This window comes from Lathamus discolor, chromosome 2, assembly GCF_037157495.1.
Source record: "Lathamus discolor isolate bLatDis1 chromosome 2, bLatDis1.hap1, whole genome shotgun sequence".
NCBI classification, from domain to species: domain Eukaryota; kingdom Metazoa; phylum Chordata; class Aves; order Psittaciformes; family Psittacidae; genus Lathamus; species Lathamus discolor.
This window is the reverse complement of record NC_088885.1, coordinates 42,021,067-42,309,424: the sequence shown is the minus strand read 5'-3', so window position 1 is coordinate 42,309,424 and position 288,358 is coordinate 42,021,067. Positions and strand designations below refer to the sequence as shown.

Genomic DNA, 288,358 nt, shown 5'->3' with positions numbered 1-288,358 from the left:
CCTATTCGTATCAGTTGCTGGGAAGTATTTTAATTCACCACAGCTGGACTGACTGCAGCTGTGTTCCGGTGCAGGAGTGAGCTGCCTGCAAGAGCAGCATTATCTGCTGGTGTCTGTTTGCAGCTAGGCACTGTCGGTGGGCAGCACTGCTGGTAAATCAGGATTACCCTGGAGGTGTCTGTTTCTCTCCACCATTATAGATGAGTGTGCAGAGACTCTGCCCCTAAGTGATGCACCTCCAGTACTAAGAGGCAGTGAGAAACTCAGACTCCTTTTCTTACAAATGGAAAAGCTTTTTTTGCTACCAGTTGCCTGAGGTGGAGGAATTCAGCCAGGCAAATGAAGATATATAACTCTCTTTAAAGTCAGTGGAGAGGAACAGGCAATTCCAGGGATGTGATTCATCCTATCAGAAAGAACACTTCTAGCAGATAGGTCAGGTAGGTAAAGACTTATAGGCACCTATTTCTGCTGACACTGCAGGAGCCTTGTGACCAGCCAAAGGGTAGACCAGTCAGACAAGAAGAGTCCTACCCATTTTACCTGGTATAGGCGCCTCTAGAACAGATTGTTTGAAACAGTATGTAGATCTTCCCTACATAACTTCACTCCATTATTAACCATTCTTAAGCCAGCTTTCTACATATTTCTCTAATGCTAAACACGCCAGAAAAGGCACCTGATGCTGAATGGACCCATCCCAAACTGCCCACCAGGAACTGTGTTATTCCCCATTGGACTGAAGGTGGTACAAGAGAGCCCTTGTTAGACCCTGTTGCAAACACACCAGGAGCTGATCTGACAATTTGACCCTACGGACAGTGCATTCCTGTGCCCAGCAAAGCTCCCATTTCATTATCAGTGCTGCAACCTAGGTGTAAAAAACTATTTCTTGTTGGTTACAGGTACATAAACCCAGTTTCAGCACTGTCTCCAGCTCCCAAAGGCTTACTTTGTATGTTGAAAACAACAAAACTTGTTACCTACAACAAGACATGAAGTACAATGCTAAGGAAGAGGTCATCTATTTGCATGAAAGTAGACTAGCTCTGTTAGCTGCTGTTCATCTCATCCATATGCATTTCAAGCAATGCTGTTATAGACTTCTTTAAAACTTCCATGACCTCACCCAGCATGAATTGTCCGTGCAATGAGGTGCAGCTGTGGACTTCTGTACAGAAGCAGAGTATCAGAATCCCACTCCTCTTAAGAGGTCAGGGAAGTCTGAACATTAATCAGCAGAATAAGAAGTTTCTGATAGTTGCCTGAATCAGTTCATGTGAGAGAACTAAGGGAAAAGGCAAAGCTGGAGGATTAAAGCCTGATTATTACAGCAAGGAATTAACAAATTCAGGGTTAAAGGTTATGAATGCAGGCTGGCCTGAAAGATTTGCCAATTTTAATTAAAATGATGCCAAAACCATTTGCTGTGAAAATTGAATAGGAGCACTCCTCAGTCCCGGCTGGTTTTAGCAGTGCTATTTGAATTTTGTATCCGTAAATAAAGGATTGTGGAATGTCTGCCACCATGTAATAGGCTCAGAAAATGTGTGAATCATGCAAAGTTAGTTTCAGAGAATCGAAATGGTTTACAAATATGTAAAGGGTAGGTGTCAGGATGATGGAGCTAGGCTTTTTTCAGTGATATCCAGTGATAGGACAAGGGGCAATGGGTGTAAACTAGAGCATAGGAAGTTCCACGTTAACATCAGGAAGAACTTCTTTACTGTAAGAGTGACAGAGCACTGGAACAGGTTGCCCAGGGGGGTTGTGGAGTCTCCTACACTGGAGATATTCAAGGCCCGCCTGGACAAGTTCCTGTGTGATGTACTGTAGGTTACCCTGCTCTTGCAGGGGGGTTGGACTAGATGATCTTTTTAGGTCCCTTCCAACCCTTGGGATTCTGTGATTCTATGATTCTGTGATTCCCCAAAACACAGCTTTAAGGAGTAACTGCTTGGAATGGGGCTTCTCTGCGGTGACAGGCGATTTCCCCATTTCTCCACAGCACAAACCTCTGCCATGACCCACTGTCCTGGTTTCAGCTGGGATAGAGTTAATGGTCTTTGGGCTACTGGTACTTACAGAGACAGAGGAAGGAAACTTGTCTCCCCAGTGTGTGCACAGACACCCTAGCTGCATATTCTGGGTCTTATTTTGATTGCCATTAGTAGGCTTGTATTTGCCAGGTGGCCCAGGCAGCTGAGAGCACAGTCCCACTGTTGCATTGCCACTTGGCAACTGCCATTAAGCCAAAACTGCTGTGCTACCTGCCCAGATGCAGCCTGTGTGCTCAACATGCAGAGCTGCATATATATTGCATGTATAAAACTAAGCTGCATACACAGCTCTCGCAGAGATACTGTGAGGTGTGGGGCAGGGTGAGATTACAGCCCTCTGTCTCCTCTAGTCCTGTAGTGGTTGCATGGGACCCCATGGGTACAGGGAGCTGGGTAACATCTCCACACCCCCACTTCTTCCCCAGGTCTGGGGCTTCTCAGGGCAGAATGCAGTTAAAAATGACAGGCTTTCCATATGCATCTTAATTTGCATTTTTTCCTTAATTTGTTGCTGTTATTCCCCTCATCCAAAGCATGACTAGTGAGTTACAGAAGATGGAGCAAGCCTGATGCTGCCTGGAAAAGCTCACATGTGTTCGCTTCCCAAGCTGTTTCATGGTAGGTGTCCCTGTGCAGCCACACGGAGATCTGACCTGCTTTGGGCTCGTGTCTCGGCCAGTTGAAGGCTGTCACAGGCAGGGAGCCGGGAAACGTCGCTCCTTCATGCTCCACGGCACAGTGTGGCTTGGAGACAGGCACAGCCCGCCTGGGAGATACTCCTGGCTCACCGAGAGCCATGCGACAAGGAGCCCCGACCCTGCTGGGAGCATTTCGGGGGGACTGACACCCCGAATGGGAGTGGGAAGCCAAGAGCATTGCTGCGCGGCATCCTTTCAGAGAGCTTTTTGCATTAGCTGTTATCTCCATGACTTAAATGCATGCAAATTAAACATGGCTGCTGGCTGCTAAATAGGCATTTCTTGCCAAAAAATCTGCTCTCTGGGGTCTCCACCTCTTTTGCGTTTGCAAAGTGCATCAGATGCCGCATAAGTCATTCTCCAAAATGTGCTGACACTGATACTAATATCAGGCAAGAAGCTGCCAGCCCTCCCCGCGTTTTCCCTTCAATCTTTTTTTCCATGATTTTAGACTTTTCCTTTTACATTTCTAAGCAATTAATTTTTTGGCTCCCACATAGGATCAATGGGTGTGGAATGACTGGCACAGCCCTGATAGGCTCCATCTGGTTGCTGCTGATAAGGTAATCCTGAAGGCTGAGGGGCAGTATCTCCAATAAGCTTAAGAGGCAGCAGCTTAATCTGTTTGCAAGACATAACAAGCCCTGCAGCCAGCATTGTTATTCCCTGGGAACAACTGGGCACAGACAGCACTTCCATAGGTGCGGGGGGGCTTTTGCAGAGCTATTTTTCCCCTGGGAGTGATGATTCTTCTGATGTAGTTTTATTCCCTCTTAGAAGAAGGAAAAGCTGTGCTGTGCTTTGCTTTGTGAGCAATTTGTCCCCCAAAGCCATGATTTCTGAATCAAATCAATTACCGCTTTGCTTCTTTACCTCTGTAAACTCTTGGGTACTTACCTAATCTTCCCCAAAGCAATGGGAAAAGATGACTGTTGCCTTTCTGTTAATAATATGTTGGGTGTTTCTTTCTTCTGTAACTTCCATAAAATTGCTGTTGCATCCTGAATGGGGGATGTGATGAAAGCAATGGCGGTGTGCTTGGGGTGCCCTCTGTTGATGGAGGGCTCTGTCATCTCTCTTGTACAGGTTCGGACCTGGGGTCGCAGCCAGGAGAGCTGTGCAGGGATTTTAAGCACCACCTTGGCTCATCCTCAATGTGTTGTCCTGTCTCGTGGCATGAACCACGGAATGCTGTGCCGAGAGCATCACAAACCCATGCCTGTGCCTTTCATGGTGCCCATTTTGCGGGATTTCAGCCATCAGCTTTGGGGTTTGTTTTACTGATGAATTCTGCTCTTAGCTTTCACCGTGTGCTTACCCTGTTCAAATACATCCTGCCAGTTCCCCCAGCAAAGCACACAGGCATGTGCTGCAGGTCTGGGGAAAGCACGGAGGGCTCTCACAAGCATTGTTTCCCCCCACACAGGGGTTATCCCAGTGCCGTCACTCAAGGGCAGTGGTGTAACGGAAGCACCTGGCTGGGCATCATGCTCCAGCAACGAGCAGAAGCAGCGTCACCGGCAAGCACGTCATTGCTTTCAGCGACGGGAATCGCTGCATCGTTGCATCACGCTTCCTACCTTTGCTTCTGTCAGACAGTCCCTTCTGCTGCGTGCGCGCACAACGGACACGCTTGCTGTGCCCGAGAGGGCACCGGCCAGCAGCGATCCTTCAAAGCAGGGGAGCGGGGAGCGCACGGGCTCTCTCGCAGGAATAATTCGTGTTTTCATTTTTAACTCTTTCATTCCTGCAGCGGCTTTTGGTGTTGGAGACTGCTCCATCTGCTGGTGAGCAGCGAGCGAGGCTTTCTGCCACCAGCTCCCGTCCCGAGGAAGGAGGTGGTGCAGGGGTGTCCTGGTCATTTCTGCTCTGGGAGCCAGCCACCCCACCAGCCCACTGCGGGGATCCCTGTGCCTTCACTCGCCGCACTAGAGAGAGGCCAAGCCCAGCTGCACCCTCAAACGTGCTGGGGAAACCACCGCTGTCCCACGCAATGAAGGCACCGTGATGCCAAGGTGATGGCCTTGCTGTGAGACCCCAAAGTGATGACCTGGGGAAAGCACCACAGGAGGGGGGGCTGCAGGTGACAAAGGAGAGGTGGCCCTAGCAGGGGATGCGTGGTGGGAAATGAGGCTGCTCCTCATGGGGTGTTTGTAGCAGCAATGCCAGGTTACAGCTGGTGCAAGCCTCTTGGCTGGGGGAGAGTGGGGGAATGAGGCCAGGAGCTTCAGCTTTAACCAAATACACTTTTCCTGCCCCCATGGTTTATGGCATTCATGGATTTACCAGATGAAAAGTTAAGATTATTGAATTACATACACATAGTTGATTCTCTGCTTTTCAGCCCCTCAAGGAGGTCTGGGCACTGAGACAAGGCTTCCAGGTCCCACTTAAGAAACAGGAAGTGCCTCTTTTAAAACTGACTGCTTAGAGATGAAAAGAGGTTCTCCCTTGCCAGCCCCAGGCAGCTGCAGGGAGTGGAGCTCCAGCTACATGCACTCTATTTATCCAGGCCACTGCAGTCCCTCTGCTGCCACCAATCCTGTGCTTACACCAGACTCTCAGCTGTTTGCATCAGAGACAGCACGTGAGGAAGGAGTCAGCATCAGTAATTACACAGCACGGTTTATGCGAGGCTCATGTACATGTCTTTTGGGACAAGCACAGGGCACAGAGGTGACAGGAGAGGTCTGCATGCTGTCGTCCCATCTTGGGCAGAATGGATAAGGCCAAAATTATGATTACTTTTGCACCTGAGTAGCTTCATTGGTGTTAATTAAGTGGTGGAAATGGAGGATCCATGTAAGCAAGATTCAAATCAGACACTGGTATTTATCTCTGCCTCAGGTCCTCTCTATAGGGTTGCTTCTGTCAAAGTGAAGAATGAAACAAAGAGGGAAAAACCTAAATAGTGATTAATGAAGAACAGTCCATATTTAATCACAGCTTTCAATTCAGACTTTATAATTTAAACTTCAGTAATTGTCTTCACGATTTTGGCATCTGCTTATCCCAGCCTACACACTATCTAAGATAAGCATGGCTTATCTTTACAATTAAACATTCAGTGTAGCAACAAATCTTCAATTTGGTGTGAGTCACTCAGCTGCTAAGTCAAACAATGTGTCACTAAACAAACCAGTTTCCCCTGACCTCATATGGTAATAATGACTTGTGAAATTATCTTGAGATTTCTTTGGTACAATTTGCTGGTACTTTCTGACACACTTGCTTTCATAAACCTAATTGGGTCCTGCATTAGAAACTGGGTATAGCAGTACACAGACAGTTGATAGCAGTTATCATGGAAATGAAGGCAGCCCACCTTGGAACTAGTTGTCAAAAAAGCAAAATAACTTTCTCAAAGTAAGAGCTGCAAGTACAGGGTGAGGAAAAGTTACAACTGCATCAGCTCCAGTGGGGTCTAGGGATCTGAACTGTGGCTATGGGGAGTAGCAACATTGGTGGGCTGGCTGCTCCTGGTGCAGACAGGAGTCCGATGCTTCCATACATCAGCTTCATCCCACCGCTCTGCATCGCAGGTGTCTGTATGTGCAGTCATTATTAGCAGTAATCTGTAATCTTCAGCTTAACACAGTCAAGGTGACACCTGGTGTCAGAAGGTTATGGTATCTAGCAACTCCATCTCTGCACTCAACCAGAGAAGAGCAATGCTGGAGTGGAAGTTGTGATGCGCAGCCCCAGGGCAGGCCGGGCTCCCAAAACACACACTGCTATTTCACACAGCTGAAGTTTCTCAGAAGCTGGGTTTGGAGTCTTGGTGGATGCAGGCAGTCCCTTATGCTGGCAGCACTGCCGTATGACAGTCACACATCCCTTCAGAAATGGGTAGTGTAATTTTGAGTGCTTGTGCTTTTAGTGCTCTGTCTCCTCAGATCTGGAAGCCACCAGAGCTCCAATAACTGTATCTGAAAAAACATGAGAGGGCTTTTACTTAAAGGTCCAGCTGTGGGACATGAAAGCAGCTCCATGCAGGTTTTGCTGTTAGCTGCTGACACAACATGGCCAGTGGTCATCCTCACTTCAGGCAGCAGCACAAGCTGGAAGCAGCGCTAAACACCTCCCCCAGACATTTCAGAGAGGTGATGGAAAGACACAGATCCCTCCAAACTCATTTCACTCATGTTGAATAGCAGAATATGAAGACATTTCATGCGACCTCCTCCAGCCCAAATTAGTTCAGCTGTTGGGAATGGATGTTCCAAGCTTCACTCATCCAGGCTACCATACCTGGTGTGGTACAGAGCATTATGAGCAGGTGGGTGGCCAGGCAGTGCCACCGAAGTCACATCCCAACTCATGTTTTCTCCATCCCAGCACGTTTTTTCCATCCCCTCATTTGCCTGAATGTCTCCAGGAGCCACTCCGGATGGGAGAGCCACCCTTGGGAGTTCTGGGTTTCATCCACACCAGAGACTGCATGAGTGACCTCTCTACTCATAAACAGCTGTAGCTGTGTGAGGAAATCCACCTCTGTGTCCCACCTCTGGTATTCACTTACAATTTATGTATTGTAAATACTGCCTAGGAAAAATTTAATGGCAGGCAGATTTCCTCACAGAGCTACGGCTGTGAGTGGCAGGCCTAGTGCAAGTAAGTCCTCAAAGTACGCGTTCAGTGTTCTTACAAGAAAAGTGGGTCAGACTTTACAGCTGAAGTCTTCTGGGCTTTGACTTTAATTAAAGTGTAAGTAAGATAACAGCACATCACCCTTATCCAGGCATACAACGAAGGGGATATGCTGCTATTAGCTCTTGCAAATGCAAAAGCCTGGGTGGGAGCTCCTCTTCCCTGTCCACCTGCCTCAAAGCACACAACAACAGCACTTTTGACGTGATGAATCTGTTTAAGCGATAAGCAGATGATGTGCCATGTGGAATGACACCAACAGCGCTTTTTTTCTTACGCCACTGACCAGAAGGAAGCTTCCCAGAGGAAGATGCTGTGTTATCTGGGCAGCATTGCCTCCACAAAGTACTTGGTTTGGCAGTGGATGATCCTGGGAGGCCTCCATGGGGGCTACCAGGCTACTGCAGAGCAGGGGAACAAACCGAACCCCCAGCTTCTTCAAGCAGAAACTGGTATTTCAGCACAAGTTTCCATGTAATAAATTTCTGTGTAAAAAATCGACAGTTATGAGAAAAGTTGTTGAGAATAAAATGGTTGAGGGCAGTGAAAGGCTGACGGGGAGATGTGTGGGATGCTGGAGCTGGTGGCAGGAACTGGAAACTTATGTCACAGAGTGTGGTGAGCTAATGGATAACCTCAGTTTTACACCTCCAGGACACAAGAGTGATATGGCAGCCTAAAAGGAAAGATTTTCAACTGCTTTGCACAATTTGTTCTAACTTCTTATCTTTTCACAACACCACTTTGCTCAGCCTGATAAAGTTAGTACAACTTTATGTGCTTGGTTATACACATATAATAACGATATTTGAGCATATTTCTGTTATGTTTCAGTATCTATATTGTAGGATTATGCATCCTACCTGTATGCTCCAACTCTCACAAGTTTTTCAGGTTCATGTTTTGTGTTCTTCTAAAATCTCAGGTGCTGCAGATAAGGGGCATCCTCAATGCTTTAGTTTCTGCCATATTTTATAAAGCTTAGCCAAAAATAATTTCAAAAGTCCTCAACTGCAATATTTGAAGTTCATTCTCATGTGAAGGATGACACTGTATTTTCCAATGCTTAACTTTCAAATTACTATATTGACACTGCAGAAAGGACTAAAATGCTCAAACCCTATGACTTTCATGCCAAGTGTGAGGTTCTGAGTTCTGGCATATACAGCCTTGTGCAAATATTAGCCTGTACCTAGCTAGTCTGCTCTAAACATTTGCTGTACCATTGATAACTATCCTCCCTTTGCAGTTTTTAGTGATCCTAAAGTTCTGTCTTTTTGAAGACAACCATTAAGTCTATTCAGCATTCAAAGGAAGCCTCTGCTGATGGCTTTGCTTTCCTCCTCTGACATACATAAGCCTTGAAGCAAAATACCGTGGATACAGTGGACAGGTAGGTGCTGCTTAAATGTCAGCAAATGTTGCCTGGTGTAAGGACAGGAGGCTTGTGAGCTTTGTAATTTTATCACGAGTTTCACCTGCTCAGTAATCCAAACACACATATATAATCTGACAGAACTGTCCTGTTTGCTGTGGTTTATCTTCAGCCAAAGAGTAAATGGGTAAATGGTATCAGAATACTGAAAGAGCAGCCAGCAAGGGCAGTGCTTATACACCTGGGAGTATAGTACAAGAAGGAAACACAAATGCATCATAAATATGTATTTTAGAGATGAAATGCTCCCATGCTCACAGCTGGCACATTTCAGCATGTTGAATTGCTTATATTGAATACCCATAATTGGTGATTACAGCATCTGATTTACACTGTCACCATGCCACATGTCCTAGAACATTTAGTCACCTACTTTACACTTGTACCGAGATGCATTGATATTAAAAGCAAATATTTAAGGTGGTGCTTTTTTAATTATTATTATTTTTGTATGAGGTAAAGCACAGCGGACTGTATTTGTGTCTTGGGCATTACAGGAAACCTAACTAGGCCAGCTCCATCTTACTGGTAGCACAGAAAATTTTTCATATATAAGATGGAATTTAGTCTCTGGGGGCTACTTTAAAATGACAACTTAAGAGCTAGCAAAATCCCCTTTTGAAGCCAAAGTACATCAGCCCCGAGGATTCCCTCTCTGCCCTGTGCAGCCCTGCAGAATCCAGCCTTGCTGTTTGTAGAGCGTTTGGTGTCATAGCGTATTTTGCAGCTGGAATCACTTACACTCGCTTGGCAACTGTATTGTGGCCATGCTGGCATCTCCTCAGGCTAGCAGCCTGCCTTGGTTCCCTTTTTTCACTGCAGTCCTTCATAATGGAAACTAATTGCAGCTCTGCCATTTGAGTGCAGGAGCATTACCAAGGTCAGACAAGGAGAACGGCTCATCCTGTTGTCTTCTGGTGGTCATGCACTGTCTGGAAGTAGTTTAGCATGTACTTTATGCATGACATCCCAGTGACAGATGAAGTTCCTTAGGAGCGGCTCTGCGGAGGGAAGGAAGGAGGTAGGGGGCTGCTGCCCTCCTGCTGGAAGACCCATGACTGCGTGCCACCCTGGGGTGGTGAGCCCAGAGCTGCAGCATGCCTGAGGCCCAGTAGCCACGTTGTCATTTAAACTGCTTCATTCACAGCAGCAGGAGTCAAAGTTAGCATTCCCCTGGGGAGAAAGAAGGTGATGAATGTGCTGCCACAGCTCACTGCCATCGCCTTATGGGGGTGACATCCACCTGTGATGACAAGAGTGAATGAGGCAAGGTCATGTGCTGTTATGGCAAAACCATGTCAGGTTTGTCCAGACTTCACCTTTTAAAGCAGAATGTGCTGCTGTGTGACTTCTGTCTTTTCTTCACTGCTGAACTGGGAGGGGGCAGAAGGTGGCCATGTAACTGTAGGGGTATAATTTTCTCTAATTCCAGATCAGAGACAATTAAAATTGCAAACTTAAACCAAAGGGGGAACAGGGAGAGGCAGCAGCTGCCAAAGCAAAGCCTGGTATCCATGTTCCTGCTCATGGGGAACACTGTGCAATGCTCTCCCATACCAGAGGAGAGAGGAAACCTGCACCCAGCACCCAGCCAGCATTTGCTGCCTGGCATGCACTTCAGACCATGACTGGCTTTACCTACCTCTCGCCCCACGGACTGATGGAGACTGGCTTTTGGGAGCACCTCACACATTCCTGTGCAGTCACATGTTCACAGTGCTTGCCCTGTCACATAACTGCTTGTCTCTGTGGCTGTTATGACCTGAAGGTTTAGTGGTATTTTAAAACAGCTTTCTTCCATGTAATTTTTGTTTGGCACCAGAATTTATAAGGGTGAAAGCTGACGATGAGAAATGCATTTTGGGTTATTCTTACTCTGGCCTCTCACTGAACTTCTCAGCTGAACGTCTCTTAGTGAGATCTTTATTTAAACTTGTTTAAAGATGCTGTGATCTGCCTTGGCAACATCTTATTAGAATGCCAGGAACAAGACAGAAACAAGATCAAGAGCTGTGCAGCGATTTCCATTTCTGTGCTGCAAGTGTATGACATTTGCTCTCTCCATCCCTCATGCCACCACACACTGGACCCCCGGAGGTCCCTTCCAGCCTAAGTGAGGCTCTGATTTTAAGACTGCCCAAGCACAGGCTTTTTATATAACGTTCTGCAGCTTGAACTGAGTTCCATATAATGAGGACATTTGTTAAACAACGTCTTTTTTAGGTATGTTGTTGCTTTAAATTCCTTTCCATAGGTGATTTTTAAATAAAATATCCCACAACTTATATTCTAGTCACATGAAGGATTTATGCCTGTCTTTTTCTGAAATGAGTGAAGAGAAGCATTCTGTATGGGAAAAGGAGGAATGAACCTTAATATTTTTCCTCTTTAGATGTAATTTATCACCATATTGCCTTCTAAATTACATGTGTATGTGACCTCCTTTGACCCCCTTAGTGTCTTCTTTCCTTTCTTCCTGGAAATGAACACATCTTGGGCATTTCCATCGCTTTTTCCTCATTACAAGAAAATAATTAATGTAATTTTAACTAAATTTTTGGTGTCTCTTTTTCATTACATGGTTTACAACAACTCAGGAAGGGGGGGAATTTTCCATAGGGAGGCACTTTCATTAGAGGAAGAAGGCTCCAGGACACGCTCAGTTCCTAAAAGAAAAGTTCACACTTCATAAAAAAATAACGAATCGGTCATGACTAATTCAGTGGCCTCAAACACTGTCGTTCCTGCTGGGAGTGATATAGAATCATAGAATCATAGAATAGTTGAGGTTGGAAAGGACCTTAAGATCATCTAGTTCCAACCCCCCTTCCATGGGCAGGGACAACTCACACTAAGCCATGTCACCCAAGGCCTTGAACACTCCCAGGGATGGAGCATTCACAGACTCCCTGGGCAACCCATTCCAGTGCCTCACCACCCTTAGAGTAAAGAACTTCCTCATTCTATCTAATCTAAACTTCCCCTGTTTAAGTTTTAACCCGTTATCCCTTGTCCTGCCACTACAGTCCCTAATGAAGAGTCCCTCCCCAGCATCCCTATAGGCCCCCTTCAGATACTGGAAGGCTGCTATGAGGTCTCCACGCAGCCTTCTCTTCTCCAGGCTGAACAGCCCCAACTTCCTCAGCCTGTCTTCATACGGGAGGTGCTCCAGTCCCCTGATCATCCTCGTGGCCCTCCTCTGGACTTGTTCCAGCAGTTCCATGTCCTTTTTATGTTGAGGACACCAGAACTGCACACAATACTCCAGGTGAGGTCTCACGAGAGCAGAGCAGAGGGGCAGGATCACCTCTTTTGACCTGCTGGTCATGCTCCTTTTGATGCAGCCCAGGATACGGTTGGCTTTCTGGGCTGCAAGCACACACTGAAGCCAGATCATGTTCATTTTCTCATTGACCAGCACCCCCAAGTCCTTCTCTGCAGGGCTGCTCTGAATCTCTTCTCTGCCCAACCTGTAGCTGTGCTTGGGAAGCCGCGCCGGCTGTCACCAAACACCTTGTTGTTTTTCATGTGCCTTAGCGTGCCTTCCAGGAGAATCTGCTGCAAGATTTTGCCAGGCACGGAGGTGAAACTGACTGCTCTGTAGTTCGCTTGGGTCTTCCATTTTCCCCTTCTGGAAAATGGGGGTTATATTTCCCTTTTTCCAGTCATCGGGAACTTCACCTGACTGCCATGATTTTTCAAATATGATGGCCAGTGGCTTAGCAACTTCATTCGCCAGCTCCTTCAGGACCCGCGGATGGATTTCATTGGGTCCTATGGACTTGTGTACCTTCAGGTTCTTAAGATGGTCTCGAACCAGATCCTCTCCTAGCTCCATGTTCTTCTTACATGATACTTCACTGATGGTATATTAATACTATGATGATGATGATATATTAATACTATGATGATAGATTAATACTATTCTACTGAAGTGAGTCACTTACTTGTGTTTCATGAGTGTTGCAGGGAAAACCTGCTCGGCCCGGACAGTTTAAACCGAATTGGGATCAAAACACTTTGTTGAGCTTTGGAGAACGTGGAATTAGGCAGCAGTCAGTGAGGTGCTGCATTCGAGTAGCTGTACAAGAGGTAAACCCCCAAACTAGACACAAGAAGACCTCACCATAGGCAGTGTAGTAGCAAATGCCAATTGGTGTATTGATAAGGAATGGCGAGGAAACGCTGCATGCTCTCTACCTTTCTGCAAAGTCCATGCAGATGGAACCCAAACCTCTTTCCCTTCACCTTTGGGATCGCCACAGTCAGATGCCTGTACGTGGTATAAAAGCCTTGACGGACACAGTGTGAACCTACAGATTTATTTAGACGGACACCCCGCAGCGATGCCCAGTGCGTGGCCACCATGGGCAGGGCCATCCCCCTGGGCCTCCTGGGCACAGGCACTCCCTCAGGGCCAGCACCCCAAAGGCCTTGTCCAAGGGATGCTGGCTGAAGGGGCAGCAGCAGCAGCAGCAGGGCTGCGGTGGGCAGGGCTGCGGGGGCACCGTCACCCCCGTGTCACAGTGCCAGCAGCCGGGCACGCAGCATCACAATGCTCTGGGGCAGTACGAGTCCAGCGCCCTCCCCTGTCCCACTGCCAGAGTGCGCGGCGCTGCCAGCAGGACAGAGCTGGCAGCCTGAGGGCATCCGAGAGGCAGTCCTTGGGGCAGAGGGGAATTCCTGGGAGGGGGGAGGGGGTTGATGGGGGCAACCCTTAAAGCCGCACGAAGCTGCAGGAGGTTCCATGTTGCAGTTGCAGCTCCTGGAGGGGTCACGCTCAAAGCTCGTCGCATGGATGGAAATCCTGCTTCAGTCGTCGGGGAGCTCGCCGTCCTCATCTCCTGGGCTGCAGGGAGTTAGGTGAGGGGGGGACTAAGGGAGGGAACACGTGAAGCTGCGAAGCTGCAGGAGGTTCTGTGCTGCGGTTCCAGCTCCTGGAGGGGCCACGCTCAAAGCATCATCGAGGGATCCTGCTTTAGTTGCCAGGGAGCTCGCCGTCCTCACCTCCTGCAGAGAGAGTGGCAGTGGCCGGAAGACAAAGGATGCACAGGTGGCTCAGTGCCCTCCCCGAGTGCTCTGGAGCTCCCACTGCCAAGCACAGGAAGGATTCGTGCTCCGAGGATTCATCAGGCCAATGGCATTTTGCTGCTGTTGGAAGCCCTTCAGATGGCTTCCGGGGGAAGCAGAAAAAGCAGTGCCAGTGTCCCCTTGTCCCCTTAGAGGCGTAACCAGCGCGTGGACCGGGAGCAGGTCTTGCTCACGTGCTCAGGGAGTAGCCGATCGCCAGCACTGGGGTCAGGAAGGAATTTTCCCCCGGGGCAGATTGGCACCGGTCCCCGGGGGTTTTTTGCCTTCCTCTGAGCACTGGGCATGACCACTTGTCAGAGCTCCTCAGTCCATTCTGGCTGCGTTATCGCCCGGGGCTCATGCTCCACGAAGGCGGCCCCTCGTGTCCTGCAGCTGGGGGGGGAAGGCTTTTTTCCCCCAGGCTGGACTAGCAAGCGTCCCTGGGGGTTTTTGCCTTCCTCTGCAGCCGAGCACAGCCCCTCCATGGGGCTCCTTTGGGCCATTGTAGCTCAAAGGCAGCTGCTCGTGCTCCACGCAGGTGGCCCTCGTGCCCCGCATCCGGGGGGAGGCAGCCTCCTGGACTCCCAGGGTGGCCCCAGCGTGGCCCCGGGACTTGCTGCTGTCCTCTGTAGCATTGAGCACCACCCCTCCCTCGTCAGGTCTTCCCCGGCCCTTTCCGGCTGGCTTCTTTCTTGCACTGCTCTCGCACCACCACGGCACCGCTCCTGCCCTGGCTTTCCTGGGTCAGGCTGCAAGGGAGGGTTTTTCCAGCTAAACTGAAGGGTCTAAACTAAACCAGACTAAAATTAACTAAGCTAAACTAAATCAAATAGCTTTATTTAGAAATAAATAAAATGCTCTTTCTACCCGTAACCATTCTGACTTGTGTCTTTGTCAGTGACTTACAAAGTGGTTTTGGTGCTGAAATTCCCTTGGCATTTCAGGTAAAGAAGGATCTCCTCCTTGTACAACTTGTGAGCGCAGGGAATGGAACGCAAGAAAATGGAATGGAATGGAACAAAAGAGAGTGGAATGGATCTGAACAGAATACAACAGAAAGCTCTGCTCTGTTATGCATATGGAATCATAGAACAGTTAGGGTTGGCAAGGACCTTAAGACCATCTAGTTCCAACCCCCCTGCATGGGCAGGGACACCTCACACTTAACCAAGGCTCCTTCCAACCTGGCCTTGAACACCGCCAGGGATGGAGCATTCACAACTTCCTTGGGCAACCCGTTCTACTGCCTCACCACCCGCACAGTAAAGAATTTTTTCCTTCTGTCCAATCTAAACTTCCCCTGCTGAAGTTTGAACCCGTTACCCCTTGTCCTATCACTACAGTCCCTAGTGAAGGGGGGAACCCTTGAAGCTGCACGAAGCTGCGAGAGCTTCTCTGCTGCACTTCCAGCTCCTGGAGGGGCCGCGCTCACAGCTCATCAGGAGTCCATCTGGCACAATACGCTTCTCTCCAGTGGCACCCCATACATGCCTAAAGGAGAGTAGACGAGGAGTGCAGGTCTACTTCTGTCAGAGCAGGTAGTGCCCACATACAAAAGATTTGCAACCGTTTAGTTCAGGAGCGCATCCTGCTTCAGGCTGAGAGCTCTATCTTTGAGCCTCACTCATGTTTCCGCAAAGTTCATGCAGAGGCGACCAAACCCCCTTTCTCTCACCTCTGGGATCGCCACACTCAAATGACTGTGCAGGGTATGAAAGCCTCCATTGATACTGACCGGACACAGGGCGTAATTTTAAATAAATCAAATACTCTTTCCACCTGTAATCTGGCATTTTGCTGCTGTTGGAAGCCCTTGAGATGGCTTCAGGGGGAAGCAGAAAAAGCAGTGCCAGTGTCCCCTTGTCCCCTTAGAGGCTTAACCAGCGTATGAAGAGGGAGCAGGTTTTGCTCACGTGCTCAGGGAGTAGCCGATCGCCAGCACTGGGGTCAGGAAGGTCAGCCGGAGATTGAGCCATTGACCACAACTCTTTGCATGTGGCCATCCAGCCAGTTCTTCATCCACTGAGTGGTCCATCCATCAAATTGTTGTCTGTCCAATTTAGAGACAAGGATGTCATGTGGGACAGTGTTGAACGCTTTGCGCAAGTCCGGGTAGATAACATAGAATCATAGAATAGTTAGGGCTGGAAAGGACCTCAAGATCATCTATTTCCAACCCCCCTGCCATGGGCAGGGACACCTCACTCTAAATCATCCCACCCAAAGCTTTGTGCAACCTGGAGTCTTCGTCTAGTTTCAACTCCCCTGCCATGGGCAGGGACACAATCCATCATAAATATTCAGATTTTAACTGGGTGGGGTTTATTCTAGTTGGACTTCTTGATTATCAGCAAAATGAAAAATCTCTTCTGAAGCTGAAGGAATTCTTTTACCACAAAGCTGTTAAGCAAGGGAATGTTTCTAAGGATTTTTCAGTAACATAATTCAGCAATTTAAAATGTCCATATAAAGCTCCTTGCTCATCCAAGATCATGACTAAATATGACACACCTAATTTCAACAGATTCAGAGAGTGCATTTTAAAAATACTTTAGTGAGAATTTTCCATACATCTATTATCTGATGTATTGTGCGTGTTGAAACTATTTTTAGCCATTTAGAAGAGTATGGTAAGGAATGCAGAATTTTAAGCAAAATTTCCATGAGAGTTTCTGAAAAGAAGTTATTTACTAAATCAAAAGCTAAGGATTCTGATCTATTCAGGGGCCAACCCTCAAAGAATTCTGTTAAAATATTAAGTATTTTGCCTTGCAGATATAGTTTAATATACTGCAAACATCAAGCAAGGAATGACTACTTACCTAAACAGAGGTTTTTAAAGAGATCTTTTCTTCGATATTCCTTGAGCATGTCCACAACTGTTAATGCTATGTGCAACCAATATTGCTGCTAAAAATAATATTATTTGCCCAAAATGTTATTTAAGAAAAGCAATATACATTAAAAAAAAAAGTAACTACAAAGAAAAGTGAAAGTGGTTTGCTTTTTTTTTTAAAAAACCTAATATATATTTTCAACCACGCTACTCAACAACATTGACTCCTAGAGTAAGAGACTTTCACTTGAACTATTCTTCATACTTTAGGCTTGTACTGCATATTGTAACTGAACTACTTTCTCTTTATTAATTTCTTCTCTGGTTCCTAGCCGCAGGAAATATTTTGAGAACACACGGCAAAATAATCACAGAGGAGCTAAAAACGATTGAAATGTTTTATTATAGAAGCAAGGAAAAAAGGAATCCCGTATTACTTTGTATTTTGGGGAATGTAGGCTATCAGTTGCAGAACTCCTCTGTAACTGTAGGGTATCTGCAGACACTGCAACCATCCAAATGAGAGTCAGCAGATCAAGTCAGTGGTGCTGAGGACTTCGCATCCGCAGAGTATATGCATTTGAACAGAAGAACATCAACTGCTCTACCCCTGTCCGTCAGTTCCGTAGCCCCATCATAGAAGGCCACCAAATTGGTCAGGCAGGATTTCCCCTTACTGAAGCCATGCTGGCTGTCACCAAGCACCTTGTTGTTTTTCATGTGCCTTAGCGTGCCTTCCAGGAGAATCTGCTGCAAGATTTTGCCAGGCACGGAGGTGAGACTGACTGCTCTGTCTTGGACTGAACTTCACCTGACTGCCATGATTTTTCAAATATGATGGCCAGTGGCTTAGCAACTTCATTTGCCAGCTCCTTCGTGACCCGCGGATGGATTTCATCAGGTCCCATGGACTTGTGTACGTTCAGGTTTTTAAGTTGGTCTTGAACCAGATCCTCTCCTACACTGGGCCCAAGGTCTTCATTCTCACAATCCCTGCGTCTGTCTTCCAAGACTTGGGTGGTGCGGTCAGAGCTTTTGCCAGTGATGACCGAGGCAAAGAAGTCATTCAGAACCTCAGCCTTCTCCAAATCCTGTGTAGCCAGTTCTCCCGAGAGCTTCTGGAGGGGGCCTACGTTGTCCCTAGTCTGTTTTTTATTCACTACATACCTATAGACTCCCCTCCTGTTATCCTTAACATCCCTAGCCAAGTTTAATTCTAATTGGGCCTTAGCTTTCCTAACCTGGTCCCTAGCTTCCCGGACAACATCCCTGTATTATTCCCAGACCGCCTGTCCTTGCTTCCACCTTTTATAAGCCTCTTTTTTCCTTTGAATTTTTCTCAGCAGCTCCTTATCCATCCAATGAGGTCTCCTGGCCCTCCTGCCACACTTCCTTCTAGTTGGGATGCAGCACTCCTGAGCTTGCAGCAGGTGATCCTTAAATATCAACCAATAGTCTTGGGCCCCCCTGCCCTCTAGGGCTATATCCCATGGAACCTTACTAAGCAGGCTCCTGAAGAGGCCAAAGTCTGCTCTCCTGAAGCCCAGGGCAGTGAGCTTGCTGCACGTTCTTCTCACTGTCATGGGGATCTTGAACTCGACCATCTCGTGGTTGCTGCATCCAAGGCTGCCCTGGAGCATCACATTTCCAACCAGCCCTTCCCTGTTGGGGAGCACGAGGTCGAGCATGGCACCTCTCCTTGTCAGCTCCTCTGTTACTTGCAGAAGGAAGTTGTCTTCCACACAATCGAGGAACCTCCTGGACTGCTTGTGCCGGGCTGTACTGCGCCTCCAACAGATGTCAGGGTGGTTGAAGTCCCCCATGAGAACAAGGGCCTGCGAGCGTGAGGCTGTTCCTATCTGTCTATAGGGTGCTTCATCCGCAGAGTCCTCTTGATCAGGTGGTCTGTAACAGATCCCCACAGTAATGTCTCCCATCGCTGTTTTCCCTTTAACCCTGACCCACAAACTCTCCGTTTACTGCTCACCTGTCTCCAAACAGAGTTCCATACTCTCCAGCCTATCCCTAACATAAAGGGCAACTCCCCCACCCCACCTGCCAGGCCTGTCTTTTCTAAAGAGCCTGTAACCTTCCATTCCAACACTCCAGTCATAGGAGCCATCCCACCATGTTTCTGTGATGCCTATTATATCGTACCCCCATAGACGTGCACACATCTCTAATTCCTCTTGTTTGTTCCCCATGCTACGGGCGTTTGTATAGAGGTATCTGAGCCGAGCTCCAAATGAAGCTGGCTCGTTGGCTGGAGCAGCTGGAAAATCTCTGCATTGCTCTGAGCATTTATTATAGATGCTGGCAACTGACTGGGAGTGTTGGGATGGAATGATGCCCCCCTTCCCCAACACATCCAGTTTAAAGCATAAATATGGGTTTGGGTGCCCCATGGCAAGCAGCCCTGCCAAGAAGCCAGCCCCATAGTGCACCAGAACTACACATCCCAGGAGGCAATGGGCTGACACCATACGCTTTTGGGTCATTTCAACAAATAAAGGTGGTTTAATTCAGAAGTTCGATTTTGGTGGTAAATGATGACACAGAGGTTATTTAACATATATGTAGAAACAATGTGTTTGAAAATTTGTTCTTGTGGAAAAACTGTTCCAAATCTTTCTCCCTTCTAAAGAGCATTTTCCAAACATTGGTCCTTAGGGGGAACTTATTTATTACAATGAAGAAAGGCAGTGATCTCCATGAAGAGCTACTACCTGCATGCTGGATTAGAGTCTCCATGGATCCTATGGCATCTTGGAGCAGAGAAGGGAACCTGCTGGCTCTGTCTGGCCAAGGCAGCTCCCAAAGGTACAGATCTCCTTTGGAGGCAGAATATATGCTCCAGCCCCTCTTCACATACTTGTGCCTTCCTGCTTCCCCCTCTGGCCTGTGGGAAAGGCAACAAGGCCAGCCCCACATCTCCATCCTGCCGTCACTGGAAATGTTCCCAGAGTAAATATCAGCCTTTGCATAGATGTGATTTCCAAACGTCCCTGTACTGTGTGGGTTTCGCTGGTTAATAAACCCGTTTTACAAAAAGCGAACACTTTTTTTAAGCCTGTTCTCAGAAAGGAATAGAAAGTAACGCACAATTAATTGCGAGTCATAATAACTTAGGTACTTAGGGATCATCAACGAAACAAACCATACTGTGCATGTTATTCAATAAGCCACAGACAATGAAGTAAGTCAAAGGAACTGAGCTGCTCATAAGTAGAGTTGAATAAATTAAAAATTAGGACAGTGTCACAGAGCAACTAGCTCTCTGCAAGCATTGGCTGGGAATAAACATTTTTTATTCACAGCAGAGGACAGTTCTTACTGTGCCAACATTAAATAATAGTCTTCCTTCAGTGATCCCACCAAGAAAGAAGGACTGATCTGCTGAGAACATTTTGCTCTACATCAAAGCAGATTTGTAGTGTTCTTTGAGGGCAGACTGAAAGAAAGTAAATATTCCCCATGAATTTTCTGTGGAAACCCAGTTTTAGAGGTGCCTGGATGTGCTCGCCCTAAACCTACATCTCTCTCTCAAAACATAATGGAAATGCACATATAACCAGAGAATGCATTGGGTTGGAAGGGTCCTTAAAGATTCCAACCCCCCCTGCCACAGGCAGGGACACCTTCAGCTAGGGCAGGTTGCTCAAAGGCCCTTGACAACAAAACACGCTTAAAGACAAAACCTTGAGGTAGAAACCAATATCCTCCCGCAGTCATCTGAAACCTCACTGAACCCTCCAGCTGCCTTTGCCTCCCTGGGGAGACCGAAACCTGCACTTCCAGGGTCATGGACTTCCCTGTCACTTCCCATGCTATCCCCATTCACTGTGCTTCTCAGTTGCTCCTTGTGCATGGCTCAGCAGGCAGCATTCCTGTGGCTCTGCCAGGGCCACCTCTGCCATCCAAACCTGCTTATCTGCATCTTATATAGCACCAAAAATATTCTCATTTTTCTGATTTCATATAAAGCGCAGTTTTTAAAGCTAATATGGAAAGAGGATGCATGCCTATGAGAGAAACAGCAGCCACTGTGGAAGACACATCACCAAATCCACAGGTTGAATTTCAAATGTGGAGAAAATGTGTGTGGCTCTGAGGGCTTCGGCCATGGGAAGGAGCATGGGATGCTCCTCTGCTTGCCTGAGCTGTCGTTCCCACAGCAAGGAAATGCAGTACTTTAAAAGCTTTCATTTTGATTTAAGTCCTTTGTGCACAATTTTGAGGGTAACTCCCAGCTCTTGCATGGGGAGCCATGTCGAGTAACTGCTTGCCTTGTGGAAACTCATTTTAAAGAATTTCTAGCATATCTCCTTTTGGTTATCACCTTTTTGGGCTGTTTACTCTGTCATCAAATAGCAGCTGTTAGATACACTGGTCATCTTAAACGCTGGGTTTTTATGCTTTTATAGTGTGGGGAAAGAATAACTCTACAGTACTTACTCTGTGGCCCGTGGCATTGCCTGAGTTAGTCACTGCTCTCCCACTGTTGATTCCTGAATAATCATTTTTCCTCCTTGGCTGCTCTCAAAAACAGGGCTGAGGCGTTTCTAGGACTCTGGGAACTCTCTCTCACTTATTCAGGGGGCATTTTACATTTGCAACTTGTATTTTGTCTCCTGCCCATCTTCCGTCCCTGCTGCATGAGTAACACAAGGCCCACCTGCACCACCTGAGGTTATGTGGGCACCTGCAAGGTCTGGCACCTCACTGCTATTGGCAACTTGGCATCATAAGTTTGGCTATTTGTTGGAAATTAAATCCTCCAGTTTCATTCCCACATCTGCTCTCACTAACAGGTAGGCTAAATGCCTTCTGGATGTAAGAGGATACGTTGTATTGAAGTAATGAGGAGCTGATGTGTTCCAGGTGGGACATCTCTGCAGTTTCTGCTCTACTTTTCATTCCTTCATGCTGTGCGTTTTGCCAAAGGCCAGCTTTTGCTTCTATGAGGAGACCCACAGAGCTGTATGGAATGCTCAGATGGATGCTTTTCCTTTTCTCTCTGCATCTGCGCTTGTTTCCCAAACTCTTCATCTTCCCAAGCTGATACCTTAGACAGATACGGTTAAATTGTCCCTTCCTCCCACTTCCTACAACCAATGTAACTGTACGTCTGTTTGCAGACATCTTATAATGGATGTCAAACTTTTTTGCTATACTTGCAGGGACTCAAAAAGCACCGGAACATGTGCTGTAGGTGCTGCTGTTTTGTTCTGTATCATAAGCTCCCTCACTCCTCACATGCCTTGCACCCATTCAGGGCCCAGGAAGCCCACAGGATTGCTCACAGGAGCTGAAGCAGCAGCAGGCAGCACCTGCAGCAAAGCATGCTGAAGTTAGTAAGAGTCTTTTAAGCCCTCACCTTCATTTTTTGTCCCATTCTTTATCTTTTGCTCTTCAGTGCCTACAAACCCAGAAGCACGCAGCGGAGCTTTTCTCTTCCCATCCCATGCCTGCTCAGAGGAGGCTGCTAACACGGGTGTGATGAAGTGCCTCTCCATGCAGTGCTCTGCACTGGGGCTGAGTGCTCAGCCCTCTCTGCCCTTGTTCACCCACTGCAGCTGGGGCCAAGGGCAGCCACCTGGAGCAGTGTGGTTCCTTTGCATGCTCATCTCCCAAAACAGAGGTTTTAGGAAGCACAGGCAGTTTCTTTTATTCTGATTACCAAAATGCTACCTGGAAATATGAAACTGGGCAGTAAAGAGAAGCATAGATAGTGCATAGCATCTTTATATAGTCACTCACTAACCTTGCACCTCTCTTCTGTTACTTTAAGATATAAATAAAGGCATTTTTCCTTCTACAGCCACCCACATCTTTTACTTAATGTTGCAATGGGCTCAGAAACCACTTGGGGGAACTTTTTCCATTTCAGTTATAATTATAGATAAGGAAATTGTGTTGTCACAAATACCTACTGATCTGACTCAGCTGCCTTTATGAGCACTCAGTATCATGGAAATCCAGCAGATTTCACTGAGAAATGTCAGATGCTTAGGACACTTGCAAATGAAGCACTTGAGATTCCCTACTCTGATCGTATAGTTTAGGAGAAGTCTGGATTAGAGTAAGTGCCTAATTAAGCATCGAATTGGCATTGAAAGACCTTTTTGTTTTTTTAAGTAAGTCTTGAAATGTACCATGACCTACAAAAATGGAAACGTTATTTAGTTGCTAAATAGGATTTTGTATTGCTATAAGAAAACTATTGTGAACAGTTAGATCGCTGTCATGCTAAAAATAGTTCAATACACACCAGTGTAAGGCTTGTAGGGCTTTTTTCCTTTTAAACTCCTTCATTTAAAATACCGTTTGGGCTCTCGCAAGCAGAAGGTACGAGTGGAAGCTGGAATGAGCACCAGGAGCCTTCATCAAGAGCAAAGCAGTGTCCTTCTCCCGTCCTGGTGAGGCAGAGGCGCAGCAGCATCACCAGGTGGAGCTCTGCCCCTCTGTTCCCCTTGCGTTTTACAAAAACGCAGCTTCTAAGGCATGTCCTTTGAATTCCGTTTTCAGTGCTCAATAACGTTGTGCTGCTGTGCCCGTGCAGGGGATGCACACAGCGAGCGAGCCGTACCTGAAGGAGGGGGTGCGCAGCGAGGCTCTTTTGAGAAGGGGGCCTGGGGAAGGCTCATGGTGGGAGGCTTGGGGACGTCTGCGATGGGCATCAGGGTTTGTGGATGGGCCTCCCTTTCCCTGAAGGAGCCGTAGATTCCACTATATGCAGTGGATATTTTCAATGGGCTGTCCCAGTGCAGGCATGCAGCAATCCCAGCCATGCCAGAGCCACCAGCACTGGTGGTTTTCCTGCGGGCCAGGGGCCACAGCACCGAGGAGGGGAAATGGAGAGGAAAAAGGAAAGAGAAAGGGAAAGAAAGGGAAAAGGAAGGGGAAAGGGAAAAGAGTCTTAATGGCCTGAACTGCTACTTGTGTGTAAAGTGGACTTTCAGCCTCCTGACTGTGTAGCTGTAGGAACACGCCTACCTTTGAGAGAGGGACAAGCACATAATCACCGTTGAATATGGGATTCTGTGATTCTGTGAATATCTGGGCCTTCAGCCTGCTGCTTGCCATGCTGACACCATGGCAGCCCTCCTCGACGCTGCGCACAACACAGGGCAGCACTCCCCAGGATGGGGGAGGACCCCAAGAGATGCCCTGAGTCCTCATTTTAACCACCTCTCGAATCATGAAGAGTGCTAATGACCCTCTCCTCTGACGTCTTCTTTTCTTTTGGTGTCACTGACTTTTAACATTCAGTTTCTCACCTCTACCCTTTCACATGGTAGTTTAGATAGGAATTATGCCTAACAATGTTTTATCTATTTTTAGCTTCCATGTTTTAACACAGGAACCATGCTTTTGGGAAATCAGAATTAGGGGGCAGATACAATGCCATGGAAAGGCTGTTTCTCACAGTCCACAGCATATGTCTGTATGGGCTTGCTAGCAGATGTGTTTCCTATTCCTCAGCCTGGTCTGAGTGGGTAGGGCAAGGTTCCTGGAGCAATGCATTTGATAGTTGTTGAAAATGTTACTTACCCGCTAAGCTGAGAACAGAGACAGTCCCAGGAGAAGATGTGACAAACATGAGACCTGTGAGATTTGCTTTTTCAGAAGGCAGAGGGCAAACAGAGCACTTGGCAGATCAAGACATACATAAACAGTTATTTGTTAAGGTGGGGTTGGTTTGTGGGGTTGTTTCTTTTTTTGGTAATAAATATGATTTGGTGATCATAGTCAGGTCACTGGATAAACTTTAGGGACTCAAAACACAACTGGGCTTATGCAGCTTCCCTTGGTGGAAGGTCATCACTGGGATTTGCACTACAAAGGCTTGGCTTTGATTGGACTGTCAGGGGATTTCTCCCCAGGAAAAACAAAAGATTGGTGTTTGGTATCTCCCTGGTATGGCTTTACACAGTTTACAGGAATCAAAAGGCACTACCATGCTAAAGCTCAGAGGCCAAACGCTGCCTGACCAGCTCTTGCTGGGCTCTGGTTTGCCCAGCAGCATTAGGGAAAACAGCAAGAAACCCCTCAGCTTCTGGCTGGGACATCTTGGGAGGCTGAGATTTACATCATCCTTTAAAACGTTTGAGTCACAGCAAACATTACATCTATTATGACAGATCTTTAAATAGAGATTGAAATGATCATTTTTCTTCTCTACTGTAGGAGTATACGTTTTTCTTTGCCTCCTAGTCTAGAGGCTTAGGGTTGCCTGGTTACTCTGACTCAGAAGCTCTGTGAGGTGTCTCTTGGTGAAGGAGCAGATACAATTTGCAATTAGAGAAGCTTGATTTGTCATCTAAATGTAGAAATCCTTAGGAAAAAATAACTATTTGAAGAGCAGTTGTACAGAAACCGCAGTGAGAAAACTCTCAGAACGTGCGTTGGTACTGAACTTTGCTGGTTTGCTTATTGTAGAGGCATAAAGGTCATTAATAATATATGCAATAATTGGGATTTTTTTTTTCCAGTGTTCAATTAATAGAATCCTGTTCATATCATATATGAATTGCAAATGTGATCAGAAAAGCATTTTTGTTGAAGAATTTCCCCATGGACTGGCGCTATAAAAAGGCTCCATTCAGCCAGCAATCTGTTCATCTTCAGCTGGAGCTAAAGGAACGTGATGCATTCATGTGAGTGCCACAGCACAGCCAGCACAGCAAGCTCAGAAGTGTCTTACCTGCTTGAGTGTGCCTGTGTGTGCATACATATTTATATATATTATATGTGTGTGTATAAACGGTGCAGATGTTCTTATGACTATGCGTGTGTGCTGATTTGGGAAACCTGTGCTTGCAGAAATGGTTCTATTTTGCAAAGTATTTCTTCCAGAACTGAAGCCATGTTGTTTCATAGATGCCCTTTAGTTTTTTTGCATTTTGATGAATGGCAGCAAACACTTTAAGAACAAGGAGGGGCATTTAATGGTCGGGAAGGTGGGGAGTATTTGTAGAGAAGTGAGATCTGTGGACTGACAGTTTTGCTTGGAGGTCCAGAGAGCAGAAAGGCTCAGCCAGCGTAAACTCTAAAAGGTCAGAATTTGATTTAATGAACTTAACCTTCAAGAAAACAAGCCTTTTTCATGTAACTATCCCCTTAGGCTTTCTTCATTCAACTAGCAATAAATGCAGAACAAACAGAATGACGAAGAAGTCCCATTTTGTAAATCTTGCCATGTTTTTAATCAAGTGTTGCCAGCTCATTTTATAGATGAGTTTTAAGATTAAATTTTGGCTCCCTAATGCTGTATCTAATAGGGGCAAGGTAAATCTACAGCACTGCATGGTTCCTTTATACCCTTCTGTTGCACCCGCTACTGCAAGCTACATCACCAACGTCTGAATCATCATCTGTAACTTCCGCACCAGATGTGCTCTCATAGGCTCACTTTGAAGTGAGTGAGCCTGCTCAGTTGCAGTGGGGTATTGGCGTCAACACCTCCATGCTGCTGGGATTTCCTGCTTCTCACAGTTTTGTTTTTGCAGGTATTAATGCAGTGGCAGTAAGAGAGAAGCAGAAAGGGGTAACTCAGGAAAAATGTACATTCCCCAGGATTATTTTCAGTAGTATGTAAGTGGCTGTAACAAACATTTTATATGTGAAATGGTGAAACTGTTACGTAGTCATGATATTATCGGGTTCTTGCTAGAACTTTGCCAAAGAAAATATATGCCTCACTAATCTCTTACTTGTTTGCCCAGAGAAGCTGTGGAAGTGTTCAAGGGCAGGTTGGATGGGACTTTGAGCAACCTGTGCAACCAGATGTCACTGCCCAGTGAGGTGGGAGATGGCATGCAGAGTGGTGTCTAGAATGGGTAATTAGAAATAATGGCAGTCAAAATTAATGCCACCAGTTAATAAATAGGTATGTGGTTCAGATGCCAGAGGCGGATGGTCAGTGGCCTGTGGCAGCTCCTTGTCAGCTCCTGTCCCATGTGCTCCGAGTGGCCCTCAGACCTCCACAACCTTCCAGGAACAACAGGGCCCAAGCCCTTGCTTTTCTGTGTTGAACCACCACATGTGCCCTCCGTACTGCTCAGCATGCACTGCCAATGGGAAGGAGCAGGGAGAATTAGATTAAGTCGAAATTGCATAAAACATTATGGTTGTGTTGTTGCAGATCACAAATCAGCAATACGTCCATAACCAGAAAAAGGACTTAAAATCTGGTCAGCACAACAAAGCAGGATTAACAATGGGAGAGTGAACATCAGTGATACAGTTATTCTGAGTGAGCTACCTCCCAACAGGCTGCTTATTCTCTAGTGACCTATTAAAGCATTATTTGCATCTTCACATGAGGATCCTCCACTTGCTTCTTTACTGAGCCAGTCCACTGGGTAAGATGTATATGGGAGAGATATATGAAAGCCAGTATGATAATACTTGTGGCTTGTATATTAAGATTCACTCACAGGTCTAACAACATTATTCCAACCACTGTCACAGTTTTGATTGATCTATCTTTTATGTTCTATTTGCTGAAGATAATATCTATGTTAACTCTCAGGGAATCCCAAAATAAAACAAATTTCATCAATCTCTTTTGTATGTTTTCACTGACTTCGTGTATGCAATATATTTTGTCTCTACATACAGTTTGTTTAGGAGGATGTAAAGAGAAACTGCAAATCAGATTCATTATATTTTTATACCTGTCTCTAAATCTCTTTTAGTTATTAAGATTTATGTTCATCTTTAGTCAGAAATACGGTCTTTCACATCTTTTGTCAGTCATCTTTTGGCTTACAGAAGTTGCCACAGTAAAGAGATACTTCACATCCCCAAGTTGTCTTTCTCCAGCAAATAACCCAAACACGGTATTCATAAGATTTCAGTGTTCCCTACTGCAGGGGAGAAAAGACACAATAACACTGAAATGGACAGCCCAAGGATAAGAAGGATCTGCTTTTACACCAAATTTCTCACAGCAGCAAATGCTTGTCATACTGCAAGTACCACAGTACTCCAGAAGGAGTCATTTAACAAAACCACCCGAAATACAACAAACACAGAGACAGAAAAAAGCTTTCATAGGCAAACCTGAATATAACAAATTTACAGAGTATAAAAGGAAACACAATGTAGAGGAGACTCACTTCTCAAGCCCTGAGGGAACAACACTTTCCTTTCAGAAATAGGTATATACAGTTACTGCAGTGTTAGCCTAAACTGCAGCCCTCAGAAGGATCAGGCTTGTGACAGGCTGCAGAACGTGTTTATGCACTTTTGAGTTAATTTTAGTAAAAGGAAAAGGATTTTAATATTGCCCTTTCTTGCCTAATGAATGATCAAAGCTTTTCACATCTTTGGATGGAAACATGCTGGGCTCATTTTTTTTCCTAGTCTATGACCACATGATGCATTCACAGCCTCCCAGTGGAGTAACATTACTTGAGGCTCATAGAAAGAATAAATAAATTAGTAAGAGGTAGTTGCATGAAATATATATACACATATATAGCTGTGAGGGCCTGGCACCATACTTGGAGCTCCTTTTTACAGGCTTGGTCCAACAGCCCAGTACACTTCTGTCTTCCTACTGTGAACTGGTTTACCCCATTTTAGTCACTTCATTACATATCTGGTGCATAACATTAATGATGTTCTCAGCAAATGAGAAGAATTACAAACACCAGTGATGACGGAGAAATAATCAAGGAGAAGGAAATTTCTAACGGGAAAATGGAGCCTCCCACAGAGAATTCTGCTTAAAATACCATCTTTTGCTAATTGATACAGCCACTGGTGCTGGAGATGTTTTGTTTTGCACCTGATTTCAACAGAGTTCAAGGAGTACTTAAATCAGACATGGAATTTGAAGTGTTTATTTTTTTCTGAAGTAGTGTTGTAAAAAGAGTGTTTTATAGACCCTGGAAACTTAGCAGCCAAGGCGAGCGATGCTCAAGCTGTGTGGGAAAGGACTGGGACAGTGCAGTTTCATATCATTAGGTGGCCTAGATACTCACCCAAGTATATCTACCTCTGCATTTAGGGGAAATTGTGATGATTTCCTGGATCCTTACTCCCCAGAGACCAATGGTGCTGGAAAAAGAGGAGGAGATGAGAAGTAACTCACCTGCCCAGGGAAACCTGCAGTGGGATGGGCATGGATTTGTAAGAAGATTGCAGAAGAGTGTAACAAAGTCCAGGCTGGGTTTCCCAGGTTCCTCTGAAGGACTAAGCACACATTGCAGTGGATTTTCTTGTGCCTGAAGCTGTGAATGGAGCGTGACAGTTTTTACACAGGACCCCTGGGGACCCTTGAATCCATTCCCAACAAAAAGTAGGCTGCATGCATGTGTTGCTGCATGTAGGAGTTAGCTGCTCCTCTGCCATGAAAGTATCCTCCTCAAAGTTATTTTTGTATAGCCGCTCTTTTACTCAGTATGTGCAAAGCCTCGAGTTTTAATTGCCTTCTGATGTTTGAGCCTTTAGGATTCATGTTTTATGATTCTCCTTGCAGCTATTTAATTCATGTAAACCAAAGCTGATTTTTCCCACCTAATAGAGTCCCTGCATTTAAGTAAGAAAACTAAAGACACACATTTCTATGAAAGAACTAACTACTTATTTCGGATGCTTTCCTGCATTATTATTTAAGGGTGTAGGAGGAGGCAGAAGAAATGCGCTTCTCTCTGATTCAACCACAGAGGTGCAAACCATGAGTGGAGCTGCTCCCCCAGCTCCCTTCCTAGCAAACAATGGTTCTTTGACCCAGCTTAAGATCACTTTTTCATCTTATTGTTGACTTCTTCAGCATTAACTTTGAGGAAGAGAAGTAATGCCAGGCAGTGCTCTGGCTTAGTGGGAGATAGCAGCAATAGCTACAGGAAGCTTTTTCAAGCCTTTCTGAAAGCAACATATTAAAGGGCAAAAGCTAAGCTACAGAGGACGCTCACTGTGCCAGGACAATAGCACAGATACCCTCACTGGAGCTGGTTAGGATTTTTTTTTTACATGAAGCCTTTCATACTGCTGTCAAAAAATGCCAGCCCACTGAAACTTTTCACGGCAATGTACTGATGTACCTTTCCTCACTAAGAGCTTCTTTAACTGTAATACACACCTCATCAAACAAAGAGAAGATAACTCACCATGATGCACGAATGTTGCCATGCTCTCCAAAGCTACAGTCACTCCTCCTAGATATTTTAATTAAACTTCAAAAGAACCACATAAGCAGCAATGACACTCTCCACAGAAGGTTTTATTTTTCCACCTCTCCTTGGTCTTTCCCTAATGGCAACACATTGTGTGTCAGCTCAAAGAACATATGTCTCAGAGAAGCTCTGCCAGGAGGAAGGAAGTTGGATTACTGTTGCTAGAGGGGCAGAGCTGGGGTTTCCAAGGTACTTTAGCTATGTATTTCCTTACTTTTAAAAATGTTTGTATTTCTTTTAGATTTAAAATAGAGGCTGAAATCATTAGTTGCTACAGATACTAACAAATATTTTAATTCACTTCAGGCTGCTGCCATACCCAATGAACTTTAGCGTTGTTTAGTAAAATCTTAAGAACATAGGATATTGCCAGCATCATTCAAGACTAGAGCTTCAATGGCATTGTCATCCATGACACTCACGTACAGAAGGTAGAAGAAGCATTTTGTACACTGGAAACCTCTGAATGGGAATATTAATGTTGCCAGAGCATTCCTCTGTGCTGGGAGAAACACTGACAGAGAGTAAACCCCAATAAACTGGGACAGAAGAAAACCTGAATTAGTATCCGATGACAAGGTATATTGGAGTAGACCAGCTTCTTTTTGCATAAAAGGATTTCTAGAACAATATCTCAGAACTTCTTGATGTTTCACAGTCTCTTGTCTAAAGGTCTGCCTGCAAAAAGCAGCAGTTCACTCCATAGTGGCTCACTTTCAATGTACATGGACTGTCATCTCAATCAATTAAAATTTGGAACATTGCATAAATGTTACTGGAGAAAAGGTATAGTCTAATGGATCTGTACCTACAATGGTGGTGGAATGTATCTGCGTAACAGTGAGGTCAACATACCGTGCTAGCCTCCTGCTTTTAGAGCTTTTGTTTTTATTAAATAGCTGCATCTTTAGGCAGTACCTAGAAGATAAATCAGGGTAGCTGGATTTCATGGTGTATGTGCGCCAATGTCTGTATTTAAATGCATTATACACACGCATATATATATATACACATACATGTGTATACATATACATTACATATATATATACATACACATGCACAAGCTATTTTTCTACATAAATTACTTTGGTTGGCTATCCGTGAAAGTATGGTACGAAAGAGAGCTTGAAGACTCATAGCAGAGTTTGGTGTGCTTCCAGATGCCTACAGTCAGTGCTCCCAGAGAGATTTTGGCTGAAGTCAAAGCAGCCTTCATGGGGCAAGAAAGCTTGTCATAGCAAAGAGTCCAGGGTGACCAGCAGGCAGGCATTGCAGGAACTGTAGGCACAGGGGCAGAGTTAAGAATAAAGACTTCACTTGCCTCCCAACAGCAAACTAATTGAATTGGAGCAAACTTGAGACTCCCCCAAACTTATACTGGGGAGGGGACGGGGGCAGGGGGAGAGAATGGTAGTATACCTACAGAAGGTAAATGAAAGCTTAACAATTATAGTTATTGACAAACCTGACATAAACAGGCTTTGTCACTCATAATTAAGTAGTAATCTCGCTTAACATTATTCGGTAAAGTTAACAGTGCTGGCTCTTAATCCAGTTATACCTTAGACATGTACATGGTCAGCATCGATGTTTGAACTTAAACCTTAATTTCCTTCATGTTCAAAGGAGAGAAATTAGTATAGAATCACAGAATCATTCAGATTGGAGAAAACCCCTTAAAATCATTGAGTCCAAGTGTCAACCTCTCGCTGCCAAGTCCACCACTAAACAGTCCCTAAGCACGACATCTACACATCTTTTAAATACCTCCAGGGATGGTGACTGAACCCTTTCCTGGGCAGCCCGTTCCAGTGCTCTACAAAACACTTTAGGGTGTGTTTTATTTTATCTCTTAGATGTGGAGTTTAGCAGGAGACTGTGTCCCAGACTCCATCAACTATCTTGATTAGATCTGTTTGGTCTGATTTGTTAAGGGGACCTAAGGAGACTCACAGATAGAGATGTTGGCTCTTACTCAGATGGATACTATCTTGGGTAGTCCTTGCAAAGAAAGTTGCAAACTTCCTGGTTTCCTCAGTTCCCTCCCTCGTCCCTCCCACACCCTTTCCTGGTGGAGTTCTCTCTCTTGCTGCTTGTTTTCCCCAACAGCAGGGAATCCCTGCAGCACAGGAGAATCATGGCTTCTCTTGGCTCCCAGTATGCAATCTGGCTGGAACATGGTGTGAAAGGATGGTCATCCTGCTGAACCACTGTAATCTGTAAGGCAGGTTTGGTAGAAAGCTCTGGTGCTCACAAGGAACTACTTCGCCTGCCCGCACTCGGCTCAGCCCTTTCAGCAGGACATGATGCCAACAGCCCTGTGCTAGATCTCCAAAAGAGATGAGAGGAGCCTGGATGGCTGCAGCAAAGCACTGTGGTGAAAGAGTACAGCCCAAGGCTGTGGAGTTATGCGGCCATTTGGAAATGCTGCGCCATTACTGTGCTCCTGAATGAGGGAACTGACATAGGGGTATGTTCTGTCCTTGAATAATTAAGCAGAGTTAAATAAAGGGTTAACTAAGGAAGCATTTGAAAGGAGGTCAGGTTTCACCTGCATGTGGGTCCTAGTGTTTGTTTCTCCAATGAGGCCATCAAGGGGAAGATGGAGTCATGATGCTCAAACACAGTGCATTACTGATACGTACAATTTACTACACTGATGGTTGCTATGGACTGCAGAGTTATAATGTAGGGCAAAACACAGCATGCATGCACAGAGAAATGTATGGATATTCATTTCTCAAAGAAAGAGTATGTTATTTAGCTGAGTGGTGTAAAAGATTGGCTTTAACAGTAGGCAGGCCGGCTATGTGTCTCAGGAGGTGTAATCACGCTGCATATATCACACCTGTGTTATGGCATATCAGTTTTTGAGGAAGAGAAAGAACTTACATGGCTAAGTATATGTGCTGATTTAGCTCACTGCTAAATGACATTTTGGGGGCAGAAAGAAGGGGTGGTTAGAATTTCCAAGTGGGTTGGAGTGTGGTGCCCCATTTGCATCCCCACCATTGATAATGGTGGAATTCAGCCACTCACTGTAACTATACAGGAATTGTCCAGCTCTCTGCACTTGTCCATGTATGGAGCATCTTTTAAGCCTCACTTCAGACTAAGCATGATCTGCCACAACATTAGCATTATGATCCATACACTTCCTTTTTCACTGTCATACAGGTTTTCAACCCTGGCAAATTACAGATCCCAAATTCATCATATACTCATTTAATAGTTTCTACTGCTGGAACAACTTTTGTACTACTGAGCACTTTATACCTATGATTAATAGCCTTAATATTCACCTCACTATACACATATATTTTACCTGATACTGATACTATTCTCCCACCCTTAATTTTAGTAATTTAAGGTATTCTTTCAATATTTAAAAACTGTATCAGTTTCAAGTGAAATTGCAATCCACATATTATTTAAGTCATTTTCAGCTTCAAGTCACTTTATATGACATCATTGCAATTACATCCTTGCTCAATATATAGAACACTTACTCATAAAAGAGAATGAGTTAGTCAGACATACAGAGTTTTCAAGGTCACTATATTGTTAATAAAACTTGTTAACTGACAGAAGCATTAGTCATAAAGCTGAGTAAATGCAATGATTAAGCCACTCACAGCTCCTCACCATTCTGTTACATCCTGCCTTCTAAAGAGAGCATTTTTATTTTGAGGCCTGATTTAAACCTACTTAAGTCAGTGGAAAAACCCCCTGTATCTTCACCAGGCTTCGAATCAGACTGCCATCGAATAACAGAACCACAATCATGAAAGGAGCAGACAACAGGTTGATAACTCAGGCAGACTCCTACATACCAGCTCCTGGCACAGTTTGTAGCTGTAACGTTCATCTCAGCAAAACAGATGGAGCTTGACCAAGCTCTAGGTGGAACTGTAATCACAATTTATTCCTTCAGACATCTCTTCCTGCAGAAAGCACAGAATTTCCCTGCTGCAGAAAGAGTGGAATCATTATTGTTTGGACTTGATGGGGGTTTGTTGATCCCCCAGTGGTAGGCTGTTACTCATTTGCTGGGTGCAAGAGACTAAATGAGTGTATACATGCAACACACAACCATACAAAGTGTGCAATAAACAGAGTGATGAATAACCAAATGGAGACACTTCAGTTTAATGAAATCCCCACTCAGCTCCTGGGAGAGATCAAAACAGATCAGCTCCCTTTTAGTGATAAGAAATACATTATTTCTGTACACATTACCACTCTATGCTGAATGCTAATGAGTACTATGGATGTGTGGCCTGTATCTGCTCTGCCTTACTCACTGAAAAATTAGGTACTTGAATGATCCTTGCCAGATGAAAAGTTGAGAGGCTAGAAAGAAAGCTACTGCTTTGTCAGTGCCAATATGCACAATATTGGATGAATCACGTCCTATGTGGGATCCCACATCTCACCTACTATGAGACATCTTGGATACTTCTAAATCTGAGCTAGTCACCCTAATCTCCCTTGGAAAAGGAAAATATGGCAACTTTAAAGTGTCATTTAAATGACCACCTGTAGGCGTTGTCCTTAAGCATGAAATAAATTATGCCATGGACTCCAGTGAGTATACTGAGTAAACCTCCATTGACCATGCAAGGGTCCAAGGAAGACTCACTTATATGTAGGTTTCCATGTGGTGAGATTCATTCAAGACAGTCCCACTCAAAACCATCTGCTGCTGGGTACCACAAGGTAACAGAAAGACCAAGTTGCCAGTACACACTGACACTGAAACAGGCAAATTCTTCCTTGGCAATGCTGAACCACTGCAATATACCCTTTGGGAAGCAGAGTCTGACACAGAGAGCAAGGGAGCATAGAAATCCTCTATGAGGAGACTGTTCACTGTAGTCCCATGTAGAAGCAAGGGAAAACGTCCAGTTACATGAGCAAGTTGCTAAACAAAACCATACTTACACAATGAGTATATACAATGTCTACAGAGTCCAGAGAGCAAGGCATTATACACACTGGTGGGGGACAGGTAGCATCACAGCTAGAAAACTGATCTGGTTAGCATCAGCAAGACAGCAAAGTTTTTGTCATCAGATGGAGCTGGAAAAACCAGAGTATACAAACATTATCTTCACTGCAGAGTGTCATGCTGCAGAGGGACAACAGCAGCAAGACGAAAGGATGACTCCTCCTGCTAGTAATAATAATAAGGGAGCATTTAATACAAAATCCAAGACACTTGAAAGATGTATCCAGAAGGTACAACAGACAGTAGCAAAGACTTTGCCCTTGGTGTGATTCACATATTAGCACTGCAGCCCCTGCTACGGCCAGCTGCTACTGAAACAGCTTTTTCTAAACAAAGCAGTTCTTAATCCAGTGTGGTCCTAAGCAAGGAACATGAAGATTTTGGGAGGTAGACCAGCAAGCAGCAGTCTGCATATGTTTAAACTGCTGTCAGCAAACCAGCTAGGAAATGGAGCTATGTAATTCTGTTAAGAATGCGCAGTTCATGTAAACCAACATGGAGCCTTCTACATTATTGTAGAGCATGCGGTTTATTAAACAGTATCTGAATACACACAAACTTCAGTTTAGTCAGCAGAATCATTTTAATCTCTTAAAACTATTTTGATCTCTTTTGTCTTTTATTTTTGCCTGAAATTACTTTAACAAATCTAAAGCAGTATCTTAATAGGCAAAGATAGCTGGGAAAGTGGTGAAGAGACTTTTTTACTGTTAGCGATGTGTTCATTTTACTCACATAAGAGTAACCCCTCTTCCTCTTTTTGCTTTTGTCTTTCCATAATCCTTGGCAGCAAGGACTAAAATAAATAAATAAATAAATAAATAAATAAATAAATAAATATTTAGACTTATTTTTGCACTTTTTTTGCGTGCATTTTTGTACAGTGCCTGGCACAGGCTAAAGTGATGCAATGATAGTTCACTCCTGACCTGTGCTGCTCAGAAGATCCAGAAAGGCTGCGGGGGATGACGCAGAGTTCAGTCAAGTGGGCAGCAGGGTCTGGAGCAAAACGTGTCAGCAAGGAAAGGAGAATTGAGAGCAGAAGTCAAGGTGAGGGTGAGGAATGTTTGGGATGTGAGGATAGAGCATGTGGTCTTTGCTAACTGAAATGATTTTGAAGCTGCAAGAATATAAAACACAGTAGGGTTTTGCTAAGGCACAAGCACAGACCTAGTAGAAAAGGCACCAGAAAACTGTAACACACAGTTTCTGTGTCTGAGACAAAGATGGAGAAGCTAAATACCAAAGATGAGGAAACATGTGGGAAAGGCAGAGTAAATAGGATCTCTGAAACCCCCTAAATTCTTTGTGCTTCTAAAGTCTCCCTTGTTTTCAGAGCCCTACTCGGAGCCTGTGTTAGTAAATGAGCTTGTTTTGATCACTTTTTGGAAGAGAAGAGAGGGGGAGAAAATGCAGTCCTTGAAGGAGATCAGTAGAGAATGCTAGAAAGGAGGATGAGGAAACATAAAGCTTTCTTACAGAATTGGGTTTATTTTGCATGAAGGTTGTGACAGTGATGTTAAATACAAGTAAACTGGATGCTAATGATAGATCTGATCCCCACATTGTGCCACAACTATCCTTCTCTGAGAGGAGTCAGCTCTGTTTACAGAGCCCAGCTATTTTAGCTAAGGATGAGGAACAGACTTTGATATTATTTCTTTGAATTTACCTGGCTCTATGGAATTGAACAAGAGATGAAGAGCTGCCAGAATTAAACAGACATCATACAAAACTGTGCCAGAGCTACCAGAGAGGCAAATACCCGAGACCATCCTGTGACATTTGGATAGTATTTGGAGAAGCAAGGAGGATTTTAATTTGCTATTCCTGTGTACACAGGAATGCCGTACTAGCACCAGGAAGCTGTGCAGGTGGGCAAGGGAAATTCTGGAGAACTCCTGACATGTGTGCTAAAACCCAGCAAGTATTTATTTCCTGCGTGTGAACAGCTCAGGAGACTGTAAGAACTTTAATGCAGGAAAAGGTCACTTCAAATTTGAGTTTGTCTGGGGTTTATCTCTTTGGCTGAGAAAAACAGTAAATTACAAAAAAGCCAAGAGGAAATCTCATCTAGGATAAAATTGTTTATATTAACCAAACTTCCATACTTGCAAGTTAATAATCACCTTCTTTGTGGATCAATATGCATTTTACTGCCGTTCAACTTTATATATAATGCATTGTCATATAAAGAATGAGGCGTAGTATCATGCATGTATTTCTTAGTACTATCAAGACTGTAAGATTCTGACTGCATCCTTCTTCCTACTGCCTTTGGAAAGTAGTCAGGTCATCTCCACACAATGATGGAAAATTAAGGCACAGGGAGCCTAGGAGCCACGCTGGTACCTATGTAAAAAAATAGCCCCTAAATGATTTCCCAAATACTGCACTGGAAGTTTACAGCTAGGCAGAAAAGTGAATTAGTGTGGCTTTGCCCTGTTATCTCTGGTTTGGGGCAGGGGGAGATGTTTTACCAAGACAGCTCTAGTCTGTACAGTTTCATGTGATTTAAAAATTCAGTGGGATGCTTGGAGAAGATGAGGATAATAGTGCTGCCATCTGCCCAGGACTTGAGCTGGGGAAACTAACTCCCAGTGATCAAAGGGAGCTGAACAGCCAAGAGAAAAAGCTGAAAAGAGCTTTAGTTTGGAGCACAATGCTCCTGGCCTCTGGCTGAAAAGAGAGTAAAACCAAGCATAAGCCACTGCGACATTTCTAATGAAAAGGGGAACCTTTTGTACTACCTGCAGGGTGGCAAAGGGCAGTAAGCACCTGGTGGGACCACCAGCTGGAAAGCAGGCATGTGAATGGGCAGTGGCAGATCTTGGGACGATGAATGCCTTTTTGTCCTTCAGGGTTTTGTATCAGGCGGATTGCTGACAGCAGGTTTCTGTTTCCCTTGTGTGAATGTGAACCAAATCCTGACTTAACATAGGCCAGATTGTTTGGTGGCCTACTTAAAATGGGCTTGTGGTCTCTCCATCCCAGTCTTGGTGAAAAGGTGTCTGTCTATGCTGTCAAACACATTCCCTCTCCTGTTTGGCTCTAAAAACTCATTGCTGGTAGTCCAAAATGCATTAATTCTGGTTATCATCAATGTGGTGTTCAAAGAGTTTCCCATGCCAAGAATCCACCTGGCTTAGCATCAGCCAAGCAGTTAGGATCTCCAAGCAGTTGTACAAGGGCATGGACTCTATTGCTAAATTCACAGATTTGCTATTGCCATTTGTAAAGATTTGTCACACCATTAAAAACAATAGCCTTTCAGGCTGGAGTTTTCAAAGAAGTCATTGAATTCACAGAGGACTGGACACTAACTTCCTTTTCTGGTGGCTTTGAAAATCAGTAATTTCTATGCTAAGAATTAACCAACTAATAGTTTGTGTCTCATTCAGTAACTTGATACCTCCTGTCCTCCAAGTCTTCTTTAACTTTCTGTAGAAAATGTGTTTCCTATGCGAGGAGACAAGAAACAAGCAGAGTAAAGTAGGAACTCTGCATTAATAGCCCCCCAAAGCTGCCTTGTTTGTTTTCTGTAAATAGATTTCCTTTTATAACCTGTGTGATACTCTAAAATGCACACATTTTTGAAGTAACAATATCCCAATAATTGACTTCCACAGAAAGTCAATTTAATATGAGGCAAAAGCAGGAACAGCTTAAAAGCAAGAATAGTGCCTTGGTATATACAACAATCATACGGATGCATGATCTTTAATAGACATATTTATATTTATATACTAAGATATATATATAATACGTATGTGCAGAAGTTGATTCTGCACCTTTTGTTGAAATCAATCCCCACTGGGTCAAATGCAACCCTAGTAAAAACTGGGGCAAGAAGTAGAAGATATGTACTTGTTTCAGCGGGAATCACAGATATTTTAAACAGACAGAATGTACAGGTAGTATTTGATCAATCAGAAATGTAGTAAAGTTGTCTCTAAGCTCCTTAATTCTAAAAATAATCAGTTCTGAATGGTAAATTAATAAACAAAATACTCATGGTTTTGCTTTCTTCCCCAGAAATGCCAGGGTTTTCACATTTTTGCTATCATGTGTTAAATGAAGAAAAAAAGAATAGTCAGTTTCATCCCGCTGAATTTCTATTATTATCTACTAGTCCATTACATTGAATTACAAAGTTGTTCCAAGGAATTAACAACAATATATACATTTATAAAGTAATGCATAAACCACTAAAGTAGGTGGTTTAGCAAGTAGTTTTACACAGAAACTTGTGTGTAAAAACACTTGTCATACATGGATGAGGTGGTAAATCCAAAAACCCCAAACCCTACCTAGGCGGTCTATTTTTGTGATACAATTTTGCAATTCCAGTTATAATGTAGACAACGAACAGTTGAATGGAAAGGTCATGCAGTGCACAACTGCAATCTACAATTAGTCATAAATCCAAGAAGCAAAAGTACATCTAACTAGCACTTAGAAAGTAACAAATGCATCATTTCTTGCTTACTGCATTTTCTTGGTCATTAAAACAGAATATATAATTAATCAGCATAAAAATTGTTGAAGTTGTGTTTTAAAATACTAAACTATTTCTGAAGGAAAAATCCATAAACCATGAAACTATTGCCTTCTGACTTCAAACACAAAGAAATTAGTGAGGGAAATGCTGGCCTTGCAAGGGAGCAGCTGAGACGCAAATCAAAGTTCTCTAGGAAGTTTCTGCTAATCAATCGAAATAAGTCACCACAGAGATAACAAAGCTGTTGTCAGCAAAGGGAAATTGAAATATTATAAAACAAAGCATAAAAATGAATATAAACATAACTATTAAAATGCACTGCATACAGAGGAACACTAGCCAGTTTTAGTAGCTTACACAAATCATGTGCATTTGTCAAGTACCTCGTAAAATGTGATGTGGGAGCAGAGCTGGACAGGTGCCTTCTCCAGTGCTGCTGTGATTTTCCCTCGGTGACATCTCCAAGATGACTGCTTGGAACCACATGGTTCTTACCACCCTGCAGCTTCAAAAGAATCTTCATGCAACAAGGACATCATTATATGATACTATTGTTAGCACCGAAGTATGTCAAATAGCTGGCGAATGAAGTTGCTAAGCCACTGTCCATCATATTTGAAAAATCGTGGCAATCAGGTGAAGTTCCAGTGACTGGAAAAAGGGAAATATAACCCCCATTTTCAAGAAGGGGAAAATGGGTGACCCAGAGAACTACAGAGCAGTCAGTTTCACCTCCGTGCCTGGCAAAATCTTGGAGCAGATTCACCTGGAAGGCACGCTAAGGCACATGAAAAACAGCAAGGTGCTTGGTGACAGCTGGCATGGCTTCACTAAGGGGAAATCCTGCCTGACCTATTTGGTGGCCTTCTATGATGGGGCTACAGAATTGATGGACAGGGGTAGAGCAGCTGATGTCATCTACCTGGACTTGTGCAAAGCGTTCGACACTGTCCCACATGACATCCTTGCCTCTAAATTGGAGAGACATCAATTTGATGGATGGACCACTCGGTGGACAAAGAACTGGCTGCATGGCCACATGCAAAGAGTTGTGGTCAATGGCTCAATGTCCGGCTGGAGACCAGTAACGAGTGGTGTCCCTCAGGGATCGGTGCTGGGACCAGTCTTGTTCAACATCTTTGTCAGTGACACGGACAGTGGGATTGAGTGTGCCTTCAGCAAGTTTGCCGATGACACCAAGCTGTGTGGTCCGGTTGATACGCTGGAGGGCAGGAATGCCATCCAGAGGGACCTCGACACGCTTGTGAGGTGGGCTGATGCCAACCTTATGAAGTTCAACCATGCCAAGTGCAAGGTCCTACACCTGGGTGGGAGCAATCCCAGGGACAGCTGCAGGTTGGGCAGAGAAGAGATTCAGAGCAGCCCTGCGGAGAAGGACTTGGGGGTATTGGTCAATGAGAAAATGAACATAAGCTGGCATCAGTGTGCGCTCGCAGCCCAGAAAGCCAACCGTATACTGGGCTGCATCAAAAGGAGCGTGACCAGCAGGTCAAAGGAGGTGATCCTGCCCCTCTACTCTGCTCTCGTGAGACCTCACCTGGAGTAGTGTGTGCAGTTCTGGTGTCCTCAACATCAAAAGGACATGGAACTGTTGGAACAAGTCCAGAGGAGGGCCACGAGGATGATCAGGGGACTGGAGCACCTCCCGTATGAAGACAGGCTGAGAAAGTTGGGGCTGTTCAGCCTGGAGAAGAGAAGGCTGCTTGGAGACCTCATAGCAGCCTTCCAGTATCTGAATGGGGCCTATAGGGATGCTGGGGAGGGACTCTTCGTCAGGGACTGTAGTGACAGGACAAGGGGTAATAGGTTCAAACTCAAACAGGGGAAGTTTAGATTGGATATAAGGAGGAAGTTCTTTCTTGTAAGGGTGGTGAGGCACTGGAATGAGTTGCCCAGGGAGGTTGTGAATGCTCCATCCCTGGCAGTATTCAAGGCCAGGTGGGACAAAGACTTGGGTGAGATGGTTTTAGTGTGAGGTGTCCCTGCCCATGGCAGGGGGTTGGAACTAGATGATCTTAAGGTCCTTTCCAACCCTAACTATTCTATGATTCTATGATTCTAAATCAACCTGGTTTTCATCTGTAGTACTGTAGCCAGTCTGAAATCCCTGTTGACATCAAAGCTGTACAGCTAATAATGTAACTCCAAACAGATGCAGGCAGCCTCCAAAATTTACCCTGCAACATCTAAACCCACCTCATTGCCAATGCTCGTTAGTGCAGCAGCAGGGGAAAAGGTATGACAGAAAGCCACCATTATGGGTACCAAGCAGATCAATAAAGTATCAGCTTTTGAGTTTACTCCATGATTCCCTATAATGAAGTAAGAGCACAGCAGGCCAATAGCAAGCAGGAGAGCAAATGGTCACTCTCATGGGCATAACATCCGATGCCACGGTGGGACTGGAAAGGTGTCTGCTTCTGCTCTGCCTCAGAATATATCACCAATACCAAGAAGAAAACAAGCAGGCAAGTCCTAATTTAGCACACATTTTTATGCTGGTAGACCTGAAAGACATCTAGTGGTTTGAATTTCATTAGAAGGCTTCCATTGGGCAGGCTCAGCAATCCTCTCTTTTAATTGCTTCTAAAGGCTGCTACCCATGTACTGGAAATCCCTGCCTTCTGCAGCTACAAAGATGGAATAATGATTCTGTACAGTCATATGTAAAATATGTGGATCTATATTACACAGAGATCATAAATGCACATTTCAAAAATATATGGCTATTTTGAGTATAATGTAATGTTTTTCCATGCTTTGACACAATGAAAAATTGGACCCAACCCATATACCCAGAAATCTAAAATCCAGTAATTTGATGGTAAAATGCTCAATGTTTGATTTGTTTGTACACTTTCAGAGACTAAAAAAAGAAAAATCCCCTGCACAAATGGAGAGATAATGTTGAAATTTCCAAGTATTAAAGGACCAGAAGATCAAATATTGAAACATGATGGCAGCTCACCAAACCAAGTTAAACAATCAGAATCTTTTACTGAATTTCTAGCATTGCTAAAGCTGATTTCCCAGTTAACAAAAAAAGCTCCTTTAGAATGAGGAAACGTGTGCTCCAACCTGTCAGAAATACTGCATTATTAAGAAAAAAGAAGAAAAAAAAAGTGGTCAATAAAATAACTTCTCTGCAAGGTTTGCCCATAGTTCCATGTTGTATAATTGGTTACATGTCCTGTACTCTTAGGCAGGAATCAAAGCTGCCTGGGGTATCCAATGCTTTCTTGAACTAATGAGGGTGGTAAAATATCGGAACAGCTTGCCCAGAGAGGTGGCAGATGCCTACCAGGTGATTATGGAAAGAAAACTGTATGATTACAAAAGACAATCTTCCTACTTACCAGACTTCTACAAATTAGTGATTAAAGAGTTTCGTATCCACCATGTCTCGGGATCTTGATCGATTTCTCTTTCATGACCTCCCCAATGCTTTTTAAACTCCTGATATCCACAATAATCTGTGAAAATGAACTCTGCAATATATTTTATGCCATATGTAGAAGAAAACGTCATTTGTTTTAAACTGCTGCCCTGGGTGTTCTGTAGTTCCCCATGACAAAACCCAGGATATACGAGTTCCCTCATTACCTTTGGACCATTTGTGATTTTGTATAGGTCTCATCCCTATCTCAGTCATCTTGCAGTTGATTTATCCACCTCTTACATAGCAGCCATTCTCTTTCTCTGATTATCTTTGTTACAATTCTTTGTACGTTTTCTGTATCTGTTAGACATATATTTTAGATGAGGAATCAAGGCATGCATGTATGTAGTCCAGAAGAGCTATCGGATTTTATGCTAACATCATAAAATGCATTTTTTTAATTCCCTAATATTTTCTAACATTCTATTTGTCATTAAATATACATGGGAATATAGCAAGGACCCCATAATTTCGAACTCAAAATTGCAGCCACTGAGTAAAGAGAGCTATTTCCCTAACCTAAAATCCTGAACACAGTACACATCTAGTGTAGAGGTTGCTGTCAAGAAAATTGGAGGAAAATCTGCAAAATGCTAATGACATGATCAGATCATATAAACTTTAAAACTCACTGTTAGTTATTTTATAAGATTGATGAGAAAATTGTTCAGTTTGGATCAGTTATGACCTCAGAAAGTGACAACACAAAAGCCTGCAGACAGGTTTCATATAAATGTGCTTTATTGCAGAGAAGTTACATTATTTACATGCTGCAACACATTACAACATAAATCTATCAAGTATTTCATGGTGGATGCTGTTGGTTGCCAGATAGCATTGTTATAAGAACCACATTATAAAGTGAAGAGACTTACAGCTTTATATAGTCTACAACTTGGAGTAGCTAAAATGTTAAAAGTCAAAAGGCAGTGTTTTCTCAGGCCTGCCTGTTGTCATATGCATGCAAAAGCCTAAGGAGAGCAAATATAAAAGTATTGTCCGGTTTCAGGTCTATGATGCCACCAAAGCTGATGATAGGTGTGTACTGATTTATATTTTAAAGCATATAATCTTGCATAAATTATACAAGTCTAATAAGACTGGTAGAAATCTAATTATTTATAAACCATGGCTTAGAAATAAAGGAGAAATGCAGCTTGCACATGCATTTAAAAGGACAACCTAGCAAATGTTTGTGACCTTAGTGTTTATTACCTTTTCTCTTAACATATCTGCTGGAAAACATCTTAATTCTAGAGTTGCACCTCTCTTGGCTGAATAATGACAATGAAACTCCAGAAAAAGACAGCTAAGCAATCTAGCCAATATATGCTGATGGAGAAAAAACTATGAAATACAGAACATTGTTTATGTCTAACTTAGTATGCCTTCATTAAGCAATGTTTCTAGCAGCATCATAGTGAAATAGAATTGTTGAGTGAAGTTTGGCCCCTCATTTTCTTAAGTGTGAATTGAAGTCCCAATTGAATCTGTAGCCCATGTAACAGCTGCTAAATAAACTGGGGAAAGCTTTGTTGCTTTGTAAAGGAAAGTTCTCCAACTACATCAGTCTTAGGAGATGTGACTACAGCAAGCCTAAAGAACCATACTAGACGTTTCTTAAGAAGTGAGAGAAAGGGTCAGGATGAAGGAAAAGAAAACTAAACACGAATATACAAGCCAATGCCTTCCCTGGTAAATCAGCCATCATCCTTTTGCTTGCCATGCAGCTGGGCTGTTTTACACCAGCCAAGGAATGGGCTTTGTTTCTGTGTTTCTAATGAAGTTATCTTTTCTATTAAAAAAAAAAAAAAAAAAAAGAAAACAAGCAAGGAATTGTAGATGGACAGCAGTGGCACAGATACAGTCATGCATGAAGGGCTTGATCCTGCCAGCGATGCCACATACCAGGGGCAGGGGTACTGTGTACGGGTACTTGCTGATATGGCTCCCCTCACCTTTGGTGCACGCTGCACCCTGACACAGCTGCTGCTGAGCAAAGCAGAGGCAGTGTGTCCTCGCTCTGCACCAAGGTAAAGGATGGAGGGCAAGATGAGTGTGGGTGCCAGGGCTGGCAACTGCTCTTGTGAGTATGTACAAACATCTCCTTTCCTGACTCTCCTATGGACTTCAACTTTTAACCTCAGCACCTGGCTGCAACAAAGTGCTGACTCAGTGAGTCAGGTCAACCTGCCATAAGTGGCCCCCCCTCCCTGTTTACACAAACCACTGCTGAGACAGGCTGCAGAACCTTCCATGAGGGGTAGCAGAGGTGCAAGGTGGTCACCATACTCAGCAAGTTGAAAGTTGTGCCTCTCTCTGCACAGGGGGTCAGTGTGTTCTCCCAGAGGACTCACAGAAAGCTGCGTTCCCAGGCTGGACTTCTTCCCTTGCAGTGAAATTTAGGGATACTTTCTCTCTTAAGCACTGATTAAATCCCACTGAAATTGATGAAAAGGTTACTAACAAATCCCATGAGTTTCTGGGACTGGGAAGGGAGAATCTGGGCACACCAAGTCTAACCTCAGCTCTTTTCCACACTGAGCAGAAAGCTAGATTTGTTCTGCATGTAGGATGCCACTGGCACTGTGTATGGAAAACGGGTGCACAAATGTCCGAAGCACCCAGACTCATATGCCTGACTCCCTTTAACAGGCGAAGAGGGGTTGAAAGGGTCCTGGTTGGAAGATGGGTGTTAAAGGCAAAGACCAGATATTCTAGGGCATAACTATACCCTACAAAAGAGGGGTGGGAGAGTCAGACAAGCCCAGGGTAGCACAGACCTAAGTTAGCATGTCCCCATGGTGGAACTGAGCACCATTCAGGCTAACCAGGTTAGCTGGGCAGTTTGGCCACTTTAATCTGAAGCTAATGAGCAGAATTTATGATTGAGGCCAATGTATGTAGACAGCACTGAGACCTGAGCCAATGACCTGAGCCAGCTTGACCACAGCTGGCTCAGGTGTTGGCATGTTCTCAGTTTCAGCTTAGCAGAGGCAGTAGGAAGATCCGTCTTGATGTGTCAGTGTAGACATACCCATAGACTCCTGTCCCTTTTAAAGGACAAAGAAAGTCCTCCTCATGCCCAGCTTGTTTAAGTCCCTGTGCTCATTTAATTTCATCTTAAGCCACTTTTTCTATGATGCCACAAAAATCAGTTTATACTACATACGTGTAGGTGCATGTGTGTATTAGATAAGACATTTTATATATATTAAACATATATAAATATCTATTTTATATATATATTATATATATATTAAACAACACATTCTATTCGATCATCCTCATTTCATGTTCTTCCAATGAACCCCATCACTTCTCTCAAATTGCACAAGTTCTTTAGGACTGAGCTGTCTGTTTTGGAGTACTGTATAGATAGCCAATTCTAGTTAACAGCGCTTTACTGGCACTGCATTTAGATAGCTGAGGGTTTTTTAGTATTAGTGATACTCCTCAGATCCTTTACAGTATGTCCTCAGGCCTTGATGCTGAACCATCACCAAGACTCATAGTTGTGAATGGGCCATCTGTGAATTAAGCTCATATGCACAATGAGGACTGTAGTTATTACTGAAAATTAGCACTGTATTAAGCACTAAGGTTTACTGCAAAAGTATGCATAAACAAACAATTAAGTAAATAAATAAATAAAATCAAAGCATTTTGGACAGTGTGAGAGAGATGCCATCATTTCCCTTCCCACTGTCTCTTACAATTACATACATGGGGGAAGAGTAATATTTTGGACTTCTCACTCCATGGGCTAATGTTTTGAGGTTTGCCAACAGGGATAAACAGCACACTGTTGTTCTATATGAACTACCTAATATATTTCCAAGGGTTATCTGGTTTTAGTAAAATAGGCAATCATTTCTGGGGTATATTTTCATTGTCATTCTTGCTTATTTTAATAGTGGGATATACTCAGTATTACCACTGATGTTTAAGCAAGATTTCTGGTTTGTTAGATGATAGTTTCCAATTAGTAACAAACAACAGATAAGTTGTCCTAAGACTTACCAGAATAAGCAGCTAAGACGACTGAATTTCCACAATAAACAAAGTCTATGAGCATTAACAGGGAAGTGCATAAACAAGTAACTCACTGCGTATAAACCCCCTGAATAATACTGTATCAAACTATAAATAACAGAGAGTAAACAAAAAAAGAAAAAATCACTATATAAATCACAGGAAAGAAAAAAAAAATAATCTCCAAAGCCCAAAGGAATTTCCCTATATGAATTACGGCTTCCATAGCCTGTGAAAGATTACTGCAATTCTATATCTAAACAAAAAAGTCTACAGCAGGTATTTTAACTTGCAATTAGAAGAAAGTATTTGCAGATTGCATAAACGCACTGTTGTGTCACATAATATCAAAGTTATTTGCAAAAAATTATACAACCTGGAATGCTTTAATATGAGACACAACAATGTACTTAAACACACAGTAATAAGAAAATGAGAGCAATCATCATATAAAATGTGTTTTGGGGATGCATTGAGTTAGCGGTGCTATCTAGATTAAATATGTAAAGTGAAAAGTCGTCATTTTAATAAGCTGCTCATTGATACCCCTTTTTGCCATCAGGACATTTTGTGTTCCCTACTTCTGCTGGATCTTTAAAGTCCCAAGGGCAAGTTAAAGCCAGTTTTGGCATTCAGAAATAATTCAGTTGAGATCTACACTGTGCGTTTGTTACCACTGCATGTTTTTCTTTTAAAAGAGAAGTGATTTCACAAAGGCAGGTTTCTTTCATTGACACAGTAAAATCCTTGGAGCAGGGACCATATTCTGGACACTGCTAATCACATTGTTGGCACTCAAGAACTAAATAATAACAACATTGATGATAATTTACTTTGCTTAACTCCTACTTCTTTGTAGTGCTGATTCCCTTGATTTAAGTGATGCTCCTTAGGAATTTTCAGATCCTTTTGGCCTAAGTCCCCTCTGTCTTTCCTGTTTTCTTCTTGATGTTGCTACTCTCCTCAGTCCAAAAGCCTCTTATTTTCGAGGTGTTGCTGTTTTATTTGCACTTATAGCAGAGGTGTTTGATAAAGCTACACTTCTTTCTGCATTTGGTAAATCTGGTGTATCATACTCCCAAGGGCAGACTTCAGCTCGAGATGCTAAAGGTTGCTGGAAGTAACTACTTGGCTTACGGGAGTCAGATGAAAGCACATTTCCCTCGGAAGAGGCATTTTTTTTCTGTTCTGCCAATTTATTGAGGTTTTCTTTTTCTGCTGCTCTCTGGGGTAGCTCTTCTAGCTCCCCAGCACAGGTCTTAGGTGTATATCTATTCACATTCTCATGCTTCAGCCCAGGGGAGACTGGAGACTTGGAATTTGGCTGGGTTTTGTCATTTTCCAAGACCTGCTGCTCTTTTGTCTCCTGAGCGGCTTCCTCCACCTTCTCTGAACATATTTGATTTGACTGCTGATACCCCTCAGGTGTCTTCAGCTTACGATGAGTCTTCCCCTTTGGCTGAGAAGGGTGGTTTTTCTCTGGCTCTGAGGAAGCAATAGACACGTGTTTTTGAACTTTAGAGTCAGAAGGCACAGGACCAGGAGTTTGATCATATATCTCCCAAGGACAGACTTCTCCTATGTCGAAATTGTCCTTGTGTAGAGACTTACCTGGGCCTGTGTCTGGATTTGCAGGTGTCTGACTAACCCTTTGCTGCTTCATAATTGAAGATTTATGGGCTTTCTTTGCTTCCTCAGAGTGGGTAGAGTTCTTCTGGTGGGAATCCTTATGCTCACCTTTATCAGAGACCGAGTGCTTTTTGCCAGCCTCCTTACCCTTCGGCTGAGGTTTATGAGACTTAGTGCTTTCTTCCAGACTTTGTGTTTTACCTGTTAGTCCCAGAGTCTTTTCCTTGGCACTAGCAATAACACTGAGGGATTTTTGTAACACAGATGTTCTTGGATGCAGAGGCTTCTTATCGGCACTTAAGTTATGTGCACTTACTGATTTGCACACCAAAGGGACCGATTCAGTGGAGACAGCTTCAACCTTTTCAGGAGCATTTTTGGTTAACTTGTTATCATTCAGTGAGTCCAGTAGTGAATTCTCAGCAGCTATAACTTCAGTGCTTTCTGTAGTTAAGCTATTCGGTTCTTCTGTTTGATCCCTAACATGATCGTAAGTGCTGTGGGACTTTTTTAAGGAAAAGACCCTATTTTTCAAAGTCTCCTCTTTTGGCTTTGCAGAACCTGTGGAATCTGGTGGGTTTTTCTTCAGCGTAGCCATGTTCTTCACAGCACTGTGCTCCATCAGGTCCTTCTCATCCCTGGAGCACTGCCTGGTGACTGTCTCAGGGATTTCTGTAATACGTCGCATTATCGAGCGCCCCAACCCCTTTTTAGAGCACCTTTTCTTCTGGAGATGTGGGTTATTAGCAATCATCTTTTTCCTTTTATAGATTTCAAGCTGGGCATATAGTTTCTTCAATTCATCCTGCGAAGCAAAGTGAATGGAAAAATTAGCAGGTACAGAATGAGTACAGTCAAACAAGCAGCCTGATGAATGCATCACCTACTGCTCTAAAAATGGCATTGAACTTATTCCTGACTTGTCTAATTCTTCGATACACCATTTCTCCATCAACTTGAATCCCAGTTTTAAGTTCAACCCTTACACGCAAACGTGTAACCTTCCACAGCTGTGCGTCATACAGCATGTGCAATTCATATACATTTATGCTGTATGTTTCAGATTTCTCAGGGCTGTGTGTACGCTTTCCTGCTGAACTCACAGCTCTTCTTTATTCTGGGAACATCAGCCCTTTTATCATGTAATGTAGGAATAAAGTGGGGTTTTTTTTCTGTTAATCATGTTTATTTTTTAATGTTACCTATATAGTTATGTATACTTACAGATATGTTATATAAAATGACTGGTCATACTGACACTACGTATTGCTTGTACTTCAAGACAATTCAAAGAGGCTACGTAAACTGATAAACAGCTCTTGCTGCGGACGATTCCTCCTCTTTAGCCTTCAGTATGACTTTTACTACAACTAGTGATGCAGTGTCTCTTCACACTAGTGAATATTTTCCATGAGATTTTACATGACCTGATACCACAATCACTGAGAGACCTAAGCTGGCCTATTTCAACTGATACCTGCACAGAAATTCAAATTGCTGCAATTCAGAATTTACTCATAGGAAAAAGTGTTGTTCTTGAAAATAAATGCTATTTAAATTAATTATATCTACCCGAATATCTTCAGGATCCAAACTATGTTCACTCCATGCTGAATTGATACTGCTGTTCAGATAGGATCCAGATCGACCCATGTCAAGCTCATCTTCATAAGCTTCTGTAGCTATATCATCTCTTGGGTTATTGCTTGAATGTGAAAACTGCATAAAAAAGACGTTGCCATCAGTTCAAAAGTTTACTTCAGCATTACTGTAGCAGTTTACATCAACAGTTTTTATTGCACAATGATCCTTCTATAGAATTCATACGAACTTCTGAACTCAAAGAGGCTGTCAGCTATTTTTTTTTACTCATAGTGATTCACTCATCTGTAGTTACTATTGTCCACACAGTCATCTGACTTCAGGACTTTATGAATGGAACTAAACCTTGTGAATCTTCTCTTATTTCCCTGCATTAATTGGTGTGCTGGAAAAAAAGTTTGTGAAGTGTTACACAGATAATCAACTAAAAATGGAAATGCCGGATCCCTAGTTACAAGTCAGCTTCAGAAAGGTCAACACATTTTTTAGGTCAGTCTAGAAAGGCATCTCTGAAGGTATGAAATAAAGTACATGGATATAAAATAGAAAATAATAAGAATATTCTAAAGAACAGAAAAATAATTTAAAATAAGGTTATTCAGTATCAAGGCTCAATCGATGTGTCCTCTTCCTATGACTGTTTACTGTATGTACTTTTGACAGTTATCAGCATACCCTACTCTGAAACATAGTCAAAAGATGGGAACAGTGGCTTCATTAACCTGAAAATTGTACAAGTTGAACCAAATACCTGAAACCATCATTAGGCAAGGCAGGATTCTTTTCTCCTTGTATTAATCACATCAAAATTTTAGGTACTTTAAACTCCTGGAATTTTGAAAGCTGAAAGTAACAGTCTTTGAAAATGTGTAAGAGTCTTTAAAATAAAAAAAAAAGAAAATATAGCCTTTTAGCCAACATAGACAAATCTTTTATCTTCCTATTCTATCAGTCGCTATTTTATACAGAATTGCTCCTGCAGAACATCTATCTGCCTCAGTCTTGGAAGAAGAAAAAAACCAGGAGACTCAAATACCTTAGGGATCAGAAGTAGCCCAACAGTGACTGTCACAGTCAAGTGCGTGTGTGCAAAGAACAGCATCAGCATCCAGTCAGACTGAAGTCTCGAAGCAAGAATGAATCTGAAAATAGAATTCAAGGCTGCAATTCACTGCCTTTTCTCCAGTGCATGAGAGTTAACATTTTTAATGTTCCTTAGGTTTCTTTTCATTGAAAGGTCAGACACAACTGGTTTTATTCTGTACTGCTCTCATACAGACTAAAAATGACATCCTCATGCTTTACCTATATACCACAATTTGAAAACAACTCAGAAAAAAAAAAAAAAACCTCCAACCAACAAAACAAGCCAAAACAGAGCACAAAAGAAACAACAGACCTTAAATGATATTGTTTATTCCACCTTCTTAGCTGTCTTTTTTTGATGGTCTACACTGTCACAGCTTCTTTGGCCTGAACTGAGTTATGGCAGCTCATATACACTAAGGATCTGAACAGGTGATTTTAGGTTAAGTAAGCACATGTACTATGATAAATTGTAGTGCTGTTCATAAATACAGATGCTCACGGATTGCAGCTACAGAGTCCGGCTGATAAGCCATCAAAGAGAGAACCAAACTGAAATGCTTTTTAGCAGGGAGCAAAGAAATAGTCTTGATTGCAGGATCACCCAGCCCAATGCTGCAGGCCCAAGAGCCTTGCAAATGCTAGGAAATGAGCAGCTGAACCTCCCAGACTAAGCAATTCCTTGCTGAGCTTTCTCAAAGAGCAGTAGAACAAGCAGTGCAGTTAAAGCTAGCTGGAACATGCTTGGCTTATCTGCCTTACTGAGTTCCCAAAGATAGAAATGGTAAGCAATGCAATGGATGAATGGATGGATGTACCACTGGCTTGTTGTAATTTGCAGGTTTACAAAAATCATTCAGATAGAAATGACATTTGCAACTTATCCAAGTCCACAGATGCGTATTTTGCAGAAGCTTTTGTTAACAGAAATAGTCTGGCATGAAACACTGGTTTATATGCCATAATAATACAGTCATCATTTCTTGTTTAATACTTTGTAAATGAAATGTTTCATGAACACAGTAAAATATTGTAATTATTTCTTGCAGAGATGTTGCTATTGAGGGGTGCAGGGATATGAGAAGGCTCAGACCTGAGGTTTAGCTAACTGAACACAACATGGGAGCTATTGAAGATGACATGAGAAACTGCTAGATGAAACAAACAACAGAGCGAAAAGTGAACAAAACTTGCAGACAGTCCTGATGGTGGATGGCAAGATTTCATAGGTGGTTAATGAGGAGCCAATTGAAACAAACTTTACAGGTAACCGAAGGGAGCACTGGGGGCTCTTGGGGGAGGAGAACTTGCAAGTTCAGTGGTACCAATGGAACCGTATCAGTAACAGCATGTAAGGCTGTGATTACCTAGGTAAAGATATCATAAATACCAAATTTGAGTACAGATGTACCAAAACTGGGACAAATAGTAAAGGTTGTTTATTTGGGAGAATACAAGGACAGAGACAGAGAGGGTCTAAGGTAGACGGGAGAAGTACAAGCATGGAAAGAAGTGGGGATAAAAAGGGCTAGTGACATGAAAGCAAGTTGTCACTGACTGAGCCCTGTACCTGATCATTGCTGTATCTCCTATCTTCTCATTAAATCCTTCTCCTAATCTTTGTGTGATCTCACTTTCTATGCTGTGCATGTGTGCATTTTCAACTCATGACCAAACTTCAGGCTGGACTAGCCAGCACACAGGAGACCCACATGGGGTAGATCCAAGGTTTCAGCCCATGACAGGCTACAGGGCCACAAACTTGAAGATAGGTATCAGATTGGCTTAAGAACTGTGCTCATATTTGAAGGAACTGTGAATGTAGTGTGATTGTGAACCTACACAGGGTGCGTGGGTCATCAGGGATGCAGAGGAGGAACAGAACTAGGCTGTATGTGTTTGATCTATGCTGGTCCATGTGGCCAGCCATGTATTGCACGTGACAGCACCAGTGGAGGTTCTCCGTCTAGCTAGGAAACAACAGCAGCCAAGTCCATCAGGCAGACAGACACAGGAAAGAAAGCTCCCAGGTCCTGATGGCCACCGGATTTGGTTAACCTTTAACATCCCCAATCCTCAAATACTGTGAAGGCTTTTTGCTTGTTGTATGTGTAAAACCTTGACTAAGGCATCCACGCCATACCCCTAAAAGCAAAACAGCATTTGTAGTAGCCCTTCAGACCTAGAAGAGATGTGATTTCTATTTGAATGAGATTTTTTCCATACAATTTTTTGGGAAAGAGTAATGCAGGAATTTAATGCTATGCTGATCTGAAGATAATCAAGAATCCTCTGTTTCTGAAATTGGAATAATACTTTTAAAGGAAAACAAAATGCAAACAGTTCAAGGTTTTATTTAGTGCTTACATGAATCTTACATGAGCTTTGTGAGTTTTCAGACTGGATGGCTGCCTTGTAATATAGTAGGTGTCCTTCAGGGCTCCACTGCTTTCAACTTCACAACAACTCAGATATGTCACATAAATCTGAGTCTTACATTTCTGCCCTTTCAGCTTACATCCAAAACTTGGTGGGGGAAGACAAAGGCAAAAAAGCAAACAAAAATAAAAACTGATCTTCAAAGAGACTGGATTAAGACTTGCATATACAGAAATGGACATAATCTTAGGAGGAATCATGTACTTCCCATGAATTTTATTCATTCCTATCCATAAACAGTGTATGATATTTCTTCAACAAACCACTATGTATCAGACAGAGGGCAGAGAATCAATACAAAATGTACTTTTTTATTTTCTTAAAGAACAAGATCAGCAGACCTTTGGCTGAAGGATTCTTGAGAGGACAAACTGAGAGACCTAATCCTTCTGTGTCTCCTTCATAAGGCATGTATTAAAATGCCCTTTTCCCCTCTTTAATCCATGATCACTTTCATCCGTTCCTATTGTTAAAAGAAACTTTCAACCTACATAATAGCTCTCTGAATGCACTGAACTGTATCTTCTAACATGTCCCAAAATATGGTTTAGGAACATTAATTAATGGGTGAAAATTTTGACTGAGAAGCTTTCATATCGGCTATCATCAATACAGAAGTGTTGTAACTGAATTTCCTATCTATCTACCAGGAACGAAAAGGAAAATACTTCTATTGAATACAGACTTTAAACACTATTTTTGAAAATGTTTGTGTTACTTGTGGAGCGAAGAAGATTTTGAGAGTGTGTGGATGTTGAGATGTGTGGTGAGGAGAAGCTAAAGGAAACAGAAAGTTGCAAGCCTGAAAGGTGCAGCAAACTTCATAACAATGATACGGGAAAAGAGCATCTGGAAGGAACAGAGATGAAAAATTTGCTTTGCTGCTGTTTACTCAGAAAACAAATACGCCTCATGTAAGCAAACATCAAGAAGGCAGAGAAAAATGTGAGTTCCAAGACAGACCAAGGAGCAGAGAAGCGTATTTGAAGACTGTCAGTGGAGCAATTAAAAAAAACCCCAGAAGTTCTTAGTAGATAAGGTCTGTCAGAAGGCAAAGGAAAGTGTGAGAATGTCACAGAAATTCAGTAGGATCTCTTACAGGATGAGATGAAATTCATGTCATCTTACTATTTTGAGTATTCTAGGATGAATTCATTTTTACAGGGTGCTCTGTAGGAAAGGCATCTATAGTAATTTTCATGTAGCTCTGGCAAAGACCCTTATTTAGTTGTTACTACTCTAATAATTTACAAGTATGAAATGTAGAGCTCATGATAATCTTTACAAGACACGCATGCTTTATATTTGTTATAGCATTGTATGCATGCCTATTTTTTGTATCGGCATATAAAGCACTATGCTTCATGCACAAACCAATACGATTAACGTACAGCTGTACCTTACCAATCTTACACAGCAGGAAAAGTTCACATAAACCAACATTCTTACCTGCTGTTCTAGGGATACAAACCAGTGAGCAGTATGTAGGTGACTGAAGACAGACAGTAGTTTTGCTTTATCTAATTTACCATATATGCTGAACTTTCAGACAAGATCATAACGGCTAGTTATACTGAACACCCCCCCCCCCAGTTATACAATTAACAGGTTGATTGTACATATTCTTGAATCTTATGGGATCACTTTTAAGTTTAGTCATCACTTAATCACTTAAATAACACCTTCCATTATGCAACCTAACCCATTCACCCATTTCAAGTTGCACCATATGAAACCTGAAAGATAAATAGTTAATTACTAGATCTACAGATCACTTGCCTAATTGTATGGAATATAGCAGAGATAATGAGCTCATTGTGAACTGCAACAGCCATATAACGTGGCTCATGAAATGCTGATGGGACTGTCCGCACTGCATAGCAGAGATAAACACCCCACAAGAGGAATAAAAATTCAGCTGTGAGAAGAACAAAAAGAAATAATTTACAATTAGTTTTATAGATCAAAAAGGAAGGAAATTTGAAGTACTACAGTATCTTCTGCATGTGTGAGTATCTATGTAAAGACAATACATGCTTATACAAGTACATATGTGCACACATAGGCATTCAGACTCTTTCAGATACTGTCACTGTACATGACAGATTTGGTTTTAATTTTACACACTTCTTTTATTCCAAATCAGGAAGCTTTGCATTCATGGCGTTTCAGTTTTTCAACTGACAAACTTTAGGACAATGTCTAATAATGTCTTGCTTGCTTTTCAAATTGGTATTACAGAAGTTTGACATTACTTAGAATAACAAGCAATTTATTTGTGGCTCTGGTTCTTGTTACAGAAGCAAATACTGGTGCTACAAGCTCTTTAAGACAACAGTTTCATTTCAAAGGTTTATAACTCAGATATAACAATATATTTTGGGTTTAAAAATATCCTCTGTTCATGATAATTCATTCTGCTGGTGCCCATAATATGATGAGTCATTTCTAAGGGTCTAATATAATTACAACAAATGACGCATTTCTCTGTTAGGAGAAAAATGAGAAAAGGAAGAGAGGAGTAAGGGGTCAGGATCATCTTATACTATCCTCTTAAAGCTAACTCACCTGCACCCAGCATTCTCTGACTTCAGTTTCCACTGGACAGTTTGCTGTGTTTTGTTTTGGTTATGATACAATTGAAGTGATTTTATATCCACCTTGAAAAAACTGCACTTCCAGAAAAAAAACCCAAATCCAGCCATAAGCAGAGCTGGTGCCTGTCCCTCTTGCCTTGCAGTCTGGGTTGATGATGGCTGGAAGTGTTTGAGTGTTAACCAGCAACATGCAGTTCCATGTTAGACCCCATAATGCCAGTACTGCTCCAGACCAGCTTCAGAAATATTGTGTAATCCCTTTGCTACTCATACACTGCTTTTGCCTTGTTGCATTTTTGCTGTAAAAACTACAGTCAAAGGTAGTATAATAGTAAAGTAGCCCCTTTTCACAGATATTTTTTTGCACAGTATTATTACACTGTAACTAGAACTGGTAACTGCTGACATCACCCTACTGTAGTGATCAGCAAATCGTTACTGGTTAGGTTTGGACAAGGTCACAGATGCTTGTGAACCCTGCCATTAGCAACAGATTGAAATAAAAGATCTGCACTGGGTATTTCATGAGACAGGTCCTCTGGTTTGTAATAGTTTATAAATGCTTTTTATAGTTTTAATAGTTTATAAATGCTGTAAATTACCTATATTATATTGTTACAGCATTTAGAAACTTCTAATTTTGCTGTGAATCTCAGCTAAAATCCTAAGAGACAAGTCTGGATAGAGTGAAAATTAATTCAGTTGCACAGATATCTCTGTGGTCTGACAAGAGTTCAGTCTGAACTCTGAATAACACTTTGCCTGTTTCTTACTTCTATCAAAAATAGATGGCCTAGCTTCAAGACCATTATTTTTACTAGAACATATCCTACATAAACCTGTCAGTTTTCCCAGTTACATAAAACCAAGCATCTGAAGACACTTAATCCATGCATGCCGCTATTTTTGTGCTCTTCCTTACCAAAACCCCAACAATAATAAACCTTTTGACTAAGTAATAGTTTGACTTGGAACCTAAGTTTCAAAATTAAGAAAGCATGGTGTGAATCTTCTGAAACTGTGAGTTGCAGCTTTTATTTTGAGCTCTGCAAAAGCATGTATGCAGGTATGTCTTTCCTATACCCCCCCACACACTCATTGCTTGGGCAAACTGGCTGCTACTTCCATTTCATTCCTAGTTAATTAGCTATGCTACTAGTGAAGTCTCTTACTCTGGTTTCATAAAAACACCTACGCAGGAATGACCTACAAAGCCATTTTGCTCCTGAAGTCTTCTCTGAGTGAGTGAAATACAAATTTTGCTTCAATTAAATAAGATTAAAGGCTCCTTTACAAAAGTTAGCAGTTTTGGGTTTTATCTCTAAGTATATGTGCCTTGGATATGCAGAATCATGGCACTGACATGTACTGCTCTTCAAAGCACTGTAATTTACTACTTTAATTGCTCTGTATTGATTTAGAAGAAACTGAAAAAGGGAAAATGGTTAGCATTAGCTCACTAAAGCCAAATCACTGTATTTTACTGTCCCAGGTTCTATGGAAACTCTTCTTATTAATACAGTTCAGAAGGTACTCCCCAGAACACGCCAGAGAGCCTATTTCCTCTCATTTTGCTCTTCATCCAAAGTCCCTCTGCAGAAAAAGACCCACCATTATCAGCAGAACTGAAGAGATGAGCTAATTGTGAAATAACAGTCGTAGTCCACAAAACTGCCCATGGCTCATTCTTCTTTCTTTTCCTCGGCTGAAGTGAGAAGAGCCTCAAGTCTCTTACTGATTGAAAAGATCAGTTACAAGTGCTGGGGCTGAGAGCTTGAAAACATTTGCTTTTTAAAGGGATGAAAATACACATATAAAACTCCATATGCTGAAGGTATTCCTATTTGAACTGAAGAGTGTGGGTCAAATTTTGCTTTTTTTCAGAAAAAAAAAAAAACCAAACAAAAACCCAATCATCTCTACGTTTGAAAATTTGGAAGTTTTTTTTTAATTTTTTATTTGTATACAGGTATATCAGAGAGCAAATGAACACGAAAAAGCCACATCTCCATAATAAAAACCAATTTCAGTGAGCTGGGCTCATGTGACCTCTACATCTGATTAATTCTGAAAATTTCCATTTTCAGTTTTCCAATCATAGTTACAAGGAGTCCCCAAGACAACAAGAGGACACTTCAAAGTATTAATGTACTGAAGCATAACAGTAGTTTGCACCATTTAATGAACAATGGTTTTATAAAAGCTTTACATTTAGAGCAGAGTTGGCATTCCTGTCTGCAGATAATAATTAGTGTGACATCTGGTACACAACACAAACAGAGAACAGCTTTTAAATCACAAGGTAAAGTAACAGAGTTCCTATGCTTGCTAAGCCATACAATATATATGTTACAATAATTTCATCAGCAGTAACAAACAAAACAGACTGATAGAAAACCGATTTATTATCTAAACCACTAATTACAGATCTAAAATGTATCACATAGAAGATGTGCTTGAGAAGGGAAATTAAGTTCATATAATTTAACTGCAAATTACGAGTGCAATTTATAATAAAAATCTGAAGGTGTGACAAAATTTTGCTGAAATGTTTTTCTACACGGCCTTTTTGGTTTCTATATATAAAATAAGGTGACTTATACTAATAAGTACTAATGTATTTGTCACACCAATGAAAAACACAGATATAACTAACTTCAAACTGATGTTGGCCTAGAGGACGTCCAGTGGCCCCTTCCAGTCTATTTTTTGACTGGGTGATTCTGTGATAGATCAGACAGATAGTCAGATAGATAGATAGATAGACAGATAGAAAGACAGACAGAGATACAGAGATAGATAGATAGATAGATAGATAGATAGATAGATAGATAGATAGATAGATAAATGGAGCAAATCTGGCCATTATGCAGCAAGGTTCTTATGTACCACTCATCTCTGAGGTCTTGTTAGCTCTGTCTATGGCCCACTAGTGACTGTTACCTGCCAAGTATCTTTAATGATTAAAAGTGTTGAGATACGATATGAAATTTCTATTTGGCTTGCTGAATCATTTTCCACTAAAAGCCTGGTGTAGAAGCGTGACTTCCTGACCACTAAAGGAGTATCTCAGCATATTGCAAACCTGCCAAGACCAAACTCAAAGCTCAAAACACATGATCTTGTTACTTTAAGTATGATTTATCATAAGGCTTATAAATTAACCCATTTTACACATTAAGAACAAGAGATACCATCTTTTCTCCTTCTGAAAAATGACGGAAATTCCTAGGAGACAGAGCTGTCAACAGCTGCCTGGACAGAAAATATGAAGTAAAAAAAAATAAAGCATAAAAGAGCTCTGAAAAAACTTCAGTAGCTGTTCTGTAACTGCCCAAACCAGGCATTCAGATTCCAGGTGCAAATGTCTGACAGATAAAAGAGTAAGAAAAGGCACAACTGCTTTAAAACCATAAACGGATGCAGATATGAATGGAACGTAAGAGATGAAAATATAATGTGACCTTAACATGCCATGTGCACAAATGAATTAATCTTTAAATATGTCTCTTCCTAATCACTACCTGTTTCTTACCCACATAAACTTTTACCTGCTCTTTGCACCATTTAATCAACCTGCTTAGTTATATTCATTAGTGTTTAAATCCCATAATTGTTTATTTGCAATGCCCACCATGTTTTCAGAAAATAAAGTGTTTTGGAACACTTAGCTTGTTCACCCAATATACTGGACCAGAATCATGCTTAATGCCACCAGTCTGTTACAGCTAAGAGCGTGCCATGTCTGCTCACCTGGGATTTGCTTAGGCCCTTGCTCATATTCTGCATCTTCTGATAAGGAAGGACAAACATGTATGTTCACAGTTTGTGACATGCATCTGCCCCATAGAAAAGGGCAGGCTCTGGGTTGGTATTATTGACTTAAACTTTGCCATAAGATATTGGTTAATATATTCACTAGCTTTTGCTAAACATGCAGTTGCCTGTGTTGCAAATCATTCTTTCATATTTAAAGCCAGTACAAGGCAAAGCCATGTCAAGACAGTCTCTGTGACCTTTTCTTTCAGTGTCCATTCGCTGAGCTGTGTCATGCCTTGCACAGCACACTGAATGCAAACTGACCTGTTCCCGCCTGTCTACCCCCCAGCGTAACTCCCATGTTAATCATACCCTTCTTCATTGCCTGCTCTGCATATGCTGTAGTTCACCTGACTGCATAGAACTGCAAAGCAAGATATGATGAACTGAAAGCAGTGATCAAGTCACTTTCCTCTTATTCAAGATTTGGAAGTCACTGGGAACTTCCTTACACTTGGGTAGGTACAGGAAGAGAACACCCACAGATGACAACTGGAGTAAAGGCAGCAAGGGCATGACTTCCGGAAAGCTAAGAAAAAGCAGATTCAGAGAAGGACAGATCATATAAAGGAAACACGAAAAATCAAGCTGGGTTTTTGAAGATGGCTTACACACCAACTCTTCTTGGAGGCCTTAGGAAAGTACTTCATCCTTACTCCTATAGCTTTGCTGTCTCTAAAACTGGACAGCACTAAAATAAAAATACCACATATGCAGCCTTAAATAATTCTCTTTTACATATATAATCTTCAGTTAACTATATTATTTCTTAAAAGATCAAACTCATCTACTGCATGTGACAGAGCAATTGCAGAGATAAATCAAGGCTGGGTAATGAAGAAAGCTCTGTAATTTGTTTCAAACAGCATTCATATGCCCAGTGAATGAGAAAAGACTGCAGGTGAAAAAAAAAGCAGCCCCGTGCATGTGCACAACTGAATCCTAACTTTATATTTACCTCAAGCTCCCGTGCATATTAAAGAAACAGCTAAAGACAAACTTTGCAGAGATGATCACAGAGAGCATTTCTCTTGCTATTTGGGTGCCAACATAGGCATTTTTTCTGCAACATGCAGCAGAACTGAGGGCTGTATTTGTAACCAGTGAGACCATACGTAACATGTTATATATAGATTTGGCTAAGCTTTGTAACTGAGCCAAAGGCATTGTAAAATGGGCAGCTAGATTAAATGGACCATATAACCCTAATCTCAACTGTGTCTCAGCTCTGGCTCTATGAAATGGGGATAATGCCACCCTGTCACTGCAAGATGACAGCAGAAATAAATTTACCCACATTTGTGAAGAGCTTAAATCCTAAACTGCGAATTTCCTTCCTGCCATGGTCAGGAAAGGAAAGTGAGTTATTTCAGGCTGTCCTGGATGCTTCTTAGGCCTCCTACCCTACCAGAAATGTCTTTCTCTTGTGCTTCTTCAGGGTGGCCTCTTGGAGATGGCTGTAGGCTAGAATTGCTGCAAGGAACTCCCTGGAGCCACGATACCCATCCCCACGCTCACTTGCACTCTGCTATCCAAATGCTACTTGAAAAAAGAAGACATCCCTGAAGGATTAAGGCCCACTTTCATGACTCTGTATGATGTCCTGTGTCTGAGCACAAGCATCTTTGTAGGCCAAGAACAGACCACTGCTCCCCAGTGACAGTGACATGCTCTGTGTCCTTTCCTTATACTAACAAGTGAAAGGCCATTACAGCTGTGGCTTGACTAAGTTCATGTGGCATTCTGAACTTTGCCCTGTTGGCTAAACAGTACTGTTCAAACAGTTACGCCATTTTTTTCCTCAGGTTTTAGACACAAATTACTGATTACAACTCTACTTATATCCACAACACAGTTATAACAACTCATCTACTTCTCCATCAGGCTTCATTTCATACAGTTTAAATTCCCCCTACTGAAATAAAGTGTGCTATGGATCTGAAAGCATGGCTCTTCCATCTATTCATCCACTCAGGGTGCCAGCTGGAGCTGAGCATGCACCGTTTTAAAATAGGAAAAGAATTGTGTCCTCAATTGCTCCTGTGTTGCCAGCCAGCACAGCACAAACTCTTTCTGCCTCACTGCATCCAATCTCCCACCTGGAGAGGTGCACCATGCCGTAGGAGAAGTTCTGTTCTTCAGCTGTAAGGATTTTCATATGTTTCAATGAACTGTGATTACATATGTCAGTCTTTAGTATTAAGTTATTCCTAGCAAATTATAAATTACCAAAGCTTTACCTCTCACCATATCACAGCATTGTTTTCATTAGCTAGGCACAGCAGTACAGAGACCTATGTATGGAGGAAGAATCAATGGTGCCAAATCCAAACTTTTTTTCTGTCAGAACTTCCATGGTCTGTGTCTGGGCAAGGCTGAGAAAGACGACGAGGGGTCTGTGGGCTGGTGAGGGGCACACCACACAGCCACAAGACTGCCTTGCAGGTCCACTCAAAGCAATGTAAGGGACATGCTGACCCATGGTCTGTGGGCCCCATGGCTTGAGGGTAACCTAGAGACAGCTTTTGCTGACAATGGAGATATACACTGAGTTGACCATGAGCAACATGCCTAGAAGTCTCACTGCATGAAACCTATGCCAGTACTTACATTTACAATCTCTAGGAACTCCCCTGATTTCTGCATTTCTCTTTGCCGTTATGCATTTCTTCCTTTCTCCACACAGATGTGCTGTTCTGCCTTACTCCTTCCATAGTCCAGAGTTATTACTAAGGTCAACTGGTCACTCTTCAGTCTTCATGTGCCCAGTTATCCGCTTAGCTCACATGTGGATGAAAGAGGGAGAACAAGATCAGCTGAAAGCAAGCTGAATGTGGGACCTCTTCTCTCACATCTTAAGGAAGATGCAAGCAATGCCAATGGCATTCAAAGTATGTGAAGGGCTGGAAAGACTTGGAGCAGTACGAGAAAGATACTGAGGTGCCAGAGTGGGTCCAGAGAAGGGCAACAAAGCTGATGAAGGGTCTGGAGCACAAGTCTGATGAGGAACCACTGAGGGAACTGGGGTTTGTTCATCCTGGAGGAGAGAAGGCTCAGGTGACCTTATCGCTCTCTACAACTACCTAGAAATGAGGTTGTAGTGAGGTGGCGATCAGTTCTTTTCTCTCAAGTAACAAGTGTCAGGACACTTGTTAGTGTCAGGAAGGAAGGGCCTCAAGCTGTGCCAGGGGAGGTTTAGAGAGGCTATTAGGAAAAAATTCTCCACAGAGAGGGTGATCAGGCATTGGAATGGGCTCCCCAGGGCAGAGCTGGAGTCACCATCCCTGGAAGTGTGCAAAAACCACGTAGATGAGGCCCTCAGTAATACGGTTTACTGATGGTCTTGGCAGACCTGGGTTAATGGTTGGACTTGATGATCTTAAAGATCTTTTTCAATATAGTTGATTCTATGATTCTAAGAAGTAAATTCCAGAAAGGGTGGTGCAAAGACAAGAAGTCAGAGCATCTTCTAGCCTCTCCTAAGGCAATCTCTTCCCATGGGTGGCTTGCAGGAGCATTTGAGTACAACATTTATCAATACATAAACATGCAGCCAAGGCAACCCAAATATGATTTCCTCAGCAGAAGTACTTCGTAGAAATGGTGACTAAATAAAGGCTATGGGATTTCACCTGAATATAACAGATACCAAGAAAAAGCAACATCACCAAAGGCAGTAATACAACCCAAATTGCTCAAACTGCGGGTTCCAGCATCTTTGCTACTCTTCTCCGTATCTTTTCCAGATTCACCATATCCTAGAGATGAGGGACATAAACCACACACAGTGTTAGTGATGTGGACTGTGAAAGAGGTGTACATGGTAGCAGGAGGCGTGGGTTACAAGTAGGAAAGGGACGGAGCTGAAGGCTCCTTTGTAAAACAGGATTCTTTGCCTATTTCTGCTGCAAACATTTTATACAGCCCTGGTATTATCATTTACAGTAAGCTTTTTACAACTGATCACTTATTTTTACATGATACATTTTCTGAGATTTTAATGTGAGAACTAAAGCCAGATACTCATCAGTGCTTAATTCTAACAAGTACCTCCTGGTTGGGCTGTCCACACAGAGCAGGCTATAAACAGTACTCTGAAAAAACAATCTCTCCATGTCTCAAGACAGACACTCAAAATGGATAGCTACTGTTGACAATTTTGGTTTTAATCTTTGTACATTGATGCTAAGGAGAACATGGCCTAAAAACGACCGTTTTGGAAATGAACAGTTCTTTATTCATTGCATGCTCTGAACAACACATCCCGAATATGGCATAAGGCCACAATAAATGGGGATAACAAAAAGAAATAATAATCATTCACTCACTGAATGCAGCAGAGAGCCTGTAGAAAATTTAATAAAGGGCCTTGTAAGGCTGTATTATAATGCCCTAACTCAGAACTGTACAGGTGGCCTTAAAGCTCTATCTGTTAGAGCCTGTCCTGGCAACTCATGCCCTCTTTAGATGCACAGATTATATATGTTGAATATCAAGAAATGAAAAGTGGGAGGGAGCTCTTTTGCGAACAGTCTGAAACACTCGCTTTGTTCCTTTTCCTGGCTGAGGGCATGCAGTAATCGTGGTGCAGCTTCGTGTTTGGAATCCTCTTGGTGCCCAAGCCCTAGAGCATGACCCACTGATTAGCAGGCTACGGCAGCCACTCCAGTCAGCTGTGTGGAAGCAGCACAGCTCCTGCAGCCGGGAGTCAAACAGGTACTGGGGAAAAATACTCCCTGCACTTGGTTAATACCTGTCATCGCTTCTGGTTTAAATAAAACATTGAAAAACACACACAGAATGCAACACTACAGCTCAAATCCTACCCATGCTGGATAGGATTTGATAGCTGGCTGGGCTGAAGTCAGGAACATCCACTTGGTAAGATACCACCTCTGCTCTTTATTTGTGTTTGTGCATGCATGTTTACCTCTCTGCCTGTCTTTCTCTCCTGCCTGAGACTTTGTTCATTTAACTGGCTATTTTGCTTTTTTTTTTGTTCCAGCTTCTGGGAAGTTCTTTTAAACCCTGTGCTGATATCTGTTTCACTTACAGGATCTTTTCCCTCAGGATAGTTTGATTGGTGACACTGCAAGTCCTCAGGTACCAAAAGTTCATCACATGTTTTTTTTCCCCTAACTTGGAATATTGTCTTTGACAGGTGGAGGTATAGAATATATTCAGGCCATAGGAAAAAGGCTTTGTAGGTGAACATTTTCAAGCAACTCCGGTCTTTCTGTAACATCTCAGACTGTCAACCATGCCATCGCTTGTCAATGAGACAGACATCCCAACCTTGAAAGTGATGCAGAAGCAAACACAAAGGAAATAAAAGCATCTAGGCAAATAACAAATAAGCTACCCACACATATCCAACCTCGAGGAAAATACATACTAACTTACATTATGTTTGTAGATAAAATAAGATTCACTGAATGCTAATTTTTCTCATCAGCATATCACAGAGTACAGAGGCAATGCTAGAAATGGCATCAACCCTTGTGTCTAAGTCGACTTCTCTCACAGAGAGAATCCTCTTAAACTTAATGGAAATGTAAATATAAAACATTCACTCCAATAAAAGTCTCCCGAGATAAAGCCTAAGTATCACGATTAGTATGGAAAATCCTTCATAAATCCTAACTCCAATAATCTCTGGTAGCATAAAGGATTCATCTCATTACAGCTTTCTAACAGAGCCTTGTTAATTCTCACTTCACTAATCTACGACCTTGCAAATTCCCCCTCCACATTTCAGTAAAGTGTTGACAGCTGACTGGAACACGGAGGTATTCCAGCAAGGGCTACAGGTGACAGGCTATATTCCAAAACACACACTAGTTTTATATAAAATACTGACTAAATTAAATAACAAGACTTCCATAAATTATTACCCAGCATTTTTATTTTAGCATTTTGAATTAAATATCATAATCCATCTTTTGCAAGGCTGCTCCCACTCAATTGAAGAAATAAAAGGGGTTCTGCACTATGGGTATTTCTCCTGACATATCTCTGAGACGAAGTATCTGGTTTTGGAACTAGTTCCCACTGGCTGTAAGCTTCTCAGACTACTAACAAGGAAAATCTTGAAGTGCATACACACATGTATATTAAATACATATATACACACACACATTAGTACAGACTCATAGGTGTACATCTCCTGGTACTGCTAATGTGGCTGCGCAGTTTACTGAAGATTTACACAAACAACTCTGTTTATAAAGTAGTTTGGGTAAGAAGGCACAACGACAGAACATAAGAAACTGCCTGATTTTGTTCAGGCTTGAGAGCTGGCTTTGCCTCTACTGCCCTTAAGTGTATTTTGAATAACATTTAAAACCCCTCTAATTGTAAATATACCTTAACAAAGTCATCTTGGAGTTTAGTTTGTTTTTTTTTTTAATAGTAGACAGCAACTTACACAATTTCTTACCAAAAAAGGGACTATTGATTAGAATTGGGTATTAAGATCTCAGTCGTTAATCACTACACTACCATAGTCATGTATCCAGAGGATAGAAACATTCGGTTACCATTATGCAACAACCACCACTATAAAAGTTTTATTAAACTACACTGTATTACTGTCTGTGAAATGCAGTAAAATTTTGATGCAAAATGGGTTTGTGCAGATAAAATCATCAAGTGTTCTACATTTAATTCTCTTTTGTTATTAATTTTACATCATCTCTAGTGACAGCACTATTCCACTACTGCAAAGTATAGCTATATTTTATCTGTACACCCCTCCAAAAGGGTTCAAATCAAGATAAATTTCAGAATGTCCTCCTTTATACTCCTCTCTGCACGGTTTACCAGTGAGCATATTGACACATGGGGTACCAGTGTGCCTGACTGCCTCTGAGATCTTACACAAATGCAAGAAGAGCAGGCTACAGGGGCACCTTGGAGCCATAGAAAGTACTTGGCGAAGCTGGAAGCAGTGTTCTGCCCTTTAAAACTGCTGTGTGCTGGCTTTCTGTACACCACTGTCAGAAAAAACACTCCTCATACCCCCAGGCTGCTTCTATCCATGTCATCTGCACTCCCATGTGGAGAAGCCACCATTACCTCTCCCTAATCCTCAGCAGCCATGCTCTTGTTAGTGGGGTGTCCACAGGAGAAGCAAGGTAAGGGCAGAAAGGCAAGGATTTATTTCAACTTTCAAAACAGTGATGTATTTGAGATAACGAGTGGAACCGCTGGGCTGTAGTAGAAACAAGAGCTTTAGGTGCAGAAGCACTGAAGCTGTCCAGCCAGTGCGAGGAAGCACATTATACTGTATAACTGAACCCTTGCACGGGGAAGCCACTGTTTGTTATAAAAGTAAGGAAACAAAACTGAGTCATTTTTCTCCTTGATATGAGTTCTGCAGGGTGTCATGCTCTAGCTCCTGCCTATCCCAAGCACTGAGAGCCCATTTAAAAAGTACATTAAGTTTGGATATTAGATGTGCATTTTCTACTCCCTTTATTTGATACTAATTTTTGTAAGTTATGAACGAGTGGTGTGGCAAGTTCTTTCCCTCCTCACACACGAGAGCTCTGCTCAGTTCTGAGGTGCAGAAGTAAAAAGCATCCATTAATCTAGCCATTATCTCTCATTTTAATAGCACAGAAGAGCTAAGCACCTTCTGCCTTCAAAGATAAAATTTCTTGAGCACCCATCACGATTTATTACAATCCAAGTTACAAACCTTTGAAAGTCATAAAAGTCTCAGCGTACTTTAATTATGGTTTACTTCTCAGCCCATTTAAAAACATATATGCCAATATTTTATTTCCCTGGAAGCTTTTTACATGATATTAGGCAGTCTGACAAAACTTTTAAGATATTCTAAAAGAAGAAAAATGAAAAGGCAACCAATCTTTATTTTAGAAATTAAAAGATAAGCTAGAAAATGAACATACCAACAGCCATCATGTAATCCCAGCGGTCTATGAGGCACATATTGAAGATCAGGTAGTCAGATGTTTGCCCTTGGCCAATGAGTGGAATGTTTCTCTCCAAATTTTGGGTTACTGCAGAAGTCCAGCCAACGAGAAACCAAAAGACTATCAGGAGAATAACAGCCAGCATCCTCATCACTCGCCCACCTGTCATGTATGGAATACGCTGAGCAGTTCGGGAAAGGAATACCTTCAAAACCCTGAAAAATTCAGACAGAGAGTTAAGATGAGCACCAGCAGTGTTGCAGGAACCGGATTTTCATTTCAATTCACTATCAGATTATTAAAAAGAAAAAAATCAACATTCTTTCCCCTGACAGTGTGTACAAGAGTGAAATGTGAAACATTATTACTTTCATATTCATTGCATTTAAATGGAACTGACTGCTGCCCAGAGAGTGCTACATAGCAATAATAGAAAGTATTAGCTATGCTTATATTAGAGATTCACATTCACATGCTGTGCTGTCAAGCTGTTTTGTACCTTCCAGCTCCCAGTGGAAGACTTCTCTCTTTGGAAAAGGGAAGGTCATTTCCATAAAACAGCAATCATGTGTGTGAGATTTCATTTTGTTTTGATGCTGTTTGTCTGCTCATCCCCAATCACGCTATTTCCAGAGAAAAAAATTAACACTTCTAGGATATATTTCCCATTGGGTTTGATGCTTCTGAGACAATACTCCTTGTAGAAATAACAGTGGAAGGCATTTTGCTCATTATGTGGTTTCTGACTTGCTTATGGACAAAGCTTGCCGAGCTGGGACAGAACCATCGAAAGAAAAGCCACATCATATGTTAGACACACACCATGTAACAGCCACTGAACACATAACACTCAATTTAAAAATATTTGCACTTACTATTAGAATAGGTTTACTCCCACCAAGAACTGTTCAAGGAAACATCACCTCTATTTTCTACTCATCACCACCTGCTAAAGCAGAAAAAGGTCCTGCTCGGAGTATGAGTGCAACCAAAATTTGATGAAACAGCCTCAGAAAGAGCAAGTAGTTTGACTCTTCATGTGGCACAGAGCATCTCTTTGTGTTGCCCACAGCATGGGATTCAGAAGCATCTAACCTCTTCCTAGTATTTTCCTATGAGAAAAGAAGGCTGCAGGGGCTGCCACTGCAGTGCTCCTGCCTCGACCTGGCCAAGCTAACAAGGCTGGGCAGTGAGGAAACGCCATCAGAACCAGCTGGGCCAATGTTTAAACGCTGAGATTAGGATGAAGAGCCTTTTAAAGTGTAAGAGGTGAGCTGTTTCAGTGACTTTGTCCTCAAAACCACGGTGGTTCCTGGCTCTTGAGCATGAGCATGTACAGTGAATACTCTTGACACGCATGAAGCGACAAATTATTACTGAGGTTTACGGAACATGAATTTTTCAGAAAGCTGGGCTTTTAAATGCCCTTGTCAGTTCCCAAGCCTTTTCAGCATACCAAGCACCAAGCCATCTCCCAAGCTGCTTCATGGCCAGGCTTGGCTTTTCAGCAAAAAATCAGTATCACTCCAGATTAATATTTATGCTTATATTTGTCTAAGAGAAGGCAGAAGCAACTGGCATTGCCTCTCAAACAAATAATAGAACAGTGTCTTTTAAGGCAGAAGCACAAAAGCTTTTCCACATCCATAAAAATGAATCATCGTTTGACTACAAACACAGCCTTCACAGTGTGCATTAGGTGAAGTCAGAGATCTGAGTATGTTCAACATTATTCAGCTGTTTCCCTCCCAACAGTTAACCTGCAGGGGGTCACAGTTTTTGATCTTTCCATGTTTGATAGATATTCTGCTCTCCCTTTACAGATGCAAAGTGTTTCATGTTGGAAGCAGCTTCCCAAAGTCTTCAGGCAGGATAGACAGAAAACTCCACAGAGGCAAGGCAGGCTACTTCCCTCTACATTGCTTAGTCACAGCACTACAGTTCCAAGGCAGCACTGGTAAATCCTCATTTTATTGTTCTAAAAAACAGTAAGTGAGGGCTTTCCTCCTCCCTGTTGTAAATGCCAATCAATATTTAGGTTCTCTGAAGAGCAGAAAAAAGTATTCCTTTTGTAGTGAACTGGAAAACACCACCTCTTCACAGCTATAGTTTGCCATTTGAGAAAAATTTCATTGTACATGTTTCTGAAGGTTTAAGAATTAGAGAAATTATACAAACCAACTCAGAACTACCAGAAACATTTATTTTCTTTGTGTTTTGGCTCTCCAAAGTAAATTCTTGGTGATTCTACTGAAAGCCAAGATGTGAGCCTTTTCTAGACGTAACAAGGCAGGACCCATTACATTTTTTCCAGTACTAGCTCATTAACTGCTAAGTATGAGACAGCTTTCTAAGGGAGACAGGTGGGCTGCTGCTGCATTATTGATCTGAGCAGAGTGAAACAAATAACACCTTGGAGTACAGCAGTCAAACCCCCTCCAATTTAGATCATGTTTCTTTTTTTCTCTTCTTTTCACCAAAATAAGCATCCACCACCATTTCTACCTTGGACCTGTAGGCCTACATGTAACCCAATCTTGTTTTCCCCAAATTCTTTTTCTGAGAAGCTGTAAGAAAAGCTGGGTTGGATTTGTAGTGTTGACAATCTCCTTTCTAGAGGCTGTGGCATAAAAGTACTCTACTAGAACAGAAGCTCCAGCGTCGCAATTCCCTCATCTTCCTGTCATCATCTCAGCACCGGCTGATGTGTTCCACCTCTGTCTATTATTGAACATGTATGAAAGCAAAGACGAGTGCTGAGGAGTTTCCCCTCTCAGGAGCAGCCTTACTCACCAGGTTGCAGGGTCATTTGCCTTCCAATATCTCTGACTCATATGCTATCAAAGTTCACCATAAAAAAGTTGAATCACTGCAATATTTGATCAAAATGCCTCTGCAAACACGTACTGTCTGATGACTAATACTCTGCATCAGAAAACTGAGGAGTTCTCCATTCGAATAACTGCCCTGACTTTGGGGTAGACAATGCTCAGCCCTCCTTTTTTGCACTGTTTTATATCTATATATTGGATCGAACTAGCTGTTCAAAAGATGAGAGAGATTTCTCACAGGGAGGTAAGAAGTGGAGCTAGTGGGATGCATGTACATTAGGAAAATAAATATACCCAGGGTTGTCTCTGGCTTCGATGCCAACCAGCACAGAAGAGCAGGCATCCATACTATTACCCTGTGACAGCTGTGACAGCTCCTGAACCACACTGGGAAACAGTTTGGAAGCATTCAGCTTACCACAGAACAAGGGCAAGCCAGGGACCACTAAAACAATTCAGCAGGACCGAAGATGGAGTGGCAGCACCAACAAATGTTTTCTGATGCTGTTTAATTTATTAATATAGATGTAGCCCTGGATTCAAATCCCTGAGCAAATTAATGTTTCATTAGGTAAATGTCAACCGGAAAGACTCCTCCCCCTGTTCTGTCTATCCCCGGAATGGCTGGTAGTGTCAGGCAATACTCTGGCAGAAGCTTAGGGCATTGTTTGAGATATAGGGACTCTGATCTAAAGCAGAAGAAGAAAGTCAACCATCTTCCTCAGCATCTTCTAACTCTTCTCCCAGCTAAAACCATTCAGCAAATGCAATCCACTCTTACAGGCTTCTACTGGATAACCAATCATTTTCAGTGGTGTGTCATCAGCTCTGTTTACAGACAGAACACTGCAATATGCCCTACCTGCTTTGCTGGAAGACACAGCTGCCTTCAAAGCAAAGCTTTGACCTACAGACAGCTACTGGCAGCATTAAAGCTGACAGGCAACAGCCATCTTTCTACAGAGTAAACAAAAGGCACAGTTCAGGCTGAACAAACTCCCTGGAGACCACTGCAGGTAACTCCCAACTCTGCTGGCTGCATTGCCAAGTCTGGGGAGACTAAGCTATAGGGTCTGAAGGTTTATCTGGTATGCCTGGCTCCATATATATGAACAAGGGGTGGGCCTGGTTGCAAGCATAGAGCTGAGAGCCAAGTGAAGCCCAGCAGCTGGGGAGAGAAGTGATGCTGCAAGAGAATCTGAGGCAGACGGACAGAGCATGCTGGTTCACAGGACTGGCTGGGAGCACCTACTTGGAATCAGCAAGCAAAGTACGTGGCTGCTGCTGTAGAAGTTAAATCCTGAGATGCAGTGTGTAATCTTGGAAAATAAATAAAATCATACTAAATTTTCCTGTCATATCAATAATCTGCCCTGTGAACAGAAAACATGGCCCCAAACTATCAGCTGACTGTGTAAGTGGCAGGAACAACAGGTGAAGGATCCTGTTTTGACAGCAATGACCTGGCACAATTTATTTTTTATTTCTAGCATCTGTCATTTTGTGGCTCTACTGAGTCATCCTGCCAAACTGTTCTGTTCCAGACTGATGATTTTTATTGTGATACGAATGCTACACCAGAAAGATAACAGGTCAGGCTCTTATGAAGGATGTTGCCCTCCTGTGGTGCATGGATTATGTTTTATCTGCTTTTTCTGGACTAATGGTGAACACGCCGCTAGTTACTTCCAGTTTGTAAACTGAGGTGGAACTACTGAAAAAGTACTGATGGCACATGTGCGTATGGCACTATGTCAATACAAGAGAGCCTACTCTTAATACCTGACACACAGGCACACACACGCATACACAAATAGTGAGTGCAGGTTTTATCTTCACATCAGAAAAGGTGACTGAAGGAAGAACATCAACACTTAAGGCCCAAAGCCTTACAAATTATAGTTAGATGCACTCATACCACCAGTTACTGGCTCTCAGCTGGGAAGGATAAAACCCAACTGAGAAAACTGAACAGCTTTCTAAACCACATCCCAGCTGAAAGGCTCCAAATCAGTCATCATCTGCTTCCCAAGTGATTTCTCAAGACCTCAGCATAGAACAGACTTGAAGTCCAGCACTGAAGAAGATACTGAAATTGAGATGATCTTTCACTTTATTGTGTCTGATGATCTCTAACCTGAGCAAACCTGGGCTAAGAGCTGTGCCATGTCAACAGCACGAAAACAGCATGACAAGACCTACATCATATGCATCATGTCCTTCCTGTCCAGCAAAAAAGTACAACTAGAGAAAGAAGTTCTGGCAATTATTTGGGTGTATGAATACCTCTAAGAGTCCTCATCCTGAGTGCTGCCAGTGAACTCGGGCACATATCACTGATAGCCATCAAAATATCTCAACTCTATTTGCAATAAATCAAAGTATAGATAATAGACTATCTCCCATATTTTTCATTTCAGGAGATATTTTGTATAGCAAATACACTGTCAGGAACACCACTGCCATGAAAGGCAACAAATTCTTAGATGCACTGACTAACCCTTCCAAACGCACTGGATTTTGTTATGGGCAACAGAGCACAAACTGACTGAAGGCTAGCCTGCACAGTGAGACTTCATCTCCCTTATATCTTCCACAGAGTTTTAAGTGATTTCCTATTGCAGAAAAATAATGTAATATAAATTTATCAGATGTATGGCTAGAAAAGCAAGCTGTGAAGAGGAGTTACAAAATGCATTTTACCTCAGTGCCTGGTAAAAACTACCATTAATAAGCAAAGACATATGGGTCGTGACTTGATGCTAACCGACTTTGTAGTTTCCTAGATTAGTTTTAATACCACATATATAAGGGTAATTCTACAGTGCCTAAATGAAAGTTCCCCTTCTGGATCAATGTATAGGAGATAAACTGTGCTGCTGCAATCTCCAAGAGTTTGAGCAGACTGAGGAAGGTAGGAGGGAAATCACATGGTGTTCAAGAGAAGGCTCTGGGTTTTGGGAGGCAACAGGAATCCAATAGATTTCCCACTGCAATCACAACCACTCACTCACTCCCATGTGAGCAGCACTGGACTCTCATCATAATGCATATTTAATAACACGGAAAGAGCCTAAAAATATGACCTGTTTTGATGAAAGTGTATTGATTTGAAGCAGCTTTTGTCTGTCATTCTGTAGTTAAGCCGCGAATAAGCAAACAAAATTGTTATTTCTTTCAATGCAGCCTAGATTCTAACATTTTTCATGCTATTCTATGCTTTATTTTCTTCTTTCACCTTCAAGACTGAAGTCTCACTTGAGAAACTCTCAATTTCCCAGTGGACTATAGATCAAAAAGCTTTCTCTGTCTGCAGCCAGTTCCAAGGACCATAGCTGGAATCTTTTGACAGACCAGCTGTGAGGTCTGCTTTTCCCCAGTGCCTCCTCTCTCCCCAGCTCACTGCCTTGCTGCCCACATCTGTTCCAGCTGCCTGCTAGCTCCCATTGCAGGAGACACTGAAACTGTGTGTGCTGTCTTTTGCAATGCTTTTGTTCATATTACCATACCACCTAGGTAAGTCTCATCAGAAATGGCTGTTCCTCCACTTGATTTGCCCATCCTGGGTGTGTGCTGAGGGATGTACTGAGCACTGAGCAGCTGAGAGGTAAGAAGGCTCAACAAGGGGACCTGCCATGTCACGTAACTAGGTTTCAGTGATGCAGACCAAGTCTCCTTATTTATGAAATCCTCATCTGCTTTGTGCTAATTATCTCTTCTAATAAACCACTTACTGCACTAATACCCCGATGAATCCTGCTGAGATTAGCAGAACTACAGAGCAGTCAGCGAAACATCTGACCGTTGAACCCTGACCAGACAGAGCTGTCACAGAGCATACCATGACTATATAAACCATTAAATAAAAAGCCCATCAATCTGTCCCCAGACAACCAGCAGTGACACGTCTCCTGTTTGCCAACTATTCAAGGTTAAAGCTACATCACACAGTTACTTTGGTGTCACCAAAATCAAGAGCTCACAGCCACAGAATCCTGGGTGAGATGCCTAGAATTCTGAAAATCCCAGGTCCTTGGGACAGGGATTGGACCATCTCTTTATGGGTCTGCTACAAAATGGCTAACATAGCCAATTCAGTAATTTCTTCCTGATAGATATGTTTAAATAACTACAGCCCTCACTCAGTAAAAACAAGGTTAGCTCCTCAGACATTTTACTCCATAAGCAAACCAATTTTGCTGAGTTCTTTTCTTCATTCAAATTTGAGGCAGTTTTCTGGCAGAAACCTTAATTCATAGATCCTGAAGACTACCTGCCACTAGTAGTGTAGACTGAAGATTGTAAGTCCTTCAGCCGATAAAAGCTTTGGCTAAGCTAATTATTTGCTTCTTAAAAATCATCAGGTGGTTACTAACGTTTTGCAAATCCAAAGCCATTCAGTTCTTTACCCTCATCAAATACTTTGACAACAGGCAGTACAAAGGATCTCAAGGTCATTATTTCTCAGAAGTTTACACTGAGAAAATAGACCCCAGAACTGCCTCCTGGTAATCCCTTCCTACAAAAGGTTAAAGACATTTTCAAGGCATTCATTACAAAATTTGCTTCACAAAGCACTGTAGAGTTGACCATAAAAGAGCCAACTCCCCTCCTGATCCCAGCTTACAGTTTTTCATTTAACAAAGGCTGACCAGTAAAACCGACTGGGATGACACAAATTCCCCTCACTGTTAGTGCTGCTCCATACAGACACCCTGTCCTGCTGAAAACATCCACTGATAATTTCAACAACCTTTTAAACATCAAGAGACATTTTCTAGTGATCAGCAATATGGCAGCCCATCAAAACCCTATGCCAAATCTTGTATTTTTGTTCTTAAAATACTCACACTACAGACAGCAAGTATTGCCATGGATAAAGCCGAAATCCAGGCCAAAGTAAATTTGGGAGTGGCTACATATCTTGATACAGAAAGATTTTCTTTCCTTTCTTCTCCTCCTTAGTTCTCTGCCACACATTGGTCCTCCGATCAGAGAATGACAAGCCCCACTTAAAAAGACAGTACCTTTTTAGCATTTTTAATGTGGCCAAAAACCCAAAATACCTCCTTCCTTTTAAGCCAAAACCAGCAGATATTCTGAGCTGTTTGCATGATATGAAGAGCTGCAGCTTTAAGAAAAACAACGCATTTGACATTTTTAACAGGATCATAAGAATTAGTAACCCGTAACAGCTGTGCTACATGTTTCACCACTTTTATAGATTTATTAGGTTAATTTATTTAGGTACTATACAAGAAGAATGCAAAGCTTTTCTCTGGATCAAAAAGTAGTGAACAATAATTTAGTGAGCTTGAGTGAATTACAATTCATTCTGCTAGCAGTTTTTTATCATGAGGACTGAACTATATATTCATAGCATATTTACAGATCACTATACTTTGCTTTTTGAGGAATGCACTAAACTGTAGTCAGCAACTGAAGGAAAAGAGCATAATTTCACAGATAAATGTCTTCATGTTCCGGATGGATGCTTCATTGGTTTCCCCTTTGTATCCCATTATACATGTGGCTAATACAATACTCTATTTTAGTTCATATGTGTTACATTGCAGATTGAACAAGATAAAAAGATTTCAATAAAAATATCTGATTAATTTACTTTTTTATATCTCTAATTACATAGTGAATTTCTATGCTAAAGCAGCATAAAATGTGCTTTTATGTGATCTCTTCTGTCTTACTAGCTGTCTTAACAACACTAAAACGTATTAACTTTGCTCTTACAATAGTATCATGCAATTCTGCTACTGAGTTTTCTGGAGCACGATCTGATATCCTACAGCTTGCAGTCCAGATGTAGCTCTTCACCCAGGCTGGGCAGTTACCAGCTGACATCCCTGGGACCCTATTAATGCACAGACCAGCACAGGTGTGTTTGCATGGTCTCCATGGCCCCAGCAACAAGAAGGTTCCCCATTCCTGCTCTAAAGGAACAAACCCATTGATTTACAAGACCTAATCTCAGAGTTTGAGTTTGGATTTGTCATCACAGGAGCTTCAGTGACCAAATGATTTCTCTGAATACTCCACTTGTAAGAGATGAAAAGCAGAGCAAAATTCAGTTACCTTAGGAGTCAAACTATGTTTTCCCTACACAGTTTCTCATGCTGGTGAGATTTTCCTGAGGATCTTCAATCACACTCCATGTGACATCATGTATTACCTATATTCGTAAGATACTAAAGGTAAAATTCTTTAAGAAATGATGGAGTCAGTAGACTTCTTTGACAGAAGTGATATTGCCCTGTCTGTCAGGGACTGCTGAGCAAGCTCAGGAAGAAACAGATCTGGGAGGCAGCAGTGGGTGGCAGTAGGAGACCTGGAGCAGATCGAGGAACCTGGAAACAAAATTCCCAAGAAACAGAGAAGACTGTTCAGAGAAGTCTTCCCAAGAAAATTCCCAAGAAACAGAGAAGGCAATTTCAAAATTCATTAAGCTGGATCAAATCAAGATCTGCCCTGCAGTGGCATCACACACAAGTGAAGAACTGGGCACAAACACTGCTATTTCTGGACTGATATAGTTTTTTTTTTTTTCCCCATTAAAATAATCAGTCACTTTGACCAGTCAAACAGATGCCTAACTTTCTGAGCTTTCTCTTTGCCTTTTTGGAGGATGTTCCTGCACGAGAAGGTACACACAGCTCAAAGTTGTTGCTGACTATGGGTCTTGCTGCATTGTCAGAGGACATTTGAGAGAAGTGTTTTTCAAAATAAACTGTTTTAAATCTATTGCCTTGAAAAAATTCCAGTGAACAGAAAGAGACCAGGAGAAGTTCTGTATCTGTGGACTGCTCACCGAAGCACTATGCATAAAATCTTTTGGCACAAAAGTATCTCCTCACAAATTGACTTGCAAGCACTTATTTCATTTTCTGCTGTGAAATGACATTCCTACACAGTACTTTAAAATGAAAATCCATTAGTAAAGATGCAGGAAGCAAATATCAGCAATTGAAGGGACAGGAACCTCTCCCATCTTTATAAAATGTAATGCATCACCATTTTTATGCCCTCCTATTTCTACAATATCTTTTGGAATGTGTTTTTTTCCCTTTCGCTTTTCTTCTGTCAGAATGTTTCAGTGCTGGAAGTTACTGTGAACTGGTTAAGAGAGGTTCATACAGCTGCCTTCATATCAAATGACCGGAAGCATGTACACTTTACGCATTCAAAAAAAGCCATATAAATGTTTACATTTTTAAGTTACATATTGCTCCCAATCTTATCACTTCATTGTTAATCATACGCAGATATGGAAACCTTATTAAAAAACTAAACCAAAACAAAAATCCTATATTTCAGCTAACATTCATGAAAGCCACATAGTGGAATTTTCCAAAATTCTTACTTTTCCTTCAAATTAATACAGTTAATATGTGGAAAAATCTCTTCTTCTACTAGTCCATATAAATGAAACATGCAGAGTTCTTATATAACAGCCCTCAAAGTTATATATCTTGTTCTAACAAAATAAGAGTTAAGTAATCATGAACAAGAACAATCCAAATCTGCATTTCTTCTCAACTACAAGGACACTGAGGAGGAGGATACATTGAAAGGTCCAGTCTTTGATGTGTTCTGCTCCCATTTACGTGCATTCATTACCATGCCAAATAATTAAACAGCACAGATGCTATAGGAAGAACTTGTCTTACTAGTTTATTTCATTAAGCTGTAAGAAAGAGTAATCACACCCACTGGACACAATCCTCCTCTCAGATCCATAATGCAGACTCGTGTACTTCAGCAGAGCTCAAGAAGAGGTACTGGGTTGTCAACACCTTTATTGTATGATGCAAAACTGAAAGGAATTAATGAAATATGGTACGAAAAGCTGCAGAGACACACAACTGTAATATGTAGTTATAATATTTGTTGAGGGTTTTGTGCCCATTTTAATAAAATAAATGTTAACCACTTTATATGTGATTGACAGGCAGCAGTGTTTCATATCAACCCTTCTGAAGAAGCAGCTCTTTATCAGCATTGTGCTCTCCTTCCACTTGTAGAATGAATATTAACTTTATCTTGTGGTTGTGCATACAGGTATCACGGCTAAGACCTTCATGTGTATTTGAAAAGAAAGTTTATTCTTCAGCTTGTCTGCAAAAGATAAGATTCAAACCACTCTTACAACAGATAAAATCAGGAACATCTCCACATGTCACGACAATCAGCAGTGTTACCACCAATAGAAATTGAGACCATAAACAATGCCAACTTCTTCGGATGAAAGTTCTGTGTGATAAAATTTTGTTATTATTAAGAATATTCCTCTGCAAATGTGCACCTGGAGTAGATTACATTGAAGGGAATTAAAATCCTGGCAAGGGTATTAAAGCTCATCAGGCATCTGTAGAGTTTTTGTGTCTCTGGTTGATTCATTCACAGAATGCCAGAATAGCCAAGACTGTAAGGGAGAAATTAAGAAATTACCTAATCCAACTCTCCTGATCCAAGATGGATCAAAAAGAGCAGGTTGCTCAGGACCTTGTATAGCTGGGCTGTGAGTTATTGGTCTACATTACACATCTCATACAGTGGGGAAAGGAAGAGGTCAGCTGCTGGCACTGAGAATCAGGGACCCTCTCATAGAATATAAAGTCCAGTATGTAAGTTAAACACCAAAGGCTTCCACAGAAGCTTCACATCTTACAGTGAAGCTTCCAGGCTCACAGGAAATACTTAGGGCGCAGGAACATCACACATAAATATGCCTCCACAGCATCAACACAGATGTGCAGATATAGCTACTAAAGGTTGCAGTACTACCCACAGACCTCCCTTGCTATGGTAGTCTTTTTATTTTAAATTTTAAAATCCTCCATTCTTAAAAGCAATAATGACAAAAAGTTGTCATTGTTCAAGCTGCGGTCATTATTTCAAACCCTTCTTTCCTTCAGAACGCAGATGATGCAGAGGACAAACAGACACTAGTTGGTAACCAAGCTGCTAGTCATGTAAATTCCCTGATATTTTGCCCAACTTATTTATGTTTCCTTCTTAGAATTCACTAAGAAGTTTAGTGAGAAAAAAAAAAAAAAAAAAGAGTTCCACAGTAAATGTAAACAGACCAAAATAGAACTTTTCAGGCCCAACCTCACTCATACTCCAGTTTGTCAAACACCTCTCCTGATGGAAGAACAAGTAAAGCAATGACTGTGTAAGAAAACGAACATCAATACATGCACAGCAGTTTGTCAGCTATGAAGCAGAAAACAAACTGGGGCCAGAGCAGATTCAAATACAGAAGAATGAGAAGAATGCATCTCTTCTGTTTATAACATTACAGTAAAGGGACAAATAACTGAAAAATCCAGCAACAAAAAAGCCCCAGCTGTATAAACTCAATGATAAAGATCTGAAGAGGGATGGATTCTTCTGCTCTGATTAGCCTCAGCTTGGCTCGTGCAAGCAGCACAGTACCCAGCAGTGCAGATCAGCCCGTGTTTTTGCATATGCTATTTCTGCATGGATCTGGCATGCTACTGATTACTGTTATTGAAACAGATCAGTTATAATGATGCTCTGGAAGAGAAAAATTGCATTCTGTATGTTCTTCTTCCAATGTTTCACATAAAATACAACATACTATTAAAGGAAATTTAAAGAAATGTAGTCCAGAATCACTCTATAGTGTCAGCAATATCTGGATAAAAGGAATCCTTTCATAAGCTTCTATGTTCTGTTGCCAGGTAAATGCCCATTCAACTATGTTTACTCTCAATATGTATAAGCAAGGGTAGCAATCAGAAAAACCTGCTAATTAGGCTAGTTATGAGCACTTCTGAGGAAGCTACAGTTTCCTGGAAACTAGTTTCTGAATGTCTGTCTTATTTTAAACTTTGTGAAAATAATTAAAGTTGCATGTTTTGACAAATACTTGCTGTTCCCTCCCCTGCACTGCATAATGCCACATTGCTAGGAACCTGCCTCAACAGCTAGGGCTACCCCCTGAAGCAACAGCACTAATGGTGTCCTTAAAAATCACTGCTGATCACGACTTGAGTGCTCCATGGATGGTACAGATACTTTGATAAAGACAGAATGGAAGGCTAAGTTGCTCTGTTTGTGAGCAGGCAGCTGAGATGCATGGAGCTCTGCCTTGGGACACCAGCTGAGAGCTTATGGTGACACTGTGATGGGGGTTTGCTACAGCTTGCCTGATCAGGAATACAGACTAGGTCCTGACGTAGGCCTTTGACAGACAAGTGGTGGAAGCCTCATGCTTGCAGGTTCTGGTTCTCATGAGGGTTTTCAGCAACCTCAGTAAGTGCTGGAAGTGCAACACAGCAGGTCACATGCAGTCTGGGAAGTTTCTGAAACACACTGATGATAACTTCTTCATGTGGGTGACTGAGGAACCAAGGAAAGGAAGCACTCTGCTGGACCACATTCTTACAAAGAAGGAAGAACTGCTGGGGCTGTGAAGGTCAGGGACGACCCTGGCTGCAGTGACCATGAATGGTGGAGTTCAGGATCCTGGAAGAATGGAAAAAACTTCAAGCTCCTCCAGGCTCAGGAACAGATCTTACCAAACTGCAGGAAATCAAGCAAAGGTGGCAGAAGTGTGCATGGATGAATAGGGAGCTCCTGATTAAACTCGGACATCAAAAGGAAGCATACAAGAAGTGGAAGAGGGACCCAGGTGACTCAGGAGGAATACAGAGACACTGAGCATACAGCAGTGGATTTAGGGAACCCACCTGGAATTCATTTGGTGCGGGTAGATTCAACTGGCAACAAGAAAGGCTTCTACAGGTGTAACAGAAGCAAAGAAATAAAAGTTTAGGGAAAATGCAGGCCTGCATTCAGCAAGGTCACCAGGTCCTTGCTGAATGATGCAAGGACCTTGTGGCAAATGACACAAAAGGACTGAAATACTAAAGCCGTCTTCACCTTAATCTGTACTAGTAGGACTTGTGTTCAGGAATCTCAGGTCCCTAAGACCAGTGGGAAAGTCTAGAGCAAGGAAGATTTAACCTTGATGGAGAAGAATCAGGTCAAGAACACTTAAGTGAACTCCATATACTTAAGTCCATGCATGAGTCATGACAAAATCTGTCGAATGTCATTATGAGGCCATGTTCAATATTCTTTGAAAGGTCACAATGATGAGGGGAGGTTACTATTGACTGGAAGAAAGCAAATGTCACTCTGATCTTCAAGAAAGGCAAGAAGGAGGATTCCAGGAACTACAGGTTGGTCAAACTCATCTCAGTCCTTGGGAATGTGACAAAAATAGATCTTCCTGGAAACCTTTTCCAAACACACGAAGGACAAGGTAACTGGGAGTAGTCAGTATGGATTTATGAAGATAAAATCATGCCTGACTGACCCAGTCTTCTGCAAAAAGATGACTGGCTTGCTGAGGGAAGAGCAGTGGATGATGTTTATCCTGACTCAGAAAGACTTTTCACACTGTTTTCTGTAAAATCCTCGTAGAAAAGCTGATAAAATAGAGGTGAGATAAAGCACAGTGAGCTGGACTGAAAACTGGCTGAACCGCCTGGCTCAGAGGGTTGTGGACTAGCAGCAAAAAGTTCAATTGGATGCCAGCCACTAGTTGTGTTCACCAAGAGTCAATACGGAGGTCAACACTGTTTAACCTCTTCATTGACAACCTGGACAATGGAGCAGAGTTGTTCGGAGATGAAGTTTGAAGATGGTACGAAACTGGGAGGAGTGTCTGAGAGACCAGACGATATTGCTGCCATTCAGGTGGACCAAAACGGCCTGGAGAAATGAGCAAACAGGAATCTCAAAGTTCAGCAATGGAAAATGCCAAGTCCTGCAGCTGGGCAAGAATAACCCTAACTCAGCAGTACACGCTGGGGGCTGACTGGCTGGAAAGCGGCTTTGCAGAACACAACTTGGGGATAGTGTTGGACACCAAATTCACCATGAACCAGCAATATGCCCTTGTGGTAAAGGTGGCCAGAAGCTTTGTGGCTGAGTATACCTGAGGACTCAGCCTGAGGCAGAGCATATCTAGTAAGTTGAGGGAGGTGGGTCCTATCCCTCTACTCAGCATTGTTGAGGCCACATCTGAAGTGCTGTGTTGCCACATCTAGAGTGCTGTGTCAAGTTCTAAGCTTCCTGGTACAAGAGAGACATGGACATACTGGAGCTAAGCCCAGTGAAGGGCCACAAAGGTAAGTAAAGGACTTGACCATCTTTCATAAGGGGAGAGGCTTAGAGGGCTATTCAGCCTGGAGAAAAGAAGGCATAGGGAGAATCTTTTTGATGCATATAAATGTTTGATATAAGGGAGTAAAGAATATGGAGCCAGACCCTTCTCATTGGTGCCCTGTGACAAAATAAGAGGCAATGGGTGCAAAAAGAAATCCAGGAAACTTCATTTAAACATAAGAAAAAACTTTTTTTTTTTGCTGTAACTGTGGTCAGACAATAGAATAAGTCGCCAAAAGAGATTGTGGATCTCCATCCCTGGGGAAATTCATAACCTGACTGTACATGGCTCTGAGCATCCTACCTGGCTAAGCCTGCTCTGAGCAGTCAGGTGTGACTATATGATCTCCAGAGTTCCCTGCCAACCTCAGCTCTTCTGATTTTGTAATCTTTGTGTAGCCAGTATACATACGTATAGATAGATGGAAAAAAAAAGTATTTTCTTAGTATGTTTTCTGCAACAAGCTTTTTATTCAAACCTTAAATCTTAAGATTTAATACTCGTCAGAAGTATATTAGCATCAAAAGTATAGTTACCTCTAGAAACCCTTTTGTATAAGTTCTATAAACTTCCTCAGAGCTTTGACTGAATATTCAATGAAGTATCACAGATTTCTGTTCTCAGGGGCCCACTACAGTACACCTTTTCACTTTTATTTTCCGAATTTATTACTAGACAACACTGTCACCCATTTTAATGAAGAAGGTAATGAAATGCTCATACTCCCCTGCAAGGTTATATATACCAATGCAACATAAAACTTCAAGAAATAAATGAAACATTCTGTTCATCTGTCATTCTGTAATAAAATATTAAAAAAAGTCAACTGCAAGAAAAATGAACTCTCATCTCCTGTGCTTCCTCTCGTATGCACAGGAAGAAACAGCCTTTTCTGATAAGCTGAATTCTGAAAAGTGTTGCTTTGTATGCTCATTGTAAAATAATGAAAAGAAAAAAAAAGACAATTTAAATTAAGGTCAAAGGTTCAGTTGTCATTGGTTCTAAGCCTGTCTAGAAAAACAAGAAAAATGTGTCTATTTAAAGACAAATGGAATTAAAATTATTCTGCTGCCCTGAAGGAGCAGTAAGCAAGCATCAGGGAGAGCTAATCTAAATGCCACAGTTGCCACAAGAAGAATCATAGAATCATAGAATAGTTAGGGTTGGAAAGAAAGAAGGTTTATTGCTAAGAGACAGATGATATACTCAGAGGTTCTCACTGAAATCAAATGTAAAAGATCTAAAAGATGCAGACCCAGGCAACCTACTCACATACAGCAATGAGACCCTACTGACAACAAAATGGACTGAACAGAATGAGGGGAAAATGCAGTAAGCTTGAAGCTCTGTAAAACCTGCAAGGACGAAGCAAGGATGAAGGGTTCCAGCTCCACTTTGAGGTCACACACAGTGTAGGACAGTGTTGACAGCCATGAATTTTTTGTTTAAACAGAAATATTTCAATCAGAGAGATATCAAATATTGCTAGAAAAGTCCTGTGGTAATGACCTGTCTTCATAACCCAAAGAAATAAATGGGGGAAAAAGGGAGAAGTAGTAAGACTCTTTTGTTATTTATGGTAAGATATTGCCCCAGTTCAAACTTGGTGACATCCACGCAACAAGAACTAATCATACAAGAAACAGATTTGGACTTGCAAATCTAGCAAGCAGGTCAAATGTTCTGTTTCATATAGCATGAAGACAAAAATAAAGCAAATCAGCCCAGTCTAAGTGAACAGGGAGATAAAAGGGAACAGAAAACATGGTTTGTTTTTACTGAAATAGTCTTGAGATACATAATTTGCTTTCTGTATTCTATCTGACAACTCTTGCAAATGTCATTGATGATGCTGATTCTGCATGCTAATACAGATGCATGATGACAGACCTGAGGCTTTCCAGCGCACAGCATGTGGCCAGCTCTTCATACATCAGAGCCTGCAAGGGCTGCATCCAGGCTGCAACAAGCTAGGAAACAGCTAAACTTAAATGCCTATTATCTCTGAGAAGATAGCTACAAAACTCATCTCACTAATTTTATCTCTGGTATCTTCAAGAATCTCTCGCTGCTCTGACAAACAAGCAAGGGAATAGGTAATTCTGGTTCTCCAGAAGGGAAATGAAGACTAGATAAAGGTATAACCAAGTCCCTGTAAGGCTACAATAAAAGAACGTGAAAGAAACACGTGGATGCCCTAAACAGGGAAAACCTGGAGGGCATGGACTAGACCAAATGCTGAGGCAATTGTGCAATACTCTCATCTTCAGGAGGCATTACAGGACACGCTAATCTAATTCATATCTCTGTATCTCTAATACAGAGATGCTGTATTAGAACAAAGCACACCAGTATCAGGACTGGAAGCACCATGACTTTGTTAGTGAGGTGTGTACCTCAACTCTTTGTTAAGATTTAGGGTTTTTTGCCCAAGTTGGCCTCAAGTTGTTCCAGGGGAGTCTTAGATTGAATTTTAGGAAAAACTTCTTCACTGAAAGGGTTGTCAAGCCTTTGAACAGGCTTCCCAGGGAAGTGGCTGAGTCACCATTCCTAAAGGTATTTAAAAGACGTGAGGTGTCAGGTTTATGGTTGGTCTCAATGATCTTAAGGGTCTTTTCCAACCTAAATGATTCTATGATTGGCACACCATTGCAGGGCTCTACTGCTTTCAGGCATCTGCATGACACTGTACCTTGTGGGGGAAAATCAAGTGTCAAGTACCAAACAAAGCACTTGTTTGGTACTCCTGCACCATGCTTCCGCGCATGGCAAATGCCCATTGGTGGCATGCCTAAATTTTCAGTCAGAAAGAAAAAAGCTGTTAGCACAAAACTCATTCATCTATCTAAGTGTGATTTTGGTAAAGGAAGAACTCTAGAGCAGTTATCAAAAGGTCTAGGTATTGTTGATGAGTGCTAGGGGTTCTGGGCAAAGATAAATGAATACCAGTACCAGAATGCCACATGAGAGAAACAGCAAGCACAAGAGAAAGTTCAAAGAGAAGTATAAATAGACAGCGGCTATCACCATCATGTTTCCCTCCAAATAAGAAAAGGATATGAAAACACATAGAATGTTCAACAAGGATTTTGTGTCTTGCCCATATCAGCAATCCCGATGTTTCAGCTGTGCAACAAATGTGAATGCAAATCCTAATGAAGAATGAGAAAAAACAGTACAAGTTTGTTCATGGGGCTTCCAGCCCTGAGGTTTAATCGTAGGAAGCCAACAAATTGAACTGAGCACCAGCCAACATTTCTGAGGGACACTGACAAAGTTTTCTTACAAGAGACTAAGCTGCAGACAAAACTGAACATTGCATAATATACATCCTTGCAAACCCCTACATTCTAGTATGTTCAAACAGTAAAATTGTCAATCTGTCTTTTTCACTGATATAATAGGGCTTTATTCATCAGAGGCCAGTGCTGGCATATACTCACCACAAGCCATCAATTGCTACTTCTAAAAAGAGTTTGACAGTCACCAGCTATAAGGTTTCCAGAGCTATTTTCTCAACAGGCAAAGTATGATTTTCAAATTGAATAAAAACTTGGAAGAGATTGGGTCACTGCAGCCACATTCTCTAAAGCGTCTGAAAAAGCGCAGAGGAGCAAAGTCCAGAGCTGGATTATGTTAATCCGATTTAAAAGAAAAAAAAAGCCTGTCCAGTCTAAGATAGAAGGCAGACATACTGTTGAGGAAAGATCCTGCATCAAGTAATTAAGGCTGTTACTAAGGGATGGCTAGGACAGTGTAATTCCAGCCCTTTTATCAGTGTCAAGGCTCTCAGTACTATATGGAGACTTGTTCAAAGCCAATGAGAGTGATTTCTGAGGTGCTAGAGAAATATGTCAGAAAGAATAAATGACGGTGATTTCTGCACAGAAGGAAACCACATAACAGCTAGAAAAAAAACCCATGGTTTAATAAAAAATTATTGCAAGTACAATGTTCAATACACAACTTTACAGAACAAAACAAACAGTAGCATAAAAAAATTCTAAAAGCTTGTCACATGTCAAAACTAGAAAGACGAGCAGAAGAACAGATCTGAAAAAAATACACACACAAACTTGATTGCAACGTATGGAAATAAAGTTTGTAGATTGTTAGCCTTATTTCAGTGAGACAATGGTACCAAACAATTCTACACTTATAACCTCTCTATGATGAAACTGCCATGTGCCTTCTGGCACTGGACCTTGTTTAGAGGCCATGAATTTATGTAGTTGGAACAGAAATATGATTTCAGACATGTAATGCCAACTTGCATTATTCACAACTGAACAGTAGAAAATGATGACAAAGTAATGCTGAAAAATACATCAGAGAAAGACCTTGCTCCATATACACCAACAAGGCAGCACCAATGCATCTCTGGTTGCTGCTGTCTGACTTTTTTTGAGAATACAAACATGAAAACAAGAACTGCAGCCTGCACTGCTGAAAACTGATGCCAGAGTGAGAGGTGCTTAATGGATATATAAAATGATAGGTAAGGAGAAACAAAAAGCTTAGGAAGATTTATGGTCACAAGAGTGGCTGCCACTTCCCCACTAACCTATGCAAGCCAATGCTTGAGGCAGAGGCTGCCCACAGCAGGGGCTTCACCACCAGCAGCCCCATACTCACACAAAGTTGAAGTCTTCCCTGGGCAGACCTGGGAGGAGCAGGAGGCATCTCCATGAAATCCCAGCAATAGGGGGAGAGACTGTTTTGCTCAAGAAGATTCAGAAAAATAACAGATGTTGCTGTTGCAGAGGCCAAGTGCAGAACATGGCTCCACCAGGACAACTGTGCTGCTGTGAACTGCCAGAGCACAACTGGTGGTGATAGCTGCAAAGAGACCCAGAGGCTCTTGAGTAACTCAGTGCTGCCAGCTAACTTAATTCCCACATTAGGAATAGGCACTCAACATTCTACCCCAATTATTAACCATTAGTATTTTAGATTTGCCCAGAAACAGAGGCTCCAGGTTGAACCCTATGAAACTAACTGCAATTATGTACAGAGGTTCACATTTGGACCTGAAAGAGGTAGGACGAACGTCAAGAGAATTAAAACTCAGCTGCATGTAAAATCTGCCAGTGCACTGTACTATAATACTGCGAAACAGCAAAAGAGTTTTAATTTTTTATACAAATATTCTGTGCTAATTTTTAATTGAAAACATTACAGATTAGGTCTAAAAGGAATAGTGTGGTGCTTGCAACTGAATCAATACATACTGAAGCTTTCTTCAGGACCTATGGATTCCTGAGCCTCCAGCAGCTAAGGCAACGCTGTCTTGGCCTTTCCAGTTCAGATCACAGATTGAATTCATCGCATCTAAAATTCTTAGAGCACCTTGGGCATCTTTCAGAAAAGTGTATATAAGGATAACTCACCAATGTGCAGACTGGTACAATGCTGCCGAGCTTCATCCCTTTGTATGTTACAGTATGCCAACACACCATTTTACATCACCAGTGGCTGGTTACCACTGGTCAGATAAAGACTCGAGTTTTCAAGAACATAATGGCAATTTTTGGCCTTAACAATAACCCAGAAAAGAAGAACTAATATCTGATAATGTTTAGCCCAGGCACCAGTTTTCCCAGTACTAAAGATCTGCATTAGGGTAAGTGACCAGGACTAATTTCAAAGCTGCTGGTGCATCCCATTAAACAGTAGAACTATAAATACATCATTTCACTTTAAGAATATGCTTAATTTCTCAACACACCCATACTAACATGAATCCTATAATTTCTATTGAATGTTCATAAAATAAAGGCCAAATATAAGACTAACCACTAAATCATATAGCTTGATCTGTTGAAGATTATGACATTTTTCTATAGAAACCCCTGCAATTTGTAGTAGTATTTAACCATAGAGTATCTCTCAAGAAGGGATTCAGCCTTGATCTGAAAGCAGCACAAAAAATTCTTCATGTCTCTTGTTAGTTTTTTTCAATAGCTAAGCACCCCTCTGAGAAGAATTTGTGCCAGATTGCTCATTTGAATTTCTTCAGCTTTGGCTTCCAGCTACCAGATATTAAACCTCAGTCCAATAGATTAAAGAGTCTTTTGTGACTACTTTTCCTCTCCCTGTTTGTTTATACACCACACAAGAAGTCATTGCTCAGTCTTCTTGCTGATCTAAAAAACAGATTAGGTTTCATAGTGTCAAGCACTTTTCCCAGCCCTCAAATACTTTCTGAACCACATCCATCTATTGCATACCTCCTTTAAGAATGCATCTCAGGAGAAGGGCATAATGCATTTGTATTACTCTCAAAGATGTTACCTCCTGCTGCGAAATCAATCTCTATTGATAACCATTAAAACTCCTCCTCAATTTTGTGTCTTTAACTAGTCCCTAACTATAATTTGCCTTTTGGCTGTACTCAAGTGTACCTCTTCGGCTAAAACCAAGTTGCTGAGCAATAAAGATTACTTTTTATTACTATCCTTTCTGAAACAAAATTTACCGTTTCACCAAGCTTTCCATTATCCACAAATTTTATGATTTTCTGCTTGGTTCTTCATTGGAGCTGAAAATGCTAAATAGTATCAGGCTTACTCCTGATCCTTCACAGTGGCCCACCAGAAGCCTCCCGTCCCATCATGATTTTGCACTGACAATCAGTGTATGTGATCTGTAGGTCTCTGCTTCCACTTAACTCTGATCAGCCCCTGTGTGAGTCATACAGTTAAATCTCGCTTCACTCTCCTCCACAAATAGCCTGTAACTCGTGTATTGCAGTGCAATGCCAGGTTTCTCTTTCATGCCACAATCCCACCCAGCTGGGCAGCAGATACTGTGTTCAGCCAACCAATTCTGTCCTTCCAACATAACAAGGACCAGTCCTCCCCCCCCCCCCCCCCCCGTCTGTACAGCTACATGACTCGTATCGCAAGTGCATGCGCAAAGATGCTGCTGCACTGTACCACACCACAAAGTTTTGCCACTGGAGGGGGTCCTGGACTTGAACAAGGTCTCTGAGTGGATGGGTTCCAGCTCCAGTTCTGACGCTCTTCTGCTATTATGTAATCTGATATGCAAAACTAGCCCTTTCTCCCATTATCTGCCATAGTGCTTTTGCATGCCATCAAAAGACATCTGAAAAGGCTTGTGATTCCTGTAGATCATTGCAGAGAACCTTCCGACACACTGTAGTTCTTTTCCCTAATCATGATAGCAATATAATTTAATATTAAAACACCAGATACTTTCTTTACCTTGCCTTTGAACTTTCCTAGCCACACTCAGTCTACTACAATAAAGCAAAATGTGTGTCACATTAAGGTGATTTAAGAAAGCAGCCCTTGGAACTGTATGGCTGTTATCTACAATATTTTATATAAATTAAATATTAATAGGAATACGTATGAGAATATTTTCAGGATCACTGTGCTCTAATAATCTTACATACTTTATGTGCTGCTGATTTTTTTTTGCTTAAAGATGTTTATTAGTCCCAATTCTACACTGTGCTCCATCAATTCTGCACTGAGTGTCTTTATAACAGCTGTGCTACATTTTATTAGTTTATACATATGAAAGTAGCTATTTTATTCAGAAATATGAAACAGAACCATTGTGCTGCCTAGTTAAGGCTAGTTATTGCTTGGGAATGGCAGGGATACAAAAGACTAAGTATCATTTTAATAATGCAGATTATAGCAGTTAAAAAGCCACAATAAAGCAGAATGTGACTCTTATTTAACCTGGAAGAACTACAAAAATGAGAATTCCATTTTCAATGTGCATCATACAGGAATGCTATATGGAATTTACTAACATCTCTAAGTTGTTATCTAAAGCCCTGGGGTTTTTCATATGCTACAAAAATAAATAAACAAGCTAGCAAAGGTTGGCTGCAGGCAAGAGAAATGAATTACACTCAGGAAATGAATTAATTAGGTTAAAACATACTAACAAGAACACAGATTTTTCCATGACCAGTCTAATTAGTGAAACTTTGCTCCTTATGAACTCCTACTGTATGTGAACACAACACTTTCACAGCAAGTCCAACTCTCTTCCTCCTAAACTGTACCTCCCAGCCTTTCACTCTGTCCCAAACCCTAAAGCCTCTATTTCTCTGCCATTTCCCCCAGCGGCCAGGCACAAGGCACAGCATGGGAGCCACCAGCAGCACGTGGCCACTGACCACTCAGGGTACATCAGGCAGAGAGGGACCTGCTGATGCCGTGGGTTTTGGCCTTCTCTCTACAGGAACCTTCGTATGGTCTGTTTTCTGCCCCAACACTTCTTCTCAAAGCTTCATAGGACCTAGTGTGCACAACCTCTTATTCAGTGCTATCACTGAAGTCTTTTAATCAGAAACAAGCATCAGCAATGCAAGCTTCAAATAACACAAATGACATAAGAATGCATTAATATTTTCCACGTCCTGCTCTCCTTGTTTAAACAAAGATGGGTGAATGTGCTACATGTGGAAAAAGCAGTGGAAGAGGACAGGGATGCCCTGCTCTCATGCAAGACTTATTTTTCCTAATTACATTAAATCAATAATAAATACAAAAAGTACCCGATGCCTTTCTTTGCTCACCATGTCTCTCTCAGCCAGCTCTAGGTACCTCCCTCTCATCTGAGTCATCAGTACAAGAGAATGAAGCTGATAATAGTGACGTGACAGTAATGAAGGAAGGCTCTTTTTTAATCTTTCACTTCTGCACTGCTGCTGGCTCTGATATTCAAAGTAGTGTCATGGAGCTCTCACACAAACACAAATTGAAGAGGCGCAACAAGGAGCTACAGCTGCAAGAGCATCAGAGACATGGAGCTTCAGCAGCCCACAGCAAAACCTATATGGCTGTGGGCCCTTCTCTGCCAAGCACTGGCAAATTTTGGAACCTTCTTGAGATAATTTTCATTGCAGAAGAGAAACTGGCAGTACAAAACATGTATCTTGTCAGTGCAGGATGTTTATTTTCTGAAGTCCAGCTGCCCTTCTTCCTGAAGCCGGAATGATAACAGGCAGTGCTCTGGCAACAACATTCAGCCAAGGCTTCAGACCGTGCATCTGACCGCATGTCTCTCCCCTCTCCAGAAAGGAGTCGTCACGCCTTCACTTCCCTCTCTGCAGTGATCTGCACAGACTTGTGTACCAGACACAGCACTACTGCTTCTCTGACAGGAGCTTCATGTCTGACCACATACCCCTTCCCTTTTCCTGCTTAACACAACGTAGCCATGAGAGCAGGGAAGCAGCACATCGAACCTCCCACCATGACATGTGGAAGACACAGAAACATGGTGTCACTGAGCTTTGTTTATACCGTCAGGAATTAAAGTTTACAAAGAAACTTGAGATTACACCTTTGTCACATAACTGCACAAAACTAACATGAGTTTTTCTCTGTATTAACTGCTAATTGAAACCCAATTCCTACAAAAAGCCATCTTAGGGTCAATACTAACTCAAGTTGCAGCCTGCATGCTTTCAGCAGGAGACGGGAAATCATCCAGTTATAGGCAGTCCCACAAATCCCTCAGAAGGAGAGTCAGATAAATCATCTGCATCTTCTTTCCTTCCTCTAGCTACAAGAGGAGGTTATGCCATGACCTCCTCTTTCATGTTCTCACCATCAATGCACACCTCCACCCAAGTGCTTCAAGAAGCAAACCAACATCTTGAATTTCTCTGCTAGCACCAGTCTCCTCTCTGCAAGATACTGAACCATGACATAGAGAATCACACTCTTTTGGGCTGGAAGAGACCCTCGAGATCACCAAGCCCAACCTTAAACCTAACACTACCAAGACAACCATTAAATCATGTCCACCACTAAACCATATGTGCACCACTGCACACTACCCACACTGCTCTTATCATCCTTTCTTTATCGTCTACAAAGATCTGTAGAAAGGGCCACTACATGCTCTGACTGTTCCAAATGGCAAGGCACAGCAATGTAATCTTAGCATAGTATTTAAAAGAAGTGCAGAACTGCCTCACAGTGTTAAGATCTTGTCCTCCCACTAACACACCCATCCCACCACCACTACTTACAAAAAAGCCATTGTATGTCATTGTCTTGTTTTCTATACCCAGAACATTATGTTCTTCGTACCTTCTCATTCTCCTCAGTTCCCCACTTTCCTCTGTTTCTCCTAGTAATATAAGAAATGGACACTCCCACAAACTAGTGACCCCGTTCCTGGGTTTCACTCTGCTAAACTGTCTGTAAGTTGTCCTCTGTATGCACACACACATATACACATGTCTGTATGTATAAACCTATAGCTTTCTTCCATTCTCACGCTTTAACCCAGAATTAAGGATTCTGTACTAATCCTGACACCAAGACGGCAGAAGTTCGTGAAATACTGAAACTAATGAGATAATCTGTCCATCAAATATAGTGCTCATAAAAGGACACAAAGAGTCTTCAGTCACAGAAATATCCTGAAAGATGCAACATCAGCAGCTCTTTTAAAACTAAAAGATTAAATCTGAGACATCATTATTTCTTCAGAGAATGATTTTGAAGAATTCATTGTTGAGGAAAGTATTTTTATGTTCGCAGCTCTACAGGTACATGTCTTAAATTAAGCTCATTTCCTTACCCCCATTCTTCCACCCCCATAAACATCAGCTCATTATTTCAAAAATGCACAATGAATAAGAAAGAGGCAATTTAAGATGAGGCACTGTAGAAACTGACTGTGACAGGTGTTGAAAGTACGACTTCCCTGTTCTTTTCCTTAAGCATTTGCTTTTGGCTGCTTGTCTGATTTCTCCTTGGTGCTTGACCATAACAAAACCTCAGAGATTGCTGGGAAGTGGGAAGCTAGGAAGGAAAAAAGCCACAAAGAAAACAAGTTTTTCAGTGCCTCCTACACCTGGCTTTGGGTAACTTTCATGTGCCAGTGCTACTCAAAGCACCTCATTTGTTGGGAAATACGGCTTTAGACTTTCTGGTTATCCTTAACAGCTGCTTTTACACAGTACTGGTTTTCCCATTAAGCTTAGAAAAAACACAAGTTCCTTGCTAGCAACCAGTTCTTCCTCCAGGCAAGGCACAGGCTACCTGCAGCAGGGAACCAGTGCTTGTCATGAGTATTTGTGTTGTCTGCAGTAAGCCATTCTTCAACCCTGCAATGACTGTGCATTAAATTAGACTGCCAAAAATTCTACCAAATTTCTATTAGCATTGCACTATTCCTAATTAGTGTAACTGCTACAAGTGTATATAATAAAGCTTATTATCTAACTTGACTCAGTCTTTTGCAAGGCACTCTCCTGAACTGAAATATTAAGTACTAAAAAGACCACACTATCAAGAATGTAGGATATGAATGGTCAGGACAGGACCATTTGAGGAATGCAAAGATACATTCCTAGAGAAAATAATTCTAGATTCATGTATTAAATAGTCAGGTCTTTTATTTCTCTTCATTTTTCAGAAAGAAATATAGAATTACTCAGGTTGGAATTACCCTACAAGGTCATCCAGTGCTCACAGCAGGCTTAATGCTGAATTGAGACCAGGTTGCTCAGGGCTTTATTCAGTTGGGTCTTAAAAACCTCCAAGTATGGAAATTCACAACCTCATGGGCAACCAGCTTCACTGCCTAATTACCCTAATAGTGAAAATGTTTCCCTTGACCCTGATGCTAATTTATATTGTAAAAAGTTAAAATCTTCCATTTCAATTTGTTGTCATCTTTTGTATACACTGCTGTAAAGAGCTTGGCTCCATCTTCTCAGTAACCTCCTTGTAGGTGTCAGCTTCTGCTAGGTCACTCTAACGCCATCTCTTCTCCAAGCTAAGCAAGCCCTGTTCCCTCAACCTCTCCTTCCAGGACAAGTGCTCCAACCCCTGAACATCTTGATGGCCTTTCAGTGAACTCACTCAAGTTCATTGATGCACTGGGAGAGTCCAAAACTGGACCCAGAACTGCAGATATGGTCAAAGGCTTGCTGAGTAAAGTTGAGTAATCAATTCCCCCAGCCTTCTGGCTGCTGTCCTGTTGATACAGTCCAGTAGGCTGCTAGCCTTCATTATTTTGTGCTGATCAAGGATGAGGATGTGGTTCATTCTTTGTTTCCTATTCAGTCTTCGTAGTGTTTCCTGACCCTGTCAGCAGAGGTGCCAAGTAACACCAAAGAGCTGAATAAGCAAAGCAGAAGTGCAAGATCTTCTGCCCAATTTTGCAGTCTGTCTTCACTTCATACAAGCAGAAGATCAACTGCCCTATCAAAAAATTGCTTCCTCACATCATGTAAAATCATATAAACAACCTTTTAGGGTAGCAGAACTGCAATAGCAATGAGAGTCTTCCATAGTCTTAGGCTGTTTCTTCATATATCTGAGCTACAGATAACAAGCGATTCAAGCAAAGTTACCAGTTCTGTTATCTCTTCTACAGTGCCCTACTTGTTACTCTTTTTGCATCAGAAATTGCTCATCCCAGAAAATACCACGAGGGCGTAGGATTCTGTATGGATTTCAATGCAAAGATGTGGCCAGATAGTATTATACAGTCAGAGTTTACCAGCCCAAGTGCACACTTTTAACCAGGGACACAAATAAAAGAGATCTGGAAGAAGAGGCTCCATTTCAATGCAAAAGCAGTGTGTTTCTCAAAAAATGTGACATGCCATTAGTGCAACATAAACCACAAGATATTCTCAGTCCTTATTCAGTTTACAAGCATAATAGCAAACCTTGTATTTCTAACATGCCAACACAGTAATGAGGTTAAGATAAAAAGATTAACAAGCCTACTTTGTTCAAGACCTCCAAGTACCAATACACACACATGGCAGATTTCTTTGCTCCAATAAACATACTTACAGAATGTGATTTTTTGTACTTCAGTTTAGAAAGGAAAAAGCATTAAGATTTTATCCAGCATACCCAGAAAAGGCTTCAATTTTTAACGGGACTGTAGAAGTGGGACTTGAAGTTGGGTCTGTGAATCGCATACGAATGTACTGCCCATCCTGTGGAACCCAGAACTTCCCACACTTTTTTGCTGAGAGGCACTGATGTTTGTAAGCATGTAGCCTGTCTTCTGTGATTGCCTGAAGAAAGCAGCCCTTGACTTATGAGCCATAAGAAAATATAGTAAGTATATACACCATACTGCATTGTTTTACCCACCATTGCTGTATCTTAGTTTACACCAGGAAATCTACTCTATGAACACTTTACGAGGAAACTTCTGAATAGTCTACAAACACCTCTATGTTTCCTGTGTTCAAGGAACATATATTCACTTCATGTGAAAAGTTCTTGTACAATTGCACAGCTGATGCATACATTTTTCATCAAAACCTGTCTGCATTCACAGTTCTCTACTGGGATTAGTAGCACACAATTTGAGCAATCATGAGGAGAAATACACAGTGGTTTTAAAAATCATAAACGGCGCTTGTTTATTATCACATTTGCAGCTCTTCCATCTATGTACCCACACAGATTGCACATACTCCCCCAGAGATGGAAATTAATATGCAAAATACCTGTGCAGTTTGAGCGTCACAGTTCCATAAACAGTAGCAAAGCCCAGAAGACGAACCCATCTTAGGAGAATACAGCGAAATACACTTGGCTCAAAATACAAAATGACAACCTATAGAACAGAAAGATAGAGAGAGCTTCAGTACTGTTTTAATGTGAAAGTGGTTCTTCATTCAAATGCAGAATAGTTGCAAAACAGGACAGCAGACATATTTCAGCTGATACTGCTGTATATTTAGATTTTCTAGTAAAGTGGCAGGAGGATCAGATCAACCAGCTGGCACAGTTCTAGGCACCGACTCCTTTTGAAGGGAGCTGGAAAAAGCCCTATGACAGACTGTGAAGTGACAACACTTTAAAATGCAATTTCACTGACTTTTCTTAACTGAGTGAAAACATGTACCCAGAGAAGAGGACAGAATAGACAAGGACATTTTCCTTAAGCTATTCCAGTAATATGCAGCTGGCCTAATTCTGATTCGATGGACTGTATTTACTAGGTTACACCTCAAAGTCACTACTTCTAATAAACTAGCAAAATGATAGCTGGCCATTTTCCTCTACCAACTATTCTGACACACTAAAATTGATTGCACTACCCTCTCTCTGTCCCAACCCCCCAGATCTCGACGTCATATTTGACCCTTTCTTATTCTTTCCCATGTATTTTCCCTAAGCTATACTAAATCTCCCTATGCATCACCACTTGCTTAACGAAAATAACCTATTTGTTCACTTATGGATTTATCTAATCACAACAACAGAAAGGTCCTACTGGCTTTTTACTCTACCTACCAATTAATCACGCATGAGAACAACACTCAATGAACAGTAACATAAAGCTACTTCTGCAAGTACACAGTGATTATAAAAGCATCATTAGCAAGTAAAATGTCACCCTTATCTAAATCAGGGCTACTCAAGTAGTGGACTTGGTCATGATCTGAACCTGGAGTCCATTTCTTCTCATTCCAACAGATGCTTTCCCAGGTGTCCAGAGGGATGATCCCACCCATGTTTCTTCCCACTGGTTCGGCCCCACCAGGAACCTGCAGTCACAAGGGATTTGGCTGTACACTGCCCTTACCCCATGTGAAGACCCAGCTTGGTCCAGCAAAGCCAGAACCAGTGTATCCCACCTATCTGACTAGAATGTAGTAAAATGACCCAAAGCACCACAGTACAAATTAATTGGGTAATCCTGGTCTAGAGAAAGAAAGCACTGAAACATTTCAGGCCATCTGCCACAGCTTCATTTAGAGTCAGTACATTCTGGCAGTAGAGGTAGTATTGTGCCTACCGGCTGCCACATATTATTTTCCTAAGTAAATGCTTTTCTATGTGGGAATTCAAGCCCAGGATATTGGCCAAAAGCCCAGGACTATGTCCTTTGGGTGACACAGACATATTTAGGAGAGTGGGGGCAAAAATGGCAGACATGTGGGCTGAGATAGAAAAAGCTGTTGTGCTTCGTTGGCATGTTTTTTTCACAGCAGAATCAAGCAATTTCTTAAAAAAACGGTTTGTTGAATCAAACCATGGTGCAAAATTTAATCTTTTTTTCCCTGTTATTGGATTGACATGTTTCTAGGCAGACATTTTCTGGGAATCTGACAAATTCTGCATGTAGGGGAAGATAACAGAATACAGCAAAAGGCCCACTTCTCCTTGAAAAATCAGCCGGAAAACCAAAATGCATCCACACATACAAAATAACATGCTTATGTAAATAGAGCATACAGCAAGAAGTTTCTCAGAAGGACCTGAGTAATAGTATTGACCTCTTATGCTAATATTATGCACATTAGGATAATTGCAGAAGCAGAGCAAAGTCTGTAGCAGTAACCCACCTCCTGAGGTTTGCCAGGGGGTGGAAAACACCATGTTTAATCTTTGATTCTTCCAAACTAGAAAAACTGTGTCAAAAAAAAGACTAGCACAAAGAGACTCTGAACACATCAAAGCTGATGTGAAGGCAGAATTTTTCAGATTATTGAAATGGGTAGGTCTGAAAACTCTCCTGGCATAGAATTTTCTGAACAAGGGCAACAGCTCTCTTTGCCATGCAATCTGACACAGCAATTTTATCTGCAGTTGCTTGCTGAAATATTAACTGCTTCTGTCTAGAAAATCTCATTGATTTGAATTGAACCATTTGTATGAGCAGCTGAGGCATTTGGCTGGCCATCAACCAAGAAAATACCACTTCAAATGCAGCATGGTGTGAGTGGGTATGTGGCAGCTCACCGTGAAGGCTGCAGAGGCAAGGCTCTGTTGGTGAAAACTGTTCTCATTTTTCCGGTATGAATTGTAGACAAATTTTAACTACTTATTTGCCTAGTGGTCAAGTACATTGGAGAAGTAAAACTTGACCCAAGTTGATCCCCTTTTAGGTCTTCCTTGTGTTTATACAATCGAGAGTAGCTACTACAGAACCACAGAATGGTTTGGGTTGAAAGGGACCTTAAAGACCACCTCGTTCCAACCCCCCTGCCATGGGTTACAATCCCCCCACCAAGGACCAATACCAATTTCAACCTACTTTTCCGTAACCTGCACATTATAGTCTGGTCTGGCAGGGACAGTTACAAAATGGTCTGACATGGACCGAGGTTTTGAACAGCAAGAATTGCTGTACTTACATTTTGCCTGCTTTTTAGGTTTTCCAGAAAGTTATTGTAAGAATACATTATTCCCATTCCCATCAGGGCTCCCCAGGATGTTCAGGCGACCACCCTCTCTAAGCTCTTGTCAGCATTAAGGCACAACTTTTAAACTGAATAATCTTTCATGGATTGGAGCCAAGGGGCTACAGAGACACTGCCCTGGAAGCTCAGCACAACAAAAGCCATGCTCAAGTTTTTCATCTTGCTGGAATCACATTCTTGTAAAGAAAATGTATTTGCTGAAAAGTATGGCTGCTGCCTTCCATCCCTCACTCTCCCTAGCTAGAATGCAAACAAAAAAAAAAAACCCATAACACAGAGAATCACATAATGGTTTGGGTTGGAAGGGACCTGAAAGATCATCTAGTTCCAACCCCCCTGACATGGGCAGGGACACCTTCCACTAGACCAGGTTGTTCAAAGCTCCATCCAGCCTGGCCTTGAACACTGCCAGAGATGGGGCACCCACAGCATCTCTGGGCAACCTGCTCCAGGCTTCACCACCCTCACAGTGATGAAGTTTTTCCTTATGTCTAGTGCAAATCTCCCCTATGTTAGGTTAAAGCCACACACCCCACACACCCCACCCTCCCATCCCCCCCACCTCGTTCTACCACTGCATGCCCTTGTAAAAAGTCCCTCTCCAGATTTCTTGTAGGCCCCCTTTAGGCACTGGAAGTTGCTCTAGGGTCTCTCCAGAACCGCCTTTTCTCCAGGCTGACCCACTCCAACTCTCTCAGCCTGCCTTCACAGGAGAGGTGCTCCAGCCCTCTGATCATCTCTGTGGCCCTTCTCTGGACTCGCTTGAGAAGGTCCACATTCCTCTTTGTGTTGGGGGCACCAAAGCTGAATGCAACACTCCAGCTGGGGTGTCCTAGAAGAAGCAGCCTTGGTTTTGTTTTTTATCAGCCTGTTCTACCTTCTGGTTATCAAAACTCCATTCCCTACTGTTATTCTCAGATAAAAGCTTCCCTTAAAACGACAAATGATATGCAGCAAAGGGTTGCTGAGCTCCAAGCTAGGAGTGTAGGATGAGCACAGGATTCACCCACGTACCCTGGCTGCTCTCAGCAGAACAAGGGAATCCCTCTGTAGTTCTAAAAGACTACTCTGCCCACCAAAAATCTGACAATCATTCTTTTTCCCTTTTTGCTTTTATAATGCATTAGACCATGACAGCAGCATAAATCTCATTAAAAATGCTTAGATGGAAGCTTTGCTGATGGAAGTCACAAAACCTATTTACTGTACATAAGGAAATGTGATACCCTCTGTTTCACCAGCTTCTGAAATCCATTTAAGACCTAGACATCAGTTTCTGTTTGTTAAACATCAAAGATTTGGGGGAAAAAATGGCTGGAAACCAGCAGAAAAGCCAGTGCCTGTTCATATCCCAGCTACTGCAGCTGTGCACGAGACTTCATGAACAGTAGTTCATCTTTGTTATTTGGACAAATGCATTTAGAAGTTTGCTTTTAACCTCAATGTATCTTAAGCTATTGTTACCCTTGCCAAAACACTTTCCCAGCAGTCATGGTACCACTTGTGGAGTCAGAGATGAAAAGACTTTCTAAGGTCACCAGCTAACTGTCAAGTATGTTTAGAGCTGGAGAATTACAGACACGGAAGAGAGACTTAGCTTGCTGACACAGCGATCAGCCAGCCCAGTTATTCAGCTGACACGATGAACAGACGCACATGCTCTCTAAAGACAATGGCTAAAGTCGATGCAGGCACCTTGCCCACTACAGCACATCTTTGTTATCACGACAGGTAGGACAGTAAAAGTGCAAAGAGAACTAACACCTAAAAATTTAATGTTCAAAAGCATAAAAGACATTGTCCTGACAAGAAATGAGCAAATAATGAGTTTCACAGCCTCAGTGCTACTTCTCCTTGAAAGATGCACAACATTTAGAGAGATACTTTAAAAGAAAACAAAAACCCAACACAACTTTATCAAACCTTATCAGTGCTCTGTGATGTTAACAGTGAGCAATACTTCCAGGCAATACAAAATACTCTTTGTTTTTCCGATTAACTGTACTGTGCACATTATAACACAATTAATTTTGCCCTTCACCTTGGAAACAAGATTCAGGTGAAAATGTTTTATTTAATACTGTGCAGTTGCCCAAGGTGCACTGACTGGGATTCAGTCTGCCTAAATCAAGCATATAATTTCTACCTACATTGTAGGGGTCTAGTAAATCAGCCCTACTAATGTGAGTTCCACAGATAGCCCATGGATAAAAGCAGGTACCTTGGAGGACCTTGAAGAAGTTTAGGACTTCAGCTACTTGGACGGAAACTTTGCCTAAAGGTTTCACATAATCATTGCCACTGACTAGAAAGCTACTTCAGCACTTATTTTAGGGAAGTCCCTTCACTATATGTCAATTAATAACTTGCATTAGGAAGACTAAGCCAAACACTCTGTAGCCAGCTCTATCAATTTTGTAATGCATTTAAGACAAGTTGCTTGCTACTTAAGAATCCTTAAGCCACAAAAATCACATGAATAGATCAAAACCTCATTTTCTTTTTCAATCATCAAATTTCTACACTCCATGTTGAGAGGAAATGGGCAATGCTATAACGTCAGAAAAACAAGTATTTTTAAAAATACATGGAATTGTCATGTAAAATTTTGAGCAGGAGCTTAACTCACAAAGCTCCAAAGTGTTCACTTTTGAACTGTTCTTATTTTTGTCCTCAGCTGTAGAATCACAGAAAGATGTGGGTTGGAAGGGACCTTTAAAGATCATAAAGTTCCTAATGCTGTGGGCAGGGATATTATCCATGTTATATACTTGGAAATGATATACAGAGCTTAGACTTTGAGCATCAGAATTATCTGGTTATGGGTCTGAAGTGGAAGTCACCTACGCTGGATAAAAGCGATGCAAAAGTATTACTTTTTTTCTCATTTTCAAATAACCAAATTTCTCTTAAAATTGTGCCACATTAACCCAAAAAAGCTTTACAGGAAAACTACCTACTTCTTTATGTAACTTAAGAATTTGTTGCAAATACTCAGCATAGTTCAATGCAGGACATGACACAGCCATTTAAGATAATGCCTTTTGGGCTAATTCCATTAACAAGCATCTAGGAGATACTGTGAAGAGATACATCCGATCTGTTCCACTGCCCAACACCATCTGCCCTTGCCTGTCTACAATAGCTGTCTTGGGCTGCCTCTAGGCAATTCTGCTATGGAACAAGCCATCAGATGCTTCTTCTTGGTACCATGCTGTGCTTTGAGATGGGCAGTTGTCCATGTCTCAGTAGTTTCTTTCAACATATAAAATATACTCTAGGGTAACCTAAGTACATCAAGTCGCCTATTAACGCTTCAATCCCAATACTGAGAAGGGATTTCCTGCAACAGAGATGCTGTTTGCAATATTAGATAAGCTTGCCATCCAAACTCATAACAGTCTGGCACTATGCTTTCTAGCAAAGGGACCGATCCACTTGCATGTGGGCACACTGCCATTTTAACAGATGGGCATGAATAAAGGGATTCATGAGCCTGTGTACACCACTGGTACCACATACCACTGTTCGAAACATGATTCACAGCTCAGAGCAGCTGCTTAAATATTAGCAATGCACAACTCATTATCCACTCCAGTACCATCAACAAATATTTCCGGTGCACCTACACAAAACATTTTAGAGGTATGGTAACAGTTAAATATATACTTAGGCTAATTACATAAGAACACTTCCTTCCATCTCCATCCTATTTTTTAAAACCACATGTGCTTTCTAAGCCATAACATTTTATTCTAATAGACCTGTGGACACACTGTACCACCAAATCCTGTTATCCTTGAAAATCTCACAATTTTGAAGCAGAGTTGTGCTGGCTCATTAGCTCAATGCCTCTGTAGAGCACACAGTTGCTGCAGGAAACCACAGTAACTATTCAGTAGGTTTCATTCTTGCCCTTGAATTGGAAGTAAATCAGCTCCACAGTACATAGCATTTGAGGCTCTCTGCTGCTGGGGCCAATGCGTTTCAGATGTACGCCAAAGTCAAAATAATTACAGCCATTTAAGATCTTTGGGGTTTCTTCATAAGAGACAAGTTTTTTCCTAGTCACCCACACAAAGTCCAGCTTGAAATTCTGAAAACCTTCTTTTCCCTCCCACTGTACTTTCAACTGTAGATAGGTTTTCTTCATTGCCTGTCTGAAAACAAACATTAAGCCTCTGGTGTGTTTCAGCAAAGACATGTCTTGCCTGTAAAGTCTTTTGGGACACCGTGACATAGTATACGTGCATAACCACAAGGAGCAGTGTAAGATACAAGGAGAGACTTCTAGAGCTGAATTCATCAGAATGCTTTGCTGTCACAAAGTTTTATTACACTTTGGATTCATCCCCATCAGGCAGTAATAGCAGATCTTTACAGCTCTTTATGGAACATATTTTTTACAGTGGAGCTCATTCAATCTTCTGAGAGATTAATCTGGCAAGTAAGCAAACAGAACCTTCAACATAATTTTGGTTTGATACAAGACTGCATACTTAGCATCGTTTTTTATTGGTATGTCTTCAATTATGATAATACTTGACAGGGCACCTCTGAATAGGTTATTTTGAGGGAAATGAATGTCCATGTGACTTCCAAGATGGCATCATGTCTTTCCTCCAATTTGAAGAGAAAAAGTGGTATGTCACAGATCCTACCAGCTCTGAAAATACTCATTTGTAAGTGACCTGAATATATAGCCTGAAAATTCATTTATTTGCCATAAATTCCAGCCTCTAGTTTGTTACTAATGATTCAGTTTCACTGTTCCTATTTACGTTGGCCTAAAGAATAGCATTCTCAAGTAAAGAAATGCAAAGCTAACACATAATCCACAATATCTTTAAGAAGAGACATGCTTGTACTTGGTAAAGAGATTTGCTCACAACAGATGAAGTGTTAAGCCCAGCAAGGCACATGCAGTAGAGGAGTGCATTCCAGTTTTTTTTCCTAATAAGGGCTACAATTTCCCCAGAAAACACTTCCTTAGCTTACGAGAGACATCGATCGATGCCCTGACTGCATCAGTTATAAATGCTAAGGGTTGTAGGGTTCCCCAAGGGTGAACTAACAACCACAGAGAGAAAAGGGATACAAAGAAAGACAACACACTATGTCTGTATTCTCTTTGGGGAAAGAAAAGTGTTAAGAACTAGTACTACCAAAAGGACTGGACCCTTGCTCCATGCAGCTTTAGGAACCATCTGGGGAATTGAGGAGAAACAGAAATTACCTTGAAACCAAGCTAAATCAAGAGACACATTACCACATACCTTCTCCATATCTATCACCAACACAGAAATTAATGCCTAGCTTTTCACTGTAACAGAATAAACTATTTATCTTTAACTGTAGACTTCTCAAATATAAAGAGAGATTTCAATGGTACTGCTCAGGAAGTGGTGATCCTAAAACAGTAAAGCATGGTCATTCAGAAAGTATTACGTCTCTCAGCCTAATGGACTATAGGCATTGAGCTGTTGGAAGTGGCAAATCCAACTTCCTGGGGGCAAGAATTCTATTTTCCCAGAAAAGGTGCCTTCCTGACCATTTTGAGTTACTGGATGCTTCAACAGTCAGATGAATGTCCTAGTTTACCTACTTCATATGTGACAAAAAGAAACCAAAACCAAACCAAAATAACCCCTTTCTTATTGGATGCACTTCTATAATCTTTTCCTAACAAAGATGTGGTCACCAAATAGGCAAAGAGAAACATTTTTAGGAGCTGAAACATCTCTATCAAAAAAGATAAGACATCTATTCAACCCAGTCATTTGACAAATACTTGACGTATTTTAACAACAGGGTTAAGAATATGTTAGCTTCACTTTATGAATAAGTGCACTATGCAGTATTTTATTAAAAAAAGGAAAATCTAACAATTCATTTTAAGACAATGTCTGTGATTTGAAGAAAAAGGAACCTTTGGAAAAAATGATGGTAGTCTATATTAAAATAAATCTTGCAAGAGCTGAAGCTAAATCAAGACATAATAGACTAAATTATTCAGAGAAACTTGTCAAGTATACTTAATGCAAGACACAAGTCATAAAACAGCCTCACAGATGTCTGCATTTCATTACAAAATGGCTGAAATCCCTACGAACATACAGTGGGGAAAGGGATTTTGTGGAGTATTTTCAAACAGTGACTTCTACCTGGGAAAAAGAAACCATGCAGCTATTTAGAGTTCCAAAAATACCTGACCTCCTGGTCTTAATCTAACCAAGCTAATGCAGTATTTAACACCAAGCTTGTAAGAAAAAACTACCTGATGGTTCCAGGAATACCTCTTTCCTGGCTGCATGCTCTCTCTGAACTACATGTTGGGCAGATTCAGGAGCTAAGGTAGGAATTTTATTGACATCAACTTTTAAAATGGTTACTTAGAAAAGATAATGGGGACACCAAGTCTTCAAAATACCCTGTTACTACAGCAAAGAGTAGGACAGAAGTGGTTGTTTTCCTCTGCAGGAAAGTTTTTGTCAATATATATTTTGACAACCACTGATTTAGAAAATCTCTTTACACAAAATATCAGCCAAACATCTCAGTCCAGCCAATGCTGATTAGTTTACTGCAGACATCACTGCTGGAACTATTGACTTCTCATCTTCAGCTTATATACCTGTAGCAGCAACAGCAGTGGGGACAAAGCAAGGGACACGGTGTGACAAACCTCCAGCGGAAGTGGTGGGAACACTCCACCTCTTCATGTCACTAAGTAAAGAACAGATGCCTGTTTGGGACATCTGCTTTAGGTAAACTGAAGCTATTGGCTTCAGTAGAGGTAATTGGGTGAATTGTGAAAATGAGCTACATACTCTGATGACATGATCTATAATCCCACTGGTCTTAAATCTACATTAACCATATTAAGCAAATTATGTGATTAACATAATTACGTATTTATAGGTAATTAACAAAGTCCAAAAGAAACCAGCCACAGCTGCTATCTCAAAATTCACTCCATAGTAGAAACTATAGAAATAGGAAAGAAACAATTTCTCTTCCTACTGTTTTTCTTGTATTTCTCACAGCATGAGGACAAGAACATTGCTGCCTTCCAAAAAAACTGTGGACAGTTGGCTTGGGTGAGAGGGACAGAGTGCTCATGCTCTTTGGTTCTAGTCAAAAGGAAACAAAAATGTTTTATGTAAGTCCAGGTAAGAAAAATACGCACTGTTGAACAGGTATTGAGAAATCATTATGACTGAGAAATTAAAACAAACTTAGCAAAATAAATTTCTACATTCAAAACTATCAGCTCTTTGGAGACTTTCTCTCAGTCACATATGATCTAAAGGTGATTTTTAAAGAACACATAAATCAGCTCCACTCCTTTCTGCAGCACTGGAGCAGAGCAGCCTGCAGAACCAGCTCTTTTCTGCACAGAACACAGGCACATGCACTACGGATCCACTTCTCTGGAAACATAACCATAGGCAAGTCACTACTTACCTACAGATGGCTCAGGGATGCTGCAATGCAGTAGTTAAATAATAGCACAATAAAGGCAAAGTGGATATGATAAATGTATGAGTGGGATTACTACCATGGTTGACTGGAAGAGCAGGGGACTGATCTCAGTGAAGAAGGAGACCTTCCTTCTTATGTGTTCCTAAGGCAACAATTTTCCTCCAGGTTTTTATTAACTTTTTCTTCACAGAACTTGTATTTTGGGATGCATTTCTGCCATTCTGGTTCTTTAGCATGGACAGAAAAAACTTAATCACCTCTATAATTAGAGAACAGGTGAGATTAACGGAAGGACTACAGGCAAGGAAACATGATTCTTATCTCCTGATTCCATTTAGGCTCCAAGGTGCAGGCGAATGAAGCCTACAGCACAGTTTCTGTCTTCCTATTTTGACTTTCACAGTTGGCCATCGAAAACATGCCAGAAACAAATTCTGCTGCTGCAGATCTACAGGTAGGAGCTCCCAGCTCTTGACATCTGAATTTGAACTCAGACATAGCTGGGCCCTTACATTCCTTGCCATGCATGTGCAAGATAAAGCCAGATCAATTAATCAATAACATTTTTACTTTTCTAGAGATAGGATTTCCTATCTCTCATGGCATTTAACCAGCATACTTAACCCTTAACTGGGGAAATCTGCCTCACCAGCCTTTCAGGTCCCTGCATTAAGGTGAACAACTATGTCTCAGGAGACATGAGTCCTACTTCTGTCACAGCTCTTCAGAGGAGGAAAATAAACAAAAGCAATACAGAGTAGGTACTTGGGTGGTGCAAAAATGAATGCTTTCAAAAAACTTCAAGATCCTATAGACATACATTGACACTATGGTGCTGCAGAACTTTATTCTCTGTTTATGGGTATATGCGTGCATATGTGAGGATTGTTGTAAATAAAACATCAAGCATTTTTTTGTATGTAAATTCTACATACACAGATATTTCTTAATCCCTTTTCTAGTTGGCATGTATGCATGTGTGTGCACATAAAATGTACAAACTTATTCCCATGCTTGTATGAGTATTTACCTATCTATACATTTATATAGAGAATAGATTTGATGCTTTCCTTGTGATTTCTTTTTTGCCTGCAAAATCATGATTCTCTTTCAAAAGTTAGGTACTTTTCATACTGATTCTACAGCACATTGATTCCAAAATAGCAGCATAATTAAATTCAAGTATATCTGTGCCAATGTTTTCTTTTTAATGAAAAGCAACACAGAACTTTATCAGTATCAGTCTCCCTGAAGTACACTTTTAGTGCAGAGGGGTTCACAGGCATCTCCATGAGCCGGAAAACACTCCTTCCCACAGTATATGAGAAAGTAATATTCTCTGTCTTCACTCTCTTCCACCCCAGGCAGCTAGAGTGATTTGATACTATAATCCCTATATTTCTATAGGGAATATAAATCTGGAGTGAAGTTTCTACACATCTGAGCTAGGCAAGACAAGTGAAACATCTAAGTCCAAAACAGTCAGTCTAAGATCCCTCTGTATTCAATGGGGAACATCACAGAGGACAACTCACATCATCCTCCTACAAGTCATAGAATCATAGAATAGTTAGGGTTGGAAAGGACCTCAAGATCATCTAGTTCCAACCCCCCTGCCATGGGCAGGGACACCTCACACTAAACCATCCCACACAAGGCTTCATCCAACCTGGCCTTGAACACTGCCAGGGATGGAGCATTCACAACCCCCCCGGGCAACCCATTCCAGTGTCTCACCACCCTTACAGGAAAGAATCTCTTCCTTATATCCAATCTAAACTTCCCCTGTTTAAGTTTTAACCCATTAACCCTTGTCCTGTCACTACAGTCCCTGACGAAGAGACCCTCCCCAGCATTCCTATAGGCCCCCTTCAGGTACTGGAAGGCTGCTATGAGATCTCCACGCAGCCTTCTCTTCTCCAGGCTGAACAGCCCCAACTTTCTCAGCCTCTCTTCATACGGGAGGTGCTCCAGTCCCCTGATCATCCTCGTGGCCCTCCTCTGGACTTGTTCCAACAGTTCCATGTCCTTTTTATGTTGAGGACACCAGAACTGCACACAATACTCCAGGTGAGGTCTCACAAGAGCAGAGTACAGGGGCAGGATCACCTCTTTCGACCTGCTGGTCATGCTCCTTTTGATGCAGCCCAGGATACGGTTGGCTTTCTGGGCTGCAAGCGCACACTGAAGCCAGCTCATGTTCATTTTCTCATCGACCAGCACCCCCAAGTCCTTCTCTGCAGGGCCACTCTGAATCTCTTCTTTGCCCAACCTGTAGCCGTGCCTGGGATTACTCTGACTCAGGTGTAGGACCTTGCACTTGTCATGGTTGACCTTCATAAGGTTGGCATCAGCCCACCTTACAAGCATGTCAAGGTCCCTCTGGATGGCATCCCTTCCCTCCAGCGTATCAACCAGACCACACAGCTTGGTGTCATCGGCAGACTTGCTGAGGGCGCACTCAATCCCACTGTCCATGTCAGCAACGAAGATGTTGAACAAGACCGGTCCCAACACCGATCCCTGAGGGACACCACTCGTTACCGGTCTCCAGCCGGACAATGAGCCATTGACCACAACTCTTTGTGTGAGACTGTCCAGCCAGTTCTTTATCCACCGAGTAGTCCATCCATCAAATTGATATCTCTCCAATTTAAAGAGAAAGATGTTAAAGTCCTAAGGTGGTTTACTAGTGCTGTCCATCAGAGATGCCTACTTTGCTTCTCAAGGCTATAAAGGGAACCTAGGTGTAAAATGTGACATTCAGAGGAAAGTAGCCACTCCGAAGTTTTACTCATGGTTCCCAGCATTCTCACCACTCTCTCCTTCTGAAACGAATTCCCATACAGCTGGCAACCTGGCAGACTACATAAATCACATCCTTCAACTCTGAAATACTACAGAGGAGAACAAGCTGGAAGAAGCTACAGAACTATTTAGCCTAATTTAATATTTATTACTACTTTAAATTGGAGGTCTCAAAGGAAGCAAAGAACTTAGGACAATTCAACTGTTTTGGGAAGAAATGGGCCTAGAACACAGGGTATGTTTTGTGGATTTTAAGGTAACTATTAGGGAATGCAGAACACAGAAATAAGACGGCAATGAAAGTAACAAAGATATTAGCTTGTTGAAGGCTATGATCTGAATGGACAGATGTTAGTTCCATTACAGAAGAAAACTGCAGAGCTGTTATTAGTGACAAGCAGTGATCTCAGACTAGCCACATTGAATACAATCTGTCAAGAAGCAATCTCAAGCAATATATCAGCAACATAGCTGGATGATCTCAGAGAAGCCTGAAAAGGATTCTTCTTTACAGACTGCAGGAGGAATATTTATTGAAAGGTACAAGAACAACGCATTCAACTTTGAAAGATCAGTTCTCAAAGCTTCAACACATGTAGGTGGCAATCAGCTAAACAGAGCAACGAGTAAGAACACAAATCTCCCTTTGGAAATGCTGCACAGAAGTGTGAAGTAGGAGGAATGACTCTCAGAGCAGATCTTCAGGAAATTTCATGTTGCCTTGGAAAAGTTCAGTCTGTGGAGGTCACTGAGCAGCTGTTGAGAAGTCGGAAGTAAAGTGGTGCAGGTAAAAGAGGAATCAGGTGAAAAGGGGGGTTGCACAGCATGAAATCACTGACTGGGGGAAACTAAGGGTAATAAATTCTCCACCTCTGGAAAACCAAGTTTCATGACAACTTAATGATCTGTATTACTGCTCATCACCTGAAAAATCAGCAACAGTAAAATCCCTCAGGGATAATAGGCACATCTCATCTTCCAAGAATCACATTTGCTAACCTCTGCATACATTATGGCTTTCCATAAATTGCATTGGCAAATGCACAAGTAAACATATCGATGAGTTCTTGATTGTCTGACATGGGCAATTTCTTTTTCAAAAAGAAACAGATAAACCACAAAAACATTTGAGATGTAAGGTTGTACCAGTATCTTCGATCTTTAATGTCTTTTTCAGTTGTCATAAAAAACTTCAGTCCTCTCTCTCACATGAGATGAACTCTTCTCAGGTCGTAAAGATCTGAACTCAAACACTCAGAACAGCATTATGATTTGCGATCTATTTTGCTTAACTACACTTTCTCTGCAACTTAGGGTTTGCGTTTTTGTGACTAAAACTGCCTTTTAGTTCAATCATGTAAAATAACTGCAGAAAAATTAATTGTGCATAAGGGAAAGAAACTCAGAGGAGCCAATTTTTCATTATTTTGAAAATTTAGTGGGATTAGGAAAACAACAGACCTGTCCTCAGTGCAACAATCAGCAGGTTTCTGAGGGAAGTCCTTGAGAGTTGATGCTTTAACCTGGAAAACAGCCAACTTCAAACTACGTTTTTCCAGTGATAACAGTTGAGGTACATATGCTACTCACTGCTCATACCTAAAAATAACTTAATTATTCACTGAGGCAGGTATTAGAAGCCAGGTCTCCGCCTTCTAACCAACAGGTAACCCAACCAATAGGTAAAATACCTTTCCTACTACACTGTAGAATTAGATTGTAGAACTAGATTAATATTTGTGCTTATACCCATTTACTACTGCCTAACAAAGCAATGTGAAATGGACCATTAGCAGCACAAGAGGCTGAACACTTCTCATGCTACAGCATTTTAGAGCCTAAGCACCAAAACCTTCTTCAAGGTAGTACATGTCTGTATCCTCTGAGCCAGAGAGGGGACCTGAACCTGAGTGCCATGTCCAGAATGAAAACGGTATTGAGTGGGATACTGGATAAAAAAAAGCTATCTATAGATTGCTATTTTTACTACCTATAATCATTAAGAAAGTTAAGGCTTGCATGTGCACCTGAAGGGAGGGTTCAGATCTGCACCCCTTTGTGAAGGAAGGCATTTTCCCATGCACAAAAACTAGGCAGATCATTAACCACAAATCCTTCTCTCTTCAGCACATCCAACTCGTTAAGCTAGCAAAGCGGGTGTGCTGGCTTCTGTGCCTCTGACAGTGAGCACACAGTTCTCTAGTGTAAAGAGTACCTCACTTGACCTCAAGGCACCAAAATTAGGCACTGCAATCTGGAGTTGCAATGCATAACCCCTATGGCTAGCAGCCGAGTCCTTAAAAGACTTGCCATGATAAAAAATGAACCTATGTTAGCAAACAGGTTCCCTGCTAATGGCTTAATTAGTCAACCGTCTTTGGTCTCCCTTCAGAGACACTCACCAAAATAGCTACAACCATACCTGATGGTTCCCTCCTGTGGCTGTAGCTGTAGAAATACGTATTATTTTACTGATCTTTGAGGGCAAGATCTCTCATTTGCATTCCTGACACATCTCACCTGCACAGTCCACCAAACGCATTCATTCGCAGACAACAAAACAGCAGAAGGAGGCTTTCTTCAATGTGCCATTCTTTTCTGAGCACAAGGGGAGTCCTCCAAACGTTTCATCAATTTATCAAAGAAAAGGCCCACCCTCTACCAGAACAGACATATTCTACTGCATTTTGCTGTTAGGCAGTCTTCTGCATTTAACACAGATTATTTATTTATATGAACTTCTTCCTCCATCCTCCCTACCAAGCTGCTTGGAGTGTTGGATAAACAACTTTACAACAAAACCAACATAAAAGCAGAAGGACAAAATCTTTAAGAGCAAAATAAACAGTTGTCACAAGAACTAAGAATGAGATGGGAAACAGAAACCAAACTAACCAAACGCCAGGGGGGCAGGGAGAAACACAGCAATTTTACTTTTTTTTTAAAGAGAAGTCAGGCTGGTACAATAGATAGAAAGGATAAAAAAGAAAGGTTAGAAAGGTGGGTAAAACACCCAAGCAGGGAGACCCCATATCTGAGACTGGCCAAAACAAACACTTCAAGACGCACAGTTAGATGATAAACTGGGAATACCAAAAAGGCCATGACCTTGTTTTTCTTCAAGGTTCTTGAACACTTACTATATATATCACAACTACTTATGACTTCAAACAAACCCATTCAGGCAAATTTTGACAGGATTGCTTGTGACACCTCTCAGAAAAATGAGACAGTCATTACTTCAGACAGTCTACAGGAATGAACCTAGAAGATTCAGACAGTCTATGGGAATGAACCTAGAAGATTCTGTGTATTGTGCTACAAAATTTCATCTACTTTATGAAAGATACACATGGAGGGGAAAAAAACCTTTCCTTAAACTTGCTTAGGTAACTACAAAATCTCAAGAACATCTGCCATGCTCTCCAGACCAACAGAGCATTCAGACAATGTTTATCTACAGGGACTTCTCTATCCTCTATTTCTTTTCCTCCTTTTCACTCTGAGTGGTTGCAACATTTTTCTTTTCTCTGTACTCTACCCAAATTTCTTAATCAGTTAAGATTAAACATTACTTGAAGTTAGATCAAGGTTCCAAACTTTTTGTTTGTTGAAAATAACAGTGACTTTTCCAACTTTCTTTTCAATAATTCATTCTCCGACAACTTCTTTGCTTGTTTTATATCTGTGGCCTTGTCATTACTATAAAAACTCCGTATGCTAATTATGGTATAAAGTCAGATTAGTTATCTACTATGGAATTAATTTCATGGCTATAAGTTCTTGATCACCTCTGATATCTGCAATACACACTGGAGAGTAAAAACAGAAATGTGTACATTTTACAGTTGCATCATTTGATATGAAAGGCTTTTGATGCTACCAGGTTAGCCCACTTACAGACACTAAAGGAAATCCTGAGACACTAGAGGTTTCTTTTGCAAATGTTGTAAACACCGATGGCACTTAACTGAAACAGAGGAGATATCCTCCCTGAGAAAGGGAGTGCTCCTTACTAACTCTCACCACCAACAGCGGTAACTGTAGCCCATAGAAAGTTATCTTGGCTTGGGGTTGAACAAATCAAGTTTCTTTTCCTATAAGCCTAGTAGCCTGGCTTGTCTTTTGGTTCCAGAAAAGTTACATAAAGAGCAGCTAAACATTAAATTTGGATTTTTTAAAATATTCTTGGTGACATCTGAAATTGGCTGACACCTTACTGTTACCAATGCTAAATCTATTAATCTTGCTTAAGACTTACACTGTAGGTACTTAGAGTACGTTCTGATTCAGGTATATTCCAAAATTCCCATGTCTTCACAAAGTTGAGCATATAACTGTCTAACAGAGCCTTCTGTTGAATTAATGGCTAATACACATACTCCTTAGGGTTTGGAAAGACTTGTTACGTCAGCATTTTGCCTTTTCTTCTTGTAGCAATGATTGCTGATTACTTGAGCATAGAGTGCCTGCTACTACAGCAGTAACTTATTTGGATTATGATTTCTAAGACATAAATATGCCTCAAGGCTTGGAATGTAGATACAAGTTTAATAAATACAGAAATGAACCCAGCACACAGACTTTTACAGATGAGCTCTTTACAGATTTCAAGGCAATGCCATCAATAGACAGAAAAAATGATGAGTTGTCTCCATGGGCCTGAAAGCTCTGCCAGAGCCTCAAAACAGTATTTCAGTGGCTCAGCATGCTAGTGACTTTGGGTTAGGAGTGAGCTGAACATCGAGTACACCTGCTCTGTACTGCAATATATTCTATATTTGAAAGAACCAGGCAGTTAACAAATTAAGCAAGATTAGTAGATCCAGCAACACACTACTGGAACACATAAAATTATTTTCAACTCTGACTAACATGACAACTTGAGCACTTTGATTGACATGGGAGATCTGAACATTAAACCATATCTCCAAGGTTTAAAAACAGCTGTTATATTATTTCCTACAGAAAATTCCCAAATTTAAAATAAAGATAAAATTCTAAACAAGATACAATACTGGAAAGAAAACTGGAAAGAACTTCCTTATGTCAATAAAACGTTCTATCCTTTTCTTCCTGAATGTTATTATAGTCTACACAAGTACTAGCATACCAGCATATGCTATACAAAATGCCTGCTGGATACACATGTAACAGGTTTAAACATTCCTCTAGTGAAAATTACCAAAAAAGTTTTGATAATACAGGAAAATTAGTATCAATATGCATTTAATCGGGGGGGGGGGGGGGGGGGGGAGGGGGGAAGGGAGAAGTTAAACAAAGAACTATGCAGATTTCTCTTTATCAAAATTGTTACTTCACCAAACTTTATACACAAACCATGAAGCAGAACCAGACCTCTTTGTGTAGTAATACGCTCTCAGCCAGCAGGTGCCCACAGTGGTGATGTGCTGCTGCCTGAGCGCCAGCCAGCCAGCCAGCCAGAGCAGCAGCAGCAGCAGAAGAGGGCACATCTTCCTTTGAGAAATTTATAACACAACTTTTCTCCGCCACAAAGCACCAAGATTTCGGCACACCCAAGGAACATGCTCCGCCTCTGCAGCAGACGTGATCATGTGCACCAGGACACATTCAAAATTAATCAGAACTCATGAGTATGTACACTATGACTATGTTTTGCATTCCGCAGTGGATCTGGCCCTTCAGATTACTTTTAAAACCAATGACCCCAACACCAATAAATTTTACAGGTATTCCAGATGATTTCTTAGGCTTACTTTTACCTGCTTTTTGGCTTACTGCCTTTCTCACTACCTTTGAGTCAATCTCACATCGGATATATAAAGATTTTCTATTGTCTGCAATATATAAGAGGAGAAGACAACAAGTAGTCCTTACTTGCCAAGGGGCCTAAGGCATGTAAATGAAGTTATATTAACTTCAAGACTTATGCACTGCTGTTAGTCACAAAAAACTGGCCTCATCCTGCATGCATCTGCACCACCCCCCATCCAGCACTACCCCTTCCCACAAACAAACAGATGTAACTCATGCCAGTGCAGAACTATGGAACATCTAACTCCCTTCTGAGCCCTCGTTAGCTGTTGGCATGTAAGAGCCAGACGTGCTGGCAAGGCCAGACCAGAGAACTGGGCAACCTCACTCGAGCCATGGAGAAGCAGTTTCAAATCCCTGATCAGTTAGAGAAAATTCAAAGACCTCCATCTGTAACAGCATGCCAACTGTGAGGCAGCTCAGCGATCTGAAGCTGGCCTGTACTCACCCACACTAGCAGAACAGGCTGTGAATGCAGTCCACATGGAATGCTTGACTGCATTCAATGGGACAGTCTGTACCTTACGAGTTCAGGTCAGGCCCCTAAAATCAGACAAATATGAGTTACAAATTCATGGTTCCTTGACTATTCAGTAGAAAACTGAAGAATTCACTTGAGTAAAACTGGGACCTCTTCTGGTTCTGGCTCCTTGACTTTGCAAGCATTCCCACTATTCCTCTTGTTATCTTAAATCCTCCAGACTGAGAATTTCTAGTGGGAGTGATGTTTTTTCTTCTTACTATGGCCCACTGCTTTTTTTATCATCTAATGTCATGCAGGTGGGGTGCAGCTCCATAGAAATCAGTACAGTAGTTCTAAAATACAGTCCACATGGGACTGGAATCAGGCTTTTTTCTGTTAGCATTTTTATGACTTGATCTTTTCAAGCCAAAATCAAATATTCTCAGGTCATTCTCGTAGAATACCTACCATCTCTAGCAGTATAAAAACAGTTGCATGCTACCAATCCTTTGAGAAGATGAAAAATTCACCATCAAATATGTCCTTGCTCACATCTTTAATAAAACATTTTTAAACACTTTCATTGTTATTATTAGTAACAGCCATTTGTAACGTGAGTCCTACACATTGATCAGGACCCTGCTGTGCGCAGCACAGCTATGCCAAACATCCCTGTACCAAAGACTTCATAATTAAAATATGAGATGAGAAACCGCACGTCAATACAGAGGAAGCACGAGGAAAGAATAAAAGATTTATCTTCTACAATTATGTAAGTGGTGGTTTAGGAAAGGAGAAGAAAGCTTGCAAGAAGTATTGAGAAATAACTGTATGCAAGCAAAGAACAAGCACTGAATGTACAATCTGTGGTTTTACAGGTGTTTTCTGTAACATGTAATCATGACAATGAGAGGAAAGTCAACACTATATCGAAGTACAAGATATCACTTCTGTCTTGTTTTCATTTCTCTAATTTTAGTTGCTCAACTTTGGATTAATTTTCCTGTTGCTCTATTTGACTTTAGCAGTGTTTTAATTCTCAGGGCAAAGCTCTCCATTTTGTTTTCTCACTAATATCCTTTCCTTTTTCTCCGTATACTGCTTTTACTTATTAAACAATACACAACAAGGTTTTAGAATCCCATCTTATTTAAAAGATTAACACCAAAGAATAATGAAAATTGTGGATGATTGAAATAATTTAATATAAATTTGAGAAATGATACACTACAAGAGAACTGTATAAACATGTTATTTTCTTCCACTTGCAACTTCTTGTGTGATGAAAAAACATCTCATTTCATAATTTTCGGGGGGGGGGGGGGGTGGGATGTGTGTCCATATATATTATCTTGGAATTGCTTACTTTTTGTTGTGGTTTTTTTTTTACTTTGAAATCCACCCATCCATTTCCAGTAAGAGTTTTGATTAAATTGAAGTATTTCTCTCTTTACTTTTTTCTTTTACCCAAGAAAGTGCAGAACTATATCATACGACTACAGGAAATCTACTTCGGATTAATATTTCAAGGACAGATCAGTACATAAATGCTATACATTGGCTATGGACAGGATAATTTTTAATAGTTTCCTCAAAACTTGTATATATTTGCAGGTCTGTATTTACTCCCACAAAGGCAGAGGATCTAGAAATATAATAGTCTGCATAAAACACTGTTTGCTGAAAATACTATTGCTTTTTCTACGTGGGCCTAATACACAGGCTTGCATGCAATCAGGTTTGTATCACACCGGAAAGAGCTATTTGTTTGCTTTAGTGAACATCTTCTATTCCACCTCCAGTACTACTGTTACTTGAAGAACTGCTAAGAAGAAATACAGCATATATTATACACTAGCACTTGTTGATGTGCTTAGATTATTTTATATTGAAACTTATATTTTACGTTGGAAACATGTCTCTGCTCTCATTTGCATTTCTCTTTCCAGTTCCTCTCTACAAGTGAAAAGCTAATTTCTTATTTGCATCAGGTAAGAATTGCTTTTGGGGTAAAAGCATTGATTTGAATCCCACTTATCCCAGAGTCTAAAAATGAGAAGTTTAAATGTACTATACAGTAATGAAACCTTTCCACTATCAATATTACAAAGCCGTAAGATTTTTACAGTGCAAAGATTTTACTAGTTATCATAACATTCTGCATGTAAACTGAGAACTGCTTAACAAAATCTAGCAGTTGGTATTAAAAGCCATAAAGATATAATTCCCAGCATCTTCTCAGTTCTCAGAATATAGAACAACTAAGGGCAGTCTCATCTCTGATGGATGAAGTCTCCTTTCTTAAGGATCTCTTCCAAAACCATCAACTTTTCTTTCTCCATTGCAATGCATTGAATTTCTCATCTCTCCTAATCATTAATCATTAATCATCTTCCATGGTGTGACACTTTCAGTAGATGGTTAGGAAATACTAATGCATTCACATACATAAAAGAAGAGGGACTGAGAAGAAGAACTGAGTGCGGAAAAAAGCGTACTTCAACTCCTGTATTATTCACAGCAAAGAGGTTTTGAGACGGAGATTTTGTCTTTCCCTTTTCCTCTCTGTTGATGTACAGCACTCTGAAAAAATATCATGGAAGCTGATAGGTAAGATATCCTGTTTATCACTTAGCTGTACGTTTTAAAACAGTCTGCGTCCTACCTTTAATATCTTAGCCTCATATTCCAAGGCATAGTGAGTTATCATACCGCCTGTGTCATTCTGACTACACTGGCTTACAATTGTGCTCAATTTCATATCAGAAACAGCTTGGTAATATCAGATTATCTAAGCCAAGTCTTCCTTAGGCATGAACTGCTTCCGCTTTCATTTTGCTTCAGCTTCTTCTTGACACAGATAGCAATAACCCTGAACTAAGGAAGCAGGCAACAACTGAGTCAAACAAGTTCAGCAAGGTTTAACAACAAGGCTCAGGCTTTTCACTTGACTACAGTTGTTGCTCTGTGCATCTCAGGCATGCAAGCCTGAAGAAACAGTGAGAAAGCACATTTGGTGTGGAAAAAATACGACCATACCTCTCGTTTTCACTGAAAGACACCTGGGTAAGTGAAAACAAATGATGGAAATCTATCTCCCATCAACATGTAGTCTCTCAGGTGCTAAACTAATTAGTTAAAGTAAATCATTGATGTCAGGACTATGCTATACTGAGAATATGTCAAATGTTGAATACAACTTTTAATATTTCCTTTTCTGTCACAGTTCAATCCTGGCTCATCTATAGTAGCAAAAACTCTTGTTACAATTTAATAAAAAATGTGGTGTATCGTTTTTCATCGTTTTTCCTGTAAAAGTTCTATCACATTTATATACCTGAGAGAGCTTTCTTCATGTGTTGATTTTTTCAGAAACTTAAGTCACTGCAGTAAAATCTGAACACATTCTAGAACACTGGGCACAATGACCCCTATCACCTGCTCAGTGGTCAATGCAATTATCAACAAATGTTCAGCCAGGAAAAACATTTCTATCCTTTCCAGCTTATATGTCACTGAGATCCAACAAGAATTATATAAAATAAAGTGAATAATCATTCAGTAAGACTTTTTTCCTGTTTTGTTACTCTAATTCAGCAGAAATAGTGGGGTCAGGTAAAGACTTTCATTGATCAGATTTTTTTTCTACCAGGTGCTCTTCAGTAATTCCTTGGCTTGCCTATGGCACTGCTGTGGTCTTCGACTCAAGCACTATCCAATCCTCTAATGGTTTAGCTTTAGAGAGCAGGACAAAGAGGATTAATTATTATAGCATGGTTCCAGGCATTAGTAAGTAGCATTAGCATGAAGCACTATTTTCCTCTATATGAATGTACCCATATTTCACCTGTCGATAATTTTTGTGTGTCAATGCTTTCTATAATTAGAAAAGAGTCCCCCAAAACTTCTACTTTTCAAATGCAGCAGATTTTTAATTTGTGCACGTTATTACTCACACTATATCAAATGAAGTTTAAAAGTCCTTGTTAAATACTGTGCATTGCTTCTCAGGATTGTGGTCTGGTTTTATAATACTACTTTGAAAATAAGATGTTAATTTAGGGTCTTTATCTATAAATTCTTATATATGCAAGGAAGTGTATTCATGCGAGTTACTTTAGTAGAATTGAGTAAAGACCACAAGATCTTGCCCTGCTCTCCTCACCACAAAGATTAATTTCACTGAATGAAGGGCTGACAAAACTGTACCACATACGTCCCTGCAAGCCAGCAGTGCAAGACAGTCATTTAAAATAAAAAGGTCAGTGAAAACCCAATGTGGCAGTTGGTTCAGGTCACCGACTGCTGTCCTTTTCTCTCCAGCTCTAAGGCCCAGCATGCACACATACACTTGGCTATTCAGTGAACCTAAATGCTGATGAACGTGTCCTTCGAACTCAGTTCTCAAAAAATCTTTCAGACTAGCAAAAATAACACTGTTCTCCTACAGTCCTCTACTGCGCTTTTGGATCCAGGGAAGGAGGAAATCAGGTTTTGTCTCAGTATCACAAGCAGTGTCACAAGTATTAGTGTGGAAATCCAAGAAATGAAAGAATAGTAACATCAGTACCCATACCTTCACTGACCTATCTACAGCCCGTCATTTAGAAACCTTACTATATGTTCCAACAATATCACATATTTCATCATGGTTTAAAAACTACAACCATGTAACTTTATTATGTGCCTGCACGCTGCCCAGGTTTTTAAGATCCATCTGGATGAAGCCTTTAGTAACTTTGTCTCATGGCTAGTTTTATAATTGACCCTCCTTTGCACTGGAGGCCTCCTGAGGTCCCTTCCAGCTTGAGGTACCCTGTGAAAACAGCACACAAACATACACAAACACACAGGACAATCTCCTCACCAAATTCCACCTTCATAAATTCTTAGCATTTATTATGTTGTAACTCTACTGAGTTCCCAATAACCCAAACATTTGCCATATACACAGAGATATTGCTTTGAATGCAAACCCAAAACTATTAGTTTACTAGTTGCATGTTAACTTCAAAAAGTATCTTTGTCTGACAATGACACTGAGAGAGACAAATTATTGCATAATATGACAAGAGGCAATGGCTTTAATCTAATCGAGGGTAGATTTAGACTAGGTACGAGGAAGTTCTCCACTATGTGGGTGCTAACACTGGCACATGTTGCCCAGAGAAGCTGTGCCTGCCCCATCCCTGGCAGTGTTCAAGGCCAGGCTGGATGGGGCTTTGAGCAACCTGCTCTAGTGGAAGGTGTCTCTGCCCATGGCCAGAAGGTTGGAACTAGATGACTGTTAGAGGTCCCTTACAACTCAAATCATTCTGTGAGTCTATAATCTTCTGCCCAGTTCCCTCACTTCTTTTCCCAAGCAAGACATAAAATCGTGGCAACACAATTATTTATAATCTGCCTTATCCATTGGCTAGACATCTAATCCAAATAAACCAGAAAAACCCTTTTCTAGAGTGCTAGGGAAATCTGTAGCGATTATCTCAGAGCAGATAGTTACACTGTGTCCTTGGACTTCAGTACCATGAAGACTATACTGAAGACATGCAGGTTCTTTAGCTACTGTGAAACAAGAACAATAAAGTGACCAGTGCTTATTGCAAAATCATTAAAACCTGTTTTATTAATAAAGACGAGGTAGTTACATACTGAAAAAGAATCAAGCTAAAACTTCTGAGGTATCAGAGCAGGCTTGCAGCACTAAATAGTCTGGAAAAAGCAAATTTTTTCAATTGGCCTCAGTGAACATCAACATGCAAGGAATAATCAGTGGCTGAGCTCTTGCAATTCATCTTTTATAGGCGTACTTGAAGGACAAATGCATAAAAGTATCATGCACTATTCCATTTTCACATTCATTAATGCCAAACCCAGAGGTTTTCAGTGACTGTCTTGCTCTGTTCAGGGCTGTGACTAATGGAGCTACCCCAGCCCAATCCTCCCAACACTCAAGGCTCACTTCTTCCATGCTAATGTATGTACATTATGTATGCATGTAATGTATGATTATTTGAGAGCAAAAAGCCTACATCCACACCTAAGCTCCACTGCTCCCTACTTTCTATTCCTTCTCATATCACAGAAGGGTAAGATAGTAAGTCATTCTAGCTTGAGTATGAAAACGGGAGTAGCACAGTCCCAGAAACAGATCCTAACACCTACTACATGCAACAAGATGTCTAAGAACAAGGTTTATTCCAGGCTTTGCTACTGGAACTGCCTTAAGAGCATTAAGAAGTCAATGCACTGCCATTCAGAAGCTCTGTTTCTCTAAACTTATAGCTAGATTGCCACAAAAACAAGGGATAACAGTGAAGACAAGGAATTTGTCTTCAAAAAAATCCTAACAGTCTCTAAAAAGATATTCTGCTGCCTCCTAAACTAGTTCATCTTATGGTCTGTCCTCACTGTTACAAAGATTCTCCTCCCACTGGCTAATATAACTTTCACTTGCCGGAATTTAAACCCAGTACTTCTTATCTGCTATGTCAAGAACATGGAGAAGAAATTATTCCCTTCCTCTTTGTTTCATGGTACTCACTAACTTTTATTACTGGCTGTAGAAAATACATAATACTACTGCATGGATTTTGGAGTGCATTTTGGAGTTTCAGCTAAAGTTGACTAGCGCTATGGAAAACTTTTAATATATCAGTTGCCTAGGGTGGAACTCATCACCAAATACCCCAGGCTTTCTTTATAGTCAACTAAGCCTTGGCCATGATCCAAGTCTAAAACAAGTCATAAAAGGTCCCGTTTCTTTTCAGTAGCTACTTGGTGAGCATAGAACTGTTTCAGCTATGGATACATATGTAAGAAACACAGACTCACAGAAAAATTTCATTTGAAAGGATGCTCCAGATGTCATCTAGTCCAGCTACCTGCTCACAGCAGATGAGGTCACTCAGAGCTGTGCCCTGTCAATTCCTGTTACCTCCAAGGATGGATATTCCACAAACTTGGAAAACCTGTTCCAGCATTTAACCACCCTCACAGTAAAAACATATGTTTTCTGGTATCTAATCAGAATTTCCTATTTTTCTACTTGTTACCATTAAAGACATCTAAAATCAGCTGAGGTTGGACTCCTAATGCAATTAACAGGCTACTCTTCCATAATATTGTGCTTGTGCTCACTTTATTCAATGGTCTTTGCAGCATGTAAAGAGTTTTCAAATCTGTGCTGTTGCAAGATGTACTTCAAGCATTAGTAAGACAGGGAGTTAGAAAAGGCTAGGAAAAAAGGTTAGAAAAAAAGCTCAGCAATAGTCAGTATTTCTGGAAAAGGAAAGTAATGAGAATCCTCCCATGAGATGCCAAGTATAGAAGTTAAGAAACTCCTCCGTAAGACAGTCAGCTTTTGGCTCTCTGTTCAAAATCTAAGAACAAAGAAATATAAGCAAAATCAATTAGAAAGCCCACTGTTAATCTGGATGAGGTCCATCGATAATTGGAAAGACTAAGTAAAGGGAAATCAGAGATGTTACTATGAGAACTAAAGAAAATGTATGAAACGAGTGCCTCAGAAATGACAGCTTCCCAGCAACTCCTGGGTAAAATCTATGCATTTATAATAGACAAAGCTCATCTGCCTGCTTATAATTCAGGAAAGATCCGTGTGTTGTTATCAGTACAGCAGAATTTGAATAATAAATTTTGGTGGAGACCATCATTTGCATTTCCCGTTTGGTTACAAGGGCATCGTAACAGATGTTTTTCTCACCAAAAGCAGCTGGCTGGTGATATTATTTTTCAATTAATGGTACTACACTATGAATAGATTACTGCATGTAGATATGAAAACAATGACAATTGGTGAAAGAAATTAAGCAATTAACAAAGTAGGTTTTGGTTTCTGTTTAATTGGAGGGTAAGGAAAGTCAGAGATGCAATAAAGCCCTTCTGGACGCATCGAAATTTGTATGCTGAAGGCTCTCAAAACAATCCAAGACAGACTGGGTAAATGGCTCTAGGAAAAGCAAGAATTAGGGAAATGTACAGAGACAGAAAGTAAACATGCAAAAGACTTACAGCAGTGTTGAGAAAATCTATGGGGATTTTGCTTTTTAAACGAGAATGTAATTTTGCACTAAATCCTTAAAACAACAGAGATTTGAGTTATTTAGAACTGAAATGCTGTCATTTTATTTCTTTACATTGTACATGCAATTACATGTAAATTACATGTAATTATATTACAGCTGTGTAATTCTGCACTTAGTTGAGTGCTAAAGTAAGGCTTTCTGGTTTTACCCTTTTGGAAGAAGAGATGAGAAAAAGAGAAAAACAGCCTTATGTTAAAGAACACTTTACTGTAGTGATGCTCGTACTGTAGTGATGCTCGTCTGGATCAAACTGCTGAACTCCATTCTGTGTTTTAACTTGCATTTCATGCTAGCTGTGGAAAACATAACCTAATGCAGGTGCATAAAAGGTGAGATCTGTATTAATTAGTCTTCAGTCTCTAAGTACTCCTCTATGGGAAAATGAGAACCAAATCAAATAGCTGAAATAACTGTACCTCTGTGTATGTGTATCAGCAGACCTGCCATCTTTAACCACACCACTGAGTTACAGAATATTGCCAATTCTTCTCAGAAACAGATAAAAATATCAAATAACAGAAAGAAGTAACAGAAAGAATAAACAATGGATATGACCCAGAAGAAAGATGACCTGGTTTGCATGTATGTGTCTTAATAACCAATATGATAATTGATCATCTGTGCTATGCACCTTGCTATGAAAACCTGAGTGTGAATCTCAGCTGGTACAAATGAGACTCTCCATTTAGAGCTCAGGTTTTCTTTTGTTCTTTCTCATGCCATCCTGTTCTGCATTGTGTTCCTTTTCCAGACAATAAGGAGGCAAGCACATTTACATACTGCCCATGTACAGCAAAATGTCAAGAGTTCACATTCCAAGGACTCAAACCTTGCAGACACACAGGCTCCTCTTTCTTAAAGATTATGTAATAGACCTCTCTGGCTATGCTTTGCATCCTTCGCACGTTTATTGTTCCACTCTCTTGCCCTGGATCAGAAGTTGATTAAATCTTCCTTGCAGAGCACTGAGGGACAAGGATGTTGAAATCCTGGTATTTCTGTATCAGTCCCAATCTTCTTATTTTTTTTACAAAACCATATTCTTGCAGTTGGTGAAATCAGGATTAATTTCTCTGTCTGAACATTAAGATGACTTCCCAGTACCACACTCTCTACATCCCTCCCCTAAGACCTTGAAAACAGAAACAACATTTTTATTGTGTTTCAGCCTGATCAGGAGTCACAGGCTGATCAGTAATTACCTACGTAATAAAGAAAGAGAGCCCCAGCAAAGAGTGTGGAAGCACAAAACTGCTGTAAGAGAGCACTCAGGTTGTACACTTGCATGTCGGTGTCTAACAGAATGTGTTCTCAGTGGACAGTTTTATATGGTATGAGAATGAAAAGAGCAGAGAAGGATAAGCTCTAGTCAGAAATCTATATTCCAACTTGGAGACATGCTAATCAGGAATTTTCAGCAAAAGATGTTCCCTCAGAATACACCAAATTGTCAGTAAAAAAAAAAAAGCAGGGGAATGTTTAAACATCAGTGAAAAGCTGAGGTGATGCTTCGGTTATCAAACCCCTCCCTCCCAGCCCCATTTCCTTTCCTCTCTTCTCCCTCTGCATGTAAAGGTTGTGTGGATGGCCATCTCTTGGCACCTAAAGCCTGAAGATAGACAGCCACCAAAGGATGTCCTTTGTGACATAGAGGATCAAGACAAAACCCGGGAAAGAAACTGAAGAATCAGTGACAGAGAAGCAGGCTGCCGACACAGCAATAGCTATGAGGAGGCTTCTGGCATACTTCAGAACTGAGGCTGTGAAAACACTTCTTATGGAGCCTTGGCCTGGGGGAGTCACTACAATGTCCCAGAGTTCTCTGGGAAAGCCACTACAAGGCCTCAGGGCTTTTTGGGAAAGCACAGAGGAGACAGCCATGGACAGGAAACCGCTCATGTTAACGCTTTAAGCTGTGACTTTCTATAAATGCTTCATAGCATTTGAACAAAGGCCAAGAAAGCAGTGTGAGGGCTTTCTGTCCTGCTCACTGGAAAAGAGTATGAAAGAAGCATTTGTGGAATAACATGGAAAACCCCAAAACTTGTCTTACTGGCATCTGCAAAGTGAAAGATGAAAAACCACATAAAACTATCCTAGAAATGCACACTTTTTCTTCAGAACCTGAAAGGCACACGTGACAAAAAAAAAAAAAAACTGCATAAAAATTCCATTGGGGATTGTGTTTATTATAGTATTCTTCACACCTCATTCTACTATAGTTTATCTGCTACTTGTTCTGCAGCCGCTAAGGAGTTCTGTTTTCCAACTCTCAGTAACTAAATGATGGTCTGCGCAAGCACAGAAGATTCTCATTACTGAGGAAAACAGAATAGGAAAATAATCCAAAACTCCATTTTTGTTTTTTCTGTCTCCTGATCTGCATGCTACCAACTTCATTCAATGTACACTTTGGTGTCTTCCTTTATCTAGTCATTATATTGGTTTTACATGGCAATTAACAAACTCAGGTTTTCTGGGATTTTTGAAAGGAGAAAGGAATGATATTTCTATGAGTTTTGTGATATATTCCTCACGCGACTGTGAAATAATTTTTCCCTACTTATAGCATAGGGATAACATCATTTTCCCAAATACATGGTACAGCAGATTTCACGTAGCTTCAGAAACATCAAAATATATGCCAATAATACTCTGAAGTAATTACTTTTTATATTACATTCCAGAGAAATACTTGGTATAATCAGTGTCTTCCTTGTACACACCTTACCTATTCTTCCCACAGGACAGTATAGAGAGGTATCATCTTTCAAAGCAAAAACTCAGTTTAACCCAGAACACCTAAAATCTTCTAAGTAAAAAACACTGGAAAGTTCCTTAAACTGAAATTGGAGAATTATTATAAATATAGGAAAATGTTCAAGTGTTCTCAAGAATACTCACTGAACACAGCCCATTTTATAGTCAGATTAAGCTAATCGTTACATAAATAGTTTTGACATTTATATGTTCACCAAGGTGATTCAATGTATTAAGATGTCAGCAAGGATGTAATTTTTCAAAAAAGCTATAGTTTGACTTACCGGGAAGTACAGAAGAAGTGATCCAAAAAGAATGGTTTCCAGCAGCACCAGCCCTGAAGCCCTGATACTCTAGAAGACAAAGAACAATACAAAACATTAGAAAATTCTCTGTGTCACATTTACATCCTTGGCTCTTTGCAGAAGGCACCTTCACTCCTGTCAGCATAGCTCTTCCACAATGATGCTTACTAAAGCGCGGTATTAAGCTGCCTGTCATACTGGCATGCTCCACGTTCTTTAATTCAGAGGCCCATTACAACGGTTGTGTTTTACAAAATCCAATTTAAAAAATCATTCTTTCCTATGTTAGATACTATTCAACACACATTACCTGGATACCTTTTCAAACTGCTAAAATTGCTCTCAAGTGTGAAGAATTATGGATCGTGGGAATTACAGATATGAATTTGACTTTGGAATTTGTTCTGTACTATTTAAATTTCAAGAACTCCTTTGAACATTTTGACTTATTTAATATTAATGACTAGGCTTCCACAATACATATGAATAATCTACAATTTTAATGAATACAGAGTGTGCTCTTAGATTGAAAGCACCCTTTATTCTTCCTGAAATTTTGTACAAAGATGTTGATTCAAACATTAACTTGTCAGGCTTGTAAAATACCATGCTGTTTCCTCACTGATTCTAATTCAGTCTCTTCATCATTGTTTTCTTACATTTTAAAATTTCAAAAAGTCAATTCTTTTTCCCTATACAAAATATATTCCAATAAGTTTGGTGATTTATGTATAGTGCATCTGCATCTTAAAGACAAAACATCAACACTGCTTCCCATTTCTTTAACCATCTCATTCCCATGAGATACTGTTTCATACACTGCTCTGGAAGAACACCATTCTTTCCTAACTGCAAGCAATGCAGGCAGATAGGACAGCAGAAGCAGCTTTGCCAAGAATCTTTCGAAAAAGTCCCTTCTTTTGCATCACAAATTCCTCTTGTGGGCTGGAATTAATGGTTTGTGGTAATCTAACGGTTTTAGATGGGAGTAGTTTATCTTTCAGAACTAAGGCAAACACTCGAAATATAAATTGTCTATCAGAATGGATTTGCAGACAAACTTTTGGTGGCCTGGGGTCCAGTTTCTGCTTGCTGGTGGAATTTTCCAGGTAAAATGTGTTTGGGTGAATCTAGAATCTTACTCAGGTTTTCTATTTCATCATTATTTTGTTTTAACTAGTCACTTAAAATATCTAAGTACTGAACACAGGTTGAAAGACATGGAGAAAATTCTTAGGAAGCCTTTTTAGTATGAGACAGTTATGGAGCTACCTAATTTCCAGTGATCATGAAATTTGCAGCAGTTTGTCCAAAGCAAGTGTATCAGCAGAGACATCACCAATATCCTATACAAGTGTTCACCTCAAAAATTATCATGAGAAGTTACTTCCAATGCGTATTCACATCAAAGCTCCTACTTTAAGGAAAACACTAAAATAACAGCTCCAGGACCATCTTAGTGCTACTGATGATGTCACAATTTAAGCCTGGAGTGAGGATTATGAATGGTTTTCCACTCATTTTAAGATCATAATGGCACCTTTCTGGTTCAACCACTGCAAGATGTTCCCACAGAAATCTTGGGCCCACAGCTCATTTCCTTATTTTTTGGCCAGAACTGTTCACGTATTCGAGAATCATTATTATGGCTCCTTTTTTCTAGGCTTTTCCAATTCTTTAACTTTTTCTTGTGGATCTTAACCATAGACTTTCACATTAAGAGTTTCATATTAAAGATTGCAAATTGTTCTGCCTCCTCTCTCTAAAACTGAACCCCGAAACCAAGACACATATATTTTTAGAATAATTTTTATGGAAAGGATATCATTCCATGAAATGTTCCTTACTGAACACTGACCAACAAGTGCAGGTTATATTTACAATGAGTTCCTACAATGCAAGGCACTGGTTTAAAGAACCCAAATTTAAATGGTTTGGGTTTTCTTTTTTTTCTATTATGATGCTGGGTAAAGCATAAACATAATCTCAGCAAAAAGCTGGGAAACTGGTAACTGAAATGCCAGTGTCAGATTTTTAGGCTCTAGTGATCCCATTGTTCAATGACATATCAAATTCAACTGAGTCATTACTTTATATAATTTGTTTCTGTCACTTGGATAGACAGGCAGCCTCAGCCACTAATCTGCTAACGTAAAGATGGTCCAGCACTTCTGTACTATATTTCCCCATGCAATAGCCCTGCCTCATTTCATATGTAGAAGGATGCTCCAGAGACACTCACATAGTATTTATGTCAACAGATAAAAAATTGCCCAAAACACATTTATTCTGTATTTGTGAGACAGTCATTTGTTATAAGCATCCCTAAGCAACTAACAAAGACCCAAAGGGATGATACTATCTTCCATGGCTGCTGTAATAAAATCGTTAATGTACCCATATTTCTGTATTCAGATGCATTCAACTTTTTCAAGTGGCACTTTAAAATCAATACATATAGACAACTGCTCAAAACTGCTTTCTGCAGACACCTCTGATCTAGTCTAAAAGCAAAATGGTGAAAGTAAATGTTTAGATGCCAGTTATGAAGTCATTCAATGGAATACTTCCAGGTTACTTCAATTAAGAAGTGACCACACTCCCAATTATTTTACAGGTTAAATGTTTGAAGCTATGGATCACGGACACTGCTTGGACATGCATAATAGAAAGTGCAAATATTTTTATAAATTATAAATGCAGCACGAGTTGTTTCATGCTTTTAATGAACACAGAAATTTAGCCTGAGCAAGATGTAAATTTTGTGTGCACCACATGAAAAAAAAAGCTCAGAAAGCTTAGAAAAAGTTAAAATCTGCCTCTGATAGAACAGATTTCACACTGTGTGATGTCAAATTCCCGGTACTATAGGACCATGTCCACAAGACTCCTTTAGTGGCCCCAACTCTGCCATAACTAGGACCTCCACACATTTTGAGACAGTTTTTCTTCACAGCATCTTTGTAAGACAACAGCACATTACACACTGGGAATTAATGCAGAACACCATGGACAATACTGGCAGAGGTCACTGAACTCACATCTCTCACAATTGAGCGATACTCAAACCACTGAACAATCTTTTTTTTTTTTTTAATTTTGTACAGTGCATCTGTAAATGCCAGACTAGCCAAGAAAGCAGCTGAAACGGACATCATAAGGAGAAGATGGAAATGAGCTGGTCTTCAATCAGCTTCTGTTTGAACACACTTTTCTAAGTAAGTCCTTCGCATCCTGATCAGTCACAGAATCATAGAACAGTTAGGGTTGGAAAGGACCTTAAGACCATCAAGTTCCAACCCCCCTGCCATGGGCAGGGACACCTCACACTAAACCATGTCACCCAAGGCTCTGTCCAACCTGGTCTTGAACACCGACAGGGATGGAGCATTCACAACTTCCCTGGGCAACCCATTCCAGTGCCTCACCACTTTTACAGTAAAGACCTTCCTTCTTATATCCAACCTAAGTCTTTTATATCAAGCTTTTTTCTGGGCAGTGTAATCATAAGATAACCTGCAGAGGCAAAGAAATTTGGTGTTTCCAACTCTTCTTCCAAAACAGTTAATTAACCTATTATTTTCTTTTTACCTGTGTTCCAGTATAAACCAATCTCTACGAATTCTGCCTATGCACTTCAGTTTCCTGTCATAAAAGAAGTGTAGCTTACAGAGCAACACTAGAAATCAAAAATAGCTTGAATCCACTTTTTGACTGTGTCTTTGGTATCTGGAGAATGCAGGTTTTAACCCAAAATTTACAGATACCACATCTGCTCTTAACAGGAATTTCAGCAAATGGATGGCAGAGATGAATGCCATCCACAGTGATGAAGAAAAGCACAAAACTTCAAATAAGAAATAAGAACAGTTCAAATAAGAACTACTTTTGTGTAAGTGCAGAGAAAAAAAAAAATAAAGAAAAAGGATGGAAACAGAAGTACCATAATTCTCCCAAACTTCATTTTTTGAAACTCTGACTTTTAACTTTTTCTGCTGCAAAGGTATTTTAGTATCAAAAAAAAAGTAACATGAAATCTTTTGGTTTAGAGAAAATACATACACCAACTGAAAAAACACATGAGACTTTTTTAATTCCAACAACCCCCACGATAGCCCAAGAGGTATGTTCCAGGAAGTAAAGTTTTAATCCAGCACTGAAGCTTTAATAACAGGGAAGAGCTAAAGAGGAGAAAAACAAACTAAAGCAGGATATTTTTTAACTAATTTATTAGATAAAGATATTCTATACCAGACAGACAGCATTACCAGCAGTCTCTGAGCACCATTTTTTCCACCAAAAGTTGGATCCTCCATTGTACAGAGTTTGCGAACACAGGCCTCTAAGGGATTGCTGTGGGCAGCATCGCGAATGTTTGATTTTATGGGAATCTGCAACATACTCGGCAGTGGATATGCCCACGTGCCTCAGGGGAAAAGCCTTTGCTCTTAAGAAAATGAAAGAATGGAGGCTTTAGGTTATCATTTGTTCCCACCAACTGGTGTCCTCCTATACTGTCTGCATGGTTAAAATTCTCCACTGGAATTCACAGAAATCAAGGTATTTTAGGAAATAGTCCTGAAATGCCATGCAGTGGGGTTTTCTTCCACTTACATGTAACATGTGCTCAGTTTCTTTTTCTCTTCCTTAACAGCTGCTTGGGGTTTTTTTGCATCTGCCTTGCTTGCTGGCATTTATTTTGGTTTTTGCTAATTTATTTCTGGCTGTTCGTCTTGTGTACAGTTTGTTTACTGCCACTTCATCTGTGTGCTCATTTCCTTTTTGGGATTTTATTTCTCTGTTTACTTATTTGTGTCAGTAAAACTGTCCTTTCTGATTTTCCTTGTCTCACTTCACAGTTATAGATTGCTGACACTTAAGTGATACTACAATTTATTTTGCTTCAAGCTTCATACTAACTTTCATACTCAGCTTAGCTACCTTTACCGTGTATTTTCCACATTCTCTAGATTTGTTTGCTTTTTAATTAATTGAGATCTTGGTTAAAACAACATTATGATGCTGATGATGATGTCCAAGGAGGAAAAACAAGTATTGGAACTAGGCATTAGCTTCAATCCAGCCCTCATTCCAACACTGGAATCAAAACAAAAAGAAGAAATTTAAACAGTACGGTATGTATTATATTAAAGATCAAGGCCAGCTACGTACTGGTCTCTACCACTGTCTGAAATAATATGAAGTAACACCACACAGCGGAGTAAAATGATAACTCCTGAGAAACGTAAAACATCAATTAGCTGACTTAAAGCAACACTACCCACTCAAATGGATTAAAATGATACCAAGGAAAGTCACCAGAAAAAAAATATCTTAGAAGTTTCTTGTTCTAATCTACTTTATCCAGAGGAAGTAAATAAGGAAAGTTTCAAGTCTTGATATACTCCACAATAGCCTAATAAAGGGAATATGAACATTACAAACAACTAGTCATGAGCTGAAAGAAGACTGAGATGCCTTTTTCTTTTCACAGTCCCAGTTACCAAGCATGCTTTGTATCTAACAACTAAACACTAATATCCACAATGTGCATAATAAAATCTAACTAGTTTCTCCTGCCCCTTAACTTCTTCTTTGCCATCCTATTGAAGCTTAGCTCCCTCAAGCTTCACCAGTACGTTTTATGCTCTAGTCCCCACGAGTGGACCCTCTGTGGTTTTTTCCACACTCTTTTTGAACCATGGAGCTCAAATATGGACCCAGTATTTCAGAAGCAGCCTCACTAGAACTAAGTAGAGAGAAGTAACAGCTTCCTCTGACTGCTGGTCATCCTCCTGTTGCCCAGTATATGGTTTCCCGGATTGTGGCAGAGCTCAGTGTTGACTCATATTAAGCCTGATTTCACTGAAACTGAAGCCAGTTTCAGCAAAGCCAGGCAACTCAGGACATTTGATTAATGGAAAGATCAGGATAAAATAAAGACTTGGACATACAACGTATGAACAGCCTTTGTTAAGGTGATAGTATCAAGGCAAGGGGCTCTCACTGAGCTTCCTCATCCATCTCATTCCAAGGCTGTGTTTCAGCCAGGTTTTTTTATCTATCTGACTACTGGTTCCAGTTTTGCATCTGAGGGAGCACAAAACTGGAATTTCATCCTCTATTTGTGGCATTACCTTCCGATATTCCATAAAGAAACTGAACAAAACAAGAGGGCAGCTCCTCCAGAAAAGCAGAAATGGTGACTACAAGAGCTGAGGAGCAAGCACACGTATTCTAACTCTCAGATGTCACTGCAGAAGAGCAGGTGAAGACAGATCATGTTCATGTCACAACACTTCAAAAGCAGGATTTCAGTGTTGCTGCACTGTTTGGTTTACTACTGAGACTTTCTCTCTGCTACAAAGGAGCTATTCATCAGCTCCATGCATACGATGGACATATATTGTAGACTGCCTATGAAACTAATGAGTGGGTGGGGAGTTCCCAGGCAGGGCAGGCCAAATATCCCCTATCTTACCTTCTGTTTCCCCTTACCAATTGCCTTAAGCAGACCAATTGACCTGACTAGGCCTGCAGAAAATACCGTTTGCAAAGGGCTGCAAATTCCTGCAAATGACTTGGGATTTGCTCAGTCTTCAGTCTATTCCTATGCACTGCTTTTGTAACGTCCATTTAACTTTTCACCCCGTCTTGCCCCATTTAACTTTTCCCAACTACACATACATTGTTATCTTTTTCAGTGAAGTAGCTGCATGAAAAAACTATAGCGATAATTGTCAGAAATTTTATTTCACTCTAAGTTTACCTTTAAGAAATAGTATATAGAGATCCTTCTTTCTGTCCCTGAGCTTGAGCTACAGCGAGAAGATGTTGGATATTTGGTTAAGAGACAAAAGCTGGACCGGCCAGTTCCTAGGTTTCCTGCTGACATTTGGAGAAGAGTGGAACTGCACTTCACTGTTCGCACCTGGATGAGAATTAGTAGGAACTGAAGAACTGGCACAAAAACAACTGGAAGGAGACCTCTGAATGGTGCTGTCACAATTTTTTTCTTATTTTCTCAATAATAACTTCAAGCCCTTATTAGGACTCCTACCCAGGAAATGGGAAAATTCAAACGCCATCACAAGGCTGTGCTTTCATTTTATTGTTGTTGGTTGACGTACGAAATTCAAGCAACTCATTTCCCAGCTAACTGCAGGAAACACTCTTGACTTCAAGCGAGAAAAGGCTGTACCTCTTTTGAAAATTTCTCTGTAAAATGATCAAGATGAAATTCTGTGTCCTGTTCAACCTCTTACCACACTGACAAATACTTTTAATAATAATTGTTCTATTTGAATAATAGCGTCCTAATAGAATATGGATTGCAAATACAGTAAATTTCATAGCAAAGGCTAATTTTCCAAAGACAGACCTACAGTTATGTGCTGCCACTTAAGCCATACTGGCAAACTGACAGAAATTTCTGGCATTTGCAGGTTTCGTGCAGTATTCCTAAACTAAATAAATATAATCCTCTTGGGTTTTCCTCATTTCTCTTTAAAGAATACTAACACAAAGGTCATTTTTTTTTATTACTAGTTATAGCAGAATTCAAATAAAATATAATTATTAAATTTACTTTATACTCAAAAAAATCAGGAAAAGCAAAGGTCAAGCAGCCATCAATCATAAATCAATTTCATTCAAAGTGCACAAGATGTCAGGGAACCAAGAAACCCCCAAATACTTAATTTTTCCACTCATGTGGCCCTTGATCCTTTCTGTTATACAAGTAATGAAATATCATTATGATATATCATGATGAAGATAACGCGTTTTGCATTTTGAAACATGGGTCCTGCTGCATATAAGATGCACTACACCAGCTACATGACAGATATTTGAAAAAAACAGTATTTTTTTATGAACAACCCTCACTGTGAAAATTGTTAATATCCCAGGGACATCTTTTCTTATAACAGCAGGAATTTGTTCCTTGGGGACATACTGCTTAGATCAAGACGCCTGGTTCTCACCAAACAGTAGTGACAAAGGAAAATCTGTAATGAGGCAAATAATGCCTAAGTTCAGTTTCAGCCTGTTCACATCCTTATGGGCTAATTTAAAAGCTGAACACGTAAAATTATTATCATCAAAATTCTGGATCATTTACAGTTCCTGTTTCACTAGGTTATGCATTCAATTAATGCAGAAATTAAATGAAAGGAAGATGCAAAAGCATTATGGTCTTCAAGAATAAAATGCACTTCAGTATTGATAGCTGTTTAATCAGCAAGAGACCAAATGGAATATACAGAAAATGTGATGGAATATGAAACCAGATTTCATAAGCAGGAGATATGGCTCAGTTAGCATGTTCCTCGATTTAGTTTACAAATAGCTTCAGAATACCTGAAGTTCAGCTTTCTTATTCAACATGGCATCGCCTGCTACAGAAGGCAATACCACAGCTCACTAAAACAGTCTGTACAAAATTGTAGCTCAACCATGTAGAAAGAAATAATTTATGGTAAATTATGAAAGGGAAAGAAAAAACAAACAAAACAAACACAAAAAAAAACCCTAAAATAACAACCTGACTGCAAAGCTCAAGATTTGTAGTATCTCAGAAAAAACCAAACTGAGAATGATGTGAGAAGGGTTAGAATAAATCTGATACAGATAAAATCTCATTATTCACATGACTGAGAAGGCAAATGAACTATAGATGAAGAACATTATACTAATTTCAAACAAAAGCTCTTAATTCTGAAGATTTTAAATCCAACCCCATTTTATTTTATTCACTTTTACTTTACAAGAGCCAAGAGGCTAAACTAATAGCTTATGATTGGATATGAGAAATGCTGATCCCCAAAATGGTGAGATTTTTTGGCTCGTCAGAATTTATTACTGTCAGTAATAAGTTCGAATCACAGATTGCATGTTTCACTCAAAGTAAAAGCACATTTTCCTTTGAAGGAAATATTATTATGTATAACTTAATTATTCTTCCAACCACTGTATTGCTGAAAGAGCCCCAGCCTCAGGTCAGCCTCAAGTTATCATGGGTCCTGCAGAAAAAGGCCATAGAAGAGACTGTCCTTCCTCTACAAAGATAAGGGACAACATAGGGATAAGGACAAATGGGAACAAAAATGGAAAGATGAGGCAATATCATTTATTATAGCAAGCAATCAGTAGGCCCAGCCTACCAGCATCCCACCTGTAGTCACATCTTTGTTAGCACTTGGATCTGAAGACATGATACAGAGAGCAGGGGATGCTCTCAAAACGCCGCTACCAAGCATAAGGGAAGGATGAAGGGACCAAGGGGTGGTTTTGAAAAATGTAACAAGACGATAATGATGGAGGCTGGCATTGACACCTATGCATCAAAGAAATGGCATCAGGAGGGAGAGAAAAGTTCATGTGGGAGTTCAAAAACTAAAATGTATAGTTCATGTACAATTGTCAACAGGGAGGTGCAACAGGGACAACACAAAGTGGCAGGACAGAAAATTGCATCATTCCAGATAGAGGCAGGCCATGATTGCAAGGCCAGCTGAAAGGATATTGCAGTAAACAAGACACAAGATAACAAGTTGAAACAAGAATTTTAGGCCTGTGGACCAGCAGAAAACATGTATTAAAAGGGAACTCAGAAGGAGTTCAGTAAGGCTTAGATGGAGGCTAAGTGAGCTCCAGAGCTCAAAATGACGTTAGATAACAAGCAGGTTGCTACAGTAACTAAGAAAGCAGTAGCTGGAATGTCTTAAAGGAGAAGATCAAGGCTTCTTTTCAGCTATATTGATATTGATGAGAAGACGTCAGAGAAAAAAGTCAAGATTTTATTCCAGACAGTGGAAGGCATGGCTGGGACAGGGAAGGCAGAAAGCAATCCGACTGTGTTCACAGCACAAAGTCCTAAAGAGAAGCTGACAGCATACGGCAGCTGCTTGTGAGCCATAAACCTACAACTTTCGGCCAAAGAAATGAAGAAAAGAATGAAGAACAGGCATATGTTTTAGTGTGAAGGATCTGTGTTCAGCTTCCACCACACGATATGGCAAAAAACCCCACCACATTAAAAGCAGCACACACAGTTTCTCTGAGGATGCTAACATTAAAGTTTTACAGTAAACAAATATTTAGTAAAAAATGAAAGGCTTTTCCTAGAATAAGATTTCAAAAACAGTTTTATTTCTGCTATTTTAAAGTTCTCATGCTATGCTTTTTCTGATATTGTTTTGCCAATTTCTTAATTAAAGCTATTCCTCCCTTCTCTTTGAGTGAAACTTAAAAAAAAAAAAAAATAATCATTTTCTCATATTCAAATGTACTTCTTAGTTATACCGGTTTTCAGTGTCAAAATGTGGTCCAGGCACTGGCACACTGGAATGTAAATCCCAGCTGTATCAAACCCCTCATTTCAATCTCCAAACCTTGGCCCTGTCTACCGGCCAAGTGTTTTTCCCAGAGACAAAAGAGCTCATCAAGCAAATGACTGTCAGTATGAAATTCTGCAAGCCTTCCTGGTTGAAAAGCCCCTCCACAACAAATGTGATTCACACCTTGAAAAGTTCTTCTTAGACCCTTAAAACAAAAAGAGCGGCTTACTTCAGACAGATGTCTGCTCTTGGAGATGGAAGCATGCCAAAGACCTCGTGCAAGCCACCAGGGACTTTGCTATTGTTATTGATTGTACAAGGAAGGTTCGCAGCAGCATACAACTCCAAGACAAATAGCAGGATAAATAAATAATGTTGCTGCTATTCTGCTGACATGACAGGAAGTCCCAGCCCAGCCAATCTGCGAACACCCATTCACAAACCCAAATGAAACTTCAGGTAAATGCAACTCTCCTGAAGTTACTGCATCAAAGAATCAGTGGAGAAAGCTTTTATCATGCGAGGTCTACTCAGATTCCCTACAAGGGCCATGAACACAAGACTCAGCAAGAATTAAAGTCAGGCAGTAACATACAACCAAAAACCTTACCAGTTTGATCAGTTTACTTTCTAGCTCTGAAACAGCTTTGGAAAAATTAGTGTATGCTGTAAAAGTTGTTCTCATTAGAAAACACACGCTGAAATTCAAGGATTCAATTACCTTTACTTTACATAATTAATTTTAAAAGCAAAATCATAGTGTAATACAATTAAACTCACATATGCCTTTAAAGGCTACAACGGCCTTGTCTCTGGTGACAACTATCTTCCAGGCCAGCACCCTACACTGAAAATGCACTACTATCAGCTCCATTAACTTAAACTTTAGGGCTCTATGTTGCAAAGTTTTGTGGACTATTGGTGGAACAGAAGTTGGCCATGATTCATAGACTGCAAGGTCTTAAACAGCAGGACTCTAAGGTTAAGAAAGTAAAGGCCAAGAATCACTCTCAATACCAAAGCAGAGCAAACATGTCATAGTCCATGGCTGATTCACATCACTTCAAAGGCAAAGCACTCATCGATAAACTGAGTACTGATGAAAAGTCATTCCTAAGACCTAACTCATCTATTAAGGGTTGACTCTGTCAAGGCAACACTGTATATAGCCTTTTTGTGCTCACTACTGACCTGCTCTTCTCATTCTCTCTTCTTCATAAGTCTGAACTGAAATAAACCAACACATTTTATATTTAGATCTTTATTTTCTTTACACTTCAGTTTTACCTTAGGCCTAAAGCATCTATAGTGGAACTAGGTTTATTCTTCTATTCATAACTACTTCATTCCTCTAAGCCATGTATTAGAATGCAAATTTATACAGATGTGAAGCCTTTGGGTTTATGAAGTGAGTGCCACAACACCCTGCAAACACAGGGCAACACCACCATTGCAGCCATGCCTACCAATGCCTGCTGTCTTTGGGAACTCCAGCAGCCGTTACATCATCTCTGATTCTCAACTGCTGCTGCACTTCTTATCTTTTCAGTATGGCACTCTGCAATTATTTATGTGGGAGTTAAAAACATACAGCATCCCTAAAGGCATATCTTAACTACGCAGAAAAATGGAAAAGGACATTTTATAAGTCTTGTTTTCTGAATAAAGGAAATGAGAATTCCACTAAAAACAACAACAGTTTTGAAAACATCACCAATGTCTTTAAAGCTGAAAAGCTCAAGACTACAATAAGCTTGCCTGACAAATCACAAGAAACTAGGTTCTCACCCTAAGCTATGATGAAGGAAGGGTTTATAAAGCACTGCACAGAATGTGTATGTGCTGAGTGAACTGTCAGGTATGCCCACCAGCACAGCATGGAAAGGCAGCTGCTCCATCTGCGCAAGATCTCTTTCCTCTATCAAGTTTCCACTTCAGCTGAAATGTCAGAAATTGGCATCTAGGGAGAAAAAAGCAGAATGTGCACCAAAGAGGAAAGGCATCCAGACAGAAGCACATCAAGATGCCACTGTAGAGTTAAAGAAACCCAACAGGATTGGCTGATTTACATGAGCAAAAAAACGTAGTTTGCAAAGCCAGCACGCTTTAATATTTAAACATGTATCACACATCAATAGTCTGTGATTATCTCATTCTGAATGACTGCATCCTACCATGACTGCAGTAAGGGAGAAAAGACATTCTTGATTTCTTAGTATTAGAAAGGGGAATTACAGCATTAATTTGCATGTTGCCTTCCCATGTATGCGCAGTTTTGTGCAATATTTAAAATCACACTGTTTAGCAACTACATTCACAGTTTTCTAATCAAATTTAGCAGAACACTTAAAAGTATCTACACTAAATGCAAAAATAGGAAAGTGATGGCACAGAACATCTAGCTACCCTGAACTCTAAACACTAGACATCCTTATTCAACACAGTGTAAAAACGTGTAAAACCAGTCAGTTGCTGTTATTTGCCACAGTTCCCTCAAGAGAAGTAAAATGATTTATTCTTGTTGACGATGAGCCACGTGGTCTTTTTAACTGTTTGCTCCTTAATCCCTGTTCCAGATACAGATTTTTATCCTCTCACTAAAAGTACTTATATTTCTGTATTTCCAACAATTCTTGAGTATTCATAAATGGGGGTAAAAAAAACAAACTTTTAATGTCATTTTGTTATAAATTTCAAATATTTCTGATTGGAAATAGTCTTGAATGAGCTAAAGCTCTTCATTTCAGTGGCCTATAGTGCAGCCCTTCATCACTGATAATATCATACGACATCACCATACCCAACTGCTGTTTTGAAGACTCTCCTCTAAGGATTTTTTCCATTATTTTTCAGAGGTGAAAACATCCTTTTCCAAATGTGCTCGTTGCTGCCAATTTTACCTTGATGTACTGGATCTACATCCACAGGTATGTCAGGAAGATGAAAAGACCAGATTTCCCCCAAATGTTTTCTCCAACATGCCAATGGTTTTCCTAACCCACTCAGACCCTGGCAGCACCACAGTGCATGACAAAGATGATGCCAAAGTAGCTTGGCTTTAGTGCAAGTACTCTGAAGCCTTTAGTGTTGACCTGAATGAGAATTCACAGCAAAGACCCTTCTGAATAGATCTAGTGTGAGTCAAGATTGGCATCACATTTTCATCTCTTCTTCATCGCCGAAGTAGCAATTAGCCTCTTCCACACTACAGCTGAATTCAGCTTCTCTGGTCTCCTTGCCAGTAGTGGTTCTTAGCATTTCTTAAGGGCATTTACAGTTCCTCACAGCAGTTGTGTTCTACCTGATAGCTCCATGCGCTTGAATTGGTATGCTGCTACACAAATGTCTGTTATTTTCAGCTCTTCTTTCCAATTCATTTGAAAAGGCAGCCCAATAACAGATGAGCTCTTCAGCTTTTTTGCAGGCAATGTCCTTCCACAATCCAGGACTTTCATGAGAAAGTGTCCCTCAAGGATCGGTGTTGAGATCAGTCTTGTTCAACATCTTCGTCGCTGACATGGACAGTGGGATTGAGTGCACCCTCAGCAAGTTTGCTGATGACACCAAGCTGTGTGATATGCTGGAGGGAAGGGATGCCATCCAGAGGGACCTCAACACGCTTGTGAGGTGGGCTGATGCCAACCTTATGAAGTTTAACCATGCCAAGTGCAAGGTCCTACACCTGGGTGGGAGCAATCCCAGGCACAGCTACAGGTTGGGCAGAGACATATAACATGGCTCATATAACACTACTCACGTAGATGAGTTCTATTTTATTGATACTTTTCTTACAAAATCACTATTCAGCTTCTTACTTTTAAGAATATTTGTTACAGCATCAGTGATTTCTGTCCTTGCCTGTCCAGCTACTTTTTTTAGCTTAGCCTCATACTTTTTGGACACGTTTTTAGTAGTAATGTTTGCATTTCCCAATCAATAATAATGCCACAGAACGCAAGGATGTTTGCTAATGTTCACCTTGAGCTGATTTGTTTTTTAGCTGTTCAGCTTGGAGAATATTTTGCACCTCTGTATACAGCCTTGAAGACGTGACTGGAGGACTAAAAGCTCTTCTGCAGGATCCTCTCATAGTCTGTCAAAGCCTTTGAAAACCGAAGTTAGAGGAGCCTGTTCCTTTATACACTCCTCTACAACTGCTAGAACACAGACCTCGTCCATCCAAAGTGCTGAGTGCCTCAGTCAAACCTGTTCCTTGCTTTGCATCCGGTGTCCATTTACCTGCCTTGCACTGCAGAAGCCTCAACATCCCCCCAGCTGCAGCATTTAGCAAGATCACCCTGTTGGGGCAGACTAATAAAACTCAATGTTTCCACTACTCAGGAAAAACCCTCTTTTTCCCAGGTTTCATTGCACAGCTCCCCCAGTGTCATCAAACTGGCGCTGCCAGGTGGTGTCAGCTTTCAGATGGGATTTCGTCCATTTCCATCTCCCAGTTTTTCAGCCTCTTGCAGTTTGTGTCAATGCCAGGCTCAGGGTTTCCAGCTTTCACTACTGCTTGGCATGAGTGTTGTCTAGAGTAGTTGAAAGATTTCTCTGAAGTGCACATCTGCTTTCCCTTCTGTATTACCAGTGAATATCTTTTTCCTTTGTTTGGCACATTTCCTCAATTTACTCTCCTGATGAAATGCTTTGTCTTTTCCCATTATAGCAGTAGCATCTGCTTTATCTGTTAAATTTTTCATCTTTTTCTGTCTTTCCCTACAATGATTTTTACTAGTGGTTTAGCTTCTGCTACTCCTTCTGTTCATTCTTCCTTTTTTTTTATTCTTATCATTTTGGAATTCTCCCTTCTCTCGGCAAAGGGCCACATTTTCTGCCTGTGATTTTCCCCAGTTATGACACTTGCAGTTTAATAACATTGCTGCTGAGCTAATCCTGGGGCTGCTGAGTCACTTTCACCTATGTTTGACAAAGCCTCAAATGAAATCCTCGCCATCGATCTGAGCTTTCTCACAGGATCTGTCTGCAGTTCTATTTTGCACTGTTTGCCAATGCTGACGACTGCTTGAAGTCACTAGTTGGCAGTTTCATTTACAGATTAGCAATGCCAAGACTCTGTTCATTGGTACCAGTGGTACTTTGGAGTAACTGTGTCTTGGACAAATGAGTTGAATTTTGCTTTGCCACTTATCAAACATGCAAGTCTGCGTGAGTAACTACAATGCTTTTGAGAAAAGGAATGAATTCTAAACTCTATCATCCTATTTCAAGTCACAGCCTGTGCTGTATTATTAAAGAAGGGGGATACCAAAGAGTGATTCTTCCTCGTCTGTCCTCCCAGATTCCAACAATAAAAGTTAGGGACTTTCTGCACCAGATGTTTCACTAAAACCCTGTGTTTCAACAGCCAATAATGGAAATATCTTTCTAAATTCTATTTGAATTGCTTTATACTTTGGGATCCATGTTATTTTTGGCCTATGAGTGACATATAGCAACTTCAAGTTCTGCGAAACACCTATTTGATATTTTTTTAACAACTTGAGAGATGCTTTGAACACTCTCTAGTGATATCTTAAGAGGAAACATGATACTTGTTTGCATGTCAACATGTCTTTGTCTTACATGGTTTTATACCATATTTCCTGCACTTTTTCCTCAGTCATCTCTTGGTTACTTACCAGAAGTGTAGCTTGGCCCCTTGAGATCATAATTTTTAAAAGCTTTTGGTGGCAAACCTTAGCAAAAGTACTCTCATACCCACATGCTCATAACCCACCTTCACTGAGCCATAAATATATTTTTAGGGTGTCACATTCTCACAAAAGCCCACTTCCCACACTCATCCATGGAACAAGTATCTATTTTTTATTACCATTCCTACGAATTTGCAAGTTGTGTAAGCTGGACCTACTGCTTAGTACTTGTCACCATCAAGGGAAGTCTTTGTAAACACAGATGTCACATTTCCTATCTTACATTCTTCCTCTACTGCTATTAATGTAAGCAGTAGCTCCCTCCACAGCAAATACTTCAGTAGTTTTGCAGAGCTCTTTCAGAAGCCTGAAGAGGACTCTTTAGAGGAACCTTCAGAAGTTCTGAAAGAAAAGACCTGAAACTTCAGAGACTTTTCAATGTTCCTCTAAAGAGAACACTTGCTTTTAGAAGCCAGTCATCTGGCTTGATGTAGGCTTTGACTATTTATTACCATTCATTTTGTCAAAATCTTTCACTCATTGAACCACTTTGGTAGCAACTGTTGAAAACATCTCTGTTCTTATTGCTATGTTCTTTGGAAGCAGATCACCAGATCTTTTACCAATGATGGATCTTTTAGTAACCGGCTTTGATCTAACATATATTCCACACTATTGATGAAATAAGCTGATGAGTGACTCTTCCACAGCAGTTTCCTTTTATAAGTACTGTTTGGTCATAATATGTGTAACCACTGTTCTACAAATATCTGAAGTATTTCTTCTCTTCTCTAAAATACTTCAGATGTGCATCTGCTCTTACTGACCTGCTGAATTTTTTGCAACCAAGGTTGTCACTTCCATCATCATCTAAAGGGTTGTTATCATTCTCTGAATTATTACACTCACAATATCACAGTCAAAGTGCCAGGGGTGTTTCTTCCCAAGGTGCTTTCTGTTTGCAGACGGTAACCTCTCAGGACCTTAGTTAGCATTTACCAGAAGCCTCTAGAAACTACAAGCATTAAGTAGTGTTTTGCACAATCACTTTTTCTAGAGTAGTAGTCTGATCCCATTTGCCTTCTCATTTTACTGAGCTCATTTTACTGATCAACAAATGTACCAAAACGCCACATATCTACTCTTCATTCTTTCCAGCACTGTGGCCTTAACTTCTGATTTTTTTTACTCTTAACCCACATCCTTTGCTCTTTTAATAGACTGAAGATCGTTTCTTGATACGGTAGCAGCTCTTTCTCTTAGAAAGCTGTACTAAAAATTACTTTTTGTAACTATTTGAATATTATAGTGCCATATGTAGGAGAGAATCCAAAAATTGTTGCTCTCTGACAACCACCCAGCACAACGGAAATGAGCAGTTTAACAGAGTAACTTTAATCACAGACAGATATACTAACCTAATTAAAATTTGCTTCACTAACAGCTGGAAATTCTCAAAATGAAGATATTTTGAATATATTTCAGTATCTGTTCTTTCATTAGTCTTCCCCCTTGACAGAGAGTACACAACCAGTTACTTCACTCCAAATTTCTGTCATTATCCAATGTAACTAGCAGTTTTCTCATGCAAATACTCATTGTTCTCAGTGTGTTTGCCCTTCATACAGCTTCTCATTTAATGGCAATCACACAAGATCATTTTCTTTTTAAAATCATGCTGTACCAACAAGATAAAGAACATAAAAGGAATCCAAGAAAAAAACTCAGCTGAATGACATGAAAAGCAATGGAACATCTATTTATCAGTTTCTATTCCTTGAAAACATTGATCATGCAGGAAAGGACTGTTAATCACCAATTTTTATTTTTATTTTTTTGTCTCTCTTAGCCTCCCCTCTTCCTTGTGGGATATGCGGTTAAAGCAAAGCAAACACTCTTCTAAGGTAGCAAAATTATAAATGAATCCATCTCTGTCCAACTGCATGAAATGCAATGTCTCAAAGGCATCACATTCTTTTCTGGAAAAAAAAAAAGGTTTTATGTCCAGCTCTCATTCGGATGTTATGATGTTAGTAATCTAGAAGAAAATAAGTTCAATCTTTTTCATAAAGACTGAAAAGTTCTTTAGAAACAAGGCAAGGTGTGTATGTGCTTCTTTGGTATTGACTGATGGCTTGGCTTTGCGAACGAAGATTTAGGAAGGGCTTTACCCACGCTTACTACAAGTGCGATGGTGACTAAAAGGGCAAATCCAGCTGGAAAGAAAGGCTGCTTGGTCATTCAGGATGTTTCCGAACAAGACTGTCATCTCCTGGGTCAATCTCGAGCGATCAATGTCCTGAACCGCTTGCATGCAGGGTTGGATTTGCGGCTTCCAGTGCCCCTTATCACCTGCTGTTTCATCCCTCGCCTGTCGCTACAGGGCTTTCCAAGTGTGAGTAAATCCTTCGGGCCTGTGCAGTAGGGTATTACTTAGGTATTAAATATTTAGATCCCATCTGCTTCTTTTCTCATAGCCTACTTTGGAGAAATGGCTAATCATCACAAAAGTAAAAATGCACCTTTCATTACTAGCATGTTTTAAGAAACACAAGACTTCTGTAGTATGTTTAATAAAGATGTATCTTTTTCTTACTCTAGTGGATATGTGTATCAGAACACACACAAGTGTACAAGTGCATGTACACAATTTTACTCATCTCAGATCTCTAACTATATATCAGAAAACACAGAAATTTCTTACAAAACAATCAATATTTCAGTGTGAAATAATAATCAAGCCAAACTTGCAATAGCTGCATATCAAGCGATCTAAGTGATAAACTGCTTCGCTTTGCAGGTCTAGAGGGTAAAGTTTTGCAAGAAATGCTTCTTTCACGATGAGGTCTATGACATTAAAATCGAGTTACATTACTATGTGGACTAAAACCTCACAAAACTGGAATGAAGTTCTCCTAAGTTAATGTTAAGCAACTGAACAGATGCCTACAACAGACCCTTCACAATGAAAACTTTATAAATACAATTAAGTCTGTCATTTGAATCATTTTATGCAATATCAGTAAATACAAAGACTGTCAGAAACAGAAGAGAATAAAACAAACACTCTTACTGCTCATTCTCTGATTTCCTTCCAGGATATTAAAGTCTTTCAAAACGAACCACGCATTTGTAACACAGACACTGTAGGATTAGGAAGACTGTGGGACCAAGCATACCAAAAACCCAAAAGGAAATGCTTATCTAGCTATGGAAAGTGAAAGAAGCTATTAATTTCAACAGCGTAGCATACTAGTGTGCACACACCTACATCTCCCAAATACAGGTAGTAAATATGTACCAGCTTCTACTTCTTTTTTTCCTTTTTTTTTTTTTCTAATTTGGAAATTTCAGAGAATATTCTGCATTTGCTGAGGCAACAGTGAGATTCTATGGCATCTTACATGTTAGAAGGTTCCAAGTGAGGTAAAAGCAAACAGTTCATTAGGTTAGTACATAAAACATAACCACAGCCTGCATCAGCAATTTATAAACACTCCTTAATATATTCACACTTTAGCGAAAAACATATCTTTGACTGTGGAATCAAGATTAAACTCTCTAGGAACTAGAATTATTTGGAAAGATTTCTCTTTGATACAATTATTTTCCTGCTAGTCTCTCAAATTCATTGAAACTAAACATCATTCCCAGCAGCAGTAAAACAGACTTTCAAGATCCCGAGATTATAAATACCCACGTGCCTCCTTAGATACCCATGTAATTGGCCTGATTTTCCAAAACTACTTTGAACATAGTAGTTTCCTTGATTTTTGCTGATCATACATAAATGTAAGCAGATTTCAGTGGGAGACATATATTGCTCAGATTCCCAACCCACCCCACAACAAAAATTACATAAACAATTTAGGTACCTCCATGCCTAATGCAAAGCATTTCTGTTTGTAAATCACACCCTGTCCTTGAGTTGAGCTCCTTACTTGAGAAACTGACTGCCTCAGTCAGTTATAACCTGAGAAGCTATAACATAAATGAGTCTGTACCACACAATGAGTCGAATATCAAAGTAAAACACGTCTGCTTACCTTTGCCTTGCGAAAATGGTAGACTACCAGCATGCTTATGAAGTCCAGCAGCATACAGAGCGTTTGGAATGAGATGATGGCCAGCCGTAAATACTTGTCCTCCTGTGCATAGCAGGGAGTATCATCTGTACAGTAAGAACATCCTTCCCTGCAGGGCAGGCAGGTGTAGACTTCCTCTGACAATTCACCACCGGAAAAGCGATTTTCTCCATCCTTTCCTGAAAGTTTCAGGAGAGTAAAGGGGAGACACCTTTAGTTGTACGGGATGGGCAGTTCAATCACACAGGAGAACTCCTGTGCTGACTCCCTTTCCCTCCCTGTTGGCCCCTCTGAGTTACAAAATGGCTTGCCTTGACTGCTTTTCTTGTTTCACTCTCCTTTGTAACGTTCAGAAAACACAGACCAATTTAGACATGAGGGAAACTGATCTTATTAATTGCCAAACACTTTCCTACTGAATTTAAAGTGGGCTAAATCTGCATGGGAATTCTTCGAAGGCGAAAAAATTACATCAAAGTTTTGGGAATAAAGAACTGACTTTACACAGGCACAGGAAGAGCAGACCCATTAACTGCTTAATGTTCACAGTACAAGCTCTGATCCTATTTCAGATTGTTCCTCAATTTCATAAACATGCTATCTAGTGAATTAATTGTCTTCAAATTCGATAAAGCCCTTCTTAATTAACATTTGTTCATCATTCTGTTGCATGATTGCACTACTCTGTTTCCAAAGCAAAACCAGTGCACTTACACTAAACATAATTTTCCATTGCTCATACAGCACACCAGGAAATCTGGAAAACCTATTGGCAAGTTTGTATTTTGTCTACAAAAATCAATGATTCTTGGGCTGATATCTTGTCCATCAAAGTGGACCCAGCAACAGAGCACAGAGGGGGATTCCTGTTTTTCCTGATCCACAAATACTTGCCCATAACCCCTGTGTGAGACTGCTTACCCTACAGGCAACAAATGGAATAAAAAGGTAAATGAAAAAGGGGACACTCCCCCCCCAGAAAAAAAAAAAAAATCTATTGTTAAATAACAAGGAAAACTGAATTTCCTGAAGATGTTTCATGTAAGCAAGACAGCCTTAGGAACTTCCAGAAGCAAAAGAATGTGGCTGAAGCCAAATCAATGGTGTGTTAAACCGCGCGATGACATCCCTATTTTTCACAAGACTTCACCAGCCTAGCTCCACAAAGAGATCTTCTGTCGAAACTGCTTGCAGGATTCATGTCCAGAATTCCTGTATTGGTATCAGTTTGAACCTCCAAACACATACTACAGCCGTTCTAACCATGTCATCTTTTCCTTTATTCTTTTTACAGAATGCAGCTGAGTGACAGTGTTAAGTTTCCTTGAACCACTGTTTTTTCTCCCATTACTTCAGTCATTTCTAGTCTCACAATAGCTGCCTTACTGTTCACTTTTTGAAATCACCTGTAGAGCTTGGCAGATCGAGATGCATCTGGATGAACTGAAGGGGTTTTTTATTACGAGTTGTATCAAAACTCATGTTTATGTTAGCTCTCATTAACGTATGCTCAAAGTGACCCCAGCTCATGTAATTACACACCCTAACATATCAGCACATGAAAAAACTTTAATGAGACCAATTTCACTTTATGTTAGCTATTTAGAAGCTAAATATCTAATCTAAGGTAGCTATATAGGCTCCTCCTTCTATACTAAATGGAGAAAATAAAGGTCATTTGCCTGAAGAGTTACTTTTCCCATCTAAAAACAATTTCTGCCTCTGTAAACCAGCAGAAGTACCCTCCAGGGGAGCCCTGCTCTTGGTGTTGACTGCAGTTGAAACCCAGGTGACTAATACATGCCAAAGCATACACATTTTACACAGCTGATATGACATAAAATAAATCTCATCCTCATCCCTAATGATCAATGCTGTTATGATCTCTACCCACATTATTTTTGTGTGTTCTGTGGCATTTGGTATGACAAAAAATTAAGATTTTTTTTTTTATAGTAGTTAAATCCCAACTCTATCATAACTCACTGCAGTGCAGGAGGAACCAAACATCATCCTTACTCTACCAAAAGATTCACACAACCAAGAGAAAAAGCACTATCACAAAGCTGCCTTCTGCAAGACTCCACAATATAAAAAGGGAAACAAATACTCACCAGATAAACTGTTGAACAAACTGTGCTATTTATGCTACATATATACATGACACATGACATATATGTCTCTCTCATACATGTATGAGGTACTGAGTTATCTTGGCCAGTCTATATGCAAAGCAGATCAAATCAATAAAAAACAGGCCAACCCATAATATAGGTCAAAAGATTTAGCATCTAGAACTTAGGCTGTGAACAAATAGAGAATTTTAAAGCTTTCCTAATATCAAAAGTTACTCACCTTTCCTTTATAATCCCCATCACATTTTACATAAGAAAGCAGAGTTCAAGAGTAACTAATATAGGAAGGAACTTGGAAGTTTTATTTGCAGATCTGTAGTATGGGGGCATGATTTTATATGTACCATGTCATATAATCCCACACATGATTTCTCAGTACAAAACTCCTGAATCTGTATCTAGGAGAATCACAGGGGTGCACATTAAGTGCTGAATGATATTAAGGGTATTTCTGTAGTGGAACAGGAAAAGCTAGGGTTCACACAAGGCAGGAGATAATACACACAGTCATGGACCAAGCTTGGTGAAAGCTACTCATCCCCAGGTATTTATACAAACTACTCCTGCAGCAGAGAACTGACGACATGAACCTTTGGCTAAAAGATGGTGTGAAGAAGCTGGGGATGATATTCACATGAAAGCAGGAAGCAGAGAAGGATGCCTTGTTACACCTTCAAGCAACAGCTTTACACCTGTGACTGCAGCATGAGCTCTACTACTGTAACTGCAACAATTTCAGCACAAAATCTGTGCAGCGATTACACTTTGGTCATATGCTGAAAGTAACAGACATCAGCTTTGGGCATGCAGTTTATATATCTTCCCTGCTGAGTATCAACAGAGTTCTGTTTCCCTTACTGTAAGCAACTCAGTCTAAGTACCACACGATGTGTGTCCTGGGCAAGTGTGGGCTGTATGTCATTCATATCATAGAGCCAGCCAGACTCTCAGGCCTGACCCATTTTTAATACCTCACCAGCAAGTATTAAAATTTGAATGCTCCTTTGAATTCTCCTTTGCAAATGAAGTAAAATGAAAACGTGTTCAACGCCAGGTTGGACGGGGCTTTGAGCAACCTGGTCTAGTGGAAGGTGTCCCTGTCTATGGCAGGGGGGTTGGAACTGGATGAGCTTTAAGGTCCCTTCCAACCCAGACCATTCTATGATGATTTTATGAAAACAGTTAAAGCCTACACAAAGCCAGAGGTTAGGACATTCTTGTTTGCTCTGGCCAAAGAGAAAACTTCTGGAAAATTTCCTCAGTACTTGTGCTTGAGCACAGGTGCCAGAAATCTCTGTTTCTCCATAGCAAGAGTTCTTTTCATGCTTTTAAATTTATTTATAAATCAAATATTCTTCAAGTGGGTATGTTTTACAGGATCCCCAAGAGCATCATGAATGACAAACCAAAGGGCTAGAACTCCTTAAGTGATTATATAATCTGAGAGTTGCAAACCACTGGGATTTTACTGTATAACCCTGTATGAGGATAAAAAGGAGCTCTGCATTATTAACATTAGCTCTGTTTTATTTTTTCTATTTTTAAAAATAAAACTCATGCTAAGGCACTTACTCTGAAAGCTGTTCACTGGGAAGATGTTGGGATCATAGAATCCAGCTTTGCAAATACACTTGTAGGCTCCGAGCACAAATCCAAGGCCTTTAATTGGCATGCACTGTGAGAGAGGGAAGAAGGAAAATCATGTAGATGATTATACAACTGTATACTCAGATGTACATTAAAGCATAAACACATTACAAGATACTGTGAGCAGACTTCTAAGAAAAAACAGGCAGCCCTTCCAGTCTGACAGCATTTTCTCAGTAACTTTTCCCATAGTCATGTATCACTCCACGTTTTTTTCTTGTTGTTCATTACGACGAAGAGCTGTAATCAAGTCTGTCGCATTGATAAAATGACCAAGTGCCAAACTTGACTCTTGTACTTTGGCTCTAGGTGGGACATCAGATGGCTGTGCTTTTTCCTGAGGAGTTTCCAGCACTTTTCCCCAGCACATTAGGTAGGCTTCAGACAGCTGGAGCTCACGCTGCCTGAGGAAGAACACGGACACCTGCAGCCAAGTCACCAACCTTCTGCAAGCAACATGTGCTGGTACTGGTGCCCCACCACAACGGCAACCATATAGGAGTGGAGACTGACTCAGTCAAAACAAAGCCAACAGCTGGTCAAAAAAAATTGCTGCAGACGTAAATCCAACCTACATGAAAGACAGCAAACCTACACCAACAGAAGCCTCATGTTTCTGAGCTCTCTTGTCCCTTTTTGAGGAAGTGATGTGAAACAAGTTTTAACTTCACTTTTGCTTAATTTTGACATCAGGACAACCACAGCAAATTTATTACAGTGACAGAACATCTACTCTCAGTCCACTTCCATACAACAAATAGAGCCTGCCTAATACAGAGGAAAGAAACAGTTCATCAACATAAAGGTAGAAACACTGGTAAGATGGTTTTGCCCCAGTACAGCTTATTTCACTTTATCAGATCAAAGTAGTTTACTGTACTAGATGCCTTTCCCTTCCGTATAGGTGTACCTATATCTACTTGCCTCCATGAACAGGAACAAGACGCTAGCAGTTCCTCAGTGAGCAACTGAATGATTTAACTAAAACACCCTCTGTCCTCTCACTTCTTTACATTTCACTTGTTTGTGAGTGTGACTTTAGAATATACTTCAATCTCTTAATGCCTGTGACTGAGAAGAATATGCAGAGGACATGCCTCATTAAAAACAACCTGCGTTTCAAAAATCAAAAGCACACCAAGACAGGACAAGTCTGCAATGACACTCAAGAAAAACTGAATTTTCTTATCTCAAATTTCAGCTTTGTGCCATAATTCTGCCTGATGTTAGGAAAGCCACTTTGCTTTTCTTTGCGTCAGCACCCCAAACGGCATTGTCTTTTCTTGCACCTTTTGCCAATCTGATGTCCACGCACACACTGCAGGTCTGTAGGTGCTATGGGAAAACAATAAGCAGGAAACCAGCATGCAAGAACAGTGAAAATTCATTCAGCCCTTGTATAAATATGAAAGCAAGAAAAAATGGAAAGAGAAGGCACAAATCATTTTCCTTTACGCTTCATCTTCACTCTACAGAAATGTGACTATTGACAGGCTGGAGCACAGGAGAAATCAAAATGGGAGGAGTGTGTGTGAGAGTCCAGTAACAGCAAAACTTCCTTAACCAAGCACAAAAAATGTAGTTAAAGTAATAAAAAGAATTTTTCTAGGGAAAAATCTGTTCTGGCTTTCTGACGTCTTGCTTTGTAATGGGAAGGTACATGCTGCTATAGAAACTACATTTTCTTTTTGAAGGCAAGGAAGAAAAGAAGTAGCTTCTACTGTATTCTGAGAACACAGCAGCAGTCCTAGTACCACATCCATAATCCACTTCCACTGAACAAATTCTTCACATAAAGTGTATCACAGACTCATTAATCTGTTCTGCATTAGAATAAATACCTTCCTGATGATCCCTTCAAACACATCCAATATTCACACCAAAAAAATGCAGTCTATAAGAGTCTGTAACTTTTATTGCTGCTGACCAGTCCAGAACTTTAAATTCAGAAAAATAGTCCAAAAAACTGTCTTTCCTTGGTCTAGAATATTATCATTGTTTCCAGCCTTTGGCAGCTGTAATGCATACCTTAAAAAAAAACATTGGTCAAATTCTGTTTCTTGCAGTCTATATAATCCCATGCAAAGGTGTACTAGGGATCAGAACGTCAGTCTGCTATAAGGAGGGACGAAGAGAAGGAGAGACAAAGAGAAGGAGAGAAAGCAACCTAGATCCTACTAGATGCAGTTTCAAACTCTGAAATTCCATGTGGCTCAACATTACACGGAAACAGAACGATTTACAGCCCCACCGTTTTTAACAAATTGCAGCAGCTATGCAAGGAACTGCACTAAATATCATGAGGCCAAAAATGCAGAAAACACTTTTCCTGGAAAGAAAAAAAATCCCCTTCTTTTTGCCAATGATTTAATGGTTACTTATTATATTAACCCATGGTGGTAAATATTGTGGTGAAAAAAGTAATAAGTAAACTAAGAGTTTGCTGGTACAGAAGGAGTTTAGCAAACCAAGCCCAGATTTGTTTAATCAAGGTTCTTTTGTCAGATACAGAGGCTTTTCCTGGCTGTCTGTACATGACTCCACATAATGCATAGCAGGCACATCCAACCAACTTTTCTCCTTGTCCTGGCAAGAAGCACCCTGGTTTCCAGTGACCCCATGGCAGATCCCAAGACCGAACCTTGCAAAGCTGTACTAGCTCAGCCATGGAAGCCTACAGCATCAGTTGTGGGCTTCAGACTGCCAGGACCACAGAGACTGAGCAACTCACAACAGACGATGTAGACATATCCAGTAAAATATTAATCTGCTCTTAAGTTTCTTAGGATTTGACCCATAAAGAACTTAGCGCTAAAAAAAGCACATGTGTGAAAAATATCTGCCTCCACATAAGCAAGAAAAGAAAGCATAAAACTGACCTGGTTTCAGATTTCATTATAAATGTGAAAGCAAACCTCTGGGAATAAACTACCATCTTCCTGAGTACCTTTTTTCTTCATCAGCAGTCATCAGCCTCTTTAAAATCCTGCCTTATTTAATTCATAAGAGCAGCTACCATAGGTTAGATCAAAAGCCTGATTTAGTCTTGTATCACATCTCTTATATGCCCAGCAGTCAGTATCAAGGCAAACAGTGAAAGATGCAGGGTGGCATCTTTCCCCCATATACCGTTCAGGACATCATTCTCCTAAATGGAATTTGTATTGCTTTACCTTCCAGCCAGTAGTATTTATAGATGGCTTGGTTACATTAAGACGAGCTTTATCATAATCTTTGCTAAAAAGAGAATAATAGGTGGCTGTACCATTCATACAACATATTTATTTCATCTGTTTATTCCCTGGTATTATATTTTTAGCTTTACAGTATAATATAACAACTCCCAGGCCTAACAGAGTATACTTTAAAAAATGTCAGCTCAAAAATAAGATATTCAGTGAATATTTAACTTGAAATTAGTTATAAATATATAGCTCCTGAAGCAACACAGACACAACATCTAAACCAGTTTAAAAATAATAAAAATAAAAATTGTTGTATTGGTTTAATTTTATGCTGCTTGTAAAGGACAAAGTTAGAAAAATCTCATGCAATAAGGAAAAACTCTGTTGGAAAGAAAATAAATCCTTCACATAACCTGTGCAATTGCTTTGGAAGTCTGAGACAAATCTTCAACATTAAGACAGGCAAAGCTATTCATCAGATCTGATAGCCAGAAACCAAGTGACAAAGTATTCAGCACATACCAAAGCAGGTGTTAGATCCACATCAGAAAACAGAAGAGAACGGGTAAAAGAAACTAGTAGTTTAAGAGAAAGTGCGGGACATCATGTCCTACATGCAATTTATAAACTGAGATAAACCACTAACACTAAATAAATCCGTCATGTGGTATTCTGGAACAGAAGGGTTAAACCAGAAATTTTAGATTTCTATTATTTATTTTTTTTTTTTTTTAAGTCAAGAAATGAGCCAGATTGACTTGAGTATTTCAAGTTTTTCAAAGAGCACCTCTGAAAACCTGTATTCCCACATACAGCAATAAGGACATCTCCCTTTTCTAATGTCAACTCCTTGTTCCAAGGATGTAATACAAGCAAAGTCATGACAGCAAAAGCTTTATAAAAATAACGCAAATAAGCCCATATTCTTTGCTCTTGTCAGGAGTAGCACATACAGATTTTCTACAAAATGCTACACATGTAATAGTCATTTTGCACCTGGCATACGATAGCAGCTGGAGCAGACTGGTGTCCTGAGACCTTCTTTCTGATAGTATTTACCATGTGGTCAAGCACGCTCACTCATAAAAATAAATGAAAGAAGATAAAAGTCACAGTAAATTCTCTCTGCCAAAGTCAGTGACAGCTCTGTCACTGAAAAGGCTTTACCCACTGTATTTTCTCACTTCATTTACCCTTCAAGAGCAGTTTTGTGTTACTGTGTATTTGCAGCCTCAGAAGCAAACAGTGAACACATCTGTGCATTCGAGAGCCTTGTACATTGCCTGGGAGCCCTCTGCTTGCCTCCAGCCAGCTCAGGAGGCAGCCAGCCTACCAACACCACTAGTCATAAGCTTTTTCTTTTCACATACAAACTTTTCTTTCAAAAGGATAGAACAGTAGTTGCCACTCCGTAATTCACGCCGCATGGTTGCATGATAGGCCCTATAGCTTTCGTTGTCCCTTCTGAGTGCCCTAGTGGAGCTAATTATTTTTTAAATTCAAGTTTAAAAATATGTTTTCCAACAACAAGGGATTTCCACTGACACTGAGTTGTTTAAGTCCTGAGTCAGGCAAATCACAGCAATAGTTGATCTGATTCAGCTTAGAGCAGAGGTAGCTGTCAGGACAATATTTGCCTTGATAGTCTGAGGGCTTGCTAAAAATTCCCCACTGCTTTTTAATGTGACTTTTCACTATTTCAGTTTTGTTAAGCCATGGGACAAGAGTCAATATCAATGGTAAGGAGCCTCAGCCCATTTACACAAATAATTATAAATTACATGTGACTACTGACAAACCACAAACAGAAAAGTCAATGTCAAATCATCTCCAGTTCGAGCAGAAGGCATTCACTAAGCACAAGAGACTACAATGTCTTTAACTTCTAATTGACCTCTTCGGCGATGTGAATCAGTTTGGTGACCAGACTCTATGTCTGGGGACATACAGGATTCCCTTCTGGGTCTCATTTCCTATGACGCCAATGTTATCAGCTGGGGGACAAACATGACGATAATGCAAGTGCTTGTGAAAAAAATAAATAATGGTGGAAATGGAGCCTTTTGCAAAGAAACAGAAGAGAGATCAGAAGTATGCACAAATCATGGTACTTGCACAGAAGACAGTGAAAGAGGAAAAAGTTTAATTTGGCAGTGTCTGAAAGCAAGGTGCTTAGGGGCCACAGAGGGGCTAAACAGAAAGCTCATTATCAACACGCATGGAAAACCCAGGGTCAGCTTATGAACTGTGCTTCCCACAGTCAGGATCCTTTACAGCATGTTGAAAGCACAATTACAGCAGTTTTCAGAGGATGGATAGCTTGGACACTTCAAGGTTCTCAGCAATGACAGTGTTGCAGACAGATTTTTCACTGTTTTAACTTTAAAAAGTCTCTTCACATGACAGACTGGAACTGTCACTGGTAACCTGAATATCTTTTTAGAACACATCGAACTTTGTTTCCAACTAACATACTAAACAACTAAATTACAATCTCTCCTAGAAAACTGAGCAGCAATTACAAGGGAACCTGTTAACAGACACCAAAGGGACTGAGAATTTTATAGCCATTAAATAATGCAGCATGATTAATTTAAAGGCACGTTCTCAGGGACAGATTTCCTTGGCTTTGAGGATAAAGTCTTTTTTCCACTACTAGCACAGGTTAAACTGCATTTAGAGCAAAGTCTAATTCACTTCCTTAGCATCTCATGTAAATTAGAGGGAATTATCTCAATACTGAATCTGTACCTCTTTTTTCCTATCACCAGGATATTTTGAGCTTTAAACACATGCAGTGCTGCAAATACCAAATGTTATCTGCAGAATACCTTCTGGGTGCTGTTAAGGAATATGCCAAAATACACAGAGGTCCTTTACCCCTGGATATCTGGTTCTGTCAACTACTTCTGCATTCATCTGTACTTGGCAGCAAGTGTTGCAGAAGTTTTCATAGTTGGCCTGCCTCTGCCAGTAAATGCAATTATCTGCCCTGTGACAATACAAATGACTTTCATTCTGAAATCCATTTTGCGCATTTATAAGCTTTATTAAAAATATTTATTCCCAACACTAAGAACACCCATTTACATTTTCTTCTAAAGGCAGATAGGAAATTCTAGAATAGCCACTCCAAGCCAGTAACTCATCAAAAGAATTGTGGAGTTTCAGCAAAGAAAACTCATTTAGAACAGAAAAGAGACTTTTATCAGTTTTGAGGAAAAAATGCTCTAATTTTGAGTAGTAACTGTCCTATAGGTAAGTCTTCACTTCTAGGTCTAAGGCTAACCAGACGACTGGCAATCCAGCTCCCCATATGGAGCCACCATATTCTAGGCAGATAACTCAAAAGTCTTTCCTCTGTTCTGCTTCCCTTATCTCAGATCTGGACTTCTTATCTAAAGCCAGTGTATCCATGGTGACTCATATCTCACTCCTCCATTGCCTTCTGGAGCTGGAGGGGTTGGCCATAAATACAAACACCTTGGAAGGCTCTCTCTAAATGACCACTTTTGACATGTAATGATGCTTCTCTCTGCCAGTCATTATTTTTCCCTCAGGTTTGCACTTAATCCAACAAGGCTATTCCTATGCCCTGGTGATTAAAAGCCACTTTTTCCATTCCTGCTCAACTGCCATTTTCTGCCCAAGCTGAACTCCTCCTGTATACAAAGCTACAGCCAGTATCCGTTTAACATTACAAAACCCACCCATCAAAAAGTTGTTCTTCTGAAGCTGGTGGTGTAACACCAGCTTTGATACAGACCTGTAAGAGGCATTTGTATTTTAACAGACTGAGAATAAACTATTGTGTGTAGACATGCACATGAAATATTCCCTTGTCCTCTCCAACACAACTCCCTGTGTTACAGAATCCTCTTGTATCTACAGAAACTTTAGGCAGGTGTCTAACTGGAGCACATCACTCATAGCTTAATGAGTCCCAGAGCTCTGCTGAGGCTTTGAGTCAGTGTTATGCCATAACCTCTCCAAGGCAGCCAGGACTCAAAAGCATTTCAAGGTGGCTTAAAAGCTTGGTAGTAGCCCTCCTCCATTGTGAGGCCCTAAGCAGGACAGCTTTATTCTTGTATTAATTCTTTGTCAGTGACATGGACAGTGGGATTGAGTGCACCCTCAGCAAGTTTATCAACGACACCAAGCTGTGTTCAGTTGATACACTGGAGGGAAGGGATGCCATCCAGAGGGACCTTGACACACTTGTGAGGTGGGCTGATGCCAACCTTATGAAGTTCAATCATGACAAGTGCAAGGTCCTACACCTGGGTCGGAGCAATCCCAGGCACGGCTACAGGTTGAGCAGAGAAGAGATTCAGAGCGGCCCTGCAGAGAAGTACTTTGGGGTGTTGGTTGATGAAAAACTGAACATGAGCCGGCTTCAGTGTGCGCTCACAGCCCAGAAAGCCAACTGTATCCTGGGCTGCATCAAAAGGAGCGTGACCAGCAGGTCGAAGGAGGTGATCCTGCCCCTCTACTCTGCTCTTGTGAGACCTCACCTGGAGTATTGTGTGCAGTTCTGGTGTCCTCAACATAAAAAGGACATGGAACTGCTGGAACAAGTCCAGAGGAGGGCCACGAGGATGATCAGGGACTGGAGCACCTCCCGTATGAAGACAGGCTGAGGAAGTTGGGGCTGTTCAGCCTGGAGAAGAGAAGGCTGCGTGGAGACCTCATAGCAGCCTTCCAGTATCTGAAGGGGGGCTATAGGGATGCTGGGGATGGACTTCTCATTAGGGACTGTAGTGATAGGACAAGAGGTAATGGGTTAAAACTTAAACAGGGGAGGTTTTGACTGGATATAAGGAGGAAGTTCTTTACTGTGAGGGTGGGTGAGGCACTGGAATGGGTTGTCCAGGGAAGCTGTGAGTGCTCCATCCCTGGCAGTGTTCAAGGTGTCCCTGCCCACGGAACAGGGGATGGAACTTGGTGATCTCAAGGTCCTTTCCAGCCCTAACTGTTCTATGATTCTAAATCTGAAGTATATCTAATCTTTACTACAGAAGTACAGTCCCATTTAATTAATCCTCCAAGATGTGTAACAATACACACACAAAAATGAAGGCTAAGTTCAAATTTAAGCTGGAAGAATGAAATACACTTTCAACTTTAATTTGTTTAGTACTCTGCTTTCCCTCAGGTCTGCAATTTCCCTCAGTTCAGCACCGTTTTTTGAACCAAGGTCCTAAAACAGCAGACAGCTTAACTAATTCTAAAATGAGCTCTCTGCTAACCCCAATGGCATACAGCAACACCACAGAGACACAAGAAAGATGGCATTGTTCCGGTTTGCAGTCAGAGGCCCAAGCAAAGTTTCAAACAATCGCTGAAACTTTGTATTCCTTCTTCTGCAGGGTGACTACTTGTAATGCTATCTGAAAAGCACACGACTGCAAATATGGAAGCCAGTCTCCTAGGGACCATTAAGAATGTCAGAAAATTCAGCAAGCTCACACTAAAACACGGGAATCAAAGCGGCCTTCAAGCAGTCAGGTACCCATAACCCACCAACTGCATTTAATGAACTCAAATGAAAGCGGGTCCTAATGAGTAACAAGTAAAATGGTATATCCACCGGACAGAAAGCAAGCTGGAGTTTTCTCTCTATTATTCAGCAGCTGCCAGGAGCTGGTTCACAGAGCAGGATGGGCTGGATTCTTCCTGACATTGCTAAAATTAAAAAGGAAATTGTTTTCTATTATTAATTAGAGAAATGTACCTCTTGTTCTCAGAGCTCTCAGAAATGGTGAAGCAACATCTGGTAGCAGTACACTGCAGACATATAGACCTCAGCAGACAGTAAGATGCTTGGAAGATTTTGCCTCAGACTCAATGTCAAGTTTACTTTCCATCTGATGGAGCAAACTCATTTTGTTTCCCACAGCCCAGAAAGCCAACGTTATCCTGGGCTGCATCAAAAGGAGCGTGACCAGCAGGTCGAAAGAGGTGATTTTGCCCCTCTACTCTGCTCTTGTGAGACCTCACCTGGAGTATTGTGTGCAGTTCTGGTGTCCTCAACATAAAAAGGACATGGAACTGCTGGAACAAGTCCAGAGGAGGGCCACGAGGATGATCAGGGGACTGGAGCACCTCCCGTATGAAGACAGGCTGAGGAAGTTGGGGCTGTTCAGCCTGGAGAAGAGAAGGCTGCGTGGGGACCTCATAGCAGCCTTCCAGTATCTGAAGGGGGCCTACAGGGATGCTGGGGAGGGACTCCTTAGGGACTGTAGTGATAGGACAAGGGGTAATGGGTTTAAACTTAAACAGGGGACATTCAGGTTAGACATCAGGAAGAAGTTCTTTACTTTGAGGGTGGTGAAGCACTAGAACAGGTTACCCAGAGAAGTTGTGAATGCTCCATGCCTGGCAGTGTTCAAGGCCAGGTTGGATGGAGCCTTGGGCAACATGGTGTAGAGTGAGCCATCCCTGCCAATGGCAGGGGGTTTGGCACTAGATGATCTTAAGGTCCTTTCCAACCCAAACCATTCTGTGATTCTGATTCTATTCTATAAAACCGCTACAGAAATAGCACCAAAGACTTGCCAAACTTAATGTGACACACACATGCACACATGAAAGCCCATCCTCACTCCATCCATCATTACTTTTTAACTCTCACTTTGAAATCACTTGAAGAGGTTGCAACACAGTTATCACTTCTATCAAGCGGCAAAATCCCTGAGATCCGTGTAACTAAAGCCAGAGCACATGAAAGAAGAATCAGGTTGCATATTACATGCATAGATTTTAGTTAGTAACATGCAGATATTACAAAGGTGACAACAGAAAAGGAAACAACTATCAGGTTAAGAGATAAAATGTTTGGTGAGTAACTTCATCAACCTGCAGTTAACAGCATCAAACTTTGCTTTGTATTTAGAAATAAATAATACTTACCTATCTTTCTTCTATCAACTCCAGAAGAACAACAATATTATACACAGGCTTCTAAAATTAACTTACTGCTACATTTTATGCTGCTGTTCTCCCCTCTCTGTCCTTTCCACTGCAAAACACATCACTAAGGACATGAGACCTGTGACCCACCTCCCCAGAGGTCTCAAACCTCACCCTCAGGAGTGGCACAGACTGCCTCACTCCAACAGACTCTTATTCCAACATTTATGAAGCAAGTGGCAAATCAGGCACCAGCCCATTCAGTAATCGAAAAAGCCTTCCCTGTTCAAATACATTGACCAGTACTTTTCCAAGTCTAACAGCACAAACAGGACACAGATTGGGACTTACAAATTTCACTTCTGAGACTTCTAAAATTCTATCTAGACCACTGACTTCATTTAAACAAACAAAAAACCCTCCCAAAGATAAACTGTAGTAACATGTTTCTGTATGGTAAGTGAATTATAAACCAGCCAAGTTTGAAAACAAGTTTCTAACAAGCTTTCTTGGGCATGAGGCAAAGTCTCCCAAGTACTGCCATTGCTTGCTAGATTCCAGGAAATTTCTGGATTCTATATACAAAAGTTATAATTCTATAATACATTGAATACAATCCTATAATATGATAACTATAACCAAAAATTAAAAACTTAGTTATCATATTATAGGATTGTATTCACTATATTATACAATTATAAAGCTTCATGAATTGACCACGGTAGAAGCTTATGGTGAAATCCTGTTCTTGCTCACCTGAACCTTCCAGAGTCAGCTGCAGAAAATGTAACAAAAACCCTAAACCCCAGAAACAGTGTTATGAAAGCTCAAAAAAGTCAGAAACATCAAGTGAAAAAGCAAAGCACTCTATTATCAGCATGAGAGCCCTGCCGACCTTCAGAGCCACAGGCTTCCAGGTTCTTGATAAGGTTCAATATACTCAGGAGTTCATAGGCACCTGCATAGTCACTCCAGGACATGTACTTCAGCGGATTGTCAATGGGACTTACCTACTAGGCATCCTTACCTATCTCTCACCAAGAAAATGTTTCATTTGCTTATCTACAGGATTCTTTTTTGTTTGTGTTGCAAATGATTTATCTTTTTCTTACCTATGGACTTTGGACTTTTCGGGGCGTGGGACTTTTTTTTGACCCCACTTGCAAATCCTCAAGGCTCCTGAAGATTGAGCATTTCATACAGCTTTGTACCATGAGAAGTATTTTGTGAACTAGTGTAAATACCAGGACATTTACCCAATATCACACCCACAGGGAAATATGGGTGGGGGAGGGGAGGAGAGGGAGGAGAAGGGAGGATCTTTGGTCTAAAAAGCAGTAACTTGCTCACTATAATGTAAATAATTATTGAAGTACTGTGGCATAGAGAAGGTTAGCTGACAAGCTAAACTGTACTTGGATTTTTCTACCATGCTTTGCTCTCTTTATTAGCTCATCTGAGACTGGTATGTGGCTTATAATTACCCTGACCTGTAAAAAAAATTAATATTGTCAGTGATGCTGGTACTGGCAGAGCAAGTTATAGACCCTGAAGTTAATTATATTCAAAGTAAAGTAAATTTGGGAAATGTATGGGGATGCACTCAGCATTTGGCTACTTTACAAATTACAATCTACCGTAAATGCACAATTTCACTTCCCCAATGAACTTTTATAGGCTTGTGTTAGAACAATTAGCAGTTTTGTGAAGGAAAAGTTCTCTGCTTTGGGACCAAATGTAAAGAAGTGAGGGTGAAATGAAACACCTCCACCTACAGAACACATCCTTCCCCCAACAGCTAGGTGATTGCCAGGTCTCCAGCTCCCATATGTGAGAGAGGGGAAGGATGGGCAATTATGTACTGCAGCCATCGTGCTTTCTCTCATTATAGTTTCCACACCTTCAAGACAGAAACATTACTTTCAATAGCATTCTGTAGCGCCTTACGAGATTTTACACCAGTATTCACAGAAAGTATTAGTAGCCTGAAAACTGTCTCACTCCGTTAGGGATATGTTACAGGCTCCTCAGATACATCACATCACTAACTCCTCTTGTAAGACTGAAATAAATACATGGCAGAGGAGAAGACATCTCATCGTGCACTCATCTCTTAGTAATAAAAGTGAATACTACTGTTAATTTGGAATAATAATTACAAAAATTTACACAAATATCAACCATATAAACTTAATGTTAAAAAAAAAAATACATAATTCATACTTTGCTACCAAAGAAACATGTCTGCATGGAAACCTGCATTGAAAATACCCAACATAATTACTAGAGTGGATATTTACGATCACCATCAGTCAGCCATAGCTAAAGCAACAGAGAATACCCTCGTGGATTACTTCTTATGCTCAGGTCAGAATCTGGATTAAAGTCTGGTTTGGCAGTAAGAAATTTCTAACTGTAAGAGTGTAATATAGAACAGTATCAAGCAAAATCCCAAGAAAATGCAGAGAGAATCCAATGTAAACATAAATGTTTCAGGGGGAGGTGGGGGAGACGATGGGAACAAGCCTGCAGCCAGAAGGCAGCCCGCTGGAGGAGCAGAGAGGTGCTGCAGCCCAGCCATGTACTAGGGTTGTCTCCTTGCCTTTCTGCACCCTCGTTGAACATAACTGATACGTGCCCTCAAAAAAAAACACATCAGTCGAACCAGTATTTTTTATGAAAACCTCTTTTCATCAGAAAACGGCAGCTCTTATTTTAAACTCCTCTTATTTTAGTTTTTCTCACTTCAAAATTAACACGGGGGGGGGGGGGGTGGAATTTACTATGTCTTATTAACACAAGGACCCAATCCACCATCATCCTCCACTTACTTCTTCCCCCACCTTGTAATCGTTAAATCTTCCAAACAAAGCCATTTATCCTCACTGGCAATTGTGCTGCTGAATCTCAAACTACAGCTGAGGAAACACATTTGAAAGACAAACCAGCTTCTAGTGGCATAATGTCAAAAGCAGCTGAAAATACACAGTGGTTCATCAAAAAGGACAATTCTTCAGGAAATGATTAGTGGTTATTTTCAGAATCACAATAACATGCTTCTATGATTCTATGCTCAGAGCTCTGCAGAACAAAAGACATATATGGTCTCTGTCACATTAGGTTTATTGTAACAGACACTTGAAAGACAAAATGAGAAGGATCCAATTCTGTTCTCACTTGCCTTCATTTTAAATAAAACAGAATTCCAGTGACTCCAATGCTTCCAGTCACCTTACTGAAATTACTGGCTAATGATGCCAGAACCAAAACCACTTCATTTCATTCTGCTTTTATACTTTAATTTATACTCAATTCTTTTAATATAAATTCATTCGTTGAGACTACTAAGAAGTTATAAAACCTAAAGAACAAAGACCACCATCATCTCAGGTGCCACCCTAAATGCCAGCTTCCAGCAGATTCCAGAAGGACCCAAAGTAGGGCAGCCTTGCTGCTATTGTCAAGTAGCAAATAACACTCATTAAGCCACATGATTTCCCAGGCCCTCACAAAATTCCAGCTTTAACAGTGAATACTTTCCTAAAATTGTTTAATCCCCAAATCCTGTTTTTCAATCCACAGTTTCAGCAAGCCCCTCTCCTACCTGTAAAGCAAACTTGCCACAACAGAAATTCCTTCTTTGCATGGGAGATTATGCCATCTTCTCTATACTGTTTTGCTGCTTACTCTGAAACAGCTGCTTGGATTTTAATGGTTGCCTTGCTGGAATAAGAAACAACCAAAGTGATCAAGACGATCAAAATGTAGTCCTAAAATAAGGTGTGCACAAAGCTGTTATTCTGTTATCTTTCGAGATGTCAAGCGCTCCTCAGCTTTTGGAAGAATCATTTATACAAATATTTAAGCCCTCAAAGCCAACACATTTACCAATCATTTAGACATAATCATCTTGTCACTTACATACAGCTCAACAAACATGTCATTGGGGAAACCCTACAGTGTAATTAACACTGGGTTGAATGACAGTCGAAGCAAAAAACACTATAAGCATTTTCATTCAAACCTGAAAGGCAATACCTAGTACGGCAACACTCGCTTCACCAGGAAGATTGATTTTTCCCCATTATTATTCTTAATTGTACGCATGTAGCTTTCAATTTAATTTCACTGAGTGTTTTAATCATGGCTTGGCTTTCAGGTTTCCTGTTTAGCAGTGCAGTCCACATTTTTATTCTCAGGAACAGAAGAGATGATGGCACTATTGTCAAGAGATCCAATAGTCAGAGAGAACAGAAAAGAGAAAAACTGACTGTAATTTTTAGGAACCTTCAATTTTGTAGGTAAAATTTTAAAACAAAACAGTGCCAGTTCCACTTCATTAACCGTATTTTCCCAAATATACTGTCCAGTCTTCTGAAGGAACTGTGGCCTCAAAAGGTCTTTTTTTGCTGCCAGCGTTATATTTCACAGGGAAACAACTTGCAGTCATGTTTACCTGTGTTATCACATATTTCCCCTACATTGACTGCAGCGATGCAAGCAGAGCTACCTGCCAATGTATCATTTTTAAATACACACACAACTGTTCTCTAAGCAGCACAACAGCCCAGAGCTCCAAGATGCAGCAAAGTCTCACCAGCACATCTGAATTCTGCATAAAGTACTATTAGTGTCTGATTAAATATTAATTACAAGAATGTAGTTGTACAGCATTTAACTGGGGAAAGGCTATTAGCAAATTGCATTTTTTTCTGCCAAAAAAACATCCAGCACAGCACAATTTCCTACTTTCTGCCCTACTTAATATAGATCATAAGGAGGCAGTAAGGGGCCTGAAAGCATCAATCCCACCCAGTGGCAAACGCTGTGGTCCACTGTCCTCCTCAGTTTTAACCAGACCAAATCCTGGCTAGAACACATGCCTGGGAGACACAAATACTATTTTTGTTTCAACAGAAGCAAGAGGAGAATGTTCAGTTTCAAAGAGAAGCCAAGTCTGTAAGGAGGAAGCCAATGCCACAGCTACTCCTGACCCCCCCTATGCTCCTCCTCCCCTGCTGCCTGATGCACTCACACCCCAGCTCCTAGCCATGCAGGGGTACCCACTGACCACACATAGACCACAACCATCCTTCTCCATGAGGGAAGGACCATCTCAGCTACCCACACTTATTATTTGCAGATAAGACCAAGAACCCTTCCCACACTCCCTGCCTTGCCCAGCTGATGATGAGGGGAGATGAGCACCAGCTCTGTCAGCAGCTACGCAGCAATGACACCGCTTCTTCCCCTAACAAACTTATGTTGTGTGGTGGGTATATCACAAAGACTCAAATTCTACCAACAGGAGAGCAGAACTGGTACTTCCATCAAAAAGTTGGGGTTGTTCCTTTTTGCTAATTTACAGTGATGAGATATGAAGAAAAGCTCCAGCACTACTATGGGGAGGGCTGAGCAAATTCTTCTTAACTATTATTAGCAAAATAAGAAGGGTTTGGGTAATATTTAAACTGTTTATATCCAAACCAGTAAAAAATATGGGTGAGGAGAGAGAGAGCTTGAATTCTATATAATTAAAACACTGGTTCAACAACGGCTGCAGGAATGGTACTCTTCCAACTGGGCACTGACAAACCAGGACTACCCATACCTACTACAGTGCTGTGGGCATCACAGGTCCAGATCCTTCCCCTGTGCTTAAGGACCCAAGTTTGCATCTTGCATCCCTAGAGACTGCTCTAACACTCAGAATTGTTCAGAGTTTCTCTGAGGCTCCTCTAAGCATTTTATTTCAAGTCTCTGAATATGCCTTAGAAAAGGTATCTCACCTCTCAGATGCACCCTTTAGTTACCAGGCTGTTGATCCATTCACACCTCCTCAGCACTTCCATGCCTCATGGCAGCACTCAAATAAAGTGATTTATTAAGCGACAATAGTGGGGTAGAGTTGAAGTGTAAAACTCACTTCCCATTTCCTCACACCAAAATAACACCCTTACTTTTTTTTCCCCACACGCTTTTCTCCTGTTCAAGGTGCCCTCTAGGCTTTCACATGTTTGAACTGAGCACTGAAATATTTTATAGCACCCAGGAGAGCGATGGACGGCAGAGACACACGGTCCGTGTCCAAGGGACTCACAGCCTAAAGAAGCAGGCAAGGGTGAGGCAGCAGGATGGAGGGTGCAGTTTGGTGTCACTATTTCTGAGACACCATCTGAGTATCTCTGGGAGATGCCCTTCCTGGGCTTTACCATTTAGTGCTGGGTCCTCTCCTGTCTGCCTCCCTTGCCTTTCGGGAGACATCTTTACAGTGCAGAGCTGCACCTGTAGGAATTGCTCAGCTCATCTTTTCTTTTTCTTCTTTCCCTGTTTTTAATTTCCTTCAGAGTCTTTTTCTGCTTCTGTTTTTTTCCCTCATTTTGTTTCTTTGTTAGATCAGTTTGATATGACTAAAATCAAAGTTATTATCACTTTTGATTAATGAATGAAGGCCAAACTCAATCACAACGTTCTTTCCCATAAGACAGAACACATGAAATGCTTAGGAATTAAAAAGTCACCAAGCAAAGGTTTATGTGAGCTAACTATTTTTTCAGAGAAACTTATGCAATCAAAAAAGGACACAAATTCAGAAGCACCTTTAGCTTGGCTGGAGCAGCTCAGCATCCTCACTCAGGATGAACCAGCTCCCTACAACTCTGTGCCATTTCTGTCACCTCCCCAAGGCACTTCCTCTCAAGCGATCTGTATACCACATTTTCAGTATTTTTTGTGTAGTCAGAGCGGTTGCTATTGGAAAGCTGGTAACTTCCAATATATGAGGCATGCAACCTGATAAGAGTACCATCACGTTAAAAGCTCCCAAGGGCTCTGTAGGAAGTGCTTGTCCCACCTGGGGCCCATAAGAAACAGCGCTGCAAACAGCACCATGTGCAGAAGTATGAAACTACGCTTGGGGACAGAATTTGAGAACGTTTTTTCATTACAGTCATTTTTTGCCTGCAGCTTCCTTAAACACGTGTGGAATTGCTCCACATGACCCATCTTCCTCAGTTCCTACACTAAGGTTTTAGAGTTACAGAACAAGCTGAGCCAGAGATGCTTTGCTTTAGTAGCTGCCTCTGCATTACATATGCTATGCTGAATGCTGAGGGAGAATGAAGAAAAACAGATTTCTTCTTAAGTGTTATCAGCATAGGATTAGCCTACTAGGAGATGAATGCCAAGGAACCTCTCACAAGGCAGCCTGGATTCAGGCACTCCAGAGCTGCAAACACCCTGGGAGAGCACAAGCTTTTTATTTGCAGATACACTTGATCCTAGCTTACACTTGGTAATTATTTTTCACTGCTCATCTCCATAGAAATTAAAGGATTTATATATTTTTCAATAACTGGTTTAAAATAATATGGAAGGGTTTGATGAGTTTTCAAACCTATCTTACAAAGATAATTAAAAGTGTTCAGCCTGCATTACCTAAAAAGCAGCCAACGAAGAGAAGCAAACAAACCACTATTCTTTCCCCTTCTTTTACTAATGCTTTTTTGTGTTCTGCACACCTCAATATTTAGCTATATACTTTTAAAATTGAACACTGCAACTAGGATTACCATGCCATTTCTCAGGAGTCACAGCGAAGATTTTTAATATGTTTTTCATTCTGTTGCTCTCTTTTGCTATGTTTTTCAACTAATACTGCAGCATTTGAAAACAAAACTGATCTAGAAAGCCCAGCAATTAATTCCAGAAGCAGTGACTGCAACAAAAAGTTGGTATAACAGATTTTAAACAGGCCAGTGCTCTAATGCCCCTGCCTTCCACAGTCAACAGCCACAAATCCTAACTCATTCTTTGAAATCAGAAGCAGGTTGCTGATGCAGACAGCTCCAGTTTCACCTGGGAGGTAATGAGGTGAAGTCATTGCATGGGAGAGAAGAAAAATACAGCCAGCTGACTATGCACCATTTAACTCAACAGCTCCTCAGTGGGAAGCATCATCAGCAGGGGTGCAGCTGACAAGTGAAATGCTGCTTTGTATAACACTTTACTACCCATTTGTGTGCTATCGGTATAGCAAATAGTCAAAAGGCCACAGAGGAACAGAGCCCCATCAAAGCAATCTGCAATCTGCTGAACCCAGGGCATACCCTGAATGGTTAGTAGGCAAGAATTCAGCAAGTTTGTGGGTTAGTACAAGGCTTTGTCCCTTGAATTTTGTTAGAAATTAAGTTTTCTCAAAAATGTCTTCTCAGACAGTGCAGTGCTTGGCAGTACTGACAGGATGTAAAGTCTTTGCTTTCAGACCTTAGACTATATAAAGGGTGGGTGACAAAAGGATTTAATGTATCTCTTGCTACTCTAGATGCCTTTGTTACCACCTAAAAAAAATTCTACAGGCAGTACAATGAAGGAAGTCTGGCTTCTTAACAGATGTACCTCACGTGAGATTTACTGTGAAGGTAGTGAGGCACTGGGAACAGGCTGCCCAAGGAAGCTGTGAATGCTCCATCCCGGGCAGCGTTCAAGGCCAGGCTGACAGAGCCTTGGGTGACATGGTTTAGTAGGATGTGCCCCTGCCCATGGCAGGAGGGTTGGAATTAGGTGACCTTAAGGTCCTTTCCAACCCAAACCATTCTGTGATTCTATCTTTCACTGGGAGCTCTACTTAAATCATCTCACGTAGCCAGGACACTTACAACATGCTCTGCACTTGTGCAGCTTCTCCTGTCTGAAGCAGACGAAATCACTTCACATCTTTCACTTCATGGAGAGCTTTCACTCTTCTCCACTCTTTTCTCTTCGCAAAGCGTGTAAGACCATAATGTATTTGTGACATCCATCCCACTGTCGTATTGGCAAATTGGCTCAAAATTTTCTCTGTGAGATGGCCTGCCAGTCACACAACATAGTCGCAAATGCATCTTTCCCATGGGAAATGAGGCTATAAATGCAATAGAAATATATCCAACACAGCTTCTCCCCACTCCCATCACTCACAAACCCTAGATTCTGTGCTCACTACCCATCAAGCTGCAAGACTGCTCCCACCCACCCTGGATGGCTGACCTCCAAAACACTTCGAAGCAGAGTCCCCGTTTAGCACCACTGGGGTATTGCAGTGTGCCCACAAATCTACCAAGATCTGAATCTTCTTTATCCCAGGGCAGGTCTGACCACCATTAGAGAGCACTCAATTTCAGCACTTTTCCGCTGTTAAGCTTTGCACGTCTCTGCAATCACAACTTCTAGGGCATGACTTGGATAGAGAGGTGACTGCAGTTATCTGAAACAGAGGAGTGACCAATATATCTGACACTTTACCAATTTAACGTAGAAATCATCAGAAGAATACCCATTCCTTTTCTTAGGATCATTTATCTCCACCATAGCTTCCATGTCTCTACAAGCATTGACACAGCTGCAGATAGGTTAATCTCACTATAGCTATGCTGATCTAACTAAGCATTTCTTGTGTCCAGTTCCACTATTTGAGAGTCAAGTGCAACAGATAAACATTACAACATTAGCATGCTAGCAGCCTCTGTAACAATCCAGCAGCAGAAAGAAGGGCTCCTACTGATGGTATCTTCAGAGGAAAGGGAATAACCCAACACTACATGCTTTCTGAGCAAGGTCACTATACCAGCCAACCAGTGACCCCATGCAGCTAATCATCAGCTGCTCTATTTGATAGCACTCTGAGGCACCCATGCCCACCACTGCTGCCATGACTTCTCCTACCAAGTATGGCTCCTGCCCTGTTCAAAGCAGCAACTAAGCAAGGACAATGATATAATAAATACTAATTGATTATTGATCAATAATTACTTTGATTATAATCTGCAGAAACCAGCTTCCTGAGCAAAATAAACAAGAGTATAAGGGTTTCCTCATGGACTTTTCCCAACTAGGGAGTCAATTGTCTGCAGCCTAAAAGGATCTACCCCAAAATCCAAAGGTCCAAAGATGATACAAAAGCTGCATAAGCAACATGGTATGCACCACTGACCTACACTCAGCCAGAAAACACAGTGGCATTTGAACCATCCCTTGCCACATTTGTAGCATTGATAGCAAGATGAGCAGCCTCAATGGCACCATTTCAATTCACTGGAAATGTCCTCACATCTTGGGGGCTGCTGCACCTTGTTCAGACAAGCACTGTTAATCAGACGGCCTTCAATCTTAACCAAGGCTGCAGTTGCAACTTTACAGATAGAATATGAGGATGGACTACAGAGAACTGCTTATGAAAAAGAAAATGTACTTTCTAATCTTGTTTTTCCAATGGATTCAATTCAGAACATTCTGATTTCCTATGTTTCAAAGCAAGCGCACAGTAAGAAACCTATATTCTTTCCCTACATAACAGGAACATGTCTTTGCTGTCCCCTAAGCAATTCAACAGTGGTGTGAAAAGATTTCTAGGAGAAATAGGAGTCAGAGCCCAGAACACAGGCAGCAGCTGTTTTCTTTTTCCTCTTAGTAAATCCCCAGAATTTTAATAATTATTATATGCCTTCACTAAGAAAGAGTTTCAGTGTCAGAACAGAAACTCATAAACAGCAAGAAAATGCAGGAAATGAAGTGTCAATTCACTAAGGTAATTTTTTCATTTAAAAAATAAAATCAAGTTCAAGGTTGAATAAACCACTATTGGGTTTTGCCATTACTGTTACTGACAAATAAAAATGTCTTTGATTTGTGTGCTGCTGCTCTTTCCAGTGAAGATATGGGTACACATTTGCATTTGTGCTTAGCCTTCTGTCTGAATTTAAGATTTGCTTTCTGGTGCAATGGGAGATTCTAATAACACTCTAATAAGATTTTTAATTAGCAGATACATATTTACACTTTCAGCCAAATTAAGGATGAGGTTTTCTGTCTGGGAATTACATGATTTTTTATTTCATGTCTCAGTGCCTGTGGACTGAAAGCACATCATGCTGATACTCCTCTCAAAGTGACTTTCCTTAAAAGGTTTTAAATTTTATGTACCTTCTTCATTTCAAGTCATTCGGTTCAAAAACACACTTATCTAGAAACTAATGAAGTGTTTAGACTAGGATCATTGTATCATTTTCATAAATAAAAATCATGTTTTCCTTAACCAGCTAGCAATATAAATATCTGTCATTCCAAATATGCATTACTTTCATTATTCATAAGAATGGTATTAAACCGTTAAATACACATTTTGACATCTTTTCCTTGTATTTTTCACATAGCACTCTAGAATGATTAAAAGTTCCGGTGAATCTTCTCTAATCCAAACTCCCACATATATTCAGCCAAGTAGTTTGCCAACAGAAGTAATGGTGCAAACAATGAAAACTGAGTGGCAAATGCCTAATAGCTAGACATTTGCAATATAAATACGCATACGGAACATATGTGACAAACATGTTCTAAGAAAACCAGAAGAAGTGGTTTGAATTTGCAATATTAAGTTGTGGAGAAAAGCTAAGGCAAACCAAGAATTAGCCACCAAAATGTTGTGTGAATGTCTCTGCAAAAAAACATACCTAAGAAATCAACTTTTAAAACCCATCTGTTTTTCAGTTTTCTCAGTTCTAACTAATATACACAAAATAAAAGAAAGAAACAAAAATACCAAAGTTATGCAATAAAGAATTTAAGTCAAATACAGTCAAGATTAGTGGAAAAATTCCTCTTGCCTTATCACAGTGTTTAAACCAAGCTTTACGTAAATGTCAACGTGAAGACACTAAACAACCTTCTGAAGAAATATAGTCCATAGCATTCTAACTGCGTTTTTGCTTTAGTAGCTAACTCGGTTGCACAGCATCCTTGCTGTCTGTAACTTAATCGTTCCCCATTTCATCACTCCTTTACATCACAAGGCAAAGGTTACTCAAGCAGTAGTAGTTTCCTTCTTTTATTTTTCTTTTTTCCTTTCCTCCTGTGATTAACTGCATATTCATATATTACCACAAATCTTCCCCAGATCATATGGGAATAATTTCGGTCTGCCCCAGGATCACTTCTGTCATTATTGACTAATCATTCCCATTAGCAGCTGTTACCCATCCAGCTATTCAACATAAAAACAAACTCTTGCATTATCCAATCCTTGCATCATAGGGCATGAGTCTGTCTCAAATGTGATATATACTTTACATGTTGTATCTCAAAAGACTACAGCATAAACTGTGACCTGTCTGCTCCAAGTTCTGACCAGCTCTGCTGAAGCTTCTGACTGATGGGAAGAAGCAACAGTTCAGAATGTGTTTTCAGCAACAGTCCTGCATTGTACCATGGCTCCCAGGAGCCCTTTTTCTCAGTCACAGCTCCTTCCTACAGGAGACATCAGTCACAAAGGTTGCTCCCAGTAAAGCTTTGGAGAGCAAACTGCAGCCTTGCTCCCCTCTTGTGGTTCCCTTGGCTTTCTGACTTTTCCAACACAGCTCACCATGCCTGACTGACTGACACCATGCCAAGGGGGTAGGGCCATTCCTGATCACCACTCCATGACACCGCTGGTGATGTTCCAGCCATAATGAGCCACATGTACCTCTCTGTTGCAGGCTCCTTGGGCTGCCCTTTCATTGCCATGTCATTAGCTGCATTTCTGAGTGCCCTACACTGGCTCCTTTCTGTACCATCTTCTCAAGCCATTTATCACAAATATTACACATCTACCTGTCTCTGAATTGGTGTAACTGATTGTTCCATTTTACAAATCCTGCTCTGTCCTGGTGCCATTTCAGCTAAACCACCTGGGCTTCTTTTCATTTGTTTTTGAACATAGCAAAAGACTTCCCAGGATGACTTTTCTGCCCTTGTCTTCCACCTCCAACCCATGGTCCTGAAATTCATGTTTCTGTGGCAATTACAGCACTGCTCTATCTGACACCAGAAGCAAGGAGAGGAACTTAGGATGGCCCGCCCAGCAAACACCAAAACAAAGACAAGAATCACAGAATAAAATATATCTGTACAATCATAGAATTATAGAATCATAGAACAGTTAGGGTTGGAAAGGACCTCAACATCATCTAGTTCCAACCCCCCTGCCATGGGCAGGGACACCTCACACTAAACCATCCCACCCAAGGCTTCATCCAACCTGGCCTTGAACACTGCCAGGGATGGAGCACTCACAACCTCCCTGGGCAACCCATTCCCGTGCCTCACCACCCTAACAGGAAAGAATTTCCTCCTTATAATCCCAGGCTGTCACCCCTTCTTCATTCAAGACACAGGCTAGATCTGAACCTGGGACAAATCCCAGTACTTACTGACAGTGCCTGCTGCCTGAGTAACCCTTGCTTCATTTGCTGGGGTAGTTGAGCAGTGCATTCGAAGACTTGCCAGATGATTCTGGGATTCAGATAACTGAATGTACTTCCCTGACAAACCTGTTTCTATCCCTGCCCAGACTCCAAAGGGTATATGCAGTCAATCTGGCTGAATTGATCTCCCCCGCTTTTTCTACAAGTCAACATGAGGTCACCCAGCCAGTGAGCTGATCCAAGGCCACGTACCTCCACAGCACAACGCCCAGGCTTATATGCTCTGTGCAAGAAGTCAGGCACTTGGCTGCATGTAAGGTGCTTGGAATCAGCAGTCAAGTGTTTACCAAGAACACTGTCTTTTTTCCTACAAGTTGGTTTGGTTGGACCCCATCACACTTTCATTGCTGCTACAAAAAAGGTATGCTGCTCAAGGCAGTTATCCTGAGTTCTCCTGACAGCCCTCCTATCAAGATAGGAAGCAAAAAGGAGTTTTCTGAGAAGAAGACATCTGCTGAAGCTTGGGCATAGTGGACTTTGGTTAAACCAGAATCAAGAGAAGCAAAGCAGCAGAGATCAGAAGAAAGAAACAGGCACCCAGCAGATGACATTGCACTCACATGTTTTTGCTGCTGCAGAGGGAAGCCAGCTGAAGCAGTCTGATAACCACACATGGTATGATCAGCAACTTCAGTGGCTAGACAGATGGAAGCAGGAAGCAAAAAAGATGGCACAGAAATAACACCCAGGAGTAAATAATGGAAAAAAATTCCAGTGAGAGCTGCCTTAACAGCACCTCTAAAATTTGTGTGTAAAGAGTCCTCCAAAGGCCGCTGCACGAGGAATCTGAAATAAATAGCAGCATCAGAGTGCTCAGCAACCTGCAGCTATTTGCAAGTTAGAAGCATCCTACATGCTGAGCACTGGAGTTACAGACTCACAAGGGTGCTTGTTCACCCTCCCAGCTGCACAGCAAGAGACACCAGCAGCAGGAGAAAGCTCTGCTGGCATCACTGCACACTCACCTGGTCCCAAACCACCCTGCACGCATCAGCTACGTCTTGCTGGGAGGTCATCTCTGCCACTGGCTGCCACCTCTGTCAATGGATAATAACTGCTGCAGTTCTTCCTATATATTTGCATGCAATAATATGACTCTACATATTTCTACATGGCCTAGCAAACACGAGCTGTGTTGCTGACTTAGTTTTACTTGCATAATGCTAAACCTAAACTAGTATTCCCAATGGTGTTTTACAGCTGAATTAACCTGTAAATATTCTAGGACACAAAACACTAAAAGGATGCAGACTGTGCTGTCCTATTTTTAAAGAGGCAACTATTACTTTTCATTTTAGCAAACATTTTCATTATAAGGAAAAGCTGTTTCCACGAGGTTTGATAGAAACTGAGTAAAGGATGCTACATGCCTTGTGAATCCCATGTAATTCCCAGCTTTCACAAGCCTTCAGGGTTACCATAAAATAGGAAACACCCAGCCGACATTTCCTATAATTTAGCCCCAAAAAATTAGAAACTAGTTTTGGAGGTTAATATGCTCAGAATGACTCCAACAATAACCTTAGAATAAAGCTCTGAACAGGGTTTGATGATCAGATGGCGTGCACCAAGGTGTCAAGAAATAAGTGTACTCAAACACTGTGAGACATTGTTTTCCTCCCCCTTCCTATGATCTCTGACCCTGCTCTGCAGTGATCATATGCCACAGCTTTTCTTCTATCTAGAAAAAAAATCCCTGGTAAAGTCACAATAGGTGAAGTGACAATACTGTAGACGTAGCCTACTTCTCCTTTTGTGTGGCAGTTCTCTGAAACACTCATAAAATATGCATGTTTTAAGCTTCTTCATGGCACAGACTATTGTGCTAGTTAGCTTGATGGAAACAGTGCAGCAGCAAATTTAAAGGGACACTGCCAGGTGGTTTGAGGCTTTAATTGTTTCAATAGACTCAAACTGGACTAAAAATGGACTCCAGCATCTGTGTTTGGAGATGTTGGGTATTAAACAAATCTAGTAACTACAGAAATGCATGTTGAAACAAATATCTTTAAGAATAATTTGAATTCTTTCAAATTATATTCCATAAAGTTGCGAAGCCCCTTCCAAAACATGATTGCCAAAATAAGAATAAAGAAGAAAGAACTTTTTGCACCACAAACCTCCTCAACAAAGATCTTTGCCTATTCCACTGACTTGCTATCTTCTGAAAAGATGGCTCTAAAGATAATACTGCAGGGAAGTTCAAGCACCTCAGTTAAGTCTGAAAACTTTTCAAGTCTTGGTAACAAAACCTTCAGAGAAGCTAAACACAGCCTTCAGCTCTGAGTATCCTTTACCTTGGACCACTCTGGAACATACCCAGAAATGGCAGATGGACTTCATCCTTAACGCTTCTTCCATTACTAGCCTTTCTGACCCACCCATCCATTCCCTGCAGAACAAGTGCAGAACTTGGGTCATGAAGGCCCTAAGTCTGTTGACAGTTTTCCTTAGCAAGAGCTAACCAGGCGTGTAAACTTTCTGAACAGATGCTGACAGCCAAGGAAGGCACTGAACCTAAGCAGTCCTGATGTTGCTGCTCCCCCCGTACCTGCATGCAGCCTGGCAGGCACGCAAGTACTGACAAAGCAGGTTCCCTGCAGAAGGCAGCTGCTGCAGTTGCCTGGTTGAGGATCTGCCCTTCTCCCCCATTTCTGTAATAGTTTTTAGGTTAGACCAGTTGCACAGGACATGGGAAGACACAGGTTTAGGTCTATCTTGTCAGCACCATGTTCAGACACCTTTTAAATCCCAACAAAGAGCATCAACTGCCACACTGGACTTTGTGTGTGCAAAAGGAGATGAAGGGGAGGAAGAGATGAGGAGCACTCCTTAGCCATATAGCTGAAGCATTATCAAACAGAATTAAAGATTCATTATACAAGACAAAGAAATTATATACACAGCAGGAAGAATGCAAGTCTCCTCCGTAACTAGGGAGGTCCCTAACTATTTGGCTACAGACCAGCACTTTCCCCAACCCTTTTCTCCTGTCTCATTCATCTTGAATGCTTGGTTACACAGCAGTATCAAGTAAACAAGAAGAGAGGTGTCCCAGCTAAGAACATCATCAACCTGGTGGCATACTAATCCTCTGATCTGAGTGGTTTTGCGTTCACTCAGAAAGAGGAATATTGGAATTTGGTCTCCTTCATCCTGGGTGAGAGTTTTAATTACTGAGCCATTGCAGAACAAGGATACCAGCAGCAGCTCTTCCTCCAGCTGTGTTTTAAAATTAAAAGAGTGAGTTCCATAGGAAAAAAATAAGAAAGGCTGACCATAATGAATAGGGGGGCTCAGCAGCATGTAAAGAAACATGCCCTCACTGGCTTGCCAGAAGTCATACAGCAGCAGAGCAGGGAACTAAATCCAACCTGCCTCCTGACCCAGTGCCCCTTCTGCTGCATCTTCTGAGCTCCCAGCACTGAAGTAAAGCTCAGCAACTCAAGATTGCCCAGCTTAACATGAGTTTGCCTCGCAGAGTGCTGAACCCCTTCAGCACATTTCCTCTTGGACAAAGAAGACATACACACACTATCCCTCCCCTGCTGGTTTTATGTCTTGGTGGCATTCCCCTACTTTGAAGAAAAGGTGCAAAGATGCAGAAAGACAACCTGCCCAGCCTCTAGGGAGCCTTCTCAGAGTGCATGGCTATGGTGAAATGATCAAAGCGAAACAGTTTGTGCTGCTACCACTCTTCTCTGGGTCACAGAATCACAGAATCACAGAATCACAGAATCCCAAGGGTTGGAAGGGACCTAAAAAGATCATCTAGTCCAACCCCCCTGCAAGAGCAGGGTAACCTACAGTACATCACACAGGAACTTGTCCAGGCGGGCCTTGAATATCTCCAGTGTAGGAGACTCCACAACCCCCCTGGGCAACCTGTTCCAGTGCTCTGTCACTCTTACAGTAAAGAAGTTCTTCCTGATGTTAATGTGGAACTTCCTATGCTCCAGTTTACACCCATTGCCCCTTGTCCTATCACTGGATATCACTGAAAAAAGCCTAGCTCCATCATCCTGACACCTACCCTTTACATATTTGTAAACATTGATGAGGTCACCCCTCAGTCTCCTCTTCTCCAAGCTAAAGAGACCCAGCTCCCTCAGCCTCTCCTCATAAGGGAGATGCTCCACTCCCTTAATCATCTTTGTGGCTCTGCGCTGGACTCCTTCAAGCAATTCCCTGTCCTTCTTGAATTGAGGGGCCCAGAACTGGACACAATATTCCAGATGCGGCCTCACCAAGGCTGAGTAGAGGGGGAGGAGAACCTCTCTTGACCTACTGACCACTCCCTTTCTAATGCACCCTAAGATGCCATTTGCCTTCTTGGCCACAAGAGCACATTGCTGGCTCATGGTCATCCTCCTATCCACCAGGACCCTTTGAAGAAGAGAAGTAACAGCTCACAGAAAAAAAATAGTGGGTATTTACTCTTGCAGTTCACACAGCACGTGACCACTATCCAGCTTCTTTGGGTTTTGCTACAGCTGGTGACACACTTCCTACAGCTATTGGAGGGAAGAAAAGCTTATTTTCAGACATCAGCTATTTCAGACTCTTAAGGGCTTTTACTCTCCTTCTCACAGTTAACTGGCAAAGAATCTCTCTAAAGCACTATCTTCCAAATTGCTGCTCATGGAGCTTGGCAGTCAAAGGAATAACATCTGATAATGTCAAAGGAATAGTCTATAATTTATCACCACCACCCTCTTCCGTCTTCCCCTTCCCCCAAAAGGATAAATCAAACTAACTATCACGTACTTAAAGATTTTCCCTCTCTTTTGTTACCCCTCTCTAATGTCTACTTAAAACTGTGGCTCAGAACATTTCTCAGTGTATGGCAGATAACACACTGATAGACAGTAGGACAGTCTTAAACGCCAGAAAATTTGGAATGACTCATCTTCATGAAAGCAAGCCATGTGAGTCACTGCCATGATGACTCAGAAGCCGGAGGAGAAGGCACCTTTCTGAAAGGAAGAACTGAAATTGTCCTACTTTTCCGAATATATAACTTGGAGAGGAGCTTCCCATAGAGGTAAATTTGGGGGGCAAGGAACGAGAGGGAATTACATCACCAAAAAGTAAGGGTCAACATGTATATTAGTAGCACAAAAGAAAACCACCACTGACATTGTGACTCACCATATTTTCATTATTAGACCTCCTATTTAATAAATAACATCCGTCTTTTCTTGTTATGGCAAATCAAATTGTGTTGGGCTTTTTGTTGAAGTGCTTGACTGCCTGACTTCATTGACCATTCAATAAATAATTTCATGAGTGACCACAGGAAAAATAAAACTCAGAAGACCTACAGTTCATTAAAGCTGTCAGCAGAAGTGGATAAATATGACACATTGAATAACAAATTGCAGTGTTTCCAGATGTAAACTTGATATGGCATTTATCCATCATGCTTCACTTGGTGGCAGCAGCAATATCAAATTGGATCATCTAAAACAAACAGTATGACTTTTTAAGTTTGCTTGTCATTATTTATATATAAGCCATAAATTATAACTCTGCTTATCAGAAGTCGTGCAAAGATCAAGCACCCAAATGTGATGGCAGAAGTCATGCAAATTTCCCTGAGAAAACGTGGTCATCTGTGGACCACACGTGCTCCAGGCTATGTGACCCACAAGGCAAAACAGTCTTTGTAGACCTTACAAGGCTTTTCTTTCAGGGTCTTGCACAGAGCTAAGAGAGAGAAAAATCCATTAAATAGAAAAAATCAGCTACTACAGAGACAGGTAAGCTAGAAAACTCCATTTGGTTATCTGGTCTGAGCCATCAAATTTCAGCTAACCCATCCACCTAGTGCTGAAGCAGGTGCCTCAAAATGGGTCTCTCATACCCCGGACCTCACTGCCAGCTTGGTGCCAAAGCTGAGGGCACACTGAACAGCATCGCACAGTTCATCATCCATTTTGTTGCCTGATTAATACACTTCCCTCCCTCAGGCTTTTTATCTGTCTTTTTTGTCTGCCTTGTATGTCCTTAAACTCTTCAGGTAGTCTCTTCTATGATCTCACCTTCCAAATTTTCAGTTTCCTTTTCTAAACTCTGTGAAGACAGTTTTGTTTGGGTTTTTCTTTTTTCCAACGCTGCCAACAGGATCTGCACTGCTGTTGAGTGAAATGCCCTTTGAATGCTTCCAGTGTTAAAATCACTTTATTACAGAATCACAGAATCACAGAATCCCAAGGGTTGGAAGGGACCTCAAAAGATCATCTAGTCCAACCCCCCCACAAGAGCAGGGTAACCTACAGTACATCACACAGGAACTTGTCCAGGCGGGCCTTGAATATCTCCAGTGTAGGAGACTCCACAACCCCCCTGGGCAACCTGTTCCAGTGCTCTGTCACTCTTACAGTAAAGAAGTTCTTCCTGATGTTAACGTGGAACTTCCTATGCTCCAGTTTACACCCATTGCCCCTTGTCCTAACACTGGATATCACTGAAAAAAGCCTAGCTCCATCATCCTGACACCTACAAGTTTCACCCCTTGCTGCCAGATTTGGCTGTAGAAATCTGATTTTTCCTTTCTTCAAACTGACCATCCTATCCCTGCAGCTGCTCTAGCCACATCCTTTTATGCTCTCGTGTGGACTAGACATGGGCAGTCTCTAAATACCTTCTCTTCAACCTGCTTCACATTCCCTTGAGCTGATTTTGATATTTGATTCTAGTTGGGAAGACCAGAAACATGCAAATGAACTCCAGAGGTCCCTTTCAATCTGTGCTGCTGTGTGAGTCTACTGGGTTCATAGCCACTGTGCCGTAAAAGAAAAGCAGCAGTTTCTTCCTAACCAGAACCTAGCTATTTGTCTGAGAAGGCATCACCATTTGAAGACACAGTTTACAGTGCATACCTATGACTTAGGCAGTCACACAAAGAGCTGCTTTAAAAGGTTGCGAGTGTTCAGATACTTCGTAAGGAGAGGAAGCACATAAGCATGCAAAACAGACAGGTTTCACAGATATTCCTGAAGAATTTACCTATTATTAATTATCTTGAGTATCTAGCCAGCCAGCCAGCACGGCTGGCTCTGGCTGCTGAGGATATTGCTGCCCTGGGTGTTTACTCTGCCCCAGCCACAGCTGAATTACTCAGTTCTCACTCTGGCCTTACCATCAGCAGCTGGTAAAGGTGGGCTTGCATTAAAGCACAGGATGAAAAACCGATGTCCATAATCCCTTGTTAGCACCCTGTCACGGAGGTGCAGGCCTCCGACAGCAGGGATATGTAGAGGGCTGGGGCAGCAGTGTTTCAATGTACATGTAGGTTTGCCAGCAAACATCTATTACAGTCTGGAATTTCTCTAGACTTCAATTTAGATAATTGTTTGTTTTCTTATAGGAGACTATGGATGCAGGCAGAGTAACGCTTTCCTCCCACATTTCTATTATTACCTTAAAGGTACGTATAGATCTTGCCAACAGTTCCCCAGCAGCCAGCTCTTGTACATGTTCTGATTTCAGGATGCCTCAGCTTGATTCGCCTGAAAAGGCCTAGTTACCAAACGCACCAAGTGCCAGCTCTCTCCAGAAGCAGGCTGTGTATATTTGAGTAAGTAGACTGCTATTGCTAGCACAGTAGTGAGTGACTTTTTACAAGGGCATGGTGTGACAGGACAAGGGGAAATGGCTTTAAGCTGACAGAGGAGAGATTTAGATTAGATATGAGGAAAAAAATCTTCATTGTGTGGGTTCTGAGGCACTGGCACAGGCTGCCCAGAGAAGCTGTGGCTGCCCCATCCCTGGCAGGGCTCCAGGCCAGGCTGGATGGAGCTTTGAGCAACCTGGTCTGGTGGAAGGTGTCCTTAACTACTGCAGGGGGTGTGGAACTAGATGATCTTTAAGGTCCCTTCCAACCCCAATCATAACATGAATTCCATGATCCACATGGAGGAGGCTGAGCTCCCTGGTCCCTCTGCCGTCTCCCAGACTCTTCCTCTTCATCAGGCTAGATACATGGCAGGCATGAATCAGCAAAATTCACACTGGCTAATAGAAATTTTAATATCATCTTCTGAGGCTTTCTACCTCAGTTGTCGTAGACATATTGCCCTTCAGTTTTCTATAGCTTTCAGTCACCTCTTAAACTTGAGGGCACACCAGAGAGTACTTATTTTGAAGCAGCAAGTAAAGGCAACTTAGAAGAAGGAGCACAAAATGGAAGTGAAACCAAGCCAAAATGACTTGCTAATCTCTGTGCATATATGTGATTATATGGTATAGCTACTTTTGCTGAGGCACACTAACAGAGTCAGTGGGTTTGGGGCTGCCTTCAGAAAGAGAAGAAAATAAATTCCTCTGACACAATAGTGTTTGTGTTTATAAAAGTCTGATTTCCCTGAGCACAGAAGTAATCAAAGAGCAGAGGCAGTGGGTGTGCTGGTGCTGCAGGATGCAGGGCAGCTTAGAGAGATACCATCTTCAACAAGGCTGGCCCAAATTGCTGCCATAGCAGCGCACAGCTCCCATTTGGACCAGCACATCCATTCAGGTTTGCAGCTTAATTCCTTAACACTTTCAACATCATCTTTCTTTGGTCACTGGCTCCCTGGCTGTAGCGCTAAAAGTCAAGGAAAACGTGATGGGAGCAAGCTGAAGCAAATTGCAGTGGCGGTGTTCTCAGCCAATGTGCAAGCCCTGTGGAGCTGCTCAAGAGAGGGTTTGAGTAGTGGCACAGCCAGAGAGCTGCCACCCCCAGCGCTCTTTGCAGAGCAACCAGCAGTGCACTCAGGACTGAAGCTTAGGATGCTCCAAGAAAGCACTAAAGTTTCCTGAGCCACAGTGACTATTCCCTAAACTGGGTGACCTTATATTTAAGCATCTCCAGTGCCACTGCAAGTGTTGCTGCTTTTATTTTTCCTACCCATCCGGAATAACCTACATGAGACTTCAGGAGCTATTGCAAGGCAAGACTGGATGTGGAAACAATGCACTCACTGTACCTTAGAAAACATATTTACACCTTAGTCAAATACATGCATATCCTTAAGGAACACCAATAAAGGGAACTTCAGTGGCTCTAGGAGCTAAAATCTGGATTAGCCTCAGGCTTGTCCATACTCTTGGCTCAGCCTGTGAGCCCCCCCTGTCCCCCAGTGCCCAAGCACTTTTGTTCTTCCTTAGCTTCTGTCATTCCCTCTTGGAAAAAAAAAAAAAATCACTCAGAGGTGCTGAGTGTACAGGGAGAACATTTATTATGCCCTGCACCACACCCCACCTTTACAAGCTGCTTCTGCAAGCAACTGATAAGATCCTGAATTACATCAACAACAGAAATTAGCACTGCTGCACAGCAGTGTTAATGCCTCTATTAATTCATGACCTCCACGAAACCAAGGCCAAAATTCACAGTCATCACTTACAGGAGATTCCAGGTACAGCCCAAATCAGACAATCAGCAAAACGTATGTCTAATGATAAGACATTGATACTATTTGACATTGAAATTACTTCAGAACTTCACCTCACAAAGGCTATATATTTTAATTATGAAGTTATTTATAGCCTTGATAAGAGGATAAAACTAAGTCCCTTCTGCCTATTCCTGGTTGCTGAGCACAAGGATGTTAAAGATCCTCCTTGCATTTAGGGCTCAGGATAACCCATCTTACCTTCTCCAAAATAACACTGCTCTCAAAACTAAATTCACAAGTGTTGACTTTTTGGGTATTTATTTATTTATATTAAAACATGATGACATTAGGACAACTGCCTACGTCTTAAGGTACTAGAGCAACATGTTAAATTGTCAATAAAAGCAAATTGTTCTGTTTTCACTGGTTAAGAACACAGCTCAGAATACAACAGTTAATACAACAGCTGTGTATACATAACATACGTAACTATAAACATCTGTTCTGATTTAAAGAAAATAAAAATACTTTTCATAAAATGCTGTTTACTACAAAAATAAACATGCAGAAATAGATTATACTGTGCTTTTTCTTGTGTTTGCAAACAGCTGAAAAATAATGTGGAGTTATACAGATGAAGAAGCAACACATATGAATTTACCTCGCGTCATCTTAGTCACAGGGCTGCAGTGCAACTGGAAGGACCCATGGAAACCAGCAGTACTTCAAATTCAGAATTATCTCCCTAAAACCACTTGTACAGTTTATCAATTCTGACAGCATTTTGCTGCACTTAGAATGGTCCCACCATTTTTACTGGCTGAAATTACAGCATGATATTAATCTTTAATCTGTTTTTTTCAGAAAGGGGGTAAAAGGGGACAGGACAGAAGGAAAAACAAAATTCCTCCAAGCTACTTTCTATTGCAAAGCATTCTTGAGTTCAGTGTTCAGAAACTGTAACTGCTTGTTTCAGTTACCAAACAGGCAGGTAAGAATTAGGGAGAAAACACAAATTACAAGCCCAGCTGACGGAGAAGAATCCTGCTAGAGCCAGAAGTCAGAGGTGTGCCTTTCAAAATCCAGCCTTGCTAAGCCTTCCTGAATTAATAAAGAGATAAGCTAGATATCTTCCTATCTTTCCCTTTTTTCACAATTCCCAGTTCAAAATATGGGTTGGTTGTGCAATCTTACATTCCCACTTGCTCTGCAAGAACTAACGCCTTCCTCCCTATCCAAGATTTTTTACAAATAGATCTTCAAGAAATACCCTGCAATGAAAAGAAGTTCCAGAACATTTGGACGGGACTGCTCAAATAAACGTTAAGGACATCTGTTCTGAAAACTAAACTGATCTTTGTGGTTTTGTATGAGTAATACGCTAAGAACAGATCATAAGTGGCCAAATTCTGTTCTCAGTCAAACTTAAACAACTTCAATGATTTGAACACTACCACCCTAATTATCTCAGCTGATACGCATCACTTCTGCCCATTGGCAAAGCTGCAATGTTCACAACATTTCAGGGTGAGGTGCTTTTCACAGCACCTCATCCTGAAATTCTCTCCTTTCATTGTCATCATTAAGATTCTCTCTTCTCATTGTCTCTCCACTGATAATTGTATCCTTCCTAGTCTTCGATCTACTATAATTTAGTCATTTCGTTTCACTTTGCACTTTTCTTCAAGTTGAGAATTACAGTTTGAAAAAAGTGCAGGAGGAGAAAGGCAGAAATGGAGAAAGGATAGCATTAGCATACATTTAATCCACTCACATCACACCTCCCTTCAGTCCAACAGCAGCCTATGAGCTAGTAACAGCCATGAGTTAACACACTGGGGTAGATTACCAAAGGAACTGAGGAATTTCTCATTGATTAGAGTGTTTAATTTCACGTTGTGGTTTGTCTCAAAGAAATGCCTGAGATCAGCTACAATTTATCAGACTTGACAGCTTTTACTCTACACCCTAGAAAGATGAATTTCCTCCACAGCAGGAATTACTGAGTGACATTTTGTGCTTTGATTTATGTAGGTGATACCAGTTATCGGTATCTTCTCCATACGGCCTTGAAATTGGTGAGTCACAGCTGAGGCTATGATACCTATTTTGACTCGCCTAGACTTTCCAAACAAGTATTCCACTTTATAGTCTAGTCTTTGCCTCAAACAATTGTAAGGTGGCACAGTTTCTCAAGTAACCAGGTTCTGGCTGATTCCAATTCTTAGTATTCTTGGATAGGAACATGTTTCTTAGCTTTGGTTTAGTCCAAGTTCAAAATCAGGAAACTTCATGTATGCACAAACCATAGCCTAGAGGAAAGCAATAATCAGTTTTAGGTTGTAGGCGGGAAAGAGAACACAACCCACCACTATTTTCTTTCAATACCACCAATACATCAATTCAGATCTGCAGACTTTCAGTTCTTTTGAGATAGAGGAATACAAAGTGATTTTGTAATCTTTACTGTATTCTTTGTTTCTTTGAAGAAGAATAAAAACTACTCTAATGCAAGACTCAGTGAATTCAAATTTCCACAGCTCCCCACAGAAAATCGTTCAAGGCTGGGAAAGTTAATATCTCACAGGCCATCATCAGCAGAACAACTCTTGCACTAATGGAACACAGCAATTCTCAATTACCAAATGGTAGAAAGCATTCTATGTAATTCCTGGCAAAGGGCACGATATCAGACATATTAAATCACATAATTTCATTTTACAACGTTTTTACTTTCCTTCCCCCTCATTTCAATTTCGATGTGATATTAGCGACCAATAACTCAAGAGCAGCCAGAAATAGAAATCAGATCCTTGTACTATCCCAGAATAGCTTAAAAAAAAGGAAAACCATTTCAAAGGTTATGAAGCATTAACCTTCTCCTTTAACTTTTTTTTTTTTTTTAAGTATTATATACTGGACCCTTAAGTCATATAGGAAACGAGAGGAGGCAACATTAGAAGTAGGTATCAAAGATTACATCCCACAATTCATAGTAAATAATTACTTTGGCAAAGACAGAAATAATACAAGGTTACATAAGAATTTCAAACATTATTTGTACCCTGTAATCTCTTCCAATAGCAGCACCATAAAGCACCCTGCAATTGGCTGCAATGTACTCCCCTGTCTTATTGCTTTTACACTGCAGTAACCAGTGCAACAGCAACAGAAGAATATAATTACGGCTGAATTTGACAAGGGAAATGTCCACAGGGACCAAAATCAGCCCTTCAGTGAATATCACACTCCAGTGGCAGCAAAAGGGGATAAATATGAGGCCCTGCTTGAGCCTGATGTAGAAGAAATTGAAGTCAGTGGAAATAAATAACATTTTCCTACTTTGTCTCACCCTAAAGGATTCTCAAAATTGACAAAAAATAGATTAGAAACTTTTAAAAATTTCACAGAAACACTACAGAAGTTGTAGCAAACTCCCCGTGATAACCACTATGCCACATTTGAAGGTCCTGGTGTTTTTTAAATAAAATTTAAAAGGACTATTTTTCTCTTTATGCCTCGACTTTACAGTCTTATTTTGTTCCAGAAGTAATCTAGAATGATATTCTGACTTTTGTAGAGCTACTGTCCAATCCAAGCTACTGTGAGAAACCATGTTCAAGTCTCCTTTGAAAAACAATGCAAACCCAGCAACATAGGAGAACCCAGAGGATCTCTCCATAGCAGGGAAAGGATTTGTCACCACTTTTACATTGCTGCAAGGACCAAAGGTCTTCTCTCTTCACTGTTTTCATCAAAAAAAACCACTTAAACTGTGGGATGTTGCCAGCTGAGAATATGTATATCAAGCACTGAGATTTTTAGCTGTGTTATTATGACAGCTCAGCAAGGTCTCAGGCACCTTGATATTACATGCATTAAAATAACATAGAATACAGCTGCCAACAGGCAAAAGTGCTTTATATTGAAAAAGGTCTATGCTAATTGCACAAACCTGTAGAGGAGTTAAGCACTAATAACTGTGATCCCAGCAGTACGGACAGCATTGAGTAAGCAGGTGGAACTAACAAAGCTAAGAATAGGACACTTTAAATTGATACATTTATGGGTTTAACTGAAAATAACTATATCTGGAATCATGGTACATATTACTTGCATATCATAGTAATTTGAAACAGCTAGAAACTTGTGTATTTTAGGTGCACACAAAACACGAAGGAAATGAAAGAGCAAACTTGGCACCTTCTTTCCCTGTGCACAATGAAAAGTACGTAGTGTATGAAAACCATTGCTAAAAAAAAAGTAGCAAATGCATTATATGATATACTGGGATGTTTATTGGGTAAAGAGGGAGCTATAAATCAAGTAGGATAGCTAAACTGAACCAGTGCGGGCTACTTGAGGTGCTGTGAGTGGTAATTCTGCTATTAAATCATGTTCATAGCTTAACAGTGCTGAAACTGTAAAGGCTTGAAGAGTAGAAGCTTATACCTTGCCATGGAAAGCTGTACTGTGCTGAGCTACTGCTCAACTCCAGAAAGATAATGTGTGTAGCGAGTGTTGCAGACAAGTTAGTAAGCCCCCCTTGCTGGCAAAAGTTACCAGCTCAGGACAGCCAGCTCAACAAATATGCAAGGAGTACACAAGAAACTGCCATCCCACTTGTTCACCCTGGAAAAACCAGGGCTGCATGAAAGATCCTGTATCACCTGCGGCACAACCCAAGACTGAGCATCCAGGAGGGCCAGGCATGTATTAGGAGCCACTCCCTGTTTGAGGGACATGGCAAGTTTTCGAAGCTATCCACAACCAAAAGATAATCATATGGAAAGATGACTTTACACTAGGAGCTGTAGCACAGATATCCAATTTTAGCACAGGTCTTTACAATTATTCAGCTTCTAGGAGATCACTGTACAGTTGTGTGTGTCCTGTCCAAAATGATGCTTGTAAAAGGATCTCTTGGAAAAAAAATAAATCCATAGGTTTATGACTCAGTAATGCACGGTGATAGGCAGAGAGCAAGAGAAGACTTCAAGAAGCTAAGTAAGAGAAAGTAGGTAAGTATAGAGAAATCACTACTGTTTTTAACCCTTCCCATTTTCCACTAAGGTGGAAAGCTGCCGCTACACGATGCCAGCAACCACCCCGGCACTTTCGATACAGCTAGAGACCTCAGCTGGCTTTCCTGTTACAAGCACCCTTTGAAAAAAGCCATCAAGAGCACAGGACAGGACATTAAGTCAGACCAAAGGTGCAAAGGCACCTAGCACCAGATCTGGTACCTTTTGCTAATAGCAAATGTAGCGAAGCCCATAAGGACTGGAATAATATACAGTGATACTTCTCTACAACACTCTCCCAACTTCCAGCTCAGGGATAAGAGATGGTACACCACTAAATTTTATAATCCCCATTTGATTTCGCTTCCATGTGTCCAGGCATTCTTTGAACATGTGAACTGTTAGCTTCCGCAATGCTCTCTGTCAAGGAAATTCAGTGCTGAACTATTCAGTACACAAAGGAAACCTTGCTTCTTTTTGTCACCTGCTTCATCTATTTGGTATCTTCCTTCCCAATATCACTGCTATTGAAAGAGAAAGCATCTCTGGTACCTAAGCCACCACTTGTGGGGAAAGAATAAAAAGAAAACCAGACAGATCTTGACGTCCTTGTACACAGTAACAAACCAGCGCTGGAAGAGAAAGTTGGTACAGGACGGTGTTCTCCAAGCAGTGTGAGAAACCAGAGCCACCTTCTCCAGGAGAGAGCTGCACCCCAAAAGGCTGCACCAGACCATTAAACTGGCAGTTGTAACTGTAGTCAGTAGCAGAGATTGCAGAGTTCTACCCCGAGCTCTTGTGAGGAAGTCAGCTCATTGCCACAAGTATCATAGCCAGTGAGGAACCAGAATTGTTTCTGTGTCTGCCAGCCTGTTTGGGAGGGACGGGAGACAACACTCAATATACTAACAGACTAATCAATAAAATTTCTCACATCCAACGGAGTTATGTGCATGCTCCAGTGTGCATTTATATCCAGCCATTTAAGAAGATTTTTATGTAAATGTTGAAATACTTCTAACTGAAACAGGAATGCGCAGCATATTTTCCGCAAAAAGCTCCTTATAACTGCGTTTCTCATCAGGACACGGCAGGCAAATAAACACGCGAGGATAAATAACCATAGACTTCGGAAAGTTATCTAATATAGAGCTAGTCCCAAGGAAGGAAGCTAAAAGTAGTGAGGAAATAATCACCCTACAACAAGAAGCAAAATTGCAGAGGTTTCATCAGCACAGGCTTCCAATAGTCATATAATGTCATAGAATCCCGTGAGACAGACAGCAGACCTTGCTTAAAAGTAACCCTTGCTATGAATACATGATAAGCAGAGCTGATCTGTAACAGAGAGCCTACAAAAGGCACAGTCTTGTCTGATAACACTGGTAACAGATAACACACTTTGGGCTCAGAGGCAGATGGCAGCTATCACATGCCTTCCGACTCCCATACCAACACAGGGTATAGTCTGGCTGCACTTCTTAACACACTCATGCACTAAATGCCCAGTAGACATCTAGTCCATACTGTACAGAACTATTTTTAAGAACCTCTGAATTTAAGAGATATTCACCTGCCTTAAACAGAAAGCTCCACCTTGATTCTGCTACACATGTTCTAAATTTCAATGTTTTTGCATTTTTCTGGTTCATTATTTGGGGAAAGTAGCAAATGGCCCTTTCTGTTCACCCTTCTTTGAACAACTGTTTCTCCAAAATAAAATGCAAATCTTCAACAGCTATACTATATATATATATATATATATATACACACACATCCTTTCCACATCCACTATTGGTTTAATGAAATATCAGGCTATTTTCACTAATACAAGCAAGAACATGGATATATTTCCTAAGGAATCCAAAATGTCTCCTTTTCCCCTTGCACACCATCTCACTTGGCTATTAATTTATTGTGCACATTACACTATGTGCTTCATCAACACGAAATTCAATTTAACGCTTAAATTAGGAATAAAAATAACCAGACATTTATAACTACAACAACTTGAGGGTTTTCATTATGATTTTTTTCCCCATTTGATTTAGTTCCAATTACTGTTTACTGTTTTAGTGGCTGATTGAATTTGGGAACGATGCTTGCTAACAAATTGTACAGTCTACTTTTCAAACATTACCCAGTGGGTTCTGCTGGTGTTTACCATACCAGACGTGCATGTTCCAAATTGTGATTTCATTGACTTCTTTTTAAACTAGAAAGATTATCTGAAAAATGTATTCAAAAAACTGCTAAAGTACTAGCCTTCATATTCTAAGTCCTTTCAAACATTAAAGACAAACAAGGGTTGGGGGGTAAAAAGGCCCTTCCAATCCAAACGATTTAATCATTTTATGATTCCATTCCATATACTCAGTGCTGTTACTGTGCAGTGGACTAGAGTGCAAGAGTCAAAGTGGAATCCAGTGCCAACCAGCCACCACCAGCACCTGATGCTACCCATCACTCCAGGCAATGCTTTCAAGGAGGCAAGAGGAGGAGGCTACAACCCTCTTAATCTTAGTTCTCATGCATGACCATGGTCTGCTGCTTGGATAAGGATGCCAAGATGTGCCCTAAAATCAGAAACACTTAATAGCTCACATGATATTTTCAAGATTAAAGTGGACTATGGTATAGGTACTTTAAGAGAAAACTGCCATAGAGATAGGCATTGCTTCTCTACACTGCAGTCATTCTTACAGCAGAATGCAGTGCATAGATATATAACCCAAATAACACCACAATCAAGGAAACTGCTGCCAATTGCAGCCAAACCTCTACAGTTCCTGGCCTCCATAAACACAGCCAACACCCCATGGAAGCCAAGTGGTCAGCACAGGTTCCTGGTGTCTTCTTAGGCAAGAAAAGAAACTACTTTTTCCCCTGCAAAATGTGATATAGTAAGCAGGGGCAGGAAGCTAAGACATTTCACCCCAGTCAAGTCAGCATTTAAGCCTCATCAGCCTTGTGGGATTTTTGTGTGCATTGGTTCTAATGGAGAAATCAGACATTGATCTTAAATATTAAGTTAGTGGTTTTGCTGTTTTCAAGATACCAGCGTATCAATTCTAGGAAGACTCCTGCAGAAGATCAGAAACAAAACTTCACAATATTAAAGTGCTTTCATTTGTTCTACAGAATTACCTTTATTCTGTTATGTTAGTGACAGCCTAAGTAGATCATAATTTTGCTTAAGTTTTGAAATATGCCTATCAAAATCCATTACCACAGCAGCAGCCTTTCCTACTCGAAGCCATTAGCCAGCAGGAAATAACAAAACTGTTCAGACACAAGCAAGAGAAAAAAGAGCAGAAATTAGAAATGTGCTAAGACAAGAACAGGCTAAAAATATCAGTGAGCAAGTTTCCAGATATAACTGAAATACAGTCATAGAAAATACATCCAGCTCCCAACAACTGCTGATGCTTGCTGTACATGGGGAACGATCACTAACTTGAAGCAAAATTTTACACTATATAAGAACAGAGTAAACTCTCAGAACTTGGTCGAAGAAGCTAAGAATACTTTTCAAGATCCCAGATCTACTTTTCTGTGCTAACAGAAGAAGATCTGCTTCTCTCAGGCCATCAGTCACATGAATGTGAAAACCTGTCCTAGCTGTGCAGACTGAAAAGGATACACCATTTTTCATTAAGTCTTCACTTAAAAATTTGTACAGGATTAATTTTGACCCACCAAGTCTGCCCTTTCGTAATAGTTAACTATATCACAGAGAGGGCAGCATTTTGCTTTCCTATTTGACAACAGTAGCTCAGGGTTGAAGTGGATCAGCATCTTCAAGGTAACAGAGATCCAGCTACTTTATTTGGAGCGTATTGGGCCAAGACACCTAGAAAGTCACTGTAAAAGATGTAGTCCTAACCCTTCTATGAATCATTCCTGCTGCTGACCACTTACTATGATCTCCACACTCCAAAACACTGACTGAAGAACAACACAGGCACTGCATAGCAGTGCACATGGGTGTATCTCACACCAAATCAGTGGGTTGTGATAAAGGCTGCAAAGGAGACAAAGGACCAAGACAGCTCAGCCTTGCTGTGATGCTGCATCTCTTTAACTGGTCATTCATTTGGCTGGACCTTACCAATTTGTAGGCCTTCAGAAGTTAAGTGCTGCCAATTTTAAAAGGTCACAGAACATGTGATAATCACTTCTATCAAAAAAGATTTATAATGAACAGTAACATTTTAGAGGAAATTCAAGCCTTCAATGAATAACCTCAGGAGTTTGCAATAGGAATACAAAGTCATTTCTTTTGTTTCAAATACGTGCTTTTTTTCTGTTTGAGATTTTTGTATGGTTTTTTCCCCTATATTCTGTATGACTACTTAGCTCATAAAACCTGCTCTCTGACAGGTTCCACAACCCTATGAAGTCATCAGTTTTCACAGTCAAGGCTCAGAAACAGCTCCATTCCTACAGCTGCAGTTGGAGGGTGAGGGGAGTTTGTAGAAAGAAGATCTCATCCTGAGAAAACACCAGGACAAAAACATCCTGACTATTTCTATTAGGATGTCAGTACCAGGACATTCTGTTTTCAGAACTCTCCCAGCCAGAGAGGGATGTCTAGACATATTATATAGCTACTACAAACCTGAAGCTTCGTCTGTACCCCAGCGCCACCCTCCTGCTGACAACCTACTGCTGAGATTACAAAGGAAAAGAGTATGTCCAATAGGCAACACTGCCCTTCTGCTACAGAAACATCCGCAAAAAACTTCTCATTTACATGAGCAGAACAAAATTTCACCCAAAGTAATTATGCAAAATACTTCAGTTCTGGATACCTAAACACACTAACTTAGTTGCAAGAAATCCAGGGCAAACAGTCTGAGTAGGGTTAATGGAGTCTTCTGACACTTAAACTAAAACCAGGTAACTCCAATAATATGTCAAAGATACCTAATTTGAATTGATAAACTCAGTCACCTTCCCCAAGTATCAAATGCATAAGTAGCTACTATAAAAAGAAAGTAGACCAGTGAGATTTTGGTCCTTTTTATCTTACAGGAAACTCCTACTGATGTCCTATGAAATGGAGAGCCAAACTTGCAAAACTAGTGTTTAAAAGGAAGGCATAATCAAGAACAAATGCTACTAAAATTACATAGGAAAATAGGAATGTCACAGACAGTTATGAAGGTTCAAAGAACATGAAATTTAACATAGCTGTACTTGAAACTGTATAACTAAAGGAGCAAGATGCTAAGGTAGATGATGACAGCGTTAGGGAAAACAGTTACACAGAATATGACTGAAGCTCAGATCTTCATAAAAGAATCTGATAACCACTGAACTTGAAATCAGGGAAAGGAAACTTACAGACTTCCAAAGGATTAGAAGTTAGTAACTAGTAATTAAAATTCATCACCAATTACTACTGACTGCTAAGACAGCAGAGTTGATCCTGGCATATATAATCAGGAGTGAATGCTGCAAAAGTAAGCAGACAATACTAATATACTATGGCATTCATGAGGCCATAACGAAAAGACAGTAGCCTGTCATAAAGAAAAGACAGTCTTTAAGTTCAAATTTTAGAAAAGATATGGACAAATAAATGTCAGGAACAGCTACAGGAGTAAGTCAAAGGTCAAAAATATACACAATGATAATCTAATTCTTCAAAAATAATATTAGCTTTGTTTCATAAATAGTTACCTGCCAGACAGGCTTCTAGTACTGGTTGCCTCTTTATACAAGACAATGACCTGGCTCATTCCAATTATTAAAAACTGAAGTTACATAACATCGAAATAGATTACATGACATTAAGCACTAGCACCGTGAGTTTGAATAACACACCTAAGATTACACCATCCAATAGCATGTTTCAAATGCTGCAAGATGTAAAAGACATATTAGCAACAGGCCAACCAAAAAAGTAATTATGGTTGGTTCCAGTAACCCACCCACTTAGGGAGGCATCCTAGGTAAATACTGAAGCATCACAGGCCTGAAAGTGCAGTTCACTTAAAAATTCAAATTCTTTTTCTTATCAGATACATATATAAAAACACACTGTGTGCATGTATTTCACATTTCAAATTCTCAAGATGTCCTGGGTTCAGCAGCGGCAGTCATTTTTCTGCTTCTTAGTAGCTGGTGCAGGGCTGTGTTTTTGACTTTCAGCCTGGGAACAGCACTGACAACGCCGATGTTTTTAGTTACTGCTCAAATGTTTGGTCTGACCAAGGACTTTCTGAGCCTCATGCTCTGCCAGGGAGGAGGGGAAGCTGGGAGGAAGCAGAGACAGACACCTGACCCAAACTAGACAAAGAGGTATTCCACACCACAGCACATCATGTCCAGGATGTAACTGAGAGTTACCCAGAAGGGCTGGCTCACTGCTTGGTCGGGCTGGGTGTCAATGGGTGGTATCGTATTCTCTTCCCTTGTTATTTCGCTTATCATTATCATTATTGGTGATAGCAGCAGTGGTTTTGTGTTGTACCTTAGTTGCTGGGCTGTTCTTATCTCAACCCGTGGGAGTTACATTCTTTCGATTCTCCTCCCCATCCTGCTGGGAGCGGGGTGGGGAGAAAGTGGGGGAGTGAGCAAGAGGGCTGCGTGGCTGACTTACAGCCTGGGCTTAAACCACGAAACAAAAAATATCAATATGTGCAAAATTCTTGAAAATCACTTCCTATTTCACTAAAGGCTACTTTCAGTTCACAGCTGGAGTAAAGATACCATCCCATTTGTTTCATTTCCCCCCAAAAAAGTTTGAGCCATTCAGAAACAAAGGTAAACATTCCAGTCACCTAAAAGACTGAAAGAGAACACAATATTTGCAAATAATACCAGGAAAAATATGAAACAGTGAAGTCATAAGATGACACCATCTCTGAATTCAGCAATGGTGAAGCATATTCTGGGATGTGTGCCCATTCCTGCCATGTATGTTTTGTGAAGGACCAGTGGTACACTGGAGTAAATTCAGAAAGAGATCCATAAAAATGAACTGAACACCAGAAAATGTGCTTTACTGAAAGGCATCTTCATGATAAAAAAAAAAAGACTGAGTGGTTCAGATTGAAACACATCTTCACAAAGAAGGGAGATTTTGAGTACCAGCCAAGTATCTATAGTAGAAGAAGTTAACAGTAAAAGAGATCTTTACAGACAAGGCCTGATGAGGTTGATATTTACATGTTATCTATGAATCTGCATATGACATTTATGATGAAAAACAAACCAAAGTTAGAAAAACACAAGTACGGAATAAGAGACTTATTTATCACCAAGCAGACTACTGAAATGTAAAAAAAAGAGGGGATCTCCCTCTCCAAGTCATTGCCTTGTGGCCTGCCGATTTCATGGAGGAATTTGTAGGTAACTTGGTAACCTGTGCTGCACAAGGGCTTGGGTTGGGAAACTACTGCACAGAATTGCTTTTCAACTGATGTAACAAAGAAATTCTGGAATACTCTCTGAGTAATAATGTAATACAAGAAGTTTTTCTAGTCTAGATTTTTAACTCTGTCAGGACTACAGCTGGTGCCTTTGATTTTTGATTGCTTGACCTTGAAATAATCACAATCTTGGCATTCTGCAAAGGTAAAAGACTGGAAGAGCAGCTGCAGTTTATTACAATGATAATACAGTGGAAACAACCACAAAGACTTTCCTGAAAGCAAGAGGAAAACTATCAGAAATAAAAGTAACAGCAGACTGAGGGAATATGGTTATTCCTTCTGCAAAAATGGATGACAGAATCCCATAGCTTTTTTTGAGTTAAAAACACGACTCTTAATGCGCACGGTAGGTAGGGCTAACTGGGAAGAGGGTGGCAGCGAAAATCATTTCTCCTAAGAAATAAAACTATTAGGATTATTCACCATTGCTATTGATTAAAAAAATATTTTAAATGCCAAAAAGACATGCACAAAACTATGTATTTTTCTTGCTCTTATGAAGCCTTTATGAAAAATGTGTCTTCACCCAATGGCAAACCAACTGATCTTAATCAAAACAAGCAGTGGATGCAGAGTGTGATGGCTCTGATCTGTGTTAATCATCCAGTAAACATTTCTCTTTCCCTTCTAAGCAAGGAATCCCTTGCAATCAGCTAGTATCAGACCCTGCAAAAATGACTGTCCAGACTGAAATGTTTCTTTATTACAAGAATCCTGCAGACTGACTGAAGGTGGAAGGACAAAAGAAAAAATGCTGAAAATAGCCTTTAATAATTTCTGATTAAATAAAAATAGATGTTTTAGAATCACTTCATAGTGGGTGACAAAGAAATGAAGATTCCTAAATTCTGTGGCTCTTACATTAAATAGCACTTTTTTCTAACATCACTACACCCAGTAGAGCTCTCTGTGAGTTGAGGTGTAACTGAAGTAGAGTAATAACCATCTTTTTCAGAGAATGCAATGGGAATGGTCCAGTATTGCATTAAATTTATATTCATCATGCCTCTAACAACAGAGCTGTGATACAATTTCCACATCATTTCTTCTTTTTATTGACATAAAAAGATTTCCCTGTTTCTACTAAACACTGGTAGGGACCTGTACAGTGGTCCACATCAACACAAAAATGCCAGTATTTCTTTCTGGTCTATTAAAACTAATAATCAGTTCTACTGCTGTGTCAGTGCTGACAAGTTAAAAAATGCAAACTGTACTCAGTAGGGAAATTACAGTTTTTGCAAGAGAACTGAGACTAAAGAGATTCTCAGTAGATAAACAAAAATAAATGAGAACCACAGGGCTCAACCCATCTGTTTGATTTCCCCAATCTTTGTTGCTTCCCCTCCCCGTCATGAAACAAACCCCAAACACATGCGGTTTCCTTTGCCTGGGGAGTCTCACCAAGCTCATTAGGTGATGCACTCTTTCCATTCTTTGTATGCCCTTCTGAGTCTCCAAATAAAAATGACTTGCTTTGTGTCTGTCAGACCAGAGAGGATTCTAGTGTTCAATTACTTGGACAAATACTGACACATCCTTTTGACTACCACAGACAAGACTGTGCCATCCATTGTGGCATTTTTCTCAGCTTTTTTTCTCCTTATATAGTTCATACTTTTTTCACATTATTTATGAAGTGTGGTGCCCTTTAAGTATTTATGCAACACTTGGGAAATCATATTTTCAGCATGAAGAGGAAACTACTCAGCTACCTGTACTTAACCAGGCAACATACACACATGTTGGCATAATCTGCCCCAAACTGCATTACCTATCTTTCTTCACTACTGCTGCCTGGGATAGGTAGGCGGAAGTTGTCTTATGGACCACCTTTTGTTACTTTAATCCTTATTTAAATGTGAAAATACCTTTGCCAGAAAAGAGTGACACAAGATGGACCTTATCAAACAATCCTTTTCACTATTACAAGCTTCCTCCCAGAGGCATGTGAAAAAAGTCACTACAAAGATGGGTAGCCCACACATCGAAAGAGAGTGGTCTTGTACCCTTTTCTGACTGAAGACAAGTTTTACAATGTCCTGTCCCATCTCTTCAATCAGCTCTAAGCCAGACTTCCTATCAGCAATGCAGTTCAGCTTGTGCTGAGAATTAAGGTTGTATTTCAGTAACACTAAGGTTCAAGTCCTATCTTGTTCCTGATGTTTTCCTGCTCCAAAACCTTGAACCGATACACAAGCAGATTCAAGGTCAGTCTTCATTTGAGAGCAAAAGACTTCATATAGCCAACCTTACTGTTGGCTCCTTCACTGCTGGTTCTCTTCTGTTTGCAGCCTTATTCAGAAAGGAGGCTCTCAAGCCTTCCTTCGAAGCACTGTTTTGTTGATTTGGGTTTTTTTTTTTTAAACAAGGTCATGAAAGTCTAACCACCCTACAGCCACCAAAGATAACACAGGCGTTAAACTGTGTTGAACTCCTGAGAAGCGCAATTCCTCAATTTTCCCCACTACATTCTCTAGAAAAAAAAAAAAAAACCAAAACTTTAGCATGCTCAGCATGTAAGAGTCACAAAAGAACAGAACTTTCAACGTCTCCAAGAGACGTTCTCCAAGTTCTGCTTCCAAAACCGGCTTGTGTATTTACCGTTATGCCTTCTGACCTACTTTTCTTATTTTCCAGTGGGAACACACAACCTAAAAACCTTGGAATTTGGTTATAGTAATGGTTCATAAATAAAAATTCCATTTTGGTACAGTCAACCATACAGGGTAAGCCCTGCAAGCCCTTTCACAGTCTACAAGTGCGTACTACTTTGCTTTCATTACTGGCATTGCTACCTACTGATTAATTGACAACTCTTGTACAAAAAGTGCATACAAATACTTGGAAAAAGTAAGATCAAAGCAACATTAAAGCTGAAACATTAACACACTGCACTGTAAACTGTTCAGATACATTATCTGCATTTAACACTCAGTGTTAGACACAATACTGAATTGCTCAAGCTATTTGTAAGTTTGGTCCTGCTATAGACCTGGATAGGAAGAAAGATGGCACTTTCTTACCCAGGATTTCCCCCCCTCCCCTAATTTTACCAGCAGTACACACACAGAGCTTCAGAGAAAGGTGCTCATCAAATACCTAAAGACCAACTTACTTAGTTTCAAATGGGTAAACAATTGAATTCTTAGTTCTGAATTCAATCATTGGTATCTAAACAACACACAAATATGATCAGACAAACTTGAACTGATTTTGTTTCATATAAAGAAGCAAAAGCAAAGAGCATATTAATTTTGAGATTTCAAGTTGAAGTTTTTATGGGTGAAAAAGTGAAAACATCTGTAAAAAACAGTAAATACGGAAATTAGACAGTAGCCACAAACATGAAACAAAAGGGCAGAAAAGGAATAATTCAAAAACCTCCAAGTCATGTTCTGTGACTCTTGGCGAACTAACTACCTTTCACATGACAGTTGCTAGAGCAATGCCTCAGGTTGAAATTGCTAAGGAACGCAAGGTTTGGTGACGATTTGACAGCTTAACTCAGAAGCAGTTCCTTGGAGTCTATGCAACCACATTCAAGTAAACCCTGTGTAAGCAAAAGTAACCCTTTACTAACCCGTCAGTATTAATCTTCAATAACCTTCAAGTATTCTGTATCTTCCTGACAGGGTTAGAGTGAGACATAAACCAAGCAGCAAGACAGGCTCCCTACCACACAATATTTCAGTTGAGCTCTTTCTTAAAACACGCAGTTCTCAAATCAGTTTTTCTCATCTCATCCAGGCACACAATTATAAAAGCAAACTCGGTTACCAACTGTAGCAGTAAAACAGCTCTCAAGAGTGATGTCCACTGCTGGAGTTTCTCATTTTAAAACTAGGTCCAGCCTTTTATGTTAGGTAAACTGGACTGGACACCATGACCCTGATCTGGCTTCTTTCAAGCCAGCACCAGCAACAATATTATTAAAATTGAAAAAAAAAAATAAAAATAAGATATAATAAAAATACAGGAACAAGTGGGTCTTAGCTTCTTCATTAAATGGAAGGAAATAGATCATACACAAAATGCATTAACTGGGAGCAACAGAGATAAATAATGTATCTGTTACTTGTTTGCATAATGGAGTCATTCAATCTGCTTTGACTTTTCAGGCAGAGCAAAGAAGTAGTGGCTTTCCCACTTTACTCCAAGAAAGTCCTCAGCAAGTCATGTCCTCCTAAAGGCCACAAGAATGCTAATAAACTTCCAGCGGCTGTGGGGACACCTGTCAAATAGCATAGCAGATTTTGCCACTTGCACTGGGAAAATACCAACTGGTGAGCATCTGCCTCATTTCATGAGAGAAGCTCAAGTACTCATGCAGGGTAGCAGAGAAGCATCCATTTGTGCTCAGGTGGTCTGAAGACTGCATGGGGAAGTAAAAAACAAAGGCACCTCAGAAAGGTCCTTTTAAACGGATTTAGGGTCCTTTTCCCCACAAACCAACCATGTTCTTGTGAATTTTTATTGCAATAGTTTCTCCACAAATTAGCATTTTAGAAAGCTCTGAAAACTTCTATAATGCTTTCAAAGGCCTTAATCAATACTTTCTGAATTCAATGGTAACATCCAGTCACTTGTAGGGCAAAGCTCTACAGTGGGAAGTTCAGTCCTAAATTGAAGTCAGCTGCAGCACTGTACAATGAGGAGCAAAGCTGAACATTTCTAAGACACACACCAGACCAGCTTCTGTTGATGTTAATTGTAGTAGCTGTACTTGTGCAGGTACATGTTGCATTGTCCACTCCTATGGTCTTATGGCCACTTTTATACAATTGCAAGCTTCAGGTCCTGGAGTTCCTGCAGTGATCTCTCCAAACACCTTTTCACTCCAGTATTCAAACCGATAGTATCTGGCCAAAATCAATGCATGGAAGTAAAAAAAAAAAAAAAAAAAAAAAAAATAGTTTTCAGAGTTTTCCAGTTCAAGGAATTGGAAGACAAAGTATCTTGGCCTCTGAGCAATAAAGCCAGTTTTACGCACTAAAAATTTAGTTGCATTCTTGTAGACTTGCACAGTTAATTCTTTGCTCCTAGCATCTTCTGGCATGAACCTTGAGATTCATAAATGACTCAGCAGTGTGAACTTTTACAGCCAAACATCAGTGAGAACACAGTAAAACAACACAACTCTTCAAACACAGCAGAATTTTTTGTCCTCATTTCATCCCAAAATTTAAGTTAACAGTTCCCAAATATCTGTGGTCATTCAAATTGTGTTTAAAGTCAGTACCAGACTCCTCAAAAGGTTTGGTCCTGCAACTGAAGAGGACTGCCTGGCTTGCACACTGTTACTGTGGCTCTCATGTAGGAATTTAGAGTGCAGGCAGATACTGGTGTACTTGAAAACCCTAAGACCACCTAACTGTACAGGTGCTCATTAACGTCTTTATGGGAATACTCCTTGCTCTGCTCTTCCTGAAAATTTCTTAGGAAGCCATGTCTCCTGTAATGGGAGAACTATACTCCTACTGGGTAAAATAATGTCTTATTACAGAACAGCTTTGCCATTACTTTCATTACGGATAATCTAAAATTAACATTAAACCCAGGGATTTTCCAATTAAAAAACTGTCTGATAGAAGTTAATACACCAGAGAAATCTAAACTTGAGAGTCTAAAATGTAAGTTACTTCTAACTTACACTGTAATAGCTTCCTACATAGCACTCTACTGAACAAAACTGGCTCACTTTCCTTAATGAAAACAAATTATAGGATGGCATTTTTTCAAATGTTTACAATCTTAAGTTTAATAAAATGGCTTTTCCCCCATCTGATTTGTTTAGTTAATAACCTCACTATGCTCTGTCAAATAATCACACCCTCAAGTAAGAGGCTCCTGTTATCTTTCATTACATGTCAGGGTTTTTTTAGCTAAGATGCCTGCTGATCTCTCATCCTCATAGCTTCTCATACCTGAAAGCACCTTTTATTCTATCAATAGAATGTTGTTGTAATTTTTAAGTTCTAGGATGAAAAAAACCCCACCAAACAATAAGAAAGGATCTTATTGTGACCTAGAAGATGCTGAGTTGTGTTTTACAAAGCAATAGCACACAGCAAGGTACACTGGCAATGCGTCAGTACCACTTGGCTCCTCTGTCAGAATTCACTTGTGTATGCTGACAAACTAGGCATTAATGCTTTAATCACTCCAAATGTGACTGTATACAGCCAAATACAACCCCACTTTTAAATTACTGTCCTTATAAAACAACTGCCTTAATGGCATCATTTTCATGGACAGAGCTGACAAAGTATTTACCTTTAGTCACTATAAATATTTTCAGTGCAAGCCATAAGAAAGAGCAATTTTTTTCCAAGTTTCCTATCCAGCATGAGGAAACAGATCATCCAAAATTGCCCAGCCAGGTCTAAACCCATCCCAGTACTGTTAATTACTGCCCCAACGCTTGCTTTGTTATTGCTAACCAAATTCATTCCAAAATGTGAAGTACCTAGAAAGAAAAACAGAAAAAACATGGGCCTTTCCCATTAAGTGGCATGTTTTCTCTGTCATCCTATCCTTTTTCCTTGGTTTGAATACAGTCTATTTGATTGCAAACTCTCCAATCTTGACTTACATTTGCTTGTGGAACATTTACTTTCACGATAATAAACATGTCTGTATACCTTACGTCTGTGATGTAGAACACATCACACATTTTCCCAGTACGAGTGGGCTTTTTGGGGGCAAAGTTCTTAGCGCTGGTCTCCATAAAAAGGAGAGCAACTCTGCCACGTGGCATCATGTTATAGAACACACGCTCATTGTCATCTCTCCTGAAGAGGCTATGTGAGAGGCCCTTCCTGTGAAGATCAGATAGTGCCTCAACATTCAGGACCATTAGATCTGAAATGTCAGTTAATGGCATTTTGACAGAGACAAGAGAAAGCAATTCTTTGTGAGAAAGGGGAATAGATAAAAACAACACTGTTTTGAAGAAGTGCTGAAAAAGTACTCATTTCGGAATCTACATTGTAAATATTTTTATATGCTTTGATAACTCATCATTCCAATAGGTAATCTTTACCTTTCAGTCAGAGCACAGTATCTTGGGTAAGCTCTCACAAGATCAGTGTTAGCAGTGGTTTACTTTATACAGGTAGGGAGAAAAAGACAAAGTTTAATAAGCCTGAAGCCTGCTGTTCTGAACCAGGACCTTTTCCTTACAATGCCTGCCCACAGTGTTTTGAGGTGAATATGCAAACTGTGCAAGCTGCTTTAAAATAGCTGTGCTGTTTCTTTAAAACCTGTTTTCTTCTACATAAAGACTGTCACTATGAGGCTCCACGCTTCATGTATCTATCCTGAACAAGATTCACTTAGTTCGTATCTGTAGCTTTTCCTCTCCAAAGCCAAACTGCCAGTCTCAGGCAAGCATCCAAAATCTAGTAGCTATTTTCTTTCTTATAGTCTATTTACAGGGAGAGAGAGATGTGACTAGTCCAGTGGTGCTCCCCACAAGGCTCTCAGGCTGCTACAGCATACCAGTGCATTGCTCCGTTTCTCTCAACAAGACACGATAGAGAAAATAAATAAGACTAATTCTGTAACTGAAATGTAGCAGGATATTTAAGACAGCGCAAAGAAAACTGTTAGAGGCTGACTGGACATCTTTCCTTGATTTTCATTACAGAAACAAGCTTAATTTGAATTAGGCTTTTAACTGTCTAACAAGTTAACAAGTCTGAGGAAGATTCATGAAGGAAAAAAGGTTTCTTCTGCTATTCTTCTATTTTTGTTCAGCTGCGCCAAGAGTCTTCATACATATGAGCAGAATTGGTGCAAAATAGAAACAGTGGCTGATTTGGCGAGCCAGATGCTGCCATTTCTGCATTTTCACCTCTCACAGAAGAGGCAGATGCCTTCCCAGTATCCACCTGAAGCCACACATCCTGCACCAGCCTTTGCTCTATGCTCTAGTAACCAGCAGTTTTACAGCAACCACATTAGCTCCTGTTGTCTTGAAATTCATGACTGAGTAGTAACATTTTAAAACTTTACAGAAGTTTTGGGGGGTTTTCCACATGCATTGTGCTGTTAATGGCAAAAACTTCACAAATATGAGTGGCTGAAGCAAAATGGAAAACAGTCCTAAAGGAAAAAGCTCTCAAAATGGGTTAGACTAAAAATTGTACAGGACTGTTGTTAAATTATCTGGGTTTGGAAGACTCTCAGCCAAGTTGGTTTAGAAAAAGACATCAAAGGCAGTGAGACATTTACTGTGTTTCAAAAACACTCATCAACTGAAAGATTAACAGGACCAAAGGTACATATGATGAAATGATCCAGCACTTCTACAATTTCATTGACTGTCAAGGAAGAGTATTAGACCACACCGCTCCAAACAAAACACCTCTGCCTGCATCCCAGGAGCACATGAATGGCTAACTAAAGGTCTTCCAGAAAGATATCTGGTCTGCATTTGAAAACCAGAGAGAGATGTTGGACCATTTGGATTTTATTTTCATGGTTAACAGTGCAAGTATCACCACCTTACAATGCATTTGCATTCATTGTCATCAGGGCAATATAACACATACAAATGCCTAATTATACTGTCAGCCACTCAGCCTCCTCAATGGCCCTGTATCAGACAGCAGAAGGGATTTCATACCGATAAAGAGGAAGGCCCAGGTCCAAGGAAGAGTGCACAGTCTTCTTCCCTGCATGCATAAGCATTTTCACACTTACACAGTACTCAAGTGTCCGCTGGTTTCAAAAACCACTTCAATCCAATACATTCCAGCATATTTACTAGAGGCACTACATGAGCTGGTAAGAAAACCAAAATAATAGGAAGAGAGTATTAGATCAGAAATACAGCTAGAAAGGAAAGCTGAAACTCCAAAGCATTTCACTGAACAGTCACTTTATAGAGAAGAAAAAACAAAAAGCAGATGTATGGCACAAAGAGTTGCACACAAATAGCTTCATTTACATCTGCATACTTCTCCATACCAAGAATGCAATATAAAACTAAGGCTAGGCTAGGCTTTATTTCTTTAAAATAAGACTGCAGAATCAAGAGCACAAATTTATACAGTTTCTGGGATTGCTGGTTTGGGGGTTTGATTTTTATTGGTCCACCTCCTCCCCCCCCCAAAAAAAAATGTAACCTGGATTTGGCAGGGGGGAGAAGGTAAGAGGGAAAGAGTCCCATTGTCCCAGTTATGACACTCTATCAAAATGCAAAAATAATTACGGGTAAAATCCAAGACGGCCAAACAGCCCCAGGGTCCCACTGCACCAGGCACTAGACAGAGTCAGATTTCACCTCCACTCAAAGACATCTCCAGTGAAAGAAAACATTAAAAACACATCACTACAGGGGTGGCTATTAACACAAAGCTGCTTCTTGAGAGGTGAAATATGACCACTGTGAAGTCTGCAGTCATTCCAAAAAATGAAGGGAAATGCCACTAGTAAGGTAAGTGGCTACTTCATTTCAGGAAATAAAAGGGTTCTCCTTTCCAAAAGAGGAAGCAGAAACTAAAGACATTTTTTTAACCTGCACAGAGGTGCTCCAGAAAATAGAATGAATGCCTGCCAGAAACCAGTCTGACCTCAACAATTTGGACCATGTCCACAGAGCTATACTTAAAGTGAGTATGTTGCTTGTACTGATGGTTAAACTGAACAAGATCAATAGTACCTGAGAAGGTGATGAAGGGAGAATGATCCAATGAATGGTGTGCTGATTAGCCTTTGTTACAAGAGGGAAGAACATATCCCATTTGCTTTCATTCTCCATGCAAGATCTAAAATGCCTCATTACAGAGGATACTCTAAAAAGCTGGTCATAGAACAAAGCACAACAGGGGCTCTGAGGGCCAGCACAACAGGTCAGCAGCTCCACACATCTTTGCAGAGATCACAGATTACTGCTTCTGTTCTTCCGAATCAAACAAGGATTGAAATCATATTAGTGAGAACTGTCTGCACGGTCCAGAGTGAAACACCAATTCCTAATGGAATGCTATTGCTATGAAACCACACAGCTATGGAACATGTGAATGGATAAATATAAACATACTGACATTTGCATCTCAAAATTATTCATTACTTAATCAAGGCAAGAAATAATATGGGTGGAAAAATACCCAAAGACTGTTCTTTGTAACTGTGTTTATATCTTTGGAGATAACAAACGGAATGGAATAAGAGCACAGTCAAATGTTTGATGTTTGCAATTGACAACTGAGACCCTACTTCACTGTAAATAAAAGTTAATGTTAACAGTGTTATGTAACTCTAAGTAACTCTTACTAAGAAGGTAAGTATTTAGCTGTTGTACAGAACTTTTCCTTTTCGAGCCCTCCACTTCTTCCATCACTCTTCTCCTGATAGGACACTGAAGCTTGTAGCTCTAGCTTAAAGGGAGCCTTCTGCAACCATAGCATCTCACTTACACACATGGTGCTTCCCACTTGTAACAAAATACGCTGTTATAATGTATTATTTTGTTAAGCTATGTTAGAAAGCAGCTAGATTAATCCATTGATGCATAATTAAAATCAACTCTCAATCACCTATGGAAATGAAACATAACTGAGATATGCATTAAATCTATAAAACAATTCTTTAAGTGTCTTACTGAGTAATACTTCATTAAAATTGCTTTTTAGAATTCCACAGAGAATGTGGCAGTAAAGGAGTCTGTTAGAAAGCAATAATTCTTATGGAGTCCTGTCTTGCAAGAAAACTCAACTTTAAAATTAAACTTCATTCCATTAGCAAGAAAAAGTTTTTCACAAAAATACTCCAGGAGAGTCATATTGGGATGATTGGAGCACTTTATTTAGACATTTATTTCAAATGAGCATCCTATTAGCTATTCATATAAAAATTCTGTATAATTGAAATACCAAGAAATGCCTCCTTCAGCTATTGTAATGCAGTATTCACTTTGAAGGGCTCTGGAACAATGTGAATTCAGGAGTTTCAGCTCTTCAGGGCAAATGTTTGCCCTCACCTGCTTAAAACCAATTTGTGCCATGTCTTGTATGTATTGGAATATAAAGATATTTTATTGTGCCTTGTAAAAGTTTACAAGTTCTGGAGTGCTGCTTTATTTTACTTCCTTTCTTGGATGACAGACAAGCTGTTCTGACTGAGCTAAAAAACACAATGGTATAAGATAGATATGATTACCGATGGAACTGGACAAATGATATCAAAAGTTTCCAAACTGCTTAAGAGGGAAAAGGGCCATTTTTGGTGTGCCTGTGACTGGTAGATAGGTTTCTAGAATTGCTCAAAATGTTATCACCAAGCCATTTTCCATTACCATGAGACTTTGTCAAAATGTCTTTATCTCATTTTTCACCCATAAGAAAGCATTAGAATTAATGCACATTTTAAACAGATGTTTTATTAGTCTTTAAAATTATATAATTTCATAGGGCATCTCTCCAAAATACACACTTAAATACTTCCAAATGAACTTCTTTTTTAATGTTAGCTCAGGAATATGCACTGCTGGTGTTGGTTGCACTCCATTTCAGGATGAAAACAAGTATTGAAATGCCAATTTCAAACAAGCCAATAACAGCTTACTGAATAGCCTTAGCAGATCTCTATCTCTAGGACGCCATCCTATACATTGTAGACCAATTTCCTCTGCTTAGGAAACATATTTAATAATGCAGGGTATGTTCCCCAAATAAATCCCACTAACACATCTATATTACAGATCTTTACCCCTTTCAAAGCTTTAATCATTAGATACTTGGATAAGATACATAAAGAGATAAATACATTTCAACCCTAGCGTAGCAGAGAAAGCCTGATCCTGCTGCAAGAAAAACAGTGCAGTATTACAAATACAAAATTGTTTTGTCTCTACAGTAATACCTATATTTCCTCATCATCTCTTGCAAATAAAGGAGAAATTGGATGGTAAATATTTATCTTAAGATGTTGAGGAGAAGTGTTTTTTCTTTCAGTACTTACTCACTAAAAGAAGAGTAAAACCTTGAAGAAGATGAGTAAGAAAGAAAAACAGTAATACAGTGAAGCTCAGTAATGGCTTATAAACCATCCAAAACATAAAAAACAGAAATAAATATTAAAAACCAAATGTTCTGCATTCCCATCTTAATACTGGTGCTTAATATATTCATGACCTAAAACAGCACAGGATGACAAAGCAATGAAGAAACACAATAGATATCAAGTACAATAGTAAACACTGTAGTAAAGAGAAACGCCTAGAAAGCTAGCCCCTGCTCCTTGAACGGATGACCCAAGAGTCATCAGTTTACAGTACTGGCAAATGCAAACTAGAAGAACAAAAATTAATTGCTGGGATTTGAACAACAGCATTGGTAAACCAAAAGCAATTTTTTTTTTCATTTGCAAAAAAAAAAAAAAAAAACAAACCAAAACACATTAACCGCCTACCAGAAGTCACCAACAAAACCGATGGTATTTGAATGTCTAGTGCTATAAAACTGTGCTCCAAAAATAAAACTAAATGAGTGTGTTTCCATTAAGGCTATTACCATGCCTCAGTACATAGCTTTGAGTATGAAGATTCAGCAGCTATTCTGTCTAGTTTGTCATCTCGTGATTTTTAACAAGTTTTCAATCTAATTTTAGTTTCTTAGAGAGAGGAACGAACTTTCTTCTCAAAGCTAACTTAAACTTGTCTCTTGTGCAGGTATCATAAAGTACAAAAAAAAAGGCAACATTTGCTACATTTAATAAAAGCTTTTCTAAAATAAAGGCAGACCATTTTTTCCCAAGTGTTTACTGTTTCTCAAGTCCATGTTTTTTCAACAAAAGTTAACTGCAGAATACATGCATGAGCAGAATTTTCATGTTTTATCAGCCAAAAAAACCCTCTGCAGTACGTTGCTTGAGTAAGCAAATAGCTAAATATGCAAGTCAGGAATGGAGTCTGCACAGTCCATAGGATGCTGGTGTCCTCTGCAATGACAGCAAGTTCAGCTGAACGCACTGTTGCTGCAAGGAGGTTAGGTGGCTTCATTTTTTTTACCAGAAAGCCATCACAAATCAGTATCACTGAAAATTAAGAAAAATATAATAAACAACACTTTGAAGCTGGTTGGAAACAGGCTTAAAACATTTATCAGGCTGCTTAACTCTTATCTGGGCGCATGCTGTAATGCACCCCAAAATCTCACTCTGAAGATGATCCAGCCTGGGCCCTGGCTAGAGCACATCAGGACTCCTTTTCAGGTCAAATGTTCAGCACGCCATTCTGCAGAAACCAGACTGTGGAGAGGATAATTTACATGCCTGGAGATATTACCTCAATTTGAGCCAGGTTTAGAGATGATAATTTTACCTCTGTATCCCAGTTGTAATATGGGGCTAACAGTCTTTATATTATTGCACAATATATGGGACTACTTGCATAACTTCTAAGATAAGTACATCAATTCTTTCATGTGAGTTGTCCCTGCCCATGGCAGGGGGGTTGAAGCTACATGATCTTAAGGTCCTTTCCAACCCTAACTATTCTATGATTCTATAGGATGGACCAGAAGCTCTGATACTGAAATGCGGTATCTTTACCTAATTGTGCTTAATGCTACTAGGGATATTCTTCAGACATGTCACAGTCCTCTGAATGCAGCGATAGCAAATGGAAGTCCTGACCAAAGCTGCGCTCTGTTTATGCCTAGCTCTGATATAGCGACTACCACTTCACATCTGAGAAAGGTAACTCACAGCCATCCTGCCAAAGGAGAACGGTCCAGCCTGGCTACAGTGCCCAGGCTCCTTGCTGCAAGGTTTTCTGTGGCTTCCAACAGACCCTGATCTTCCTTTCCTTGCCCCAGCCTGCCAATTTCTCAGTCTCTCCCCAAGAAGGAGCTTTTTCCCTATGCCCGTTCCCCTCTCTGTGACTTCCACTTTGCTCCCATCAGGTATATTTTGTCCACACCCCCACCCCACCCCCCACCCCCCCAGCTAACTCAACTTCTGGGCCTCACCTCTTTCCTTCCCAAACACAATGGGGAGAACCACCAGTTCAGCTAATTGGTGTTGCCTAACAGGATGCTCTGTCCAGCAGAGAAATATCTGAAAGCTGTAGCAATAGATCTGAAAACTGGTAACTGATGCAATGCTATCATTGCCTGTCAACTGCAAGAGAAACCAAATACCTCCCCCCTGCTAGTTTCATTCTTGTCAAACAGCATCATTCAGCCAATCATCTACTGTTTTTCACTTCTTAACCCTGTGGGAAGGAAAACAGTAGCAAATAGAACTGACCTGGATTAATTTAAATGCTCAAGTTACCACTGCTAACTAGGATGAAAGGAATTGATGGAAATATTTTCTTTGAGGAAAACACTGATACCCAAAATTAGCTCCGGCAAAACAGAGGCATTTAAAATTCTTGTCTAAAAAGGCAAAGATGCTGTAGCTAAGCAACCTCACTCTTCCCTAAACCAAAAGTTGTTTTCCATAGCACCTTGTTTATCACTGAAAGCTCTGACAAACCACCACCCTGTTTTATGTAATTTTATGTAATGTCTGGGGGAGTGCCAGATTAGATCTGGTATACTGTCAAAGGGACTTTTCCCATAAATACAGATGACGGCAAAGTTATTTTTAAAACAGCATCCAAAACGGTTTTTTTTGTCTACTGCATGTTCTTCAAATACACTGAGTTGTGCAAGCAGCCATTAGTCAGAGAATAGATATTCCTTTCTGCTTTTGGAGTCAAGAAGCACTGGCTACATTTTCTTTATCTGTGTACTGAAATAAGCTGCTCTCCTTTCCGGTTCAGATTGCTACTTCAGCACTGGATTTGATATAGCATTTCATATTTGTATTCTGCCACTAAAGATCTTGTTTTCTTCTAAGAGAAAATGTATCCTGATGTATGCTCTCTACCGTGGTTTGGGTACTTCTCTTGCCCTACCTTGGATATAATCTGTAGCTCTAAGGATGATGTTTATTTCCAAATTAAAAGTTAACTGTATTGTGTAAATCCTGTTCACTCAGTTTAAATCAAAACAGCTTTCTTTTAACTTTTTTCTCATTCTGACTGCATTTTTCCTAATGGACAGGACAGAAAAATAAATGCAAGTAACAAGCAAAACCAGTGATACTGGATATGACCCACAGGGTTATGACTTGGGATGTTTATCTCTCCGCATGCTTACCCTCCCAGACTACGTGTATTAACAGCCTTTTCACAGTTTAACAAGGGTATTGGAAAGCATCCGTCCAGCCCCTGCCTTTTTTTGGTAGTCTGTCTGTAACACTACATACAGTACAATAAAATACGATGGTCCCAAATGTTTTGCTAAACAGAAAAAGAACAGATTTTGGCTGTACTGCTCATCTGTTTTCTTTTCTCAATTGGTTTTGTGTTTGTGCAGAGTACACACACACACACAGTAGGCCTATGCATCTTCCTACACAGATATACACACACTACATACAGAGAGCAATGCAGCTTTTCTGTTTACTCTGCCTCTCTAATTCCCTCTAGATATTTTTGCACACTGTCATTTCTGGAATACTGTTGAAACCCAAAGGGATGTCAGCTAAACCTGCCTCGCATTGCAAGCTGTTGGCAGCCTTATTAAGGATGGGGGAACAGTGTGGCTGCCATTTTTCACAGACTGATTCTGCCAGTCGGAAGCATTTGATTCAATGGGCTTCAGACTCTTCTCGGCCTTGATTTTATTGTTGGTGTCTCAACAAGGACTCCAAAGTTGCTACTAAAAGTGCCAGCAGCTGCTGGCAGCATGTACAAGGAAGGAAACTAATATATTTAAAAAAAAAAAATACCCAATAAAAAGAGCGTGGAAAGGTTTTAAAGAGGGCAAAACTGCACATTTTCTTACCCCCTAGCCAGCCTTGCCTGTACAATGAAATTAATCTGGATTTGTTATAGGGTAACTATATTTTTTCAATGTTTGTTAATTTCGAAGTTATCTGTATCATTTTGTTCTCTACCCAATTCATTTTAATTATCTCTAACTCTGCAGATATTACCCACCTCATCTATTGTAGCCCCACTGAATCCACATCTTTTGCCCATGTACCTTTTCAGGGAAACTGTTGACTATTTGGGTATCAAAGTAGAGAGGGCAGGAAGGAGAACGCAATTCTGTGCTTCACCAGGTCAAGAAAAGACAACCTGGCAATCAGCCTCTTTTTGGCTAATACAATTAAAAGGGGGGAGGGGGAGGGATCAGAACTGAAGAAGACTTCATCCACTGCTGCTACAGCATGGCTTTCCCATGTGAAGTCTCACCTAACTTCCTGCCTAACTGGACTGGGCAGTTTCTATTCAACCTGAGTTTGAAAGAGGGCACTCCTGTTCTCCCAGTTCATTTAGGCTGCTGTGAAATCAGGGATATATGGTCCTGTGCACAAAACAGAACAAATCTGGGAAAAAAATATGACTGTATTAGGAATTTAGGTCATCAACTTAAAGATAGGGAATCTGAAGTTCCCACTGCTTGCATCTAAATCTAAGGACACACGAAATCTAAGGAAAGAAGGAATATGTCTAAGCATTTTGTGCCTAAGCCTAATATTCTTTAAATCCCCAAACACACACTATTTTTCTTTCAAGCAAGGACTAGCACTACAAGTATTCCATCTCATAATCAGGTTACTCTTGATGATGATCCAAAACCAAATCCCCATGTCACAGTTAGCATCATCTCCTAGTGATTCTGTGCCCCAGCACATGAAAGTGATACAGTACTTTCAAAAACCACCTCTTTATTTCCTAACAGAAGTTGCGTCCCATCCATTCCTTCCTTTTTTCTGTCTAGCACATTTAGACCACTGGTTTATCATGTGTTCACATCCACTGTAATGTACCTCCATCACCCTCCTTTCAACCGATCTTTATTTAAAAGATAAACACTCCAAGACAGGACAGAAAGTAAGAAAATGTCTTGCCATGTGCCTAGTAGATTTTAGCCACTATAAAATTAACTGAAACAAAAGACAAAGCAAAGAAGCATTTTAGTAACCCACAAGTTGTTTTTCCCCTCTTGTCCATTCTCTAAGTCACTCCCTTCTCCTTCATCTGTCATTTGCTATATTTTCATGGTGTTATGGAAGAAGGGAGTTCACTACCTCAAATATGGAGCTTTATGCCTTAGATTTAATGACACTGGTTGCCCAGCCATGTAGTACGGGCTATGCAGTAAACAGACTCAGCACCAAATCAGAAGTTCCCTACGGTAAAGGCTTACAAGTCACTGGAGAGGCTATTCTGCCCTAAACACTAAAGTCACCTAAAAAACTGAAGACAGAAAGGAGGATCTAACTTAAGCAGAACTGGAAATCCAGAGATCTCCATTCTCTTCCTTAACCCGCTGGAGAGAGACTCTAATCTGGAACACAGCATTCCAGTGTCAGCAGGTATTTTTGTATCTGCCTCTAAGAAGATAAAAGAGCGAATGGGGAATATCATTTCATTTGCATTTATAAGGCAAACTGTGTGGAAAGCATTGTCATACAACTACATAATGTACCCTTATTCTACAGGGTAAACTCCAATGAAATCATGTGTGAAAAGCAGCATATGGGTCCTGCTTGTAAAGAAGTCCCCATCAGTCTGAGCTCTTATAAAGTGGTGACCATAAGGTAAAAAGAGAGAAAGCTTCTCTATAGATTGCTTAATTACAGTGACTCTATGGATGGGGACTTGCTGGGAACAAAGAGTCTCATCCTCTTCAGGTGCAATAAAGAAAGGCACACTCTGCTTGCCACTTTCATTAGGAGGAGATTTGTATTACCTATATATCCTCTTAGCCATGAAAGCACTGGTGATTTAACTCTCTAATAAAGTGCCATAGAGAAGGAAGAACAACTGGCAGGTTTTTGCTCTACATACAAGTTGAAAAGCCATTCATGAAGTGACATTCATTTCCTTACCTATGTCAACACCTTAAGGTGTGAACATGAGCCACTTGCATACACAGCATCACTCATTAAAGAACTTCTGCCCTAGGATGTGTTTTAATTCCTTTTTGTGTAACAAGAACTCTTAAGGACTACAGCATCACAGTAAGCTTATTTAAACAAATACAGGCAACTGTCCAGTATGAAAAATAAAACATCCTTTGTAACATCAGCAAACATCGTGCTTCCTATTGCTTCACAAAAACAGCATTGCTTGAGCACAGACAGCTTTACAACACCACACCCCAGAATCCCAGCGTGAAAAATCAATCTGTAATTTGAATTCCGAAGTCAAAAAAAAAAAAACAAACCAAAAAAACCACACACCACCACGTTATCAGAAATATTTAAAATTAATCTTGGACAAAGACTACCCAGTTCCTCATGTCAAGTTTATTCTAAGGATAATTAAAAAAAAAAAAAAAAAGAGGAGGTTTACAAAATTTTCAAGTTCTTCTTGCGCAAAAATGCGAGTAGGTGAACACATCAAAACCAACTCTTTTCCTAAATTTAGATTTATCTTTGATAAACTGGCACAGAAGTGCATGAGGTACCTTCTCTCAGAGAAAATAAATGGGTGTCTTTGAAAACAACATCATATGCCAGAATAAAAACCATTGAATGCATTTTGGTTTAAAGATACATCGAACAAATATGACTAGCCAGGCGGAATGATCTATGATAGGCTGACAGACTGAGCCAGACACAGACCTTCAAAAGAAAGGGGAAGCAGGAAGGAGCTGAACAGAAACATTTAGTCAGCTCAGTCAAAATGTTGGTATTCCTATTAAGAACTAACTACAGTATCCAATTCTGCCTGTTATTCTGTATCATTCTACCAAAAGCCCGTGTATTTCTGAATAATTATTATTAGCATTTGAGATACTTTTATTGTATTTCACAAGGCAGTCCACTCAAAAGTGACACTGACATTAAAAGCCTATTTTGATTTTGACTGCAAAATAACTGTTTGACTTGCAAGCAGAACTTCATCTATCATTCCACTGGTAATATTCTTTTTCCTCATAGCTGTGACTTCTGCACAATAACATCACTTCTGCTTTATCAGGAATATTAATGTCAATACTCCTGAAACGCAAGCACTCCTGAAACTCATGCATACCATAATGCGTTGCACAGAAAGATCTTTTCAGTCTGCAAACCACAGTTAAAGTCCATAAAACAGATAGCATTTATACTACAGAAAATTACTCATACTGGAGAGACTTGTTCTGAAGTGTAGCTCAGTCCCTTAGCGATAGACGTACCTCGGAATTGTTGAGATGACACCTGTGCGTCCCCGAGAACCACCCCTCACTCGAACACTGGTCAATGTCCACCTTCTGCAGATTGATGTCCACTTTGACAACACCTCTGAAAACACAGAAAAACAGCCTTGAACACAGCAACTACAAAAGCAGGTTTAAATATTATGATGCTGTAACCTGAAAAGTGGAACTACCCTTTTCTTCATAATACAGAATTTCTTAGAATGGTCTGGGTTGGAAGGAACCTTAAAGATCATATAGTTCCAACCCCCCAGACATTGGCAGGGACACCTTCCACTAGACCAGGTTGCTCAAAGCCCCATCCATCCTGGCCTTGAACACTGCCAGGGATGGTGCAGCCACAACTTCTCTGGGCAACCTGTGCCAGTGTCCCACCACCCTCACAGTAAAGAATTTCTTCATAGTATCTTAACCTAAATCTCCCCTCTTTCAGTTTAAAGCCATTCCCACTTGATTGATCCCTATGCACCCTCACCCTTGTAAAAAAGGCCCCCTACAGCTTTCTTGCAGGGCCCCTTTAGGTCCTGGAAGGCTGCTCTAGGGTCTCCCCTGAGAACTGGTATAACTCCCAATACATCATCAGAAGGTCAGCACAAGCCAGGAGTAGGCCATTAATGTCTGTGAAACTCCCCAAAGAAGAAATTATGTTTCCTAACACACAAGCCCTAAAGTACTGTCTGAACTGTGTTAGTTCTATGCCAAGAACGTTCCAAGTTTTCACCAAGTTTCCCTCAAATCTGTTTGAATGAAAAGCAATCTGATTTCAAAGCCAACATTATTTTATAAACATCTCAGAAATCACAAGAAAAAAAAAGCTGTAGGACTGCAGCTGTATATTTTTAAAAGCCTTCAAAATTTTCTTTATTCTAAAATAACCTCCACAATTACTTTGTATGTAGAATATTTATAGCATCATCTTGTGAGAACACACATTTGTGACTGCTTCCCTGCTGTCTGGCTTAGCAGAAACATCACTATGCAGCTTCTGGTAGTTAGGTCATCACATGGAGTCACTCCTAATGAATGCTCTTTACCAATTTCTTAAGTCTAGGTTACCATTCCTTATAAGTCAACCATCTCAGCCACTCCAGACAAAAGTTTCTATTTCCACAGTCTAAACTTCCACAGCTAAACTTCTAAACTTCCAACAACACCATCATCCCTCCTTTCACACTGTGGACTACCAAAGGCATGACCCAACTTTTATCTCAAGAATACGTCATTCACCTCAAACCGTATTGTGTCTTTTAATTAAAGCTCAGTGTATGCAGAACAATAATAATGATAGAACTACAAACCCATATATCTGTGAGAGACCACTTGTGAACAAAACCAGAATAGGAACAGAAGTGAGCTTGATCAAAACCCAGGACATTATAACTCCCTCATGCCTGGCCCCAGTACAACCAAGTGCAAAGTGTCCATAACAGCTATATTTAGGCATTCATTTTCAGACATGCTGTACAGTCATTGGAAAAAACCCACAAGCACATCATTTAAGTGAATGCATTAGGAAGTTATATAGGATTGCCAGTAGGAAGTTACACAGTATAGGTGCACTTCATGTCCATCCATCTCCTGCCTAGAATCTGAGTAATCTTATCCCGGGCATACTTAGAAACTATGTGAAATACTGAAGTGCTGGCTCTAGCAAGTTCAGTTTGAAACAGCACACATCATGCTTCTTAGAATATCCAGAAATATTTTTGGTTCACAGCTTTGTGCTTTCCACTCTTGTTTTGAACAACAGCTTCTCCAGGGAGTGCCAAAACCACACTTCCCCCCAATGAAGTGGTTTTTGGGTTTCAGTTGTTTGGGGGTTTTTTGTTGGTTGCTTGTTTTTGTTGTTTTGTTTTTGGTTTTTTTTTTTTTTTTTTGGAGGGGTGGGTGTTTGTGGGTTTTTTGGTGGGGTTTTTATTTGGGGGGGAAGGGGGGAGTGTTTTTTTCCCCCTTGATGGTTCCAGGTGACCAATGACTTCAGGAGAAAAATCTGCCATAACATACAAGCTTATCTTAATCTGATAACTGGCTATCTGTCCCAGATGCGCTTAGAAACAGAAGCAACTAATTCCTCATCTGGTCATATGCAGACCCCACCAGACAGGGTTTCTAATTTTCTGGACCTTTCTGAGCATAAATATTATTGTGGGGGCTGAGACAGGACCTGTTCTGCAAGTGAATCATAGAATGCTAAGGGTCAGAAGAGAATAATCTCACTGTGGCTGGTTACAGACACAAAGCAGGTAGTGGGACCAGGACCAAGAGTACTTCTTGCTCTCCTAGTTCATGTTATACACAAAGCAACTTGCCAAGGCGGTCTCAAACACTAGCATCATTCTGACTACACTAAAGAAATCAGTTTATACAGGAGGAAAAAGTGATGATTCATCCCAATTAGGATTGCAACAGACTTTCAAACACCTTAAGGAAATGGGTCTTTATTTTCTTTAAAAGAAAAGCTTTTCCCTTTTGTATGCTTTGTTTTTAACTGGTAGGACAGCTCTACAAACATTTCTGCCAAGAGAGGTACAGACTGCAAATCAAGGGTAAACTAATCACTGCTAGAAGAGGAAAAAACACCTTAAGACTTTGTTGTGTGGTATCAACAGCAGACCCTGTGGAAGCACAGTGTTAGTACAAAGGGATATAAAAATTTCCAAAAGAAAACTTACCTAGAAGTCACTTGTAAGAGAGACAACCGATACAAGCCAAAGGAATTAAGCACGGTACACACACTGAGCAAGCACTTAAGTATGGTCTTGTACCAGATATGCTGCAGTCTGAAGAATTAGTGGCACATTCTAGTGGGCAAAAGGCAGAAAGAAGAATAGCATCCTAATGCCCAGAGCCACATACTAGGAAGAAAGGAAAGGTACTTCCAGATTTTTCATATCAGAACTGATTAAATAGCTTGTATCCTTTGAAAACACTCTGGTATGATTACTTTGTTCAAAACGTATGTGGAAATCAGATTTATATAGCAGCTGTCACCTCTTATGGTCATCTTGTCCACCCAACCACCTGCCCAAAGCAGGCTCAGTTCAGTTGGGTTTTTTAATACTCGCAACAATGGAGGCTTCACCACCTCTGGGAAACTTGATCTAGTGTCTGACCACCCTCAGAGCGTCAAAATAAGTTTTCTGATGTCAAAATGCAATTTCTTGTATTTCTTTCTGTACTGTCACCAACTGCCCCTGAAAAGAGACTGGCTCTGTCTCCTTTACACTTTTCCCTCAGGTATTTACACATATGTAAGATCATCCTGGAGCCTTTTCTTCTCCAGGCTGAACAGTCCCAGCTCACTCAGCCTTTGTTGCCTGTCAGGTGCTCTAATCTTTAACCATCTTTGTCACCCTGCAGTAGGCTAGCTCCAGTACATCCATGTCTCTGGGACTGAGGGGCCCAGAACTGGACACAGCACTCCAGAGAGCACCCACCACCCCCACCCATAAGGCTGGACAAAGAGGAAGGATCACCTCCCTCTACCCATCAGCAATGCTCTTCCTCTCACAGCCTAAGAGATCATCAGTCTTCTTTGATGCAAACACACACTGGTGATTCATGCCAAATTGGTGTCCACCAGGACCACAAAACAAAAATGTTAAACATAACCAGCTCCAGTATCAACCCCTGGGTTATATCAATAGTAACTGGCCTCCAGCTGGACTCCAGTCATCTATACACAAAAGGCTACTGGGTTAGTTAAACACTATTTCCCCTTCATAAACCATTGATAAACTCCCAATCATATCCTTCATGTGTTTCAGAGTGGTTTTCAGGAAGGTTTGTTCCATTGCCTTCCTAGGGACTGAAGTGAGGCTGATCAGCCTTGAAGTTCTTGGAAGACATGAAGTACCTTGGCCTTTTCTACATCCTCTGTCAAAGTCCACTGCACCACTCAGCAGCAGACACACATTCTCCCTAGTTCCAGTTTTGCTGCTTCTTACTGCCCTTCATATCCCTCACCAGATTCAGCCCCATATGGGCTTTGGTTTCCCTAACCACACACTGACAGAGAATCACAGGAACAGAATCATTTGGGTTGGAAAACACCTTTAAGATCATAGAATCAAAGCATTAACCCAGCACTGCCAAGTCCACCATTAAACCATGTCCCTAAGCACCACATCTACACCTCTTCTAAATACCTCCAGTGATGGTGACACCACCACTTCCCTGGGCACCCTGTTGCCATATTCAACAACCCTTTCGGTGAAGAAACTTCTCTTACTATCTGACCTAAACCTCCACCAGTGCAACTTGAGGCCATTTCCTATTGCTTATAACTCAGGTGAAGAGACCAACACCCACCTCACTACAACCTCATTTCAAATAGTTGTAGATAGTAATAAGATCTCCCATCAGCCTCATTTTCTCCAGGCTGAGTTCCCTCAGTTGCTCCTCACCAGACTTGTACTCTAGACACTTCAGCAGCTTCACTGCCCTTCTTTGGACCCGCTCCAATACCTCAATGTCTTTCTTGTAGCGAGAATCCCAAACTGAACACAGTATTCAAGGTGCTGCCTCGCCAGTGCTAAGTTCAATTCCCTAGTTCTGCTGGCCACACTATTTCCAATATAAGATGCTCATGTTCACAGTCATAGTCACGCGCAGACCATGTCTCCTTATTCTTCCTGGGTTACCTGACCCTGCTTCCATTTCTTATGCACTTCCATTTTATGCTTGAATTTTGTCAGGAGTTCCCTGTTAAGTCAGGCAGGAGGCCTTAAAAGCATCTAACTTAAAAATACTTTTACACTACTTCTTCCAGAAACAGTACAAAATTCTTCCATTTCCAACTAAACACATTCTACTTTTGCTTTTCTTGTGTTAAGATCTTTCTTACATGAATGTTTGCCTTCCACAAAACCTAGTCTTTATGAACTCAAGATAAACATTTCTACTTACGCTCTTCTCCCACCTGTACCTCTTCTGTAGCACAACCTCAACTTCTGATATGATTAAAGTTACTCTGTTTTTAACTTTTCTCAGAGCTTTATGAATTTATGGGGTGAAAAACCTATAGGAAAAAAACACCATATAATCCAGAAGAAGGCATATGAAAACAATCTTTCCTGGCAGTTACAATCTACCATAGGCTTTCCATTTTTTAACCCAATGGTGCATATTATTTTGTTTTCACTAGGCCTATGCAATTTATGTTAATGCTTCATGGCAATGTCACAGTTCTGCTGAGGTAGTAACAGGGTCTGCAACTACTTGTTGACATAATGCTTTCAAAAGAAAAGTTTCCTTAAGTATACATGCAGCATTTAGAGAACTGCCTTCATTTGGGATGCTTTGCCATTTTAAAACTCCACCTCAGACTTGCACCCCACCGCTATTACACACAGAGTACACCAACATGCTGATGTATTTCTGAAATTCATCTGTGATTAATACAGTAGCTGGCACAGCCTGTTTGGCCACCCACATTTTCGGTTATTTTTGATTCAGCATTCAGAAAACGGAACATATGGAAGAACACATCCTCCTAGATTATAGATGGACCAACTACCTGCAAGTGCTGCATTTATTGAATTAACTGGGAGTAATTGCAGGTCTGTGATCTTGAGGGATCAAGACAAATATCAATGGCTTAAGAGTAGATTCAGCTTGTCTGCATAACACGTTAATCCACACTGACAATGCTGTCTGGCTGAACTCAAGTCACAGTGATATGTTAATAACAATATTACTGGTAATTGTGTACCATCTTGCAAGTAAGTATATTTATTGTTATAAGGAGATTAACATTTGTCTTCTGCCACAATTTTACAGTCCTTACACAAAAAAAAAAAACTCAGATGCTTAAGGAGTGCACATTCATGGCCAACATACAGTTGGAAGAATTAGCTGAATTGTACATAATAGACAATGATTCATGATGGCATCAAGGATTTTCTGTCAGGTCAGAGGTTTGATTTAAGAGGCTTTCATGTCTGTCTTAATTTCCAGTACCACTGTTCGCTGGCATGCTGTTTGCCTTGAAATCTGTGCCAGAAATTGATTTAAGCTTATTTTCCCAACCTACTAGCTATCTTGATAGCTTCAGTAGTTATAATATTTCATTGTAACAACATGCTGTAAAACCTGTATCTACAGAAGAATTTTTTTGCCCATACTGTTACATCATAAAAAAAAGCAGAAGGAGAATATTCTCTTTCCTCCCAGCCAGCTTAAGCCAGAACTGCACAGAATAGGAGCCTGCTGTCAAAAGTCAAAAACACAGCACTGCACCAGCTACTAAGAAGGAAAAAACATGACTGCTACTGCTGAACCCAGGACACCCGCCAGCATTTAAATGGTGGTAAACAGTATCTTCGTCCTCTACATGTTCAGAAGCTTTTTGGCGCAGAGGTCATCACAGCTTAGCTAAACAGGCATTTGAAGTTTGTACACTTATTTTTGTGTTCGTAAGCACTGCACACAGCCATAATTAGGGTATAAGCCATGCCTGAAATTGACACCATCACCCAATCTAAATGTCTGCCTAGATTCATGCTTCCATGATCACTCAGACCTCCATGCTGTCCTTCATAAGTCCTTACCACAAAACAAGGAGATAAAAACCTAAATACTCTACAGCCATCCCAAATCTGCAAATGCCCACACTTCTAGACAAACACACACTGTAATTAGCATAGCAAATGTTTCCAGAGCAGGTATTTTTTCTGACCATTCTCATTTTGGAGGCTGACACTTTCAAGAATATTAATTTTCAAACAGTGCATACTACCTGACACCTGAGGCTCCTTTAGTGTACCACCAACTGAGCATCCAAAAATAAACCTGGTGTCAAATGCGCAAGTGACTTTCAGCCTCAAGTCTTACGGGCACGATCAGCAGCATCTGCAGGTTCAAGTTGCTTTTGAACGTTAAGATTCAGGTTTCTGCACCACTTAGGCATTTTTGAAACTATTACCCCTGCATATCCAGTCAGATTCACAAAAGGCCACTGGGACATTACACACAATGCAATTTTGACCTGGTCATGCAGTTACCATTAATTTCTTACAGGACAGAGACAGACTTACCTAATTTCTCAGCCATAGCACAACTGCTGCTTTTAAGCACACATTTTCACAGGAAAACCAGCTTTCACTAAAAATAAACTTAACTGAAATGTAAGGTATATCTGTGTGGGCACATGAATTAGGATTCACCTGCAAAAACAGAAAGTCCCTCTAGGCCATTTGAATAGTACTACAAGGACAGAATACTTAAAGCTGAACCTTCTGCCTGAAGAATTATTTCAGATTGAAACCTGCCTTCAGATTTATGGCATGCAGCACTGCCTCTCTGGGGATTTCCCTGAAGTTCAGTCAGAGAGCTTCCTAGGCAGAGCTTCCTGGCTTCCCCTGCTTTGAGGGACAGTGATTTCTTTTTTTGCTTGACGACATTCAAGTTGCTGCTATCATCTTAACTCTGTCACAAAGCATCACCTTGCATAGGAATGCAAGGTGTTGGTGATGGTGCGGTACCACTTACTCTAGGTTCTCCCTATAAAAACAAGAAGTCTTGCAGCTAAATTCAAGCTATTTAGTAAGAAACCAGCATGTTTTTTTAATGCTGCCATTATTATCCATGGGGTCAAGGAGACAGGTGAAAGAAAGAGACCTCAAGGAACAGCACAGAAAGTGATCTAATAAAGGAGGCTGGGAACAGGAAAAGCTTTTGAATCTGAAGGATCCTACATGGGAGAGATGGTCTCAGCCTAACTATCCAATCTTCTGACAATGAAGACTTAGAGGTAACAAGTTAATTTTAAAAATGAGAAGTGGAAACCAACATTAAAAACAAAAAAATGAATAAAGGCAAACGGAGAAGCATAAACCTGGGCAAGGAACATACAAATCTACAAGAATGTAAGACAAAACCAAGACATTTTTTAGAAGCAGCATGTTAAAAGCTTAGGTTCTACTACTAAAAGGCTTTTCAATACCTCAGAAGAAGAAAGCCTGAAGTAGAACCTGTAAGGCCAACAGACAACCAGGATATAAAAACTGCTTGCAGTAGAGGCAGCCTTTTGCAGAAAACAAATTATTTTCATCACTGCACACTTCAGAGCCAGGAAGGCTCCAACCTTTGAGCAGCAACCCTACAGTGTATCAATGTGACATGTCAGCTTTCACGCGCAAGGACGTTAACAAGCTGGGCACCACAACTACGCCTTCTCTGTTCAATGCATTCACAGATGACCACAAGTGGGTGACCAGTGACTTCATGTAATTCTAGATCTGACACAGAGAAGATGAACACTTTCCAAAGTACTTCTTTTAATCACAAGAATCTTCATTAGATTAATGAAGCAAATTTAAAACCAGGAAAGCACTTTTTTTTCCCCAAACATTTGTATTATGGAAGCCAATGCCAAACCACATTGCAGAAGACAAAAAGGCTTAAAAGTGAATTAGAATCATGAAGGTCAATTAAAGCCATACTTACTATCAAGACTCAGGTCTGAAAAACTCCCTTTTTTTTATTGCTTGTTATTCATAAATGGGACATATCCAAGATATGAGAACTCAGCATTTCCGCTGCTCTTGTGTTTTTCCCTAAGTACCTGCAGAAGCTGCTTTTGGAGACAAGGCTAGGTAAGTGTTTCATCTGACCTAACACAGCAATACTTTTGTTCTCACCTTCGTGAACTTTTAGTTCTCTATCTCAGCCCACCTTCATGAATAGACAGAACAGGTGACAGTCCTGGAGCAGAACCTCAGATAGTAAGAACTGTCATGTGTCCATTCCTGTCAAAAAGGCTTTCATAACCTCCTGCCATGGAAGCCTTGCGCAAAGGGGGTGATGGCAGAGAACAGGAGTGGAAACAGCAGTTTGACCGAAAACGGTAGTTCCCTTTATGGCATCTTACCATGTGCTACATAATTGTGGACATAAATGCAGTATGTGTTTCAATCTTCCAGTCATATTTAACTTCTTCCTTCAAAGACAAACTTCTGTTTCTCCAATACTAAAGACAGCTCAATCATGTTTCTAAAAAAGAAACCCCTATTTATTGTTCCTTTTGTTACACTGCCATCCAGTTTCCTATCTTTATCCACAGCCTCATACAAAAAAGGCAGAAACATAACTGGTTGCTACAGAATACCTGAAACATGTTGGACGCTTCTATATGCAGGCAGTAAATATAGCAAGAGATTTCTTCTCACCTCTTTCCAGGAATATAAAACCAAGACTTTCAGAAGTTCTAGGAAGTAAGTTACTTTTATTTTTAAAACCTGTTCAAAATCCACCCACACCTTCAATCATGTTGTATAGGCCATGGCATGTTATAGAGATAAATGCCTCACCATTTAAAAATGTTTCTAGGATTATAAAACTAATGCATCATGTCATAAAAAAAAATTAGAGCCCGTTTAAACAGTTAAAAACAATTTTCTTTCTTCTTTTCTCAGTACTGAGACTAAAGGGAGATGGGGTGGGTGGGAAGACTAACAAAAGAGGGCTAGAGGAAGAAATTAAGCCATACTTGAAAGAAAAAAACTGATTTTTACAAACTTTTTTTTATGTCCATATCTGTAGTTCTTTTACCAAACAATTTAAGAGCTATGAAATATTTAGCAGAAGATGAAATAGTGTGTATTCCCCAAGAAATTACTTACTTGTCACATATACTTCTACCTCCACCATTTCATTTGCCTTCAATAATGTTTCCTTAACTAAGAGCCCCATTATGGCCTAATGCTGGAGTGATCAGAGTCACTGTTAATGGTTCAGTGGAAATCACTACATTAGACTGCCTTTAGGGAAGAAACAGCTAAATTTAACTGTGCAATGAAGATTAATCTTTGTACTCCGAAACACCTCTCTAATAATTGAGAGAAGCAGCAAATGTCAGGAAGACAAAAAATGTTAAGAGGTTAACACTTGGTTCAGCCACGCTTCAGAATGAAGTTATCTGCAAATGCCCCAGAACACATTATAGTTCAAAATGAACATCATTTTTAAAAGCCTTACATTGTTTATAGTGCACCTTTCTGCCAAAACAGCCATTATTCCATTGTGTTCTCCCAAAAACCCTTTAAAGGTATTGCAAATATTGCTTTGGATGTGGTGAAAAAACCTACCTGCCCTTGCTGGAACATGGTGGAAGGGGAAAATAAAAAAGAAGTCCCTACAAAATCCTAAAGCTATTCTGACCTCCTAGACAAAAACCAGCATAAGAACAACGACCAGCTCCCAAAATGTTGACATATTACAACACAACATTAAGGAAAATAAGAACAGCACACAAGAGAACATTTTGAACTACAAAAGCAGCAATTCATTCATCAGAGTTCGGGGATAATTGATGTCGCAGCACAAGGCCGAAACACTGCACACAAATTTGACTAACCACATTCAAGAAACGGTGGAACAAGACTTGAGAAGAGGGACCATGGCAACAGAGAACTTGTAATGGGAGACTAAAGAAAGCTGGTTTGTATAGTCTAGTAAACAAAGGTGGAAAAGGGACTATTGCCTATAAACAGGTCAGGGCAATAAACATCAGTGCAGAGTGCTATTTCAGGCAGAAGGCAGCTCTGGAACAGAAATAAATGGACGAGGACTAACTTTAGATCTGAAATTAGAAGCAGCTATCTAACCATTAGGCCCAGCATGGCAGCAGACTACAGAGTCAAGAGAGAAACCCACCTATTTTAAGATGGACATTGGTCAGCTGATGACATTCAGAGGGTTTGTGACAGCAGATTGACTCATCCACCCAGAAGGATCTTTTTTAAGAAAACTTGTATGTTCCTATTAGCTGACTACTTGCACATCTTTTTCTTCCAAACCAAGTGATCCTCCCCACTGGCCTTCTAGCAATGAAGGCCCCACATTTCCTCTCCAGGGGCCAACCAAGTACTTTTAGAGAAGGAAGTGTGCGCACAGCATGCAGCTTCTCACACCTTTCTGCTTCCACAGTAGGACCGCAAAGAGACCCCCTGGATCACCCTGAGCCATGAAATACGGTTCAGTCTCATAATGTAATGGGAAGTAGGAGGAGGGTCTCCAAAGATCAGTGACAAATTTTATGGTGCTTTACCCTCTACAGCAGTAGAGTTGTAGAGTGATTAGGCATACTAGATAGTGAATTCCAGCTGCAAACTGCATCAAACTTAAGACTTTTTAAGAAAGGAGATGGGAATCGTTACCATCAAGTGATGACTCCTAGTCTCTGTGGACCCTCATTTCTGAATGAAAGCCTAAACTGTATTTTGCAAGCAGGTGGTAATGTTCTCTCCCTGCATTTTGGGTGGTCCAAAGTCCTGTGAATGCAAACACTAAAACATTAGCAAGCACTGCTAAGCGGCTAAGGACAGTCAGCATGCTGGCTTAGCATCCCACTGGGCTCATGCGGTCCCATTTGCTTGGACAGCTTCTGTCATGTTTGTCAGCACAATCAACTTGTCTTTAGTTTCTCCACTGTATTAGCCTACAGTGCTAGCCTTGGAAAAGCAGGCATATGCTCTCACCTTTCTTTGCCTTCACTTCAGACCGTTTGGCTGTCATCTCTTGGAAAGTGGGAGAGGGTAGGAGGTGAAATTTAAGACAGATAGCAAGCTGTTTACAAGAGACCCCCCCACCTGTAATACTCACTTCCTATGACATAAGCACTATAACCCTTCACAACATTAAGAACAAAGCTTTTTTTTTAACCCCTGCCCTTTCAGAACGTCATTGACAATGGCACTGCAGTAGTGGCATGTACTGAACGCACCATTAGAAATCATCAGTATTGCCTTCATTAACTCTTTCCATTGCTATACCACCTGACATACTATGCAACAGAACAGATACCAAGAAGTAGAAGCAACAGTTTTTCCTGCTGTAATCTGAAAGAATTCTTTTCCACTGAGATGTGTTCCTAAATGTCTCTTAACCTAGTGTACCATGTCATAAACCTAATGTCAGCAAAGAAGAAAGTACATAAACTGTTAGAAGAAAATTCAGTTCATGCATGAAGTTACCACCAATGACCTCCATGCCAGACTATTAGATGTAAAGAGCATGTAAACTGATCCATTAACAGGTTCCTAACAGATAGTTCAGAGATACTTTGCTGGGAGAACCAATGTAGCTTTCTCAAAAGATGGAGGTTAATACATTCCACTTTTTACCATATGAGCCTTAAACAGGACTTTAAAGTTAAACCACTGTCTCACTTAGAGACAGACGGTGAGGGGAAATAAAGCTTATTTCAAGAGACACCTTACAGTATTAATGCTAGCATTCCAATAACTCCATTAGGTTTTTCATTTTTGTATTACATGCTTATACTTTAAACCATTTTTTTCTCTTAAGAACTCACACTGAAGCTGTGTGCCTACCAAGTACAGGAAATACCGTGCAAATATTCAAACATCCCACAAGTCTTGTGAGAAGAGTACTTTGTTTATAGGATTTCCTATATTTGCAATAAGCTTTTATTAGAAGACCACATACCTCAAACTAGGAACAGAGAAATTATCATTTAGCCTTGCCAGAATACATGCATACGTGTGTATATATATGTACTTCTTCCATCAGCTTCCTTATACAGTTACCAAAAACACACTGACCCCTTTTCTTAGAAATGCTTACCAGCTGATCTCTGGTTTTGACGCAACAAAACTTTTGTTAGTTTTGTCCTAACTATTGCTACCCTACAACAATAACACAACACTTTGACCTTGTAACAGTATACCCCATCACAAGATCTCCTAAATTAGAAGAGGTTCTCCAAGCTTACATGTGCTTAATGGATGCCCTTTGAAGCATCACAGTTACAACAGGTTATTCTATTTTTTCAACTGAAATGACTCCCACGCAGTAAACAGAGGCTGAGAAGATGAGGAAGTGAAGGCAGTGCTTTGTACTGCACCCAGGAGGACCTCTACTGGCTGCCTTGGCTGGCTAGAGTTACTCCAAAATGGACCTACTGCATTCCCACACCAGAGCTACCACAGCAAAAACCGACACCACTGCTACACTTCCTGGCAACACAGGATCTTGGCACAGAGCTGAGATCGAACCTTTAGACTCTTCTGCTTAAAAGATACGGTTTTTGGGGTTTTTTTTTTTTCTCTTCACTGACATCAAGACAGAAATTTCTTTGATTTAAATTGATATCAAGATCTAAATTCTCAGACAGCTGGTTAGTAACTGCCACCCTTCCCCAGCCTCGTAGTTCTTCGACTTATGCAAACTTCTGTCCCCGACAAGAGAACATCAGCCTACCCTAGTTTTCATCTGCCTCATGAAGTTATAGAACAGAACACTACATTTCAATGATCTATGAGAAGAGTCATGAACTTTTCTGGACCACCTGCAAGGTCCAGCAGATCCCTGCTACAGAGCTATTCTTGAGTTTTGGCCTGGAGAGGAATTCAGCAACAAGCAGCCTGCAGACGAGCTCACTGTACCTTAACCCTGCCAGCCCCAGAAGTGTGAGAGTTTCAGAGCAAAAGGTAATACCATAGAGAAATAAGCAACCACTCTTTGGTCAAGAGTTGTTTGGGGTTTGGATTTTTTCCAAAAGAAACATTCATATCTGTTGGCTCCCACCGGATTTCAGAGTAAGCCAAGACAACCAGTGTTCATGAACATTACTGGCTCACCACCTAGGTATGGCAAAATCTCTTCAGCACCTGCTGCATTCTTGGCTACCTTTACCTACTACTGATTTGCAGCATAACATAAGTTCTGTGCTCTTGTCACCCCTGACAAATGCCAGCTGCTTCTGGGCAGTGGGTATTCCCCAAGGGATAGTGTCATTCATGAGCACCACCACAGAAGTGCCAGTGGGAAAATTTGGCATCTCATACAGCACAGGTTGCTCTCATTCTTTGGACAAATATCCCTTTGCTAGAAAGACCCAAGAACGGTCCTTTTTATACCCTCCTCTCTGCTAGTCACAGCCCTGCGGCAAAGTCCTGGGGTAACAGGAATAAAAAAGCAAGCAATTCTTTACATACGCCAAGTATCTGCTCCACAGCTATATAAACCAGGGGTGTCCCTAAAGTAAGCTTTGGCGCCAGTTCAGGCTGTAGCCACATGCACTATGACAGAACTGCAGTCACAAATACTTATTCACCTACAAACATACTGACCACTGACCAGGCTTGCGCACCCCACAGCGGATGTGCTCTGGAGGCCAGAAACCACAACTTACCAGCATAACAATGTTGATTAACCCAGCTGGTTAAAAATCACAGCTGGGGTCAAACTATGCTTAATTACACAGCATAGCAAGAAACTGACACCTCGGTAAACATTCCCCTCTTGCAGCCAGGAATAACTGCAACTGCTTCTCTCCCCTCCCCACCTGAAGCACACCAGGAGCACAGCCCACACGCACACCTGTTTCAGTACATGCAAAGCAAACACTGTCTTACAGATGGAGATGAAAGTGATTCTTCTAGTGAGCAACTGCTCCCTAAGGCACACTAAGTGCTCAACAGGAAAGCCTGAGGTTGCTCTGCGGTGTGACTGAGCAGCCGGTCTGGCAAGGGGTGGTCAGGCCACTCCAGAGACACAGCATGCCCTTTCCTAGGAAGGGGACATAGCCAAAACCCCATTCTACCCCCTTCTCGATAAAAAGCAAACAGATGAACACTCCTCCTACCTGAACTCGGGGAGGAGGTTTGGCCGAAGCCCATAGAAAGCCGCTGAGAGAGTCACCAGCCAGCCGGGTTTGTAATTCCCATTCTCACACTCCAGGTAAGGCGAGGACCACCTGATGTGGTTCTTATCGGCAGTGAAGCTCTCCCATCTCTTCCAGCTGTTCTCTAAAGTTCTGGGCCCCGCGTTCAAGACCTTCCTATGCAGATGTGGCCTCCACTTGCGCTTCAAGCTGTGGAACCACTCCGTTTCCACGGAGGCGTTGGCCAGGCGGTGAGCCGAGGAGGATAAGTCCTGCAGGAGGACTTGGCTCTCGTGCCTGCTGGCCTGGAGGAAAACCTGGGGTGTGGAGGAGAAAGGCTCCGTGCTGAAAGTGATAGCTGCCCTGGAGATGTTGGGGTCCCCCTCCAGGAGGCTCCTGATCAAGGCGCGGTACCACTCCAGGTCCTCCTGCAAGTTCTGCTCCCGCGACTTATTGCTCTGGAGGATCATGTTGAGAAAGTTGGTGGCGTGGGTGAGGGTGTCCAGGGCCCCGTGCAGGGACGGGTGCGAGGTGAAGCGCGACTTGCCGGCCAGGCTGGCCAGCTCGTACCGCCCGGAGCAGTTGGCACGCCGCAGCTCCCGGGAGTCACCCGTGTAGAGGAACGAGGCCACGTCCTGGGGTACCTCCTCAGCGAGCCGCTGCGCCAAGATGGTGCTCGCCGTAGAGCGGCTCCGCGGGGCCGGCGGAGGCTCCCGGCTCTTGATGTGGTTGTAAATAGGCTGTCTCCCTCTAAGTGCCCAATCCTGGCTGCGCACCGCCTGCCCTTCGCCGGCGGCGGCCCCGAGCCCCCGCTGGGCGAGGAGCAAGAGGAGAAAGAGCCGGAGCAAAGCCATGTCCCCCGGCGCTCCCGCAGGCGCGGCGAAGTGGCTGAAGACGGGCTTCGCGCAGGCGGCCGCGGCGCAGAGGCACGAACGCGCAAGGACAGCCGAGCGGCAGACGGGCGGAGATCGGCCCCGGGCCCGCGAGTCACCTGTGGCAGCGCCGCCGGCGCCTTCCCCAGTGCGGGTGGCCGCGCAGCCCCGCCGCCGGCGCGGAGCGGCTCGCAGCCCCTCCGGCGACGGCAGCGGCCGCAGCGAGCCCGTCTGCGCCTCCTCCCGCCGCGGCCACCGCGCTCACTGAGCTGCTGCCCAGCGCAGCGCGCAGGGGCGGCGGCGCCCGCGCCCGGCGCAGCGCAGGGTCCCCCCGCGGCGCCCCGCCGCCGCCCGCGCTCCGCCGCTCCGCATCCTTCAAGCGCTGCTGCCGGAGAGGGGTGACCGGGACTGCCACTTGCTGCGGGATCAACGGGCGCGGCTGCTGCCGGGGAGCCAGCGGGCTAGCGCCCGCCTCCGCCAGCACTCGGCTCCCCGAGCGGGGACTGCCCCCCAGGTGAGACCGCTCACCGTGCAGCTCCGCCGCGGGCAGCCGGGCACCCCTTCCCCGCCAGCCCTTATAGGTGTACGCCGGGCAGCTGCCGCCCTGTGTGGCCGCCTCGGCTGTCAGTCAGCCGGCAGCCATTCACTGGGCAGGAGGACGGCGCCGTGCGGCGCGGAGGGGGCGGTACCGCCGCGGCGGAGAGGCGTCGAGGCACATCTCCTCACCTGGCGCCGGCTCAGCGCGGGGCAGGACGGGGCTGGGCGGGGTGGGGGCAGCCTCCAGCCGCAGCCGCTCCGCTGTCCCCCCGGCCGGAACCCGCGGCCGGCCAGCCGGCCATGCGCCGGTTCCACAGCTCCGGCTCTGCGAGCGGCTTGCCCGGGGAGTGTGGCAGCGACACCTGCTGGCCGGGCGAGGCACCTGCCGCTGCGCCTCCGCGCCGGGGGCGGCGAGGGTCGGGCGGCGGCCCCTGGAGCCGTAAGAATCCCCCCGCCGCGGGGCACAAGGGGCAGCCCGGCGCTCCGGGGCAGGGCGGCTGCAGCCGGAGCCTCGCAGTGCGGGGTGGTGCTTGTCCTCCGCCGTAAGGGGGGGGCGTTCGCTTCAGGCAGTGCTGAGGTGGGTGAGAGGGTTGGTGTAAGAGCGAGCCTCGGTTTCCCTCGGGAGGCGGGGGTCAGCCGCGGTGCACCGGGAGGGAGGAGGACGGCGTTTGGCAGAGGGTGTGACGCTTGGGTGCGAATGGGGAGCTTTGTCTTTTCCAGGCCCATGACCCAGATGTCCCCGTCGTGTGCAGGTGCTGCCACATTCCCCAGGCTTCTTGCGTGGGCTGCCCCACGTCAGCTCACGCATAACCCAGAACGGCCCATACACAGGGTACATCCCACCATAACGGGAACTGAGTCACGGCCCTCCAGCTACAGTGGCTGGCTGATTGTATTTCTGTAACCATAACCTTTCCTCCTTTTTCCCTTTCCTCCTTTTTTAACTCCAAGATGCTAATTCCTACTGCTGTCTTCAAAACTAAGAAAGCCCTTAATCCAGTGGCTTTCAACCTGCAGAGCAGCTGCATGGAGTCAAAACAGCACTGGCTGATCACCTAGGTTTGACACTTCCTCTGCTGAAACCACCCTTGGAAAAGCACAGTTGCATTCAAGAGGTAGTTGGGATTTTCCAGATAAGCCATGAGTCATAGGGCCATCATGATCAGTAATATGGATCTAGTTTGCAGAGCATCTGAACAGATGTTTAACTTTGTGCATCATCGTTGGCAGAAGTATTCACCTGCTTGATATCTTACTGTTAATGAGGGGTTTGTGGCAAGAGGCAGGTAGCCAAGGGTGAATTTTTAGAGGAGGAGGCCTGCAGCAAAATACTCTAATTACAATTAATTCAGTTCTGGCTTAATATAAAACTCGATTTTGAAATTCAAAAGTGCAGATGAAAAGAGTTGTAAAAAGAGGATCCTCTTTTTTTCTTTCTCCCACACACACATGTGCATGCGCATCCTATAAGGAGCAGATTTCAGTCATGCAAAATACATGATCTAATTTTAAACCGCTGACAAGATGTGCTCCTTAAAGCATACTCTTATTTTAGAATTATTTGAAACTATACTTAAAGGAATGGTCATTCTAATACAGCTAACTATAAATCACGTTTGCAATCCATAAATCCTAGTGATATAAATGCAATTTATCTTTACATAGGGTGACCTTTAATAATTATAGTATCACATGTGGATAAGAAAGTTATAAACACAGCTTTTTTTCTTGTTACATGCAGATTATGAGGATATTCACTGCTTAAGAATAACTTGTTCTGAACTTTCCCTCAAGTGACTAGCCTGTGAGATTATTTAGAAAGCACATATACTTAGCAGCTCAGAAGCTTATATTTATGGTTTAGCACAGCACAGGGAGTCTGTGTTTCCAAGTCTGCACTGAACAAATACCAAAAGATGCATTATTTGCTGTGGATAAGTGAGAACCAGGGCTTTTGACAGGAGCAGCTGTCAGGACTGAGCTAAACTAACATGGATCAGTTACATGGGCAGATATCAATGGAAACATAAACAAACAAGCATTTTGTTTAACGGTGTGCCTGTGCTGATTCTCTTTACTGACTGTCACAGGCTGCTCTAAAGGAAAGGTCAGTTCCCTGATGGCAATTCGCTTCCCCTAATATATAGCCTGACTATTAATATCCATCTAAACTGCACTCAGCCTGCTAAATGGCCACATTCACACATTGCTAGGACAATCAAAAATCCTTTAATGTACCTGCATAGTAATCTCCTTCTCTTTCTTGACCTCAGAGAATCCTATCATAGAATGGTTTGGTCTGGAAGGGATCTTAAAGACCATCTAGTCCCAAGCCCCCTGTCATGGGTAAGGACACCTTCCACTAGACCAAGGTTGCTCAAGGCCCTCTCCAACCTGGCCTTGATCACTGCCAGGGATGGGGCAGCCACAGCTTCTCTGGGCAATCTATCTGAAGAGATAAAAGGCTCTTTTCCCTGTTACCTGTGTCCTCTGTGCTTGTGCTCTCTATGCTACTGAGTCAGAGAGAGAGGAGGAGAGGTTAACTGCAGGACTTTCTTATTAAGGGTGCCAGGTTTATTGTTCAGTCTTACAGCTGCATCGCAGAGGGTTCAGTGAGCCTTTCTTTACGTTCTCAGGCTCCCTCCTGCAGTCAGTTCAGATCTGCTTTCAATCAGCTGTTGTGTATAGTCAGGACCAAAGTAAGGTACAAACAGATTTTTAAGCCATTGCAGGTGTGCATCTCCTTATGGCTTTGTAAAAACTGTGCTGTGAGACACAAAGCCCACCATTCAGTGCCCAGATCCAGGGCACTGGTGATATGGAAAGATAGTACCCTTTTAGATTAAGGAAATCTATCAGGCATTTTATTTACAGGAGTTTACTAAGGATTGGAAGAAATGTAGGAACCTTTGATCGTTGTATTTTTATGTTAATAATGAAATGCAGTGATGATCCTGGTGTGTCATTTGTAGTCAGTTGACCATGTCAGGAACCTGTTCAGCTGTGACCGGTAAAATGTGAAAATGGACTGGGAGTCCCGAGACACACAATTACTGTAATTGAATAATATTTTCTTTGCTTTTGCCTCAGTTCTGCCAGAGCTGCTGCTTCAAGCCGTCCACCAGCAAGGAATCGAGGCATCTGGCCACTGTCCTGCATACTTCTGGGTTTTTACAACTATCGCAATTGCTGCATGCAAAGTACCTGTGTGTGAAGGGTCTTGATTCATTGTATTACCTGTCAGGCTAGAAGTCTGCATTTAGATGTGGCCTGAGCTAAATCTGGGGTCTAATTACAGTGTAGAAAAAATAGCAGTGCAAAATGTTACCGTTTTTTAACAGACTAGAGTAAGTGTAACCTACATTCTCCAAATACTGTCTATACAAAAAAGATCTTGCTTTATCTGAACTATTTGCAATGCTAGGAGCATCAGGATTACTGCACTCTTAAAATCAAGTGGAATGAAGGAAAGACTGTTGTAGCTGTGAAGTGTATTTAATTTATTAAATATTTAGTATTATTTGTCCTAAACTATTTATTAATATTTGTCCTAAACTAATTAGGTGATACAAAGAGTGTACTCACTAAGTGCTAAAATTCTGAGAATGGTATATTTTATTTCTCTCACAAAACAGAAACAAAATGTTTATCAAAATCATTGCTAATGGTATTTAAAAACAGATGAAAAATAAAGTGATTTTAAAATAAAAGTACGCTTAGCTTGATTACCTAAAGAAATAATGTTCTTGCAATCATATTTTTGTCTGTTTGATGAGTCCCTTCCGTCTGCCAATAGCTTCTGATCTCATTAGTTAATTTCATCTAAGTCTGACAGCATTACAAAGGCCTCAAAGTTTCTATAAGCTTCTACAGATCTTGTGAAACTCACATGTGGATCAAAGAAAGCAACCCACATTAATATTTGTGCTGCAGAGTGACTTCAACAGTTACACAGTCTCTTTGGTCTTTCTTCTGGCTGCTTATATTGGCCAATAGCGTAACTATACCCCAAAACAGCTGGAACACATGGACAGCCTTCCCGCTTAATAGACAGGGAACAGCCAACAGGGCTGGTGGGGGAGAACACAAAAAGACAAGGAGGAGCTGGAGGTACTGTTGATGGTGGGCACAGTGCCATGAGGCTTTAATATATGATGCAAAGAGCGCATGGGGGCTGGGAGATATGCTGGATTTATTGCAGGAGACGATGATAGAGATAGTGAGCATGAATCTGTTGTAAACTAGGCTTCATTAGTTCTCTTTTTCCTCACAAATGAGGTAAAACCACCACCTAAAAATTAAAAAAAAAAAAAAGAAAAAGAAAAAATAAGTATGAAATAGCCGAAATGCAGAGTACAAAAGTTCTTACTTAGAAGCTGGTGGAAGAAGATGGAAGAGCTTACATGTAAATTAACATTCACTTGTAGCAAGAAATTAAAACCCACTGGGTAGTTTCTTGGAAACAGTGGGACAGAAGGAACCTCACAGAGGTTACCCAGTCAGCCCTCCTGCACTGCAGCAGCATTACGCACAACACAACCATCTCTGGCAGGAGTTTATCTACCTTATCTCAGAGAACTTCCAGTCAGGTGGACTCCACAGCCACCCAAACTACTTTGTTCCAGGTTTCATCCCCTTAGCACCAAGTGTAGGGTGAGGGGGTTCTCTAACATGCTCAGTCTTCTTTATTTTCTTTGTTTCTTTGCTTTCTTCTCAGAGTACAATCACCATAAGCCAGTATCTGTCTGCAAAATACCACTTTGACTTACTCCTTTTTTCTTTTTTCTGGGCTAAATTAAACAGATTTCTATGCTTTCTAAAACTGTTGTGGGCCCTTCTGTTCTCTTCTGGACTGTCCATATTGTTATCCTGTTTCTCTTCTTGTCCCAGGCAAGGATGTAGCAAGCCTGCTATGAATCTTCTGCAGGCTATGTAAAATTCTCTGTTAATACACCCCACATTGAGGCTTGCCTGCTTTTTCACCTTCCCCACTGTACTGACAACTACTCAAGTCTGTAACGCTATGTAAATCTTCATAGCCTTTCAAAACATATTGCTTCCTAGTTATCCATTTTCCTTTTTTTTATTTGAGGACTTGAGCTCTCCTGCTGGGTAGTAATTTGCACCTGTATTTGTTGAATTTTACCTTACTGATTTTAGGCCATCTCTCTGATTTTTCAAGATTATCTTTAATTCCTGTTCTGTTCTTCAAAATGCTTGTAACCATCTCCTTGTTTCTTGTAGTAATTTGTTTGTTTTATGACCTTTTATTTCCTTACCAAATTTGTTCATTGTGGCTGAGATCAGAACCCTTCAGGAACCTACCTGAAATGTCCTCCTGGTTTGACAGCGTACAACTGATACTTACTTTTTGAGAATGACTTCAGAGGCAATTGCTTACCCACTCATGAACTGCCTACACAGTATTTCCTCAGCTTCCTGGTGAGAACCTCATGCTAAGTATGTAATGGATGTTGCTGATGTAGACATACAGCACATCCACTGCTTCATCACTATCCATGAGGTCAGTTATGAGTCAAATAAGAAAATTCAGTTTGTTTCGCATGGAGTTTTCTTGACAATCCCACGTTGGCTGATTTTCATCAATTTATTATTTTCTACATGATTGCTACAGCATAGTTTAAGAGTTCTTTTCTGAATCTTCTGGTGATATTTATTTCATGGGCTTCTTTATAATCTCTCTGATCTCTGTTTCTGAAAATACAGAGTATGGTTTTTTCCAACTTTAGAATCTTCCTCCCAAACACTTGGAATGGCAAGTGGTAGTTTATGTTTGGAAGATCACATCTTATCTCCAACAGAAAATGTTATTCTAGATTAGGAGAAAATTGTCTGTTAGACAACATATTGATGGCTTTGACTCCTAATTGTTCATGGAGAACTTGCATCTGATATGCAGATGTATCTAATATGCAGATGCAGGCTCTGCATTTTAAATAAGCACTGTTGAAAAGCTTTATAAGCTTATCCACAGTTGGGAAAAGATAAGGGGATGCTGAAGTTAAGGTTGCAAACACAGTCCAGTCTGCTTGTACTTTACAGACATGATTTGAATGTTAGGAAGCATTGCACACATATACTGAGAGCTGTTAATGCCTTGGGACTGTGGCAAAGACACACAGCAAAACGCACTTATGCCAGGGAGAGCAAAACTGCAACTAAGAGCACATCCCAAAAGAAGTCAGACCCCTAAGACAGTTTCCATTAATTTCTTTATTTTAAATTAAAACAAAGGTAAACCGTAAACATCTGTGACTATAAAGGCAGAGGGCAACAAATGGAATAAATAACTAGCCTAGTACCTGGGCTGCCTTCACAGAGTGAATCCAGCTTCCCCATAATTTTCAGTATAAATGGTGTGCCAAATAAGAACATTAAGTGGGCAACACCCTAATAACGGTAGAATAAGACTCAGTGCTGTATCCAAAAGGAGATAGTAGTGTTTCAGGCCTTACGTCACGAAACCTAGGTAGCCTAAATCCCCAGCTCCTGCAGCAGAATGAAGAGCTGAGCTTGGCCTCTCAGCCATCCCTAGGAGAGCAGTAACAAGCATGGAGGAGGAGGACTGCTCACTCTCTTGTTAATATGTTCTGGCTGCAGCAAGAGCAGCATTTGACTGCAGCCTCTCACTCAGATGGTAAAAATACTTCTTGTGCTTAGCCACTGAAGTAATGTATTTGGGTACAGATTAACGGATGTCTACTAAATCTCAGCCAGAGGTTGTGGTATTGTTCACCTTCAGATTAGTAGCCAGTGCCTAGAACATTTCAGTGGCAAGTAGGAGATGGAGTACCTTCTTAGCAAGAGCTTCAAAACCACAGCTTTGAGAAGACAGCCCAACAGCAGACTGCCACCTTGGCAGGGCCAGAATGGAGTGAGCAAGAAATTAATAAAAGATAAATGCACAAAGACAAGATAAAGGAGGAATCATCTGAAGAGTAAAGTTTAAAAAAATTATAAGCATCAGGAAAATTAAATCTCAACTAGCACATGCTATACTGAGTAGCTAAGTTTCCTATGAGTACCTTGCCGTCAGTAATGAACCCGTTGATTACAATGAGCATCCTAATCAATACTGTGCTTTTGAACAGCTTAATATAATTCCTTCAGAACTATCAGGGAAGAATAATTGCTGGATAAGAGCACAGACAAGGTGGGTTTCTTTGTTCTTTTATGACAAGAATAATATAGTCTTTCCAACAATATCTCAACAAAACTTTTATCAAGCAATAAATCATGAATGCACACTATACTGCCAAAGTCGTATCATCCTATCCTAATCCAGTCTGTACGGCAGTAAAATGCTGTCTGTTGTCTTCTTCCCTGGTTTCTCTCTGCTTGGAATTTAGGGGATTGTCAACTTTTTGGAACTTTCAAAGGTGTGACCATACGACCGCATGGTGACTACTTTGGATTTAGCTGTATGCCTAGGTCCTTGGATCCAGATTCTTCCTCCCAGTTATTCCACCAATGCCTTTTTTTCCCCCAAATACATTCCAAAACTGAAATCATCTTGCCTTTGCTTCCAGTTACATAAAATAGAATAAATTGTCTTCTGATGTAGATTAGCATATCTTTCCTGAAGCCAATGAAATTACATGAGTTTATATAGATAAGTATTTGCCCACTCGCCTTATATACAGAAGGCAAAATCCAGAATTCCTATTAAAATGTTTCAAAAACCTACATCCTGTTACATTTTGTTCTAAGAATCTGCAGATGTCAGCTAATGAAAATAAACTTCAAAGGGCGGAATTGTTTGAATTAATTGGGAGCTAAATCATAATCTCAAAATAAGTTCTGTTTGTAAATGGTTGCTTTATACTGTGTGGTTGAGTGAGTATTAGCTTTTTAACAGTTCTGCTGTTTGATGCAGAGCTGTCCACTTGAAATGAGAATAGCAGAAGCTACTGACTGTGGACCTTGAGGCCTGAGGCAGCTCTTTCTCATGCTTCCATGCTGATAAAGTATTCAAATGAAGCATTCAGTTAAGATGATGCTTTTTATTTTTCTTCTTGGAAAAAACAAGACTCCTTCAAGAAAACCAGATTACCCTCCTTCTGCTCCTGTCCTTCTGCCCCATGCTCCGTTCACAGTGAAGCCAAAGGCGAGATGTGGTGTCTCCTCTGACTCCTATTAGCAGTGAATGAGAAGAGAATACTAATGATATCAGAGAGGGAAGGAGAAAGAGGAGCCAAGGAAATTTCAGTTTCTGACTCTTTTTTAATAACTGGTAAGAAGAGAGTCTCTGCTTGACTATATGTCAGCCAGATTACACTCTGGAGGAGAAAGGTGATGTGCTGGAGGCAGCACAGTGAGGAGCAGGGAGAATAAAAATACAGCCTCTTGTCATATGTACAGGCTCCAAAACATCCATCTTTTTATTTATGTAAACAGTTTTAATGGACAACAGGGCACACGGCTGGAGAACCATAGGGCAAAGTCTTCAACAGTCATACAAAATCTACAAAGCAAGGACAGCAGACAAGCAAGATTACACAGCCATTTCCCACTGCAGCATTGGGGTGGGAGCTCTGTAGTGTTGATCTAGACTTAGGAATCCTCTGGCACTGCAGAGGGAGGCCTGACATGAAGAAAGAAGGCAGACAATGGATAGGAGTGGGCTGGCAAATACACTTTCAGGTCTGCACTGAGATTGTCATCACTAGTGTCCTTTATTTATGACTGTGACTTTCATATATATCCTCATGTGGCCACTTGGACTTGTAGTGAGTAATGATGCACAGAACTACATTGTTCATACAGATGGTAAAGGGGTCTTTTGGGGCTAACAGCTTTTGGTCTTTGAACTCTGAAAAATATCCTACAGATGAAGAAATTTCTTCAGCCAATCCAGCATTCCCCTAGAATCCTCTTCAAGATGAATGCACAAAACCAGAAAGAGAATTTCTGTACACTCCTGTAAAACTGGAGACGCTCAAACCTATGGTTCAACTGAGCAAGGATGACACTCAGGAAAAAGTGCTTTTCACCAACTGATTCTACAAATTGGTGGTTTCCATACAGGTTGGAAGCTAATGCAAATGATGTAGAAGGAGGATTCAACCATTACTGTCAAGAAAGCTAATTTCAGAGGAACATTCCAACTTACCTTCTCTAGAAAGAGTGATGATTTCCTGTGAGAAAAGAGAAAAAAAGGACTACTCAGAAATAGAAGAGGATAACTGGTTTTCAACACCTAACCTCATTCTGTAGTTCCTCTCCCTAAGTCATATTATAGTCGGTGGTTCAGTTTTTGCATTATCTTAATCCAATAAACATTCAATAAATGTTCGCAGCAGCAGTACTATACAGAGCTTGATGGTGTGTCTTTTTTGCCAACGTATGCTAAAATACCAACTCTGACAAAATCTGTTGGACTGATGTCCCTTGAAAACATTTAATGAAAGAGGGTGGAAGATACAGATAACGTAGCTCTTGACACTGTAAGTCCTAAGTCCTTCACTTTGTCTGCCCTTGGTGCATGTTACATAGACTGAAACAGGAGCTGGATGATACCGTAAAGACAGCTCAAGTACATCCATCCCATGCTGCTGGGCAGGATTTGTGGAAAGTGGGCACCCTTCACATATAACTATGCTGAGGACTATTCAGGTCAATACATTTTTTTACTCACTTGCAAGAGAATGTCTTCCAGTTTTACCCTGTGTAACCTTCAGGTTTGCTCTCAGCATCAATCATTTACAGCTAATATTTTCAGCAAGTGTAAGCAGCCTATGCACCACTGAGCCTTTTGAATCGTGATGTTTTAGTTAAAATAATTCTGGAAAGTGAGGCTTGGACTCTTCAGACTTGGGCAGTTCACAACATTCTACTTTTTTCCTCCACAGATCTCTAAGAGTTACATTGAAAGATACATAAAGCATCTGTTCTCTTCCACAAACAGGAGAGGCATGATAAGCCAGAGCTTATCACCCATCTTATCTCAGACCTGCTATTTATACTGCCCTTCTGCAAATGTGTTATGACTGCCCTGCACACTGTTCTAAGGCATTTACCACAGAACCGACAGATTTCCACATCTGAAATGAGCGCAGCCCAGATCAAATTTATACAGAGGCTGGAACTCAGTCCTCGTTTTGGATGGCTGCATGTGGGAGTGCATGCACGTATGTGTATTTGTGTGGGAGTATCAGCATTCATTTCATAAACTCTGTTGCTGCTGCAGAAATGACTTGTATCGTGGTTTATTTTAATACCAAATTGCAAGGTTAGTTCATTTGCAAGATGGCAATTTAACACACTGAGAGAAAGAGGGAGAATAGATTTCTCCTAAGATCTGCAGTGTCCGTGATGCTCTGCAACAAACGGAGCAGAACAAAATCCTGGTGACCATTTTGGTGAAAAAGTGAATGTGCTCAGTGAGCCAACAAGGAGCAGTCAGGGAAATCAGCTGTGAGACTTGGTAATTTTTTCCTTTTCCAGCCATTCCATCTGAGTTTCTGTAATTTTATTTAAGGCAGAAATATTGTACTTTGGGGGCTTTAATGCTTTTTTTTAATTAAATATGCTCAATTAGTTTGTGAAGAAACGTTTCCCTATAAAAATCATCTGCGATACTCGGTGAGTTCCTTCTTTCCCTAAAGCTAAAATCAGCTTCAGTAGCTTCACTCTTAACTTTGGAAAAACATTCTATAACTTGGGCACTTTAATCTCCACCAAAGCCTTATTGAAACAATCACAACAAATGAAGATTGAAGAATAAAAGCAAGCTGGCTTTAGGGCTTCATTACACTAAAAACGGGGAGAGAAAGGAAGTATGTCTTCAGAGCCTGCACAGTACCGTAGCATACGCTACACAAAAATGAAGACCTCAGTGGCCTGCAGCTGGCTTGGATCCCACTGTTGCTGTGATCTAAGGCAGTGCGAGTCTCCCTTATTTCTGCCCATATGAAAACCTTTCACTTGTTATTTTGATGTACCTATTGGGTAAAATTCACATCCTCTGCTCAAAGCCCATCACACCTGCAGGCTCTCAGTGTCCTAGTGTCAAGGTTACCTTTCAGCCTCCCCCAGGCTCAGCCAGGAGGGACCCATCTTTTAGGACCATATCTCCCAGCAGCCTTACCCTGACCCGCGCACTTGCATGCTCTCAGCTGGGGTTCCCCAAGCTCTGCTTGACACCCAGGCACTGCTAAATGAGGAGGCAACACTATACAGTGTAACACAGACATTGGCTTAGTGTCTGGGAGTAGTGCTGCAGGTGGATCTTCTACTGCCTTTTTCTTTGCTATGAATAACAATGTACTAGTGGAATGCCACAGGCACTGGGTACCTCCATTAAACTATCAAATGCTACAAAAATAATCCAACACCAAAAAAGCCAAAATCCCTTTTCTTCCCTTATTTTCATATTCTGTTTCACAGCTCTGCTCCTGTGATACTAGTTAAGTTCTCTGCTTTTTGCCTCTTTCATTGTGCTCTTAACATGTTCATCTATGTGCGCACACACACGCATACACCCTCATGCTTTGAGCTCTATGACACTGACTTAACCGTGTTCCTTTTCTACTCCAATCGCTTTATCCCACCTACATTTTTAACCCTGAGAGACTCCATTGCTCAACTGAGGCAATATCACAGCAAGCGTTTGCAAGGATGAGAAGAGCACAGTGCAACTGGCTCACACAGCTGGGAAGGAGCAGGGGACAAGACTGGTGGAAGAGATCTCTCAACATTCCCATTATTCCCAGGACTAGTGCCTGCTATCTATAACAAAGGCTGCAGTGTGAAAGGTAAGGGTTAAGTCAGCTGAGGTCCAGGGCACATACTCTGACTGAAGCTTGCAGTGCTTTTAGTTTCTCCTTCACCCTGTGAGCTCCACAGAGGTGTGTAGCTGCTGGCCAGCTCTGCTGTGCTTTCTAGCTGTTCTGTTCACTGCGCTGCAGATGTTCACCTGTCACTTTGCTCTAGGCCATCAGACTTGATAAATTCCTATGGCAAGCAGAAGATAAGCTCCGTGTTTAGCTAAGTAGAATTATACCAAGTCTATTTTAATTTCCACTACCCAAGGAATATGTATTATGCATATGTTTTACATTTATGCCAATTGACACAATTCCGCATCTTCCCGTTAGCTGAAATGATTACCTTTGTTTTTTTGCAGTGGTGTGATGATGCTGTATTTACCTGAACAGGGATTTTAACTCATGACAGCACTCAGTAGCTTAATCTATTCTGCTTCAAGGCACCTTATTTTGAATGAGGATGTAGAAATTGACATGGTCCTATCAGTAGCAATGGTAGAGCATCCTCCATGGTCCTTCCATCTTTCCCATCCTTTGGAGTTTTGGCCTCTGTGGGGACCACCTGTGACAGGGGAAGCAAGGGCACAGTCCTGAGCAGCAGCATCCAGCCTGCACAGGTAGATGGCCTTGCCACTACCATTGCTGTTTGGAAGCACCACTTCCATGGAAGTGTTTGGGCATTAATGCCAACCTGGGGCCATTCCCAAGAGGCTTTCTGGCCACCTTGTTAGGGGTCTAAAAGCATTTAGCCTTACAGGTGCAAACTGCAGTGGGCCAGTCAGCTTCTGAGTGGTCCCTGAGCTTTCACAGTATGCAAACACAGCCTACAACTCTTGTGTGAGTCTGCTCACATCTTTCCTATTTTCTCTCCATAGATTCAGCCATTTCAAGCTAAGCTGCACCTCTCTTAACAGGCACGTTCTGTCTCTCCATCTCTGCATTCTCATTTGCAGCCAGCACTCGGATGTTGCCACTTTGCTCTCTTTCCAGCATTCAGTTTTGCCAGTCCGCCAGCTCTTTGTCCACCATCTTCCATTTCTTGTCATCTGAAGACTCCTTCCTTCAAATCTTCTGTAAATTCCTGGTTATCTCCACCTTTGCTATCTCCCTTCTTCTCTTTTTGTCCATTGATTCTGGTGGCAGTACCCTGGCAATAGCATTTTTTACTGGAAAGCAAATACATATGATAGTAGAGGCTTTAAATCTCACAGTTCTTCATTTTCTCTCTCAGTCCTTTTCTCTTGGTTATCTTCTCTATCGACTTTCTTTCCATGTCATTTGATATTCATTTCCCACATCGTTAGAATTCACCAGCACTCTGCTATTCCCTCTGCTTTGCAAGCTGTTTTTTTTTTTTTTTTATCTCTTTTTTCCCTTTTTCTTTTTTATAAGTGGAGGCTACTCTTGATCTTTGCAGGAACTAATCATCTCTGTGCCGCACCTGACACCTTTCATGCCCCAGCTTCTCATTTTACATCTGGTCTGCATTGCATAGCCTGGTCTTCAGCTGGGTTTCCTGGTGTGTTTCATAGCTTCCCCCACATCATTTTTAATCTTTTCTGTACTGCTTCTCTCTTCCTTTTTACGCCAGAAGCAGAAGGGCCCTGTTAGTTAGTTCTGTTTCATAGGAAATTCACTTTTAACAGCAGAGAATATCAGACTGCAAGCACCGTTAAAACTCGATCACATCTCTCTAGGTCCTGGTGAGTTATAACATTGGAAAAAGATTTATGCCCCAAGATTTCTTATTCATCCTTGGGGTTGAATCAGCTTTGTCTAACTCTGCGTCAGCTTTAAAAATCATCGTTTCACCAAAAACCTAGTCCTGCTGTTCTCAGTCACATTTCATAGAATCACAGAATAGTTAGGGTTGGAAAGGACCTCAAGATCATCTAGTTCCACCCCCCCTGCCATGGGCAGGGACACCTCACACTAAACCATGTCACCCAAGGCTTCACCCAACCTGGCCTTGAACACCGCCAGGGATGGAGCACTCACAACCTCCCTGGGCAACCCATTCCAGTGCCTCACCACCCTAACAGGAAAGAATTTCCTCCTTATATCCAATCTAAACTTCCTCTGTTTAATTTTTAACCTGTTACCCCTTGTCCTATCACTACAGTCCCTGACGAAGAGTCCCTCCCCAGCATCCCTATAGCCCCCTTCAGGTACTGGAAGGCTGCTATGAGGTCTCCATGCAGCCTTCTCTTCTCCAGGCTGAACAGCCCCAACTTCCTCAGCCTGTCTTCATACGGGAGGTGCTCCAGTCCCCTGATCATCCTTGTGGCCCTCCTCTGGACTTGTTCCAGCAGTTCCATGTCCTTGCCACTAAATGTATGCTTCATGCTCTAGGATAAAATAGTTTCTTAGAATTTTGTATTTGTAGAGCTCCCACAGCCTTCCCAAGCAACATGACCCCTGTCCACCAGCCTTGCTGATCTTTGTTGCAATGTCATCCTATTTGTCTTGTGCCAGCACAGTGGATGTGGTGAACTATTCACTCCTTCCTCACTGCAGGTACCATTTACATTTTGTGCATATCTGCTTTCAGCCTTCCCTTCTCTGGATTGAGCTACCGCAGGGATTTCAATCTTTTTTCCTTGGGTCATGTTATCTAGAGCTCTGAGCATTCCTGTGTTCTCTCCTCAGGTCCCTCAGGATCTCTCTCCCTGTCAGGTTACTCATACTAACACACTAACCCTGCTTTACCAACAAGAAGCATTTGCCTCTCCATTAGTCTGCTCATTCCCCATTAAAGTTAATACTTACATTCTCCTGTATTGAAGAGGAAGTCTCAGTTCTCAGGTCTGTGGTTTATATATGATCTAAACCTACGTGTGAATGCTTGTTAATGCATATAGAAGCATTTGAAATAATCGTGATATCATGTAGCACAACCTTGCTTCACTCCTCTGTCATCCTTATCCCATAGGGTACATTGCTTTTTCCTAATAATACTTCCCTTAATTCCCTTAGTAGTGACTTTGGGCTGAGGGTACCCTTGGTTTCACTGTCAATTACTGTAGTCTGCAAGATTTTACACTGAAGCAGCTCATTTCGTTTTCACTAGCAGCTTTCTTTCTCCCTAAAATAGCAGGGGTTAAATACAGGATTTGTGTTATCCATCAGTATTTAATTGCTAGAATTTCCTGAAGGCATATAAAGGGCCAAATGGACAAAGTTCAATGCTGTATTTCTATTTGAAATAACCGAAGGATATAAATCCACCTACAACCAGTGACCTTTCAGGATTTGCAGCATTAGATGACATTGGAAAAACTTTTACAGATGAAAAATATAAGCAGTGGGGAAAAGTAATGTCTGGGATCACAGGTGAAATGTTTGGAAGAAAAGATTTCATAGCAGTTATTTTACCCCTTGATTTATTCACAACTTTTGCATCTATCCTCAGGCCAAAGTGCTCAAACTCCCCATAAAAATTTCACATTTGGTCAGATTTTTCCTCTAATGAGATGCTGGCTGCCTGTGGTAGTTTTTTCTGAGAGACCTGTCTAAGTTTTTCCTCTGACAAAGGTTGCAGCTAATGTCAAGCCTGTGATTTCCTTACAGTATCTTTGCCACTCCTGACAATACTGTGGGAAATGAGGCACCTAAAAGGGCAACGCAGTAAAATGAATGGTAAGAATTTGCTCTGACCTGTCAGAGGTGGGTGTCCATCCACAGACATGCACAGACACACATAGAGTGCATTAAGGTCACAATGATCTTTTGCACTGATGTTTATTTCAAATCTTACCAAAAAGTCCTTTCTGCCTTTTAAAAGTAGGTTGGACATTAATATGAAAGACCTATGAATGCTGTATGATAGATTCTTATGATAGATAAATCCATGACAATAAGCAACACCAGTTCTTTTACCCAAGATTCCTTCATCTCTAGATTTGCTTCAAGTTTTGCTCTCAAGTCACATGAACTCAAGGAAGCATTTCTAGAACTTGCCTGGTTCCCTTCTTTCAGTAGTTTGAATAATTTATTAATTAAATGATATTGCTATATATAATAATTAAATATAAGTAATAATAAATCTATCTAATAATAATATTGCTTGTGGATGTTGTCTACCGAGATTTTAGTAAAGCTTTTGGCACTGTTTCCTACAGCATTTTCCTGGAGAAACTGGCTGTTTATGGCTTGGGTGGGTGTACGCTTCACTGGGTAAAAACTGTCTGGATGGTCAGACCCAAAGTGTGGTGGTGAATGGAGTTAAATCCAGTTTCCCATGGCTCGGTGCTGGGGCCAGTTCTGGTTAATACCTTTATCAGTGATCTGAATGACAGGATTGAGTGCAGCTTCACTTGACTCAGGTGCAGATGACACCAAGTTGGGTGGGACTGTTGATCTGCTGGAGGATAGGAAGGCTCTGCAGAGGGATCTGGACAGGCTGGATTGATGGGCTGCGGCCAATTGTATAAGCTTCAATAAGGCTCAGTGCTGGGTCCTTCATTTGGGCCACAACAACCCCATGCAACGCTGCAGACTTAGAGAAGAGTGGCTGGAAAGGTGCCCAGAGGAAAAGGACCTGGGGGTGTTGGTCAACAGCCAGCTGAACATGAGCCAACTTTTGCCCAGGTGGCCCAGAAGGCCAAGAGCATCCTGGCCTTTATCAGAAATAGCATAGCCAGCAGGGCCAGGGCAACGATCATTCCTCTGTACTCAGCACTGGTGAGGCTGCATCTCAAATACTGTGTTCAGTTCTGGGCACCTCACTATAAGACATTGAGGTGCTGGATCGGGTCCAGAGAAATCTCTGCTATATTTCTCACCACATGACAACTTATATCAGCCCAAGCTCTGCCAGTAGACAGCACTACTCAAATAACTTACCTAATCCAGCCACAAGTCTCGCCTAGAATGCCACCCCCTCCAAATCACACTAATTCCTTGAACGCTCCTGTGCCATGTATAGCTTACAGACTTTTGCAGGCTTCTGTGCCTCTGAATGAAAACAGGAATAATCCATACGATAACTCTTACCTGTTGATGTTTCATAAGAGAGTCTTCATCTGTAAAAGCTTGTGCACTTCAGAGTTCTTCATTGGGCTTTAGAGATGAGATGATTGAGCATGTGTAAAGTACGGTAGATTTTATTCTCCATAAACAATGTTTTCATTTCTTCTTGTGGAAGCAGGCTTAGAAAGAAAAAGAAAACCCAACCAAACAGAAAAACCCACCCAAAACAAAAAGAGCTTCTCTTTACTACATAAATCCCAGGATCTGCCACATGGATCTGTGGCTGTAATAAAAGCAGCCATCATGCCTGAGATCCTCTAGGCTGATTAAAGAAACATTACATAAAGCTGTACTCCGTGACTAACAGCTGCTGAATAATTCTACCTGAGCCAACACCCAGAGACCTGCAGTGTCAAAAGGCAATCCTCTGACATGTTAGAGCGTGGAATTTGCCTTTAATGCTTAAAGGTAAGATAGAAATTTAGTTTTCACTTTGTGCCTTCTTTAGAGTTCTCAACCTGAATAGCTATGAAAAGCTTTTCCTAGGAGGCTTGACAGCAAAAGTAGCCATTGAACTCTTACATGGCACAGTCTTACGAGTGGAACCAACTATCATCTTTGGGGTGGGCTAACGAAGGCTCCTGACTCAGGTGCGGTACCCTGAGCATCTCTCTGTGCGTGAGCAAATATGCGGGGCACCCATAGCAGCAGCCAGCAGGCTACCCACCCTGTCCTGGCCTTCGCTCCGCAGCCAGGGGCCATAGGAACCTGCAGGCCGGGGGATGTATAATATAGAAACAACATTAGGGGGAGCTCCATTACCTAGTCCAGTTTTTAAATGAGGGAGCGTTTGTGTCAGTGGCAGAGCAGTGCCTTCAGTTCCCGGGAAATCACGGTTTTCCTGTTCAGTCTCAGGCTGCTGTGCACGGATAACAGAGTGCTGGTGAGTAATAAGAGCAGGCTGATTACAGGCATTTGCTTATTGGAAAAACTGGCGGGCAGCTAATGCCACCCTTCAAGTGGCCAATTACCAACAGTGATTTTGTGATTTCTGACAGAAAGTCAGGCATGCCACAGAGTTCCTTTAACTACAGATAGTCTTTACATCCACAGACTGATTAGCTAATGAGATCAATAATTAGCCATGGAACTTCATGCTCCTGGGTTGTGGTGCCTCTGCAGCTATAAATGGTTTGGCAGTTTTTAGGGTTTATGACCCAGGCAGTTTACCACAGTAATTATCCCAGAACATTTGTTCTGTAATGCTGCAATGTGCATAATTTAATTCATAAACACTCATTAGAGAAGAAACGGAGGAAAAGTAAAGTTCTGATTCAAAGGGGATGGGGTAAATTTGAGTTAGGGAGAATAGATGTGGGCAGATCACAGCAAAGCGGTCATGGGGAAGGGCAAAGACGAGTACTCTAGGACAGTGGAGGAGAGCAGCCGAGACTGGAAGAGACAACAAAGTCTATGTAATACTGCCAGAGAGATTATTATTGTCTTTATTTCTTCTAGTGCTGGGACACAAAGATCAACTCCAGGCTAGGAAAAATAAAATGCTTTTTACTAAATGGTGTCTTACCCATCTTAAAGTGCTTCCTACCCTTACAAGTCCCCTGAAAGCTGTGATAGTGGTCACACAGCAGTCCACGGTTATGCCTTGAAGCACATTTTGAAGCACCTAAGACAAAAGGAGGAGGCTTTGTTTTCAGGTTCTGTGTGCACCATCTGCTGAGAGGAGACACACAGACTTTGAGAAGGCTGCCAGCTGGCTGGCCATTCCTCTCTTTTCAAATAAACATTCAACATGTTTTCAGTAAATTCTGAATGATGGAAGTCTGCTTTTTCCTCTCTGCACTTCTCACTGGAGAGGGTGACAGCTTTTTTCCCCCACCTTGACTATTTATGTATTTCTTTCAAGATGAACTTTCACTTCAGATTGTTATCTCATAAAAATAGCACACACATAGTAATAGTCATTATTAGGGTAATATATTACAAACTTTGAAAGGGTTATTGGCTTTCTAAAGCAGCCTAAAGAATAAGATCACTTAAAGATCCTTTACAGAGCCAATACCTGAACTATTCCAAGAATGTTCCAATAAATGAAGTTATTTTAAAGATTTTTTCTTCCGAAAGTGTGTCATTTATAAAAAGTGAGGAATGCAGGCAGCTCTGGCATGAAACACAAACGTTGAACTACTATCATTGCATAGTGATCCAAGATACCAAGTGAATGTCATGTCTATGTACAGGACACTGATAAGTACCATGACTCAGTCACTGTATTTAGCAAAGATCCTGCTGCCAACACTAGTGTCTTCAGGAGTTAAGACCTCTGTTTTATGTCTCCAAGGATGCTCATCATCCATAGACATTCAGATGTTCATGCTTGAAGTGAGCAGGATGGAGCAGTCTAGCATGGGAGAAGACACTGTTGTAATCTAAAAGCGAAGCACACCTGAGCTACAGTCACCCTCAGTAGGACTGCAATGCTGTAACACTGCTTTCAACTTTTATCTCAATGTATTCTAAATAAAATCACAAGGAGTACAAAGGTTGTTGGAGTACCCGGCTCTCCCCACCTCTCCTTTTTAATGCCTGTGAGAATATTCAAGTTGTTGTTGTCAGAGGAAATTCCAGAGCATCAGCTATTGTCTGATAACTGCTCATCTGAATGCTCTTCCTTGCAGGACATGTGAGGTCATTTTCCCCTCTTTCATTCACAGATAAGCAGTCCCAGACCCCTTGATCTGGAGAGGTACAAACAGACAAATACCAGGTAGCCCAAACTCTATCTCCCATTTTGTCTGCTCTCCTATGAACCGGTGCCTATGACCGTACCAGCACCATTATTCACACAAACATTAACACCCAGTTTCTGTTTCTTAATCTGTCCTGGCACTTTCTTCCATCTGCTGCTTTGCATCTTGCATAAGAGAACATAATATTTGTTCTAATGTTTTTATTTTATGAGCCATGCACTATATAAAAGGCTTCATTGTACGACCTCAAGTGTAAGTACCGGTTTATGTCACAGGATTCAGAGTATTTTGGGTGGCAAGACAGGTGGACAGACAGACATAGAGAACACCATGTACTTTGAGAAACCTGGGTAAAAATACTCTACAGCCTGATCCTTCAAACAAACATTCAGGCCGACAACTTTTCTTGGGCATATTCTCTTATCACCTCGGCAAGCTCCTGTAAAATTATTCGCATGCATAAACGTTTACATAATCTTTCCGGGGGTCATTTCACATCACCCAGTATTTTAAGCTCATCTTTTTCTTTGGTGAAACATATTGTTCACACACAAGAAGCTAAATCAAAAGCACAGTGATATTTTACTGGTTTAAACTCTTGGCTCAAACCATAGGACAACTTCCTTCCCAGGAGGATGTGTCATTTAAAACAAGTTCTGACATAGCCTTTCACCCTCCACCCACCCCAAAAATGTAAGACATTTCATATTTGGCTCATTCCTTTCTGGGGCAGAGAAATAATGTAAGTGAGAGTACATAGGAGACTTGTGTTCATTAATTTACTGGCAATACTGATAGCCTGTCCAATGAAGTAGGAAGGAAGTATAGTTCATTTTAATGGCAATTCCTATTGTAAGAAATGTCTCACATGCTGAAATGTTCCGTGTGGCCATGAAAATGCATCCTCGTGCTACTAAAAACAGACTAGGGAATTGTTACATACAGAAACATAAACAAAAATTCCCAAAATAGTCTAAAAGAATGAAGAAAACAATGAAGTTAAGGAAATTCCGAATGAAGGTGGTAACTACATCAGGCAGTGGCATAACAAATATAGTGCACATAAATAAACCGAGACATAATAAAAGGTAAATTTGCTGAAGTGCATTCCGCACAACTCATATCCTGCTGCATTATTTCCTGTCATTAATTACCCCATCTACATCTAAATAGTATCAATCACCCAATTGGAAGCACAAGTTAATGAGCAAAATTTCATACTCAGGGGTCAAGTTCCTTTTCCTTCATTTGTCTTCATTAGCAGCACCTCTCAAGGCTTTCCCAAAATAGAAGGCAGTGCATTAGTCAAAGAGATTTTAAAAGTCACACTCAAGCATGCTCAGAAATAAAACAGCAGGATTAGCCTCAGAGCTCTTTGGGTGAAATGGAGGTTGTTATCGTTATTAAAGAAGATTACCAAAACTACGTGTCTCGCCTTCCTAGTAGTTTTTGCCATCTGTACTCTTGACTGGGTGTCACATTTGCTCGCCACCTTGGCACTGAAGGATGTATAAATGCTTTACAAATTACTGCCTGGTCTGTAAACTGTAAACCGTAACAACTTTCCTTCTCTGGTTACTCCAGTGCATCGCAGTCAGTGAGTTTCCCTTCATAACACACTATCCTTTCTTGCTGTCCAATTAAACTGGGCTTGTCACTTTTCTTCCCGAGGACAAAGCAGGAAAATCAGCCACCACTGGTATGCCATAGCATCTGCACAGAAATAAGGGGACCAACGCAGCCATGGAATGGCCACACAGAGATCCTGCTTCTCCACACCACATCCTGGGGACTTCCAGTCTGTGCAGAGTCCAAATCCCTTAAGAGAATACTTATGGGCAGGAGCTGGGGAGGCAAACAGGAAATTGGGAAGTTCCTGCATTCATTCTACCAGGATACCAGGAAGTACCTGCATACATTCTGCCATTCATTCTTCATCTTATGTCCTTTCTGCTTATAAGGGTCCAGGGAAAAGGAGGAGGCAGCATCTCAGGGAACCCCTCTCTATCAGTCAGCTTGAAACCTCTGCCCTTGGTACATAAATACAACATAACCTTATAGTCCTAGGAAATATTTTGGTCACCACAGATATGCACCAACATGAGGTGAAAACGTGGCAGTTATTGAACAGCTCCAGCAGTCTGCACTCACATAGTGAGGTGAAGCATCAGCATCATTGTGAGCCCTTGTGGACTAGGGCAAAGAAAGTGCTATGGGAGGTCAGCGGCAGGACATGGTTCTTCTGTAGCACTGTGCAGAGGGAGGCAATCCACATTCAAGGAACAGGAATGACTAAAAAGTTCAAGGTGCACAGTCCTACCTGAGCACTTCCACCCTGATGTGGCTGTGAAGAGAGAAGAAAGGCTTGGTTTGGTCTTTTTCAGTTTATAAGAAGCCTTAGTGATGTGCCAGAGTGGGTATAGAATCATAGAATAGTTAGGGTTGGAAAGGACCTTGAGATCATCTAGTTCCAGCCCCCCTGCCATGGACAGGGACACCTCCCACGAGACAGGTGGGAGGTCATATTTAATAGATGAATCATATTTAATAGATGAAATAGAAAAAATTATTTACTTAATTTCATCGTTTTTCTTGAAAAAGCTCAAGAGAGTTGCCATGCCAGACCCTAGAGAGAAAATTCTGTCTGCAGGAAAACAGATACCAAGCTGTAAAACTGGGCCCTGGAAGTTTAGCCCAGGTCCTTGTAGAACAGTCTGGGTCTTCTATTGAAGAAATCTTCCAAATGCAATTTGAACAATTGGTTTATCTCTGGTATTTCTAGATCCATAGACAGTTCCTGTGAAAGAAAAAAAGAGTCCAGCCCAAGTTGTGGCCCTACAAAAAAGCCAGATTAGTGACACTGACAGCTGCTAATAAGAGAGCTATTATTGCTATTGATTTTCTGCGGAAAACTGACAGAACTCTGTAGTCAAGCCTGATAAAAGGGATATAAGACTGATTTTTGTACCAACTTGGTACCATCTTGGTCAGTCATTTCTGTTGGCAGATTGATAATGAGTGGAATCATGGTTGTTTTGGAAATCTGTCTATCCGCAATTTATAAATTCGAATTAAAAAATTCTATTACAAACTCTCAGCATGCGATAGCAACCACGCATTAAATCGCAAACTTCAGTTTGTGAGGCTGGTCTGACTTTCTTTCCACTTTTTCCCGGGAGTAGATGCCACCACTGATGACAAAAGATAAATGCCAAGATCTGCTGAAGCTTTTGTGCCTCCCACTCAAACAGAAGCCTTCCTCAGCAGGGAAGGTGACCAGGTGAAGAAAAGCTTGTGTCTACCCAACAGATCCCCTGCTGTGAAGACTTTAAACGTCTGGCGATGTTGATTAAGGGTTAGATGATAGGTGAAAGTGATACCCCAAAGCCCTAAAACTGTGAAGCCTTATGATTGTACCTGTACAAATGAAGTAGTGGTGTGCTTGAGTGTGTGACAAGTCAGCCATTAGACTATTATGCCTGTCTGTGATCCATCAAAGAGCTCAGAAAAGCTGAGACAAGAAAACTGTGGTACTGCTTTGAGAGTGACCAGGAAATGGCCCAGAGTGGCATTACAAGACATGAACTGCACACACAGATGTATAAACTTATTGAATAATCTTAATTATTCAATATACTTCAATATTCAATATTCTTGTGAGTTTTGGTGTAGCAAATAGTGTAAAATAATGTAGAAGTTGTTTAAAAAAAGAGAAGAATGTGACTGAATGTTACCACAAGCCTCAGCCTGACTTCAATCATTCTAATTTAGGTTAATAGGAAATAAAGTAACAGGAAAGCATTAAAAGCAAAGAGTGAGAGATAAGCCTTGACATCCTATCCGCTAGATTAACAGAAAGAAGCTGGACTGCAAAGAGCAAGGAGCTATATCTTCCAGCCTTGAAAAGACAGAGATAATTTCATATTACAGATAAGCTATTATAGGAAGAACTCAACCCATATCTGAGCTCATGTTCAAGGAAAGATTCATATCTGCAGATGTCTTGGGAGCTTCCTTAGTGCTCAGGCAAGTTTAGGTAAGATTTCTGTCCTGCCAGAGAAACTGGCTCCCTTATCAGTGAGTGATCTCTAAGTCAAGGATCATGGCTTTCATCTGTAATTCCCACTCCTGTACCTGCTATCACAAATTTAGTACTGAAGCCCTATAGAAACTCTTATACTGTAGCAGTATTGCATTGTCCTTTTTTTACTCTTTTTATCATGTGTTCAAAAATAAAAGCAAAACACTCTTTCCATCCACAACAGTGAGCACGTTATTTCTGTGGAGTGCATTCCTTGGGCTTTCTTCCTTTCAGCTCAGGTTTACAGATCAACAGCTGCTAATGACAGGATCCCGCTTAGCACATGCTTAGTATGTGGGTAATATAATTAAGCCATTAGAAAAATGCATCATGGCAATAGGAAAGCTAACAAAAGAATGTATGCTGTGATGCATAGGGATGCAACCGAACTCTCTAAAGGATGATCACTGGCTGCACCTCTGCACCTCCTGGCTGATCAGCTCTCTGTTCATATCAGGTGAAGAAATCTGCATAATAAATCCAGTGTCAGGCCAAAGTGAAGATGGCAGAGGGAGGAAGAGGTGTCCCAGAAAGAGGTGGCTTTAAACAGGCTCCAGCGCAGCTCCCTGTGCCCATGGGTGAGCAGTGCTAACGGTACCCAGTGCTCTTTGTCACCAGCAGCTGATAGGAGTCAGCCCTGGAAGGGGCATTCACTACTCAAGAGGATGAAAGAAGGCTCCTTCACTTCCCAGCTGGTACCTGGCAGCCAGGTAGGCGTTTCCATTGGCCCTATGAAGACAAACTAAACCACCCAGAAGCTGGAGCTCTGGGAAGAGACATGCCATGAAATATGCGAGGTGGAGGGCTTGTTCCCTGCAAACCTGCAGCCAGACCAAGCAGACACCAGGATGGTGCAAGGAAGGCAAATGTCATTATGAAACACAGCCTTATGGTCAGCATCTGCACAGGGCACTTAAACAGGACCACTTGATGGTGTGCAAACCTCTGGAGTGTAGAGACATTGCTCCAGCCTGCCCTGGAAGCATTGCAAAAATCCCCAAACCTATGGAGATCTGAGCAAACATTTCCATCAGCTCAGTGCTGCTAGCAGCTTGGACCTGGGTGGCTTGATCCTATTTAAGTTGTGCTCCATTTGAAAGGGAATCAGTGGGCCTCTTGGTGGAATGTATTAGTTTGGATGAAACCTGATGTCTCTGTTGGGGGAATGGGGAGCAGGAGTTTGTCAAGAACACTGTTGAAGTGCCTGTAGAAAGGTGCACATACTTAATGCTTCTTCCCCTGTAAGTTCTTTGACCTGTCTGCAGTTGCATGGCACCGCACGGCCACAGCTCACCAGCTGCCACATCTGACCAGCTGCCTTGCCAAGATGCCTGTCCCACCTCTTTGTATCAGTGCCCACAGCTTCATCGAATTTTGAACACTTGGACAAACCCAGACAGCCATGGTCCTTGTAGCTGTGGCCCTCGTCATTGCGGGAGAAAGCTTTAGCATATGAATTGGGTGAATCCACAGCCTGTGAAGCAAACAAAAATGAGCACAAACATATTACTTAGAAAATCTTGTGATCTGAAGTCAATCTGTTCCCTGGGGATCATTGCCAGTGTATAAATACAGCTAAATAAAGTTTATCTATCCTGAAGGAATAAGTTCTTTACTCTGAGGGTGGTGAGGCACTGGAACAGGTTGCCCAAAGAAGTGGTGAATGCCCCATCAAGACCAGGTTGGACAGAGCCTTGGGCAACATGGTCTAGGGTGAGGCGTCCCTGCCCATGGCAGGAGGGCTGGAATTTGATGATCTTAAGGTCCTTTCCAACCTGAACCATTCTAGAAACCAGTTTGGTCAGGTTATGTGAAGGGTGTTATACATAGTAGAGCTATGACAGGTAGGTCTTCCTTCCTTCTTCTGGAGTCCGCCTACATATGAGCCCAAACATCCAGCTTCCAGGCCCGTCGCGCAGCTGGGTGTCCCGTCAGCTGCTGACAGTCCTGTTTCCTTCACTTGAAGTGGGACTGGTTTCTGGCGATGTTGCAGCTGATTGAAACTCTTCACAAGACCAGCTGATGAACCAAGACAACAGAAACATTGATCAGCAGGAAACAGCACATCATGAATATTCAGGAGTAGAAATTCTTTAATAAAGGACACCCCCTCTTCCATGACGGCTGGAAGTGTCTCATTTGTGACTACTGAGCGAGCAGCTTCCCCCCAGCCTCCTTGCACAGCAGAGCACTATCATGCTCAGGAAATAACGCTGAAAGTACTCAAAGAGGGTGACAGAGGTTTGTCATGCACTGATTCTCTCTCCCAAGAGAAGGCAGTCACCTAACCTTGACTGATAGAAGAAAGAAACCTTTCACAGTGAGAGCAACCATTCACTGATACAACCTTCCCAAGGATGTGGTGGAGTCCTCATCACAGAGATTTCCAAATGAGCCAGTCCCAGGGTGCTAGATAATAGGCTGTCTTTCCCACAAAAGGTTGGACCAGATGGTCTTTCGAGGTCTTTCCAACCTGGGCTGCTCTATGGTTCTGTAATAACAGTGAATATGAACTCCTGAAAATATAAAGCAGGTGATCGCACTTTGTGGGTCTCTGTTTCTCTGTTGGCTTTGACCAAAAGTACCTCTGAACCCACAAGCAGGCAAAGGAAACATTGGAATCCCCTCGATCATAGCATCTCTTTCCCAGGCAGCAGCAGCCAGGACTCTGCAAGAGCTGACCGTTCTGCAGCATGCCAGCACCCAGCCCCATGCAGAACAGCTCCAGCAGCAGGGACAGGGGTGACATCTCCAGGGCTGAAGACCTTTTCTCTCCCCTTATTGTGAGGTTAGATATAGGTAGTTTGGCATATCCCTGTGCACAGGAAGTCTGATTGGATTCATTACATCAGCATTTGCATACATTAGCATCTCCACTGACACAGAGCAGCTATTATTATGTAACTGTCCCCGTTAGGAAGGGGCTGTCAGTCGGCCACCTACGGCGCTGGCAGGAGGCAGTTTGTTGGCGGAGAGGCTGCTGCAGCCTGCTCTGCATGACATGTGTCTGACAAACAGCACCGTATCTGCCAGCAGCCTTCGCGATCTGTCACCGCGATGACACGTGTCTGCTCTGCCATTGAAAGGGAAATCTCTCTCTATTTGTATGTGTGTGAATTAAAGAGGCATTGTTTCAGCAGCTTCTTAACCCAGATAAATTATGAGGAAAGTGAATACAAATTTTCTGTTAGACTTTTTGTCCTGTTTTATAAATCATAACTGAAGATTTGAGATCTTTCGTATATGACTTTAACCGGAAGCACATGCTGAAGGAAAATTTCTTATCAGCTATTCTCAGCTTTTTGTAGTGTATGGAAAATGGTAAGCTCTGTAGCATAATCAATAATAGTTGGCATTTTCTGAATTAGAAGACTTTTCATAGAATCATAGAATCATTTAGGTTGGAAAATACCTTTAAGATTGTAGAATCCAACCGCCGACCCAGCACTTCCAAGCCCAGCACTAAGCCATGTCACTAAGCACCAAATCTACGTGTCTTTCAAAAACCTCCAGTGATGGTGACTCCACCACTTCCCTGAGCAGCCTGTTCCAATGATGGATAACTCTTGGTGAAGAAATTATTCCTAATAACCAATCCAAACCTTCCCTGGCACAACTTGAGGCTGTTACCTTGTGCTGTTGCTTGTTACTTGAGAGAAGAGACCAACCCTCAGCTCACGCCATCTTCCTTTCAGGTAGTTGTAGAGAGTGATAAGATCTCCCCTGAGCACCCTTTTCTCCAGGCTGAACAGCCCCAGTTCCCTCAGCTCCTCAAAAAACTGGTGCTCCAGGCCCTTCATCAGCTTCATTGCTCTTCTTCAGACACACTTCAGCACCTCAGTGTCTTCCTTGTAATGAGGGGCTTGATGGGACTGGAGCAAGTACTCTGATTTCTAAAAGGTTTTGTCTGTTTTCTGTCACTGAAAACAAGCACACCGTATGACACGCTTAGAAACACAATGTTAATCTCAGATCCTGACAATGACATCATCCGTTCTGTGGGTCTATATGAGGTCAATTCTGCTGATGGAAGAACAGAAAATTTATGAATCAGAAATTGTGATTACTTTTGTTACAGAATTTGCCTGGAATGTTTTGCAAACAAGACAGATACTACATTTAAAATGGTTTTTATTTGTACAATACTATGTATTTGGTATGCGAATGCACGTCTCATGAAAAAAAAAAAACCCGAAACAACAAAAACGTTATCAGCCTGGGTGGTGCACTCATTTACCACACAAATGTCCTCACAAACAGGACTGAAGATCACAGATAAGGAGCAAAACCTGAGCCATTAATGGCTGTGCGGATAGTACAGCTAACGCAAACAGCAGAGCAGCTCTTCAACCTGCAGAAGCCGGGGCTTTGCAGAGTCACATCTTCCTGATGCACTGGAGGACTTTGCTGATGATTGGAGTCCTGTGGGCCTAAGAGAGACTGATCTGTGACAGCCACATCAGCTGGGTGCTGCTGATGGGTCCTTCCAAGAAGCTGGAGATAAGTCTGTGACAATCTCTGTGATAAGTGCAAAGCAGCCCCTATTCTCAGCCTCATTACGGATAAAACTTGTGATGGGGAAATAATGGGAAAGGTGGTGAGATCCTGTCAAACACCTGTCAAGGCAAAAGCCAAATGTCATTTCCTACGCAATGCTGCTGTGTCAAACAGGAGGTGTAACAGGGTGCTTTATGCAGAGGGGGACTGAGACGGACAGTTTGGCAGCAACTCAGTTACTTTGGAGGGGCAGATCACTGCCAGTTTTTCTGGAGGACAAGTATTCAGCTAACTGATAGGAAACGCCAATGAAGGAACCTACAAACCACAGACCAAACTCAAAGCTTTGATTGAGGAGATCTACCAGTTACACTGAGATACAAGATGATGCTATACTTTTTGCTAAGAGAGGTTTGAAGCAAGGCTGGTTTATTCTTTCTGAAGATACGCGAGGATTAAAGAGGGAAGACATGATGATGCTGTCACATTCCCATTTAGGAGACCTCTTCTGACAAGACTGTTTTGGTACAACCCTCACCATTTCCCAACAGTGGATTGCACATCTGATAACATATAACGTGTTTAGTCTGCTCTGTGGACACTTCCTCCTCACCACAGAAAAGGAGCCACAACACAGTCAAATTTGGAAAGAATGTGAGAAACTGTATTAAAACCTGAGAGGAAGTGCTTCAGAGAGAAAAATGCAGCTACCAAAGTGAATTCGACCATGATGTTCTCCAAAATGTGTTCTGGGCTCTGTCATGCCCACAAACAGGAGAACCACACTTTTGCAGAGCAAAAATACCTCCTGCCAGACATTTGGAGCGTGCTGCAAAGCTTTCTCAGACACAGAGCCGGATCATCCATCAGGAGAAACACCGAGCTCCATCTATTTGCCAAAAAAAAAGAGAAAATCAGCATCAGGCATCATTAGAAAAATAAAAGGGGGGGGGGGGGAATTAGTCACTACTTGGTAAAAATAAATAGCTTTTAAAAACAGAGCCATGCTCTGGAAAGCAAATAGCTAACACTTTAGAAACAAGCTGTTCTGCCCTTTGCTCTCCTTGAGGGAAGGTAGATGGCAGCTCCCTGCTGCACAGCATCCCCACGGCCCCCTCTCCAGAGGACACGGTGCTGCAGAGATAAAGAAGCTGTTAGAGCAGCCGTCGCTTCCCTCCCAGATAAGGATGACTAATAACTCACTCAGCAGGGCCCTCTTTTTTGGAAGTGCCATTCTTAAAGGCTTACAATTAGTCAAGTCTGACTGAGGAAAATAACATTTCCTGGGGAGTGGTAACCAGCTGGGAAAGCTGGTGGCCCCAGATGAATCAATTAATCCTCATCAGCCAGTCCCCAGAGCGGTAGATTGGTGGAGGTCACCAGAGCTCTGCATGAAAGCACACTGCTACCGAAGCATGAGCCACTGTGCGCTGGTACCCTGGGCACTTTTAAAGGATGAGCCCCCAGCCATCCATCCACCAGTGTAAAATCCTGTCATGACTAACCTGCCTGCAAGAGAGACCATTGAGATTGCTGAGCCTCTTGACAGGTGCCCCAGCCACGTTTTTACTCAAAGCTGACCCTGCCATTCATGAGTCTTGACCAGAGGAACTCTGGCTGTCAGCAGCCTGAGCCCATGTGCTCTTGGCAGAAGGGAGGGCAAAAGCATCTTCATGCCAGGGCCTGCTGCCTGGATCCTAGTTCTAAAGAGAGGCAGCATCTCAGCTGCTGTCATTAATGGTTCATGAAATCTGAGCCCGCACGTCAACATAGCCACACTTTTTAACCCCTTGCTGACTTCAGTTGCTGTTCCCCAGTGCTGCTGCTAAGGCACATAATTGAGGAGGCAAGAGCTCCTGGAGAAATCTCAGCGGCAGAGGCTGGGGTTGGTGATGCCTGTCAGGAGCAAAGCAGCGCTTTTCCTGTTGCTGCAGAGAGCTCTTGCTGTCAGCAAATTCCTCAGGGAAGCGATGCCAAAATTTAAAGGCACAAAAGCAAAGAGGATTTGTGCCTGATAAAGAAGGTAGGATGGCACGGCTGCAGGCATGCTACTGAGGGGCCTTGGCGCTCCCACTGCACCGATCCAGGCACAGTGGCTGCCGAACAAGAAGAGACAGGAGCAAGCACCCCATTCCCTATGTGTCAGTAAAGGGAAACAACTGAAGTCTGCAGGATTAAACCCTGCAGACTTCAGTCAGCACCCACTGCTTGCGCCGAGGATTTTGGGCTGCAGATAGAGGTGGTGTAGATGTTTATACACAGCATTTTAAATTTGTTCCTGTGACTCATCATGATGCAAATATTTTCCTCGCTGAATGCAGGCATATGAAGATTACCTGTGGAACTGCAGTCACACTTAACTACCGCCATGTTGTAAATATCAATAATTAAATAGTAACCATTCTGAAGATCACAGGAGACAGCAGCCTGAACTTACGATGCTGTGAGAAAAGGTTTTCCTATAATAGCTCTGAGAATGTCTTAAAAATACATCTTGTGAGACTGCGTGTTTTCCATGATCTATGTAGCAACTCTTCAGCTTTCAAGTGAGAGCAATATAAAGGATTAAACCAAATGTAACTAAAAAACTTTAAGAGAAAAACACTCATGAAATGGCACTTTCATTTTACAAGTAGTACACGCTCTCTCCTGCTTTACCCACATTTCCCACCCACAAAACATGATTTGCCAGCTCTATGAATATAGCACAGGAGTTGTGCGGCAGTGCCTGCCTGCCCTTTACATCTTAGGGAAAACTGAATGCTGCCTTCTACCTTTCAGATACCGATGTGCAGGCATTGCAGAAAACCAGCCTGGCTTCCCAGCTTACGGGTTATGTTTAAGAGGACTGGGATGAAAAAACATCAATTGTATGCCAAGCAAATAGTCTGTGGTGTTTATTAAAAAGGTAATAGGCCACCCCACAATTGATAGCCACAGTTATGGCTCTAATACCGCTTGTTTTACAGGACAGAGGAGGATTGGAGAATGGTCCTGAAACACAAAACCAGGCAGGTGACCTTTTCAAGGCAGATTAGGTAGCTACATAACGATCAGTATGAAATGAGCTGGTAATATCACCCCACTTCTGGAGGCAGTAGATACTCCCATCAGAAAAGCCATCATCAAAGCTATCGTCTTTCTTACCGGAGGCAGGCAATTCGGCTCTGGGCCTCCATCCCTTCCCAGAAACGGCCTGGCAGGGATGCGGATGCTCAGGCTGCACTCCTGGTGCTGCTCAACAGACAGCCACAGGTACTTGTCTGCCTGGAGTCTCAGGGCAGCAATTCTGCCTAGGCAACAGCTCTTACAAGTGGAAGAGCTGTACCAGTTCATGCTGGCCTGGCACTGCAAACCATTACAGCCATGTTGGTAAAACTCCCTCAGACATAGTCATGTTCAGCATCAAGGTGGCTGTTTTTCACTTTACCACCTTGGACTAGGAACCAGTTTATTCCAGAGGTGGGGTTTCCCCATGGGGATTTATACCTGTTCATCCATATTGGCTTACATGTACTAGAACAAATACATCAGTAACTGGCAAATATCCCTAAACTGTTTGGAAGTATAATGGAGACAAAAAAGGCCTGGGGAAAGGGAGAGAAAGGGAAGAAAGTAGAAGGAGAGGAAGCAAAGGGCGGGCTGTTTAACTGCTCTCCAAAGTAGGAAACCTTGGAGCTACATCCTTAAAGTGAGGTTTGCAGGGGGTGCAGACATCCCTTTCACATGCACTTTATCAATTCCAGGAAAGCTGATGAGACTCTTTCTGAGAAAGCAGGTGGCTCTGCTCCATCCAGCTCTTTGCAATCACCTAATGAGATCATTTCATCCAGGAAGGCTGAACTGAAGAGCCCATGCTGCACAGCAGCGCCGAAAGGCAGAGCAATCGGAGAGTGAAGGGCGTTCAAGGTTTCAGAACCACATCCTCCCTCATCTCAACCTGATCGAATCAGTGATGAGATGGCGTCTGCAGCAGCCCCTGTCAGCGATGAAGACAGAGCGACAGGTCCATCAGCCAGCAACCAGCAGAGAGCATCCTGGTCTTAGGGAGAAAGTGATGAAGCTTCGTTCAAACTGCCGTCTGCTCTGTGACAGATAAAAACCAGATTTTGCTGCTGCATTTGTCAGGTGATAAATCCAGGCTAGTTTAAGGCAGAAAATCTGGAAAATGCTTATGAATGTTGTCAGCTGCGGGTGCACCACAGGGGCCCTGGCAATGCCCTTCCCGTGTAACAGGAGTGACCTGAGCAATTGCTATGCTGTAGAAGTTTGAAAGCCAAGCAGAGACCTCACACTTAATTATCGTAAAGTTCAGGTAATATACAGCCACTGTCATCATCCCTGTAGCATCAGATCTATTCTTCCAGCCACTGATCTTTTTATGCCCTTAAAGAAACAACCCGTCCGTCTCGTCAGTCTGGCAGGGTTTCTCCAGTACATCTCCCTGGCTAAGGGGAAGCCAGCTGGAGTTCAAACCCTTTTCCCAGTTCATCACATTCTCCTGAGAAAGGAGAGAGTGCCACTGGTAAAAAACAAACTCAAAGTTCAGGTGCTGGATTTACAGCCCTGCCTTGTGGTCAGTCTTTGGCTGGGCAGGAGAGGAGGAAATGTCTTCATGCTGTTATTCCTGAGCAGATGACTTAAGCCATAAGAAGTGGTCTTTGACATAGCCCTCTTTTCTATTCTCAGCTCTACAGCAGGACTCCAGGGTTTGAGAGCTGATTTCTCTCTTCAGCTGCAGCTTTTCCTGGCTGCCCATCAGTGATCATGGAGGAGCTCAAGGTGGGAAATGTATTCCTGAGACACCACTGAGCATCTTCAAAGCATGAGATCCTGGGTTCGATAGAAACAGTTTAATACAGTAGCTGTTTCACACTGAGCTACAAAGCACCAAGATAAAACAAATGCCAACTGTCTAAGTCAGAGTTTAGGTTGCTGCGCTGCAGTGAAATACTGATTTACCCGGTTTTGATGTGGATAGTGCTTTTGTTTTTTGTACAGATAGATAGGATTTACACTCACTTGGGGATGAGCAAGTCTGGGAATGCTGAGTGTTTGAAAATGCATCACTGGTGGGGGGAGAGAGGGAAGCTGTCCTTGAAGGCAGAGAAGAACAGAGACCTAGGGCAAACAGCAAGGTCACTAAGTCCCATCGCTTGCTGTCCCACAGCCCAGATCGTGTCATCCCTCCAGATGCCAGCCACTTTTCTTTGGCAAAATAGCAAAGCATTTGCTCTGTGAGCAGCTTGGAGGGCTTACTGCAAAACCTCATTTTACAGGGTGGTAGAAACTTTCTTACTTAAATATACTCTTTGTATGTCCTCTCTCTATGCTGGTTTGTGACAGGATACCATCCTTTCAATAGATGCATCTCTTCTTTTCCCAGTGTTTCCCCTTCGGTGTATCAGCAGGCAGGGATTTGGTTTCCTGGGCTCATCCTGCAGCCACACAGGACACTGGCAACCCCTAAGCAGGCTGGACACGTCCCTGAGATCACTGAAAGAGCTCTGCACAGAGCCCATGCAGTCATCCCTCAAACAGCAGAGTAGCCTTGCTCTCCAGTCCATGCTGACGGGACAAAGTCTCCTGGCTCTCCCTGATAAAATCACCCCAATGTAAAAGAGATCACGAGCCAGAAGAGGGTCAGGACAGGACGTGTGAGCCTGCAGAGTGGCTGAGGCAGCCTTTCCTTCTGCCCACCACTAAGCTTACTGGTGAGAAATGAGTGAGTTTTCTACTATGATTTCTTCTTGTTGCCATTATTATCGACAGAAGGTGCTGTGTTTAAAAGAGGTTCACACAAATATTTAGTTAACATGCATTAAACATCACTGCATGTTCTCCCAGTATGAAGAAATATATCAGGGCTCTGTTTTGATCAGGCTTTTCCCTTGTGAGACATCTTCTACTGTTAATTTGGGTGCTATGTAGTATCCATCCCAATTAAAGCCACACTGCAGAGCTATGTGACTGTTCCTTCCCCTTTGAGAACAGCACCTGAGCCACTCTTAAAGGGATGCAGTGACTCCACTCCTGTAGTGTGTCCCCAGGCCATTGTGCCCAGGAGGAGAACCCTGCTGTGGCAGCAGGCAGGTGCAAACAGGCAGCCTTGCTGCGGAGGCACCAATGTTTGGCACGAGGTTTTGCTGTTCCTGTTCTGCAAAGCTCCTCAAAGGCTCGAGGACATTCTTTAAATTCCTTTCTCCCCACCTTTTTTTGATAGCCCATATATAGCTCCTTTTCAAACACAATGCTGAAAGCCCCAAGTTATGAGCCAAGAGTGAGAATGTTTCGGTATTTAAGCACTTCATTGTATTTGAGGAGGCCAAAAGCTTTAGTGCTTTTTTCAGCTTTTAGTTTTTATCATATTCAAGAAATGCCATCTATCTCCTGAGAATCTCATAAAACAGGGCTGTTTTCCTTCAGTCATTCTGCAGAGCACAAAAGGTTGCGAAAATAGCAAGGATGAACGGAGCTGCAGCAGCTCTGTGCTTTCATGAGGTCAGCTTGAAGATCATGGCCAGGGTTTTCACATTCAGATACCTAAATATAGAGCTGTGCATTGCCAGGAGCCTTTATGTTCAGGGCTGGAACCTGATCAACAACTTCTAAAAAATTCTCTATGTCATCTAATTTTGGGTACCAAAAAGCAAATGTATTTCAGAGCACAAGTTACTTTTGGAAATATTGACATTCATTTTCTTTCATGTGTCATTCATGGGATTATTTTGTTCCATGACTGTGAAGGCAAGACCAGGGAGCAGTGACCTGAGATTACTTTATAAATATCATACCAATAATAACCTGGTTATCCCACCCTGTTCATTCAGCACCTCCTCAGAGCAACATGAAGTCTATTTTCCGGCTTTAAGGCAAAGCAGTGCTTTTGGGGAAAGCACTTCCCAAAAGGATAGAAACATGTTTTGCCCCCCTTGGAGACTTCAGCTTTGCCAGTGTGTGTTATGTTGACTGCCGCATTTTTGCTGGGGTGTGCTTCTACTGTACAACCGTGCACAGTTCACGACACAAGTGCAAGGTCCTACACCTGGGTCGGAGCAATCCCCGGCACGGCTACAGACTGGGCAAAGAAGAGATTCAGAGCGGCCCTGCAGAAAAGGACTTGGGGGTGCTGGTCGATGAGAAAATGAACATGAGCAGGCTTCAGTGTGCGCTCACAGCCCAGAAAGCCAACCGTATCCTGGGCTGCATCAAAAGGAGCGTGACCAGCAGGTTGAAGGAGGTGATCCTGCCCCTCTACTCTGCTCTCGTGAGACCTCACCTGAAGTATTGTGTGCAGTTCTGGTGTCCTCAACATAAAAAGGACATGGAACTGCTGGAACAAGTCCAGAGGAGGGCCACGAGGATGATCAGGGGACTGGAGCACCTCCCATATGAAGACAGGCTGAGAAAGTTGGGGCTGTTCAGCCTGGAGAAGAGAAGGCTGCGTGGGGACCTTATAGCAGCCTTCCAGTATCTGAAGGTGGCCTATAGGGATGCTGGGGAGGGACTCTTCATTAGGGACTGTAGTGACAGGACAAGGGGTAACGGGTTAAAACTTAAACAGGGGAAGTTTAGATTGGATATAAGGAGGAAATTCTTTCCTGTTAGGGTGGTGAGGCACTGGAATGGGTTGCCCAGGGAGGTTGTGAGTGCTCCATCCCTGGCGGTGTTCAAGGCCAGGTTGGGTGAAGCCTTGGGTGACATGGTTTAGTGTGAGGTGTCCCTGTCCATGGCAGGGGGGTTGGAACTAGATGATCTTGAGGTCCTTTCCAACCCTAACTATTCTATGATTCTAACCCTGTGCCACTTGTTAGTATTATTAGGAGTAATTTGATGTCATCACATGATAATCCATGGACTATAACAGAGTAAAATATCTAGTACCAATTTGGCTCTGGGGTCTAAAAATGCTGACTAGTCTTTTTTATCCTGCCGAATCTAACCCCTCAGTAGCACAATCAACATTTCACACTAAACAGCCCTTAATATCAGGGATGTTCATTTAGCCCCTAGCCTAGCTTTACTCTGAAGTGTGTGTTTACCTTTCCACCCAGGAATATTCCTTTTAAATGATAGGGCCTAGGCGATTAGTTTCAGTGCATGCTGAATTGCTGAAGTAGACAAGGGTCTCCAGGAGAAACACCCTCCCCTTATCTGCATAGCTGCCAAAGACCTCTGCACCCCATCCATCTTGGAGCAGACTTAGAGACTGAAAACACATTGCACTCGTTTCGGTGATAGCTGCCATAAATGTTAAGTGGACTGTGCGGCTGGGAATATCCTGCAGGAAGCAGCCATGATATATAAGAACTCATGATAAAAGTACTGGAAATGCTGCACAGTTTGTCAGTTGATGTATCTTTGCAGAGGAAATAAGCATGAGCAGCAAAAAACTCATCCCCAGTCCGGTCGTTCTCACATAACTTTCTTGCATTGGTAGGAGGCGGTTGAAGGTGTCAGTAGGTCTCGATAGGTCTCATTGTGACCTCTTGGATCCCTGTCACTGTCCCTGGTCCTAACCTCTGCCATCCACTTAAACACAGCCTGGGAATTTGGTGGTGGGATTCTCCCATCCCCACTTTCCAGAAAAAATTCCATCTCTCTGCCCTGCTCAGGATGCTGCTGTCCCTCCTGCTTCCCGACAGGGAGACCCTTCTACCACCCTGAGGTTTCCTCTTTCACTTGCCCTCCGGTGCTGTGAGGTCATGGACCAATGCATGGAGGAGTTTATTCTACTGAACTGCCTCTGTCTCCTGGTTCTCCCCTAATAAAATGATTTGTCGGTTTAAGACAAAGCTGTCTTTCAGGTCCTCTTCTGATTTTAGCAAACGAGAGGACTTGTTTTGCAACTTGATCCATAACTGACAGTTTAACCAGTTACTCAATCACATGCAAGACCAAACATTATGACATTTTTCTTCTTTCTGTAGGCTGTAGATGCAACTTTTCCAAACGTCTTCCTACTTTTATCTAACCATTCACTCACACATCATTCATGAAACAAAAATGGGCAGGAGCTGTGAAAGACTAAAGATTTAAGGAAGACCTTCAGCTGGTACAAACGTCATTTCTCCAGTTGGCCACTGGAGTGCTGCAGCCTGTAGAACAGCCAAGCAACCATCCTTGTGGTGCCTGGACCATGAGGAGCTGGCATGGTGTGTATCACAGCACCCAGGCTGGAGGGGTAGGCACTGGAGACATCCTCAGCCGCAGGAATCAGATTTGAGACAAACCTACAGTCACCCCACTTCGGAGGAATGCCAAGAGCTACTCCTAACACAGGAAAATGGGTGCACCTTAATGCACTTTGTAACTTTAGGCCCATAAACCAGAGAAAACTGCAGTCCTTTTTATAAGCAAGAGGACAGACAAGCTCCATAAAGGCTACTTGGTGCTTCCTTGTTGCTGAACTGTATTGACCTTTGGCTGCAGTGGTCGGATCTCTCAAGGAGCTCGTCGCAGTGTCACGCATTCCTAAGGAATGCAAATGAGAGTGGTTTTGCTTTACCATGTGTAGCTACTTCTGCCTTCTGCTCCCAAGTGGGTATCTGTTGATACCCAAACCTAAGAGACAAATAAAGATTCAGATTAATTTCATTTATAGGATGACATTAAGGAGTCAGAGAAAAAAGATATTTTTTCCCTTCTCTTGGGATAAAATCTAATACAAAACAGTCTCATCTTCAGAAGCCATATTGCTCTAGTACAACAGTCAGAAGTAGATCAGACAAAAAGCCTCAGCTGTACCAGAAGAGAGAAAGTGATCCTGGCAACTATTTGACTACCCATTCAGGAAGGGGAATCCCCTCCAGGCCAATGTGGAAATGAAGGGTAAAGAGAGAGTATCTTTGCTGTGGTGATATTAATTGCTCATTTGCAAATTTTTACCCAAATCTGTTCACTTCAAAAGCTCAGCCTTGGGACTGAGAGAGATATTTTTTCAACAAAACATTAGTCTCAATTAACTAAATGTAACTAAGGTGAAAAAAAAAGGAATAAAAAAGGAAGCAGATAAAACTGGTGAGGCCATTAAATCTATAAAGGGAAGATGCTGAAGCTTAGAAGGAACCCAAATATAATCCTGCAAGGATTCCAAGGCAGGGTCAGGAAGGGATAATAGGGCCCTCCCAGACCAGGGATGCTGAGCGGCCAGACGGTATTGACACAGACAGTCAAACAACAGCGCAGCCCACAGCAAACACTGTGCGCTAAGGTGGCAAAGAATTTTAATGAGCAGTTTCAGCTTCATAGTGCTAGGAAAAAGGACTTGGCATCGTTCCCAATGACAATGCCCTCCAGATGAGAGACTGAGTCGCAGCATCCTCAAGGGAGGATGAAGAGAGATAGCAGTAGAGTCTCTTTCTTTCTTTCTTCTTTTGATCCTGATACATTAATAGCAACGTGTGCATATGAGCTATGTTGGAGCAGAAAAAGCAAGCTGAAGAATGAAAAATAAAATAAATATAATAAAGTAAAAAAAAAACCAAACATAAAGTACTATCTAAAATAAAATAAAATCTAAAATTAAAATTAAAATAAATAAAATAAAACAAAATCACATAACATAAAACAAAATAACATAAAACAAAACAAAATAATGTCAACTGATTTTAAGGCATAAATCCACAGTTTTATGAACACCTATAGCAGGTCATGCACTCTCTGGTAAACAGTAGCTTATTTAACCAATAGTGCCCCTTTAAAAGTCTTTTCTGGTGTCTTCAGAAGGACCAACATCCCATTTCTCTCAGATGAGGCGGATGTACAGAACCAAGCAATACCTTGTCTGATGAGAGGTTCTGCCCTCAAAAACACAGTGGAGGGACCGGTGTGTACAGTGAAGGCAGAAGGAACAAAACGCTCTTCAGGGGGCATCAGAAAGCTCAGCTGTCTCCTGCAAAATATCTGCAATATGTTATTAGGCCAGGGTAAATGAGTCATATGCTTCCCCCAGGAGCCACTGCGCCCAGCCGAGACAGGGGACTGGCAGATGGCTGCTGGGGATGCCTTTCTGTCCGGAAAACCAGGAATGAACAGAGCGTGCCCCTGAGCACAGCTGATCTCTTAATGACACACTCATGGCAGCTCATCCCCAATCACAGCATGCCTGGGAGCTCTCCTACCCGGGGCAGTGTCAACACCAGAGCTGTCTTTGCTCCCCTGAGCAGAACACAGGCTTCCACAGCATCTTTGTGGCCTTTTTCCTGCTTTAGGCTACAGAAGCAAGATATAAGCCTGCAAAACTCCTGAAAAAGCCTACTAATTAATACCATTTTAAGGCTGAAAGAGCAACATGCATGTCATTTCCCCAGCTCTGCACCACAATGTACCATGTAAGCCCTCCAGGAAAGCAGCATCTTTACATTTTTGCGCAATTTTGCTGCCACGCTATTGTGGGCTTGGCCCCCTTGTGAGAGCAATTCCCCAGCCAAGCTGCAGAGCCAGGGAAGGCCAGTTTGCTTCATCAGCTGCTGCCATGGCTTGTTAAAAGCATGGACCCCCTCACTGCTATTCCATTCATTTCCATTTTATCATATTCAGTATTTGTAACCAGCTTTTTATAAATCAGAAATCCCCAAATTGAGTGTAATGGAGACCCAGGCACATAGAGTGCTTGTATAGAGATAAAGAAATGCCTGCTAAACTGCAGATGGCTCTGTGTAACACTGAATGTCAACCTTGCTGCTATTCACATGGCTTCAAACATAGGTTTTCCAGCAACCCTGAGCCAGCTCGCACAGCCAGGACCACCTTGAGTATCATCTGGGCGTCGCACAGACACACTCATCCTTTCAAACTTTCTTATCAGGAACTGGAACACTTGAACGCAACTTAAAGTTTGAAAGGAAAGATACGCAAACTGTTTGTTCCTCCATCAACTTGTGAGCAGTGACATTTTTCTAGCTATTTGGAGAGGCTGCCATTATTTTTTGAGAAAATAAGGTAAGTCTTTCACAGAGAAGGCTTTAAACTATTCGATTTTTTCCTTTCCTTTTTCCCTAGGTAGAACAAAAACCCTTCAGTGTTTTCTACATCAGTGGCTTCCCTCAGATTTTTCACTTAAAAAATCAAAAAGGTAGAATTTTGCCTCGGTAGATTATTTCCTATTATTTATTTGCACATTTTTTCTGCAAACAGGACTGACTACTTAATGGAAAGTCATCTCCTGTGTTTCTCAAATAAGAAAGTAGCTGCTGTCCCAGAGGCAGCAATAACTGCTTGAATGGCAGTGAATAATTGCTTGGTAACAGCCAGTGCAGGGCTTTGCTTTTCATCATGAAACTATCCCCTACACAGAGACTAATTAGCTACTGCCAAGAGGAAAAGGGAGACTTGCAGAGCTGCTCAGCCACTCTCATTCCCGGTGATTTGCAAGGTGTTTCCGTACAGCTCCCAGGCTCAGACCAGCCATGGTCTGGCTCCAAACCCTTCCTTAGCATGCTTGGCACCTGCTCTGTACCCTTCCTCTGCGACAGGGTTTACAACCACACTGCATTTTTTCCAGTCTCTGGAGCAAAATGAAATCCGCAACCCTCAGACAGCGAGGAGGAGCTCTTCCAGCCAGGCAAGGGGCTTTTGGTTAACCAGCAAGTGGTGGGGCTGTATTGCGACAGAGGCACTGAGCCATCACTTTAATAGAATCCTAGAATGGTTTGAGTTGGAGGGGAGCTTAAAAATCATCTATTTCCAACCTCACTGCCATAAGCAGGGACACCTTCCGTTAGACCAGGTTGCTCAAAGCTCCAGCCAGCCTGGCCTTGAACGCTGCCAGGGATGAGACAGAGAAATGTAAGGGAGAAGCGAATGGGACAAACAGACACATGGCTCATTTCTCTCCTCTGGAGGCTCCCCACAACTACCCTCTGTCATGCCAGATTGACCTAACCCTTGAAACTTTAGGAAACCAAGAGTTTAAATCAAATCTCTCTCTACTGGCTTGTAACACAATGCATTCTGTGAACCATGAAGACCCAGCTTATAGGGCTATACATGTATCCGCAGACATAATAGGAAGAAATTTCAGGAGTAAATTATCTGTGATGATATAATTAAATACTATATTCTAAAGGGTATATACAAGGAAACTGAGCTAAGGCTGCCTTGGAAGTTATGACTTGGTTATTTCCTAGTAGTGAAATGTATGATCTTGGAACCGTGGCATTTCTTCACTCAAGTGTTCAAGTGTCATATTAGTAGGGAGCTTCAGTAGTCTCAGTCACAGACTTGACAAGTATCTCCAGTAACCAAGTCCCTTGTTGTGTTTCAGCTTCATTACACATGGCAAGCATGAGGGAGATGCAAAGAGTGAATAAGAATTTTAATTGCTTTGGAAAGCATGATGTTCTGTTCATGTTCAAATTTATACGGAGTCACTTGTTGGGGTAGCTCTTTTAGCCTGTGTAAAACAATAATGAAAATGTTAGAGGGAATGTCATGGATAATGATTTTAAAGTTAATACATGTATAATTCTTTCCCAGTCTGCATTTTGCAACAATCCAGTCTTACTCCCGCTGAACTCCATGGTAGTTTTGTGATTTACTTGAAATGAATTAGGTGGCAGAGATATCAAATGTAAAATCCAGCATTTAAATAAAACCTTATTCTGATATTCCAGGGTCTTCTTCAAAGATGAATAGTACTATTACTCCCATTTATACACATGTAGATGCTAATGTTACACGGAGTCAGCCAGATGGTCAGGTGATGGACAAGAAAATAATAATTTGTAGCCTGCTTAAACAAATGAGTTTCAGTGAAGCTACAGATTGCGTTTCCCAATGATAACATCATTTTCATCATTCACAAGGGAAGTTCAGCTTCTTCTTGCAATCTATTTTTAAATACTATGTGGAAACTGTATTTTAAATATTCATTAACAATTAAAATATTACCTTATCTTTTAACTGCTATCTGGTATTGCCTCCCTAAATACCCAAATTAGCCCAAGGGCTCTCAGCAGTACAGGTAAAACCACTCACTGCAGGGAAGAACAGTGGTACCAGGCAGCTGCAGTACCACAGCAAGGGGAGAGGGCAAAGGGGTTGGGATGGAAAGGGGCAGCTGGCACTGGCAGTGCAATGAAGTAGGATCCAGCGCCATAGTCGCCCCAGGTGTGATACTCACCTGCTCCCCATGGCAGGGCAGTGAAGTTCCCCAATTCCTGCATGGCAGTGCTCTGGGGACAAAGCAATAGTTCTGCTGCGCAACAGTCACTATGGCAGCACACGGCCTCTCTTAAGACCTCACAGTCAGGCTTGGCATCTGCGGCTTGTGAAAGCCGCTGATGAATCAGGAGCAAATCTTCCTGGTTTTCTCTACAAGTGCCTGGCAAACACAGCTGCATCTTCCAACACAGCCTCCAAGCTACTATTTGTTGGGTCTTTTTCCCATCAGGCGCACATACCAGCAGTCTAGGATCAGGCTCCTTGCCAGCCCTCTAACACACTCTTATTCCTTTTGGACGGGCTGTGTAAAGCAATGGGTATTTGCTTTTCATCATTATCCTTGGTCCTGGTTCCCAGCTGAGCGCTGTTTGGACTTCCTGCGGCATACCAGCACCCGCTCTCCTTCCAAAAGCAAGATGCAGATTTCTGGTAGCTACTCCACAGTAGTGATTGCTGACTGTCTCACAGTAATGAGTTAATTCCCCTCTCTCTGATAACTCAAAGTGTTTCAGTTACAAATTATGTATTAAAACCGAAAATTAGCAGGTTTTTTTTTATTTTTTTAATAATAAAAGCAACCAGCACTTCCAAAAATATTCCTCTCATTTATGTATCAGTCACCAGGCAGAAACTGCTCTTGAATTATCACTGCTTGTAGGTAACTGCCTTAACTTTACAGATAGCTGACCGAAGTGCATATTTTTGTTATCATGAAAGAAAAACTCGTATGTCCTTCAGCCTGCCTGCATGTCAAAGCCCATCTGAAGCAGAGCAGCAGGTGCAGCAGTTTCTCGCAGTCAGTCGAAAATACTGATGATGAATTGCATATATGCCCTCAGATCTCTGCCCCTCCTCCAAAAGCCAATCTCTCTGACTAGGCTGAACGCAAACTGGGCTGCACAGGACCACCTGCTCTCCTATGCTGCATAATATGTTTTCCAAGCCCAGATGCGGCTAGAAATTTAGTGAATCCAACTCCAGAGGAAGCAGCTAAGGACAGTGGGGTATAATGGAGTGGGCTGCAGAAGAGGATCATTTATTTTCCAGTTGTGAGACTGCTGCAAGTCTGGCTCTAACATGTACCTTTTGACTGTTCAGCAAATGCCCAAAAAGAGATGCTATTGTATACAGTGCAGCAACATTTCTGGCTTCAGTTTACAGACTGATTCGCTTGGAGAAGCTTGGACAGCCGCAGCTGCTACAGCGCAGGAGCTCACAGTGTGACGGGGGAGCCTTCCTTCCTGAGTGCCTTCATCTCTTTCTTCTGTATGAAATCCCGTTTCTCCAGGTTCCTGAGGGATTTAAACAAGTTGGCAGCTTAGTTCATGGGATACATTTTCCCGTCTTATGTCTGAATCTAGTTCACACTTTGTAGCTCTGGAGATCTCTCACCAGTACCATGTCTCTTTGCCACTTTGCAGTTAACATTCATGGAGGCTTTGTTTGGCTGCAGAGGGAAAATCATCTGAGAACAAAGTTTATAGGCCAAATTGAGGTCACGTCTTTCTCTGTAATAAACAGACTTCCAACATGACTGCCTCATTTCTTCCCAGATGAAAAAGCTCCTTTTTCAGCTACCTTTTGTTTCCTGCTTTTTGCCCAATTATCAGCCTAATGAGCCAACTTTCCACTTATTCCATTACTCTGCATCAGAGACATTGTACTGTGACCTGAAACTTTGCCAAATGCTCTAAAAAGCTATTGCACTCCCCCTGTACACCGTGATATTAATATCTTCAAACAATTCTGCTACATTAATGAGTTATGACCTTTCTTCCTAACTACAATCACTTCCCTATCTTCTGCCCCGCCACTTGGTTGGTTTTCCATCACTTGTTTATTCCTCTCTTTAGTTAAGAATACTCTGAAGGAATTTCTTAACCACTTCAAGTACCAAGTCGTATCTCTATTTCCCTGAACGTTTCTATTTTCCAACCTTTGAGATTTTTCTTTAAATATCAGTTGGAAAGTAGTGAGCATCATTCATGCACTTGAAGTTACAGGTGAAATCTACACAATCTAATTCTGTATTACAACAAAAATGTATCAATTGGTCTGATTGAAACTAGTGAATGAAATGTAATTTTCAATATACGCCAGAAAGGATACTCCAGGCAAAATCAGAGTTAAATCCCTTTTCAGACCTGGTCCTCAGAGTTGCCATTACAGAGGCACTGAATTACCAATCATTTTCTGTTTGCAACCTTATTTAAAAAAAATCAACAACAAATGCAAACAAGCCCAAATAAGCAAACACACACACCCCAGAAGCTAAATGGATGGAACCAATGTATACGGGCAGTCAGGCTCGAACTATCCAAGTGGTCCCTTTTAGTCTAATGCCCTTCTGCTTGCTTAATCACATCGTTTGAGAAGTGAGATGAAGAGATTGGCAACACGAAATATGATGCTGGCAGGAATGAGCCTGTTATGAAGGATATGCAGAGACAAGGAAACACATCATCTCCAGTTAGGTTTAAGGAGCTTCAGAGCATGTGCCAGATGGCACACACATTTCTTCCATGTCTGAACCAAGTGAAAACCAACCCAAGTTCAATAGGGCTTTGCTGCATCTGAACGACATCCAGTTATACGCATAATATACCCAAGCATTAAGCCTATAAAGGCAATTAGGCACTCCCAAATGAGATAACTTCTTTAATCAGAAGGATTTGAAGGCATCTACGAGTCTACTTCTGCCACATTTGAAACATGGTACGTTTCTGGAGACAGCTGCTGCCTTTGGCCATGGCAGCAACGGGGAACCTGTGCCAGAGCCCAGCAGCCCTGGTGACTGCCGTGACTGGAAAACGAATTTTCATCTGGATGCTTGTGTAAGCAATAGTGCAGTCTCTTTTGTCCTTAGTCCCTACCCCAACCCTGGATACGCACATCAAGGCTGGTAATACTGCTCTGGCTCCTCAGCCCTGGTGCCAAGCTGGGCACCTGCACAGGTAGCCAGCGGGCTGCCTGGCCACTGCAACGCTCCAGGGCCACCACACCAAGCCCTACAGAGTGGACACTGGGGTCAAGAGCAGTGAGAGTGCAGCACCACGTGCCAAGTGTGCCTTCAGGGTTATATGATTCAAGTGATTTCACCAAGTGACTTGAGTGCAAAGCAGTAAAGGGTGATAAGAGGCACTTTTGACCAAAGGCTGACTGGAGAAGCATCACTCAGACAGGTTAGGATGCAGCTGACAAGAGGAGATGAGGATCACTGCAGAAAAGTATATGGGAAAGAAAAAGGGAGAGGGAAAAAGAAGAAAAAAGCATATGATGTGGTTTCTGCTGCTTTTTATTGGTGTGTCAGATTTTATATTTAGTAAGAGAAGTATTTCAGTCATGCCAAAATACCCCAGTAAATCAGTACAAGTCCTCAGCTGCAGACATGCCATCTTCTCAGTGTTTGCTTCTCCCTCAGGTTTTATAGATCCTATGTCAGCATTTTGTCCCCAGTCCCCAAGACACACTTGGCAGCTCAGCACTTGCAGTTCTGCCTGGTTTTACTTTTCCTGTCTTGCATGGTCTCAGTTTACATAGTCTCACAGCTCAGCGACAGCTTTCTCAGTGACGGTGAGCACAGGTCAGGCAATGGTGCTGCACAAACCCAGCCAGGGGTCAAGGCCAGCTGGAGCCCTGAGCCATGGACCATGCCACATCCCTGAGCCTGACTGCAGGGCTCAGGAAGGTCATGAGGTCCCTCTGTGACATTTTACATGCATTGTGTAGTGGAGACAACTGTATATGCCAGATCCCACCTGGACCTGCAGGTGCAGTACACTGGTACCCACAGGGATGCACCTCTCTTTCAACACGTGATCTGAGATGCATTAGTCAAGATGTCTTTCACAATGATCCTGTGAGCATGATAGTCTGTGCGCACAGTAAACCGAAATACACATACAATCTGTGTACCTGAAAGTACGGAAAGGGTGGCTACACAGAAGACAGAGACTCCCTTTTTACAAGGAGTCACATGGAAAAGATGAGGGGTAATGGGCACAAGTTACTCCTGGGGAGATTCTGACTTGACACAAAAGGAAAGCTTTTCACATTGAGAACAATCAGCCACTGGAAAAATCTCCCCAAGGAAGCGGTAGATTCCCCAAGACTGGACACTTTTAAGATTCAGCTGGACAGCATGCTGAATTTACAGAGATTTCTCAAGAAAACCACAGCTCCACTTTTACTGGAAGATTTTAATGCTAGAGGTGGCCTGGTTTAGTCATGGTTGTGTTCAAAGGAACTGTTAAGGGGCCAGAATTTCTATCTTGGGCATTAATTCACACACACCTGGCAGAACGGTGTTCAGCTTCTGACTATTCACTGGATCTGATTTTTGGCATTGTTTCTCCCCCTTCTTACTTTCTACCTATCAAAGTCTAATTTTGAAATAGCTCTTAACTTTTGTGTCACTCATTTATGAATGTGGGGAGGAGGAAAGCAGGAAGAAAACCCCAACATTCCCTAAGCAGTTCTAACAAAAAGAAATGTTGCAAAAATCACCACTTTCAAGTTTTCTGAGAAAGCTATCAGCTTATCAACTATCAGCACACTCACGAATGTATGCCTCTCCTCCTCTTAGGTCAAGCTACAACAACACAATAATGTCTTCTGGCTTTCCTCTCCACTGAGAATTGTTGTGCACACACTTTTCCTTCCGTTCAGAATTCCTGGCAATTTGTAAAATCCTGCCATCAGACAGATGTTGAAAGGAGAGTTAATAACAACACAGTTCACACAACTTCAGTATGAACATTCCAAGCGGTACCCGATTCCTGTGCGGAAATAAACCTCTTGATTTGCAGTTCCAGCATCAGCCCGAAAGGAACTTAATTACATTAACTACAAGATGCTTATTACAAGATTATTTTTTTTTTTAATTTTATGATTCTGGTATTTTGAGTTGTAATCTAGAGTTCAGTTTACAAAGACTGATTTTAGATTCTTCTGTGAAAAGGATTAGAAAATTAAAAACCAGTTATGCTAAAATGGCTTTATGATAATGGGTGATGGCGAAGGATTTGAGGGCATCACACACACGTCTGCTTTTCAAGCCAAGAAAGAATTGCCAAAGTGGTCTCAATGACACTCCGAATGTGGCTTATTTCTTCTGTCTTGAAGGTTAAAGAGACCAGTTTTTGTCCTTTTTGGTCTTTACCCACACAGCCACATAACGCACAATAACTCACCAGCTTCTGAGCTGCACAATTACTTTTAGGCTGTTCCATTTATATGTAATTTGATTTATGAAGCACATCATGCAATTAACACAAGAAACAAAACCTCATTGCTAAAGATGATGCTTCTGCTGCCCCTGACCTAACCAAACAGCCACCACGGTGGGAGGTGGGAGCACTGCTCCTCGCCCTGTATGTTTAGCACCACAAGCTAACTGCTCACAGAAGGCACATTTTATTTCAGATGGATTTAAAAAGAAGAGAGATGTAGTTTATATTTCTTCATTTCCCCCCAGTCAGCTGTCAGCTGTGCCTTGCGGAAATGAGGAACACTTTGGGATATTGGGCACTACAGAGATCTTAGTAGTTTGTGAAGTAGTTTTCATCTAGCTTTTATACCGGCTCTGGCAAGTTCACTTTGCACTCAAATCTTCCTGCTCAGCTTTGCCAGTCTGCATTTTGAAAATGGCTTGTCTGTGTATGAGGTTTGATTTTTCTTCTGTAAAGTAATTCTAGTGTCAGGCAAAAGTAACAGAGTGGACAATTGTGTCTGTTTCTTATTCACATGCCACTGAGAAGGAAGGGATCTTGTAATTAATTCTTTTCACAATTATATAAACAAATAAGAAAGTAAAAGCTCTACCATCAGTGACCCCGGAGCACAAGGAACAGAGATGCTGGCAATTCAGGTGTTGCACACTTCCTGGAATCTGGACTTAAAAGTGAGTGTTAAAAGTTTGAAAATGTAACCCCTTTTTGGTTTTTGTAAGGTAGGTAAGGACTTGTTTTCCATTTACAGTAACCATCAGTGTGTCTTCAGTATTCAGTATAAATTCAGAGAATCCAGCATGTTTTCTTGATCACAGATACAGTTAAAATATATTGTTTGGAAGTGTATTAAATACTTAAGTATCTGATAGTTTTCTAAAATGTGTATTTCTGGAGTTCTGAGACTGAGGAAGAGAAAGCGAAGCACTGAAAGAGATTCTATGTTACTGACTTGGGTAAGCAATTACTCATGTTGCATAATGACCTCTGTATCCCACCTATTTAAAACCCCCATGGAAGTGCTTTATAAATCTAGCTTTTCAATAGGCAAACCTGGTCATCTATTGAAGGTAAACAACTAATTTCCTTTGGAGCACAATTATTCCAGAGAAAAAGTTCATTAAAAATTGTAATCCAGGGTGATAAATCATTTAGAGCAATAAAGTCCCTTGCATGAAAAAACACAGCTTCTGTCAGTAATTGCGCTTGCCTGCCCTAGGCATAGGTTTGTTACATATGGGAAGTGATAATACTTATGGTTATAGTTCCCGGTTCACACTGGTAGCTATGCTTATCCAGCAGCAGTTACATAATATACAATTCCAAACATTTATAATCTACCACTTGCAAACACTAAACTACACCAAATTAGCCCCTGATGTGCTTTGTACTAGCAAAGCGATTTGCAGTTCCATCATGAAGCATCAGCACTATTATTTGTCAGCAGTCAGCATGGCCATTTTTTTCTGACAATGTTACCTGCAAGTGCTTGGTTGTATGAATTTATAGTGGCTGTCATGTAACTGACAGACCCTCAGGAAAAAGGACAAAGTCAGTGTCATTTATTTCCCTATTTATGAGAGCTGCAGTACCCATCTATCTGATTAGACATCATGAGATGTCCCAGAACCAACATCAGCAATGGCTGAGATCACTGATTTCTACTGGTGGGGCTCATAGCAACCTACTCATTATGGCATTTTGGGGAACCCTGAACCCTTGCTGTCACCTTGGCTAACCTGTTTAACTTGTTTGGCTGTGTATATTTGTACTTAGAGACTGTCCTTCAGGATAAGTCCTCTCCACATGACAGCCATCAGCCTCTGAGAGCAGGGAATGTTCCTTTCCTCAGTACATTTGTTTTCCCTTTTTTTAAATCTCCTCTGTGGGACAGGCTTCTTCCTCTTCTGAGTGGAATCACAGAATCCCAAGGGTTGGAAGGGACCTCAAAAGATCATCTAGTCCAACCCCCCTGCAAGAGCAGGGTAACCTACAGTACATCACACAGGAACTTGTCCAGGCGGGCCTTGAATATCTCCAGTGTAGGAGACTCCACAACCCCCCTGGGCAACCTGTTCCAGTGCTCTGTCACTCTTACAGTAAAGAAGTTCTTCCTGATGTTAACGTGGAACTTCCTATGCTCCAGTTTACACCCATTGCCCCTTGTCCTATCACTGGATATCACTGAAAAAATCCTGTCCCCATCTACTCACCTAGTGAGTGATGCCTGATCACTACCAAAAAAATCAGTGTATAACTTAATTGGAAAGCTAATAGCAATAAATCAACCAACGCTGAATAATTATTATGAGTAACTTTGTACTGCAATTTCCATACCCTTGAGATAGTAATTTTCACTTTACCACATTTTTCTAAAATTTGCAGCAAGTGGGAGATGTTCAGGCCCTCAAATTTCATTGGCACTCAATACGAGATAGATACTAACTCAGCAGGTTTGCCTCTGCAGTCCCTGTGCCAGCAGGCAGGTTCTACCAACCTGATCATTCTGAAAGTGCTTTTTTTAACTGACTATTGCTTTCGGCAAACAAAAAATTCATATTCTATTTTGCATAGCCACCTTTGAGAGATGATAGAGGTATAACGGCGTGTTAAGGTAAAGAACATCTGCTTAATGTCAAAGCAGTGCCCGCTCACTCGGCAAAGACTGACATTAGTGTCAGCAGCGGAGGTAGCCAGTGCGCCCTCAGCAAGTTTGCCGATGACACCAAGCTGTGTGGTCCGGTTGATACGCTGGAGGGAAGGGATGCCATCCAGAGGGACCTTGACACGCTTGTGAGGTGGGCTGATGCCAGCCTTATGAAGTTCAACCACGACAAGTGCAAGGTCCTACACCTGGGTCGGAGCAATCCCAGGCACAGCTACAGGTTGGGCAGAGAAAAGATTCAGAGCGGCCCTGCGGAGAAGGAGTTGGGGGTGTTGGTTGATTAGAAAATGAACGTGAGCTGGCTTCAGTGTGCGCTCGCAGCCCAGAAAGCCAGCCGTATCCTAGGCTGCATCAAAAGGAGCGTGACCAGCAGGTCAAAGGAGGTGATCCTGCCCCTCTACTCTGCTCTTGTGAGACCTCACCTGGAGTATTGTGTGCAGTTCTGGTGTCCTCAACATAAAAAGGACATGGAACTGTTGGAACAAGTCCAGAGGAGGGCCACGAGGATGATCAGGGGACTGGAGCACCTCCCGTATGAAGACAGGCTGAGGAAGTTGGGGCTGTTCAGCCTGGAGAAGAGAAGGCTGCGTGGGGACCTAATAGCAGCCTTCCAGTACCTGAAGGGGGCCTATAGGGATGCTGGGGATGGACTCTTTGTCAGGGACTGTAGTGACAGGACAAGGGGTAACGGGTTAAAACTTAAACAGGGGAAGTTTAAATTGGATGTAAGGAAGAAATTCTTTCCTGTTGGGGTGGTGAGACACTGGAATCGGTTGCCCAGGGAGGTTGTGAGTGCTCCATCCCTGGCGGTGTTCAAGGCCAGGTTGGATGAAGCCTTGGGTGGGATGGTTTAGTGTGAGGTGTCCCTGTCCATGGCAGGGGGGTTGGAACTAGATGATCTTGAGGTCCTTTCCAACCCTAACTATTCTATGATTCTATGATTCTATGATTCTATGATTAGTGTCAGCAGCGGAGGTAGCCACTACTCTGTCCTCTCAGCTGTGGCAAACGGTAGGAACCAAAAGCAGAGCACTTGGGCATCAGCAGGGGGCAGCACGTGGAGAAGAAGGATTAGTAGCAAATGTAGAAAAGATGCCGCAGAAGTTTTGATACCAAAAAAAAAACAAAGAGAAGAAAATGAGCCTATCATAATCCTTTCTGCTGACTTGAAATAGACTTGAAAAAATTCCACGAATTACAGTGTTTCAGTTTAAGCACAAACTGAAGGTAATGCCGTTTTTCCCACACCAAAATGCAACTAGGTCACTAGCTAAAATGAAAATGATTATCTAGCTGAGGTCTGATCTTACAGAGTCAGCAAAAATGAGCAAAGTAAGATCAGGACCTTAACCACGGGGGTGAGTGGGGAGGGGAAAGCAAGTATAATATGCATGCCTGTGTTACATCAAAGCTCATGCACTTGCATTGGTTTAGTAGGTTGCACTGTGCTCCCTTCATACTTGTATCTAAGGACAAAGAATAACAAGGTTTTGAATTTAGCATGCAAAGATTACAAGGAACTGAAAAAGATACAAAGCCAGAAAGAAAGCAAGGCTGCCTGTGGGCTGTTACCAACCTGGATGACCAGCATTTGAAAATACATTGCTTGGTCATTTTAAGATTAAGCTATGAACCCCCCACCCCCACATAGCAAGACATAATATTTATACTGCTTTTTCCTGTGAACACTGTTATCTGCTCTTCTTTATCCCAAAACTCACTACAAGTCCTGTATGTTGCATCATCTTTGAAAACACAAAGACTTGAGTTTAGCATAAAAGACCATGGTTTTATTTCTGATTTAAATTCTGCTTTTCTGATTTAAATATTAGAGAATTGTGCTTTTTTATTATTTTTAGATTCTTATATTAAAGCAAAATTGATTCAAGAGTTACAGTTGAAAAGTCTGTAGCAGCATATAATGCCATGAATTAACGTGGTGCTTCACTGATCCAGAACCATCACATCTTTCTGGGTACTCCACATATCATTGAGTATTAATCTAATTATCATTAAGACTTCTTAGTTTAATTACTGTTAATTAAATTTTATAAAATGGAAAATACAAAAAAGCTCATATAACATTACAAATACTTATGCCAGCCTTTCATTTAGAGCCCTTCAAAACCCGAAAGAAATTACCCTGTCTAGCAAACTTCTGTTAGGAATGCCATCTTGTGGTTAAAAGCTGTATATAACAACGCTTCGAGGTAATTTAAACTACATTTTTCCTTGCAAGATACTGCTTTTGCAGAAATGAGCTATCCGTGTATGACTTTTCAGAACTGTGGAGTATTCTTTTATTAACCATTCTGGATGAAAACGACCGTGAATATGGCTTTCCTGTCCTCATCTGTGTACAATACTAATTAATCATGCAGGGAGCATTAGTTTCATTAGGAGAAGGGATGCATTTATTAGCATTTTAAACTGAAGCAGATTGCCACATGTACATACTACTCTATTTAGAGGTAATTTAATGAATTATTCTAAAACGTATAGAAAATTCATTTTTCTCAAAATACATTTCTAGAAGAGAACCCTATGAGCACACTTTACCTTCTCTAAGCTTTATGGAGCACCTTTGGTTGGTATATAAACTATAAAAAGGAAACATTGGATTTTTCAATTTGTCTTATACAGATGTTATTATGAGCTGAAAATGAACTGAAAAGGGTCATTTGATTGCAACTTGCTCATGAAAGCAGACAGAAATGCTAAGTAAACAAGAATAGTAAGAAGGGATCCAGAAGCATCTAATAAACTTCAAAAGATCTCTAACTTTCAAAAGCTTGGAAAAATAAATAATAATTAGCTGCATTCAATAAAGCTGACATTTGCATAGGCACTTTCCTCCTGTGTGTGTTCGCCTCATTTTCATAATGAAAGCATATATTGCCCAAACCATCACAACACATATTGTATAATGAAATTTAAAACTAATGAGCCACATACTCTCGTAGCCATGAGTCAAGTCAGGGTGTTTATTAATAGTCCATTTGAAATTGTCTAGAGACAGAAAGAAGAAGGCTAAACACATCCAGTAGCCTATTTAGCTCACAACTTGTTCTGTATACTGATAACAATGCCACAGCTGAACTGAGTTCACAATCTCTAGCACTCAAACCTCTGCCAAATACTGTTCATACTTCTGTTCGCATGCAAGTCGCTCCTGTGGAAGCCAAATGGGACTGCCGAGATTATTTAGTTTGACCTCTTGCATAACGGATCTGATTTAGTCCTCCTTCTATCAAATCATATCTTTTCAAGAAACTATCTAACACATCCAGACTAGAGCAACCTTTACCATTCTCTTATGTGCCTTTATCTCTTCTTGAAACATGTCCAGCTTCTACTTACAATCTTGGATGACTTTCTCTGCTAGATTGAACAGACCTTTATTATAAATTTCTTGCTCCAAAGATGGTTCTTCTAGGCTCTCTCCCTTCACTAAGCTAAATAGATTCTGCTTATTGAGACTCTCAAGTCATTGATTCTTTTTAATCCTTTTATTGCTCTCACAACTCTCTTCTGTCCAATTTCCCAGCATTACTGGAAATTGTGACTGTTGGAGTTGGGCATAGTCTTCTTCCGAAAGGTTACACCAAAGTCAAATATAGACAGCAATATTACTTTCCTGACAATATTCCCATTTCTAAACCTGAGGATCTCACTGGTTCTTTTGGCCACAAGGCATGCTGAAAATTCATGTTCACTTAAGCGTGCACATCTCCAGACACTGGTCAAAGGCAGCATTTCCTACAGCAAATAGTTCTAGTTGATAAGTATGTTCTCAATCCTCTGCTCCTAGACACATAGGTCTGCTTTAGGCCACTTTAGGCCACAGTGAAACACAGACTGCTTACAGCTCCCAACCAAGTGATTCACGTTACCCTCTTTAAGTGGCTCCTTAGTATTTAAGTTTTGTGGCACCACAGATTTGAGCAGCCATTTTTTTATTTCCTTTTGTGTTAAACTCACGGTTAAGAACCAATTTGTGTGTGTGAACTCAGGTAACAAACCTGTTCAGTCACAGCTGTCTTTTCAGATACACATTTTGAGATACTCAATTAGTGTCATGATGAATTTTAAATCTGGGGGTGATTCACTGCATGTTGCTATAGCAATAACTTATTTAAAAACAAAACCAAAACTATTTGAGAGTTTAAGGGTATTTCAAGTACCAGTGATGAAATATCTAAATAAAATCATAGAGCAACAATTCCTGCACTATATAACTTGCCTTATGAAGTTTGAGATATGCTTTTAATGAAAAATGTGTTCCTGTGTTGCACAGGGAAAACAGTGTGGTTTCTCTGTCTGGTTAGATGTTCTATGGCATTGTACATAAGCAAGTAAATCAGGCGTTTCCTTAATTCTGCTGAACAATTTTCCTATTAAATATTTTATTTCCTGTGCTGTTAAGAAAGCAGCGAAAGATCAGCTTAAACAGTTACCAGGGAATAAAATCTTCTCATGTAAAAGGCACAAACAGCTTAGATCTACCTCCATACCAGGAAACCTTCAGAAGTGTTACCTAAATTGGAGAGCAAGACCAGGATTGATGTCTTTTTAGATTGCTGCATTCTCAGTTGTTGAAGCAACAGCTTCCCAGTTCCAATAAGTGTGCTGAGCATACTTAAGACTGCTGTGAAAAATACAGAACATTAAAATTCCCCTCAAGCTGCTCGTACATGCCCAGGATTAACTGTATGTTCACACTAATTCACTGAAATGAACTACTCATTTCTTATTGTTTATTAATTTAAGAAATTAAATAATTAACTTAAATATTAAGTAATTCAAAAGTTACTTTGGAAAGTAATTTTTAAACCCATGATCCTGAAATCATATTCCAACTGAAACGAAGTTGCTCTGCAACCAGCTCATCCCTCCACTGAACTAAGCATGACTAGGAAATCTTAAACTGTCAGAGATTTCCTTTTCCATTATTAACTCCCCAGAATGCAGACTTTCCGTGCAGCACCAGACAAGTCTGTGGTACAACATAAACAGAGCATTTAGACATTTGCTATGTTTGAAGAGGGTTTATTTTTTTATACATACTTTCCTTCCGCGATGATGTACATTATGTAAACATCTGTCAATCTCAGCAAAGTGAATTACTAGATCATTTACTATACACCTAATTTTCAAGTAAACACAGATCACCTCTTTCAAGATTTAGTATCAAAATCTGAAACCACTCCTTTTAGTGGTATCACATTGATAAGGATTTAGGAACATATTTGCAACAAAAGTGCTACAGGGTGGATCCCACAGTATTTATTTACTAAAAATATGGTGGATACAAATGACTAATGCATATTTCAGGCATGCCAAACATGATATACTTAATAACAATGTGTTCTTGATGTCCTTGAAGAGCAAAGTTGACCTCCTGAAAAACAAGAATCTTCCCTTTAGAGCTCTTTGCTAAAATATTTCATCACCTCAAAAACAGAAATAACAATTCTAAGTTGCCACATAATAAGAAAAAACAGAATTATCTTCTGCAGTCATCCCTAACTGCTCTATTCCCCCTTAACCTCAAATCAAGCTCTGTCATCCTGAGAAGCAGGACTGTGACTAAAGGCAAGTAATGAGCAGGTGGCAAATCTGTAAGCAAAACAACAGTATTTTCCATCTAAATATTCTTATATTAAAAAGTGCAAATATAGACATTTCATTTGTCCTTAAGTTTTATTCATGTAGTATCAGTGTACAGCAAATATTTATCTATACAGAAGAATAGCTTAACTACAGCTATGCTATTACTGCAGGTCAACAAAGCCGGTGGAAATGCATCTGTATGCATGCCCACACTCTCTGTAAACCTGGCTTATATTGATTTAGAATGCAAAATCCTACCTTCAGACAAATAGGAACAAACTGTGTATACATCAAGCCTGAATGGCATAAAGAATCCTGTTAATAATTCTAATGTAGATTTGCTTTTGTATATCATTAGCACACCATTTTGCCCTAAGAAGTTAACAGAAAACACTGCATGACAACATTCGGTGTACACAATGTCTGCAAAAGACAAAAAGCTGGCACTTGTGTCCAATCTTAATCATTAATGCCCTTTAAATCTTCCGTAATACTGATAGAGAGGAGAAACAATTGTAACAGTAACATAGTGTTTGTTGACAACAGTATTTCACTGACTGACATTCACAAAAACTGAGCTGTGAAGGCAGGACTGCTTCCCTATAGCCAGCTACACAGAGTATACCTGAAACTCCTTCTCTTCCATTCCTCCAGGCCCAGCAGGACAAGGCAAGCTAGAGAGATTATATGTTACAGCTATCACAACACAGCAGAGCAGCAGCACCTGGTCACAAATACCGTGTACATCCAGGATCACATTACTGCAGCTTTTATATTGCCCATTACTAGAATCCACAAGCAGATGCAGTGCACAAAAGCAGTTCACTGAAGTCATAAGAAAGTCCAGAAATTAATTAATTAATTTTAAAAATCAGTAGATACTGCACTGTAAAAGCCCTTAGGCATTCTGGGAAATATACTAATGCCATACACACTCCTTAACCACTACCTTTGTACACCAAATACACATCAAAAGCCTGTAAGAACAACTGCTCATTTTTTTACTTATTCAACTCATATCAACTGCTGTAACAGAAAATAGCACTAGAAATTTTACTAGTACTTTTTCCTTCAAACCAATCTTGAGTTACTGCCACAAACTTTGAAATGTTGTTTTGAGTCATGCCACAATAAACCCTCTGCTAGTTTACTTCTGGCTGGTTTATCTAATAATGAGCTAACTCAAGGTAGAATTCTGGC

General features: G+C 41.4%; 1 protein-coding gene across 1 annotated transcript; it reads right to left on the bottom strand.

Annotated features, from left to right (window-relative positions):
- Window positions 1–47,317: 47,317 nt before the first annotated feature.
- On the bottom strand, window positions 47,318–231,045 carry GPR158 (G protein-coupled receptor 158). The gene is made up of 11 exons (XM_065666605.1): window positions 229,954–231,045; window positions 215,322–215,427; window positions 150,822–150,924; window positions 147,076–147,293; window positions 127,012–127,080; window positions 96,602–96,711; window positions 68,035–68,273; window positions 55,482–55,620; window positions 51,214–51,319; window positions 50,148–50,294; window positions 47,318–49,380 (listed from the first exon to the last, which is right to left on the bottom strand). The coding sequence occupies exons 1-11, from the start codon at window positions 230,823–230,825 to the stop codon at window positions 47,926–47,928; spliced, it is 3,564 nt and encodes a 1,187-aa protein (XP_065522677.1). The 5' UTR covers window positions 230,826–231,045; the 3' UTR covers window positions 47,318–47,925.
- Between the last annotated feature and the right edge of the window lie 57,313 nt (window positions 231,046–288,358).

Excerpts from the sequence above, each read along its gene's own strand:
- GPR158 (XM_065666605.1), bottom strand. The coding sequence starts at position 230,825 with ATGGCTTTGCTCCGGCTCTTTCTCCTCTTGCTCCTCGCCCAGCGGGGG. Across the intron at positions 55,621-68,034 it reads GGATTACATGATGGCTGTTG|CTGAATTTTTATTCCTCTTG; the intron begins GTATGTTCATTT and ends TTCTTCTCACAG. Across the intron at positions 49,381-50,147 it reads TGGATCCTGAAGATATTCGG|GATGAATTGAAGAAACTATA; the intron begins GTAGATATAATT and ends TTTGCTTCGCAG.